This window comes from Caretta caretta, chromosome 1, assembly GCF_965140235.1.
Source record: "Caretta caretta isolate rCarCar2 chromosome 1, rCarCar1.hap1, whole genome shotgun sequence".
Lineage (NCBI taxonomy): Eukaryota > Metazoa > Chordata > Testudines > Cheloniidae > Caretta > Caretta caretta.
This window is the reverse complement of record NC_134206.1, coordinates 61,091,791-61,380,148: the sequence shown is the minus strand read 5'-3', so window position 1 is coordinate 61,380,148 and position 288,358 is coordinate 61,091,791. Positions and strand designations below refer to the sequence as shown.

Sequence of the window (288,358 nt, the reverse complement as noted above, 5' to 3'; positions counted from 1 at the left end):
GCTCCCCATCCCGCTCCCAGTGCCTCCCACCCACCGGCAGCCCTGCCAGTCAGCGCCTCTCCCTCCCTTCCCGCACCTCCCAATCATCTGTTTCATGGCATGCAGGAGGCTCTGTGAGGGAGGAGCGAGGGCATGGCAGGCTATGGGGAGGGGGCGGGAAGGGGTGGAGTGGAGTGGGGACAGGGCCTGTGGAAGAGCCAGGGGTTGAGCAGTGAGCACCCCCTGGCACATTGGAAAGTTGGTGCCTGCAGCTGCAGCCTCAGAGTCGGTGCCTGTACAAGGAGCCACATATTAACTTCTGAAGAGCCACATGTGGTTCCGGAGCCACAGGTTGGTTACCCCTGATTTGTGAGCTCCCGAATTCATTTAACTGTCTTTTGTTTTTTGACCTTACAATTCAACCATTTTATTATAATGGGCACAAAATAAAATAAAATAAAATAAAACACTAAGCATTGTTCCGTAATCTTGAAATCCACTGGATTATTTTTATTAGCTGAGTGGGTTCAATTTAGAATTGAAAAGGAGTGAAATGAATGCATTTATTTGTCTAATTTTTTGGAGAGGTTCTCTATTTTTATTTTTATTCCATTTTCAGACAGATCACTATGAAGAGGAGATTTGAAAGTGGTGCAAGCAAGATGGCGATAGCACCTGAGTGAAGCAGCAGCTAAGAGCTCAGAGCCAATAACTTCATTTCTCAAACCAATGGAAAACACATCTTACCCAACAAACAATGCTACAGATAATGAAAACTCCACAACTGCAACAGGTGATATTTCAATGCCAATACCTGAACATGATGATAGTAGTCAAGAAGGAGATGTGCCAACAGTAACAGATGCAACAGAAGATCCTGTGTACAGTCAAGAAACTCAACAGGAACACGTAGATCTTACGCAGCAAGAGCAATTCATGAGTACTACAGATTTGACTGTGACTGACACTGGAATTATTGACAAGAGCAATGCTGCCCAAATGCAATCTTTTCTTCAAATTAGTTGTTTTGAAATTCCAAGTAACATTCCATAAGATTCTGATAATCACGTTTTCCCTACTCTCCTGCTGACAAAAACTCTTGCAAATGGAGAGACCTGCACAAGAGACTGGTTCCATGCTGGAGTACAGAAAAACAATCTCTGTACTGTGCACCCTGCTTCATTTTGAACAAAAGTGCTGCAGATGCATCCGTTCTCTCTGATCAATTAGGATGGAGCATCAACAGAGGTTGGAGGAAGTTGAAAGACCTAATACCATCACATGAGAGTTCAATGTCACACAAAGAAAACTATGTTGCATGGAAATCAGCCAGTAGGGCAGCATCAGCTCAAAGTTCATTTGAGAAGTTACTCTTGACTGAACTCTCTACAGAAACTAATAACTGGAAAAAACTTCTTGAGGGCATCCTGAATGTCATCCTTTTTCTTTTTGAGTGGGGATTGGCTTTCTTTGCTTCCAGTCAACGTATTGGTGATTGTGCAAATGGAAACTTTCTAGGCATAGTTGAGCTCCTCTGGAAATATGACCCACTTTTATCAGAGCATGTTAAATATGTTTGGGAATCGCAAGAGAGTCAAAAGCGCATGCAAGTCCATTATCTCTCCACATGCATAGAACAAAATGAGTTTATTGAGCTATGTGGGTCATTCGTACAAACAACAATTCCTGACGAGATTCGAAATGCCAAGTATTTTTCAACCATTGTTGATGCCACTCCAGATTGTTCTCACAAGGAACAGAGTACTATGGTTATTCGATATGTTAAGATTGTAGACAGCTCAAAATTTTCAATCGAAGAAAAGTTTATTTTGTTTGATAATTTCACGAGAAAAACTGGAAAAGAAATAGCTGCTGAGTACTAGCAATTCTAGAAGGATTTAAATTAGATTTTTCAAGTCTGCATTGGTCAAGCCTACGACAATGGATCTAATATGGTTGGGAAGTACAAAGGTGTACAAGCATAATTCAAACTGTATTTTCTCCAGCTGTGGAAACCACACACTAAACCTTGTAGGTGTTGACTGTGCTGAATCATGCAAGGAGGCAATTACTTACTTTGGAACTGTTCAGCAAACGTACAATCTCTTCAGTAGCAGTCCACAAAGATGAGAAATTCTGAAGCAATATCTTCCTGTTTCACTGCATAAGATGCCCAAAACTTGATGGTCTGCACAGATTGATGGTGTTCAACCAATTACGCAGCATTTGAATTCAGTGAGAAAGGCTTTAAATGAGCTTGAATCTCTCAATCTCACTGCACAGGCTTGACCTGAACTTCAGTCTAGTCAGAAGCACATGTCCAAATTTGAATGCATTCTGATGTCATCTTTGTGGATGAAGCTACTTGATCCACCAAAGTAATCTTGTAATTGAAGCACACAATACTACACTTGATGTCGATAACATTAAAAGTCTTATCAATGACATTCAACACATTCGTGAACAATGAATGGGATGCAATCCTGACTGAGTCCAAATTAGTGGCACAGAATATTGGCATTTCATCTGAGTTCTCCACCAATCGCAACTTACCTACAGAATCCAATGTCGAGCAGCATTATTGGGTCAATGTCTTCCTTGTTATCATTGACTCTATTCAATCAGGTCTTACACGTCGATTTGAGTCACTGTGTCTAATTTGTACCCTTTTGGGGTTTCTTTGGCAGTTCAACAGGCTGAGTAATGAAGATCTACTTCCTGCAGCTGAACAATTTCAGCAACAGTACAACAAAGAAATCTCAAAAGATCTCAGTGACAAGGTCATCTTCCTCAAATGAATATATTCCACAAACTTTACATTGGATTGCAAGCCGAAGGAATTGCTTCAAAAAATACTTGAACTTGGACTCTCTGTGGTGTTTCCTAATATCACAATTGCATTATACATTTTTGTCAATTTGCCTGCATCAGTGGCTTCAGGTGAACACACCTTCAATGTGTTGAAGCAGGTAAAGAACTATCACCATTCATCCATGGAACAAGAGCATTTGAATGGGCTTGCCATGCTTAATATCAACTGTGACATTGCACGAAAGCTAGATTTTTCCTCAATAATTAGTGCGTTTGCACAGAAAAAGGCTAGAAAAGCATTTGTTAAACAAGAAAATATTCAAATTATGTCTCACTCTTTTTTTGGTGCCTTATTTTGTTTTCATGTGTCGTCATTTTTTATTTTTATTCTGGCTAGGGGCCTCAAAAGCTGGAAGTGGCCCGGGGCCTCTCTGGACCTCTGAGAGGGCCTGCGTACTACCCAACACGAATAAGCCTAGCAGAATCAGGTCCTCACACTTTCGATGAGAAATATCATTTGTGTATGCCAAACAACATGCCATAAAAAAATGGGGCTGGATTCTCCCCTCACTTATACTATAGTAATTCCAATGAAGTCTGTGGCGCTTCATCAATGTAAAATTAACATGAGTGAGAATCAGGCCACTAACAATCTATCAATGTACGATGTAGTCGTGGTATAGCCTTTGAACACTCATTTACTTAGTTTTACATTTTAATAGGCATCATTTTAGTGATTTGTTTATCAAACAAAAAAGAGGCAATACAAGTAAAATATAATTGCACATACCAGTGGCAGCAGTAAAAGTCAATGTGTCTTAAATGATCGAGTTACCCAAGGCTTCATGCTCTGAAGACAGGATCTGTGATGCTGACTAATGTCATATTTTTATCATGTTTAATATCACTGGTCAGGTAACTCAGGAAAACAAGAGTGTCTGAAAAGAAGAAAATATTCCTATTTGTTCCTGGAGAAGAGAGTTGTGAGAACTTGGGGAAAGAAATATTTTAATATCCCTCATGCTCTGGTCTTCATCATCCCTGGATCACTAAAGAAGCATCAAGAACTTTATGAGACGATATGGGGAGGATGCTCAGTATCCACAAGAACACACGGGGCTGACGGTGACAGGGCGGATCCCACCAGTCAGAACAGTAGCAACACAGCTTGGTAGGAGAGGCTGGTGGCAGCAGCAGTTTGTTAGTCCTTTCATCCAGAAGGAAGTTGTTTATTAACTGCTTATCGGTTGAACTCTGGCCCTATTAGAGTTGTGTCATCCTTTCCCCAACACTGCTGAGCCAAAGCGCACTGTTGTTCACCCATCCAAGTCCTGGTACCTCAAACCAAGCAGATCAGGAAGGAACCCAGAGGATGGCTCTGAGATTTTAAATTATTTTATTTCAAATTAAAGTTAATTTAGTGTTCAGGAAAGATGCTAGACTGACAGCCTGGAGCCTGAAGGCCTCTACTGAGCCATAGGACAGAGGCAGTGCAAACAGCAGTACTACATGCTTCCTCACACAGCCCTTCCCATATGCCTCAACCCCGTTAGGGAGTGACAGCCTCCAGAATGAGGGGGTAAATTAGTCTCCAAGCCCCACTAAATCCTTGGTTTATAGAACAAGACTGCCATCAACAGCCAATACTGAGGGTGGCTTTGGCAAAGTGAATGCCTGATCTCCCAAACTATCACCTCATTTCACAGATACTGAAGAGTCATCAAGTTATAGTGACTTTTAGTCATTACAAACCTGGACTGAATGAAAATCAGTAGCCAAGGCTCAATATTCCCAACCCATCTGCTCCTATCATAGTGATATTACAAGAAGACCATTTAAAAGACCCTTTAAGTAACACAGTTCCATTGGCTAGTATACATTAACCATGGAATATTAGGTTTCAGAGTAACAGCCGTGTTAGTCTGTATTCGCAAAAAGAAAAGGAGTACTTGTGGCACCTTAGAGACTAACCAATTTATTTGAGCATGAGCTTTCGTGAGCTACAGCTCACTTCATCGGATGCATACCGTGGAAACTGCAGCAGACTTTATATACACACAGAGAATATGAAACAATACCTCCTCCCACCCCACTGTCCTGCTATTACCAGCAGGATAGTGAGTTTGTGTGTGTGGTTTTTGGGAGGGGGGTGAGGGGGTGAGAGAACCTGGATTTGTGCAGGAAATGGCCCAACTTGATTATCATGCACATTGTGTAAAGAGTTGTCACTTTGGATGGGCTATCACCAGCAGGAGAGTGAATTTGTGTGGGGGGGTGGAGGGTGAGAAAACCTGGATTTGTGCTGGAAATGGCCCAACCTGATGCTCACTTTAGATAAGCTATTACCAGCAGGACAGTGGGGTGGGAGGAGGTATTGTTTCATATTCTCTGTGTGTATATAAAGTCTGCTGCAGTTTCCACGGTATGCATCTGATGAAGTGAGCTGTAGCTCACGAAAGCTCATGCTCAAATAAATTGGTTAGTCTCTAAGGTGCCACAAGTACTCCTTTTCTTTTCACGGAATATTAGTTACTGTTACCTTTCTCCTCTCTATGCCTACAGTTTGGTCATACTCACTTCTTGCATTGTCTTAAATTAGATTGTCAGCTTCTTGGGGCAGAACCAGTGTCTTTCATATATTTGCATAGTGCTTAGCGCACTTGAGCCCGCCTGCTAAATGGCCCCTTTATGCATTACCATAATATAAATACTTAATAGAACCTACCGCTGATTTGACAAAAAAAATCAACAAGGTGGAATATTTCTAATGTAATTAATAAATATAATATGTTCCCTCTTAATCCCCTTGCCACAAAAGGAACAGAAGACCAAATTGCTGAATAATTTCTATCCCTATTTTTCATGAGCGGTGGTGATTTTACATTAGCAGAAGCAATTTATCCTACTAAACTTCAGTAAAGATAGTTTCTCTCATTGGTTTTTCCAGTGGCATAATGTTTCATATCACTAAAGCCAAATGACTAGCTTTAATACTCTCTCTGTCTCTCTCCTTGTCTTATTGAGTTGACTTCTGCTGCTTGGATCTAAGGCCAGCTGCAGGTTGAATGTAGATTCTGCGCAACAAAACCCAGCAGGCATTGCGGGCCGGTGTCTGGCAGGAGTCCTGTCTTTGTACTTTGTAGCTGTAGAATGCCCAGTGGGTTTCGCATTCTTAAGGAAAACAATGAATGAAATGTCCAAGAAACAAAGATTTCTGTCTTGATGGCTCCAGTATGGGCTCAGTTAAGAAGTGAAGGATTTTATTATTCATATTCTCTTCTGATCATTATGGCCAACCATATAAACATTAGCGGCTCAAACCAATGTAGGTGCTAACACCCACTGCTGGACCTGTTGCACTTTGTTTCAATTATCGTTTGACTTCCTTGTTTGCTTGGCTTCTGTTTAAACACAATGACACTTTTTCCCCTATCTGTATTCATATGCTATAAAGTTATGCTGGTAGGAGAGGGTGAAACAGCTGCCCTTCATTTAGGTCAAAGATAAGAAGCAGTTACTCTGTAAAATATAAAGATCTTAAGATACCTGAAATAACAGGAACCATCACCTAAAACACAGGCCACATGCAAGACTAGTCAGAAACTGAGTTATGTGGGCAGAGGGGTTTCACTGGGTATTATTTTGCAGGAGGCGGATGGTGTGGAAGCTGACAGACAAGGCAGCAGAAAGCTAAGGACAACCAGAGAAACTTGTAGCATGACCTGAGAGAAAGCCCTGGAGCACTCAAGGAAAAAAATTAGCTGGTGCTTAGCACCCACCAGCAGCCTAGCTTCCCTCCTTCCCCAATGCCTCCAGTCCGCTAGCGGCCCCACTGATCAACTCCCAGAACAGGTGTTCTGTGGCATGCAGTCACAGAACAGTGGTTCCATGGCATACAGGAGGCGCTGGGAGGGAGTAGGAGGAGCGGGGATGGGGTGCGCTTGAGGGAGGGGGCAGGAAGAGATGGGGCGGGGGAAGGTCAGGGGCAGGAAGAGGCAGGGTGGAGCCCTGGGGGAAGGGGTGGAGTGGGCGTGGGGCTCGGGGCGGAGCAGGGGTGGGAAAAGGCAGGGTTGGGGTGGGGGCTTGGAGGAAGGGTCTGGGAGGGGGTGGACCTGGGGCAGGGGGGTTGAGCACACCCCACCCACTCCCCGGGCACTTAGCTTTGGTTGTTTCCCCCTGTAGGGAGGAGAGCAGCCTCCAACCCCGGAGAAGCCTATCTCCCTGATGCCATTAACCTTGCAGCAACTTGTCGCCCCCCCGCCCCACACACACACACACCAGCACCAGAGGACAGGTTTTAAAAGGTCTCAGGCAGCCCTTAATTGGACCTGAGGTATCTCCTTCTCAGCTTGTAGGAAAAAGGGCCTTTATCATTCTAGGGCTAACCTACCTGCCGTCCGCTCACACATCCAGGCAGAGTTCCTCTGGGCAGCGTCCGCTGGCTCCCTTGACACCTTCCAGGAGCAGTGGGCGCAGTCCAGGGTTCTCTGCTCAGTGTCCCCGGCAGGTTCCCTTCATTTAGCCCTGTGACCTCACTCCTGTCCCTGTTATATCTTTCGTTGTCCCCCATAATTAATTGAGATCCTGGACTGTGTGGATCCTCCCCTTAGGCTGGGGGAGGTCCTTTAGCGTGGGGGCGGGCTTCCTCACGGATCCCAGCAGGATCACCCTCTTGCAGCCATCCGGCCTGACTTTGTCACAGTACATTCTGTGTAAATAAATAGGATTTCATCAAAAGAATACCTGACTATCATGAATTTCTCCTCCTAATGAATACAACCCACAAGGCTCTAAATATTGGCCTACTGCTTGAGTCAAAGCATGCAACAATGTCTATTTATAAAGAGATTTTTTCCCCCTAGCACAGAGTTAATATAAAATATATTTCATAGTGCCTTTGTAGATTCAGAGCACTTGATGGGTCCGATTCGCCTCTTAAAATTAGCTTGAACAGGGTAACTTCAGGTCTACATCCACACACAAAATCAATATCAGGCCTCCTCCCTTTTACACAGTGTGCCCCACTCCAATGCCTGTGAAACCCATTTTGGATTTCTGAACTATTGGCGAAATTCACCACAGCATGTGGGCCCATACAAGTCCCTCCAGAACATTTAAACCCCGCACATATTGCACAGTGCAGAGGGAATCCCGGTGCCAGCTCTGAATAGCTCAGCATGGGAAACCCAGTGGCAATGAGGCTACTCTGTCGGTGCTGACATGAATCTACATCCAGTAGAGAAGGACCCCCCATTTAAAAGGTAGGAAAGTTGGAAGTTCTCCAAGAGTGGCAGTGACCGTGCTGCTCAGCTTTCTGGGGACCAGTCTTCACTAGAAAAATAAACAGCATTGACCGTCAATTGCACATGAAAGAGGCAAGCCCACGTTCTAGGGCTTCCAGATAAACAATACAGAAATAGCTATTAGCGTGTAGTTACTAATGATATGTATATATGTGTAAGCAGAGTCAGGATGAGCTCTACCCTGACATCTGGTGGTGAGTCATGGTGGGTTGTGGAAAAGAACTTCAGGGGCTGATCTCATTTGCATAGGCACACCCATCCTGCCTAGATGGTCACTTTGGCTGCTGTAGGAGCTCCAATTTCTCTGTTATTGGGGCAGGAATAAACTGTTATTATCTTGATTATGTGAATCAAGGACAGTGGAACTGTACTTGGCCTTTTGTTATGATGGAGGGACTCACTGTCAACTAAGCAGCACTCTCTAGGCAAGGGTCATGGGTTCCAAAACCCAGTGAATGAAGAGAGGCTGGGGATAGGTATTAATACTTGGTGGTATGGGCCCCCTGGGGAGGGTATTACATGCTAATTGCACTTCTTCCTCTCTCCACTGTAGAATATCAGAGCTAATTTTGATTCCATTAAGATTCTAGTTACAGGCTGCTGAGCTGAATTCACTTTGGGCTAATGGTGCACCAGTGCTGAGGCTCCCCTACTACAAGCTAAACTTACTAAAAGCTAAAATCACTGAATGTTGTGTTAAGTAGTGGGGGAGCCTGAAGATATATTGCGGAGCAGTTTGCAGGACGGCTGGCAAAGCAGAGCGGCTGGTGGAGCAGAGCAGTTTGTCAGATGCCTGGAGCAGCTCATGGGGGCGGCTGGCAGAGCGGAGCCCCATGGAGAGGTGGGGCAATCAGCTTTGGACCACGTAAGGTGCCCCTTAACCCCCCCCCCCATCTCCACCCAGGTTGGGAGGTAAAACTCTGCAGATAAACTTTCGAACTCTGGGTCTGCCCTGACCAGGCACAGAGACTTTTGGGTCGTTGGACTTCGGGTGATTTTGGGTTGCTGGACTCAAGAACCAAAGGGAAAGGACATGCCCCAATTTGCTTGGGGTGGGTTTTTTTTTGCTCATGGGTTGTGTTATGAATCCTGTTGGTGGTGTTTCCCCAACATAATGCCACATTGTTTCTCTCTGTTATTAAAAGGCTTTTTGCTACACTCCGACTCTGTGCTTGCGAGAGGGGAAGTATTGCCTCTTGGAGGCGCCCAGCGGGGGTGGTATATATTTGTCCCAGGTCACTGGGTGGGGGCTCGAGCCGGTTTTGCATTGTGTTATTGGAATGGAACCCCTAGATACTGAACCTGGCCCTTGTTGCTGCCAACTCTGGGCAGAAGGGTTACATATGAATTATTTTGTTATGATTTAACTCCTTCATGACCAATCCTAGACATCTCTTTCCCATTCCTCCAGAATTTTCTTGTACTGTGCTTTAAAATGCAAATTTCATTGAAATTTAATGGAATGAGGAGAAGATGTTCCAAGTGTGAGGCCTGGACCAACAACTTCAATGGGTCTAACTCACATGATTAGTGAATGAGTTAGGGTTTGCTGGATCAAGCCCATACCATTCAATGCAGAGGTATTTGGAATATTGGTACCATGGCTGTAGTGATGTGGTTAATATTCCTGTGGCCCCAATTGCTTATTACTTTAAATTATTTATTTTATGTTAATATAATTTTCAAGCTTCATTACAACTTGTGGGTGGAGAACTAAGGGTAGCTGCTTATCAAGAAAGGCAGGAAGAACAAATGGAAAGAAGGAACAACTTCTGTGATATGGATGTCATGTAAGCCTCTGAGCCCAATTTTCATGCCACTGAACATTTCATTGCATGCATTTGCCATTCTTGATGGGGATCAAGTCTTGCTTATATCAAAAGTGCAGATGAGTTCAGCAGTTGCCCCAAGTTGCCCCAACACTAACCCACTCTAAAAGAACAAATCTTGTTTGCTATGATCATTTATCCAATCCTGTCCTATTCTTTTTGTCTCTAATTTTAAAATCAAAATTTCTTTCAGCGCATTCATATCTAGTGGGGTCCCGCAGGGGTCAGTCCTGGGGCCAGTACTGTTCAATATTTTCATTAATGATTTGGATAATGGAGTAGAGAGTATGCTTATAAAATCTGGGAGGGGTTGCAAGCACTTTGGAGGACAGGTTTAAAATTCAAAATGACCTTGACAAATTGAAGAATTTGGTCTGAATTCAACAAGCTGAAATTCAGTAAAGACAATTGCAAAGTACTTCAGTTAGGAAGGAAAAATGAAATGCACAGTTACAAAATGGGGAATAGCTGTTTTAGGTGGTAGTACTGCTGAAAAGGATCTGGGGGTTATAGTGGATCACAAACCAAATATGAGCCATCAGTGTGATACAGCTGCAAAAAAAGGCTAATATAATTATGGTGTGTATTAACAGGACTGTTGTTTGTAAGACACAGCAGGTAAGTGCCCCGCTCTATTCAGCACTGGTGAGACCCCAGCTGGATTCCTGTGTCCAATTCTGGGCACCACAATTTAAGAAAGATGTGGACAAACAGGAAAGAGCCTAGAGGAGTGCAACAAAAATGATAAAAGGTTTAGAAAACCTAACCTATGAGGAAAGGTTAAAAAAAAGTGGGCATGCTTAGTCTTGAGAAAAGAAGACTGAAGAGGGACCTGATAACAGTCTTCTAGCCTGTTAAGGGCTGTTATGAAAAGGATCTTGATCAATTGTTCTCCATGCCCACTGAAGGGAGGACAAGAAGTAATGGGCTTAATCAGCAGCAAGGGAGATTTAGGTTAGATAGTGGGAAAAGTTTTCTAACTATAAGGGTAGTTAAGCTCTGGAATAGGCTTCCAAGGGAGATTGTGGAGTCCCCATCATTGGAAGCTTTTAAAAACAAGTTGGACAAACACCTGTCAGGGATGGTCTAGGTTTACTTGGTCCTGTCACAGTGCAGGGGGCTGGACTTGACTTCTTGAGGTCCCTTTCAGCCCTACATTTCAATTTTATTTCTTCAATCTCTTTTTTTTAAGTTCCTCTAGTGGGGACGGGGGGGGGCAGTGAGGATTTTTAAAGCTCAGGAGGAAATAATGGGTTTTCCTTTTGGTAATTTTCATCTAGGAGATGTGTCAGCAAAGGATTTCCAAGTCTGGATCTCAATAAATGCGCACTTTACAATCAACACCAGTCCTAGGAAATCTACACACGAGAGCCACCAGTTTGTTAATTAAGGCTTCTTTCACAAAAAAGGAATAATGAATTTAAGTCACTGCTTTTATTGTTGGCATTTCCAGTAGTGCACTACTAAGCATCTTTTAATAAAAAAGACACATTAGCTGCAGACTCATTAACACTCCAGAATTAATTTCATGTGAATGGGTAACATTTTTCAATGTATCGGCAGGATAGATGTTCATTGAGTCATTGGGATGTCAAACAGTTTCAATGTATTATTAAAATCCAATTTAAACTTCATCATCACTTTGAAGCCAACTGATTGATTTATATTTTACTGGCATTATGCATTAATCTGTCACAATTTAAGGATATCATTAGCGTAGGGTTGAGATTATAGCTACCCAAGTTTAAAAAGAAGTTAATACTTGCATTTTGATAGCAACTTCCATCCTAGGGTCTCAAAGTGCTTTACTGGCATTCGTTACATTTCACAACACTCCAGTGAATATGGAGTACTATTGTACTGACTGGCTAATTCTCAGAGTTTAAATGATCACCCAAGAAATCAATGGTAGAACCAGGACTAGAAGCGAGGAATCCTTGCTCCTAATCACCTACTGTATTCACTAGGCCACACAAAACCATTAGTGTCTCACAAAAGAAAATGCAAGAACAATGAAAGCGTACTTTCAAGGCCTAAACAGACCTTTGAGTTACTGGGTGCAGGTGATTTTCTCATGGCTCTTCTGGGAGCCCTCTCCAATTTTCAACAACCTTCTTGAATTGTGGGCACCAGAACTGGACACAATATTCCAGCAGCAGTCACACCCATGCCAAATACAGAGGTAAAATACTTTTCTACTTCTAAACAAGATTCCCTTGTTTATGCATCCCAGGATCGCATTAGCTCTAGATGTGAGGGTCCAGAAAAACCTGTAAGATTTCAGGAAAAAAGACAAACTTTTTTTCCCATTCCCCTCCTGCCCTCCAGGAGGTTAACCTATCCTGAAGGATGACCCATCAACCTCACAAATCTTGGGAGACAGGCCAGTCCTTGCCTACAGACATTCCCCCAACCTGAAGCAAATACTCACCAGCAACCACACAACAGAACCACTAACCCAGGAACCTATCCTTGCAACAAAGCCCGTTGCCAACTGTGTCCACATATCTATTCAGGGGACACCATCATAGGGCCTAATCACATCAGCCACGCTATCAGAGGCTCGTTCACCGGCACATCTACCAATGTGATATATACCATCATGTGCCAGCAATGCCCTTCTGCCAGGTACTTTGGTCAAACTGGACAGTCTCTACGTAAAAGAATAAATGGACACAAATCAGATGTCAAGAATAACATTCATAAACCAGGTTTCAGAGGAACAGCCGTGTTAGTCTGTATTTGCAAAAAGAAAAGGAGTACTTGTGGCACCTTAGAGACTAACCAATTTATTTGAGCATGAACTTTCGTGAGCTACAGCTCACTTCATCAGATGTCACTTCATCATAAACCAGTCGGCGAACCCTTCAATCTCTCTGGTCACTCGATTTCTGATCTGAAAGTGACTATTTTTCAACAAAAAAACTTCGAAAACAGACTCCAACGAGAGACTGCTGAATTGGAATTCATTTGCAAATTGGATACAATTAACTTAGGCTTGAATAGAGACTGGGAGTGGTTGAGTCATTATACAAAGTAAAACTAATCCCCCCATTCCCCCTTCCTCAGACGTTCTTGTTAACTGCTGGAAATGGCCCACCTTGATTATCACTTCAAAAGGTTTTCTCTCCCACCACCCTGCTCTCCTGCTGGTAATAGCTCATCTTAAGTGATCACTCTCCTTATAATGTGTATGATAAACACCCATTTTTTTCATGGTCTGTGTGTATATAAATCTCCCCACTGTATTTTCCACACAATGCATCCGATGAAGTGAGCTGTAGCTCACGAACGCTTATGCTCAAATAAATTGGTTAGTTTCTAAGGTGCCACAAGTCCTCCTTTTCTTTTAAAGTGGTATTTCTGCTGCACTCAAGTCCTTCAGAATGCTAATAACTGAGACTACGTTTTAGTCATGGGTATTTTTAGTGAAAGTTATGGACAGGTCACGGGCAGTAAACAAAAATTCATGTCCCGTGACCTGTCCATAACTTTCACTATACACCCCTAACTAAAACTTGTAGGGGAGGGTGTGGCTCGGGAGGGGGAGGCCAGGGGAGCGCGGCCTGGGGTGTGTGCACCACGGGTGCTGGGGAGGGGGTCGTGGCCTGAGGGGCGCTGCGAGTGCTCGGGGGGGGGAGTGTCGCATCCCAGGGGGAGCACAGGTGCTGTGGGGGGTTGCGACCTAGAGAGGGTGCAGGTGCTCGGGGGGGTCCGTGGCCCAGGGAGGCACCACAGATGCTCGGGGGGGGAGTCACAACCCGAGGGCCATTGTGGGTGCTCGGGGGGGGGGGAGGGGTGCCACGGGTGCTGGGGGTGGGCGTTGGTGGAGCTGGGGCCGTCACCTTATCTGGCTCCTGGGAAGTGGGGACCCCAGCGCCTAGCTCCACATGATGCCTCCGCTCCGCCCCAAGCCCCGGTTCTGCAGCTCCCATTGGCTGAGCGGAGGCAGCACGTGGAGCTCGGAGCTGAGGGAGGGGAGTTCGTGTTGGCGTTTGGGGAGCCCCAGAGCAGGTAAGCGCCGCCCTGTACCCCAACCACAGCCCTGAGCCCCCCCACACCCAAACTCCTGCTGCTGGGGGGTGAGAGGGGACCATGACTGCCCTAGCCATGGCTGATGTGCCTGGCCCAGGGGCTGCCTGAGCTGATCGTGCCACCCCAGAGCCAGGTGCACTGGCTGCTGCAGAAGTCACGGAGGTCATGCAAAGTCACAGAATCCGTGACCTCTGTGACAACCATGGAGCTTTGCTAACAACTAATAAGTATTTCAAATGAAGTCACATTATTTCAAAACTTAAAGTATTAGGCAATTACAAGTTCCTATATTCTGAAGGTCTATATACCATATATTTCTCAGTGTAAACCCCTGGGGCATATTATTACAGCCCCAACCCGCAGAGGGCACTGCCATCTCTACTAGAGAATAGGAGTGAGTACAAGGGCCCTATGTATGGATTGCTGCCTGCCTTCCTCTGGTGACTTCTGTCCTAGAAGTGGAGTTTGGTGTAGGAGAGCTGCTACCCTGAAGCTGCTGTCCTCCAGACTTGTCCCAGTGAGCAGGCCACTCATCCCAGAGACATCACCTCTCCTCCGTGGACTGGGAAGTTGACACCTTCTATCAGAATAAAATGATAAAATTAAAACTCTCTAGCAGAACAAGATGGGTAAGTGTGGTGATGTCTTTTGAAAGTTTATTTAAAAACAAAGAAGCTCTTCATGAACCAGGGATAACTGAACGGCTTAAAGTACTTAAAAATGTATGACACACTGTACTTGGTGAGGATCTTCTAGGTTCACCTGCAGAACTCTCTGAAGTTTCAACAGCCAATTAATTGCATCTGCAATCACTCCAGCTGAATCAAACCAACCACTTTTCTCAGACATTCCTCAACATATGGCCAAGACAAAGTCAATTGTTTTTGACAATCTACATGCATCTGCATTCACCAATCAGGATGTAGTAAAAGTGAAGGACTTTATTTGTAGGTGAGAAGAATTTTGCTGCAAGCCTCCTGCAAACCTTTTAGATTAATGGTAGTAATGTTAGTGATGATAGCATTGTTACAGTATCTGACTAAACTATTAAACAAGCAACACACTTACGACTAGATGTTGGCAAAGTACCTTCAAATGTTGCAGAATACAGAACCTCTTCAGGTGTTTAGTCCAACAATGCAATCTCTGAATCTGCCAAGCACATTGCTCCTACAGCATGGTGGCAAGGCCTTTGTACAACACAATCACCGACTCCTCTTGCTTCCCATTTGCTTCAGATTCCTCCATCTTCTGCAGCATGTGAAAGAAACTGGTCAATGTTTGGAAATATACACACAAAAATCAAGAAACAGACTAACATATGAAAGACTTGAGAAACTTGTTTCATTGCATGCAAATCATCAGTTTAATGAAGTACATGAAGACCATAGTGAAAGCTCAGAATCAGAAGTTGTGGATCTTTCACACGCAGATTCTGATTAGAGAAGTCACAAGTTAAAACTTAAGCTAGCATTTCCATGATTATATTAGTAACTAAACTGTTTACGTTATATTACACTTGTTTATAGGATAGCTAATTTTGCCTACAGTTGTGACATTTACAATATAGATGACGATAATGCTCTACAAAAGAGCCTGGTGTTTACTATAAAGTTTGGATGTTTACCCAGATTCATTATTGGTCCTTAATATTGTGCTGTGTTAACTACATTGCTCTTTTCAGAGTCATTGCTTCCCAGCATAGTTTTCCCCTCCTATAAGTATGGCCTGCGTTCTTTGTTCCTCGATGTTTACATTTACATTTAGTTGTATGAAAATGCCTCAGGTTTGCTTTCATCCACTTTACTAAGTGATCCAGATTGCTCTGTCCTTCATTATTTACCACTCCCCCAATTTCTGGGTCATCTGCAAACTTTGTCAGTGGTGATTTTATGGGTTAAGGTCTTTTCTGCCAGGAAACATCTCTCTCAATCTCTTTTTCTATATCTATTGCTCCATTATATTGCCTATGCTCCATTACATTTTGTATTGCATTGTAATGGAGTATAAAAAACAAGTAACCTTTCCAAGCTGGAAAGGTTGTTGGCAATGTGTTGGATGCTCCCCTCTACTTGTGCTGACTGAGGGGGAAATAAAGGGGACATAGAAGGGAAGGAATAGACTGCACACTGCATGCTCCAAACATTCCCCTATCCGGCCAAAGCCCCATGCAGACATACCATGGAGTTGAGTCTGTGCAAGCTGGTATGGGGGAACATTGGGCCTAAAAGGGAGAGAAGCCAGGAGAGTAACCACTCTCCATGGTCTGCTGTCCTAGGATCCAGTGGATTTCTGAGTGAAAATTCCTACAAGGGGCCCAGAAACATCCACATTTACAGTACTGAAGGGCTTCAGCTCCCTGAACGTTGTAAATGAGGCATGAGATGTTTCCATTTTAATTGCTTGAGAGCAACTGGGAAACTTGGCAAATGCTAAATGAAAAGAGGGGAAAAAAATTGTGTAGCAAAATTGTCAACACATTTTCCTTCTTGCTTTCCAGAGACCACGGCTCCACTCCTACGAGTCAGGTTCTGCATCACATAAATTAATCTAGCCTAAATAAGATCCTGTTAATTCCACTGCCAAGTGTTTACTTTTGAAGGCCATATTCTTTCATCATAAATGACTTTGGGTGACACTTGTCACCATGATACCTATCCTTGAAAATATGCATTGTGAAGTGCATTGGCATTCCACAGCATTTGCTGTGCTCATGTACAAAGAAAGCAGTTTAAATGTTTTGATCATGAGAATACTGATAATTCTGCCAAACCAAAACTTGGTTAAAAGCTAATTTAGGCTGTTATTGCCCAATGTCACCCAATTCAAAATCAATACTGAAATTTGCATGAATTTGTATTGTAGGGATTGCCCATTGGTCCACTTCTCCCACAAAAAAACCTCTATGCTGTACTGCCCTCTGAATGAGAACCACACTCTCCATCAAGATTTCAAAAATCACCACCTAATCCTGTATTACAGCCTTTTTTCTAATCTGCTTTTGCTGTGATGCCTGCAAATCACTTTCCTTTGGCAGCAGTTAGGCAAGCGGTGAGCTTTTCTGCTCAACTGTTTTACCTATCTTCCCAACCCCCAACTTCCGAACCCCATATTCCTGTTCATCTCTTTCCTCTACCTGCTGTATCTGCTGAGAGTGACATTTTCTAAATGGTTGTGTACGTCCAATGAGGCCAAAGTTGGAGACACATTGGTCCACTCTTCTGACCCTGTGTGGCAAAGTCAGGAGTAAAATAGGCTGATGTTGAAGCTTGAGACATGATAGCCCCAACGTGGTCTGATAGTTGCAGGTAGCTGACAGTGCATAATGCTCAGATATGATCAATGTTAGGTAGTACATCTATTCAGTGCAGCTATCCAGTGTGTCTAAAAATGGAAAGCAGACGAGGACAAAGGGGGAGACGTGGCTGCCAAGGTGGCCAAGTCATAGAATCATAGACTTGTAGGACTGGAAGGGACCTTGAGAGGTCATCTAGTCCAGTCCCCTGCACTCATGGCAGGACTAAGTATTATCTAGACCAGTGGTTCTTAACTTGGGGCCCTGGGGGTGCGAGATGCCCTTTCTGAGGGGGTGAGACATGCCTGATTTTTTTAGAAGGTAAATCATCAAAAACATAAATTAAGCACAGGCACGTAAGTACAACTATTTTGTTTCATCAAACCTATGTATTTATTAACATTATACATTTTTAACAATTACTGTAATATACAAACAAAAAAATATATCTCAGTTTAAAGAACTGACCTACTTCAACAATTTTTGATAAGGTTGCAAGAACATATTTTGATTTTTGGTAAGGGGTGCAAGAACATATTTTGAGAACCAAAGGGGTGCAGGCTGAAGTAAAGGTTAAGAACCACTGATCTAGATCATCCCTGACAGGTGTTTATCTAACCTGCTCTTAAAAATCTCCAGTGACAGAGATTCCACAACCTCCCTAGGCAATTTATTCCAGTGCTTAACCACCCTGACAGTTAGGAAGTTTTTCCTAATGTACAACCTAAACTTCCCTTGCTGCCATTTAAGCCCATTGCTTCTTGTCCTATCCTCAGAGGTAAAGAAGAACAATTTTTCTCCCTCCTCCTTGTAACAACTTTTTATGTATCTGAAAATTATTATCATGTCCCCCCTCAGTCTTCTCTTCTCCAGACTAAACAAACCCAGTTTTTTCAATCTTCCTTCATAGTTCATGTTTTCTAGAACTTTAATTATTTTTGTTGCTCTTCTCTGGATTATCTCCAATTTGTCCACATCTTTCTTGAAATGTGGTGCCCAGAAGTGGACACAATACTCCAGCTGAGGCCTAATTCGTACAGAGTAGAGCAGAAGAATTACTTCTCACATCTTGCTTAAAACACATCTGCTAATACATCCTGGAACGATGTTCGCTTTTTTTTTGCAATGGTGTTACACTGTTTATTCATATTTAGTTTGTGATCCACTATGACCCCCAGATCCCTTTCTGCAGTACTCCTTCTTAGGCAGTCATTTCCCATTTTGTATGTGTGCAGCTGATTGTTCCTTCCTAAGTGGAGTACTTTGCATTTGTCCTTATTGAATTTCATCTTATTTACATCAGACCATTTTTCCAGTTTGTTCAGATCATTTTGAATTATAATCCTATCCTCCAAAGTACTTGCAACCCCTCCCAGCTTGGTATCATGCACAAGCTTTATAAGTGTACTCTCTATACCATTATCTAAATCACTGATGAAGATATTGAACAGAACAGGACCCAGAACAGATCCCTGCTAGACCCCACTCATTATGCCCTTCCAGCAAGACTGTGAACCACTGATAACTACGCTTGGGGATGTTTTCCCAATGACTTATGCACCCTCTTATAGTGGCTCCATCTAGATTGCATTTCCCTAGTTTGTTTATGAGTAGATCATGCGAGACAGTATCAAAAGCCTTACTAAAGTCAAGATATAACACATCTGTCGTTTCCCCCCATCCACAAGCCTTGTTACATAACATGACACCCAACATTATTGTTAGAAGAAAAAACACGTGTCCCAAAGTGTTGTCAATATTGCTGCCTCCTCCCCAGAGTTTCAATCCATCTACCACGCCTATCTTCTCCAACATCAGACACCAAACTTCTGAGCACATGTGTGCTAGGGAATCAGTTACGGCTATCTTTTGCTAATTTTTATATAGCAACTGTGAAAGCTTCCCAAATAAGATGCAATGCCACAATTAAATTGAATGCATTTAATAGCCAAATGCTTTGCAAATTGCAAAGTGATACCACTTCTTATTTCCCTGGGGCTTGCTAGAAAAATAGCTACTATTAATGAGCCATATTCTGCACTCATTTACATTCAGTCAATTCTAGTGAAAGCAACAAATTGTCTGGGTGTAAATGAGAACTAAATTAGGCCTATAATTTTCCATTTAGCCCTATTTTACAGCCTGCCTTGTTTCACTGAACCAAGAAATGAATCATTATATATCATTTATATTTCACCCTGGCACTTCAAAGCACTTTGCAAGTATTGCCCAAATAACAGATGTGCAGCCACATCTGGGATAGAACAAGCTTGCAGCTTCAATGACAACAGCCAGCTGCTTTCTGACTCTACTGACTTATTTTCTTCCTCACATATTAACTGGAAAATAGACGAAGCTATGGGCCATAGAAGCATAGATCAGTACAACACATTTTACACAAGTGTTCCAGCCCAAAACCAAATCAGGGCCCCAGAGATTAAACGTAAACATGTGAATCATTCCACCCTCTTCCCCTAAACTTTAATGGGGAAGCATTACTCAAATATTCAGAAACAGTTTAAATAGGGAACAAATATAGTGATGTAGCTCCAGAGCTCTCTCACTGTTTGCCACCTTACAGCCACCAGCAACAGTTTCATCCACTCCACAAGCCAGGAACCAAAGGAATTGTAACAGGTTCTTTCTGCAGTTGTGGAACGAACTTTCACAAATGTTAGTATTTTGGAAAGATATACAAATAAAAATCATTGGCCACTGTGCAGAACGTCCTGTGAAACATGGCTGCCTGTTGCAGCACGGCCAGCACCCCCAGGTTTCACTGACCCATTTGCTACTTGAATTTAGCCATTCCAAATGACAGATCACTTGAGACAAATTCCCTCTATTTCTGTTACTTGAAAAACCAAGGAGCCTAACATTCACATTGAGTCTGGTCCAGTGCCCACAGCTGTCCATGGGAGTCCTTCCATTCATTTCAATGGGCATTTGAGGAGGCCCATGACTAGATTTAAACTTCAGTGTAGATTTCTATTGCTAAAAGCCCTGTGAGAGAAACAGCGAGGTGGCTCTTACCTACAACACAGGAGAGACACACTGAACTATGTACTCCAGATCCAGAATTTTGAGTCAGGGAAACCAGGACAAAATCCTTATCCCTCTATCCTGTTGACAGGTGGATTAAAATAAGATGAAAACAGGGAGAGTGTCTGGCATGGTGAATTGGCAGGCCACAGCGGGGAAAGGGAGTCCCTCTTGCTTAGAACTAGTAGAAAATGTTCCTTTCAAACTTTATAGGGTGGAAAAATCTTTTTTCATTGAACATTTGTTTGGATTTTCCTTTAGAGGTACCTTCCACACATTCTTTCCCTTTATTCCACGCCCCTCCCCTAAAATGATCTAAGGCTTTGGGCATGGAGCATATTAGAACAGAAGTAGGAGGAAGCAGAGCCAAGAAGTAGTCACACTCCATAGTGTGCTCCCCTCAACTGCCATGCTTTACCCATGTACAAAGAGCAAAACTCAGTGTACATGAAGGATGGGAAGGGGAAGAAGAGACAGTGTAGCTGTAGGCCTGGATTAGGACAAGTGTCACCGCCAGCTATGAGGCAGAGGTACAGATGAGGGAAATATCGGTTACTGTATAAGTAATATCAACAACTTAATGCTCAACTGTCAGGTGTCTCTCTTCCCTTCCCTGCACTTGGGAAAGTGCCTCCCAAAAGAAAGAATCAGACCCACGTTTCTCATGGACAGGGATTTCTCTGACAGAACCTAGCCCTCAGTTGCAAGCACACTAATGTACAAGATAAGAGAGCAGGTTCCACAGCAGACCTGCATATAGATGCTGTATAAAAGGGAGCCAAATATTCTGACCAATAACACATAATATAAAAGATATTCCTCCCTCTTCCCCAGAAAAATCAAAAACAAATTTGTGGTGGCAGATCTACATTTATCACACAAATTGTATTCAACCCTAGTGATTCCGAGCATTCTGGTAAGGAAATGTGGGTGGGGGGTGGAAACAGACTCAAGAATTCACCACATATCCCATTTCCTTGGGGACGAGCATTACAGTCAGACCTTGGTAAGTCCATATGTCAGAGGATGGAGCCAAGACATGAGGTCTAGCTTGAATCTGTAATCGAAAACATGAGCTAAACCATTGCAGCTGACTATACGCATCTGAGAAAGTAAAAATACCCTATCAAAGGTCCCTGTGGCCACCTTTTAGATAATGCCAGAATAGCCTTAGTGAGTTGAATCTTTGTCAGCCAGAGACATGAGCTGAATCCAAGCTTCGCTTAAGCCTCCACTGCTTTAGCCATTGTAAGTGATGCTAGTGGCAAGACAGAAGATGTACTGTACTTGCACTCAGTCTATAATATATACTATATTGATAGTCATTTTTACTTCCAGGATATTAAATCACAGACAACTAATCATTAGTGAGTTCCCATCATACCAAACAAAGAAACAAAACAAAAGTCACACAAAAAATCTATTTCTCTTTCTCTTTCCCAGCGCAATCTGAAAGCACTTTAAAGTGTGACACTGACACCCTATGGGGAAACTATTCCAGTTAGAAGCATATCTGCTGACACAAATTCCCCCTCTTTTTTTAAACTCTGCGCCTATATAGTTATCAACTGGAAACATAATCCTCTCCAGTGGTAATCAGTTCTGATGTCACAAATAATGGATTCTAACTTCAGGTGATCTCAGGAAGCGCGGATCAATAAAAATAGTGTTTTCATGCAAAAATAATAAATAAAACCCAGGAGTGAGGGGGAGATTTGTGTAGTATGAGACAGGTTTCAGAGTAACAGCCGTGTTAGTCTGTATTCGCAAAAAGAAAAGGAGGACTTGTGGCACCTTAGAGACTAACCAATTTATTTGAGCATAAGCTTTCGTGAGCTACAGCTCACTTCATCGGATGCATACTGTGGAAAGTTTAGAAGATCTTATTATATACACACAAAGCATGAAAAAATACCTCCCCACACCCCACTCTCCTGCTGGTAATAGCTTATTTAAAGTGATCACTCTCCTTACAATGTGTATGATAATCAAGGTGGGCCATTTCCAGCACAAATCCAGGTTCCCCCCACACACACAAACCCACTCTCCTGCTGGTAATAGCTTATCTAGAGTGACCACTCTCCTTACAATGTGTATGATAATCAAGGTGGGCCATTTCCAGCACAAATCCAGGGTTTAACAAGAACGTCTGGGGGGTGGGGGGGAGTGGGGTAGGAAAAAACAAGGGGAAATAGGTTACCTTGCATAATGACTTAGCCACTCCCAGTCTCTATTCAAGCCTAAGTTAATTGTATCCAATTTGCAAATGAATTCCAATTCAACAGTCTCTCGCTGGAGTCTGCATTTGAAGTTTTTTTGTTGTAATATCGCAACTTTCATGTCTGTAATCGCGTGACCAGAGAACACTTCAATCTTGAATAGAGACTGGGAGTGGCTAAGTCATTATGCAAGGTAATCTATTTCCCCTTGTTTTTTCCTAACCCCCCCCCCCCCCCCCCCAGACGTTCTTGTTAAACACTGGATTTGTGCTGGAAATGGCCCACCTTGATTATCATACACATTGTAAGGAGAGTGGTCACTTTAGATAAGCTATTACCAGCAAGGGGAGGGGGGGGTGAGAAAACCTGGATTTGTGCTGGAAATGGCCGAACTTGATTATCATACACATTGTAAGGAGAGTGATCACTTTAGATAAGCTATTACCAGCAGGAGAGTGGAGTGGGGGGAGGTATTTTTTCATGCTTTGTGTGTATAAAAAGATCTTCTACACTTTCCACAGTATGCATCTGATAAAGTGAGCTGTAGAGCTCACGAAAGCTTATGCTCAAATAAATTGGTTAGTCTCTAAGGTGCCACAAATACACAGGAAGGTTTGCAAGTAAACAGAGCCATTTACAGGTCATTGAATCTGAAGCACCCTTAATGGCTTCCACTTAATATGTTTACATCAGTAATACAAGTTTAGATCTTATTCTCCTAACTCCAGACATAGAACTAATACATGCAAACGAATAGGATGAACACACTCAGTAGACTATAAGCTTTGTAATGATACCTTACAAGATACCTTTTGCATAAAGCATATTCCAGTTACTCATATTCACATTTATAAGCATATTTTCATAAACCATATGGAATGCAACGAAAATTCCTCTTTTCTGGACAGGTCATCTGCTACCCAGTTCTCTTTGGAGAAGGCTCTCAATTCAGGTATGTGTTTGGGGTTTTGGCAAGGAAAAGGTGCACTGCAACCATGCCTGCCCTCGGCCTCTCCCGCTGGAATCTCTTTGTGTTGGACCTCACCAGCTTGTGATGCTTTCCAAATGAAAAGTTTTTCCTCCCCCTGCTTTGAAGCAATAGTGTTATCTATTCCAAGCATGGGAAGAACAACATCTTTCAGTGGAGTGCTTTGGATTGGTAATATCCCCGTGGTCTCCCCATTCTCTGTTCCCAAAAGGTCAGCTGGGTGCACTCTCCCCGCCAGGAGATCTGACCTCCAGTCTTCCCTTTAAACCTGATCCACAGGTGAGGGGTCTGGCATTTCAGATGCAGATGCTTCACCCTTTGCCTGGGGAAAAGCCTTCCTACAAAAGGTGGGCAGACTCTCCTGTCCCCCCGCACCTTCCGTCTGGACTTTCCTCTCTGGGCTCCTCTCTGAGGCAGACACTCCTTTGTCTCCCAAAAGGGAATGTGACCCTGACCTGGTTGTGGGCTCACAGCTACCAGCTATGACAGACCCTTCACTAGCCAGCCAAATCCCCCCTCCCCCGCCCCGCCACTCAGGTTGGGCTTGCTTCCAGCTACAGAGTCCTTGAGGTCTGTTCGTATCGCAGCAGTCACCAGGACCCCAACTTCCACCTCCAGGATACATGTCTCTGTGCACCTCTTCCACTCCATTACGGTCAGTTCATGCTTCTGGGTCTCAATTTGTGCTTGTCTCTGGGCCTCAATTTCTTTGTCTTTTAAGTCCAGGGTTTGCTGGTGGGCAGCCTTTTCTTTTTCCAGGGCAGCTTTTTGTGCTTCAATATGAGCCTGTTTCTGGGGCTCAAGTTCTTTGTCTTTTAAGTCAGGGCTTGCTGGCTCTCTCATTCCTTCTTAGCAATTTGCAACCTGTGCAGTTCTAGCTTCTTCTGAGCTTCACTCTCAGCTATTTTGCTTACTTTTCTGTCTCTATTCTCTTACCCGAAATAAGCAAACAGAAAATAACAAACCAGTAACCACTTTGTCTGTTCTCCGGCCACCACAATTAAAACTCACTCAAAATCACTACCAGTGTCTCAAAGAAATCAGCTGTGCACATATCCTGTTCAACTATGCCACTGTGACGGGTTTGGTTACAGAGACCCCCTTGGGACTGTCATCTGACGTGCTGAAATTACCTCTGAGCCCATTTTCCCTGCCAGCTTGGGACTCCAGAACCCTGCCTTGTTGAGCCAGACACACTAGCCTGCTGTGACACCGACCCAGGTCTGGTCCATGCCCCAAAAGTTGCAGACTTTAACCAAAAATTGCTCAGCAGGTTACCTCTCCGGCACCCAGACACCCAGCTCCCAATGGGATCCAAACCCAAATTTATGAGTTTACCCTGTATAAGCTTTATACAGAGTAAAATGGATTTATTTGGGATTAGATGAAAATTAAAAAGATCACTCACCAAGGTAAAATGCCTGCAAGCAATATGGAGGCTATTTTAAAAACACCATAAAACAGGCTTAGAGCAGTGGTTTTCAAACTTTTTGTATTGGTGTCCTTATAAATTAAAAGGGGAGTGGAATTTAATGGGGGCTCAGGGCTTTCAGCCCCACAGAGCTCAGAGCTCATGACCCCCATGTAACCATTTTGCGACCCCCTAAGGGGTCACAACCCCCAGTTTGAGAACTCTTGGCTTAGAGGAAATGTCTACCCCAAATCAAAAAAAGATGGGGCATCAAAAGCATGCCACTATGGCTAAACAGCAGAGTAATGGAGGCTGTTAGAGGCAAAAAGGCATCCTTTAACATTTGGAAGTCAAATCCTAATGAGGAACTAGAAAGGAGCACAAACTTTAGCAAGTAAAATGAAAAAGTATAATAAGGCAGTTGAAGAACGAATTTGAGAAGCAGCTTGCTAAAGATGCAAAAACTAACAGTAATTTTTTTTAAGTATATCAGAAGCAGGAAACCTGCCAAACGGGCAGTTGGGCCACTAAACAACAAAGGTGGAGTGCTAAAAGAGGACAAGGACATTGCAGAAAAGCTAAATGAATTCTTTGAATCAGAGTTCTCTGAAGAGGATGTGGAGGAGATATACACATCACCGCTATTCTTTTTGGGTGACATATCTAAAGTGTGGACCCAAATTAATGTGTTAGTAGAGAGGTTTTAGAACAAATTGATAAACTAAACAGTAATAAGTCACCAGGACCAGATGGTATTCACCCAGGAGTTCTGAAGGAACTCATACATGAAATTGCAGAACTACTAACTGTAGTATGTAACCTACCACTGCAATCAGACTCTACCAGATGACGGGAAGTAGCTAACAAAAGTCCAATTTTTAAAGAGGGCTCCAGTGGCCACGGTTCGCTATTCCCAGCCAATGGGAGCTGCGGTAAGTGGCGCGGGCTGCAGGTACGTGCTGGACGCTGCTTCCCGCCGCACCCATTGGCCAGGAACAGTGAACCGCAGGCACTGGGAGCTGCGGGCGGCCATGCCTACGGATGGTCAATGTAAACAAACTGTCTCGCAGACCACCAGCGGATTACCCTGATGGGCTGCAGGTTGCCCACCACTGCCATGGATAGTTCTCTGAAAATTTCCACACAATGTGCAGCAGTGGTCAAAAAGGCAAACAGTATGGTAGAACTAGGGCTGTCAATTAATCGCAGTTAACTCACATGATTAACTCAAAAAAATTAATCGCGATTAATCGCAGATTTAATCTCACTGTTAAACAACAGAATACCAATTGCAGATTATTAAATATTTTGGATGTTCTTCTGCATTTTCAAGTATATATTGATTTCAATTACAATCCAGAATACAAAGTGTACTGTGTTCACTTTATATTATTTTTATTACAAATACTTGCTCTGTAAAAATGATATACAAAAGAAATAGTATTTTTCAATTCACCTCATACTCAAGCACTGTAGTGCAATCTCTTTAACGTGGAAGTGCAATTTATGAGTGTAGATTCTTTTGTTACATAATTGCACTCAAAAACAAAACAATGTACAACTTTAGAGCCTACGAGTCCACTCAGTCCTACTTCTTGTTTAGCCAATCACTAAGACAAACAAGTTTGTTTACATTTATGAGAGATAATGCTGCCTGCTTATTTACAATGTGACCTGAAAGTGAGAACAGGCATTCACATGGCACTTTTGTAGCTGGCATTGCAAGGTATTTACATGCCAGAGATGCTAAACATTCATATGCCCCGTCATGCTTTGTCCACCATTTTGGAGGACATGCTTCCATGCTGATGATGCTCATTAAAAAAAATGCATTAATTAAATTTTTGACTGAACTCCTTGGGGGAGAAATGTATGTCTCCTGCTCTATGTTTTACTCACATTCTGCCATATATTTCATGTTATAGCAGTCTCGAATGATGACCCAGCATGTTGTTCATTTTATGAACACTTTCACTGCAGATTTTACAAAATGCAAAGAAGGTACTAATGTGAGATTTCTAAAGATAGCTACAGCACTCAACCCAAGGTTTAAGAATCTGAAGTGCCTTCCAAAATCTGAGAGGGACAAGGTGTGGAGCTTGCTTTCAGAGGTCTTAAAAGAACAACACTACAATGCAGAAATGACAGAACCCGAACCACCAGAAAAAAAAATCAGCCTTCTGCTGGTGGCATCTGATTCAGATGATGAAAATGAACATGCGTTGGTCTGCACTACTTTGGATTGTTATTGAGCAGAACCCATCATCAGTATGGACACATGTCTTCTGGAACGGTGGTTGAAGCATGAAGGGACATATGAATCTTTAGCGCATCTGGCACGCAAATATCTTGTGGCACCGGCTACAACAGTGCCATACAAATGCCTGTTTTCACTTTCAGGTGACATTGTAAACAAGAAGCAGGCAGTACTATCTCCTGCAAATGTAAACAAACTTGTTTGTCTGAGCGACTGGCTGAACAAGAAGTAGGACTGAGTGGATTTGTAGGCTCAAAGTTTGACATTGTTTTGTTTTTGAATGAGGTTATTTTTTTGTGCATAATTCTACATTTGTAAATTCAACTTTCATGATAAAGAGATTGCACTACAGTACTTGTATTGGGTGAATTCAAAAATACTATTACTTTTGATTTTTTACAGTGCAAATACTCATAATCAAAAATAAATATAAAGTGAACATGGTACACTTTGTATTCTGTGTTGAAATTGAAATTAATATATCTGAAAATGTGGAAAATATTCAAAACTCTTTAAATAAATTGCAATATTATTGATTAATTTTTTTAATTGCTTGACGGTCCTAGTAGGAACTATTAAGAAAGGATAGAAAATAAGACAGAAAATATCATAATGCCACTATATAAATCCATAGTATGCCCATACCTTGAATACTGTGTCCAGTTCTGGTTGCCCCATCTCAAAAAGGACACAGTGGAACTGGAAAAATGAGTCAGAGAAGGGCAAGAAAAATGACTAGGGGTGTGGAACTGCTTCCATTTGAGGAGAGATTAAATAGTTAGGGCTGTTGAGCTTAGAAAAGAGACAGCTAAGAGGAGATATATCGAGGTATATAAAACCATGATTCATGTGGAAAAAGTGTTATTTATCCTTTCACACAATACAAAACCACAGGTCACCAAAGGAAATTAATAGGCAGCAGGTTTAATACAAAGAAGAGGAAGTAGTTTTTCCGCACAACACACAACTAACCTGTGGAACTCATTGCCATGGGATGCTGTGATGGCCAAAAGTGTAACTGGGTTCAAAAAAAGATCACCACCACATGCCAGGAATGGAAGATGGGGTGAATCACTCCATAATTGCCCTGATGCCCAATACAGGCCACTGTTAGACAGAGTATACTGGGCAAGATCGACCATGGTCTGACCCAGTATGGCAGCTCTTATGTTCTTGAGGACAAAATACTATTATAACCTCCTTATGTGTGTCATTGCAGGTTCTCTCTCTTGGGCTTCAGCATTGGATGGGTCCCTCAATCCACAGTAGTGCTGATGAGTTAGCAGGACTTGCTGAAGGGTATACTGCTGCCCATCATCCTCTACTTCAAGGTCCATGATCATCTCCTCTTAGATCTTGTTTAGTTTCCATTTAATTAGTCCAGGCCAGTGGAAACTGAGGTAGGAGCTCTCCCTCACTATCAGAAATACTGAGAACAACTGAAACAGAGCTTTACGACTACTACTTGTCATACCAACAGGCCAGCAAGTCCCCTTTAATTTGAACATGAGTGGCTGCATTTACCTCCCATTGATAAGTAAGAGCAGTGTTTTATACTAGTTCTGTGAACAACTATTTGATAATTCTACATTTGTGAAGGTCTAATGATTGTTCTGCAATAATCCTGACAGGGGGTTGGGACTACAGTGTTTGCACAAGCAAGAAGCTGAAATGGATTAACCTATTGTTTAAAAAACAAAAGACAGTACCCAAAGCTAAGAGATCAATGGAGGATGATCGGTTCATATTTTGGGGTAGTTTTTTTTTAAATTTATACAGCAAAAAAAAGCTATGTAAATATAGATATTGGAACTTCTTTGGTGCCTTGTTTCAGCTATTATCCTAATTTTTGAAGTCACCAGCTTGCTGTGCAATAAGAACACATTTAGCTGAATGCCATCATGGCATATGGTGCAATGTAAGCACAAAACTTGGAATGCAATCTACTGATGTTCCAAAACCAGATCCCAAAACTGACATCCTAGGCCTGCCGCTAGTGTTGTGCTATGAGTCACGAAGGGAAATAAATAGCAGAAATGTGAAATTAAATAGGACAAAGCCCCTTTGCTGCATTTCAAAGCAGGACAATCATTGCACTGCAACATACAAATTAAAACAGATCTGGATGATTCTTCTCCAAGAGATCTTCATGTTTGTAATAAGAAATATTTCTTTAATTAGTTTCACCTAATGAAATTTGTGCACTGTAAAGTGGGAGTTTTGCTCCTGGGCAGAAACTAAAAACTTCTCTCAGCTCAATTGGGCCATTTTTTTTTTGTAGCAGTCATTAGCAAATTTTATTGAATCCTTGTGTCAAAACAGTAACAACTATTGTTTGCCTAGAACACAGGTCTATTTATAAGCTGCAATATGACACATCTTGGAAACCCCCCACTGAAAAGCACTTCTACAAAATTCATTCCTGGCAAGAAAAAGTAATTTCAGATTCTCCAAAACACACAACAGAGAAACTTTGACCTGATTTTTCGTTTGCTGTGATCAGATATTCATTTATCTGTGCCATCTTTCCAGGCATGGCTAAAAAAAAAAAAAAAAAAAAACCTTTTAAAAAATGAAATAAAAAGGAGGAGGGAACGGAGGCACCTCGTTTTTCATCTCTCCAACTGAAAGCTTGGGTTTGCTCATTTTCATTACATCAAGGCTCTGTCAAATGAGTAGAATTCCTAAGATGTACATTTGCTCTTATGGAAATATTGACCCATATGTTTCTGTTTAAATCCTCTCTGATGGTCTCCAGAGACAAAGCAATATCCATGGTAACAAACAACTTCACTGCAGAACAGAGAACACATCCAGAAAGGGTATAATAGCTCTGTGTATTGATGACTAAAAGTCTGAAAGCATTAAGTTTGAAGCATAATGGAAGCGGACTGATATTCAGCTGAATTGCAGAGCTTTTATATCAGGATGCTGTTTTACAAACATGTCAGCGAGAACCTAAAGCAAAATCAAAGTTTTGCCCAATAGTTTGATTTCACAACTATTTTAAAGAAGGAGAGATAAAAGGTGGTGCGCCACTTTGAGTTTATGGTTCTCCACTGAGCAGCTAAAGAAAAAAAAATGGACCAGAATGAACTACAATGGAGAGGAGGCACAATGCGCAGGAATAACTCACCAATAAAAACAAAGTGTTTAGATCAATAGTTCTTACTGAAATCTTGTTTTCTGCATATATTCACTCCCTTCAGGGGGTTTGTAAACTTCGGCAATAAGGCCATGGTTCAACATTTCAGACTCCGCTGTTCCACCGTAGGCACTTAAATCCACATGTAGGTACCTTAATGAAAGTAATCCAATTTTCAGAGCTACCGTACTATCATGTGTGTAGGTGCTGCTCTGAGAAGCCACAATACTGTGGGCTGGGAAATGTAAGTTGCAATGGTCAAGCATGGGTAGTTGTATTCTTAAAAGCTCTGAGCAGTGGCTCAGACCATTACTGCTGCTTGGCCCTGATAGCCTAATGAGTGAAATCCTGGCCCCACTGAAGTCAATGACAGTTTTGCAAGCGACTTCAAGAAAACCAGGTTTCAGAGTAGCAGCCGTGTTAGTCTGTATCCGCAAAAAGAAAAGGAGGACTTGTGGCACCTTAGAGACTAACACATTTATTTGAGCATAAGCGTTCGTGAGCTACAGCTCACTTCATCGGATGCATTCAGTGGAAAATACAGTGGGGAGATTTATATACACAGAGAAGATGAAACAATGGGTGTCACCATACACACTGTAACGAGAGTGATCTGGTAAGGTGAGCTATTACCAGCAAGAGAGTGGGGCGGGGGGGAACCTTTTGTAGTGATATTCAAGGTGGGCCATTTCCAGCAGTTGTCAAGAACGTCTGAGGTACAGCGGTGGGGGGGGGGGGGAAAGGGGAGGATAAACATGGGAAAATAGTTTTATTTTGTGTAATGACCCATCCACGCCCAGTCTTGGCAGCCCCTCTGCCGTGTACATTGACCAAACTGGACAGTCTCTACATCAAAGAATGAATGGGCACAAATCAGATGTCAAGAATTATAACATTCATAAACCAGTCGGAGAACACTTCAATCTCTTTGGTCACTCGATTACAGACCTAAAAGTGGCGATTATTCAACAAAAAAACTTCAAAAACAGACTCCAACGAGAGACTGCTGAATTGGAATTAATTTGCAAACTGGACACAATTAAATTAGGCTTAAATAAAGACTGGGAGTGGATGGGTCATTACACAAAGTAAAACTATTTCCCCATGTTTATCCCTCCACCCCCACTGTTCCTCAGACGTTCTTGTCAACTGCTGGAAATGGCCCACCTTGATCATCACTACAAAAGGTTTCCCCTCTCCTCCCCCGCTCTCCTGCTGGTAATAGCTCACCTTACCTGATCACTCTTGTTACAGTGTGTATGGTAACATCCATTGTTTCATGTTCTCTGTGTATATAAATCTCCCCACTGTATTTTCCACTGAATGCATCCGATGAAGTGAGCTGTAGCTCACAAAAGCTTATGCTCAAATAAATTTGTTAGTCTCTAAGGTGCCACAAGTCCTCCTTTTCTTTTTAAGAAAACCAGGGTTTCACCCAGTGAGTCTGTCTTCTCAATGGACTGATGTCTAGCAACCAACTGGGAGACACAACAGGCTTTCCTGTAGCCCAAATGGCCCACTCTGTTTCCATGAGGTTAACTGCACAGTGTAGTGTAGCTTTGTCAATAGGCCACCACCCCACTGCCTATCTCACTGAGCCATGCTTCAAACGGAATCCAGCAGCACTGACTTCTAGACCAGAAAGGATCAAAGCACTGGACCTTAAAAACAAGCCTTAATGTTAAGTCTAGGAAAAAAGTGATTTCAGATCATTTTAAAAACATTTTTGGCTTCTCGGTCTCCAAGAGCCCAGCACGGTTAGACTGCTGGTGACTAAGACAGCAGACACTGCAGGTAGAGGAGACAAAACATAGTCCCAGTCACTTCACTTCAAAACAAAAAATACCCAAGCTAACCCCTTCCAAAAAAGACCTACCTATCATCTGTGACAAACCCAAAATGCACAGTGGGATAGGGTAAAAACTATCAATGTTCCTTTGGAATGATTTGCCTAGCACGTAATTTGGCTACTTGTGGGTAATGCGACCATCCCAAACTCATGCCAATACCGCACCACACTGACCTGAACTCCCCATCTAGAGTGTTATTTCCAGGAGCGTCTCAGCTGTTATTACGGCAAATCAAATGACTCTGTCAGAATCAGAAGAGCATCACCCATATGCTAGACAGGAGGAGAGGCCTTTAGTTTCGGAAACAGTTTGAATTCCTAATGCTGATGTGCAGCAAAGGAACATTTACCACCGCCCACAAGATGTTTTAGGACTATCATACTTACCACAACAAGTAATGCCCTCTGGCATGGGCTATGTGCCGACCAGCATGGAAAGATGATGCCACATCAGACACACCCCTCCTTCTCTATACATGCCTTCTCATACTAGGGCTTCCTGTACTTCCAATAAATGTTTTTGTCACATAAATTTTCTATATCTCTTGAGGAAAGAGATGGTCTGTAAACAAGAGCTAGTTATTTGAAAATTAACACTCAACATAGTATCTCTAATGATGTCAGGACAATGGCTTTACATCTTGGCAGTAATGCAGTGTCTCCTGTCACCGTGCAGGGGCATTGGTTCATTATCCACCCAAGTATTAATCAGGTCCCCACTGGCTTAGCTTCTAAGGTCTGAAACACATGACCCTTTGTCCCCCATTACCCTACTGACTTTATGTCTTCCCAGATTCATCCCTATTTGAAGATGAAGCCAATGCCCTAATTACTGGTGTTGCAGTTCATAGTGCAAGGGAGTCCAAAATTATGTCTCACTTCACTAAAATTGACTTTGAAAGAGACACTATCCTCTAGCAACACAGTAAAGTATTAATTGATCAAAAGTGTTTTAAAAAACAGCACTTTTCATCCATATTTGCAAGAACAATAAGGAACCCAGCATACGCCCAGGACTACGCCACCACAGTTCCAAAAGGCGTGAAAGTGATTGGAGCTTAACTGCATAATATAAAACAGACTGAAAATCTCCTCCTCAATTATTCTCAGCCAAAAGACACATGTGGGAGGTAGGCACTATCTGTCCATTGTGCCATTGAAAATGTCCCACTTAAATTCCACAGAAACGGATGTTACTGAATGATTAAAGAACAAGAAACAGGATAACTTCCTCCCCCCAGTAAAACTTGACAGTGACGCGCTCTGCGAAGGGCAACAGAGATTCAGATTCTGTCACAGATTAAGACACAGGCTGGTAGTCCACACCATTTCTGAAACTTACCTCTTTAAAAACAGAACATATTGCTTTTCCAGGCTTTAAGTGGTTATCTGGAATTTATTAAGGGTGAGCCAGTGAACCAAAATTTGCTTCCCATCAGGCATACACACAAAAAAGCCACTGGATAGCTTTTGATTAATGCCCAACGAGGTTTTCATAAAGGCCAACATTTTCAAACCTGGATGACTGCAATTAGGTTCCTAAATCCATATTTAGGTACCTAACTAGAAGGGGCTTGATTTTCAGGTGTGCTCAGTAACCCTCACTCCCAGAGGAGCAAAGAAGCTAGCCGGAGAAGAGTTGTACTTCTTTTAGCTTGTCAGCGCAGCTGCTAACAAACAAGACATGGTTTGCTGGATCACAGCTCCTCCAGTTTCTTTTTTTCTCACACCGCTATGACCCTGCTGCAGAAATTCCATTCCCCAAAAACATAAATGGACAGTTCAAATGAATGGCTATTGGACCCTATACTTGAATAGGATCCATGAATAGAGAATATTGTGATTTTTCACTAAATGGTGCAGGATAAAGCAAATAAACACTGAGGGTCGGAGTGCTCAAGATTCTCTAATTTCCGTTCACTGGCAGATGTGGATCGGACTGTATTGGACACTGATGCAATACACTAGCACATTGAACTTTTCCTCATTAGCTAATTACAGAGAAACTTACATGACCTTTTTATATAAAAATAGACACAAAAATAATATGGTAATTCAGAGGACATAAGTTCAGATCTTCATCAAACAGTAGTGATTTTAATGCATGCAACATCCTTCAGACAAAACTGAAGTTCTACTGAAGTAGAAATCAAAGCTCTCTATTATACACACTTTATGCTGGAATTAAGTGTTTCCATATTCCAAGTTAGGGCATACTGTTAAAAAAAAGAAAAAAACACAAAACCAACCAAACACCTTCAGACCAAGTGCAAGCCTGGTTATTTTTCATGCACCCAGAATGCACGAGTCCACATAGAAATCCAGTTATGCTCTACTACATCTGATCTCCTTGGGCTCATCCCTAGGTTCAAGGCTTGTTCGGCAGACCTGAAAAGAAGCATATGTATTTCTTCCACCAAGACCAAGGCATGCATCAAACATAAGGCAAGGATGGTGTGGGCTGCCTACAAGCTGTGAATGTGTGTGTTCATGCATTACAATAACTCTCACATCATGACTGGGTGGAACAGACTCCTAGTGATTCAGCAGTTAAATGCACCCAGTACATGCAATCAGCAATAATTATAAATAGAAATGCTGGGTGACTGGATGGCTCAGGCAGCCTGATGAGGCAGATTATAAACAGAGATCCTGCAGTTATGCTCATGACTGGAACAGGACAACTTTGAAGAGACAATTTTAGTATCTGTCATCCCATTTATATCCTGAATTCTATCATTAACGCTTAGGCTATGTCTACACTACAGTCTATTTTGGCAGAACTTATGTCACTCAGGGGTGTGAATAAACCATCCCCTGAGCGACATAAGTTACACCAACTTACACCAAGTATATACAGTGCTATGCTGGCAGGAGAGCTTCTTCCACCAACATAGCTTCTGCCAATCACGGGCGTGGATTTTTATGCTGGTGGGAGAGCTCTCTCCCGTCGGCACATAGCATCTTCACCAGACGCGCTGCATGAGCGCCGCTACATCGGTAGAGCTGCACCACTGCAGTACATGTAGACATGCCCTTAGATTGTAATGAAGACACTGGGACAAATTTCTCATCCAGCTCCATGAAATCAATGGAGTTGCACCTGAGTTAGGCTTTTCATATAACTGAGCAGAAGTGATGGCTTAGTAACAGTGCTAATAACTAAATATCTATAAATCCGATATACAGCAGAGAGACAGACATGGAAGGGTGGTCTGAGCACAGGACTTGGGGGGTGGGACAAGAACTACTGAGTTGACATCCCAGCTCTAGACAGGGATTCTAGCTGTGAGTGGGAATCCAAGTCACTTAATGGGTGGCTATCCTCAGATTGTACCTGGCCCTTGAGGGTCAGGATTAGCAAATCATCCAGTAAGGGTATAATTTTAAAACTATGATTTTGTGGGGGTGGAATATTGAGAGTTCCTCCCAGAAGCCCTGAGGTCCTTATCCCTACACCAGGGATAAGCCCCAACTAAATTGTCCGAAAGGAACGACTCCTCTCAGACTCCCACAAGGCAGCAATGGGGACATTCAGGACTAGGCAGCGGAACAAGCAGGTCTCCAGGACATACTGCAGTTGCAAAGGATGGTGTAGGGAGCCAGGGTGGCTCCCCTCTGAACCAGAGGCTAAAGACCCACCCTCTCAGCCTGAGTGGGCAGGGCCAGACCAAGCTTACGCCAATCCCCGGAAGGGGAGGGGTGGGACAGGAAGTACAAAGGGCAGGGCCCTTTGCCCAGTGAGGAGAGCACCAGGGAGGGAGACAGAAACAGGCTGCTCCCTCGCGATCCTGCTGCTGACCCAGGGGAGGCCCTGGGCAAGGAGGAACCTGACCGGGAGGAAGGCCTGTGGCGACCAGGGCTGCCAGCCGCTGAGTACCTGGAGGGGCCCGGCTGTAGCCCGGGCCAGCGCGCGTCCAACACAGACGGGGAGCTGGAGCCGCGGAATATCCTCCAGCCGCGGAATACCCGGACGAGCTGGAGGGACTGGAGAGACCCCCTTGAGAGACCGGGTAGGAAGTAGCCCGGGTCAGAACTGCACCGTGGGGTGGGTGTGTTTCGTCAGCAGGCACGGATGGCCCTGCTGACCCAGCAGCAGGACCTTCGCCTCCCGCTGCTGACCGGGCCCTGGGCTGGAACGGTTCCCATACCCCGGCCAGCCTGCCTTGGGTAGCAGAACTGTGCGCCGCAGACTCGGGCCGGGGCTCCCCTGCCTGAGGGGCGCGCCGCAGACTCGGGCCGGCACACCTTCCCCGCTAATTCCCCAGCGCCTGAAAGGTGTGACTAAGGCCTGCCAGTGGGACCATAGCTCTCCATCGCCTCTTAGGGGCTCAGAGGACCGACTGAAACGTGTCACAAGTGGTGGAGAATGTGGGCAGGCGATCCCTATCCCTGCAGAAAGGGGTTAGTGCGAGGGCGCCTCTGAAGCTCCCCTACTGGAAAGAGGGAGATGGAAAGGCTTATCAAGTTCCTGGCTGAGAGCCAGCAACAGCAGCAGCACCAACTCGTACAGCAGCTGGGCGCCCACCAACAGCAGTTGCTTCAAACTCTGGGGGCCCAGCACCAGGAACAACAAACCCAATGCTTCCAGAAGCTTGCAACCCTGTGGCCGGGCCATGGTGGTGCTCAACCGGAGCAGGCAGCCACCCCGACCCCTCCCACCCCACCAATCCGTCTGGCCAAGATGGGGCCTGAGGATGACCTGGAGGCCTATCTAGTGACCTTCGAGCGGGTTGCCTCAGTGGCTGGTTGGGCGCCTGACCAATGGGCGACACTCCTCGCCCCATATCTGACGGGGCTGTCCCAGAAGGCTTACCGTGGGCTTCCAGATGATGAGGCCTGCATTTATGCTCGAGTGAAAACAGCTATCTTGGATGCCTTCAACATTACCCTGGAAACTTTTTGGCGACGGTTTCGGGAAAAAGTCTACCCACCGGGCGCCAGACCCCAGGCCATGGCCCAGGAACTGAAGGACGCAGGTACCCGATGGCTCCAGCCCGAGCGTCGAACCGCAGCTGAGGTGACTGAACAGGTCATCCTCGAACAGTTCGTGCACATCCTCCCACCCCAGGGGAGGGCTTGGGTGTTGCGGCACCAGCCACAAAGTCTGAGCACGGCCGTCGCGCTTATGGAGGACTTTCTTGAGGCAGAGGCCCCAATAGGACCGGCCGCCCACCCCCCAAACCCTGGACCCAATGCACAGAAACTTGAACGGAGGGGGCCCACCTCCCAAACCAATGCACCCCACCATACACGACGACAGGATGGCAGCAGGACCGAGTTTTCCCGACGCCCCGAGTCCACACCACTCTCCGGCCCTGGACGCTTAACCTGACCACCAGGACCCAGCCCACTCTGCGGTCCCACTGGTGCACCCATGCGGCCGGCGCGCCCAGAGGTAGGACCTTGTTTCTGATGTGGCGACTATGGTCATCTGCAACGGGGCTGTCCTGTAATGGACTGCAACTTTGGCCTGGTGTGCGCTGGGGAGTGACGGGCCCGTCTGCCCTCCATGGCCAAACTGACAGCTCCCATGGAAGTCGCCGGGGTCCCCGTGGTGGGTCTAGTTGATTCGGGCTGTGGGCAGACCCTTGTCCGCCAGGGGCTCTTCTCGGACACCAAGCGGACCATTGGGGAAGTATGGATTCAGTGCATCCACGGAGACGTAAAATTGTACCCCACGGTTCGGGTCCCCATCACGGTGCACGGAGCAACTCAGTTAATGAATGTGGCAGTGGCGTCATCCCTCGCCTATCCAGTGATCCTGGGCCGTGATTGGCCAGACTTCGTCCTGGTGCTCCAATCCCTACCCACCAAAGAGGGGTTCGAGGGAGCCCCGCCTGAGAAGAAGACAGGACCTGACTTGAGCTCTGACCCTGGAGCTGACCCAGGTCCCACCCCCGGGCAGGATGGCCTGGAAATGGCTGGTCCCCCTCCTGACCTGGTGGACTTTAGCCGGGATCAAAGGGAGGACCCTACGCTCCGGTTAGCCTATGAGCAGCTGGCCCGGGTGGATGGTGAGGTCGTGGAGGCACAGCGCACCATCCAATGGCCCAGGTTTGAACTCAACCACGAGCGGCTCTACCACCTTGACCAAGACCCCCAGACCCAAGAGGTCCGGACCCAACTTGTGGTCTCCCACATTCATCGTTGGGCTGTCCTGAAGCTTGCACATGACATCCCGGCTGCTGGCCATTTAGGGCAGGAAAAAACTGTGGCCAGGGTCCTGGCCAGGTTCTTCTGGCCCAGCGTCCACCATGAGGTGAAGGATTACTGTGCGTCGTGCCCGGACTGCCAACATGCAGCCCCGGCAGGGGTACGGAAGGCCCCCCTGGTCCCGTTACCAGTCGTAGGTGTATCATTTGAGCGGGTAGCAATGGACCTGGTCGGGCCTTTTCCAAAAAGTAAGGCGGGCCATCAATACATCCTCGTCCTGATGGACTATGCCACCTGCTTCCCCGAGGCCGTCCCCTTAAGAAGAATCACTCACCGCACTATCGCTGCGGAGCTCGTGAAGATCTTCGCAAGGGTGGGCCTCCCACGGGAGACACTCACTGATCAAGGGACCAACTTTACGTCTAAGCTGTTCCGTCAGGTATGTGCCCTATTGGGGATTAAGAAATTGCAGACCTCGGTCTACCACCCCCAGACTGACGGATTGGTCAAACGGTTTAACTGGACCCTGAAGGTAATGTTGCGGCGTTCCCCCACCCAGGACCTCCGCCAGTGGGACCAGCTGCTCCCTCCTTTACTACTGGCAATTCAAGAAGTCCCACAGGCATCCACGAAGTTCTCCCCATTCGAGCTCCTCTATGGGCGGCGACCCCACGGGGTGTTGGACCTCTTGAGGGAGACTTGGGAACACAACCCGTCCTCAACACAGGGTCTCTTGCAATACGTCTTACAACTGCAGGGGCGGCTGGCGCAGGTGGGTGAGCTCGCGAGGGAGAACTTAAACACAGCCCAAAGAGCCCAGGAGCAGCACTACAATCGGGGCGCCCAGGCTCGATCATTTGGGCCAGGGAACCGAGTACTCCTCCTCCTCCCCTCAGAGGAATCAAAGCTTTTTGCCCGCTGGCAGGGTCCGTATGAGGTCCTCCGCCGGGCCAGCCACCTACGAGATTTGGCAACCTGGTCGCCGTAAGGAAAAACAGATTTATCATGTAAACCTCTTAAAACCCTGGCAGGACCGGGAAGGGCTCCTAGTTGCCCCATATCCCCCCGAACCGGAACTGGGGCCCCAACCACCCGAGGAGTCGGATAATGGTGAGCCACAGCTAGCAGAGACACTCACAGTCAAGCAGCAAGAACAGGCACTCTGCTTAGTAAGGGCATTCCCCAAGACGTTCACCACGAAACCCGGGCGGACTACGCTCACCTACCACGTGATCCAGATGGAACCCGGGGTGGTGGTCCGAGAGACAACCCGGCCATTGCCTAGGCGAATGCGGGAGGCCGTAGAGGAGGAAGTCCAGGCGATGTTGGATCTGGGTTTTATTGAGTGCTCCCAGAGCGAGTGGGGGAGCCCCGTCGTCCTCGTACCAAAGCCAGATGGGAGCCGGCGGTTTTGCATTGACTTCCGGAGGGTAAACGCCATCTCAAAATTTGACGCCTATCCGATGCCCCACGTCGATGAGCTCCTCGACCGGCTCGGGGAGGCCTGTTATATCACCACTTTAGATCTCACCAAAGGGTACTGGCAGATCCCCTTGGATCCTAGGTCCAAGGAGAAGACCGCGTTTGCCACCCCTTCAGGTTATGCCATTTCACCCGGATGCCTTTCGGCCTACATGGGGCCCCAGCAACCTTCCAGCATTTGATGGACCGGGTATTGCAACCACACATGAAGTACGCTGCGGCCTACCTGTACGATGTGGTCATCTATGGCAATAACTGGGAGGAACATCTTAACCAAGTAGCGGCAGTCCTCCGGGACCTCCGCGCAGCTGGGCTTACGGCCAATCCAAAAGAATGCCGAATCGGGCGGGAGGAAACCACTTACCTGGGGTACACCTTGGGCTGGGGATAGGTCCTCCCCCTCATTGAGAAAGTCCAAGCACTCCAGGAATGTCCGGTGCCGACCACGAAGAGGCAAGTGCGTCAATTCTTGGGCTTAGCTGGTTATTACCAGCGGTTTGTACCCCACTTCGCAAGCATTACAGCCCCACTAATGGAGCTCTTGACCAAGGACAGTCCCCGCCGGGTACTTTGGTCCAATGAGTGCGAGACGGCCTTTCGAACTATCAAAGAACGGCTGTGTAGCGATCCAATACTCTTCAGCCCTGACTTTCATCGTGACTTTATTGTTCAGACTGATGCCTCAGGCGTAGGGCTTGGGGCGGTCCTCTCGCAGGAGGTGGACGGGGAGGAACACCCGATTGTTTACCTAAGTCGGAAGCTGTTCCCCAGAGAACGGAACTACTCCGTCATGGAGAAAGAGGCCCTAGCAGTTAAGTGGGCAGTCGATGCTCTCTGCTACTACATCCTCGGGACCCCCTTTATACTGGTTACGGACCATGCACCCCTGAAGTGGCTTAATAAGATGAAGGATAATAATGCCAGGCTGATGCGGTGGTATCTCGCTCTGCAGCCCTATGCCTTCACGATTCACCATCGGGCGGGACGAGACAACGCCAATGCGGATTTCCTATCCCGCCTCGGAGAGGTGAGGATACCAGCTCCGAAGATCGGGAGCTGGATTTGAGGGGTGGGATATGTAGGGAGCCAGGGTGGCTCCCCTCCGAACCAGAGGGTAAAGAGCCACCGTCTCAGCCTGAGTGGGCAGGGCCAGACCAAGCTTACGCCAATCCCCGGAAGGGGAGGGGTGGGACAGGAAGTACAAAGGGCGGGGCCCTTTGCCCAGTGAGGCGAGCACCAGGGAGGGAGACAGACACAGGCTGCTCCCTCGCGATCCTGCTGCTGACCCAGGGGAGGCCCTGGGCAAGGAGGAACCTGACGGGGAGGAAGGCCTGTGGCGACCAGGACTGCCAGCCGCTGAGTACTCGGAGGACCTGGAGGGGCCCGGCTGTAGCCCGGACCAGCATGAGTCCGACCCAGAGGGGGAGCTGGAGCTGGAACTGCCAGCAGCGGAATACCCGGACGAGCTGGAGGGACCGGAGAGACCTGCTTGAGAGACCGGGTAGGAAGTAGCCCAGGGGCCGAACTGCACCGTGGGATGGGTGTGTTTGGTCAGCGGGCGCGGATGGCCCCGCTGACCCAGTGGCAGGACCTTCGCCTCCCACCACTGACCGGACCCTGGGCTGGAACGCAGTGGAGTTGGGTGGGCCTGAGTTCCCCTACCCCGGCCAGCCTGCCTGAGGGGTGCGCCGCAGACTACGGCCGGGACACCTTCCCCGCTAATTCCCCAGCGCCTGAAAGGTGTAACTAAGGCCTGCCAGTGGGACCATAGCTCTCCATCACCCCCTAGGGGCTCGGAGGACCGACTGAAACGTGTCACAGGTGGGAAGGAGCGAAAAGCACCATCAGGAGCCTTTATTAAAGTGGGGGCATCAGCAGGGAGGGGATGAAACAGAAACTCCCACATAGGAGAGGTCCAGAGGTTAGGGATGCCTCCCCCTCCAGTGATGCCTGATATGGGGCAGGACGCAAAAGGTGCTAGCATTCTGAAAACCTGTTTGGATAAGCACTGCAACATTCCGTTTCATCATGTATCAAAGCCTTTTAGTCATGGAATTTTCCAAGAATACTCATAATATGTATTTCCACTACTTCTGCGTTTCAACTGTGCCAGAAATTTCATTCCAAAATCTTGGTAGCATCTACAGACACCAGCAGAATTCAGGACCCATTTTCCCAGGCACCGATGAAGTCACAGTGACAGTCCTTGCCCTCAGGCGTTAACAGTGTAAATAGACAATATGCAAAAAGGGTGGGAGAAAGGAAGCATTTTAGGAGGAATTTCTGTGCCTCAATTTCTTGTGTATAAAATCAGGATAACACTTCCCTACCTCACAGTAGTCTTATGAAAGGTAAATTAGTGTGAGCAAAGTGCTTTGAGCTCTGGATGCCATTTAAGGATATTGCATTATGAAATTATACATACCTTTGACTCTCACTGCATTATTCTAGTAACAAAGAGGAGAACTTGGTGATTGACTTTCGTACATCAGATTGAATGAGTGAATTCTCTTTCTTTCCTAGTTAGTGTGTTACAGTCGATTCAAAAGCATTTCCCTCTTTGTATTCTTTGCTACAAGTATGAAGCTTATTGTTCTATTTATCACCACTGAACTGCATTTGGCTGAGCTATTTACAGAGCTGAAAAAGATGAATCTAAGTGGTGAACTCAAACTGGCTCAAACAAATGTCTCTTTGGCCTCGTGGCTTAGCTTGTGTTAATGGTCTTGGCCTTTAAGTTAGTTTAACGCAGCCAGACTGAAAAACTACAGTCTCCCATAAATACTTGCAGTAAAAAGCGCTCACTGTTTGTGTTAGAGGGACATGGGTGGGTAGCAACTCTCTACATTTACACTTCCCTAGACAACCTGCTTTTGTTTTTCTCCATTTATCTTTAATGTTTCAGCTAGCCACATCAGAGCAGTGAGGAAGAGATAACAAGGAGTCCTTGTGGCACCTTAGAGACTAACAAATTTATTTGGGCATAAGCTTTCATGGGCTAAAACCCACTTCCTCAGATTCATGGAGTGAAAAATACAGTAAGCAGAATATATATTCTAGCACATGAAGAGATGTTAGTCAACTATGGAATTTCTTGGAGGGGTATATAAGGTAGGTTGTTATAACTGCAAAGAACACACAAGTGACAAGAGGTGTTAATATGGAAGTGACTTCTTTACTGCCTGCATTAAGCTTCTGAGCCTGTCCACTGCAAAACTAGAAGTTTCCAGAAGCCTGAGCAGACTCAAGTTTGATGGGAAAGAGCGAGAAACTCACAACTGTGTGGATATACCTCTTGGCCTAACTGCGGAGTCTTTGCTAAACATTTCAGGGCATATCTACATCAGTTTTAAAGCACCACTGTACATTGTAGGCCCCCTTCTACTGGATTTTGTCTGTTTTTCTTTATGGTCAAAATGACAAGGTTGCCAAAAAATTAGACCAACCAAGTACCATATACCCAGCTTGACAGCATCTCTAAGGGTATGGCTACAAAATCAGGTCTGTGGGACCTACACTTGTGGACTCTGTTTCTGAGCCCCTGCTTGAGTGTACATACTCATAGTGTACATACTTTGGATATTAGGAAAAACTTTTTCACTAAGAGGGTGGTGAAACACTGGAATGCGTTACCTAGGGAGGTGGTAGAATCTCCTTCCTTAGAGGTTTTTAAGGTCAGGCTTGACAAAGCCCTGGCTGGGATGATTTAACTGGGATTTGGTCCTGCTTCGAGCAGGGGGTTGGACTAGATGACCTTCTGGGGTCCCTTCCAACCCTTATATTCTTATATTATACCCTTATATTCTATGATTCTATGATTCTACTACATTGTAAACCTGGACCTGGGTCTCACAGCTGTGCTAATACATGCATATTGGACGATGCAGACCTTCTGACTCGGAACTGTGGCTTGAGTGCCATCCACACTGGAAAGTGATGGAGTTTGGACCAGAGTTTCAGTGGGACTCGGGCTTTGACTTGGGTTCTGAGTGCTTGCTGACCCGAGTCACAAAGGTGTATGTATATGATAGTAGGGGTTGAGCTCCAACATGACTCTCAACCCAGATTGACAATGCAGTACAGATGTACCCTAGGTCTGTACTCAGTTTGCACAAATGAAGAGACTGAAGCAACCCCGCTGTTTGTGGAGCTCTGGCCCAGAGACTACAGAACCAAGGTTGCTCATGTCAAGATGGAACATAGAATGCTAAGCCCTGTAGTATGCAGAGTTCTCTATGACTCAAAAGCTTGTCTCTCTCACCAAGAGAAGTTGGTCCAATAAAAGATATTACCTCACCCACCTTGTCTGCTACATCCTTGCAGTGAGATGTCTCTCCCCGTTAATAATTAAGGCAGCAATAGGCCACATTGCCAAAGTAGAGTCATGCAATCTCTACAAACAGTGAAGATGCACACTGAAGTAGTACAAAAGCCCACACCACTGATGGCTGACCGTTTCAAATAAAAAGTAGACCCAGCGGGTCGGGGGAGGAGTGAGTCATTTAAACAGTATGCATCCGATGAAGTGAGCTGTAGCTCACGAAAGCTTATGCTCAAATAAATTGGTTAGTCTCTAAGGTGCCACAAGTACTCCTTTTCTTTTTTCATTTAAACAGATGACACACTAGCTTAAGACTCTAGTTTTTAACACAGAAAGCAACTGCTACTTAGGCTTTCCTTTTTAAAACTAATGCTTAAGTATATTTCCTTACTGAAGTCCCAACTGAATATACTAATCCCGTGTTGGGAACAGTCTGTAGTTCATCTATATGCTAATTTTGAAAAAGACAATGATTCAAATGTTTAAAATAGAATGAGAGAGACAACTTTATATTACCAATTTTCTAATGATGTGTCACATTGCATCAGGCTTTATTAAAAGGTTTACATTTTGGGTTTCCCTGTGGGGTTTTACACATCAGAATTGCAATGATCTTTGTGTACAGCCAAATTTTAATTGCCCTTCTAAGTCACAGCCACCATCCAACTTACTGACAGAGACTGGATTTGACTTCCTTCAAAGGCTATTAGCATGGCCTTAATTCCTCAGAAAGGGGTTCCATTTATTGAAGCGCCTACATGATCTTCACTTGAAGGCCTTGCAAACAAACGCCCCCAAGAGATCAGGAAGTAGTAGTATCTGCATGGTGAACTCAGGTACAAAGATTAAATAACTTGCCCATAGTCAAATAGGAAACCTGTAGCAAAGTCAGGATTTGAACCCAGATCTTCTAAATCCCAGTCTAGTGCCTTAAGCACAAGACCATTCTTTCTCAATTGCAACAAGGGAAACCCACAATTGAAAGTGTATATTTAGCCTATCAGTCCAGAGTCAAACAATGCAACCCAAGGCTTTTACCTGGCAAGGCTGAGAATTAACACTAGGCTATGGGCTCAGCATTACTCCTAGGGGAATTCTGCACCACTGCGTGTGTGCATACTTAATGAGCCGTGCATATTTTTAATTTTTTGCACAGAAAAAAGCTTCTGCTGAAAAGTTGCTGCAGTTCTGCTTTTTGCCCACCAGAGGGCGCTGTGGTGATAGAGAAGAAAAAGAGCCTGCCTTCTTCACAGCACCTGTCAGGCCAGGTCAGGACACAGGGGATATGGGGAAACAGAAAGCGTGGGGTGTTGTCAGACAGGGGCTCATAAGGGCTAATAGGGGAGAACAGACTGGGGTGGGGGCTGAATGGGAGTGGAGGCACAGGGCTACAGGGGGAGGGAGGTGCAGGGCCACATAGTGATGGAGGAGTGGGTGCAGAGGGTGGCTGGGTGGGGGCACAGACACATGGGGACAGGGGGAGTGGTCCAGGGCCACATGTGGATGGGAGGAGTGGGTGTCTGAGTGGGGGTGGAGAGGCTAGGGGTTAGCTAGGGTCTGCCTGGGGAAAGCTCCCTAACAGTCCCTCCCCACCCCTTCCTTGCCCCCCAAAAAACATGTGCCATACTTTTCCCACCCGTACCCAACAACCCTCCAAGTTCACGCTAAGGCTCCTTCCCAGCAATTACTTCCCTCTCCCTCAGCTCCTCCATTACCCCTGACTTCCCGCAGCCTTTGCACTGCTTCTGAGGGATGCAGGAAATATGGTTTTATATTGTAGCTTAAATGAATTATTACTCAGAGTTCTCTATTAAGATGCCTAGTAAGGAATCTATTTGTCAAAAAACATTTTCTGAATCTTTTTTGTTGTTTCTATCGTTACCGACATACTTGCTGACAGGTATTTTGAAATAAATGACCAAAAATAATTGAAACTGGTGTGATTATATTGTGTGAGTCTGACAAATAAAATATGCAGCATTTTGCAGAAATTGAAAATAGTGTGCGCAGAATTTTTAATTTTTTGTTGCCGATTTTTAAATTTTTTGTGCGGAATTTCCCCAGGAGTAAGGCATGCAAGTGGCATAGTATAGCTCTTGTACATAAATGATCAGAGATTAATATTCTCTCTAACTTCAGAGAAGCAGCCCAGCGACTGCATGAGGGGAAATCACACATCCTCCCACAAAGGAAAGAAACCTTTTCAATCTGAATAGCACATTTAAGAATCTGTTAAATATGGGCCAATTAGTCACTGGTGTAACTATTAGAAGCAATGGAACTACCCCAGGGATGAATTTGGCCCACCACCTTTGCCTCAATCTCGCATTATAACTAGAAATTTAAAATAAAGCCCCTTGCCCTTAAAGCTGATAGAGGTGCTTAGCCTGCTCCCGTCTTCCATACACCAAATCACACCATAATGAAATGCCAAGTTTCTACTTTAATTGGTCCCATAAATATCAGGTACTTACACCTTTATGGCACCATTATATTTATTCAATTCTATGCAAAAAACAAAGATTTTTTTTGAAACTGGGTTTATACTTTCTTCTTCTTCAAAAAGCCTGAAATGTTGCTGCTCCATCCCCAACCCCCCTAAGTTAAGGTATTTTTTTACTTTAGAAAGAAACAGAAGTGTCAATTCTGGTCTTCCATGACTTTGCTAGCCAATGCCAAGGCTGTCTCAGGCATGGATTAGGAGATCTCACACCTTAACTAAATGGGTAAACAGTACTACAAAAATCTTACAGACATGGCGTCTCCCAGAAATGTGAATTAGCAACTGAAGTTAAATAGGTGCCAGCAAAAACAAGGGGTGAAAAAAAGGATTTTTTTTTTAAACCCTAAGATTTACTCTGCCTTCACAATATAAGGCAGGCAAATTTCAGGAGCTGTTTTGAGTAGATCTAGAGAGAAAATAACTACCTAGTGTTTAAAATAAAGAAAAGAAAAATTAAAATGTAGAATTAACTGGCCTTAACTGAAAAGCGAGGCATGCAGTTTGAGAGACCAAAAAGGCTCCTAAATGTGGTCCTAGCACATGTCATATTTGGAACTCAACATTAGGAAATAACCTTAACTACAGAATTGCTTTGGACAATGTACTGGCATCCTCCCTTTCACAACCTAAACATTCCCCATTTCATTTGGTCTTTTGACCACTCATGCTACCAGATCAGAGTTCATTCTGTAAGTCTTTTTAATGGGAGAGCTCATTATTTCCCCACATAAAGTTGGTGTAGGAAACAGAGTTAAAAATATACCTAATGCATGCATAGAGCAAAGGGTTGTCCTCCAGTCACAATAAGTAGATTAGTACAGACAAGTAAATGCTGACATTGCTAGTTAAATACATTATGATCCTGTTCAAAACCAGGATCTTAATTTTCCTAATTCAGATAGACCAGTGGGGCACGCTTGAAAGAGGTTTCAAGAGCCTGATACATGCAAAGTGCATATTCTTTTACGAGTACAGAAAGATAAGTCCCATTATCAATGTAGAGAGAGCTATTTCTGTGAGTTCTTTTTATGACACAAGTAATATTCCCACTACCTGAGAGGAAACCCTACCTCCCCCCACTCCCTCCCACACACATCCCCCTTTTAACCTAAACTTTAGTCATAAGGAGCACATGCATAACCTAAACATAAGGAGCACATGCAACTGCAAACTAGGTTTGCATGCATAGTAACAACTATGCCACAAGGGGCCCGTTAAATTCAGAACTGACAGTTTGCCTGTGTAAATACTCAACTTGCATACAGAATCACAATTGTGCACATACCAAATAACTATATATGCATTTTCAAAGAGAGTCAGACACTTAATCTTATGGAGTGGGAGCACAGTTCCAAGAGACACTATGGCTAATGGGGCTAATTGTTAGTTGCTCATTCGACTTGTTTTATTTTTTTTTCTTTCCTGTGATCTTACATTGCTTTTCTTTTGAGTCTTTGGTCTCCCTTGTCAGTGAGGAGCCCTAAGTTTAGACCCTTACAAATTAATCAGTCTCAACAGGAACAGTTTTTCCTGATGAAATCTATAGTGTAAAACTTTTTTTTAAAAAAAAAAACCCTAGTACTGTGCTTTGGAACATCTTAGATCTTTCAGCGTGTCACATTCTCCTGGATGTTAGTTTTGTTTTACTGTGCTGGTATGTGTTTTAAATGACAGGAACCTATACAGACAGACCCGGTACAAGTTTATATAGCATGTACAATAGAGAAGAGATGGAAAAATTGTATTCTGCCAAGAACCACCACATCTTATCAGTTACAGACAGGAGGCTCTGCCTGAAGAATCTATTTAGGGACAGTCACAGGAACAGCAGATGGGAAGGGACAAATCACCCAAGCAAAGAAAGCAGGGAAGTGAGGGGAATATTTACAAGTTATTAAATGTTTCTAGATTATATCAATACAGGAATATTGAAGACTGATACCACTCTGCTTCACTAGCCCCAGTGCCCTTCCAAGGAACAATGCTGAATACCTAAGTACTTTTCATCCATCTCTCTCAAAATTACAAGGGTAGTTAAGCATTCCCCTTGGTTTACACAGATAGGGAAACTGCGGCAGCAAGGTTAAATCAATAGCCCAAGGTGATACAAAGTCAAAGAGCTGGTAATGAACCCGGCTCTTTTTGACTCAGAGTTTGGATCCCACTGCCTTCTCTTTCAAACACATGTAGATATGGAATTTTAAACATTTAGCTTCTTTCTATAATCTTTTCTTTAGTGTTCTCCTCTCTTCGGCTCTCCAAGATCAGCTTCCGCACCTGGCCTCAGCTTTGCTTGGGTACTGATGAAGTCCTAGGACATTCTCCATCCTTCCCTCATGCCATTTAAAATGTTCCAAGAGGAACTGGAACTTGCAGAGAACTACAAAACATTCTTCTACCTTAACCAATAGCCATCTTTAAAAATAAATGGTAGACATACTTCAGCCGATGGTAGCCAATGTAGCCCGCTTAGATACTGGTATTAGTTTTGTGTGTGTAAAACCCAATGAAGGCTGGACTTCTACATGTGTAACAGGATGAATCACCAACATATTCTACACTAGTTCTAAAAAAATATTAGTGAGGTTACAAGACCTGCATTTTTGTCCATAAAAGACTTTATAACTGTAAGTTCAATGGACTGCTTGTGGATAATGGGGTTTAAATGATGAACAGAGGTGAGCATTGCTGTGGATAGGCAACGTGGGGGTGATGAGAAGGTCTTGATATATAGCTTTCTAGGTAGGGTCAGCGGATCCCTGTTTTTAGCTCCAATTCTCTGAATTGTGTCATAGTATTCTGGTTTGTGAGGGGGTCTCCATGGGCCACGCCAGGCCACCCTCATTGGCCAAGTGCGGGTTTAGTACACCCCGTCATTCAGTTCTCAGGATTCCTTGCTAATTCAGGGAGTTGCAGCCAGGTGGGCTCCGGTTCCCGGGAAGGGCCGCGTAAACAAACAGTCTATGGTCCTTGAGCTTCCAGGGCTGGGACCAAGAGCAAACAGCAGTCATGCCTACTGGCCTGCGGTAGGGGAATCCAGCCCCTCCAGCTCCACCAGGTTCCAACCCAGGGTCCTAGGAAACAGGGGACTTCCTCACTAAGGGTTTAGGCATCGGCTTCTACTACCTCCCCTGGTTCACTTCCTACCACAAATGGCATCCCAGGCATCTCCTCAGCTGGTGGTGGCCTGGCGTCCCCGTCAGTTTCTGCCATCGGCAAGTCATCTGCACTGTAGTCTGGGTTCACAGGCTCTGCTGCTTGGAGCATCCTCAACATCTCTGGAGGAGTCTACAGTACACATCCTTCCTCCTCCGCAGCCAGCCCTAACTGAGCTGGGCTGCCTCTTTTTATTTTGTTCTTCCACCTGGAGCATGTGCAGCAGGGGAAAGGGGGCACGGCCTCCTGGGCTAGGGTGACCAGACAGCAAGTGTGAAAAATTGGGATGGGGTGGGGGGTAATTGGAGCCTATATAAGAAAAAGACCCAAAAATCGGGACTATCCCTATAAAATCGGGACATTTAGTCACCCTATCCTGGGCCCACGATTGGTCCATCCCCGTTGGCCAAGTGCAGGGTTCTGTCCTGTTTTTTTATCCTATTTTTTAATTCTGAAGTCTGCAACTTTAGAACAGCTACAACACAAGTACAGACCAGCTGCAAGAACCTTCACGTAAACACAAAATCACAAGGAGATGCTTACAATTCAGTAATACAAGGCCACAAAGTTCATTTCTTTATTCCCTTCACAGACAGAAGCTATCCCATAAATGAGAAGCATTGTTCAAACAAAACAGAGTTGTCTGTTAAGTCACATCACCATTCACAAACTTGACTAAGGTTTAGACAGCTGTAAAAACAGACTTCAGTTTTTCTGGATTAATAAGTGAAACATGGAATTTTAAAAGGAGGGTAATGAATTTAATTCAGACATCTTCTGTAGCTAAGTTACCAAAGCTGGAAGGGGGAGGGGGCAGTAAAATGTTGAGTACTTTTATCCAGTGCAAGTCAAAGGCTGAAAGTACCATTTTTCAAACCATAATGCCATAATCCAACCAAAAATCAATAATGAAACAATTAAAGGCCATGCATAGCATAATAAAGAAATCAACCACTGCACATTCAAAATGCAACTGGTTATTTCTTACACAGCCACAGACAGGCATCTTCATGCAAGTGGGAGGAAAAAATCCATCATCATACTCGGATACAAAAAGAAAAGGCAAAGCTGCAGAAACAAAACTGCAGCTGCTTGACATAAGCAAGACAGGAAATTACAGCATTAACATTCCAATGTGAAGGCTAGATGAAAGGTATTAGGAAAGCTAATTCTGGAATGTCAGGTGAAACTCCCTATTGACCTACAAAAGGAACCAAAGTGAAAAAGTGGGGTTTTCTGTATACGGCCCACAGCTGCTATTCCTGGTTTAATGCAGCCTACCCATCTCCCCTTAGATTAAGCAGAAGCAGTTCATTCCTGGAGCACAAAGGGCAGTTTTAAATATATGCAGTACAAACACCACAAAAGCAAAATGTATTATTGATTTAAGACAGGTAGTCCTTCTATGTTAAATGTTTTTCCCAGAAAGGTACCTAACCACACAACGGGAGGGTGGGAGGAAGAGAAGGACTTCTAATGGGGCTATATCTACTTTTTGTAGAATTTTAATGATCTTCAGTCAGGGAACAGAGGTACAAGCAATTCATAGCAGAGCCTTCCTCACACAGGACCTCCCTCTGCAAAGGGAGATTTGCCACAAGCTTCAACAGGAACAAGAGCAAGCCCTTAAGGGGCGGTGGATTAGTTACCCCCCTCCTACCCCCAAAAGTGCAATTCTGTAGTAATCCTAACTTGCTCATTTTTTGTTTACTACACTGATGCTGTTGGATCATATTAAAGAAGTTCTGTATTAAAATCACAAATGAGTTTAAATTCCAGAGTATTACTAATTAAGAGGTCTCTTGGTTTTTGGTCTCTTGTTTTTACTGTTTCTCTCCCTCTCTGTGTGAAACATGCAAGCTGCTAATTGTGTTAGTACATCCTAAGACAGAGTCCAATCTCAAAGCAGTACTTTGTAACAACAACTACTCACACAGAGAGAGACTCAAAGCAATACTTTGTAACAGAAACAGCACACAGAGACTCCCTGCCCTTTCGTTGTATTTATCTCGCTTTGTTAACAACTGTGATTAAAATACAGATAGAAGATGTATGTGGATGGATGCTTGATGTGGATAATAACTGAATGATCAGGGAGGTACCAGCCTAAGAATCCAGTGTCCATCGGCTGAAGGAGGGGTCAAGTGGAAACAACCAGAGGACAGACTGAAATCCACCCAACAGCCTCAAGGATGGGAGAACCGAAGAACACAGAGCCGTCAGAAATGTGCCATCTGCTGATTGATTCAGCAACAGCATGATGAAGCAATTCCCATAGACTTGCATAGGAAGAAATTCCTATAAAAATGGACTCTAGAAAGTGAGAACTTTGGGGTCTGATTCTGCAAACCAACTTCCAGGAGCGTCAGATGTGCATCTGACAAGGCCCTGCTCCCTCCTCGTGTCCAGGCCACCTGACCAGTGGCTTGGCACGAGCAACTCTAAGGCTGGTAACTATGATGATAACCTTGCAGAACTTGTGTGTGTGAATAAATATGAGATTGAATGGAATGTTATAGCTATAACTAACTGCTTACTATGATTCTTTCTGTATTCACAATAAGATCCTGCTGGTTTTTATTTTATTGGTATAACAATGCAACTGCTGATTTGACACCCCTCCCCACACACATACCAGTCTGAATACAAGTGTATCCAGAAACCAAATTCTGTAAAGTTCCAATCTCCTTAGCTAAATTTTCGCTGTTTTTCACTGCAGTAAACTGTGTAAGAGCCACACTCAAGGTAATAAAATGAAGTGATGGTATGTGGGACCACCATGGGAAGGATGAGTCATCTGGATTGCAAGTACAAATATAACAAGTTTATGATTGCTGTATTTAATAATCTATTACATATACACATTCCTAGGACTCACCACCCTCTTACATAGGTGCCAATATTTATATAATTCCATAAATGTACACAGTATGTTACATAGTATACAGTGTAGCTATATATAGTAGAGCAGTAAAGATGGAATTTTTCAGCTATTCCCAGCCTCCTGTACTCCATGAACAAGATTTATTTCCACAAAACTGACAAGTGTTTTAAAAACTGAACAAGAGAACTTAATACATACAGCTATTGGATAATACAAAAAAAACCTACAGTCCGTAGCATTCTGCAGGTTAGATGGAGGGGTGCACTTGTACCAGAATGAGTAAAGCAAAGAAAGATCAATGCATTTCCTGAGAAGGCAATTTAATTTAGAAACTGAGCCTACAATATGTAAGAATTGTGGCTAAAATACAGAATGTGGGGAACTATTTTTAAGCAGATGAATGGACTAAGTCACTGTCATATCATATTTCCACTAGGAGCGAGACAAACTGACAGGTGAACTTCACAAGAAGGCACCTGACAAATGTACACACAATTTAACAAAAGGTGGCAAACTTATTTTTAAATCCTCAACTAATGCAACTTTAAAGCTCATAAAAGCTTGTATGAGATTTATAACTTCAGGCACCACAGAGAGGAATGAACATTTTGTATGAGTGACATTAATAGCACAATTCCAAGGAAATCCACAGGATGTGTCACTGGCATTTTAAAAATGAATCAGAAAACAACAGGTTATAGAATGCCAGATAATAGTCTTAATTTTATATTAACTAGGGGAGATAAAGAGAAACTCATCCTAGGAAGCCTCCTTTACTCCAAAATTATAATTTAAATACAGAGTAAAATATAGCCCTCATTCCTACAAGCAATAAGGATGACCAGCTACAGCAGTTAAGGCTTGAGGTGAAGCTATGTCTAAAGTTACAGGCAGATATTAAAGGATGGATAAAAGGTAGCAGTAGCTATTGGTTTGTCACTTAAAGAATGATTTCAAGCAATTTTCTACTCTCTACTTAACTTCCCATCTAAAGCTGCCACCACCTTAACTGTGCTTCCATTCTCTCTGCTCAACTGATTTATTGTACTAGTGGTAGATTTCGGTGTGAAAGTTTTAGAGCCAAACCAACTGTTTTGTAAATTTTATATTTTAAACCAACAACAGCTGAGAGATGTATTAAAAATTTATTTCAAAACATTCAGGGCCTCCGGTGACAACTGGTTGTCTGAGCATGTTCGAGAGCACCATTATCAACAGCATAATTTTGCTCGGATTATGGTTTTAAAACACTGGCATATTCTGTAATGAAGAGTCCTCAAGTCAAACCCAGGGGGCAAACAAAGATTGCTACTGAAGAAAGTTGTAACTATGCTCCACTACTGAACTTTTCAAGTAGAAGGCAAAGAGCCACCTGAAATGGATGCAGTTTCCACAAGGAAAGGGTCACTTCTGGCAGAGTGTTCAGAAAAGTGGTTTTAATGGTTCTTAAAATACAAAAGATAGGATTTTTGTTTTCTATTCTACTGTCTTTCAAAAAATATTTCAGTGAAGTACAAAAGTTGAGCCTTTGGTCCACCCTCCATGACACAGGCATACCGTAACAAACGTCAGTTTTCTTCACATCGACTTGCTGGGGTTTCCCATGTCTCCTCATCTATATAGTGAATCATCTGTGATGCCTGACTGATAGCTGCTTTTTCACTTTGAGCTATAAATAATGCATCTTGTTCTCCATCTGCTAATTGACGGTCAGAGCTATAAGAAACATTAGATCCATCAGGTCTGTCCGTCAAAAACTCCGCTGCAGCTCTAGAAGCCTGTCCACTGTCAGGTTCAGCGACTGGTTCTGTCTTTAAGTGAAGTCCAAACATGTCATTTCGGGTGATGTATCGAACACACTGCAGAATCACATTCCTTTCGTGTCTTATGTCCTGGGCTAATAACTGGAATGAAAAAGAGAAAGTGACGCAGGCTTCTGTCTCCCGAGTCAGTAACAGATGCAAACTAAACAGGTATGGTGGCATAGTTAGTTAATTTAGATGTGTTTACAAATGTATATAAAAGATTTGCAAGCAAGACCTGGAAGCAAAGAGGCAGGAGAAACTATCCTGTTAGGTTGAATTCAGGACTTGGAGCCAATCTCAGTTACCGCTGATTTACTGTGGGGCATTGGCAAAGTCAGAGAATTATCTGTAAAATGGGATTGCTTTCCAGAGATACTGCAAGGCTTGTAACAGTGATACAGTGTTTTGGAAGTTTTAATCAGTATGCAAACCTTATGACCCTGATTCAGTAAGGCACCTTTTTTCCCACTGACTTCAAACTGGATAACTCACATGCTTTAGCACTTTGCTGAATCACAGGGCTAGAGTTTTATCACTGCATTAGAGCTGGCTGAATTTGACAAAATCCTTTTGAATAAGCTGTCATTCCCAGTTTACCTACCTGGCAGAAAAATTAGTTAATACATCCAAATGCCATGTATTTTCTTTTCCCCCATGAAAAAATTAACAACATTTCTTCACTAGACTGCTGAAGGCATTATTTTCTTTGAACTCCTACTGATGCTTAGAGAAAGTTAAACGAGTATTTATACAACAGTTGGAAGACTGTAGGACATTTTTAGGGGTTGTGAACACTAGAAGTAAATGGACTGCTGAGTAAGATGTGAGTATAAAGTAGGGGGTTAAATCTGTGACTATCTGATCATTTACAAGAGAACTACTGTAAAAAGTTGCACTCAGCTGAACTTGGCATGTAAGATCTGATGGGAAGCAATTTTGTGCTATAAATTTATTTCCAACAAGGATGTCTATTTAGCCAGTTAACGGGTGTTTGCTATCCAGGATAGCTTTTTAAAAGACTTGCAGGCAGTTAGACCATAAAATGAACTAGTTACACTTTTTGATATTTACCTACACATAAAATTTTTGGTATGATTGAAGGCAGTTCAGCGAGTGGAGCTGATTGTAATCATTACACGCACACACACACAGACATACACACAGGGGGAGGACAATGTAATAACATTCTTGTTGGGGTAACTGCAGAATTCCCGAGTGGTGGCAGGAAGAAGCAGATGGGACACACAATCATCCTTTAATAAAGTTTGTTAACTCACCATCTGTCACATTATATTTAAACCATATGAGCAACTAGATGCACATCACCTTTTTATCCTGCTGTATATATTGACAGATCTTGGAAGAAATATAACGTATGGCTTTTGTTATTCTCAGTCAGTCTGTATGCTATAGATGTATCTAAACATACATTGTCATATGTGGGACTATGATAAACATCCTTGGAGTACTGAAGCCGATTTACTGAATGCCAACAGATCTGCTTTTAAAAAACCACATCATTTCACACACAGCACATTCTTTCAATAAGCAAATCCCTTGGGAGGGAGGGGGTGGACAGGTTTTCTAGAGACTTTCTGACTTGGTTTCTCAGAATTTTCACGCCACAGACCACTTCCTACAGTGGCAATCCTCTTCTGGATACCTCCCATCACAAACACCCACTCCAATCTACATTTTTCTTGCTACAGCCACAGTGATTAATGTATGAACAAGTAATGTTAGGACAATATGAAAGTGAGAAGACAAAAATAAATATGCTTTACAATTAAACGTCTGTTCCATCCAGCTAAGATCCTCAGCCCACATATTATATCTATGCAGTTTATTCCTTCTCTCTGGCTACAGAACTTGACATTAGTAGCCAGTCCTTTTTTAGGCACAGTTCTTGCTGTTCTGATCCCCAAGGCGCTTTATAGATTGGTTCCATCCTCAGCATTGCCACACCTCCAATTTCAGTATTGCTTGAAAGGAACCAGGGTTGTTTTTTTTCCCAACCTTCCTCTGCAGCATGGGGCAATGATCGCCTGTTATGTCCAGATGATCCTATCTCACCTAATCAATTCCCTGCCATTGCAGAGAGGCCTTGGGTATTAGTGGCACCTCAGTCTCTCCTATTTTTCTCTGCCTCTGGCACACAACAATTTAGTACCTGTAATACACGTGAGGACAGACTAGATGATTGAATGGTCCCTCCTGGTCTTAAACTCTATGAAATGACACAAAAAGAAAAGGAGTACTTGTGGCACCTTAGAGACTAACCAATTTATGTGAGCATAAGCTTTCGTGAGCTACAGCTCACTTCATCGGATGCATATGACTTTATGCATCCCATGAAGTGAGCTCTAGCTCACGAAAGCTCATGCTCAAGTAAATTGGTTAGTCTCTAAGGTGCCACAAGTACTCCTTTTCTTTTTGCGAATACAGACTAACACGGCTGATACTCTGAAACCTATGAAATGACAGTTTGATCACAGCTGAATCTGCCAGAGAAATGTAAAGAGCAACTGTGCTGGATGAAAGATTCATTTATTTATTTTATTGCTTAAGTTTAGCTGATCAGAATAGCCTCTGCATACCCCCGACTCATCCTCAGCTAGAAAGAAAAGTCATAACATGAAGACTGACTGCTTTGGTCAAGGAGGCTTCACCTAAATCTTCAGAACACCAGTGATATATCACTGAATCACTGTTTGTGAATCACCGAAAATTATATTTCTACATAGAAGAGGTCTGTGTGTGCAGGAGGGAACCATAGAATCATAGGACTGGAAGGGACCTTGAGAGGTCATCTAGTCCAGTTCCCTGCACTCACAGCAGGACTAGGTATTATCTAGACCATCCCTGACAGGTGTTTGTCTAACCTGCTCTTAAAAATCTCCATTGATGGAGATTCCACAACCTTCCTAGGCAATTTATTCCAGTGCTTAACCACCCTAACAGTTAGGAAGGTTTTCCTAATGTCCAAATGAGGAAGAAGGAGAGAAGAGGGTTGGATAGGATGCCTGATGTTCCCTGACAACCATTCTAGCTGATTAGAGATGTGTGTTGATGGGGCACAAGGCCACCATCCAGCCTGTCCCACCCAGAAGCCTGGTGATCACCACCTCGCTCAATGTAGGGCCTCACTTCAAGAGGGGTAGAGGGAGGGGAGAAGAATGGGATCAGAATAACGACTGGACCACATAAAAGCAAACAGGATTCATAATGTGCATCTTGTTTAGAGCAAAAAGAAAGTATCTTTTTTGCCCTCAGTGTAGCTTCCTAACTATGTGATTAAGTTTTCAATTCTGGCTCACCAAAGCAAGCTATAATCTGAACAGTACCACGCAGTAATCTGTTTACATATTTGTGCAACATTTTTGCTGAACTGCATGTTCATCCAGCCACTACCTTAAAAGAGCTGCTGCTAATATAGACAGATTTATACTGTAATATGACTCATGTGTAGTTAAAGTAAGACCCTTGTGTGGCAGGCAGCCATTATTTAAGAGACAGAGGTCCTTTACCATTTCCAGCAGTGTTGGACGACGTTTGGGCAGTACAGGGAGCGACTTCTTCCTCCGTCTGTCAGAACCTCTGCAGTGCCCTGTGTTTGTATTTGAGCTCGCCAACGTTGCACTTGTAAATTCTGCACGTTCCTTGCGGTTTATACTGTTTGGACTTTGAGGGATATTTGAAGCCTGAGGGATATTTCGGAGGATAGTCTGATTTTCCTTAAGAGCTTTTGCTACAATCTTGGCAGGAACTTCTATAAAAAGAAAGAACAAAACTGTGAGCTCTCAAAGTCCTAAAGGTCTCAATAACGATCACAGATCTCAATACCGACAGCTCACCTATTTACTACTACTGGTACTAGCATGCCCTGTTTTAATGATCATAGAGTTCTACAGAGGAGGGAATCTTATCACCATTCCCATAAGAGAAAACAAGCACACAGAAGTTAAGTGACTTGCCCAATATCAGAGAGCCAGCAGAGAGAGTCTGGATCAAAACTCGGGTCTCTGTCTTGCAATCAATCCCATGTTCTATACATTAGAGCACACGGCTTCCATTTTATAACCCAGTTTGCAGTGAAATACATGGACAATAAGGATGGCGCCATGGTTAGGTGCTAGCCTGTGACTTGCAAGATCCAAATTCAGTTCCCTGCTCTGCCACAGACTCCCTCTATGACCTTGGGCAAGTCACTCAGTCTCTGCGTCTCAGTTCCCGGTATGTAAAATGGGTGGTCATAGCACTTACTCCCTCGCCAGGGTGAGATGAGGAAAACTACGTTAAAGATTATGAAGTGCTCAGGTATTACTGTAACGGGGACCATGGAAGGAATGAGCTCTGCCTTAAATCAGAATGTGCACTCAATCTCCAAGCACTACAAGAATCTCTAGTGGTAGCACCCTTATGTGGAAAGTACTAGAAGCTTGGATATTAGCTCAGAGAGTGAGTGACAGCACCTTCCTGGCCCTCTTCACCAAACACAATTTTAGGGTAAGGATTTTAAGGCTGTTTTTTCCCCTCACATACATTTCTCCAAAAGTTCTACATCCTACCCAAAAAGAGAATTTATCTCCACCTTTATCTCAGAATAAGGTGGTAGGACAGGACACATAACATGGGGGGGAGAGGAGGGAAACAAAACAAGAAAAACAATATTGTGAACCTGCCACCCTTTGAGGAAACTCTGGAATGTAGTATAAAAAAGGAATGATCATTAATAGACAGGCTATGAACTAGATAAATCAGAGGTCTGATCTTTTAGGCAATTCTAATGTTCTCACTCGGTGAATCCTTGGTATACAAATGGTACAATGTGGCTGCTACTGCATATAAATAATGAGTGGTCTCTCCCCCAGGGAGTAACAGTTGCTCTTAGAGTAGCCTGCTGGGTTTTCCCATCCTTCCATTCATCCCATGTTACCTTTTTCATCCTCCATTTGTGTCTGTGTTTGTATGAAGTACACTGAAAGCAGACAGCGCTGCAAGCAAAACAGCAGAAAACCTTGCCCCTCAAGATACAAAACATTTGACCTTTAACACACGTATTCCCTCACTGCCTAACAAGCTACAGTGGCAGATTCAAGGCTGCTCTCAATTACTCCACCAGCAACCAAAGGTGCCAGGAACCAGGATGTTTTCCTGCTCATGAATACCCTGGAAGTAGAGCCAGTTATTGTTGTGTTTGCGTCTTTGGTTAGATCTAAGAATGTAAGTCTCTGAATATAAAAATCTGCAAATTTATATATTCATAAATGAGGACAAGACTACGGGAAGAGAGATGGCAGGAGGGGGACAGAAAGGCAGGAGAGGGCAAGGTGCCCGCACTATATGCCACCTTCCTTCTCAGATTGATCTTTATACAGAGACAAAATGTCTTTTCTGGTAAACTTTGAATGCTTTCGCTGATCACAAGAGAGAGGGCGAAAAAAGCTTGTTAGGCCCCAACTCACCCTCTGGCTCGCTCTCGGATGTGCTGCCATAGTTGGCCACCAGTGAACTCAGGGCAGAGGTTACCTGCTTCGGAATGACAGTCACTCCCAACTTTGCATCCTCTGCAGTTGCTCCATCCTTGTCTGACTCTGCAAAGAGAGTACCAAGACCTTTCAATGCTCCTAGATGTTGACAGCCAGCTTTGTCACCAGATCTTCTCCTGGAGAATATACATCTGATACTGGACAAGGTTATTCAACACCACTGCTTGATAAAATGCATGCTACTTTCTTTCCATTAACATTCAGGGGCAGGAGTTGTCTAACACTGATTTATAGCCCTGACAAAGACTGTAGCGGAAAAAACAGTTTGATTTCTCTGAACAAGGACTTGGGCTTTTGGCTCCATCTTCATATAGAGAATTTAATTACAGGCTTTGCTATTAATTGAATATAGAGAGGGAGAAACTTGTTTAGATTTCCTGGATGTAGCTGGGTGATAAATATGTGCAGAAATTAATCTTTTACAGGGGGAAGAGTTATTTACATTTAAAATTAGAATTTCCAAGGGGAAGAAATTTTGAGATTGCGAAATCACTCTAAGGGACATTCATATCAAGCTTATAAGACTATGGCAATGAAATCTCGGAGAATTTGAATACTTAAAAATATGTATTTAGCACCATCTGTATGCATGCTGCTTTAGCGAATAAAGAGTTTATAATCCAAACTGTTCACGATAACACAGAATGCCAGGGACCTAAGATACAGGATAAATGGACCAACAACTTATGAATAGCTGCTAGTGGGCAAAAGGGAAAAAATCTACTAAAAGCATCCCCAAGTAAACAATTCAAATCACAGATAAATTTAATGGGATGCAAAGGTACATGTACCATGACACACCATTTCCTTTGGAGGCATCACAGATATGTGATGTGGGCATTTAACCAGAAGGCTAATACAAGTCAGTTCTTTTGCATGAAACCTACATGGAAATTTTTGGGGAAAAAACATGCAAAACCCTATTGGTAACATTATTAGAAAGGTCTCTGTTGAAACTTTTTGTGGAAGCCTGGTTCAATTACAAGAATTAAAGAAACACTACCTGAAATCAGGATTTTGTAAAAATTGTATTGTATTGCCTATGCATTAACCCCACATTAGATTATTAAACATGAAAATTTACAAAAAAAAAGTTTGTCACTATTTTTGTTTTACTTTTTACATTTCACTCACCTTAAGACAATGAAGTCAGTTTCACTTTTAGATTCTCGGAACAGCAGAATTTGGTTTCAAACATAAAGGGACTTTCATTTTTTTCAAAAGCAATATTTTTGTGTGGAAACCTTTCTATTCCTTTGTTTTTAAATCAAAGTTTGTTTGTACAACAGTTAATTCTGGACCAAATTTAAGTTAACACTGCCCCTTGAATCTATTTATTGTAGAACATGTAATACTGTACGCAAACCTCTCCTTGCCAGGGTTTCCAAATCACTGACCAGAAGTACAAAGTTTCAGGATTCTTCTATGGACATTTTATGTTCTTAGCAGGAATTTCCATTCAAAAGGAAGTTCTAATGAAAACCTGGGTATAAGGCTCTTCAGTGAAGCTGGCAGCAACAAATCTATGACCTACTAACCTTTGAATTGCTTTGGCTGGAGTGCAAGAAAGCCCTAATAATGTTTTAAGTGGCAGATAGAAGAGTTGTCAAGTATGACAGAGCACTTATCAATGGCATCTTCCAAACCAAGAGTAAATTCTTTGAAAAGACAAGTTCTTTTCAAGTCACCAGCTCTCCTAAAAAGCTGTTACCTACGTAACATTAATTCCCCCTAAAGTAAAAGATTTCTCCAACCTCCTTCCGTCATCTTACCAGCATCACTATTTGCCAGAATGCCAAGTGGATCCACATCCTTCATACAGGTCTGTGCATCAGAAACAGATTGTTTTTCAGGTTCCTTAACAAATGTACGATTTTCTGGTCCACTAGCTGCATTTTGAGCTTTCAGCAGAGATGCATCATCTCCATCACCTTTCCTAAACTTCTTCCAGAACTGACGCTTCTGCTTCTTCTTCTGTCTTCCTTGCCACCCAGAAGTCTCTTCACCTTGTGGAGCTTTCCACATTCCCTTCATTTTGCTAGAGGAAAGAAAATGTAAAATTCTTACACAAATAACACCACACAAAGTAAATTAAACTAATCAAGGTAAGCCCCCCCCCCCCAAACAAATTTTAAAAACCCTGTGTCCTATAGCAGCCAAGAGATTAGAGGAATATTTATCCTTCAATACAATATTTTTCAGCTCTCCCATCTTACGTTGCTCTGCCCTGCTTCAATACTTTAATCCGCCAGTTTCAGCATATTAGTAGCCAAATGCAGTTTACTAGAACACCTATCTACAAGTGCTTTATTTGGCGCTAGTAAGTCTCATTTGGCTACTGGCACAATGAACTGAGACATGACAGAAGGAAGACGAAGCTATGCCGGACACAAACATGGGGGGAGGGGGGGAAAGACAACAAAGAAAGCGAGACAGAGAAATGGAGAAACACACACACACACACCATGGGGGTGGGATAAGGTATGGAGAACTCTTTCTCCCACATTTTGCTTTTATTTAGACTGTAAACTCATTGGGGCAGGAACTGTCTCTTACTGCATGTTTGTACAGTGCCTAGCAGAATAGGGCCATGAACTCAGTTGGAGTGTCTAGGCACTCCTCTAACATAAATAGCAATACTTAACCAATGTTTCACAGGTTAAGGGAGGCTGTGATGCTGGAGGTGCTGTCTTTTGACCAAGACATAAAACCAAGGTCCTGACCACTTGTGGTCACTAAAAACCCAAGGTACTTCTCAAGAACCAGAATTGGATGTCCCAGTCAAATTCCAATTTGGAAACTGCATTCTGCCCTCATCTGCTGGTTCTATTAGCAAATGCATTCTTCACTTCCTGTTCAAAACTACAGCATAACTGTGCAGTATTAACCAGCTGCTACATTCCACCCTGCAGGTAGCTACATTGAAATGACAGGTGAAGTGGTCATCTCTAATCTACTCCAGAGGGATGTTGAGAATTAACATTTGTAGAGCACTTCAGGGGGCCAGAATTCAAGGGTGGTATAAAAGTATCAAATGCTTTTGAAAAATCTTACTTAGCTATTTGCCTCAATAGGAAAGCTTCCAGAAAGCAAGCTGAATCCTCTTCTGTCTCACACATCAGTAAATTTGCAAGAATAAGCACCAGTTCCAGATTGCTATTGTTGACATTCATACCACAAATTACAGCTTTTTGGACAGCAGATTGAGTTTATAGGACTAAAAGTTAGGAAAGAGGCTTTTTAAGAAAGCCAGGGTTATAGAGATCACTTACTGAGAACAAACAGGACACAGTTTCGGTCATTTTTCTGATCACTCTTCTGACCAGGAGAAGTAGGAGATTTAAGTATAATTGCTGAGTGACACCTAAGGGCTGCTGCTGAGTCACAGCTCACTAGTGAAGCCACATGCGGTAAAACAAAAATTATTAAATACCATTGATTTTGTTACTTTGACAAGCCAGACTCACTTTTAACTTCAGTTACTAACCAAGTAGGAGAGTCGCTTAATGTCTGTTTTCATGCATTCAGTGCTTTAAATTCACAACTAATACTAGGAATCAAGCACCTGTTGAAGTGCCCCTGCAATTGCACACTCCTCCCCACACCAGCAAGGAGAATCCCATCTTATTTCTTTAAGAGCAGAGGGCTTTGCTATGGGCCAGAAGAGATGAGTAAAGGCAATCTGAGATGTATCTGAGATGCTACAAGAGATATAAGTGACAGGAGTGGCTTCTGAAGCTTCATCTACATTAAGAATATTTGCAACAGTGGACATTACCAAAATTAGGTTACATTGGTATAAGTCCACTTTGCATTTGTGCAGCCCATCTATATGAGGGATTTGCACAGGCATAACCAAATCAATGTAGTAACACTGGTGCAAGAATTTTTACTGTAGACAACTTCAAGGCCCAAGCCCACTTTCCCACAGCAGAAAGAAAGGTCCACAAAGAGGCAGGAAGGAGTCTGACATAACAAGCTGGGAACATTCTTGCTGCCCCCACTCAGATCCTCTGGTCCACTAAGCCAGACCCTGGAGGTTTGGGAGATTATAACGCCTTTAAAAAAACCCTCCCTATAGCAGTATTCAAGCAAAGCCACTGATGAAGCTCAACATGAGGCAGACAGTATTCAAAAAGGTGTGGAGGAAAAGAGCAGAGGCCACACACGTGGAGGTATGGAGAGGGGAAAAACAGATCAGAGTACATGAGGGGAGTGAACAAATAAAATCCAAGAGGAACAAAGAAGAGCCCCAGACGAGAAATCAAGATGAGGCAAGGTGGAAGAGATGAAAATAAGAGTATTGAAGGTACTTTCAGCTACCAAAGCAGTTTACAGTGATAATTAGATAGCTTAGAAACTCAGACAGATCATTCCTTCTTAAGTTTGTTATTATTACTCTGACCCCACCATTTGAAAAATGAAGGCGGGGGGGGAGGGGAGAGGAGGAGAGAGAAATACAATCTATAATCATAAACCAAGTAACTTTTTTTGTTTTTTTCCCTCTCTCTTGCAAGGGGAAGCAGGGGGAGAGTGCATTAGACCAGTCAGATTCAGGTAGGAGGCTAAGTCACACAATGTAACTTCTCTTTCAAAGACTCGGCGTCTATTACTTTAGCCTAATGGCTATTCTGCAACTTGGTTTTCTTAAACAAGCCAGAGAGTGGAAAACTCTGCAAACACATCAAAAGTTGTAAACGTATTGTTTCAACTGGATCAGACTCACTAGTCTGTGGAATACTGTGGACAATGTACTAAATTGGTAACATGTTGGTGGGTTAAATGAAGGATACAAGTGCACTCAGTTTATATACATGTACAGTGAAAGTTACAAGTATTTGCACAAAAGGTAAAAAGAATCAAAGATAGTATTTTTGGACCAACTACTAGAGTGAACAAAATTGTCAGAGAAAGCTTACCCAAACTGCGTAGTTGTCAGCACTTCTCCTCTCTCCTCTTTTTCTTTCTGTAATGCTTTCTTCTTTTCAATGTTGGCCAATGTAGGAAAGTTTCTAGAGCAAATATATATATGTTTGTTTTAAAAATGTTTTACACACCCCTGGTCTAACCCACATTTGCATTATGACCAGCACAGGAAAGATTTAGTTGCATAAACAAAAAAATGAAATATTAAAATCAAATTGTTTCCTCCTGAAGCAGGGATTGGTTAAGAAAAATACATATACCTCTACCCATATATACGTGGGTGCAGATGGACCTTGAAGTGCAGAGCTTTTTACACACATACACACTCTCTATGACAGAATAGGATTCTGCCCTACAATTTTTTATTTTAAGCGCTTCGTGCAATCTAGTTTTAACGGTCTTAAAAGGCACAATATATGTTTAGCAAGATTTTCACATGGAGGATGAGACTGAGTTTCTGCTTATCAGTCTCACTGACACTGGGTTTTGAGATTAAAAAACCCACAAAAGTGTATCACCAAAACAGTCTCTGGATGCATATTCAGCCATGACACTTTCAGTATCTAGCTGTCATTGCTCTGTAAAGCACTTTGAGACAGCAAAAGGCTATACATAATCGTCTAATTCTATTCTGTTCTTTAGGAGAGTAATTCAGGTCATTAACATTTTATAAAGTCTATTAAGATGGAAGAGTGAGAAGCCTAGAACAGCTATACATATATATATTACCAAAAACAGTCTTCAGACCTAAATATTTAGTCTTGTCACACTCAGCTTCCTTTTATTATATATCAGCAAAAGTTAAGTGCTAAAAAGTCACACTGATGCAAGACAAGGTGAAGGACAAGGATGGAAAAAGCAGAAGTGGTTTCTGAAAACCCTGCCTTGAACAGGAACTCTGGTATTAGGAGGTTTTCACCAATCATGCTTAGATTCATGTTTTCATAGAGATTCCAAAGCCAAAAGGGACCACTGTGATAATCTAGTCTAATTTCCTCTGTAACACAGGCCAGAGAACTCCCGCAAATAATCCTGCTTTGAACTAGAAAATTTCTTTATAGAAGCATCGAATCTTGATTTAAAAGTTTCCAGTGATGGAGAATCCACCAAAACCTTTGGTAGCTTGTTCCAATGTTAATTACCCTCACTTACGTACACCTTATTGTCAGTTTGAATTTGTCTAGCTTCAACTTCCAGCCATTGGACCTTGTTATACCGTTGCTAGATTGATGAGCCATTCAAAACACATTCACTGTGCCATTTATTATGAAGAGAGGATTTAAAAAAAAAAATCTTTAAATGTATTGATTGGTAATAGGATATGAAGCCTGTTACCTTCAAAACAGACTAACATGGCTTACCACTCTAAAACCTGTTACTTTCAGGTCACCAGTTCAAGTGCAGCCTAGATTGCTCGTCACCAGAAGTCACAATATGGTGGCTATTCAGTAGCCTATATGCAGAGTAGGCAACATTAATCCAGACCCCAGTGGGAAGGTGCCCACATTTCAAAATCTACAATCACAAATAGCTTCTTTGTTGGCAGAGAGATCAAGAAATGAAAAAGCATAGATAACTACACGCTTATGGAGACAGTCCTTCTAGGTCAGGGGTGGGGCACATTTCTGGGAAAGCTTAAACTTTTGCACATGCTGTACAAATTCTGAGAACTTCAGTGCCCAAGCTTGTCCACAAAGTACCCACACTACAGAGAAATGAATCTTTTTGTTTTTCTGGCAGAGATCTTAAGAACATGAGAATGGCCATACTGAGTCAAACCAATGGTCCATCTAGCCCAACATCATGTCTCCCAAAAGTGGCTGGTGCCAGATGCTTCAGAGAGAGTGAACAGAACAGGACAATTTATTGAGTAATCCATCCCCTATCATCCAGTCACAGCTTCTAGCAGAAGCATGGGGTTGTGTTCCTGACCATCTTGACTAATAGTCACTGACAGACCTAACATCTGTGAATTTACCTAATTCTTTTTTGAACCCAGTTATACTTTTGTCCTTTACAGCATCCCCAGCAACAAATTCCACAGGTTGACTGTGCATGGGGTGAAGTTCCTTTTGTTGGTTTTAAACCTGCTGCCTATTCACTTCACTGGATAATGTCTGGTTCTTGTGTTATGTGATGGGATAAATAACACTTTCCTATTCACTTTCTCCACACCACTCATGATTTTATAGACCTCTATCATATCCCCCCCGTTGTCTGTTTTAGCAGCTGAACAGTCCCACTCTTTTCAATCTCTCCTCATATGGAAGCTGTTCCATACCCCTCAATTTTTGTTGCCCTTCTTTGTATTTTTCCCAATTCTACTATATTGTTTTTTGAGATGAGTAGATCAGAACTGCATTCAGTATTCGAAGTGTGAGCATACCATGGATTTATATAGTGGCATTATGATATTTTCGGTCTTATTTTCTATCCCTTTCCTGATGGTTCCTAACATTGTTAGCTTTTTTGACTGCTACTGCACATTGAGGAGATGTTTTCAGAGAACTAACCACAATGTCTCCAAGATCTCTCTTGAGTGTTACAGCTAATTTAGACCCCATCATTTTGTATGTATAGTTGGGATTATGTTTTCCAATCAACACTGAATTTCATCTGCCATTTTGTTGCTCTGACACACAGTTTTGTGAAATCCCTCTAACTCCTTCCAATCAGCTTTGGACTTAACTATCTTGCATAATTTTGTATCGTCTCCAAACTTAGCCACCTCACTGTTTACCCCTTTTTCCAGATCATTTACGAATATGTTGAACAGAACTGGTCCAGTACAGATCCTTGGGGGACCCCGCTATTTACCCCTCTTCACTGTGAAAACTGACCATTTATTCTTACCCTTTGTTTCCTATCTTTTAACCAGTTAATGATCCACGAGAGGACCTTCCCTCTTATCCCATGACTCCTTACTTTACTTACGAGCCTTTGGTGTGAAACCTTGTCAAAAACTTTCAGAAAAAGTCCAAGTACGCTATATCCATTGGATCACCCCTTGTCCACAAGTTTATTGACACTCTCAAAAAAAATTCTAATGAACTGGTGAGCATGATTTCCCACTATAAAAGCTGTGTTGACTCTTCACCAACATATTGTGTTCATCTGTGTGTCTGATAAATGTGTTATTTCCTATAGTTTCATCCAATTTGCCTGATACTGAAGGTAGGCTTACCAGCCTGTAATTGCCAGGATTGCCTATGGAGCATTTTAAGCAAAACAAAAAAAAAAACAAAAAAACACCCAAAAACCTGGCATTACCTTAGGTATCCATCAGTCAGCTGGTACAGAGGCTAATTTAAGTGATAGGTCACATACCACACTTAGTTGTGCTGCCATTTCATATCTCAGTTCCATCAGAACTCTTGGGTAAATACACTCAGGTCCTGGTGACTTATTACTGTTTAATTTATCAATTTGTTCAAAAACCTCTTCTGACAACACCGCAATTTGGGTCAGTTCTTCAGATTTTTCATCTAAAAAGAATCTTGTAAAGAAGCTCAAGTTAAGGAAGACTGCTTCCTGTATATGCGTAAATGCCTAAAAATAAGTCCTATCAAGTCAAGAAAAAGGTGGTTGGGGGGGGGGGGGGCGGGGAGAAACGCTCCTCTAAACAGAGAGAGTATCTGCACTATGGAGGCATCTCTTCTCTTTTCCCAAGCTGAACTTGTTTTTGATTTATAGACTGCAAAAGAGAAGAATGAGGGGGGATTTGATATCGGCTTTCAACTACCTGAAAGGGGGTTCCAAAGAGGATGGATCTAGACTGTCCTCAGTGGTACCAGATGACAGAACAAGGAGTAATGGTCTCAAGTTGCAGTGGGGGAAGTTTAGATTGGATATTAGGAAAAATGTTTTCACTAGGAGGGTGGTGAAGCACTGGAATGCGTTACCTAGGGAGGTGGTGGAATCTCCTTCCTTTGAGGTTTTTAAGGTAAGGCTTGACAAAGCCCTGGCTGGGATGATTTAGTTGGGGATTGGTCCTGCTTTGAGCAGGGGGTTGGACTAGGTGACCTCCTGAGGTCCTTTCCAACCCTGATATTCTATGACTTAACATTTCTCAGGGCATATGTCCAAAAATTTAGACAAAAAACAGAACAGTTTTTGCCTCTTTTTCAAAGGGTAGCATGACAAGGACATTTTCCTCCCCAACTAATCAACCAGTCAAAGAGAGACTCATAAAACAAGGAAGGGCTTTTAAAAGGTCAGGTACAGTCTCTGCCCAACCAGTGGACAAAAAGCAAACTCCAGTATCTAAGCGCCTAAAATACTCTGTCTATCACTTGGGAAAGAATTGGTCTTGGTAGATTGATTTAAATCAAAGCAATTGAATCACTGATTTTAATCATTATATAAATCTGCAAGAAGGAAGCCTTGATTTAAATAATTGATTTTACCTATTTTCCTAAAGAAGGGCTGAATCTCATTGGTTGGTAAGCATTAAAACATACTGATTTGCAACTATATATAGCCTTTACACTAAATTTGGTGCTTTTTACTAATAAGGAGGAAACACCATACCTACATACATTTTTTAAGCAATTATGTAGCTTACAGGCATTTGTTCAGATTCTTAATTTTTACCTTTTACATTATGTAGAAAATGGCGAATGATCCATTTCTTACTTCCTAGATTAATTTTTTACTTGTAATTTGTGTCAAGCTGTATGTGAATGTAAATTTAAATCCAATTAGAAAAAACCCCCACAAAAATAGCATTTTAAAATTGTTTTTCCATTAGTTAAATAAAACTACCTTAAGTGTGCTGGATTCATAAGAAAAAAGTTAATGAAAAGATGTTTTGCATTTAGAATTAACTGATTTATTAAATAAAATAACTGTAGTTAGCTAATTGAACTATTGTTTCTGGTCACCAGGTCCTTCAAGGTTTCAGAACTAGCAGATCTCAGCCTCTCACACATCATTTTCATTCACAGACTGGAAAAAAGAAACAAGCTTCCCTACTTTTTCAACTCCCAATTACTTTCTGAACTTTGAAAGAACTAATAATTAAATTGAACTAGTTGAATAAACTAAAGAAATATTCTCTCTGCACCTGCAAAAGAGACTTCTGCTATCAAAATCTGGTTTAGCCCTTTAACGAACTCTGGGTACTGTTTAGCCAGTGATTTCCATATGTTCAGTGCTTTGGCTTTCTTTAAAACTTTAACAGCAAACACATATTGCTTAATGGTATTTTTTTAATTTATTTAAATAAAATTAATAGATTAGTTTAGGCCCTGACCATTTTAAATACTTTGATTTTTTTAAAAATAAATCTGTATTTAATTAAAATAAAATCAATGTTAAAAAAAATCTTTGTTTTTTAGCCATCTTGAGCAATGATCTCAAGTTGCAGTGGAGGTGGTCTAGGTCGGATATTAGGAAACACTATTTCATTAGGAGGGTGGTGACACACTGGAATGGGTTCCTAGGGAGGTGTTGGAATCCCCTTCCTTATAGGTTTTTAAGGCCCAGCTTGACAAAGCCCTGGCTGGGATGATTCAGTTGGTCCTGCTTTGAGCAGGGGGTTGGACTAGATGATCTCCTGAGGTCTCTTCCAACCCTAATCTTCTATGATTCTAACATCTGCTAGCAGGTTAGCAAATTGTGGCATGCCGTACACTCCCCGTAACTCAACCTGTTAGCACATTAAAAATACTAACTGCCTCGTCTTTACTAGTCATGTGTTACCAAACACGGGATAAGAAAACACTTTTTCCTGGTGTGGTTGCACCAACAGAGGAAACAAGACCACTCTAGCAGTAGAGTTTACTTCAGCTAAAAGACCACAGACAAACAAACAATCTTTTGGTCAGCATTCATACTCATTCATGGAGCACCCAAGTGTGCACCGCAAAAAAATGTAGAAGACAGTCCCTAACCTGAACAGCTAGAAACATGACAAAACTGGATTGGAGAAAAAGTGGAGCAAGTGAAAACAAACAAGATCAGAAGGAGATGGTCAGCTAATGCACATTCTACTATACCTAGGCCTGAAGACCAACTGAAAGGGAAATGTAAGAATTTCAGATTACTCCAGAGTTGCCTTGCTATAACCTTCATAATCTTTCCCCAGAAGAGATGGCTAGGGAAAGGATAGTTTGATTCCTTATGGACCAATGGAATGCACAGGTTTCATTATGAAGGAGTACTTCCCATATTACTCTTGAGGGAAAAATCAAACAAATAAAAATTCTGTGCACAGCATTCTAAAATTCTGCAAATTTTATTTGTCAATAAATAAATGTGAAGGCTCCAGCATGGCAGTGGGGAGCCCAAGCCACTAGCTACCCAGAGGTGGGAGATCATCCTGCAGCCCTCACCCCCGGGACAGGGATTCAGCAAGGAGGCTGCACCTGACCCCGCACAAAGGCCAGGCCTGACCCAGAAACACCCCGGGGGCCTGCTCCTCTGTGTCAGGCGCACAAGGTGTGGGCAGGTAGGTTCAGCCCAGCAGGATCCAAGTGTAGAGGGGCTTAGTATGGGGAGGTCCAGGTGTGGGGTGAAAGGGTTCTGTGTTGGGAAATCTGGGTGCAGGCTACTCAGTGTGGGGGGATCTGGATGCAGAGGGGCTCATTGGGGGGGTTCTTGGTGAACGGGCAATGGGACTCTGCGGGCGGGTGGCTGAAGCTCAGCGGGGGGATCTGGGTGTGGGAAGATGGGGCTCAGTGGTGTGGGGGTCCAGATGTGGTCCAGGGGCAACGGGGTGAGGCTCAAGGGGTGGGGGGGGTTGATGGGCCTGCTTAATGGGGGAGCCCCACTTGCTGCAAGGGGGCGCCGCATGCCAGGCTCCTGCTTCCTCTCCCCCTTCCTTTCCCCACTGTCCCCTGCCCCATCTCACCCCCTTTCTTCCCCCCCACGCTTCCCCCATTTCCTCTGCCCTGCCCCCCCGCTTCCTCCCCCAAACTAGATGCATTGGCCTCCTCCCCAAAAATTCCCTTTGTTTCCCCTGTATTTTCTGCAGGGAAGCGAAGAAATCTCCAGGGGGATATGAATTCTGCACATGTGCAGTGGCACAGAATTCCCCCAGGAATACCATATAAAGGAAGCAAGATGAGAACAATGCACTCTGAGATAGTAAAGAAGGCAAACATATTCATGGTAAATAATTCTTCTTACCCTGCCTCTCTCCCTGCATACAACTGCCAAAACAACAAGTCAAGAGACTTTTCCACATGCTGGAGGGAAATACACAAATGAGATTTACTAGCTTTATCAATAAAGTTGACATCAGAGCCCTCTACTGGTTGCCTGCATTGTCTGTGAGCACAGAGGCCCCAAAAAGCACCTCACCACACCTGCCTAACTTTAGGTTTCTGAGGCTGAGGAGGTGCTTACCAGACCCGGAGACTACCCAAACAGCCTCAGGACTTTCAATGGAACAGCAAGTCCATAGTCACCACCACAGTTAAAGTGACATTTCCTAGATTAAAAAAGTTCTGTTTAGGCAAGCTAAGAAGAGAGAAAAGTATCAGTTTTCCTATTACAGGTGGGTTTGCATCCTTGGTGTAGGTGCAGACTCACTAATAGGTTTTAGTAGGACACACATTCTTGGAAGATGGAGCAACGAATATAAAAAATAAATATTCTGATCCTGCAAAGTAACAATTCATAGTTGAAAAAACCAGCAACAGAAGAGGAATTAAAAAGAGCCCTTAGAGTCTTAGCATAGAAATGAACACACTATTCTCTATTTATGAGCTCACCAAATGATTACCTTAAAAAAAATCCCTCCTGAATAACCACAGGAACTTTCAGAAAGAAGAAAATTGTTTTTCTAATATCACAATCCCAAACTGCTTAACAGCTCAGATTCTCTCTGGTGCTCCCTTTTCATTACAATGCACTGTTTACTGTGACTCAACAGCACAACTTCAGTTCTAAATTGTTACTTTACTGGAGGCCCAATTACTGCTTCACAAAAGCTACAGTTTTTCAGGGTTTTATAAAAAGAGTATCAGAAGCCACACACGTAGTCATTTTGTTGCACCTATTAATTATAAATAAGATGCCCACACGGCAATGAAAGCACTGAAATAAACCACAGAACTACACCACCTAGTGGACACGTTTTAGAACAAGTTCCTAGTTACTATTCCTATTCATTATAGCTCAGCAACGAGCCCATTTCCAAGTATTTTTCTCTGGCAATTTTATACAAAGTTTCTGCAGTAACTTATTTGCAATATGACATTAAGAGTATCTGCACACACATACTGAGTAGAAAAATTTGAGTCCTTACACAATTCAGGTATAAAAGATTTCACCAGTAAAAGTTTACTTAGAATTAACTGTAGACACCTTTATAGTTGACTCAGATTCAACAAGGAAATCATACAGTTTTACTTTATAAAAAGTGAATAGTTTTTGCAGGGTACCTATAAATTTGCCAGTGCCCTTAATTCAATCCAGCTCATATTATTTCCCTCATCTGTTAGTGTCTAGTACAGAATGTTTATACGCACATAAACCTAGAACTTTTCCAGTGACTAGACAGCCAGCTAAACCATGCAAATTGAGGGCCATGCAACAGGTGTTTGGCTTTACCTGAGGGCTGTTTAGAAACACAGAAAGTGCCATACAAGATCAAACCTGAGGTCTATCTAGACCAGTATGCCATCTCCAGTGGCCAGCACCAGATGCTTCAAAGAAAAAAGTGTAAGCACTAAGCAGGAGGCAGAGGTGTGATAATCTGCCCACACCCCCCACCACCACGTTAAATCTCATCCTAATCTCTAATAGTAAGAGATTGGCTTAATCTCTAAAACATGAGCCTTAATATTCCTTTCACAGAATTTATTAATTACTACTTCATTAAAAATCTATTTTAACTTGTTTTTTGAAAGGTAAAGCACAAGAGAAAAAAGAACATTAACGCTGCAATAGCACCTATAAGGCAACCAGTAAGGGCCCCATTATGCCTAGCATTCTACAAACATAGTGACAGTCCCTGCCTCAAATGGTTTATATCCTGAAAGACTAACTGCTACACTTCCTTCTCCAACGTCAGAAGCTGGAAAGGAGAAGCCTTCATTCTGAGGGAATACAATAAAGTAATATCACTGCTATAACTTTAAAAAAAAAAAAACAAAAAAACACCACAGAAGATCTAAGGAGATCACCACCCACTGAGTACACCACTGTAGTCTTCTCCCGAAACAGGACAAACTCAGCAGTCACTACTTCAATGTACGAAGACCTTAAAGTTGGTTCTCAGGATGACCAGTTTCAAAACCAAATCTAAGGTTCAGACGAGTAAAATTCTACTGTATTATTTAGAAACATTAAATATTTACTTGGGCATTCTGTTAGTCATGCTTCGGTCATCAGCAAGATAGAACCTTGTAAGTTAACTTCCTGTTTTTACTGAAAATTAAACAGTCTTTAATTTCTGATGTAGAGGTACTTAGTCTGATGTACAAAATGCATCTCCTGTGCTACAAAGTATTTTGTAATGAAATCCAAAACAAAAAAAAACCAAACTGCATTTTTAATGTAGGCCAAACAGTAGCCATGTCTTCATGTATGAACAGCTTAAATCCCATTACATAAATGAATGTTTCAATGTACTTCTTGCCATGGGTGTTAACACCTTGTGCTTTGCTATCTGACCTTCCCAAGGACAACGTTACAGAAGATGAAGTATAACTACAAACAAAATGGGAGTCTTGCTGTACAAGCAAACAGAACTGACATCAGCACAAGTTGGAAATTTGCCCACAAATATTCCCCCAAAAGGAGACTTTTTGAATCAAAGCGATGAAAGGAGTTGCATGTGAAAAACCCACTATTAATTTTCAACTATCCTAAAATACTAGATTTTTATTTGGAGCTATCCTAGTGCCACAAAAATTAGTCAAGGGGTACAAATATCATAGGTTACATTTAAAGATATTTCTATTTAATGAACTCTGCAACACTTATTAATAATGGGGTGGGGGGGAAGGTTCTAGAAGCTTTGCTGAAAAAGAAAGCCAGTTTGCTATAACACCAAATTCCAGGTAACATGGAAGTGAGCCAAGAAATCCTTTTGAATTGCTTTAGGATAAAGAGGAAGCTTTGGTACCTACAGCAGCTAACAGTCATTAAAGTTATTAGACAAAAGTTAAGCTTGTTTTTTCCCCATTAACTGTTACTCCTGGGGGAATTCTGCACATCTGTGGATGCGCAGAATTCATCTGTCTCGCATAATATCATTTTCACTCACAAAACACATTTTGCCAAGCAGTGCTGTTCTGCCTTTTGCCCACCAGAGGCCGCTGTGGCGCCAGAACGGCCAGCTGTATTCATGCCCGCTGTTCTAGCACTACAGTGGCCTCTGGGGAGCAAAAGAACTGCAGCAATTAGGCAAAATGTTTTTTATGTGGGGAAAATACACAATTCTATGCCCAGTGCTGCAGAATTCCCCCAGGAGAAGAGTTCATCACAGCATCCTGCCTGCTGAGCCAGGTTAGGTCAGGGCAGGGCACACAGAGCTGCTGTGGGGGTCACAGACTAGGATTGAGAATGGCTAGTGGGGGGACAGACTGGAGCATAGGCTCAGGAGCTAGTGGGGTGACAGGGCTAAGCCTGGGGCTGCAGAAACCCATGGGGATGAGGGGATGGGAGGCTTCCCAACACATTAACAATCCCCCCCTGCCTCCCAACAAAAACCTCCCACCCAACACCCTCCAGGTTCACTCCTAGGCTCCTTCCCTCTCTCTCAGCTCCTCTGTTACCCCTGACTCCCCCAAGCCTTTGCACTGCTTCTGACAGGTGCAGGAAATACAGTTCTGTATTATAATTTAAATGAATTGCACAAAGTTCTGTATTAATATGCCTTGTAAGGAATCTGTCAAAAAAAAAAAAAAACGTTACCAGAATTTTTTTTTTTTTTGGTCTGTATTGCTACAGATATACTTGCTGACAGATATTTTGAAATAAAGTACCAAAATAATTGTAACTGGCATAATTATATTGTGTTATTTTGACAAATAAAATATTAAAAAAACTGAACTGGTAATAGAAAAATTGACGGTCTAGTGTTGTTGATGCAGCAGAACGTTTCCACAGTTTGTGCTAAAAATTGCTATAATCATTGTGGGAAAATTTTACTCTGGAGTGGTGATTTCCTTTTTTCCCAGAACTCTATTAGCACTTCACCACAAGAGGGCTCTTAAGACAAAAACATGTATTTCCGGGCGGGGGGGGGGGGGAAGCAACCTGAGCCTGAGAAGGAGCTTACCAGTGTACATTGCCAAAGAGCCATAGTAATATGCCAGCAGCCCTCCCATCAGCTCCCCCACCCCACTCCCACCACCTTGCACACACCCGCAGCCCGGCCAGTCAGCACCTCCCCCTCCCTCCCCGCACCTCCTGATCAGCTGTTTTGTGGTATGCAGGAGGCTCAGGGAGGGGCGGGAGCGAGGCCATGGCAAGCTCAGGGGAGGGGACAGGAAGGGGCAGAGTGGGGGCGGGGGCTGGGCCTGTGGCAGAGCCAGGGGTTGAGCAGTGAGCACCCCCCAGCACATTGGAAAGTTGGTGCCTGTAGCTCCAACCCTGGAGTCGGTGCCTCTACAAGGAGCCGCATATTAACTTCTGAAGAGCCACACACGGCTCCGAAGCCACAGGTTGGCCACCCCTGATCTATTTCCTGCTATGTACTTTGTCTGCATGTGACAAAGTGTTCTGGGTGACAGCTACAAAGCAAGACTTAACTCACACTCCCTGCAACAAATGTATATCGGGATTATAATCAAGACTACACTGAAGATAAACCACTTGTACATTTCCATACAAAAGTCATTAATGCACAAAGTCAAGCCTTATAGAGGCACCATAGTGGCTCCATAGATAAGGTTATGTTGCTTCTTCCACTTAACGTGGGGTTTAAATACGTCACATGAGCAGGAAACCTTGCATTGATTGTTCCCAAGATGAGTTCACTAAGGAGGACAAACGTCAATTTTCTAACTTTATGTAAAAAACAAAGGAAGATAACCTTATTTTGGACCTCCTCACGCTCAAAGAGGCAACAACTTGAAGGGTATGTCTACACAGCATTCTGGAGCTCATGGGAGCAAGACTCCTAGCCCTGGGCTAGTGGGGCTTGTGCTAGCACTCTACAAATAGCTGTGTAGACAGAGCTTTGAAGTTGCAACTCGGGCTGGAACTGGGTGCTGAAACCTGGGTTTGGGGGGTGGGTTGGGCTTCAGGGTCCGAGCTTTAGAGAGCTGTCTATGCAGCTATTTTTAGACAGCTAGAGCAATGCAGCTAGTCTGTCAACCCGAGATGGAAGGCTCACTCCTGCTTGCTCCAGAATGCTGTGTAGACATATCTGAATTATCACCCACCAGTGCATTAGGCTGCAGGTCCCAACATTAGGTTATTTCGGAAAGTTTAATACCAAGCTTCTTCACTGTAACTGTTTTGTTTCAAAAAGAGCGCTACATCTTTGTAAAGAACTTCTATTCTCCAGTGCTGTCTCTACTACCCATCTTAGCTCCTCTCTGCGGCCAGCCTGCTTCCCTAGCACCTAATCCCTGCTATCCTGTGTCTCTGGCAAGAGTCCCTGCCTCCTCCTTCCCCCCGCACCCCAACATCCTTACCCCTAGCTTTTCAGAAAATTCAAAGCTTGCCAGCATGACTTCACATCATCTTACCTGCCAAAGTCTGTCAGGCCATAGATTTTCCTAGAAAAATTGCTCCCTTTGTAGCACAAATACACAGTCCCCTTTGTCAGACAAACTTGTCACTGGGCCTCCCTCTCCCCCTGCCCCCTCCTTGCTACTGTTATGACTGAGACATGGTGAGAGAGGGAGGCTTGGAGGCAGTATCCTGACAAGTAGAGCTTGTAGATCTACCACAGAGAAGGGAAGATCTCCTCCATCTGGCAAACCTCCTTTGATTCACTAGGGGTGAGTCCTGAACTGATAATAAACCTGCCAAGGTCTACTAAGACAGTGTGCAGGCAATTCTTAGTATGTCTCCAGAAGGAGAAATTAGAGAGCCATGTGGGAGAACAGAAGGCACAGGGTCAGAGCAGTGGGTTTCCCTGCACCCCCTGGCCAGCCTACCCACCGGTTTCCAGGCCAGTAACTCAATCCCAGTGCCCATCTTATCTCCCCAGTTCCACGGTACCTCTTTCATCCTACACCAAATCCACTGGCACACACACACACAAATCTCCATGTGTCCCTGTAGCCCGGTGAAGGAAGTAGCAGGGTGGCTGGCTGCTGGCTGAACTCCTTCTCCCTCCCCCACTGCAGCTACTGCTTCTCCTTCCCTGTTGCCTCCACCCCCGAGTCACCTCAACAGGTGGTCTGCAAAGCAGGCAGCAATGCAGGGACTCCAGCAGCAGGGCAGAAGCAGCAGCAGCTGCACGGCTGGGGAGAGGAGGAGCTCAGCCTGCAGCCAGCCACCCCGCTGCTTCCTCCACCCCACAGCTGCAGGGACACAGAGTGCTGCTGCCAGGGGGGAGCTGCTGCCTTCTCACTGCTGGGCATCCCCACCAGAGGCGTCCTGCCAGAGGTGTCCAGAGAAATTGCCAAGGGAGGGAGAGGGTGGACAGCATACGAACGCTTCATTTGTGTGTGTTTAACGTGGCCCTCCAAAAGTGGTCAAATTTAAATGTCTGCACACACCCCTGTTTATGAATTAGCAGAGCTTGCTGTATGATAATCAAGAGATATAGGTTAGAAAGAATGTTAGGTAGAAATTTAAAGTCTACAGAAATTACTTGTCAATTTCTGGAAGTCTGCACCCAATGAAGTATACTATAACGGTGGTGAGTACACCATATTCAGATGTTCACATCTTTATTATTTCAGACCCAACTATTTCCAACTTCATCCAGCACACATTCCCCATTTCAGGAATCTGAGCTTTAAACATGACATGTAAAAACAGTATGAGTTATCTAAAGACAAAATAATGCATCTTAAAGATTGAGGCATACATTTTTCTTGCTGGCGTAACTTGAGAGTTTGAATCTTTTCCCCCCCAAAGCATTAAAGAAATAATTAAGTTAAGGGTTAGGAACCCCAAGGGAAAAGTGCACGAGAGCGATGAGGAGTTTTGGAATTGAAAGCCTCTTATAACTTACAGTCTCTGAAGCTTACTCACCTTTTTCTTTCCTCTCTCCATTTAGCAATCTCCTCTGGAGTATCTAATTGTATTCTTCTAGCACCAGGAGCATGCATCTGTGGAGGACAAGTTTTCAGAAGCATTACAAAAATGTGACTGAATATTCCCTTTATGCAATTACATGAAACTCTGCAACTTTAAAAAACACAGACATTGCTGAAGTTGGGTGTAACATATAGAGAATGAGAAGACTAAAAATGAAACCTGGTGATTGTTATTTCTATTATGTTGTCTTTTACATACTTTTCATGTTTAACATGGGACTGAGGGTCAGTTTTTAAGGCTGAGACTGGACTTTATCATTCTAAAGAAATATAAAAATGCATAAAGACAGCCAGAGGAGAAGCTAATAATCAATTCTACAATTTTCATGGACTCAATTTTTGAAGCAGCTTGGGGTACCTACATTCTTCCAGTGAATTTGAACCAACTTCTCATGTGCACTGAAACTGCAACCATCTTCTGCACACTGAAAGAGAAGAAAAATACTCTGACACTATTTGAATGAAATTACGCACAAAAAGAGTCAAGATGTAGCTCACTTATTTTTAACTACACTGCATAGTAGATCACTTTCTTGAATGGTGAAACAAAACAACAACTGCCAGCATAGTCTCGGTTACTCGCACAGAGTTTTGAAAATGTAAAAGGCTAAGTACCAGTACTACAGCATTAAGAATTACATTTTAAAAAGGAGACATTCAGTTACTAAGTGGCGTAAGAGTAATACATTATGTTCACTACGTTTTAAAATATCTATTCTCCCCAGTACTCATTTAGGATAACATCTTAGGATTCAGAATGCACTCAACAGTTTATAGCAGTGAAGATCTTCCATCATTTCATGCAGGAATTGGGGCAGCCGGCATCCGAGAATTAGTCTTAGCCCCACCATAGAGGACTTGCCTAAATTGTACACACTGTAGTCAGCCCAGTTCTAGGGCAGAAGACCTTCAGCATTTCAAATTGGATGCAAATAGCACAAGCACGCTGTCAACATTTGTTAGGTTCATGCTGTACTAGATACCTATAGTGTCCAAAACAAGGCAAATCCCTCTAGTAGCGTCATCCCCAAAGACTTCAGTAATGCACGCAAAATTGTATGACTAGTTCATATACCATGGATAATTTCAACTACTAACTACCAATTTTACATTTACCATTATGAATCAAAGACCTACATAACCAGCACCCCAACGCCTATAAGTACAGGCAGAACCTCTGTACTCAGTTAGGGCCTCCATTTTACATCTTAAATCAAAAAAGCACACCCGTAGCAACACAGCGACTCCTTGCACTATTTGGAGTCAGTGAACGAGAGGACTCCAAAGAAAGTGCCACCTACCAACACTTCCTGTAGCATGTGATTTTCTGTTGGTGATCTCCCATTCAAGCACTGCCTAGGACCAACACCTGCTTAGATTATGAAACCACAGTCCAAAATGGTATGGCTGTAAATTGTAAATATAAGCTGTTTTATAAGACAAACTTTCCCGCCTATTTAAACTAACCTGTGTGTGCTGTGCAACGTGTTCATCATACTTTTCTTGGTTTTTATAGCCACGATCACAAGTATCACAATAATGAGAGAAAACTGGTTCTTTTTTCCTTTTGTTCTGTTAAAAGAGTGACACTGTTATGTTCATTTCTTCAAAAAATAAGTTACACTTTCTTTTAAATAGAAACCAATATGCCGGAATATGCTTTCAGGAAGATATTTAAATTATTTTAGCTGGAGTTTCAATAGTCAAAACATTTGATACATAATCTAGACAGAAAAATGACTAAAAAGATCAAATTATTGTGTTCCATATCTTGCAGTTTCCAACTCAAATGTGCTCAGTTTACAAGTAACATCTTTTTACTAAGTGTCACCACTGCCAACATAACCAAAATGCCAAAGTGGCTTCAACACCAGAAATAAAGGCTGTTGCAAGGTTACTACGTCTCAACAATTGAATCATGTGCACAATGTACGATTTCAATAAGTTGATTAGAGCATCCCTCCCTTGAACGAATCCAGGACTTGCAGACTTGTCTCATCATGGAATGCTCTCATTTATAACATAATGGTTAACATATGTTATAACATAACCCTAACCGGTGCGGTGGGATTAAGAGTACTGTATCCCAGAAGTACAACTGAGTTACTAAACTCCACATAATAGCTATAATAAGTACCTTTTGCTTGAAGTTTCCACCTGGAGAATGTTTAAAAAATGCAGGTGTTTGTTCAGCTTGCCATTCTTGGGTAAAATGGCAATTTCCACCTTCAATAAAAAAAAATTACAAGAAAAGTGAAATTACACGTAGCTGTTTAATACTTTCTTCAATATTATATTTGGGGAAAAGAGTGCACTCTAAATAACTGAAATAACCTTATCAAAATCTTTTAAAGAAAAGCAGAAATATGGAAGTTTTTGATCCATCTGATATTCCTTACCTCATCTGTGTAATCACACTATTACACTACTTGTTATCTTATATCCCTTGGTGTCCTAAACGTCATTGTTGAGACTTCTCAGGATCTCCCTTATTCTATCAATCCTTTTAAAAAACTGGCTGAAAATCAGTGCTACCACTTTTAAATAATAATAAATCAGTATTTTAGATTTTTTTTAAAGTGCAGATAACACAGGAATGTTTTGGTTTGTTTTTTCAATGACATCATCAACATGGCAAACCCCAAAAGGACACAGCCTCCCTGGAGATATATTACAGCATCACCAAATCTTTGGCAAATAAAAGGCAAAAACCTGGTTTTAAGTTTCAGGATTGGGAAGCTTGGGAAAGAGCGTGGGAACTACCTCGCCCTTCTTTGAGTCATAAGCAAGAAGTAGCCAGCACTGGAGGAAAGCAACAACCACCTAAGCAGATCCGCAAGCCAAAGTGCACGCGAGAAGCAGGGCTGCAGCACCCAGGACCACTCCTCCGCACCCCCCACCCCCGAGACGCAGCTGGGGAGAAACCCCCTGCAGAAGGATGGATATGGGGGAAACGAGGCAGGAGCCCCTCGGAGGGGGGTGGTCGTTGGGAGAACAGGGAGAGGGGGAATATCCGGCCCAGGTGCAGAAGCCCCTCCCTCTTGCCCCCGCGGGGGTCTCCCCTACCTGGGTGCGGGGCTGTCGGCCGCTCGCCGTACGCCGGTGACGGCTGGTACCATGCGGCAGGCGGCGGATAATCCCCAGGCGGCGGCGCCCAGAAGCTGGGGTCCCAGGCGGGGGGCCCCGGGGGCGGGCAGAACACAGGTGGCCTGAACACGGGAGGCGGCGGGTACCAGGCGAACGGATTCATGTCAGTCCCGAACAGACGCCTCCGGCCTCCCGTGCTACCACTGCCAGCGGCGGCTGCCTCCACATGGGGGACGCAGGCGGCCACTGCATTATACGTCACTTCCGGCACTACTGTAAACACCCCGCCCCAAAGCCAGGGTGCGGAACTCCACCGGCCACGCGACCGGGAAACGTCATCGCACAGCGCCGGAAGGGCCATGGAGACCGTCAGCCGCCTGTGCGCCGGCGGGTTTGTCTGGGCCGCACGGGTCGCTACGCAATACGCATGCGCCTCCCGCGGCGGCGGTGGCGGCGGCGTTGTTGTGCCATGGCCCGGGAGCTGATGGGGCCGGCGCTGCCCCCGGGCTTTGCCCGCTGTGCCGAGGCGGACCCGGATGAGGACTTCAGCCAGGGTGAGGACGCGTTAGGGGGCCGGGCCGCCCCAGCGCCAGGGTTTAAGCCGTGGGGCGGGGGCTCCTCAGAGCGGTTCAGTCCGGTCCCAGCCGGGGGCTGTGGGTAGCCCCGGCGCCGCTCGGTGCTGGCCGAATCAGCGCGCCCTCCCGTCTCCCGCCTGCGCGGGCCGGGGCCGAGCCGCCCCGCGGGACCCGTTAGCAAACCCTCGCACGGGGCTGTTTGCCCGCTGGCCGGCCGGCCGGGTGGCGCTTCCTGCGGTGGTTTCCAGCCGGCGGGGTCCGCTCCTCCCTTCGAAACGTTCTCGGGGTCCGCAAATGGAAAAGCGGTTGAACACCGCGGCTGTGCGGCAAAGTGACCCCTCTCTCTTGGGTGCTCCTGCCCTGCCGCAGCTAAGGCCGAGGCAAGCTGCTCGTTTCACAGCCGCTGATTTTCTGTGAGCTCTAATGCAAGTGATTTCTTTTTTTCTTTTAGAGTAACAGCCGTGTTAGTCTGTATTCGCAAAAAGAAAAGGAGGACTTGTGGCACCTTAGAGACTAACCAATTTATTTGAGCATGAGCTTTCGTGAGTCACAGCTCACTTCATCAGATGTGTACCGTGGAAACTGCAGCAGACTTTATATACACACAGAGAATATGAAACAATACCTCCTCCCACCCCCACAATTGCAACTTGCCTGGTGCTGCACCCCGGTTTTCAGATGATTTCATGTAGCCTGTCAAAGATAAACACACACAACCACTCTGTTTTCTTGTAGTTGTGTTCTAGGATATTTTACATTAGGGGTTTCTCAAACTTCGTTGCACCATGACCCCCTTCTGACAACAAAAATTACTACATGACCCCAGGAGAGGAGGGACTGAGCTCGCCTGAGCCCTGGTGCCGCAGGTGGGGGGGGGGAGGACAAAGCCCGACACCTGGGCCCCAGGCGGGCATGGGTAGCGGAAACCCAAAGGCTTCAACCCCAGGCAGGTGCCTGTAACTTGAGCCCCACTGCCCAGGACTGTAGCTGTTGGGCTTCAACCCTGGGCAGTGGGGCTCGAGGTTTGGCCCCAGGCCCCAGCAAGTCTAAGCCAGCCCTGGTGACCCCATTAAAATGGGGTCGTGACCCACTTTGCGGTCCCGACCCACAGATTGAGAACCGCTGTTTTACACACACAGAGCTGCCATATAATTTACTATTTTCTCTCTTCCGGGGAGGTATTGTTAATGCTACTGACTTTTTAGACTTTTTTCTGGCCTTACACTTTGTCTATTTAAGGGTTTCATAGCATTTACTTGTCTTTTAACTGAATTTTGTCATCTGTGGTAGATCACAGATACCTTGGGTTTGGTTCACCTAGAGTAGGTTACTCTGTCATGCTTCACTATTTACTGCTGCATTTGTCTTATGAAAGGACTATATTTTAAACTCATTTATTTTGGGGAGGATGCTAAAATTATGTCTTAGCACAAAATTTAACTATGTATCTGAAAACAATTTAACTTAATTCATTCTGTCTATGAGTATTCTTACAACCATATTTGAGCACCCACATTACCCCTCTGAAAATCACATCCAATGTGTTTTGCAATGCATAAAATCACTGGACAAATATAAAATACAGCGCTTTATATATCTTATGCTGCTTATGCTGATCTACATTGTGCTAGTTCTGAAGAAGCCTCTGGGCAAACAGTCAAGATGCTGGTATTATTGTTGGAATGCCCTTGAGAAAGATCTAAAGTGGCTTTGCAACAAATTCTGTAAAACATTTGTCTGCAGCACAAATAAATGGATTTAAGCTAAACCTCATTCAGTATTATGAGATGATTCTCTAGAGGAATTTTAAAATAGTTACTTAACATGTGTAAAATGGTCTTAAAAGGTTGTTATACGGAGGCAGATTATGTTAACCATTTTTAAACAATATTACTTTATTCTTAGTTTAAAGGTCCATCTGTGGTACATGGGAGGATATTTGATGGGAGGAACTGGTGCAACTTGCTAGGGGATAAGGATGTCAGCATTCCACACCTGCCACTGCTGCCACTACTTCCCAGCTGCTCCTTCCTGGGCCTTGCTCTTGTTGGACTGATACTTGATGTTTCTTTTCTTTTGACCTGATCTGAACAACTCTTCAAATATGTATTTTTTTCACTTGTTTGGTAGTTGAATTTATGTGTGAGCTTGTCCTTCACTTTTCCTCAGGGACATTTTCATTTCTAGACCTCTTTTTTAGCATCTACCTTCTTTAGAAAGAAAAGGAGTACTTGCGGCACCTGAGAGACTAACAAATTTATTAGAGCATAAGCTTTCGTGAGCTACAGCTCACTTCATCGTATGCATCCAGTGAAGTGAGCTGTAGTTCACGAAAGCTTAGCTCTAATAAATTTGTTAGTCTCTCAGGTGCCACAAGTACTCCTTTTCTTTTCACGGATACAAACTAACACGGCTGCTACTCTGTAACCTACCTTCTTTAGAGAAAATGACATACAAAATTGTGCACTTTCAATCTTGTAATTCCATCAGAAAGGGTTAATTTGATACCTTAAATCAGAAGAGTGAAGACAACCATTTATTAATGTCAACATTCATGAAATGGAATTGCTACTTCACATGCACAGTTTGGTTATGTGTAATTTTCATAAGGCAGTATGTCAGTAAATATTTAATAATCCATTCTTTTGGCTTCATTATGCCGACTTATTGTTTTTGCATATAACATACTACATTAAACAACTACATTAAAAGGACACTATTAAGGTTTCAACATCAAGCATTCAAAAGTTAAGAGATGCTAGAAGTAAGGTTTCTTTTACTTGACACAAAGTTCATATTCACACCCAATTTTAATTCCCTGCTTCAAAGGATCTGTTAAAAGAAAAGATTGTTTTGCCCATGTTAAAAAATTCTGCCAATGTATTTTTCCATAGCCCTGTTCTTAGAAAATGCGGAACCATTTTGGCTGAAATTTTCCAAATATTTCAGCCCGAGACAGACACCAGGCATGGAAAACTTAAGCCCAAATGGTTAATATTCGGTAAAGTGTTAAGTCTCTGAAAACAGGGTCTTATAATGGGGAGTTTGGGGCAACCTTAATAATAGGTAGCATTAGCAGCCCCCTTTATAATTGTCTGTCACACCTGTAGGATACTTTACTCGTTTAGGTTCTGATTCTGCAAACATTTATACATAAATTTAACTTTATACATGTGTAATGCCACTGAATTTAAGTTGTGTAAAGTTGAGAATGTGCATAGGTGCTTTCAGGGTCTTAAATATATATATTTTTAAATAACTGATCAAAAATAGGCCATGCATTCAGTTACACTGATCAAACAAACCAAAATGGATAACATATTGACAGTAGTCGGTATAATATGTTGCTTATTAATCCTTGGCCTCTTTCCCGTGTCTTCCATAATCACGTCTTATAATTTTTTTGGAGGGTAGAGGGGATGCACAACTCTGACCAGAAATATCTGGTATTGAAGTGGACTCATGGATCTGTTGTCTTGGTTCATTTCATTTCCATGCAAACAAGAAGCTGAGATGAGAGGCAGATCAGTGGTTGCTTTGTAAATTGTATAAAGAAAAGAAGACTAACTAGTCTCTAAGGTGCCACAAGTACTCCTTTTCTTTTTGCGAATACAGACTAACACGGCTGTTACTCTGAAACCTGTAAATTGTATGTTGTTCTTGTTTTGTGTTTTAGTTATGTGAAGAAATGATGAGTTGTGTAATGTCCCTTTTAATCTTTCTCATCCTTGTCTAAGACTTACCTAATAAAAGTTGAACCTAAGAGACCAACAAATTTATTGGAGCATAAGCTTTCGTGAGCTACAGCTCACTTCATCGGATGCATGCAGTGGAAAATACAGTGGGAAGATTTTATATACACAGAGAACATGAAACAATGGGTGTTACCATACACACTGTAACCAGAGTGATTGGGTAAGGTGAGCTATTACCAGCAGGAGAGAAGAAAAAAAAACCTTTTGTAGTGACAATCAAGGTGAGCCATTTCCAGCAGTTGGCAAGAACGTGTGAGGAACAGGGGGGGGAGAGGGGGGGGATAAACATGGCATATTTTTCCCCTCTACTGTTCCTCACACATTCTTGTCAACTGCTGGAAATGGCCCACTATGATTATCACTACAAAAGGTGGTTTCTTTTTTTTCTCCTGCTGGTAATCTTTCACCTTACCTGATTACTCTCATTACAGTGTGTATGGTAGCACCCATTGTTTCATGTTCTCTGTGTATATAAAATCTCCCCACTGTATTTTCCACTGCATGCATCCAATGAAGCGAGCTGTAGCTCACGAAAGCTTATGCTCAAATAAATTTGTTAGTCTCTAAGATGCCACGAATACTCCTTTTCTTTTTGCAGATACAGACTAACACAGCTGCTACTCTGAAACCAATTAAAAGTTGAGCTTCTAGATGGATCTGGTTTATTTTGCATAATTTAAAAGATCACAGCTCTTTAACTGTAGATGTCATTTTCTCTCAGCCTTCATTTATTTGACTTCATTGTACCTGATCTTTTTTTGTTCTAATTCTTTGGCTGCAGTAAAAGTTCACTGTACCTCTTCCCAGACAAATAAGTTTCCCTTCTTGTCTGCTTTAAAATCAGTGTTTGAAATTTCAAAAGGCCCTGTGGACTTTATGCCTCAGAATGCACTGTGAAATTATAAAAAGTCCAGTAGTGTCAGAGCCATTCAGTCCTGTGATATCAATTATTCATTTAGGCCCTAATTCAACAAAGAAATCAATCTTTATTCAGCAGATTATTAAAGCTTGTTCTTACGTGCTCGGCTGTGTCAGGACCTTTGTTAAATCATTGTTAACTCTTATGTAGAGACAGGACTGTTTTGAATAAAGTTAAATCCAGCGAAGTACGCATTTTGATGATACCAAAAGTGGTAATATTCATTTAAAGTGTTTATTAAAATATCCACACTAAATCTTCATGTTTAGTTGCAGGTCCAGTATTGCCTCCTGGCTACAAAAAAAGCTCAGAAATGCATGACCGTGATGAAGGCCCCAAGTCTCCTCCTCTGCTCAGAGAAGCAAATAGAGATTCTGAAGAGGAGCAGGACACTGATCCAGTACCCAAGTCAGTCTGTGTGTCATTCATGTAATTTACACTGGTAAAATAAGCAGAAATTGGACCACTTCATACAATGAGTTGACTGAATTAGCCAGATGCAGAATCAGAAAGGGGCTATATTATGCAACTAAAAAAAGCACACATGAAAATAAAGGCTGCTAACGTTGTCCCCTCATCCTTTCCAGGGTGATAGTGGCTACCTAATCTGTGTGTCTCCTTAGACTGTGACTGGCTTGTTCAGTGCAATCTAAATTGTTCATTTCACTTTAATTTTGTATCTAGGTTGACGTGTCACTTAACCTTTAGATTGTACTTTTAATTTGTGTGTATACACAACAGATATGGATGGTGGGCACTTTATTAGAAATCTGAAAACTTAATACTGAGTGAATTCTGTTTCCAAAATACAGCAAGTTGCCCTGTAGAAAGTAATAAGCAGCTTGTTAGTATAACTAATATTAAAGTTGCTGTGATGGGCCTGTTCATGGAAGTGTATTTTGGTAAACTATATCTTTGCTAGCAATAAGCAATGGCATCTATAGTAGACTGAGTGGACTGTCAATTTTGAAATTAGTGTTTCCTAATATAAATGTATATTAAGAAGCGTATTGGAGGTAGAAATGAAATTTTGAGGTTAAAAAAAGAAAAAGGCCAAAATTTTCAAACCTTGTATACCTAAACTTAGACTCCTATATCCATATTTAGGAACTTAAATAGAAGTGGCTCAATTTTCGGAAGTTCTAAGCACCCACAAATCTCATTGAAGTTAATAGCTAGAGGTGCTTAGCATCTTTGAAAATTAAGCCTCTTCTAACTTTAGGCATAAGGTCTTGAAAAATGTGGCCTTTGACTCTACATGAATATAAACATACTAATGGGAGATACTGCACCTGTTTTAGGAACAGGTATATGGTAAGAATACTCAGATTGTCATAACATCAAAGTTATAGATCACATGGATGATCACAGGGAAAATTAGCTTACCAATGACATAGTGAACAATTTTCAACTCCCAGTAGGCCTGATCCAACTCTGATTCTCTGACAAGTTAATAGGAGTCTTTCTATTGACTTCAGTGGGAACTGGTTTGGGCTCCTAGATACAGTGTTCATGTTAACTCTGTCTGTTTATCTTACACATTTTTATCTCCTTTTTAGGCTATTACCTATTTAACTTAAATATTTGTAACATGCCTGTCATCATAATATTGTATATAGGGACCAGTCTGACTCCCATTGACATCAGCGTAAATATTCCTGTGCGTGATCAAGCTCTAAACAAGTGTGGGTATATGATTATTTTGATTTGAAGGGTGGAAATGTTGTTTTTTTTTTAATAGCAAATCTCAGCAAACTGCACATACTCAAATTTAATGGGACTAGTCAAATGTGCAAAGTTTAAGAACATGTAAGTGTTTGCAGGATTGGAGTCTTAGAGGGCATTATACGATTTCCATGTAATGATCGTTACTGTAAATACTCCCCACTTTCCCCCCAGGGTTTTATTTACTGATTGTTCGATCTAAAATTCGATTTGGAAAAGTACTAGTCAAAATGTATAGAATGATGGTAAAAATGTAGCAAGAAATATGCTGGTGTTAAAACTACTTTATGCATGCAAAACAGCATTACCGTGTTTTACTATTTGATTTTCTCTTTCTGCACACCAATAACATTTTTTTTTTAAATGTCACTGTAGTGTAAGAATGAGGTTTATGCTAACAAATATTTAATTGCTCCAAATTTTCAGAGTCTTATGCTGTGTTTCCATGGTAACAGCAAGATAGTACATAATGTAAGACTTTTGGAAATCATTTTATTTTTTTTCCTTTGAAGTATAGATAATTGCCATCTATGTCAGAGTAATTATTAAGCTCAATCACTGTATTTGTAGAAAACAGAAAAGAGCTCGGGAAGATGACGATGATGGCTTTTTTGGACCTGCTCTTCCTCCTGGGTTTAAAAAGCAGGATGATTCCCCAGAGAGGTAATTAAAGCGGAATAGTGTTCAGGCTCCTCTTGTTAAAACATAATTATTTTCAATAAAATATTTTGTGGCTCTATCAGTGAACACCTTAGTTACACTTAAGATTTATGTGATTAGAATTCCTTCTTCCACATAGCAGTGTTCCTTTGTAATTTGAGTACAAAATTCCCCATGTACCCTCTGGAAAGTCCGAGAGAAGAGGAAAATTGTATATGAACTGTCTAATCATATTTTGAATATCAAATTTCTCCCACCTTCTAAGATAAAGCTCAAAAAGAGTATGCTATGTGTGTTAGTCAGGCAAACTGTTGTATGGTGTACGCTTGTGGTTTTTTTCAATATTTTTTTTTGAAGATTTTATAGGTATTAGGCCCAAACTCTATGAACTCCTCAGGTGCAGGGGCCCACCTGCATGGAACTCATTGCAGGACTGAGGTGTTAATTTGTTCCTATGTCATATAATACGGTTATATTATTGCAATGGTTGTTTTGTTAATACATTGGGATCATTAGTTTTCTTCATGTAAACAATGCTGAATGGTGTATGTTTGTTAAAATCATATTTTACTAAATCAGCATTGTTTATAGCCTCTTTGTCAGAAACTAAGCCCATTCAACCACACACAATTATAAAATACCTATTGCAGAAAGATAGTTGTTAATTTTCCTTTCAGAATTTAACTGTATCTGACAGCCTCCTAATCTTCACATCAATCTCAGCTCTTTCCAGTGTAATCCAAAATGATATTCTGTACAGAAATCACTACTTTCAAGAGAATGTTGTTAGATAAAGTGTTCAGCAGAAACTTCCTTGCAGATTTGCTTTTGACATCCGTGCTGTTTGCTTCCTCAGTGCTATAAAGAGTTAGTAGATAAAATGATCCAATATTTACCTGTCAGAAATAATGTCATTGTTAGGAAGATGAGCCAGTCTGTTGCTGAACAGTTCTGGTTGTAGCATTACTGTCTGCAAGAAACTCCGTAGTTGAAAGTGTCTCTCAAATCTGAGAACTTTTATTGAGAGAGAATTTCTATATATTAAGAAATACGACTGTCTCTCCTCCAGGTTTAAATCTGTTGAGATGATTTGGGGAAACTCTCTGTGTACAATGTATAAATTTTGGTTAATTTTATGATATTGTATCATTGAGTGCTGCAACGTGAAGTAGGTCTACCATGGGCTGCCAGGGTCCATGACATCTCTCTCACTCTCATAAACACACCCATCTGGAAGAAATTACAGAACAGATAAAATAAATCATTAACTTTAACAACTGAACTCTGGCTGAGCAATGGGTATGTTAAGGATGGTGCTTGGCAGAGCCCAAAACCTGAGCTGTGTGACCTAGTGGTTGGAGCTAGCAGCAGAGACAGGGTTGTGATCACACCAGAGGTCAGAAGCCACGCCAAGGGTCAAAATCAGAGTCTGCAACTGGGTCAGGGCAAGGAAGCAGGCAACAGGAACAAGGCATGGTAGATAGCAGGAACCAGGTGAGGAAGCAGGGACCTGGTGTCAGTGGTCTGCGCATCAACAGGCCTAATGACTAGTTGCTCAGACAAGAAATGGGACAGGAAGTCTTGTACCCGGTGGTGTCCAATCGGCTGTTAGCCATCTGACCATGGTGAGTCAGTGGGTGTAGCTTCTGTGATGAGGTATTAGCAACAGTTCTGTTGTCTGCCCTTCTAGCTCAATGGCACAGAAGATAAGGCTGCTGCTCAACAGCCCTGCAGGCCTGGCTTTGAGACCTGTGGCACCTGACCGTGTCTGAGCTGTGAGAACTAATTCTGCCTAGGTTGTGTGAAGGGAAGAAGGTTTGAAGAGTGGAAAAATCCCTTAACAGGAAACCAAAGAAACCAGGTGGTAATACCTTTAAATACTCAGAGGGAGTCAGACACAAGGAGAAGCTTGGGCAGGAAAGGGGAACAAACAGAACTTGTTTTTGTAGCAAAGGGGACCTTTGACTGTAGAACCAGCCAAGGTCAACGGAGGCTGGCTGGAGGAAAGAGAGGGAGAAGAGATCAGAGAGATTCCATGTTCCAAAGGAGAAGCCATGTGCAGGAGAGCAGGGAGAGAGGAAGGATCCCAAACTCCAAAAACAAATACTGAGCCAAATCCCAAAGAATGCTCAAGAGAGGTGAGGAAACTGAGGCAGGGATGATGTGCAGATGTTGTGTTGTTTTGTGCTGTCTGTAGTAAAGAGTGACTAGTTTGAGAACTTTTTCAAAGCCTGTGCATTGTGTGTTTCAACTATCGTATCCCTAGAGAGGTGAATGTAAACTAGATTTCCCTCAAAGTTGGCACTCTGGGAAAGGCTATGCTTAAGATACTGGAGAACCTGGGGGAGCTAGCACAAAACATAGGGTGTAGGCAGTTGAACTTTCAGGAGGTAGTGTAAGCTGGAAGATCTGCACATCCAGAATGTGGCCAGTGATCCAAAGGCAGTGCCTGGACTCTGCTTAGACTCAGGAAGCTTAAAAGCACATGGACTCAAAACAGCAGCTTGGTGAGTGTCTGGCAGGCGAAGTTATACCAGAGCTTCCACATCTTTAATGCAATAAAACTGTCTCCAAATGTGTAGTTAAAAGTAGTATAAATAGCTGGTATAATTATTTCAGGGTAACATATGGTACCTCAGCGCTTGCTTTCATTATAAAGACCATTACCCTCTCATCCTTCAAATCCCTCCTCAAGGAACGATTTCTGCTGTCACACATAAAGGAAGTCAGCCAAATAATGGCTAGGTGGGACAGCAGCTGGGGAAAGCTGATTTTATTATTTATTTGTTTTTTTTTTATCTTTAGATTATTTGGGACCATCTAGTTGTGCACATCAATAACAACTCTATGTGACTGTTACCCTTCTTCTCCCGGTTATTATTGTATAAATGCAAGTAAATGCGAACCAGCACCCTGCACGGTGGGGTCCTGGGTACTAGCACAGCACAAATAATACTGAAAACATGTTTCATTGGACAAGAGACATTCTTTCAGCCATATAAAAATAGGATCTCTAATAAAACAGCCAAAGGGTCAGCTCCTGAAAGCTTTACACGGTTAGTCCTCTTGATGTCGACGGGACTACTCATGTGAACATGGTTAGCAGGATTGGGCCCAGAGGGGGAAAGGCAGCCATTTAAAGGTGCACTAAAGAGCAATGAACTGTGCACTTTTCACTTCTACTTTCTGACATAAAGTAGATTCCGCTTACTAGGAATCCCTTGGTTGCCAGCAAAAAGTTGGTACTGTATTACTGTCAGTTGCTAATAAGTGAAAGGCAGGTTTCTGAGGTAGCACCCAGGGAAAGAAGTGCTTGGACATGCCTTTCCTGGCCGCAGTCCTGTAAGCCTGGCTACAGGCAGGGCAGCAGCAGGGATGGAAGCTGCAGTCTGGATGCTGGGGCTTTCTCTGGGGATCAGAGATGCTGGTGACCGTTGGGGCTGCACCATACCTCTCCCTGAACTCTCCAAAGGTTGGGGCTCAGTATGTCCCAGCACTTCCTTCCTTCAACAGTGCATACCCCCAGCAGGGCACAGCCTGGAGAGTTCAGGGAGCAATACCATGCAGCTCCGACATCTGTGCTGCATTTCCCCTCTCCACTGTTCCCCTGACCACATCCCCACGTGCCAGTCCACAGCCACTTACCTCCTGTGTGGTCCATGTGAACAGGCTGATTTGCCAGGCAGCTGTCCCAGAAGGAAGTACTGGGATGGACTGAGCACCTGCCACAGACAGTTATCCAGGCTTGCAGCCAGGGAAGCACATGCAAGCCTGTGTGCAGGGTGTACACAGCACATCCCAGCGGTTCCTTCCCCGACTGCAGCCCGCAAACCTATGTGCAGTTGTTCTTTTAAAAAAAAAGAAAAAGGAAGATTCCAAATAAGTAGCATGCTGTTGCCAATCTCCAAATTCCATTTACATTGATGTTAATGGAATAGGATCGATTACCAGCAAAATCTTGCCAGTAACCAAAAGTTGCTAGTATCAGGATTGCTATTAAGCAGGATATACTGTATTAAGAGTGTCTTAAAGTCTTTTAGTCCCCTCCCCTCCCAGATTTTTTTTTTCTTTAGTGACTTGCTTCTAAATGGTCAAATTAAACAAAGCACAGTTAGGGCTAATGTGCATTAACTGAACATATGGGGCCAGATTGTGCCCCATCCTGTGTGCTGGCACAAGGGAGCAAAGGGGCATTAAAGGGATCCCCTTGCACCTTGAGAGAAACAGACTTTGCAGAGCTACCATCTCCCCTTTTTGAGCAAATGTGTGAAAAGGGCATGGACCAGGCAGAGCCTTGTCTCTCTTCTACCGCTCCCCAGTGCACTGGCAGGGTAACTATGCTGGCACATTGGGGAGCACATGATGTGACTGGTATAGATCTGATGCCATTTACTCCTTCCCCAGATCAGTGGGGAGAGTGGGAAGGAGATTGTGATGCCTAGTTGCAGTCTCCCTCCTGGGCTGTTCCAGGGGCAACAAAACAACACAGTGCCCCTTATTCTGGTCAGATTACAATCTGCTCAATCTAGTCCATAATTACTGAAACAAAATGATGCATGTTGATTTCAGTGCATGGATATCCCAATGTATGATTGGCTCATAAGTGTGTGTGGATGAACTGTTTATGCCTTGTATAATATATCCCCCACTCCTTTTGAACATCTTTATTTCTCAGACACATCTTTCAAATTTGTCAAAGCATATATTCTTAATTGAGCACTGTATATATGACAATTTTCAGCTTTTAAAACACCTTTTTTGAGTTAGTCAAGTACAAAATATAAATGAACCATTTTCTTTAGTTTTGAAAAGAATATCCCTCTCTAACGAAATTATAATATGAAAATTCAATTTGTGAATATTTTCGGAAAAAATTTAAAATCAGAGTTGAAAACAAACATAAGACGTTTTAGCCCCAAATGTACAAATTTTGAAGAAATTAAGCCTCAGAAAAATAGGATTGGAAAAGAGAGTGCATTTTCAACCATAATAATAGCTATGGCTTGAAAAATCCAGTGACTAATGGGGAAACTCTCAGGCAAGTAGGGGGTCCTCGATGCATCGATTTTTTTGCATAACTTAAAATTTCATTTTAAAAAATATTGTTTCCTGCCCTTATATTTCTAAAAATAATCTTCTGCATATGTGCAAAAAGTAAACAGCAGCCCTGTTTTCTGCCTGAGTCTGTAGAAAAGCAGCAAAGCTGTGCCAAACAGAAGAGCGTATTAACAAGATTTCACTCAGATTCGCACTTGCTGTTCGAGATGATCTGGGCAGCCAGGAAGCTGTCAAAAATCATGTCCGCTCCATGCTGCTGAGGAAAGCCCTGAGCAGCAGCAGCAGCAGAGTTCTTCATACAGAAGACACCACAGAAATGGAGGCTGTGGGACGTGTAGAATATTGAAAACCATTTTCCTACCCACTCCTTGGAACAGCCTACAAGGTGGGAGGGGGTAGAGTAGCGGAGGCCTGCCCCTCTCTCTGGCTTTGTCGACATGGGGAAGTTTTATGGGTTATACAGGTATAACCCCCAGCATAGATACCCTACTCTGGACTATGAGGGAACATCTGCACTGCAGCTGGGGTGTGATTCTCAGCACGGGTAGACAGACTCATGCTAACTCTGCCTCAGCTAGCGTGCTAAAAATTGCAGAGCAGACACTGCAGCATGGGCAGCAGCTAGGGCTAACCACCCAAGCTTGGACTAAGGGCTTCGGCAGGCTTGGACTCAGGCAGCTAGCCCAAGCCGCTGTCAGTGTGGCAACATCCCCGTGACTTAGTGTGCTAGATCTGCCTGAGCTAGCACAGGTCTGTCTACCCGCACTCACAATCACACTCCGGCTACAGTGTCGTAGCCAGAGTAGCTTTCTCTTGTTTGGCGGACACCCCTCCCCGAGCAACGTAAGCTAAACCGAGAAAGGCACTCTTCCGCCAAAATAAGGGGTACCGCCAGTATAAATGTGTTTGTTTTAAATTCACACTTCGGTTATACCAAAAAGCCTTCCTGTGTGGAGACTGCCTTAGTCGTGAGAAAGCAGAAGAGAAGCCAAAAAGCTGCTTCTCTCTTCCAGCAGCTAGATGGGGGTGGAGCTTCACATTTAGCAGACACTTGTAAGCCGGAGGCTGCAATGAAAGATGGAGCTCTCTAGCTAAGGGCAGTGCCACAGTAGAATTATCGGCACCCTTCCCCTCCTAGCACTCCTGCTACAGCAGGCTGGCTTCGCGGGGGAGGATTGCCCCTGAACCTTGCAGGTGCCCCCTGTTTACACATACGCCCCTTGTTCTATCTCCTTTTTGTTAGTAGATGTAATCCTCTGACTATAGGTCTGGTACGATTTTGTTTGTTTTGCTTGAAGTCTTGGCAATAGCATCACTGCTGCAAGGCTTGATTGATTAGATTATACCAGATTTAATAAAAGCATAATTCAATGGCACTGGGGCTCATTTCCTCTGTTCCTAAAATCTTATGTTTAGGGTTTCAGCCAGCCATCTGCAGGAGTTAGGAAGGTATTATTTTTCCCCCCAGTGTCTTCTGGGTTGTTTTTTTGTTTTGTTTTGTTTTTTTAAATCTCCTTTGAAGCATCAGGAATGGCCACAACTGGAGATGGGACATTGGGTGTGGGGGGCCAGGACTCTGAAGTGTCACTGAGCATTTTCTCTCAGGTGCTTGGCTGGCTGGCTCTTACTAACATGTTGAGGGTCTAACGCAGAGATGGTCCCATGGGCCACATCAGGCCTGTGGGACCGGCCCGCGGGAGTGGCTTGCCCGGCCCCTGAGCTCCCCTCCCCTCCCACACTGTCCCCCCTCTCCCGCAGCCACCTCCCAGGCTTTCCAATAAGCCTGTCCTGCCGCTGCGGCATGGTAAGGGGGTGGGAGGGGGGGTTGAATATGGGGCAGGAGGTCCTGCGGGGCAGTCAGGGGATGGAGGTTCGGAGGGGGGGCGGTCAGGAGACAGGGAGCAGGGGGGGTGGATAGGGGGTGGGGTCTCAGGAGGGGGCAGTCAGGGGACAAGGAGTGGGGGGGGGCTGGATGGGTTGAGAGGGCCTGTCAGGGGGTGGAGGTGTGGGTAGAGGTCGGGGCAGTCAGGGGACGGGGGGGTTGGATAGGGGGTGGGGTCCTGGAGCGGGGGGACGGTTAGGGGCGGGGGGTCCCGGGACAAGGAGCCGGGGAGTTCTGAGGGGGACAGTCAGGGGATGGGAAGTGGGGGGGTAGGGGCAGGCTGTTTCCAGAGGCACAGCCTTCCCTACCCGATCCTCCATACTGTTTCGCAACCCCGATGTGGCCCTTGGGCCGAAAAGTTTGCCCACCCCTGGTCTTATGCATAGACCCTGACTCCGTAGGTGCTCTGGGACTCAAGCACCCATGGAAAAAAAAGCTAGTGGGTGCTCAGTTCCCAGGAGTCAGAGCTTCAGTGTGGAATGTGATGAGTTCTGTGCTGCTAACAACTTCTGCTATTGGGGCAGGCAGTTTGTTTATAAACAGAGACAGGGTGATTACAATAACAAAAGGCTTGTCATTGCATTAAGGATCCTCAGATGATCCTGAAGACATTCCCAGGCACTCCAGTTAAAAGATAGGAAACAAAGGGGAGGAATAAATGGTCCATTTTCAGAATGGAGAGAAGTAAATAGTGGTGTCCCCCAAGGGGCTTGTACTGGTCTGGGATCAGTGCTGTTCAGCATATTCATAAATGCTCTGCAAAAAGGGGTAAACAGTAAGGTGACAAAGTTTGCAGATGATACAAAATTATTCAAGATAAGTCCAAAACAGTCTGCAAAGAGTTACAAGGGATCTCACAAAACTGGGTGATTTGGTAACAAAATGGCAGATGAAATTCAATGTTAAATGCAAAATAATGCACATGGCAAAATAGAAACCCAACAATACATACAAAATGATGGTGCATAAATCAAGAGACACATCTTGGAGTCATTTGCTGTACTCTGGAAGCACTATCTTTCCAGAGTACTGCCAATTCACAAGAATCCTTTTCACTGTGCCTGTATCATTCTGAACTGTGGAATGCTCATTTTCCTGCTTCAGAAGACTTAAAACTTATCTCCAGTCATCAATGGGACAGATACAACTGAATAATATAGCTGTCCTTAATGTGCAATTCAGTAATAACAGGGAACCTAGATGTAAATAAGATTGCTGACAGTTTCATCCAGAAAGCTCCAGTGAGACATAATGTCTTTAAACTGGGATGTTAGTGAAGACAGCTTGAAGGTGATTGCAATGATCTTAATATATTGTAATTCATTATAATGTAATTATGTAGTTCATAATAATTTAATCATTATTCAAATAGTAAAGATACCAATGATAGACCTATTCAATAACTAGAATAAAGAAATGTGTAAATATGCTGAAAATAGCCTTCTCCCAAAACTGGCAGAGCACCCCCACACACACTCTCTCTGTCTCTCTCTCTCTGTTTTTCTTCAAAAGCACCCACAGGCAAAAACAGTCAGCACCTATGGTCTAACGGATCATCATATGCAGGGTCAGGAAGGAATTTCCCCCCTGGTCAGACTGTCAGTGATGTTGAGGGTTTGCACCTTGTGCGAGTCATTTGACAGGATTATCTGGGTATATCTCATTTAATCATTTCCCTGCCATAAAAGGGGCCTCAAGCAGTGGTGCACCTCAGTCCCTCCTGTTCTCTGCCTGTGGCTCATAATAGTCTAATGATCCTCTAGTCTAATTTTGGTTGTTGAGTTTAGTGTGTGGGTGCTGGGTAATGTTGTTGGCCTGTGAATATACAGGAGGTCAGACTTGGTAATTTGCTGGTCCCTTCTGGCCTTAAACTTTAATGAGCTATTTTTGATTGCACAAAAACGTGGATAGTGGAGGTCATATTGATAAGCAGATGGAACGTATTTAATAAAGACAGTACCTGCTTGTGGTTTGTTTTGTTTTTTTAAGTGATAACTTTAAAAATCTGGAACATGGAGATGGAAGTGTGATTTTTCTAGTTGATATCTCCCTTGTGTATGTAATACATAGAAAGATGAAAATGTATGACTATCAATGAAAATGTGACTTTACAAGAGAATACACATTCAACTTTACCACTTTACTGAACTGTTCAAATATTGATTCTTGCTGCAAACAATAAAAAGTTGTTACTTAAATGTGCTTTTCATGCTGATTCTTTTCTTTAATTAGGGAAAGGAAATAATTCTTTTTTTTTTCTTTGAGGCCTGTTATAGGTCCTGCTTTGCCACCTGGTTTTAGGAAGCCTACACAGTATACTGAAGATAACAGCTGTTCCATAGGATCTTCTATTTCTTCAGAATTCCATACCCAGGTTTGTAAAAACTGAAATGGCACTGATCTATCTTGTATTTATAGTGCATTGGCATCTGAAGGATTCTAACTGATGACCTGATCCAAAGCCCACTCAAATAACTTTTTAATACAGTAGATCTTGCTTTCCACCTACAGAGCAAGACAAATCCCTGTCCTGTAGAGTTTATGGTCTAAAATATCTGGCTCATTTTGGGTGCCATTGCAGTATAAACAATCAATGATAATCAAGTAGCTTCTGAACTGTAACTGCAGAATCCTGTCTGAAAGGGATTGTGCAGAGGAAAAGTAAGTTTCTCTGCCCACCTTTTCATTTATCTTGTGCTTGAGCATGCTAGGCACTTCAAAGAATTTAGAAAAGAAATAATCCCTGCCCTGTAGAGTTTACAGTCTAAGTTCACTTATCTAACAAGTGAGTTGGAAGAAAACATCAAGACAGGGAGTTGGTGAGGAGCAAGAGGATAAAAGTAAGGAGCTGGCCAAAGGAGAGGAAATGTTGTGAGGTTTGGGGGAAAGGAGGGATGAGGGTGCAAACAGCAGGTGTTATAAAATGGTGTCAAACTTCTTATTCTTTACCACAAAGTCTGCTCTTTCTTGGTTTTGCTGGAGGATGGGTGTTTGTAGACAGAATTAAATAAAAAAGCCAAGCCTGTGGACTTGTAATCAAACAAACGTCACCTCACTTTCTCTTCTGGTATGATAGTCTCTCCCCTAGAGGGTATTGTGGCACAGTTCAAACAAGCTTCCCTTCCCAGGACCCAAAATGCAAGTAAATCCCAAATAGATGGTATTCACTTCCCTGGCTCTGGGAGAGAGACAGCCGGATGGTCAGCATGGCTAGCCTGGCTTGATGGGTTCTAAACTACATTCCCAGAAGTCTGGGACAGTGCCCATTGACAGTTGAGTAGTGAGGGATACAGCAAATTCCCAACCAACCCACACCTGGAAACTTCACTCTTGCACTGTGAACAGAGGCAGTAATCTGGGGCTGCTTCCCAAACTACCATCTGTCCCTGAACTCCTGCAGTGGCTGGAGAGAAATCCTGAAAGTTGATTAGTGCTGGGCTCAGATGATTCTCATACTAGATATAAAGAGCTGTTAGACTAGTTAATATGAGATCTCACACTTATTTTGAAGGAGAGGGGTGTTGAATATTTAACAATGACAGTTTCTCCAAAGTGTTCATTTTGTATTTAGCTTAAACGCCACAGTTTTAAACATGTCTAAAATCTCATCTCTGCATCTGATGAAGTGAGCTGTAGCTTATGAAAGCTTACGAAAGCTTATGCTCAAATAAATTGGTTAGTCTCTAAGGTGCCATTGGTACTCCTTTTCTTTTTGCATATCTTCTCAGTTGCTCTTGTCTTTTGTGATATGTCAGTGGTTCTATGTAGATGGGGCCTGAATTGTATGTTTTTAAAAAAGTAAAAAAAAAAATGGATATACCTTTACATGCCTCCTTTATCTATCCTAAGGAAGTAAAAATTGGGCACAAGTGCTCCCCCTCCTCCTCTGCATGTCATCTTCAATTACTGGTCAGATCATGGTGTGCTTTAGGATGGGAAATGGTCATTTTTCTTCCCATTTACTCTCCTCCCTATTTGAGATTTTTTTCAAAATTCTGCTCTCCATTACTCCCTCCCGTTGCCCTTCGTGTCTTTCCTTTCTCACTACTACCTCTGAATGCCTAACTCACACTGGTATGTGACTTAGCAGGGAGCCCTGCTCCAAGGTAATATATACTGGTAGGGAAGGTGTAAAATATGTGACAGAATTGTTGCCAAATGTTCAGTGTCATAACACACGTAATTGTTTCAGGTAAATGTTAGCATATGTTTGTACCATCTTTTCCTTATTCTGTTGTTCTGAAGTGTTTCAATTTTCAGTGCAAGACCCCAGCCTACTAGAGTGTAAGTGCTGTTCTGAAACCAAGCTTTTTTTATTAGCACTTTGTGCTGTGACCATTCTGCTACCTCCTACAGCGCGTATTGTCACAATTTATAATGAAGAATGATAGTCTGCTGTTTAAAAATATTCCTAACTGCAAATAATGATTAAGCAGTTTGTCATATTGACAAATGTCTGGTTGCAGAGATATCAAAATTTGGCTGTTTCTACATTTCAAACAAAAAAGTATAAAAATTCCTCCATTGTTAAATAGGGACCTCCAGATCATGTGTCAAGTGAAGTGTTTGTAACAAAGAAACTTAATTTATTGCAGAGATTTTTTTCTAGTTTCAACAGGTAAAAATTTTTATAATCTTTTCGTGTGTTAGCTGGGGTGATGCGATTTGTTCCTATAACACTTATTGCACAGTTGTAGAGGGTATGCATTTTCTACATTAAAGTAACTTTTTTTTACTATTCAGTTTGGCAAGAGGAGGTTTTTGTTATCTGTAGAGACAGCTTATTCTGTCGACTCTTCATTGTAATTGTGTATTGAATTATCTCACAATACCTGTGTATTTTTTAGATTTGTTTAAGTGCATGTATTTGGGGACAGGAGGTAGGAGTGTGTTAAACTTAACATTAATGAGCAAGGAAACAAGATGGACTTCGATTAAAACCTAGCAGAGTTTCTTTATCTTTCATCTTCAAAGCGCTTATGATAACTTGTGAAATCTTTTAAACTTTTGTTCCACATTTTTTTTTTCTAGCCTCTTTGGCCACATCCTGAGAAACAACAAAATACCACAGTGGTAGTTTATTCAATACTTACAGTTTAAAATCAGTGAAAAAGCTTTAGGGTAAAAAGAGAAGAGATAATACCATTACATGCACACACTATTAGGGTTATGAAAGGATAATCATCTTTGTCCTCTTCAGCCTTTCAACTCCATTGGATGCAGGTAGTCACAACATCCTTTTCAACTCTTCCCTCGTTTCATGACTCTATACCTCACACACACACACACACACACTCTCTCTCTCTCTCTCTCTCTCTCTCTCTCTCGGAGTGTTGCTTCAGTTTCTCCACCTCTTCCTGCTCCCACTAGTGGTCAGTTTCTAACAGGGTTTTATCCTTGGCCATTCTTTCTTTCTGTGTGCTATAGACCAGGGTGACCCCATCCAGGATTATGGTCTAAAATGGCCGCCTTCTTCGAGTAGTGGCCCTATGATTGCTCCACCGTAGGTGTGCTTGCATCCCTGTGCTGCTGATCGGAGAACTTCGGTAGCCATGTCCGTTAGGTCAGTACATGTGCTGTCTCTCCTTGTGCCCTGCGATGAGACTAGTCAGTGCACACAGGCTAACCCTGCTCAGTTTCTTCTCAACCACCCCTGGCTCAAGATGTAGCTATTTGCAGTCTACTACAACAATTGCTTTCGTTTTTGCATTTACATAGTTAGTACTTAGTGTAGTCATTTTCCCCCTTATTTTTCTCAAATTTTTTTAAAATTTTTTTCCCCATTCCCGCCCTCCCCCATTGTGGACCCTTCCCCCAATGGGGTATGCCCAGTTCACTGGTCTTCAAGAAGTGCCTCTCTTGCAAAGAGGTGATCCATACCTCAGACAAGTACTCCCAGTTCATTTGCTGCTTTGCGGAAGGCCACATTCAACAAAAGGATGATCTCTGCCAACAATTCAGGTCCCACTCTCATAAGGATAGAAAGCCCAGACAGAAGATTATTTTCATGGAAGCGGCTCTCTGACCCTCTCTGGCCCTCCACCACAAGTCACCTGGCAGATGTGAGTCTTCGCTACAGCCCTCAACATCTAAAGGTTGCAGGTCAAAGAAACAAGCTGCTAATCCCTCTCACGAATCGTCGAAGCAGGAAGTCCACCACAGTGAGCCCTGAGAGAGCCACAAGCGTTCTCCGGCATGCTCAGTACTATCAGCAGCAAGACTATCCCAGTCCAGTACCCATGGCTCATGGAAGTTTTCAGTGGCTGGTAGAGTTGACAAGCCTATGGACCCGATGGGCAGAGGCACTGCGTCACGAGAACAGGAATAAGCACTCTGCTACAAAGGCATTGCCAGTTCAAAAGTCTACATCGATACCAACATCAACACCTCATCCAGCACCAGAGCAGCCAGTACAGACAAGATCCCCATCTCCCCCAGTACTGCCAGTGGCAGCCAGTCAGTCGGTCCCACCAGAATTCCAACATTCTAGGGACCTCCATGTATCTGATGTACCAGAGCCTCTTCTTGGTACCAGCACCTTTGCACTGAGTCTTTGCCCAGCACAGGAGTCCTCCCCACTCCCCCGCCCTCTAGTGAGGGCTCAGATAGCAAACCCAAGGAGGTAGCATCACAGTACTCCTCCCAGGCTCCTTAGTGTTCAATATCAACAGGACCCTCGAGCATACCTTCAGATGGCCCCACCATCTTGGCATGGGCACCACCACGCTCTCTGCCACCATAGTGGCCATACTGGGACCCTTGGGCTGTCTATCGCCAGCATGCCTCTCGAGCTTCTGGCCCCACTTTAGAACCCTCAAGATGCACCCCTTTAGCTGCGGTGTCCAGAGCTGCAGAACCTCCAGAAGAAATTGTGGAAGAACAGGAGGGCAGTGCTGAGAAAGAAGTGACCCCAAGGACCAGATCCTCCTCCCCAGATGAGGCAGTCATGCCTCCCCCACTGTCTCTGACTGGGGACTTTAGTCTCTTCCAGGATCTAGCAAAGAGAGTGGCAGACATGCTCCAAATACTGCTGGAAGAAGTCACGGACACCCACCATCATCTCCTGGACATACTCCGTTCATCCTAGTTTTCAAAGATTGCCCTATTAACAAGGCCATTCTGTACCTGGCAAGAATCATTTGGCAAACCCCAGCATTGGTGGCACCTACCTGCAAGCGACCGGACAAAAAATATGTCCCAGCAAGGGAGACTGAATTCCTCTTCTCCCACCGTCCACCTAAGTCCATTGTGGAGGACGCTATTACAGAGGCTCCCCGGGTTACACAAGACCCAACTTACGCAAATTTGCACTTACGGAAAAAGTTCCATAAGCTAGAAAGAGGAGTGGGGTGGTTTGTTTGTTTTTTGCGTAACATTCGGGTATACGTTTCTGACTTACGCAAAATTCTAGTTACGCAAGGCTTTCCAGAACGGAACGATTGTGTAAATCGGGGAGCGTCTGTAGTTCCCGTGTCCATCAACACAGAAGAGGTCCACTCCCTACGATAGTGACTGGAAGCATTTGAATGTCTTTGGGAGGAAGGTGAACTCCTCCGCCATTCTTCAGTTTCAAATTGCCAATTACCAAGCCCTGACAGAAAAATACGACTACATAAATTATTCAAAACTGAACGATTTTATTGAGCAGCTGCCTGAGTCACATTTCAACCAATTTAAGGCCATTATCCAGGAGGGACAGTTAGTAGAAAGACAATGCTACAATCTGTCTTCAATGCAACCAACACAGTGGCCAAGTCCTTCTCCACCGTGGTGGTGATGCCATGGGTGTCATGGCTCCATCTGTAGGGATTCCCGAAGGAGGTACAATCAACCGTTGGAGACCTTCCCTTTGAATGCACTAAGCTCTTAGTGGAAAAGACTCATGCCTCTCTTCACACCCTGAAGATTCTTGGACCACTCTCTGTTCATGGGCATCTACATGCCAGGACAAAAGAGGAAGTGTAGTCTGCAGCCCCAGAACAAACCACGCATCTCCCAATACCTACCTCAATATTACTGCAAGCCACAGAGGAAGAAAAACGAATTTTCAAGATGTAAACCATCTGGCCCACAATCTGTCTCATCCTAGCAGTCTACATCCAAGCACCAATTTGATGTGTTGGTTGAGGTGTCAATAGACCACTTCCTCCAACTGCTACAGCCATTGGTTGACATTTGGCCACTGGTTGATAATGTTCTGCAGCACCTGGAAACACACAGTATTGGACCAATGTATCCTAGAGATCATTCGCAGTGGGTACTCTATCCATTTTACATCCCTGCCCTCTCCGACACCCTTCCGTGTCCCTTTTCAGTGAACCTTCTCATGAGAGTTTACTGTGCCAAGAGGTTAATAGTCTCCTCCAGTTAGAAGCCATAGAAGCAGTACCTCAACATCTATGAGGCAAAGGATTCTACTCTTGATATTTCCTAATTCTCAATAGGAAGAGAGGTTGGAGATCCATAATAGACTGCAGAGTTCTCAACCAGATTGTCAAAGCTCAAAAATTCAAGATCACTCTAGCAATGATCATCCCAATGTTGGAATAGGACGATTGGTTTTCAGCCCTTGACTTTCAGAATGCCTACTTCTGTATCGCAATCTTACCCTCTCACAGATGATTTCTCAGATTCACTCCTGGACAAGACACTACCAGTAAAGGCTATTCCCTTTCGGGCTATCATTGGCCCTGAGAATATTTTCCAAGGTTCTCTCAGTAGTGGCCACACGCTTATGCTCCCAGGGGATCACAATTTACTGTTATCTGGATGATTGTCTTCTCAGAGCCCTATCCCTCCAAGAGGCTCACTGAGTCACTAAAGCTGCAATGCACTTGTTCACAGAACTGGGCCTACAGATCACCAGCCAAAAGTCAACCCTTGTTCCAGTGCAAAACCTGGAATTCATAGGTGCCAACCTCGACCCATTACAGGCCAGACCTCTTCTACCTCAACACAGATTTCTCTCCCTGGCCACACTCAGAGACCATACAAAGCAGCCCACAAATATCAGCCAAACACTCCCTCCAACTCTTGGGGCAAATGGCTGCGAGCACAGCTGTAATACCACCTGGAGGCATTGCATGGGAAGTCTCGCATATGTGGTTCAGTTCAGTTTACAGACCAAACAGGGACAGACTAGACAAACCCCTGTCACTACCCACCAGGATCAAGAACTCCTTAGAGTGGTGGAAAGACGCAGGCAACGTTGGAAAAGCGACCCCCTTCTCACAACTTTCCCCCCACCCCTCCCGGACACATCGCTCAGAGAGTGGGGTTCACATTTAAATGACCTCACAACACAAAGCACGTGGTTACCCACAAAGATAGCCCTTTACATGAAGCTCCTTGAGCTAAAGGCGGTCAGGAATGCCTGTGCCCACTTCGTTCCACTGATGAAAGGATCGCACACAAGATTCTTAACAGGCAACATAGCCTGTATGTACTAAATAAATTGACCAGGGGGAGCCAGTTCACCCTCCCTCTGTGCAGAGGCAATGAGACTGTGGAACTGATGCGTCTTCCACGAAGTCACACTGTCAGCAGCTTACCTCCTAGGCACACAACTCTCGATAGCAGACAGTCTCAGTCGGGAATTCCCACAGAGCCACAAGTAGGAGCAAGACCCAGAAATACTTCACACTCTATTAGGGTGGTGGGGGACACTGACCATAGGTCTGTTTGTCACTTACCTGAACAAGAAATGCCCACGCTACTGCTCCAGAGCTGGAATAGGATAACATTTTCTGGGCGATGCTCTCCTCCTCCCTTGGGACTGGGACCTTCTCTCTGCCTTTCCTCCTTTTTCCCTACTGTCCTGCTGAAAATAAAAAAAAAAAGAGATGGAGCACATCATAGTGATCATCCTACTTGGCCAAGACAGACTTGGTATTCTTACCTGTCATAGCTTCCAGTGTGCTCATTGATCCCTCTACCAGCCACTCTACCTCCTCTGAGAGCAGAGGATATTCCCCAGGCTGAGGTGTAGGGTTTCTTCGCTTTGAGGCATGGCTCCTTCTTGGTTCCAACACCTAGAAAGCTCCTGCTCCAAGGAGGTACAAGAGGTATTATTACACAGTAAAAAGTCCTCAACATGACATACTTACCAGCAAAAATGGTCCAGGTTTCGGAGTCGGTGTACTTCCCAACAAATATCCCTGACATCTTCCACATCTCTTAGCCTAGGCACTGGCCCTAAAAAGATCAGGACTATCTCTAAGCTCTCAGATAGTTGCACCTAGCAGCTAGAACAGCCTTCCACCAACCAGTAGAGGGATACTCAGTACTATCACACCCAACCACGAAAAGGTTCCTCAACAGTATAGTAAACCTCTTCCTGCAGCCGTGACTTCCTACTCGCACACAGAACCTAAACCCTAGCCTTCTACCTGGATAGGACAAAGGTATCCCCCTCCTATGTCATCTTCAGCTCCACAATACAGTCATCTGTAACTGACCCAACTCCAAAGACCCAACCTGCTAATAAGGATAGTGCATGGGAGTTACCTGCAGTGGAGCACCCATACGAACACCACTCAAAGAAGTTACTCATCTTGTGCAGTAATGATGGTTCTTCAAGATGTGTTCCCCGTGGGTGCTCCACAAACCACCCTCCTCCCCTGTACTCCAGGGTTCTTGTCTATGACTCTGCGGTAGAGAAGGAACTGAGGGGGGTTAGCCCACATCTGCTGTCTGATCGACACTACTACTGAAGTTCTCCAATCAGCAATGCAGGGAGGCAAGCACACCTGCAGTGGAGAACCCATAGTGACACACATCTCGAAGAACCCGCCTTACTGCACAAGGTGAGTAACTTATTTTACACTGAAATGTGGTGTTTTTTTCTCTCCACTCTCTTCTGCCACTGCCTCATCCACTGTTTGGAAGCCCACCTGTCAACTTAAACTCAGCATGCCAAAACCATCTCATACCCAAATAAATCCCTCCTTTCCTTTCTCCATCATATTAGATAATTCTACAGTTGTGTCAGTTTTGTGGGCCCACAACCTCATTGTCCTCCTACTCTCTTGCCTTCTGTGACGCAGCAGGGAGAGGGGAGTGTTGACCTGGGAATGTGCCAGGGGAGTTTCACTGGGGATGGGAGACCTGAGAGCCTGTAACCTGAGCCAGGAGTGGGAGGGGTAGGTAACACCTCTGCCCAGGAAACTGGACAAAGGCTGCAGGAGAGAGTCTGCTGGGGGGGGGGGGGGGGTTGGTTTCAGTTTTGGGCTGAGTGGTGGAACACAGGGAACCCCAGGGCTGGGGTCTAAGCTCCCTGCCCCCCAGAAGGACTTGACTCAGGGGTCCTGGTTGTACCCACAAGCTCTGTTTTAGACTGTGTTCCTATTGTCCAATAAACCTTCTGTTTTACTGGCTGGCTGAGAGTCACAGTGAATCCCAGGAAGAGGGGTGCAGGGCCCGGACTCCCCCACACTCCGTGACAGCTGGTGGCAGAGGTGGGATGTACTGCACCCCGTGAATGGCGCTTCCTGCAGTAAGTGACTGGGGAACAGTAAAATTAAGGGGGATTGACGGGGACCAAGCGTGCTGAAGATTCAGAGAGAGACTGTTTCAGGGGGCGGTTAACCCCTGAGAGTGTGTGACCAGAGAGGACTTTTGCAGTAACAGGGTCCCCGGGGGGATTGCAGCGAGCGGTCCTAGGGGCAAAGCGGAGGTGACTTCAAGAAGGACTGGCACCCTAGGGGTTCTTCCTGAAAACCATGGAAAGCTGCACAGGCCTGCGAGTGGCCAGCAGGGATATGTATGCTAAATGCCTTAAGAGCGACCTGGTGGAGCTGTGCAGGCAGAGGGGGCTGCACATTGGGAGGTCCACTAAGGCACAGCTGATTGCCCAGTTGGAGGAGAAGGATCGGTTGGATGACCCGATCCCTGTCCCTGAGGGAAGCCGCCCGATGGACGCAGCGTGGGCCCTGGGGCCTGACCAGGCTGGGAGGGGTCAGACTGCTGCCAAGGACATCCCGAGACCCTTCCTACCTATGTCTAGGGGAGGGGTGGGGGAAGTCCAGCGAATACTGAGGGCACCCTGACCCTGGCAGCCAGCAGGAGATCCTCCCGGCAGAGCTCCCCATCACTGGAGTGGAGTTGGCTGGAATGGGAGAGGGAGCTGAAAATGAGGGAGCTGGAGGATCATGAAAAGCAGCGTCAGCATGAGGAGAAGCAACGTCAGCAGGAGGAGAAGGAGAAACAGAGGCAGCATGAAGAGAAGCAGAGACAGCATGAACTGGAGCTGGCCAGGCTGAGGAGCAGTGGGGACCCGGCTGCGGTGAGTTGGGGGGACCCAAGACTGTAAGGAGCTTTGATAAGTGCTTCCTGGCCCAGCGTAAGGAAGGGGAAGACATAGATAGCTTCCTGACAGCCTTTGAGAATGCCTGTGAGATGCACAGGGTTGACCCTGCAGGCAGGCTCCAGTTTCTCACCCCCTTACTGGACCCCAAAGCCGTGGAGGTGTACAGCCGAATGAAAGGGGAGGAGGCGGGGACTACGAACTGTTCGAAAAGGCCCCGCTCCGTGAGTTTGGGCTGACCCCTGAGATGTACTGGAAAAGGTTCCGGAGTCACGTAAAACGCCTGAGGTTACATACATACAACTGGTCAACTGAATGCAGGGATATGCCCGCAAGTGGACAGCTGGGGCCCAAGCTAAAGAGGACCTGCTTGACCTAATTGTACTGGAGCAACTGTATGAACAGTGCCCTTCCTGACGGGGGTGGGTGGGACCCCATTCAAGGTGCCCGTGGCCAGGGTACACCTGAAATGGGGGGCCCAGGAGGGCCCCAAGGACATGGGGGTACACCACCATTTGCCCACTGAGGTTTTGATGAGGGAGGGGGACCTAGAGGACTGGCCAAGCAACCCCCAGACCGCCCTGGTTATGACCCATAGCCAGAGCTGGCGAGGGGCACTCTGCCCCGACCTTGGGGAGGGTACTACACCAGAGGCACAGAACCCTACCCTGGTGGGGAGGGAGCACCGAGGGGCATGGCTCGGAGAGGCTGTGGCCTCAGACCCAGCCAATGAGAGGGAACCGATCCCCATCCCTTCCCTAGCCGCTGAGTTCCAGGCCGAGTTGCAGAAAGATCCCTCCTTGCAGAAGCTCAGGGACCTGACAGACCTCAGTGTGGTACAGACCATGAGGAGAGGTTGCCAGGAGAGGTTTCTGTGGGAGAAGGGGTTCCTGTACCGAGAATGGGCTCCCCCAGGGGAAGTGGAGTCCTGTGGGATCAGGAGGCAGCTGGTGGTCCCCCAGAAGTATCGCCGCAAGCTACTGTACCTGGCCCATGACATCCCCCTCTCGGGGCACCAGGGAATCTGGCACACCCGGCAGAGGTTGCTACAGAACTTTAACTGGCCTGGGGTCTTTACCACTGTCTGGCAGTATTGCCGATCCTGTGACCCCTGTCAGAGGGTGGGGAAGGCCTGGGACAAGGGGAAAGCAGCTTCTCCCCAAGACAACCCAGTCAGGGAAGAAATACATTCTGGTGGTGGTAGATTTTGCCCCCGCTACCCAGAGGCAGTGCCCTTAGCTTCCATTGAAGCAGACACTGTGGCAGATGCGCTCCTTACCATTTTCAGCCAAGTGGGGTTCCCCAAGGAAGTCTTGACAGACCAAGGATCCAATTTCATGTCAGCCCTGCTCCGGTGCTTGTGGGAGAAATGTGGGGTCCGGCACAACTGGGCCTCAGCTTATCAAACCCAGTCCAATGGGCTGGTGGAGGGGTTCAGTGGGATGCTAAAGATGATGCTGAAAACCTTTATGAACCAGCATCCGCAGTATTGGGACAAGTACTTATCTCACCTGCTGTTCGCGTACAGGGAGGTACCCCAGGAGTCTACCTTTCGAACTGTTATATGGAAGGAGGGTAAGGGGCTCCCTGGACTTGATGAGAGACTAATGGGAGGGGAAGGCCACTCCCAATGGAGAGTCAGTGGTGGAGTATGTCCCGATCTTCCGAGAGAGACTTGCTGAACTCATGGGCCTGGCCAGGGAGAATCTGGCCAGAGCCCAGAAGAAGCAGAAGGTGTGGTATGACCACACAGCGCAGGCTCGTGCCTACGCCACCGGGGATCAGGTGATGGTTCTCATCCCCATGAGAAAGAACAAACTACAGGTCGCCTGGGAGGGCCCTTTCAAGGTTGTCAAGCAGCTAAATGAGGTAAACTATGTGGTGGAGATGTCTAACGGGGTGCACCACCGCTGGGTGTACCATGTGAATATGATGTAGCCATATTATGCCAGAGGGAATGTGGTGTTGGCCATGTGTGGACATTGGGAGGAGCAGGGAGATAACCCTTTAGTAGATCTATTCCCTGGGACCAGAGCTGGTTCACCCCTGGAAACAATTCCCCTCTCAGATCAGCTAACCCCTGCCCAGCAAGCTGAGATCACGGGGGTGCTGCATCCATACCAACAGCTGTTTTCCAGCCAGCCTGGACGCACTAATCTGACTGTCCACCAGGTGCAGACAGGATCGCACCCGCCGATAAGATGCTCCCCCTTCCGAGTCACAGGGAAAACTGCTCAGGACCTGGAAAGAGCGGTCAGGGACATGCTGGCTTTGGGGGTGATCCAGCCATCTGCCAGCCCTTGGGCCTCGCTGGTGGTGCTGGTCCCCAAAAAGGACGGGTCGATCCGGTTCTGTGTGGACTATTGGAAGCTCAGTGCCATCACTGTATCTGATGCCTACCCCATGCCCAGGCCTGATGAACTCCTAGACAAATTGGGAGGAGCTCGGTGCCTTACCACCATATCCATCTTACAAAGGGCTACTGGCAAGTGCCGCTGGATGCAGATGCCTAGCTGAAATCGGCCTTTATAACCCCTCTGGGGCTCTGAGTTCCTGACCCTGCCTTTCGAAAAGCTGGACGTGCACAAGTCCATGGGGCCGGATGCGTTGCATCCGAGAGTGCTAAAGGAGTTGGCGGATGTGATGGCAGAGCCATTGGCCATTATCTTTGAAAACTCATGGCGATCGGGGGAAGTCCCGGACGACTGGAAAAAGGCTAATGTAGTGCCCATCTTTAAAAGGGAAGAAGGAGGATCCTGGGAACTACAGGCTAGTCAGCCTCACCTCAGTCCCTGGAAAAATCATGGAGCAGGTCCTCAAGGAATCAATTCTGAAGCACGTAGAGGAGAACAAAGTGATCAGGAACAGTCAGCATGGATTCACCAAGGGCAAGTCATGCTTGACTAATCTAATTGCCTTCTATGATGAGAGAACTGGCTCTGTGGATGAAGGGAAAGCAGTGGACGTGTTGTTCCTTGACTTTAGCAAAGCTTTTGACACTGTCTCCCACAGTATTCTTGCCAGCAAGTTAAAGAAGTATGGGCTGGATGAATGGACTATAAGGTGGATAGAAAGCTGGCTAGATTGTCAGGCTCAACGGGTAGTGATCAATGGCTCCATGTCTAGTTGGCAGCCGGTATCAAGTGGAGTGCCCCAAGGGTCGGTCCTGGAGCCAGTTTTGTTCAATATCCTCATAAATGATCTGGAGGATGGTGTAGATCTGCAAACTTGCTGAGGGTGCAATGACACTAAACTGGGAGGAGTGGTAGATACGCTGGAGGGGAGGGATAGGATACAGAGGGACCTAGACAAATTGGAGGATTGGGCCAAAAGAAATCTGATGAGGTTCAACAAGGATAAGTGCAGAGTCCTGCACTTAAGACGGAAGAATCCAATGCACCGCTACAGACTAGGGACCGAATGGCTCGGCAGCAGTTCTGCAGAGAAGGACCTAGGGGTTACAGTGGACGAGAAGCTGGATATGAGTCAACAGTGTGCCCTTGTTGCCAAGAAGGCCAATGGCATTTTGGGATGTATAAGTAGGGGCATTGCCAGCAGATCAAGGGACGTGATCGTCCCCCTCTATTCGACATTGGTGAGGCCTCATCTGGAGAACTGTGTCCAGTTTTGGGCCCCACACTACAAGAAGGATGTGGAAAAATTGGAAAGAGTCCAGCGGAGGGCAACAAAAATGATTAAGGGACTGGAACACATGATTTATGAGGAGAGGCTGAGGGAACTGGAGATGTTTAGTCTGCGGAAGAGAAGAATGAGGGGGGATTTGATAGCTGCTTTCAACTACCTGAAAGGGGGTTCCAAAAAGGATGGCTCTAGACTGTCCTCAGTGGTAGCAGATGACAGAACAAGGAGTAATGGTCTCAAGTTGCAGTGGGGGAGATTTAGGTTGGATATTAGGAAAATTTTCACTAGGAGGGTGGTGAAACACTGGAATGCGTTGCCTAGGGAGGTGGTAGAATCTCCTTCCTTAGAAGTTTTTAAGGTCAGGCTTGACAAAGCCCTGGCTGGGATGATTTAATTGGGGATCAGTCCTGCTTTGAGCAGGGGGTTGGACTAGATGACCTCCTGAGGTCCCTTCCAACCCTGATATTCTATGATTCGGCCTCAAGGGAGCGCCGGCCACCTTCTAGCGCCTGGTAGATCAGCTATTAAGGGGGATGGAGAGTTTTGCCGTGGCGTATATTGATGACATCTATGTCTTTAGCCAGACCTGGGAGGACCATGTGTCTTAGGTTAGATAAGTGCTGGACCGACTCCAGGAGGCTGGGCTGACCATAAAAGCTGAGAAATGCAAGGTGGGGATAGCTGGAGTATCTTACATGGGCTATCGGGTGGGGAGCAGCCACCTAAAGTCGGAACCAGCTATGGCAGAGGTGATCAGAGACTGGCCTGCTCCCCACACCAAAAAGCAGGTCCAAGCCTTTATTGGGTTGGCAGGATACTATCGAAGGTTTGTGCCCCACTTTAGTGCCATAGCTACCCCCATCACCGAGCTATGCAAGAAGGGGAAGCCAGACAAGGTGGTCTGGACCACGCAGTGCCAGGAGGCTTTCCGGGTGCTGAAGGAGGCTCTAGTCAGTGGCCCAGTTCTGGCAAACCCAGACTTTGACAAGCCCTTTATGGTGTTCACCGACGCCTCAGACACGGGACTGGGGGCGGTGTTAATGCAGGAGGATGAAAAGTGAGAGACACAACCCATCGTGTTCCTGAGCAAGAAGTTGCTACCCCGGGAGCAACACTACGTGGCCATCAAGAAGGAATGCCTGGCCATGGTGTGGGCCCTCAAGAAACTAGAGCCATATCTCTTTGGGCGACACTTCACCCTGTACACAGACCACTCTCCCCTGACCTGGCTGCACTAGATGAAAGGAGCCTACGCCAAACTCCTGAGGTGGAGCCTGCTCCTGCAGGACTATGACATGGACGTGGTCCTTGCAAAGGGAAGTGCCAACATGATAGTGGATGCGTTGTCCCGGAGAAGGGGCCCTGAACTCCCCAGGTCACTGGTCAGAGTGACCCTGCTCAGTTCAGTCTCGAAGGGGGGGGAAGAGATGTGACGCAGCATGGAGTGGGAGTGTTGACCTGGGAATGTGGCAGGGGAGTTTCACTGGGGGTGGGAGACCTGAGAGCTTGTAACCTGAGCAGGAAGGGGAGGGGTAGGTAACACCTCTGCCCAGGAAACTGGACAAAGGCTGCAGGAGAGAGCCTGCTGGGGTGGGGTTTGGTTTCAGTTTTGGGCTGAGTAGTGGAACGCAGGGAACCCCAGGGCTGGGGTCTAAGCTCCCTGCCCCCCAGAAGGACTTGACTGAGGGGTCCTGATTGTACCCACAAGCTCTGTTTTAGACTGTGTTCCTATTGTCCAATAAACCTTCTGTTTTACTGGCTGGCTGAGAGTCGCAGTGAATCCCAGGAAGAGGGGTGCAGGGCCTGGACTCCCCCACACTCCGTGACACCTTCCAACATTCACGGGGTGTCTAAAGCCTGCCACGTCTTCCTTTACAAAATATCCAGACTGGGTCCGTGGTTTTCCTTATCGACTGGAGGTGGGGACACTTTTGTCTATTGGGATGGTTCTCGGGGTACCTAGGACTGTTGGTCATGTTGTTGCCCCTGTCTCTAGTAGGAGGTAGCCTTGCCCACAGTGGTTGTGTTACTTCCCTACCAACACCAGATTGTTCTCCACTCAAGCTCGCTCCTCTGGACTATGCCAACCCTGCTGTTTCCTTGTAGGTTACCAATAGATACCATCACTCTCCTCTGCCACTTGAATGCATCTGTCCCACTTAACAGGCCCCACCTTTACATCAGCGTCAAACTCCTTATTCTCATTTTCAAGGCTTTGCACAACTCTGCCACTTCCTACAGCTCATCACTTGTCACTCGCCAGTCTCTTTCACAGAACCTGTGTCCTTCCATTTCCACCTAACTTACTGTATATATTCGTTCAGAAGCCGAATATTTTTTGGTAAAAAAGTGACGCATCAAAGAGCGGGGGTCGGCTTATAAACGGGTCTACACCATAATTTGATGATTTTAAACTCTATGAAATCATTGAATATCTAATACATTTTCATTTTGTTTACCTGGAGCGTCTGCAGGCATGGTAGTTCTTTTCTCTTAAAAGAACTTTTGCGCCATCTCCCATTCAGCACTCTACACCTAGAATGTCTCCCTTTATTCTGTACTCCATCCAGCCTTCTTCAGATCTGACTTTTTTCCCAACAATCCTTCAAATAATATAAATTCCATTTTAAACAATGCTGAAAGGGAATTTAAAAAAAACCCAAACCTTAAGTAGGAACTAGCATAGCATATGCTGTACCAGTGAAGCAATCCCATAACTGTATTCTGTGTATTCCTTCCTTCTTTCCACCCCACCTTTTCCTGTTATTCTCCTCCCAACATCCAGTCTTGCTATAATCAGCTTAAATTCTAAGCTCTTTTCTTGCTATGTAAAATGCTAGGCACACCTATGACAATACATTAAGAATGCTGATGGCGGCAATGGAGGATATATTGGTGCCCATGATATCAGAGTTGTACGTGTACATGTCACTTGTATCTGATAATCATTTATCACTAAGAGCTTCAGGAGAGTGAGCAGAGTATCAAAAGATGATATCTTGATGTTGAATATTCTACACATCTTTAAAAAAAGTGCATTATTAATGTCTCTCAGGCAAGAGTTCTACTGACCACCACTGATGACACTTTCAGAAGTGTAGAGATTAGAAATAATCTGGTTCCTATTAAAGGCAATGGGAGTAAGAGCTGGGACTGCACAGCTTTTAAATGCTTGGATGTATAAGTAATGTTTATTTATAATACACTTCTTCTTTCTGAATATTGAAAGAAATTATTGGTGACAGGCATGTTTGAGAAGAGTTGGGTTTATATGAACCATTAGGGAGACAATAGCATACAATTTATGTAGTTAAAAATATTTCTGTAGTGACCTATTATGGTTGATAGATATCTTATTTTATTTTTGGAAGGCAACAGATAGCAGTGAGGAAGATGCTGTCATAGGTCCAATGCCTGCAAAAGGACCAGTAGAATCCAATGTAACTAGAGACTTTGAACGCAGAGCTCAGCGAATGAAAGAAAAACTTACTTCTTCAGATGACGTAAGTTAATACTTTTGACTCTGCGTGTTTTCTTGTCCTAAAAAGGTTTGTGTGAATTTTAGCAAGCCCATCTATATGTATTGAAGATGCTAAATGACTGTAGCGCTTAAGAAAGTGTTATCTAGAAGAATCCATAGTGGAAAGTTAAAAATAAATAAATTGTAATTTTTTTCTTAAAGGATGGGTCCAAGCAAGTTTCAAGGGAGTCTTGGATGACTGAGCTTCCACCAGAATTGAAAGGCTTTGGATTGGGCCCAAGAACTTTCAAGAGAAGAACAGATGAGAAATCAGGAGATAAGTCAATTTGGACAGATACTCCAGCTGACAGAGAGAGGAAAGCCCAAGTGAGCATTTATTTATTCATTCATATAAACTTATCAACAGTCTATATGTTATAGGTCTTCTCAAAGTTCCCCTCTGCCATGCAGGGAAAACCTAATAAAAGTGCTCTCATTATGTTCCCAAACACAGAAATTTTAGACCTAAAGTAGTTATTTTCCTTACATTAAACAACATTCTATCTCTGTCTGCTACAGCCTGGGAAGTCTATTGTTCTGTATCAATTTAACGAACAGTGTGGCCAGGCTGTTTCTTATCAAGCAGAACAAAAATGCCTGAGGGGCAGAGGCACCAAAGCTCTATCTTGACCTGCTCCTCTAATATTTAAGCAAGAAAAATATAGATTTCTTTGTCATTTACTTCAGGTATGCTGCCTGCTCATAATTGCAGTCTGCTTTCTTTCATCAGGAAATGCAAGAGGCAAAGAAGTCAACAAGTAAAGCTGATGAAGAAATTGTATTATCAGCGAGAGACAAGAGACTGGCTGAGCAGCTATCTTCATACAATGTAAGTATAAGCACAAAATGCTTTTTCTTCTAGGTTTCCTTGACTTCTTTACTATCTTTTGGTTTTTCATTCCTAGCACTGTTGGTTTCCATGGTGATATCACTACATTCTTCTCTTCTGGGGCCCCAACCTGCAGCCATTTAAGCCATTAGAGAATTTGCCCTTGACTTCAACAAGAGCAAGATTGGGCCCTTCTGCTGCTGAAAAATAGTGTCTGTGTGTAGGTTTTTATATGCATTTTCTTAGATGAGTTTCAGTTTGTGTTTTATTTAAATGATTCCCATGGTAGAACTTCCATTGCTGGGAACAGACAGTTTCAAGTCAAACAGTAAAAGACTGCACTGAATTATAGGCATCCCTGGAAGAAAATAGCATTACAGGTTTAATTGAAAGGTTAAAATACAGAACCATCCAAAGGAGGCTCGATGTGCCTAAGAGATCAATACCATAATTGTCTGCCTTTCGGGTAATATTTTTACTTGGAAATAGTCCTTGCTTTCTGCAAAAGCAGTTGTGGTTTTCATGGACAAATATTGGTAATTAAAAATCTGCCTCATATCAGCTTCACAATCACTTCCCTCCCCCACCCACTGCTGTCTCACAGCATGGGCTATTGTCTGTCCAACAGCTGCCCCTTCCTTTTCTCCCTTGTTTACAGCCATCAGCTGGAAGACAGTCAAATCTCTTGAGAGAAAACAATTAACTGAGAGTACAGCAACCTTGGTTTATATTAGAAGAACTGAGTTTATGGGGCACTCTTAATAATTGATTTGCAGTTCATTAGGTGATGTATCTTTTCAGATTTATAGGGCTTACAGATCCAGAGCTATTAGTGTACGGTCTTGAATTTTCTCTGTATTTCCTGCTCCTGGTTCCGTTGTGAACATTACATAAATGCAGTTCTTTTAGATTGTATTCTGTCATCTCCCCTACCAACGAGAAACCCGTTACTGTGCAAGGTTAGCTGATGCCTCCGAGAATGTTTTGAAAAATGTTCTGCATAGAACTCTTAGGAAAAGGAAGAAAAGTCATTTGAAAATGACCTCTCTCCATTGATTTCCTACCAGGCCGCTTCCATGGAAAGTGCTTTATATCTTAGTTTTAGCATCTGCAGTGATAACTTGGCACTATCAGTCCTCTGGTGTAACACTATTAAAGTCAGTGGAATTACACCAGGAATGAGTCTGGCCTGTGATTTAATGATTTTCAACAGCAACAGTTTGATATCACAGAAGATGGTGACTACAGGTGGGGAATAAGCAGAAGAAAAAATAGAATTTAACAAAGAGCTTGTCTTCATGTAGATGTCATTAAAAATACAGACAAAGATACAAGCAGATTTGCTTATAGACCAGTTTGTGTCAGGCCTTTGCACAGGTTTGCAGTGGGATGGGAGTTCCAAGGAACTGGCTAGCCATAGCAGGACATACACACTTTACTCTCAGAGGATGGTGTAGCATCCCCTACTTGGGACTGATGCTGCTCCTGTTTAAAATCAATGGAAGTTTTACTATTGACTTGTATGAGAGCAGCATCAGGTTCTGAAAAACATGAGCCACTGATTCAGCAAAGCACCTAAGCCTGTGCTTAACTTCAAGCAGGAGAGTAATCTTATTGACTTCAGTGGCCTAATCAAATGCTTAAATTTAAACACATGCTTAAGTATTTTCTTGAATTAAGACCAAGCTTTAGTACTTTTTTTTCCTGTAACTGCATAGTCACTTGTCTCCAGTGACAGCTTGAGGTAAGAACCCCATTTTAAAACTGTGTTTAAAAGTGTATTTTTCTAATTTGAGTTGCTCTGCACTTGTCTATATTGAATTTCATTTACTTTCATGTTGCCCAGTAACTTAACTTGTTTTTCTGGAATTCCTCATAACCATCCTGACTCTAACACCACTTATGTCATTTTTGTTTTTGCTGTGTTTCACCATCATTCTGCAATATTCACCCTCCTTCTTCCCCTATTTCCAGGACTCAAAAAGATCAGAATCTCTCATGGATATGCATCATAAAAAATTAAAGAGCAAAGCAGCTGAAGATAAGAAGCCTCAAGAGAGAAGGCCATTTGACAGAGACCAGGACCTCCAAGTCAATCGATTTGACGAAGTTCAAAAGAAAGCCCTGATAAAGAAATCCAGAGAGTTAAACACCAGGTTTTCACATAGCAAAGGAAATATGTTTTTATAATGCAAATATAAAATTTTATTTCAGGATAAATCTATTGAACTTGAACAACTTCCAAAAAAAGTACCTTTTTCTGTAAATAATACTCATGTGCAAAATAAATTGTTATGCTTAAAAAGGAATGTTGATATGTGAATTTTTTTTTCTTACACATATATATTCTATTTAGGAAATGTACAGAACAACAAAGTTATACAATCTAGTGTATAAAAATCAGAAAAGATATTCAGTTCAAAATTGTTGCAAGATAAGTTGGTTAACCACATTTTTAAATAATTTCAAAAAGGATAAATTTAAAAGTGGTTATTGTGATCCTTTGGGATTCACCCAGGACAGTAAAGCATTCAATCACCACCTGCCCTGCAACTCTGGGTGCCTTGAATGTTATTCTGCTGTGGCTCACAGCCCAGACAGCCTACAAGCATGCAGGTCTCACCCAGGCTTCCACCACCCAGTTACTCATAGCAGAGGGATCTCCACAACCCTCCCAGCCCCAAGTTCTCCCCAGAGACATCTTTCTGCAGTGCTCAGTCCCCGCTTATTGTAGCACCCACAAAACTACCAATTTTGCTACTCTTTTAACAAGGCAGTACACAGCAGCTGGTTAACTTACCTGGGGTTCTCTCACCCTTTCCTTCAATCATAGTCCTGAGTTGGTTTATAGTAAAAACTAAAGTTCATTAACATAGACATAGGCTTAAGTGATAGAAATAGTTGCAAAAATATGCTACCAAGACTGAAATGCAATAAACTGTAGATTTTTTGTTCAAAAAAGTTCTCACCATAGTCATTCTTCCAGCATGGCTGGCTAGTCCTGGCTGAGGATCAATTACATAGCCTGAAGTGCTTGGTTTTCTTTGTCTCCTGTGGTGAAGGATAACTTAAGGGATCTCCTCTTCCCCCCCCCCCTTTTTATAGTCCAGTAAACATTTGAAATGTATAATCCTGAAGTGCGTCCCCAGATAAAGTTCCTTTCCCCTGCTGGCTCCTCCCCCACTTGTGACTTTTACAATGCACATGATCTTCTTGCAGTCTACGATACAAAAGGCCGGCCCACTTTCCCTTGCCACACTTGGCTTGAAGTGTCAGTCCCTTTCCTTTGTCTGGAAAAACCGATGTATCAATTTCTCCTGATATGCCTGGTGTAGACATTTTTAGTTACTTATTTCCAGCACATTTAGTATAATTCTTTGCAGGTTAATTGTACATACATCATAATATTAATGACCAGTGAGTTATTAGTTTTCTGAGGACTTTAAATGCCCCCACTGGATTTAGTGTGAGGTGGACTGAGCTGGCCAGGCCAGCTGAGATTCATTGCTCCATACTAGGGAGCTCCATACCATCTGGCACTGGGGTGCTCCTAGGGTCAGAGTTATATTAACTAAGTGCTGATTTAAAACTGGCCTTACAATAGCATTGAAAGTTTTGTTTTTTTTTTTTCCCTCCTGGGTTCTGAGATACTGGGTCTGATCTGAAGTCCAAGGAAAGGCTTCCATTGATGTCAGTGGGTTTGAATCAGGCTGTTATAGGGCACACTCATCCTTGGAGTGTGCCCCCTTGCCTCAATGCCTAATGTCACTCGTATCCTCAGCTCCAGCACCTCCTGCAGGCTGCCTGCTTCTTGCTGGGTCTTCCATGGTTCAGCCATCCAGCCAAGCCCACAGTTCAAACCCCCTATGAGTACTCAGAGTCCCAGTTGACAAACAAGAGTTCCTTCACCCTTCCTGGGCTCAACTCAGTTCTTTCTCACTCTTGTCGGAGTGTCAGCTCCCCTGGCTTTTCCCTTGCTGGGAGTCCAAATACAACAAACCAGTGCTCTGCCCCTGCTGGCCTTCTTTTCCTGTTCCCTGAAGGCCCTAACTCAGGGCTCCCCCGACCCCAGAAGCCTAGCCTGCTTGCATTGGCCTCTTCTGTTACCCCCTTGGAACACCACCCCACAGCTCTGCTCCTACTCTTGTAGTTCAGCTCTCCAGCCCTAAACTGCTGGGTCTCTCTAAAAGCACCCTAAAGCTGGCCTCCCAGACATGACAACAAGCATCCCCTACTGTCCCCCTGCCCTAGTGCCTTGACCATCTTCCTTTGGGGATCTTCCTCTAAGCCATAACTCAGGGCTCCTCCCTTACAGGAGCTAGCTCTGGTTCTCCCTAGCTGGTAGGCCAAGGCCCTGCATAGGAAGAGTACTTTCCTTCTTCCTCACACCTGGGATCTCCCTTCCTACCTGAGCAGCTTCCTAATTATGCTGTGCAGGCAGTCTTATAGAACTCAGCTTCTCCCTTGCTAATTGGCTAACAAGCCACCATCTGGAACAGGTACCAGCTCCTGGGTGTAGTTTAGAGGGGCATCATGGGCCAGTTAGGCCTTGATTCTCCCTGAAGATCTGCCCCACCGCCTTCCCGGCTCTGTATCACCTGACTGGAGTTGCCGCTGACAAATATAAAATCAATAGCAGCTTCCACCTGATGAAAAGATACTGTTTTTCTGAAAATTGTGTGTCTATATATAATTCTTAAAGTAGTGTATGTAATCCTCATTTTTCTTTAAGTACTCTTCAAGGTAGGAGCTGAAGAATGGTTCTGTTAGTCTTCAGTGGGCTTGCCCAGATGTAACAAGGCATAATTGGGTCTGCAAATCTTTGTATTAATCGTGATATATGAGGAAAAAAGAACTGCTTTTAACTCCAAGCCTGTTTTGAGTTTGCAGGACCAAGCCATGGGCAGGGGGTGAAGCTTCCCTTGGGGAGGCTAGCCCCCTCCCCGCCTTTTCCGCCCGAAACCTCACCCCCACTTGCTGCTTGCCTCCCGCAGTGGCCTTGACCGGGGCGGGGGTGCTGAGAGCCACAGTTGGCTGGGACCATGGCAGATCTATCTCACCTGGCTGGAGCTCTGAGCCCCTCCCCATTCCGCCCCTTCTACCTGCGGCCCCACTCATGGCCCCACTCTATTCCATCCCTTCCCCCATGATCCTGCTCCTGTTCCGCCCCCATTCCACCTCTTCCCTCCCCTGCGGCCTCACCCCCCGCTTGTTCCTTTCCCCCTGTGGCCCGAGACCAGAAAAAGCTCTGTGCCCCCGCTGCGGCTCAAAGGCCGCAGCAGGGAGTGAGAACTTCTCCAGCCCTGGGCCCATGGTTGGGGGGAGGTTTTTCAGAGGGACCCAGATCTGTGCACCCCGCACCCTCTCGCAGCATTACGTGCCACCCATGGACCAATCTAATTTCCTTGTTTGACAGGGTTAGTGGCCTAATGGATGTGGGGGAAGCTGATTATAAGAACGGCCATACTGGCTCAGACCAAAGGTCCATGTAGCCCAGTATCCTGTCTTCCGACAATGGCCAATACCAGGTGCCCCAGAGGGAACGAACAGAACAGGCCATCCTCAAGTGATCCATCCCCTGTTGTTCATTCCCAGCTTCTGGCAAACAGAGGCTAGGGACACCATCCCTGCCCATCCTGGCTAACAGCCATTGATGGACCTCTCCTCCATGAATTTCTCTAGTTCTTTTTTGAGTCCTGATATTGTCTTGGCCTTCACAACATCCTCTGGCAAAGAGTTCCACAGGTTGATTGTGCATTGTGTGAAGAAATACTTCCTTTTGCTTGTTTTGAACCTGCTGCCTATTTTGAGCGGGGAGGGCAGAAATCTGGGACTGGATTTGGGTCTCATGCTGGTAATCTTTAAGGCTGTAACAGCCAAGAGGTGGCTGGCTGGCTGGCTGAAGCACACACAGACATAGCTGGGAGTGACTTGCATGCTGGAGGCTGTTTGATTGTGAGTAGTCCAGGTTGGTTGCTACAGCAGTAAGGCATTGTAAAGGGCATCCCACGTCACACAGCAGGGGTGACGCAGCTACTCACTGGTCTGGATTGTAGTCGGGTATGTCACATCTGGGTCTGGTCCTATTTAATATTTTCATGAGTGACTTGGATAATGGAATGGAGAGTATGCTTCTACAATTTGTGCATGACACCAAGCTGGGAAGGATTGCAAACATTTTGGAAGACAGGATATAAGGATTCAAAATGACCTTGATAAATTGAAGAACTGGTTTAAAATCACTAAGATGAAATTCAGTAAAGAGAAGTGCAAAGTATTTCACTTAGGAAGGAAAGACCAAATGCACAGCTACAAATTGTGGAATAACTGGCTAGCCAGTAGTTCTGCTGAAAAAGATAAATTGCATATGAGCCAACAATAGAATCATAGGACTGGAAGAGACCTCAAGGGGTCATCTAGTTCAGTCCCCTGCACTCAAGGCAGGAGTACATAATAACTAAACTGTGCCTGACAGGCATTTGTCTAACTTATTCTTAAAAACCCCCAAGGATGGAGATTCCACAGCCTCCCTAGGTAATTTGTTCCAGCGCTTAACTACCCTGACAGTTAGGAAATTTTTCCTAATGTCCAACTTAAGCCTTCGTTGCTGCAATTTAAGGACATTGCTTCTTGTCTTGTCCTCAGAGGTTAAAGAACAATTTTTCACCCTCTTCCTTGTAACAACTTTATATGTACTTGAAAACTCTTATATCCTCCCCCTCAAACCAAATCTTTCCAATCTCTCCTCATAGGTCATGCTTTCTAGATCTTTAATCATTGTTGTTTCTCTTCTCTGGACCTTCTCCAATTTGTCCACATCCTTCCTGAAATGTGGCACCCAGAACTGGATACAGTACTCCAACTGAGGCCTTATCAGTTGGGAATAGAAATTAATAGGCAGCAGGTTTAAAACAAACAAAAGGAACTATTTCTTCACACAACACATAGTCAATTTGGGGAACTTGTTGCCAGGGAATGTTGTAAAGGCCAAAAGTATAAATGGGTTCAAGAAAGAACCGTATAAGTTCATGGAGGATAGGTCCATCAATGGCTAATAGCCAAAATGGTCAGATATACAACCCTATGCTATGAGAAAAGGAGTACTTGTGGCTATGAGTGTCCCCGAGGGACTAGACAGGTGATGGATTTCTCTCTCATTTCCCTGTTCTGTTCATTCCCTTTGAAGCATCTGGCACAGGCCACTGTCTGAAGACAGGATATTGGGCTAGATAACTATTGGTCTGACCCAGTATGGGCATTCTTATGTTCTTGTATTATCTTATGTTGCCTCTCTAAATAAAGTCATTGAACTTTTGAAGATATAAGCAAGGAGAGAGGCCATCTTTGGCATCCATTAGTGGACAGACACAAGGGGCCAGAGCTCTGCAAGCTGAAAAAGATGGGCCCTTCAATCAAGAATGGGCTGAAGCCACTGGAAACTGAATATAGGTGAGAAACCTGCTTAGGCCAAGACCTTTCACCTAAGAAGACAAAAGTAGTAATCGGCTTAACCTGCAGCACAGAAGTTATATATTAATTAGGAAATCCTTTCTAACTATAAGGATAGTTGACTACTGGAATAGGTGACCAAGGGAGGCTGTGGAATCTGCATCATAGATGTTTTTTAAAAACAGATTACACAACTGTCAGGGATTGTGTAGGTTTACTTGGTCCTGCCTCAGCATGGAGGCTGGACTAGACCTCTCAAGGTCCCTATGATTCTAGGTCTATGATTCTATGACTTCCATAAGAAAAAAAACAGTTTGTATTTGTAAATTGAGCAAATTTGATTTGGAAATCAAAACATCATAAACATGAAGCCTTACAATTTCATTCAGTAACTTTAGTACATAATCACACTTTAACCTCAGCAAAGGAAGGAAATTTGCAGTTACATCTGAAAATCCAGGCCAGCACACAGACATTCACTTATGTCCTTTTATCACTCTTACCGCTCTTTCTTGTGTAACAGCATAAGCAAAAGTCAGTGAAATAACCTGTATTATTGACATTAACTCTATTTTAAAATAGCTTATGAACTTGAAGCAGACGTTGTCTTTATTTTAATTCCCCTGATCCTTTTTAAGGAGGCATTGGGAGAACCAAAACTTGTCCATGTATATACTTTGGTAAAAAAAGACTTTAATGACTTATTTGAAGATGATGTGAACTTTTCAATTATTACATGTTAAATACAGCATGGCTCATGCCATAGTTCGGAAAAGTTACTGTGATATACTGTATCTGGGTTTTTTTTACCTCAACAGATCAACAACCCACACACTGCCATGTTTTTAGTCAGTTTATTGAGGTAATACATAGGTCCTGAGAGCACGGTGAATCTGTGTGCTGACATTTTTTGTCACTTTTAATGCAAAAAGTTAATGTGCACAATAGTTAATTTCTAAAACAATAATTGAAAAAACAATGTAGCCTTATCTGCAGAACATTGTTGTTAAAATCAATTGGTTTTGAGGTAAAGCCTCTTAGTTTTTCAGGGGAAAAGAAGGTTTGTGTTTAAGGATTAAACCACCAAAGAGATTTTTTTTTTTCAATAGGCTTAAATCAGTGGTTCTCAAATTTTTGTCACAACAAATTACACCTCAATAGGCCATTGGCTTCTGGAAAATCTCCATTCTCACTAGTGACTGCAAGAGCTACCTCCCCTCCAGTTAGAGATTGAACAACATTCCTGTGGCAACTACAACATTGCTGACATGGAAGTGTAACATTAGGAAAATATTTAATATATTTTAACTTCTTTGGGCATTATTTTTCAGCTGGAAACAAGGAGGAGGAGCTGCATTCTCTGAACAGCCAATTCTTTATGGCCCACAGAAAATGCTCTTCAAACCATAGTTTGGGAACCACTACCTTAGGCAAATCCTTTCTGTATCAAATGTCATTTTATGGCTGAGGTACTTGACTGAGGGCTCCTTAAATGAGGATTTCTCATATGAGTAAGGTTTGCAGGATCAGGTCCTTCACCATAAAAAGTCCCTTGATGTTTTAGCTTGGTTGCCATTGAAGTCAATGAATAAACTCCTAGTGAGTTCTGTGCGAGCTGCATTTAGTTTATTCCTGAAGTGGAGGGTTATAACAAAAATACTGACAGACCTATAGCTACAGCAGCACAAACAGAGCATTACAGTCATTTTGCACTGCTTCAGCCAGTGCGCCTTGAAGTGTAGGGTACACAATTCTAATTATCAAAGCCTTGATATAAATTTGGGAAGTCATTTTCACTGATCTGATTTTTTTTCCCGATGCCTCACTTATTCTGGCTCTGATGAAGCACATGTTATAAACATCAGTGGGTGAAATAGCTGAATTTTTATTGAGAGTTTAAGCTTTTCATTTCTTTCTGTAAATTGAGTGAACTTTCAAGTTGTATTAGTACACAAATTAATCTTCCCCTAGTAATGCCAAATCATCTCCAACCCACTCATTAAAATAAACAGTAACTCACTAAATTAAAAGCTCTGAAAGCTTTTATGTGAAGAGATGAGCTGTTCTCTACAATTTGGGCAAACCGAATAGCATTTGTGCTAAAACTCTCCAGGGTGATATTCCGAATCTCATTTAAAAACCAGCGTTTAGGTCATGAAAAATCCCCAGTATAATTTCTGGGTAACATTTGTGGTAACCAGCTCCTAAAACATATGTAATAGCCTCTGTTGCTATTCTATGATGCCAGGCTGTATGGTAGCATATCAATCTATGACTGGTCAGGAAATGTCAAAGGCAGGTTTAAATGGACTTATCCTGGGTTTAAAATGCTTATCTCTGTTTTGTGGTGCTGTACAGTATATTTTTAAATGCCTTCATTAAAAACAATTCACAACAGTGGTAGCCTCCTTTTGTGAACTATACTTTTCAAGACATGCTTGGAAATCCAACCATAGTGAAGCCAATAGAAAGAAGCATGCACTGTGTCAGGTAAGATGTAAATGAAGAGGGTTAAGAAGGAATATTAAGGGTGAATGGCTGGATACACAAATAAAATAAGAACATTGTTTATATCAGAAGCCTGTAAGAGCATCCATTGGTGGGTCTCCTATGTTACCAGGAAGCAATAAAGGAGAAAAAGGACATCTCAGAGACTTTAAATAATTTGTTTGCATTGTCTTCACCACAAGGCAGTGAGATACCATGAGGAACAGAATAAAGTAGACTGAGCTGTCGATCTGCATTTCCAATATAAACATGTCATCTCTTGCATGCAGTTACAATGTGTGTACTACTCAAGTCAGTTTCACTGGATTTGTGAACTTTACAAATAGTAAAGAGCTAATGAGGAAATGCAGATTTTAGGCTCTGATGGTGTAATTTTGTCTGTAAATAAAGGTTAATTTAAATTTCTCAGGTTAGCAATGTCATGGTGTTTTGTTTTTTGATTATGCATTTCTGTTTAGTAGAATTTCTTCCTCTCAGAAAAAAAGATTGTTCCAGGAATTGCTTGTTAGGGTTATTTCTACTGTGTAGAACTTCTTTCTTTAAATGTGAATTGTAATATTAACTCCATACAAAATAACTACACAACTATATCAGCTGTACACGGAGACTGAACAGGATAATTAGCACTTAAAATTCAGAATTTGCCAAAGTTAAAGTTGGGCATATGCATTATGAGGCTTCAGTTATATGATTATACATTATTCTCGCATAAAATAGAGTATACATGTTTTTTATAACTGGATGCAATGTATAGTATCTTGTAATATGTTTTTCATTCTTGTATGCTTACATTATTTTAATTTTCATGGTGGTCTGATATTTCATATTCAATTTTTAAGGCTCCGAGCTCAGCCAAAATCTAAACCATTGTTCACGGGAACAATGAAAAGCATGCCTCAATGTCATTGTTCTTTTCCCAGCTATTTGTCAAAAAATATTGCAAGAATTTTGTTGTTTGAATAATATGGAGAATGCTAGTGCTGCTGGCTAGGGCTTGGCATTGTTTCGACAAGCACTTGTAAAGCTTCCCTGTGTGATTCTGCCAGTGCAGATGGTGTCTTTGTGTCTGAGGTCATTCAGGCGTGAATGTACTACCCTAAACCTGCCCTAAAGTTACATTCCTATTAAAGGCATTAGAATCTCCTCTGATGCTCTCAGGCCCATTAACCAAATGGAATTGTAGTTTTGATGAAAGCGCAGAAATTCCAGATTCATATGGCAGATTTTGTTTCTGCCACCCACCCACCCCCCCCCGGCCCCGACATGGAGCTCCAGGCATTTACCTCCATTTACTCATAGTTGAGTTAGTTTTTCCACATTCTCTTGTGAGCTGCAACCAGCTCTCCAAATTAATTGCTAAAGCCCTTTCTCCAAAAAGAGACAATCCTGTCCTTTGTTACACATTAGAGGGCCTGATTCTCCACTCTGATCCACTGCTTTTAAACCCAGAATACATTCAATTACACTCCTTGAAAATGCAGCAGTTTAAAATCAGTGTAACAGTAGTGAAACAAGACTTTTTTTTCCCCCACCACCAGTCTTTTAGAGTTGAATCTTAAGGCTTCCCAGATACATAGCAACAGAGAATGCTGTCAGGCTACCATGAGCAGCTGCAGCTGTAATTTCTTTCAAATGACAACCAAATTTATAAATATTCCAAGTGCAACTCTCATAAGTGGACTTTGAGAAAGCAGTTATGCCCCACACTCTCAGCTGGTGTCAATCCGCATAGCTCTGGAGCTCCCAGCACTCCAGAACACATGGAATTGCATCAGCTCGGAATGTGGCCCTGGATTTCAACATACTCATTTAGGGCCTGATCCTGAGAGGTGGTGAGTCAATTTACAGCTACTTCTCAGGATCTGGCCCTCACTAGACTTTCAGAGACAGTTTTTATAATCATCTGCCTGTGGAGCCCTTTCTTTCACTTTGAAATGGCTGCTAAAGAATACTGGTCTACCCTATAAGGTGACAAGATAACCATTGTGTCCCCCTCCGGTATTCAGGCATGTACACAGAATTAGCATAAACTTGTGATGATTTGTTTAAAAGCATCTTAGCTATATAAATTAAGTGGATGTTTCATCTCACTGTTTCTCAGAGCATCAGATCAAAGTGAGATGTTTTCTGCTGTCGTAGCACAAGGGTGACCAAAGTGGAGGCTGTTGGCTACCCATTGTGTTGGTAAAGCTGTCCTGGTAGAGGATTCAGCACTGCATTTAAATGGTCACATGAGACGCATGGTGCTGAGAGCACCTGTACGGCAGAGCCCCCCTTGCTAGGGACCTGCTTTTTCTGTGGCTTTAGAGTCAAATCGCTCCTTTTAAAAATCTCTGGATCGCCGCAGAGAGCACCTCATAAGGCACTGTGCTGCAGGGAGCAATCCTGCACAAGCAGCGAGGTAAAGTGGGTGGCCGAACCATCTCTAGAGCCTATTATCCAAATCCTTCCCTCCCTATGTCAAGCCCATGTTTCGCCATGTGAAGAGCGAAACATGAACCATGTGGGTGGAGGTCCCTACATTCCACTGGACATTCCTCGCTAGCGTAACATAAATGTGGCGGGGGTAGGGCTGGCACATAAGCAGACGCCAAGAATTCACGAGCCTCTAACCCAGGTGATTTCTAGACCGAACATGTCAGCTCGCTCTGTCTCTGTATATGCCTCCCACTTCCTCCCTCAGTGCTGGAAGCACAGCTGTCACTTGTGCTCCCTTGGCCAGGTGCGCCTATAACCCTGTCAATGGGAGCATATGTGGGGTGTGAGTCCTTGCCGGCAGTACGGCTTTGTACTGCTGATTCCGACGTCCGCCACAGCAGTTTGCTCACGGAACATGGAACATCAAACAGCAGTTCCCTGTCACCTTCCCCTTCTGTCTCACTATAGCCTCCCTGTGCTGCAGAACGGATTTGCAGTGGAAGTACAGCAAAGGAATTGTTGGTGGCTCCGTATAGCCACTCCAGCCAGACAGGGTTTAGAAGGACCTGATCAGATGTGCTGGGAGTTGGATGGTGCTCAGCCCTTTGCCAGATTAGGCCCAGTATGTATTTCCCCTTTGTACTGCCCTGTAGCAGCAGGCTTAGTTGTTGGCATCATTAACATCAGAGCATAGTGCCAACTATTCTATATCTCGCTACAAAAGGAAGGGGAATGTATGGCCCTATGGTTTCTATCTAACTCTGAATTTAATTTAACTGATTTGACTACGTTAAACATAGAGGGCCTGGTTCTTGTTTAGACTAAAACAACTTTTCACTGTTCTGGTAGTTAAACGGCCTGATCCTTTCCCCCTCCGTCTGGTTGCTTTGCAATGCTCCTTCTGAGAGCCAGTGGCTTGCAGTGACAGTTTTAGTAAGGCACGCAACAACTTGCTTGCCTTAGGGGATCCAAAATGGTGTCTTCCATGCAGCGTGACTCACTCATATGGTGCATGCGAGGTCATGCTGTGTGAAGGATGCCATTTTGTTCTGGAGGCCAGATGGAATTGTCCGGTGGGCCACCAGATGGACAATGCACAGCCAGTCAGGCACGCAATGCATGCCTTGCTTCCATAGATGGCATGCCCCCTGGAAGCAGCTGAGGATTCTCTTTGTCTAGGGGAGTGCCTAGGTAGTGTCGGACTAGCATAGCCAATTCTATACTACCCACCCCTTGTCCCTCCCACCACCCTTCCCTGCACTGGGGGCATGTCTAGGGCAGGAGTGTGCCAGTCATCCTGGGTCAGCAGAATGGTCCCTAGGGGGATGGTAGAGCCATTGCAAGTTAGCACAGCCATTTTGTGTAGTATTTCAGGAAAAAAGGAGTACAGTAGGGAACAGCAGCTTCTTCTTACAACCTGTTTCCTGATTTCTACAAAACGATTTCAGCCTGGAGGAAACCGTTCTGCGACCAACAAGGATTCTTTCCAGTTTCTAAGGTAATTTGTATCTTTTGTGAGCCAGATGAGGCTCAGACTTTCAAAGCACATATGCAGGCTACAAATAATTTGACTGAAATGAAAAGCAAGAGTAAGGTTTAATATGGATGATCTGCTTTAGGGTATTGTACTGACACAAGTTAAGTATTTGAGTGCCTCTCGGGTAACTAGATTGGAATAACACAGTCTTCATGGAGTTTCTGCTCTTCTGCCTTTCCTTGCTTGCAGGAAGCTCTATTTCCTTAAAATGTTTTTCAGAGGTGAGCAAGTAACCATCGAGTATGATTCCAGATATCCAAATTCCCCTTCTCCAAAAATCCTAGTTATCTGAATCCAGAGTGTGTTCCCCCATGTTGCCCTGTTAACTAGTTAGTTCATCACTTATGTTTATCCAAATGCTTGGGTGTCCAAAAGTTTTGGATGTCTCCCAGGCCATTCAGATACATGGGAGTCTACTGTATTTCAAACACTGCATTGCCTGTTACCTTCATGTAAGCACAAATCTATTCCCCACATGTGCAAAGAGACAGACATGAAAAAACTTTCAAAGAGGTTGTAAACCTGCACACAACATTGCGCAGCTTGCTCAAAATTTTACTTAAAATGAAAAGGCCTGAACCTACAAACTGCACAGAGGACCCAATTGTGCTCTGACTGAATTCACTGGGAATTTTATAGACTACAGCTATAATTTTCCAAGAAAATTTGTGTGATCAGGTGCCATTCTGGTTAAGCCACCAAAACCCATAACTATGAAACATCATATTGCCTAGACAGTACTAAAATGTAGCTAGAATAACTTGACTCACCTGTACCTTTACTAAAATGATACTCGAATTTGGACTAGCAGAATGTGTCATTCAGATATGAAAGGAGCCAACAGAGTGCTCAGATACTGACTGCCTGAAGAATTCCACTGGGTATCTCAGGGAATGAAAAAGTCAAGACCACCAAAACTTTGTGTCAGGCAATATGATGCAGATGACAGTCTCCCTAGCAACCATCGAAAAATTCTGCTGCTATACAATGAAATCTAAATCGCTATTTATTCATAAGATCACATGGGTCAGATGTTGTTTATCTCTCTACCATCTATTACAAAAGTCACTGGGCTTTTAATTGCCTCTTCAAAATCAGCAGGAAAGAAGAAAACAAGAGAGACAAAAGTAGGCACACCTGGGCACAAAGTGAATGTAGTATTTTAGCGAATTTTTTTTGAAGTTTGTACTATTGTAAAGTGCCTCAGCACTGTGTTCCCAAGGGTAGTGAAATCAAGGCTAATGCAAAAAGCTTTGCAAGCTTCATACAATGCTTGTATTCATTATTATGCTGTGTACATGAGCAGAGCTTATTATGTGAATGTAAGCTTCTGGTAGAGCTTGTGAACGTACCTTCAGTTGTTTAGCAATTATACTGTTCCCTAGTCAAGTGTTGACATTTAATTGCTTTTGTATGGCCTGGGGACTTGGCTGTACAAGGGCAGCAGGTATACAAGCTCCAGTCTGAGTTTTTAAAACAGGAGCCAGGCAATAAGACCAAGGCAATAATACTCCATTTCGGAAATGGCATAAGTTGCAAATGATGGGCTGTGTTCTGGCATTAGTCCACGTACAGGACTCCCCAGTTAATTCAATGGAGAGTTCTGCATAAAATAGAGGGGAGGATATATTCTGATGCATGGGGCTTGTGTCTCTTCATGAATTATAAACAGAACTAGCAGTGATGCCTGTAATTAATGTTGCCTAACACTTTCCATTATCAGAGGGGTAGCCGTGTTAGTCTGGATCTGTAAAAGCGACAGAGTCCTGTGGCACCTTATAGACTAACAGACGTATTGGAGCATCAGCTTTCGTGGGTGAATACCCACTTCGCGCATGCATCTGACGAAGTGGGTACTCACCCACGAAAGCTTATGCTCCAATACATCTGTTAGTCTATAAGGTGCCACAGGACTCTTTGCCACTTCCCATTATAAGACTCTGTTTTCAGTTGCTTATAACTTTGCGAAATAACTGCTTGGCCTGAAATTTTCCATGCCTCGGCTGATTTTTTTCTCTTTTAAAGATTTTTGCAGAGAAGAAAGTTGGCATTTTTTTTGCCAATGTTAAAAAAGTTCTTATAACCCTTTCATTGAAAAGTTCTTCCTGCTCCACTGGATGGAGGTGTAACTACAGATTTGGTGAGGAAGGCGTCTTTCCCTGGAATCCAAAAAGTACCTTTTGCTGTCCGTGTGAAAATCTACCCAAATTTGGCCAGGTAAGGAGCCTCTGAAAAAATCTCAGGTTGCACATGCTCAGTAGAGACTGGTTGGAGTTTGGCAGCTAAGTTCTTTTTAGATTCCTTCTGCACTGGGATACTGCAGCCCAGGGTGACAGGCTGAACAGGACGGCTCCTCCCACCAGCCAGTGTAGTGCTCGGCAGCAGATTTGTGAATGTGGAGACTGTCTCTCCTGGACTCTCAGTGATCTTGCTGCTGGTGCCCATGAAAAAGAAGACATCCCCGCTTATGTCTGGCAACAAAATCTTGTGGTCAGCTGTATCAAAGGATATTGATACATCTAAAAGAATCAGCATGAACAGTTTGTCTTGTCCATTGCTAGGAGGATATAATCAGCAAGCACAACCAGTGCAGTTTCTATCACATACCAAGGCTTATAACCAGATTGCCCAGAGTCAAGGAACTCTGAGGAATCAAGAAACAGCCAGCATTGCCTTGTCAGAATATTCTCAGTAACCTTCCCTAAAAATGAGAGATGGGACACAAGTTGATCATCAGGCTTTTAACATCAAGAATTGATTATTATTTTTTTAAGTGTAGGCCTCATGATAGCTTCTGTCAGAGCTGCTGGAATCCTGCCACCCATTGTGATGGGGTGTCCACCCAACCGAGGATTGGAAAGGATTAAGGTGTCCAGGTTTAAGGTGTCCAAGATTAAGGTGTCCTGCACCTGGAGGAAGAGAGTGGGAGCCTGGAATTGATTGCAAGCAAGATCAGCTGGGCAGCAACAGGTAGGGCCTATAAAGCCAGGTACCTTGCAACAGATAGAGGCAACTGAAAAAGGCAGCAGTCACAACCTGGGCGGAGGGTTTGGAGCTGATACTCCCAGCGAAATGGGGGAACCAGGAGTGGCAGGAAGTAATCTAGGGAAGAAGCAGTGAGGACTAGAAGAGTAAAGCCCAGAACTACTAGGTGGAGGGTCCCTGGACTGGAACCTGGAGTAGACATTGGGCCTGGGTTTTCCTACCAGCCAGTGAAGGAGTGGTACCTGAGGTAGTGAATGGGAAGACTGCCTAGAATTGCTGAAGAAAAGATTTTGATTACCCTAGAACGGGGGGATGCTGAGTGACTGGCTGGAGGGCTGAGTCATGGAAAGGATGCTCTGGTTCATGGGATGAGAGAGGAGCTACAGACCTGAGAGAGAGATGATGTGATGGCATGTGACCATGGGAAGGGGTGTTGGCCTCGAGAGCTAATCCCCAGAGTTATCTGAAGGCGATGCCGGTGAGTGGTGCACCCAATCACGCCCATAGAGAAATGCTAACACTCATAGCAATTCCACTGTGCCACACTTTGCAGGTGCTATGTTAGGAGAAAAGAAACATAGCCCAGGCATAGAATCTTACAATCCCAGGATGCTGCAATTGATATAAAGTACTTCAGAAATTCTAAGTAGTTTGAAAAAATCAGGCCCTAAGTGTCTCATGTTGGACACTCAAAATTAGTATGTACTTTTGTCTACTGGGGCCTTAGTTTCTCCATGAGTCCATTCCCCATCTGTAAAATGGGGATAATATTACCACCTCACTGCAGTGTTGTGAAGACAAATATTTATTAAGAGTTTTTTTATTTAAGCCACAATGGCCAGTTACTCTAAACCTAAGCACTTCATTAGTCCCATCTTGGTCCTGTAGTATGTCATAATCCTCAACTGTAGGGCACAATGCAAAAAAATTATCTTTTTTTATTAATACAACTTTTTGCCATTCCTTTACATTTTTCTATACTAGGCTTTTGAATTCCTATTTATTTAAGGGTATTTCTATGTCAATCCTTCCTTTTCCCCCCCGCCACAGAATTTTTAGCTGCTTTGTCTATCGTTTCATTCCCTGCTATCCCAATATGCTCTGGGATTCAAGCTAATGCTACATGTATCCCCATCTGTACTAACTCTGTTATTACACATAACTTCATTAATTAAATCACATACAGAGACACCCATTTTTATTGCCATATGGCCTGAGATTGAATCTGAAAAAATGACAGCAGCTGCGGGGTGTACATCCCAGAGCCAATTTAATGTTAGCATTATTGCTTCTAGTTTGGCTGTCATGACCTACTAAATAGTACGTCTAAAAGAATATCTGACTGTTTTGGTATACAATGTGCTGTCCCTATTCTTCCTGGGTTTTCTTCTTCTTTTTTGGACCCATCTGTATATATTTGACAAAAACAACTCCACTTTTCATCTATACACTGATACATTTAATAAAAATACAGTATGTATTAAAAATGAAATTTATAAAATCTAAATCCACATTTGGACACGTGACTTCCCATCCATAAATAATTTTCCCATGGCTAAAAGTTTTGACTTCATTCAGCTTTTCCTTGTTTTTCAGCCCCTGCATCCACACTTTAACTCAAACAGCATGTAGCGTTCTAACATCGTGTGCTATATATAGTTCACCTATCGAATTCCCAACAATCCTCAAATGTGTTTGGTGCTTCATCATTGCAGTTCCCATTAACTTTGGCTCAGAAAGTTAGGTCCAGTAGTTTCACGCATAGCGTAACTGGCATTTCCCTAGATGCTATCTGTAGCACACATAGGTGTTGTAATAAATGCATCACATGCAATTCATGGTGCCTTGGCTTGTATTAAATCTAATTTTTTAAGTTCTGATTTTGATGCTGACCCAAAACCTTGTCAGCCATAGTTAATAATTGGTCTACTTAAGGCTCTGTATACCATCAGTAGTGTTTTCTTATCTGTCTCCCAATTAGTCCCAGCAGGACTTTTAAGCAGGTCAATCCTTCCTGTACATTTATCTTTAACATAGTTTATATGATCTTTCCAAAGTAATATCAAATATCCCCAGGGGTGAAAGTAACTTAAAGGACTTACCGGTACGCCGGAGTCCTGAGCAGGGGGCGTGGCCTCAACCAGAAGAGGCGGGGCCTTTAAATATGCAGGCCCTTTAAATCAAGATTTAAACTCCCTGAGGCTCTGGCTGCGGTAGCAGTGGCTGGAAGCCCCTGGCCCTTTAAATCACCCGCCAGAGCCCTGCCGCCGCTACCCCAGGGCTCCAGCAGCGGGGCTGGAGTGGTGATTTAAAGGACCCAGGGCTCCCCGCAGCAGCTGGAACCCCAGGCCCTTTAAATTGCTGCCTGAGCCCTGCTGCCGGAATCCCTGGGATAACGGTGGTGTCCCGGGGCTCTGGTGGTGATTTAAAGGGCCAGGGGCTCTTGCCGGTACACCGTACCAGACCATACTGGTTTACTTTCACCTCTGAGTATCCCTAAGAACTTGAACCTTTTAACCATATCTATTTGTTCTCCATACAGATAGTTTTATATTCCTTTGTAACTTTCCTTTTTGTAAAGATCAGTCCTTTGATTTTAGCAATGGAGAACTTGAAACCCCATGCATTTCCCCTGTCAGAGGTCTCTCATAACACTTCTGTTTTCTGACACCTCAGTATTCCTGCTCTTAACCCACAGAGCACAATCATCTGCAAATAGAGTAACACCTACCCTAGCATTTATTTAGTCTGGGACATCATATATCAAATATTAAATAAGGTTGGGCTGATAACACCTCCCTATGGTGTACCATTTTTAATATTATCTATATTTGACATAACTTTCCCAACTCTGATTTGCATGGCCCTTTAGTGGGGCGGTCACCCCACTCCGGCTCAGAAGGGGTTAAAAGCCAGCCCTTGGAGAGGGCCGGTGCTGAGAGAAAAGGCTAGGCTGATGGGAAGGTAGCCACAGCTGGGGCCATGCCCCAGTCAGGCCACAGCAGGCCCTATAAAAGGGCTGTGAACCGGGCACTTAAAGAGACTCTCCCTCTAGCTGTAGAGAGAGAAGGACCTGGCTGCCTGGAGCTGAGGAGGGTACTAGAGTGGAGCAGGGCTGGGGAAAGGCCAGAGGAGCTGGAGAGCTCCAGCCTGGAGAACCCCCAGGCTGAAGGCCTTGCTGAAGGCCCAAAGCAGGTACTGGGGTTGCAGAGGGGCAGCCCAGGGTTAGACAAAGGCAGCAAGTCCAAACCCTCCTTGCTGATGATGAGTGGCTTACAGACTGCAGTCTGCCTCAGTGAGTTGGGGCTAGATGGTGAATGGCAGTAGCCACTGAGGCAAGGTGGGGATAGAGGGTTGGGGGTTCCCCTGGGTGGGGAAACCCAGATTGTGGGTTACTGCTGGGGAAACCAATAGCATTACTGATAAGGTGCAGAGTGGTTTTAGGGGAGGAAGATGTTGAAAAGGCACGTGATGTGCTATGGAGGAGAGGCTTGCTATACAGAGTAGGTGTAATAGGGATAAGGAGAAGAATGTATGGGTGGATTAGAGAATTTTGGAGTAAAAGGGCCTGTAGCGAGGTGGGACTCACCAGTGCGGTGCCTCCTGCTGGTCATCTCAGGAATTAGCTCTTCCAGCCCAGAGTGCCCTCTGCAGGCCGGTGTCTCACCTGCCTCTGGCCCCCATGTCCCTCCCGGACCTTTTATAACTGCCATTTTGCACTCCTCATTCCACCACGGAAGTGAGGTTTTGGGGTACTTCAGTAACCTAGTCTGGCTACAGAAGCTGCTGCTAGTAATCCTTTTGTTACATTATCACTAAAATTTCGTCATCACTCACAATGATTATTCACAAATTCAGTACATTTACTTGTAAATAGCTCCCAGTTAGCTTTCTTAAACTTACAGGTGAGTAATTTTCCATTACCTTCCACCTTACCTTGCCCTTGAAAAGTAATGAGCATAGGGAAATGATTTCTCCCCATTCCTTCTTCCTTATATATTTTCTATTTGCATACACTTCCAATACCTTCTGTTATAATTCCCAGGTCTAAGCAGGGAAAACTACTATCTGCTGCATTTAAATCTGGTTGGGGTACAGCTGTTTAAAACCAGTGACCTCTAAGCATGCACCATTTATCTGTTGTCTTGCTTCCCCACAATTTATTATGACTGTTTAGGTCATGACATGTAGAATATGGTCTTTTAGTATTCTTCACTGTTTCTTGTTGCTCTGAACTTTCTAATTCCCACATAAATTAAGGATTTATAGTGTCTATAAAGAAATATTAGTCTTCTGCATTGTGACCTCAACAGCATCATAGTTGAGGCTTAATTCTTCATTCTCTACTGCTATGTAGTGTATTCTTTCCCTTATGAAAGTACAAACTCCTCCTCCTTGTCCTAGTTTTCAGTCTTACCTAAAGGCAATATACTGTGGAATTTGAAAAGCAAGCTTTTCAACCAACCATGTTTCCTGGACATATGCGCCGACTCCGTGGGTGCTTCTGGGCTGGAGCACCCACGGGGAAAAATTAGTGGATGCTCTGCACCCACCGGCAGCCAAGCTCTCCTCCCCGCCTCACCTTTGCTCTGCCTCAGCCCCGAATGTGCCGCGTCCCTGCTCCTCTGTCTACCTCCCAGTGCTTGCTGCTGCCAAACAGCTGTTTGGCAGCATAGCAGGATCTGGGAGGAGCAGCAGGAACGTGGCGTACTCAGGAGATGAGGCGGGGCTGAGGTGGGGATTTGGGGAAGGAGTTGGAATAGGAGCAGGGAGGAGCAGAGTTGGGGTGGGGACTTTGGGGAAGGGGTTGGAATGGGGGCAAGGGAAGGGTGGAGTCAGGGCAGGGGGCAGTGGCGGGGTCAAGCACCCACCAGCACGAGCAGAAGTTGGCGCCTATGTTCCTGGATACATAAAACATCTGGTTTAGTTTTCATTTCCAGGATATTTTCTTGACCATGTGCTATCAGACTGTGCATTCCAACAAGATTGTGATCCCCATACTAGTCATATTCATGCAATTTTGAATGAAGGTAATGGTGAAATATGGTCCATCGACAAGTTGCTAACATACAAGTATTTTTCCACTGCCCTTGCTATAGTTTTCATTTTTTTATTCCCCCTGACCCCGCTGCCTCATTTGTGATGGACACTTTATCACTTCTATCATAAATGCAATAAACCTTTCTTTTTTTCATTACTGGTAGATCATTGCCTATTCCTTCTGCACTGTTTAGCCTCATTCTACAAAGAACATGGTGTCTGCAGGTCCCCTTTTCCTGTGCTGATTGTCTCTTCCTTCTCCTCCTGATGCTTTGAGTATCCTTACAGCTTCTGCAACTTTTGACTTCATCTCTTTAGCTTCCTTTCCATGATATACCCGCTATATGTTGGATTGTAATTACCACTGCAATTACTAGATTTGACCTCTTTCCCTTCTATGTAATTTTCATAAGAGTATTCTCCCCCACACTTATTGCATCTTGTTTTCCCTTTACAGACAGCTACGACTTTCCCATACCGTTGGTACTTATAACAAGAGCCGGTTTGCTCTGAGAGTATAGTATTGTCATCAAATTTAAGTACACCATCACCACTGTGAGTCTGAATCCAACCCAGGGCAGAAATCTGAAATAAGAAAGAGGGAATCTACCTCTGTCAAAGGGTATATTTTATTTTGGAGACATGTAATCTGTGTACAGCAGATTAGTTAAGAGGCCCTGAAACTATTATTTGAAAAGGGGTGGTGGTGGGGAACAGTACAAGCAAATGCTTACTGGGAGGGGAGAGTGATTGGTTGGAAGAGTAGGTGGGAATGGGGGGGAAAGGGATTGGGTGGTCAGGTGATGGGGAGATGTGGGACAGAAGACATACGGATGAGTCTTCTCATCCATGGAGAATAGTGGCAGCCCTACATTCCCCTTCTATGTGCCACAATCTGGGGGCACCCAGCTCATCTACTGAGGTGTGACCCCCCCCTTTCCCTGCTGTAACAGGGCAGGACTCACCACCACAGCACCTCTTGCTGGCAGTACTGGGAATTAGCTCTTGGTTGCCAGTGCACCTTCCTCTAGTGGTGTCTCAGCACTGTCACCTCTGCTCCACCTCTAAGACCCATGTGACTCCCCGGACCACAGCATCCTCTTCTGGGCTCAGACCTCCAGCTGTGCCCCACTCTGCTTTCTCCCACATTCCAGGGGAACTGGCTGCCTAGTCCATCCACTTGCTGCTGTGGCCTCCTGCAGCTTTTGGTCTAGCGCCTCCTCTCCAGGGGCAAATTGCAGTCCGAATACTGGCCACACCCCTCTGTGGCAAGTGGGGAAAAGCGGGGGAGGGACCCAGACCCACCCGCTACTCCAGGCTCTGACCCAGGGATCCTATAGCCAGCGGTCACATGCTGCAGCTCCTCCAACTCCCACCACCTATTTCCCTGGGCTACTTCCCCTTAGCCCTAGCACCTTCCTGGCCCTCTGTATCAGGGGTCTCAGTCTGGCAGTCCTCAGGCTGGAGCTTCCTATTGCTCCCCTGCCCAACACTGTGCTATCTAAGGGCTCTTCTAAGGCAGCCAGTCCTTCTCCCTTACACTCTCAGGAGAGACTGCCCCTGCTCTGTTGAGCAGCCATTCTTACATGGGCTCCCCCAGCCCTGATTGGCTGTTCCAACAATCCTTCTCCTGACTCTCCACAGGCCTGACTCTCCTCCCATTGCTTGGGTTTTGCGCAGCCTCCAAAGGGCTGCTTTAACCCTCCATCTACCTGTGTGGGGCAGCTGCCCCACCACACCTGCTTATCTCAGGGGTCTGAGCCCCTCCCCTGTTTTAGCTGGCATCTGGGGGTCCTGAGCCCACTTCCTGCCCTTGTGTGTTTCCGATATGAGGGGTCCCTGCCCATCTGTGGGGGTCTGACCCTCCTTTCTTACCTCACAATGTGAGCCAGGTTCTGGGTGGGGCTTGCCTTTCTGGAGGTGTCTGAGCCCCTCTCCTTATCCCACCTCATGTAAGCTGGAATCTGTGGTGGCTAAGGGGGCTTAAGCCCATCTCTCTATCCCACTCCTGATGTGAGCCAGGATCTAGGGAAGCCCTGCTTGGGGGCGGCGGGAGAGAGATAGGAGCTTAGACTACAGATTCGTAGATTCCAAGGCCAGAAGGGATCATTTTGATCACCTAGCTTTACCTCCTGTTTAACCCAGACCTTCCCCAAAAATAATTCCTAGTGCATATCTTGTAGGAAAACAGCCAATCTTCATTTAAAAATTGACAGTGATGGAGAATCCAATACGACCCTTGGCAAATTGTTCCAATGGTTCATTATCCTCACTGTTAAAAATATGCTTTTTGAATATGCCTAGATTCAACTTCCAGCCATTGGATCATGTTATACCTTTCTCCACTAGACTGAAGAGCCCATTATTAACTATTTGGTCCCCATACAGGTACTTACAGACTGTCATGAGGTCATCCTTTAATATTCTCTTTGTTAAGCTAAATAGATTGAGCTCTTTGAGTCTATCCCTATAAGACATGTTTTCTAATCTTTTAATAATTCTCGTGACTTTTTTCTGAGCCCCTGCAATTTATCAACATCCTTCTTGAATTGCAATTATGGGGCACCTGATCCAGAGGGGCTGCAGGGACCATGACGATTTCTTGGAGGCTAGATTATTGTGGGACATAGAAGGAAACAATTCAAGGTGGTTGTTCATGGAGCAACTGCAGATGGTGGAGTACCAGTTCTGTACCTGAGAAACAAGCACTGAATGGTGGGATCACATCGTAATACAGATTTGGGATGATGAGCAATGGCTGCAGAACTCTTGGATGCATAAGGCCACATTCACGGATCTGTGTGCTGAGCTCGGCCCAGCCCTCCAGTGCAGTGACACCAAAATGAGATCTGTCTGACAGTGGAGAAGTGAGTGGCAATCGCTCTGTGGAAACTTTCAACGCCCGATTGCTACTGATCAGTTAGGAATCAATTTGGCATTAGGAAAATGCTCTGTGGGGGTGGTTGTGATGTAAGTGTGCGGGGCTATTCATCGCATCCTGCCATAGAGGACTGAGACTCTGGGCAATGTGCAGGACCTAGTGGATGGTTTTGCAGCAGTGGGGTTCCCAAACTGTGGTGGGGTGATAGATGGCATGCATATCCCTATTTTGGCCCCAGAACACCTTGCCACAACGTACATCAACAAAAAGGGCTATTTTTCTGTGGTACTGCATGTGCTGGTGGGTCACTAGGAATAGTTTACCAACATCAATGTGGGCTGATCAGGGCAGGTGCATGACAAGCACAACTTCAAGGACACAGGCCTGTCCAGAAAGCTGCAAACAGGGACTCTTTCCAGACTGATGGATTACGACTGGGGATGTTGAAAAGCCAGTAGTGATCCTGGGAGACCCAGCCTACCCCTTACTCCCATGGCTCATGAAGCCATACACTGGCCACCTTGACAGCAGCAAGGAGAGCTTCAACTCCAGGCTCAGCAGATCCAGAATGACAATTGAATGTGTCTTTGGCTGTTGGAAAGGTTGCTGGCACTCTCTAGTCATGAGATTAGACCTCAGTGGAAAAAAATATCCCAATGGTGTGTGCTTCATAATACCTGTGAAGCAAAGAGAGAAAAGTTTCCATCAGGGTGGATGGCAGAGGTGCAATGGCTGTCTGTTGATTTTGAGCAACCCGATACTCGGGCTATAAGGAGAACTCAACGCAGAGCTATTTGGCTCAGGGAGGCTTTGAAAGACTATTTCAATAGTGTGCTGTACCTGGCATTGCTGTTTTGCATCCCGGTATGAACCTTGTAATGAGTGCTGTGTGTGCAGTATTCTAACATTGCAAATGCACCTACTGCTATTATCAGTGAATGATGTCAGCTCCAACAGCATATGTTGTGAACTAATGAGGATGAATTAAGTTTCCATAAATAGACTTTTATTCCAAACCCATGCAAACAGACCCGCTCATAACTGAATCAAGCTTAATAAATAAAGGAGAAAGAACAGTCCTTTCCATTTCACAATCACATACACTGACCTGTGAGACATGGTTGGTGTATTTGCAGCTGTGATTGCCTGTACTCTCCCCCGAGATGGAGTGGAAGGGGTAGTGCAGTGGCCCTGGACACCATGAGGAGGGTGGAGGGGCATACGGGAATGCTATTCTCTGTGGGGTACAGAGGGAGGATAGCACGGGACTGTTAAACCAGAAGGTTAACAAGAGTCTGCAGCATCTCTGTTTGCTGCTTGAGAAGCATCTCCTGATGCACGTTCTTCTTTTCCTGTGCCTTTCTCCTCTCCACGCTATCCTTGGCCATGCTCTCTGTAAGGGCAATCCTCCAAGCCCTGTGCTCGGTATCCAAAGCACCAGAGGCTTGCAGGCTCTCTTGGAATATGTCATCCCACTTCTCTTCCTTCTCTTCATTATCTGACTGAGCTGCTCTACAGGCATGGATGGAGAGACCCTCAAGGCCACATTTCCAGCTACAGAAGGTACAATGCACAGAGGTACTACTGTGAATGTATTCACGAGATAAATGGAAACTTAGTACACTGAACTCGCTCCTCTTGATCCACACTAGTTACAAACATTACATTTTCACCTCTTCTTGGGATTGATAGCGCATGGGGACAGTCCCAGCCATGGTGAGTAGGGCCCAGAGGGGGTGCGGGGGCAGGGGCAAGTTGATGCAATAAGCTGGGGAATTGGTCATTGGCCTGAGTATATGTGGATAGGACAATTGAACTGAATACTAGCACCGTTTTCCACAGGCAGTGGTGATTTTAGTGGATATCTCACTCTTGAGCGTAACGAGGGCTGAAAGGGAGCAGCTCCTGCATATGTCTGGCTGCAGATCGGGTCCGCATGCTGCTAGCTTGTGTGCTGCAATGGTGTCTGAAGTAATTGCTGAGGGGCATGGGAAAGCGTCCTACCATGATGGAAGAAATAAGGCAGCCCTCCCCAGAATCCTTTGACAGAGAATTGCCGATTACCTCCAGGAAAGTTTCCTCAAGGGCTCCGTGGAGGATTCACGGGACATCCCAGTGCACATTTCTGCAAGAACCCCCTCTGCCTAACTGTACAGGGGAATGAGAAGCAGATAGCAACTCTACCTTTATTTGGTTATTTCACTACCTCTTCTACCATGATTAATAAAGAGTAAATGAACAGATGTGTCCCTGCAATATCAAAGCAAATTGCTTACTTACTAGAGGTTCCTTCTCTTACATGAGGCTCGCCCATGCTGGACTGTAGGGACTGACTCAATTGCCCTGAAGCCAAAAACAGGTCCTAGCTCACTGCGCCATGAATCCCTGGTTGCCTGTCCCCCATACTCCTCTTCCTCTTTGTCCAACACCTCTTCCTGACGGTTCACTCGGGGGACCTGTGACTCTGGCTCCTCTGAAGTAGCCACAAGGCTTTTGGGGGTGGGGTCTCTGCCCAGGATGACATGCAGCTCTTTGAAAAAGCAGCATGTCTGCAGCTCAACACCAGCATGACTGTTAGCATCCCTCTCCTTCTGGTACACCTGCCGTGGCTGCTTGGCTTTCATGCAGCACTGCTGCACATCCCTCTTGTAGCCCTTCTCCCCCATGCCCCGAGCAATCTGCTTGTAGATGTCCATGTGTCTATGGTTGGCTGGCTACCTGCACAGCATCTTCTCCCCACAGATCCAGCGGATCTACCTCCTCCTGTGTACTCCAGGCACGAGTGCATCTGCAGCATGGAACTGGCATGAGGAGCTGGGTGAGCTCTCCACGCTGGGCAAACAAGAAATGGATTTTCAAAAATTTATAGGGATTTAGAGGGAAGGGGTGTATATCTGTATAGCTGGCTGCCAGGCAGCAGAGTTCAAAATGGTGATCAGAGTGGTCACAGTGGGGCATTGTGGGACACCACCTGGAAGCCACTAAAGTCAACGTAAGTAATTCAGTGTCTACTGACACTGCATCAATCTAACTATTTTGACCTAATCACTACACCTCTCACGGAGGTGGAGTTATTAAATTGGCATAGTAGGTGAGTTACATCAGCTGGAGCAACATTGTAGTGCAGATGCTTACAGAGTTAGGTCTTCATAAGCTGCCTTATGTCGATCTAACTCTGTACTGTAAATCAGGCCTAAGCGCTCTAAAGTCTGCCTGCTTACACAGCTTGCCTTGAAATTTGTTATGCCTCATGGGAGTGCAGGGTAGGGTTAGTAAGCCAAATGGGAGATCATTTAAGAAAGAGTTTCCTAAGATTCAGCCCCCAGGGAAAAAAAAACAAGCATTTCATTAAGTTGAAGTTTGAAGACCACTCTGGGCAGAAATCTGAGAATGAACTGTAATCATTTGGGAAAAATCTACCTCTGTGAAGTCCGTTACATTTCTTAAAAAAATATCTGAGTACAGCAGAATATTTGGAAGGCAGCGAAAATATTTTTGAAAGGACAATATATTATACATGCAAACACTTGCTGGGATGGAAGGGGTGATTCAGGATGCAAGAGGAGGTGGGTTTAGGGGAGAGGAGTTTGGGTCTGCAGAAAGGACAGGAGTATTAGGGCAATGAATGGATGGTAGTTGAGGGAAGAAGGGTTAGGGGTTCAGGTAAGGGGTAGGGATTGGGGAAGTGCGAGGGAAGAGGCTGGTGAATAGGAGAAGTAGTAGAGGAAGTTGGTGGGTTAAGGGAGGGGGCTGTCCGCTTTGAATTCTCCCCTTCCATGTGTGTTCTGAGATATGAGGGATCCTGCTCCTCTTGGGGTGTCGGAGCACCTCTCCCAATCCCTCTATGTGAGCTGGGATCTGGAGTGAGGGGAATTAAGGTAACACAAATATAAACTTCATTTTCAGGATTTCAGATGTTAAGATACATATTCTTCTGGGTGGTGGTGGGGGGCAGGGGAGAACTGGCCAGTGTGTGTGCGGGAAGGGTCTGCTTTGGAGGAGGCACAGACTGGGAGGACCTGGGATATGACTGAGGAAACCTGGCTGAAGCAGGAGTCCCAGCTGGGATTGGGTAGTGGGAACGAGGGGCCCAGCTCAGTGTGTAGCTCAGGCTAAATAACCAAGGTACCATGCAGCCCTCCAGTAAGCTGCTGCCTGTGATGTTTGTATGCAGCAGCATAGGGCAGGAGACAGAAAATAGCAACTTATATGTTAATGGCTTCTATAGATGGGAAGGGGAGCAGGAGCTGGAAATGTTGGTGGGGGCGGTGCACTTCATGGTGCAGTGAATAGTGGGGTAGGGGGTGGAAAAGGAGAGAGACACACACTAGACTTCTCACATGCTTAAAGTCACTGTAACAAACATTGTTACTGTTTTGGGACCATAGACCATCGATAAGAACATAAGAATGGCCCTACTGGGTCAGACCAGAGGTCCACCTAGCCCAGTATCTTGTCTTCCAGCAGTGGCAGTGCCAAGTGCCCCAGAGGGAATGAACAGAACAGGTAATCATCAAGTGATCCATCCCCGGTTGCTCATTCCCAGCTTCTGAAAAACAGAGGCTAGGGACACCATTCCTGCCTATCCTAGCTAATAGCCATTGATGGACCTAGTTAGTTTTTTAACCCTGTTATGGTCTTGGCCTTCACAACATCCTCTAGCAAGGAGTTCCACAGATTGACTGTGCGTTGTGTGAAGAAATACTTCCTTTTATTTGTTTTAAACCTGCTGCCTATCAATTTCATTGTGTTAAGAGAAGTAGTAAACAACACTTCCTTATCTACTTTCTCTACACCAGTCATGATTTTATAGACCTCAATCATATCTCCTCTTAGCCCTCTTTTCCAACCTGAAAAGTCCCAGTCTTACTAATCTCTCCTCATACAAAGCCGTTCTATACCCCTAATAATTTTTGTTGCCATTTTCTGAACCTTTTCCAATTCATCTTTTTGGAGATGGGGTAACCATATCTGCACATAATTTTCAAGATGTGGGCATACCATGGATTTATATAGAGGCAACATGATATTTTCTGTCCTATTATCCGTCCCTTTCTTAATTATTCCCAGCATTCTGTTGGCTTTTTTGACTGCCGTTGCACATTTAGTGGATGTTTTCAGAGAACTATCCACAGTGACTCCAAGATCTCTTTTTTTGAGTGGTAACAGCTAATTTAGACCCCATCATTTTATATGTATAGGTGGGATTATGCTTTCCAATGTGCATTACTTTGCATTTATCAACATTAAATTTCATCTGCCGTTTTGTTGCCCGTTCACCTGGTTTTGAGAGATTCTTTTGTAGCTCTTCACAGTCTGCCTGGGTCTTAACTATCTTTAGTAATTTTGTGTTATCTGCAAATTTTGCCACCTCTCTGTTTACCCCTTTTTCCAGATCATTTATGACTATGGTGAATAGGACTGGTCCCAGAACAGACCCTTGGGGGACACCACTATTTACCTCTTTCCAGTCTGAAAACTGACCATTTATACCTACCCTTTGTTTCCTATCTTTTAACCGGTTACCAATCCATGAGAGCCCCTTCCCTCTTATCCCGTGGCAGCTTACTTTGCATAAGAGACTTTGGTGAGGGACCTAAGATGAGACTTTTCTCACCAACCCTGAATAATTACACATTGTAAACATTTCAATGCATGACCGTTATCCCCATTCCACTATTACAAAATGTATAGGAGGAGCACTGAGGAATCACACAGGCCTGGTTGACACTAAAAATTTTGATCAACTGTCATACCCCTGAGCACTGTAGCTACACACCGACCTAACCCTTTGTGTAGCTGCAGCTAGGCCAGTGGAAGAATGCTTCCATTGAACTAGCTACCAAGGCTCGGGGAGGAGGAATTCCTACAGAGATAGAAAAACCCCTTCCATTGGTGTAGGAAGCATCTGCACTATGTTTCTATAGCCGCATAGCCACAACGCCATAGCTGTGCCACTCTATTCCTGTTGTGTAGAGATGGCCATAGCAACCACGTGGCCTAAAGACCACTGGACTGCAACTATTACTAGCTCTGCCACTGGCCTTCTGGGTGACCTTGGGCAACTCACTTCACCCCTCTGCCTCAGTTCCTCTTTGTTAAAAGGGGATAATGATGTAAAGTTCTTTGAGATCTGCTGATGAAAAGCACTATATCAAAGCTAAGTCTTTTGATCATTACCTAGCTCTACAGTAGCATATCAACTGCAAACCCAGGTGAAACTACAACTGCCTAAATGTCCACTAACTCCTACCAACAAACATTTCCCTTTCTGTTTAAAAAACCTAGGAAATAAAATGGCAAAAAAGTTCATTAGTGCAGAGCTAAGGTTGCCCAGCGGGAGCTCATGCCCTTCCACAATGCTGAGTTCAGCAAAACTCAAACTTCTGAAAATCAGATAATACAGAATTAAGGTAAATACCCACACAACCTTAACTCTGCCCTCTTTGAGCCATACTCCAATTGCCCATAACACACACACACTCCTACTCTGCCTTTTCACTGTAATGGACAGGCACAACCTGCACTTGCCCAACTATACTCAACCATTGAACCTATCCCCCGAGATCATACCACACTTGTAAAATTTAACAACCATATCATAACCTTTTCCAATCCCTTCATATTTGCACACAAGATACCTATACTATACCTAAACCTATACCTCCCCTACCCATCATTAAATCCACACACTGTTCTCATATCTCAACTCAGTACTCAGAATAGCCATGGCAAGAAGACCCCAGTGCCTTGCTATTGACACAATCTATCCAATTCAATTCTGTATTGAAATGATGCAGACTGGAACCTCAGGATACACATGCACCTCAAAGGAAAGATCCTTTGATAACACACAGGCGGGGACTCAGACCCAGATCTTCTCATATCACACCTCTTCCTACCTGCTCCAGCTTATTCCTCCATCATTCAATACACCTATACCGAACACAGTAAATGCAGCTGCACTGAATGTAGATAACTCCCAGTGGCTCTTGCCAGCTGGGACGTGGAGGGGAGAGAGTTAAGGTTGTGTGGGCATTTACCTTATCTTCATTTCCTGACTCTTGGAAGTTTGAATTTTGTTGAACAAAATATTCTGGAAGGGCACAGGTGATTGCCAGACAACCTTAACAATGCACTAACAATATTTTGCTATTTTTTTTCTGCTCCAGCTTCCTTCTGCCCCTCTCTCCCTTTCCATCGTTCCAATGCTAGCTTCACTCTCCCTTCTCCCTGAATTACTGATCAGAAGCTTAAACCCTATTTAACATAATCTGTCAACAAAATCAAATAAGATGTTATGTGATTTTTAAGTAGTTAAGATTTTTCATTATTTCACATATATCCAATTTGATTTTGTAGGAAAATACTTTCTTTTTTAGGGTAGGGAGAGTGGAAAGTTTTACTCCTATCATTAATACCAATATTAGCATATGGAACAAGGAGACGTAGTGCTGTAATTAACAATATTTAATAGACTACGAGTACCATTTTAGAAAATTACCACCAACACACACTCAGCAACAACAGCACTAAAAGCAAAAGATCATTAGGCTCCAGAAGTAGAAATCCTAAGAAAGAAGCTGCATTTAGTTAGCAAGAATGATGAACCAGACAGGCCTGATGATTCAGATTAATCATCTCACTTAAAACAAAGAAGGGGAAAAAATCTATTGAAAATAGATTTACTTTGCAGCTAAACAGAAAATGCCTCTCATTCTATCATTACTTAGAACTAAAGATTGTTGTTTCATCTGAGACGTGACTTTACTGCTCATGGTGTATAAAAATAAATTATCACAAAACTACTGACCTATCATGTTCGCAGGCAGTATCTCTAAAGAAAAAATGAAAATCAAAGGAAATGTAAATGAATCAAGAAGCCAACAGCAGATAGAAGAGCATTAAGTTATATAGCATCCTCCATACTTACAGTACAAAAAAGCACTTTAGAAACTGATAAGCTACATAGAGCGCACATGATCAGCCAAATAATAGCACAAAGAGAACGTTGGACTTTGAAAACCTCTTAGTGAGAGAATGCTTGTTTGGCCAGTGAACTTTTCTTGAGAAGTGCTAATACTTTTAACAGCTAACTGGACATACACCAGAGAGAAGCAGAGGAGAACTTGATTAAAAGGGACACTGTCAACTTGAAATCTAGTCACTTTTAAAAAATTGGATAAAATAAAATTCAGATACGACACCCACCCTTTTAGTCCCCCTGATATTTTTTGTGATTTTTTACAGCCACATCATCCTACTTTTAAAAATATTTTATCTCTTCCATGCCGTTGTGTGAAAGATTCATTCAAACAACAAGGGAAGTTATTTATAGTAAAACTGATTGTACACAATGCCCCTGATTCAGGGAAGTATCCCTAGTCAAGAAATCACTTAAGCACATGCTTAAAGCCCCAATGAAGTAGTCCATGGCATCAGAGTTCAGGGCAACTGCAGTGTTATTCCCCTTCTTTGGTCCAGCAAGGGTACTCACTCTAGGCTTCTGGCTTCCGAGCTCTTGGCTGACTTGGGTGGAGACATGTCTCTCTCTCTTCTGTTCGCAGTATTTTCAGGCTGTACAGTCCCCTGATTGTATTGTGATATCCCCAGCAAAAGACAGGTTGCCTAAGCAGGCTTCTTTTGCCTTCTCTTCAGAAATGGTACACAGTGTACTTGTCATGGGTATACATTAAGACACATCATTTTTTTTTTTTTTTGGATATTTTCTACATTTTCAAATATATTGTTTTCAGTTACAACACAGAATACAAAGTGTACAGTGCTCACTTTATATTTAATTAATGCACTCTTTTTTAACAATTATCATCAGCATGGAAGCATATCCTCTGGAATGGTGGCCGAAACATGAAGGGGCATACGAATATTTAACATAACTGGCACGTAAATACTTTGCAACGCCGGCTACAAAAGTGCCATGCAAATGCCTGTTCTCACTTTCAGGTCACATTGTAAATAAGACGTGGACAGCATTATCTCCTGTAAATGTAAATAAATTTGTTTGTCTAAGTGATAGTTTTACATTGTTTTGTTTTTGAGTGCAGTTATGTAACAAAAAAAATCTACTTTTGTAAGTTGCACTTTCATGATAAAGAGATTGCACTACAGTACTTTTATGAGGTGAACTGAAAAATACTATTTTGTTTGCCATTTTTTAAAGTGCAATTATTTGTAATAAAAATAATATAAAGTGAGCACTGTCAACTTTGTATACTGTGTTGCAATTGAAATCAATATATTTAAAAATGTAAAACATCCAAAAATATTGAATACATTTCAATTGGTATTCTATGGTTTAACAATGCAATTAATCGTAATTAATTTTTTTGAGTTACTCACATGAGTTAACTGTGATTAATCGACAGACCTACTAATATTCTGTACTGCAGAGTCAGCTCCAGATATGAACTCAATATCATTCCCTAGACTGCTATGCAAGTGCTGTTTGGATTAAGTATTACTACTTTGTGTTTGATGGGAGCAGTATTGTTAATGTACTGGTGACAAGCAATCCTGAAAATTCATGGCTGCAAAAAATATTTCCACTACCTCTAGAGGAGCATCCTGAAAATCCTTGGTTGTAAAAGGATAAGAAACAGACCCAAGGTTAGATGGTCTATATTCTGTGCTAGGAGTTAGTTACTTTGGGACTCCTCTCATCCCAATGTACATGATCATACTCTACATGGACAGACTGTTCTCTCTTGGTAGTTTATCCCCTTCTTATTCCACATAATATAGGGTAAACACAACAGCTGAAAGAAGAAATGTCCTTATTTTGGCTTAAATACAGACTAACATGGCTGTTACTCTGACAGCTTTAAGAACACAGGACTGTTCAGGAAGCTGCAAGTGTAACCCACACACCTCCTGGGTGTGGTGTTCTGTCCCATTTGGTGGCACCAAGACCACTTAGAGCAGGGGTGGGCAAACTTTTTGGCCTGAGGGCCACATCGGGGCTCCAAAACTGTATGGAGGGCCGGGGAGGGAAGGCTGTGCCTCCTCAAACAGCCTGGTCCCCGCCCCCTATCCTCTTGGTCATTGTGGGACAGCTACTGAAGCAGTGTTAGGGTAGCGTGTAAGATAAGAATAAGGATAATGACACCTGAAGATCTGCCCCACTGTCTGCTAAACCAAGATGATGAGGCAAAACCTGGCATATTTGATTGAGGAGGACATGAAGCTCTTTAGCAGCCTAACTCCATTAGTTTTTTTTCTCTGAAACTGCTCAGCACTTTTTTCACTTTAATTTGTTCATGAGGAGTTTGCTGACAAGAATGAATGAAGTAAGAGCATCAGCTGTCCCTGGATCAGTTTTCTTTCTGATAAAATGCCTGTATCACTCCTGCTTTGAATGAAAACCTATCATCTCTCCCTTTTCTGCTTGGTTAGATATTTGCCTGAGCTGTGGAGTTCAGATCCAGACCCAAATCTGAATTTTCCCAAAGTCTGGGGTGTTCAATTTCAGTGCCCTTTTCACAGGTCCCTTACAGAGATATGCCTCAGGCATGACAGCATCCAGAACCAGAAACCATTCAGATTCCACAACAAGAGGTAATGTATAAAAGCATAGATAGATCATCAAAATTCATGAAGAGGATGGGTGCATCTAGTGTTCTTGTCCTGACTCATCCCTAGGTCTGGTGAAATTTTTTTAACAGCCCTATTAATAATAATATCTTACATTTAGATAGTATCTCTCATCCTGAAGTTGCCAAAAGCCTTTATGAACTATATACATGCACCAATCAATCAATTGATGCAACCACCTTTGAGATGAGAAGCACCAAACGGACAATTTGCACACAGGAATAAATGAGGGAGGAAATAAAATATTGCCTAATTGGTGAGCAGAGGAAAGTAAGCTGCCAGGAGATCCTGAATGTCCATGTCTATGAAAAGAATTAGAAGTAAGTGAAGAAAACATAGCTTGTTGAATGTTTGAATTTGAATTACCCCCGTACTTTCCTGAAATATATATGGCTATCTTCCAGGAACTGACAAAATACAATTCCTCTGGTCTGGTCAAGCTGTACTTGGCACAGGACCCAAAGGAGGGAATAACAAAAGTGGCTTTTTGTTGCTTCTCAATTGTGGGGCTGGCTGGGGATGCTTCGGACCTCAGCACAACTCTAAGAAGCTTCAGAGCTGCTCTAAATTGCCTGTGGTCTCCAAAGCTGTACTGGCAGCCATAATCACGGAGGTATAGCAATACATTGGCCATGGGAATAACCTTTACAGTTAGCACTGGGGGCGGGGGGGCGCGTAGTGTAGAACCGGTGTAGTGGTTCTACAGCACCCTGGAGGTTTTCTCTACATGGAAAAACTCATTTGGCCAATAAAGTTGAATTCACAGTCCCTCTGTGCCAGTAAAGCAGTACAAATGAGCCAGTGGGGCTATGAATCTGTCCTTCTGTCTCTTAGAGCAAGATTCTTCTGTTCTATTATTACACACCCACTTTATGGAAATATTTTTTCATTAATATTCACTGAGCACCGCCTGCTTTGCTTATAAATCCAAACACAAGTCAAGAGACATCTGTTTAATATAAGTCAGCACTTACAGGTTTGTGTGATTATATCTGATCTGTTTGATCTACCATGTCAGCACTGTTTGTTAACTGTAATTTTATCTGATGTGGAAAACTCTAGAATGCTTGCAAAAAGAAATCTCTCTATATATGCATTCCATTACATTGTAAAATAACAATTACTGTATGCTATGTTTTATTTCCTTTCTACACACAACAGCTCACTTTCCTGGGGAGTCCTCTAAGTAAGGGGAAATACTGGAAAGGTATGTTTGATTAAACATACCAACATTTGTAAAACAAATCCTCATTGGGTTTTTTTTTGGGGGGGGGGGGAGGGGGCGGGGCTTGACATGGGAGTACAAGAACTATATTTAATCATCCGGCAGCTAAAATTTACAGGATAAAGAAATCTTGGACACCACAAGGGTTACCTTGTGGGGTTTCCTCTGTATACTACCCCCCAGGAGCAAGGAATTTTGGAGCTCTTGAGGAGGCACCGGGCCTGGTCTCCAAACTCTGTGGATCAGTACTAGGAAAGGAAGCTGCAACCCATGGTGTGCTATACCTTCCATTGTGATAGCTGAGAACTGCTCCCTCTCTGTTGCCATTGCCTTCTCTGCCTGCATCTATGCCACCCCTTCCCCTCTCCAATGGGGCTGCTGACATAGTGCAGGTTGGACAGTGTTAACTCCTATAAGCGTATTTTCCCTGATATCCTCTTGGTTCTGAGGGAAGCATACATAAATTTGTGGTCCACAACAAAACTCCTATTCATTTTAACGGTACAGGATCAGGCCATTTATGTCTGTAGATTATTTTTATTTTATAAATCAGCACTGCCAGTCCTTAGACTTCAGGCAGCACCTGAAAGTGACAAAGGGAGGTCCTTCTCAGAGGCTTGCTACAGTGCAATCTATTGATCCCACTTGGTGGGATGAAAAAAATCAGAAGCAAATGTTCTGTAATTTAAAACCTTGTAATTTATTTCCCCAATTTGACATCTGTTGCATATAAACAGGAGCAGAAATGGAAACACAGAGCTCCAACTCTCAGCTATTGCCGACTGGTTTCTGATTCTTCATCCATGGAAAGAAACACTGGAATGGCAAACATAAGGTTAGGATTTTAAATGAGGAATTAATGAAAATGCTTCTTACTTTGTTGCCGCCCTTAATGTAGTTTCCATGGAAACAGGACTGGAAAGGCTGCCTGTAGCATATAGCTGGGAAGGAAATCTCTGCCTTGTCAGTTTCAGCTCTGAGCGGGTGATATTGCCAGATTTTTTTCCCTACTGTTTTTAGCACCTTAAATGAGAACAATGATTTCTCACAGGGCAATTTAGGTAACAATCATGATTTGGCCAGTTATGTTGGTTACTTGTGCACTTGGCCTATTTAATTCCTCTTTTTAAATTTTTACATTTGTTTGGTAGTGTCAGTAATGTATATTAGAACTATTGACTCATGACACCAGATTATTGAAAATGTCACTTGAGTTGAAGACGTTCATTCCATGTCATTTTTAAGTAGCGGCAGGTGCAGTCTGAGCATATGGCATGAGCTAGACACAACTCTGCCATTCATTCGCTTTTTGATGAATCACACTGGGCCTGGTGTTGAAAGGCACTGAGCTCTTCCTACCTTCTTGTGCTCATCACTTCACCTCAGTCCCTAAGCCTCAATTAACAATCGTCTGTAAATCCTGCCGCTTGCAGAACTTCGAGATGCTAAATATCCTCCCCACTGAGTTCAAATAAGAGTGTCCACACAAAGACTTGCACCGAAATAACTAAAAGTGGGAATTACAAATAACTTAGTTGTTAGGGTTCTAGTTTCCAGGGAGACAAGCCCTGCATTTCACTTTCAGGCTTTTAGAGTTGCAATGCTGGGGTTTCAAACACAGCAGTGGGTGATTCTTTGTTTAAATATACGTGTACCTAGTGAGGTTTTACTTTAATTTGGGGAACTGTCACCAAAGTGTTCTAGTAAAAGCTTGCTTTTAACGTGAATTTTGGGCCAAATCTGAGTTGACAGTTCGAGCCTGCTTCCACAGTCCTGCCCATGTTCTGGGGATGATGTGAAGTAGCTGACTTTTACACTATTGACGTAAGGGTGACCAGATGTCCCGATTTTATAGGGACAGTCGTGATTTTTGCGCCTTTTTCTTATATAGGCTCCTATTACCCCCTATCTCCTGTCCCCATTTTTCACATTTGCTGTCTGGTCCCCCTAACTGATGTTAACCATTATTGATTAAAACGGCATGCATCTGACTTCCTCCTGCTGGAATGGCTACCTCGGCATTTCTATAACCCTTGCTTAGTTTGTGCCCGGGCACCTCTAGGTGTGGCACTTCATATCCCACCACCGCTGGGTGGCCACATCAGTTATGAAAGTAAACCATTGCTTCAGCCCTGGCACCCCTTTCATTACAAATTAAGCACCGTCTATAACCCAACTCGTCCAGGGGCCTCTCACTCAATCCGCCAGGGGCAAGGCCAGTGCCTGCTTTTCACCTCCTCCCTCCCCGGGCAGCTCGGGTGGCGTCAAACCCGGCGCTAGGGCTTACTGCCGCTCGCCGGGCCTCCCCGCTCCAGGTGCGGCCCGCAGCGAGGGAAACACCCAGGCGGCCGCGGCCGCCGCGCGGTGTCAGTCACCACAGGGCCCCTGGCTCAGCCCCTGTTACTGCCCCACCCCTACGCCTGCCAGAGGAAGCGCGAGGGACCAGGTCCCGCAGCGCGGGAGCCCACGCGCTTCCCTCTTCGCCCTTTCCCGGGGGAGGCGAGGAACGCTCTCCTCGCTCCGCTTTACCGCGGAAGTTTGGCAGCCTGGGGCCGCCGTAGACGGGTGAGCTGCTGATTGTTGTCCGGGTGGATGCAATCGCCGTGGTGGGTGCGGGCGCCTCGAGCTCGTTCGGCGTGTCCCTGCGTCCCCGTCCGCGTCCCCCGCCCGGGCCCGGGCAGCCATGAGTGAGCGGGGGGAGCTGGACCTGACCGGGGCCAAGCAGAACACGGGCATGTGGCTGGTGAAGGTGAGAGGCCGCCCGGGCCCGGCTAGCGACTCATCCTGTCCCCCCGCGAGGGAGGCCCCGCCACGGGCTGGGGCGGCTCCTTCCCTCCCCGGGGCCAAGACCCGGGCTCGCCTCGAGACTACGCCGGGGCGGGAATCCCTGCGGCGGGGGCGGGGTTCCCCGTGGGGGCGGCGAGGGGAAGGTATGTGGGGGCGGGGATCCTCGTGGGCCGGGGCGGAGCGGGGGAGAGATTCATCTGGGGGGCCCGAGGAAGCGGGATGAAGGGCGGGGGAGGGGGGTGGCAGCAGTTCCCTGGTTCTCTGGCTTTTGGGGGGGTGGGCGGAGTGACTTTCCCACTCCCCTTGGCGGCCTCTACGGTCTCCGCAGGAAAGCAGGGGCTCGTCTGGTTTCCCTGGAGCTGCGGAGACCTCGGCGGGCAGGTCCCACGGCTGCTCTCTGCTCTGCCAGCACCGTGCCCAGAGAGCTGCGAGACTCCAGCCCCTTCAGTGGCTGTGTGTTACCATACACACTGTAACCAGAGTGATCAGCTAAGGTGAGCTATTACCAGCAGGAGAGGGGAAAAAAAACCTTTTGTAGCGATGATCAAGGCGGGCCGTTTCCAGCAGTTGACAAGAACGTGTGAGGAACGGGGGGTGGGGAAATAAATCTGGGGAAATAGTTTTACTTTGTGTAATGACACATACACTCCCAGTCTTTATTCAAGCCTAATTTAATGGTGTCCAGTTTGCAAATTAATTCCAATTCATCAGTCTCTCACTGGAGTCTGTTTTTGAAGTTGTTTGTTGTTCTATTGCGACTTTTAGGTCTGTACGATTACATTAGGCTTGAATAAAGACTGGGAGTGGATGTGTCATTACACAAAGTAAACCCCCCACCCCGTCCCCCAGTTCCTCACAAGTTCTTGTCAACTGCTGGAAATGGCCCACCTTGACTATCACTACAAAAGGTTTTTTTTCTCTCCTGCTGGTAATAGCTCACCTTACTTGATCACTCTTGTTACAGTGTGTATGGTAACACCCATTGTTTCATGCTCTCTGTGTATATAAAATCTCCCTACTGTTTTTTCCGCTGTATGCATCCGATAAAGTGAGCTGTAGCTCACGAAAGCTTATGTTCAAATAAATTGGTTAGTCTCTAAGGTGCCACAAGTACTCCTTTTCTTTTTGCGGATACAGACTAACACAGCTGCTACTCTGAAACCTACAATTAGTTGGGCATTTTTACCACTGTGTAATCACAGGCTAGATGATACAATGGTAAAAACATGTAAATTCTGCCCAAGTTAAATTTTTTACCATTAACATAAGAACATAAGAATGGCCATACTGGGTCAGATCAAAGGTCCATCCAGCCCAGCATTCTGTCCACCGACAGTGGCTAATGCCAGGTGCCCCAGAGGGAGTGGATCTAACAGGTAATGATCAAGTGATCTCACTCCTGCCATCATCTCCACCGTCTGACAAAGAGGTTAGGGACACCATTGCCGCAACACTTGTGAATTACAGCTATAAAGTTTGCTAGTGTAAAAGGGTTATGCATGGTTTTCCCCTGCTGTCCTGGTTTAAAATCCAATTCAGACCCGAAGGAGAGATAGCAGACCTGCTTCAGGTCTGAACTGGAATTTTAAACCAGGGCAAACTTTTGTAAGTAGGTTTCAGAGGAACAGCCGTGTTAGTCAGTATTCGCAAAAAGAAAAGGAGTACTTGTGGCACCTTAGAGACTAACCAATTTATTTGAGCATGAGCTTTCGTGAGCTACAGCTCAGCTCACGAAAGCTCATGCTCAGATAAATTGGTTAGTCTCTAAGGTGCCACAAGTACTCCTTTTCTTTTTGTAAGTAGGTCCCCCAACATGTTAAGAATAACAACATAGATGGGACTTAATCAGTTTTGCTACAATAATATGATCATTTGGTGGATTTAATTAAAAAAAAAAAAGACTTCTCTTTAAACAATAGAATGTTTTGTGTAGTGCTGCTTTACCACAACAGTTCACAACACGATTTCCCTGGCTAATGAAGAGCAGGCATAACAATGTTGAAATTGTTAATTAATTTCTGGGGAAAAGACTTGCTGGAAAAACAGTTCTGGCTAACCTGGTTTCCCTTTAGAATGTGTGGAGCTAATATAGAAAGTATCCCAGAGAGAGACAACTTAATAGGCAATAATAGCCCAGATATTACAGTGGTGGGTGCTTTAGGAATATATGCAATAAAAGTAAGTACAACTAAGGCTGTGAGGTTTTAGAGTGCAAAATATAGAAAAGTAGGTTGTGCTAATTAGGGAGTATTTTATTTTGAAATGGTATTGCTTTATGTCATCTCTTTTCCCACATGGTCATGTTACAAATTGTGAGGGAAAAGTATTATCCCTACCTACACAGCCAAGAATAAAGACCATGTCTCTAGAATCTTAAGTATTTTATATATGTTTTGTTCAGATGCTGTGAGTTCATTCGTGGCCTCGGGTCAGACCTTAACTGGGGAATCCCTTTTCCAAAATCCAAGTTAAAATTATTTGAATTCTGTTTTTGTTTATAGAAACAAATTGCAATGTTTCCATACACTATATTCAGGATTGTTAAAGGATTTTTGAAAACTGATCCTCCTAATTGTTCTTGCTAAAATTAAAAGAAATCTGCCATAGTGGGTGTTTTATTGTGTAAAACATTTCCTGTCTTCCTGTAGATTGCATAATCCCATCCACTATACAACTACAGATTTAGCTGGGTGAAGTGAGGCCCTACACTTAATGGCATCTTTTTTTTGTTCTGTGTGTAACGTGACAACTTTTGAACATGTTGTATCAATTCCAAAATTTCAGAGAATGTTCTGAACAGCAATAGGCAGAACCCTGTTGAGGTTGGTGAAAATGTTAATCTGGAAAAGCTTGATTTCTGCCGGTATAAGTGAGGGAAAATCAGGCTCACCAAGTGCCTGATTGGTGCTGCAGGCAGATAAATCTTACTGATGCCCCCTGATACTGCCTATACATCACAGGTTGTGGCTTAATATTATTATTTAATATTTGTATTCCATAGCACCTACGAGCCATAGTCATGGATCAGGATCCCATTGTGTTGGGTGCTTCTCTCTCTCATTGGGTGTGCAGCTCTTCCTACATAAGCAACAAAGTAGGCAGTCCTTTAGTTGTATATACTTTCAACAGTGGCTATAAATGCAAATATGGAATGACTTTACTGTACTAGTAAAACCCTAGAAAGTGATTGCTACAAAACTAAAAATAAAAGTGGATTTGCTGGAGTTTCTGATGCATTGTGAGTGTCAAAAGAAGAGCATAAAAAGAACATTGTACATCAACGCTTTTTTAGTGTATGGCTTTGGGGTTAGTAAAACGTGACTTCCTTTTTTGTTCCACAAGTCAGTCAGATGTCCTGTTAAGTGTTAAGGCTGCAATATGTAATCACCTCTTTTACTTTCATTTAAGTCATACATCTTAGGCTATGCTTGGTAGGTTTTGGAAAGTTTAAATATGATCAGTTTTTGGTGCTGACTTCTTCTGTTTGCCTTCCCTAGCAAAGAAATACACTGGAGATTAATATTTTGATTGTTGTAAAGAAAGCAATACAAAAAAGATGTTATTTTTTTAAATTAAAAAAAAAACAATAATAAAATCTTGGATATAAGTATCTGTTGCATAGTTACCTGAATTTCTTTTTCTTTCTTTCTTTCTTTCTTTCTTTCTTTCTTTCTTTCTTTCTTTCTTTCTTTCTTTCTTTCTTTCTTTCTTTTTTTTTAGGTCCCCAAGTACTTGTCACAACAATGGACTAAAGCTTCAGGAAGGGGTGAAGTAGGGAAGCTGAGGATTGCCAAGTAAGTAGTTCACCATACTTTTTTTTGGTAGGATTTCTTAGAATTATTACAGAAGTAGAAAAAGTTATGTTTAGTGTACAGTAGTGTATTGCAGTGAAGTACTACTTATATTGCATAATATTTATTGAAAGTACAAGTTGGGTTTATTTCTATGAAATTAATAAGCTTGAAATATAGCTGCCTAGTGATTATCATTGTATATTCTAAACAATATGAATACAAAATATTATACTGGTGTGTGTGGATATATTTTAGAACCCCATTTCTGATTTCATAGACATCGGCAATAGGCCCATCTAAATAAAGAATCTCCATCAATTTATTTATATGCTATTGTGTTGCTTCTATTTGCTCCTGCTGATTTTCCCATTTGTCCTTGGGTAGCTCAGGAGTGAAGACAGTAACAAAGCTAGAATTTGAGGTTGCTGCTGTTATCAGAGGAGCCAAACCTGTGAAATTAGATTATGGAAACTAAAATATTATATATTTTCTTTTACAGAAATCAAGGAAGAACAGAAGTAAGTAATTACCAAATCCAAAGGCTATCAATGTGTTATATTTTGAACTTTAGTGTTGCTTAAAGTAGTGTACATTTCTCTTATAGTACTTGTAATAGAGCACTGGACTGGGAGTTGGGAGATCTGGGGGATTGGCTCTGTCACTGGCCTACGGCGTGACCTTGGGCAAGCCACGTATCGCTTCATGCCTCAGTTTCCCCATTTGTAAAATGAGGATAATGATGCTAATATCCTTTGTAAAGCGCTTTGAGATCTACTGATGAGAAGTGCTATATAAGAGCTAGGTATTAATATTAAGCAGAAAAAGTTGGAAACAAAGGAGTAAGAGTTCAGAAATATACCATATCATATTTGGTATTAATTCATTAGTTTTGTTAAATATAAAGTATTAGGGAATTTGAGTCTTTTTGCAGTCTTTTCATCTGCAAAGGCAGTTGATTAATTTCTTTTATTAGCAATTGAATGAATAATAGCTTTACCAGGTATTTTACCTTTCATGTTAGATGGGAAGGTAGCAGCATGATTCAGTAAACCCCAGAGCCAACCAACACATTGAATTGGAAGAGACTTAACAAAAATTCAGCAGTGGGGAAAAGCTGAATATACCATCTTAAAGTCTGATTTAACTCTCATTGGAATACGTGGAGAGACTCCAGTTGTCTTTGGGATTTGTTCAGGCTCATAGCTGGCTGTAATATATGCTGCTGACACTTTCTCAAAAGTGAAGGTAGCTGTGTGAAACGTTTAAAATATCTACATTGAAAGGTATAACTATCTTAGGTTCTCAAACATTTTTAAAAATAATGAAATGCAATTAATTGTTCTCTGACATCAAGAGGAGATAATAAAAATCTGTTGAGTAAATTGTATAAATAATCCTATGTGAAAATGTTGAATAAAATATTTCAGAAGATTAGTATATTAAAAATTAGATCCCCGATGTATATTTGAACAATTCAAAATTGTATTGTACTATTTCATTTTTCTTTCGTTTCCTGTTTCCTAAGCTCTAAAATCTATGTAGTTAAAAGGTCTATGTACTAATATTATGTTCATTGTGGGTGTTAGGTATCATTTACTTTGAATGAAGATCTTGCAAGTATCAGTGATATTGGAGGAAAACCTGCTTCAGTCAGTGCACCCAGAGAACATCCATTTCTTTTGCAAAGTGTGGGAGGACAGACGTTAACAGTGTTTACAGAAAGCTCAGCAGGTAAGTTAGAATGAAAATTATTTGTTAATATAATTCCTGTCATGCATGTTTGCGTAGATTCATAATCTCAGCATGATAGTTGGTTAAAAGGACACCATCAAACTGACGGATCTAAAATAAAGACCTTTCAGCTTTGTTTTATGGTCACATGCATGCACATAACACTTCATTCTAGTTGACTATTTTTCTTCTTTTAATTGAGTAAGAGCCTGAAATGTCTCCAGAAAGGATTGTATTGTACATTCCAATACCAGCCTGCTGAACAGCTCAGAGAGGAAGAATGGAGTACAGTACAAAACCTTTGGGTTTCATCACAACTTGTGCTTCTGATAGGATGACCCAGCAGAAAACTGCTGCTTTGTTCAACACTTCTTTTGGAGGAAAGGATAGATTTGTCAGGAATCTAGCTACAGTGTGATGAAAATCAATTTTGAATTATGTTCATTTTTTTCTATCAGTCTTGATATAGTGTCTTGTTGACCAGTGAATATTAACGGTTATTCATCGAACTTTCCAGTTGTTTACTTTGTCAGAAAGTGTAATAGTAGTGTGGTATTTGGCACGCAGGAAAAATAACTGTATTTTTGTCTATTGGATTCAAATTCCTTGACCTACATTATGTGTAGGTCACTGATATTACAGTAGCAATACATGGTAAGTGTGGGACATTTTCAGGATACCACGTTCTATGAGCATGTTAGGCCTAAATTATATGATGGAAACATCAAAATTATGATATGCCCTCCCTTTCACTGCTCTCCTTCCTCTTGTGGAATAGTCAGTATATTTTCCCTTTGCTGGTTGGCTGTTCTGATACTAAATTAATGTTATGTAGTCCCCAAACTTTGTGTGCTGCAGATTTATATACTGTAAATGTATGGCAGCATCATAGAAAATAAGGCGGGGGAAAAGAGAGATTGGATGCCTTGAAAGCTTAGTATAAGATACTAAGGCATCTTGGAATGTTTGGGAGTCCCCATCAGGCAAATAAAGTTTATGATGCTTTCCCTCCCCTTTTTGGGCAGGGTCAGAGGAGTACATTTGGATACGCTGGATTTTTGGATGGTTTGAATTCTTCGTTTTCGACTCCTGCAAGGCTGGCCAGGAACCAGCTGTCCCTGTTGCATCTTGCCCAAATATCTGTCACTATATCTTAGAGTGGATAAACACATTCCCTGAATATGAATGCTCAACAATGGAATAGTTAACAGTGACATTTGAAGTTTAATAATTAGGCTTCAGATTTGACATCATAAAAATATGGGATCGTTCACAAGTCTCTGAGATACTGTTTTGTTTTTTAAAAAAGGGTAAGGGACAGACCTACTTATTGCTATGAACTGATGGTGATACAACATGTCCCTGTAAGGCACACATTTATGATTGCATTGTATCTATCATAAGGCAATGAAATGGAAAAATTTAAATTTCCGCATTAGAGTGGGTAATTATATGAGAGTGATTCCTATTACACTTTCCATCTGCTATCTGACTAGGCGTATCCTAGAGAACGTCAGATAGATTAGACAATAAGGTGGGGTAAGAAAAAAATACCTGGGGATAATACTGATTCTCATTTTTAATGGAGAAGAATGTGTAGAAAGGCTTTTTGAGCCACTTTCTCCCCTGATTTACGTCTTGTGCAATCTTGAAGTGTAAGCCAGACCAGAACTTGGCATTAATGTTTTAGCTAAATCTGAGGAGTCTTTCACGATAAAATAAATGATCATCAGCTTTACTTCTTATGAAGCACTGCTTGCCATAAATACACAATTCTGATCTCTCAGAATGGGTTATGCCCTTTTGAAAGAAGGGAAGTCCACTGAATTGCTAAATATTCTAAGTTTTACAGTCTAAGTTAGTATAAAGTGTATAGTTAGCAGCAGACTGGGTGGGTTCCTTTAATATCCATTCGGTGATTAGTATGCTAAGTCAACATAATGGAAAATGTAATTCGATAACCTCAAAATCAATTGCTAGAGGAATTGTGCTTCGGTTAGCAAAGACAGCATGGTACGCAGAAAACTGATTTACAATGTATACAGAAAGGTTGGTAGAATGGTTTAGTTTTCTGTAAATTGGAAACTAAATTCATTTATTCAGTAGGTGAAATTTTTTGTTTCATTCAGTTGTCAACACTGATATTTTTTTTCTGATGTGATCACCCCTAAGTACTTACATCATAATTGCTCTACCATGCATTGTTTCTGAGTATGAAAAAGTTATTCCATTTCATACTTGTTCTTTAAGGGAAAAAAGTTCTGCAAACAAGATAAGGAATCTATATCCCTATGCCTTTTTGTTTAGGGGCAGTGGGAAGTCCTCAACGTCAATTTTAAGAGCCAAGTTGATTAATAAACTAAGAGCAGCAGCAACCAGTATAGTTAAAGTTGTGAAATGGTTAATGTTCTGACCCCCTGTTTTTCAGTCTCTTACAACTTGCTGTAATTTTTCAAGTTTGGTCTGTACTTTAAGATGAATATTTGTTTAAACGTCCCAAAATAAGATTCAACTATTTTTGCTTATAAGTGGGGGGGAGGAAATCCTTGTTACTGGAAAAGTAAAAGAGAACCCTTGCAACCCTCTCTTGTACAATTGTAGTATCAAAATGGCGTGGGATATTAAACTGAAATTTGGCATGGAAATAGCTACCATTGACAGTGCACCTATGGGTGTTCTGCTGGAAAAGTTAGTTTTGATTTAACCAAATTACAAGCCTTTGAAAATTCTTTGTGTATGATGCAAAGAATATCTTGTGTGACTTTTCTTAAAACGCACTCTAGCAATATTCTGAGTAAGCTGGCTGCATTGTGTATTCATGTATGGCTAACTTTAAAATTACATTTTTTTTTCTACAACCCAAGCTAGCGTCTTTTGATTGTGTATTCATCTGTGTATGCTGTATGAACTGAATCCATGAAAATCATTTATGTGAAACTTAGTTACATCCTGATTCTGTAAAGTCTTAGCCTGTGTAACTCTACTCATATGAGTAGTTCACTGAAAGAAGCAGTGTGACACATCATTCCACTTCGGTCTATATATGCAACCACCAATAGGATCATCTTTGATGCTCGTCAGGTGATGTGGTCAGAATCTATATGGGAATCCCTCTGTCTTCTATACCACATCAAGCTCAAGCTTCTTGCAATAGCCTTCGAAGCCCTAAATAGCCTTGACCCATCTCTCATGACATGAACCCACCTCCCCACCCCCCTGTGATGTGTTGATACACAATTTGTCCATTTACCCAACAACAGTCTGTGCTTCTTCCATGGCACTCTCTATGCATGCAATGCAGTTTTCTGGGTTGGTTTGTAAAGTCACTAATGTCTCATTTAAATCCTTCCTGAAGACCTACTTTTCCCACAATGCCTATTTCATTATTTATCTTATGTATGAACTGCTAATTTATTTGAAGAGAGTGGCCTACAGACACTGGAGCTGAATCTAGAAATTACCATGACAAAAGATGTGGATTGAATTGTGGAGGGAGGAAAAGAGGGTAAGGGGTAAGGAGTTTATTGCCTTGTTTAATTTGAAAACAAATGTAAGTAGCAAGAGGTACCTGTCATCAGCCAGATTAGTTTGCTTGGGTATTGTTTCCCCCCTCCACACACTTCCTTTCATTGTCTTCTTAGAGTGGTGGATGCTCTTTGGAGCAGGGAACTCTATTTCCTCTGTGTTTGGAAAGTAGCTAGTGTATTTCATAGAATCATAGGAATGTAGGACTGAAAGGGACCTCAAGAAGTCATCATATCCAGTCCCTTGTGCTGAGGCAGGACCTTGTCCAACCTTTTCTTTAAAATGTCCAGTAATGGAGATTCCACTCCCTTAGCAGTCTAGTTCAGTGGTTAACTACCCTTATAGTTAGAAAGCATTTCCTAATATCTAACCTAAATCTCCCTTGCTGCAGATTAAGCCCATTAGTTGTCCAGTCTTCACTGGACATGGAGAACATTTGATCACTGTCCTCTTTATAACAACCCCGAAAGTATTTGAAGACTGTCATCAGGACCCCTCATCAAGATGTTATTCTTTTCTCAAGACTAAACATGCTCAGTTGTGTGTTTGTTTTTTTTTAAAAATCTTTCCCTATAGGTCAGATTTTCTAAACCTTTTATATTTTTGTTGTTCTCTTTTTAACTCTCCCCAGTTTGTCCACATGTTATGATTTGGCACCCAAAACTAGATACAGTACTCCAGCTGAGGCCTCACCAGTGCCAGATTGAATGGGACAGTCGCCTCCCATATCTTACATTTGACACTCCCATTAATCCAGAATCATATTAGCCTTTTTCACAACTGTGACTTTTTGGGCATTGCTGCAGTTGTGGAATATGTCTACACTGGGACCAGGGATCTGATTTGCAATTTGTATAGACTACTCACACTAGCTTTAATTTAGCTAGCTTATAAAAAATAGCAGTGAAAGCGCAGTGGCATGGGTGGCTCAAGTGAATATGTACCTACGGGGTTAGGTGGGCTTGAGCAGCCCAAGCAGAAGTCCACATTACCTCTTCCTTGCTACTATTTTTAGCAAGCTAGCTAGATTAAAGCCAGCACTGGTATGTCTACGAGAGTTGCAAATCACACCCCGATCTGCAGTGTAGATGTACCCTTCACAGTAGTCATTTTTGTCTGTTTTAAGGTTTGTCTGTGTTCAAAAGGATTTTAATGATACAAGCCCTGATCATGCTTCTATTGACTTCAGTGGGACCTAACAGCATGTCTGTCTGACTAACACTGCTTAGTGAAGAAATAACATAAAAAATATGTGATAGGCTTGTATACGGATATGCATTATGTTAGAGCCTGCAAGTGAGAACCCAGTTGTCAGAGGCACTGTGTAGATTTATAGGAAGATATCCCCTGCCCCAGTGAGCTTATACAAACTTAGTTTAAGAGGCAACAAATGGGTGAATTATGTGAGCATTCATAAACAACCCTGATTTGTGCCTCTTGCTAAGCCCAGACCATTGAATTCTCATGTGTGGATTTTTTGTTACATGCTTATAATAAGTTGTGTGATGATATACACTTAAGCCAAAAATGTGCTTATTGGAATTACTGTTACTTATGTAGGGTATTACCATTGCACCAATTTAACCATAAATTCCTTTATTAAACCCAAAGGCTGTATGGTATTTACACAGTTGCGCTAAACACGCCTAAATAATAAGCAATTTACTACCGCCAAACAGTAACAAAACACTTATAAGTATTTGATTAAGATACTTACAAATGGGGAAAATGCAGGGGTCCTTAAATCCATATTGGTCAGCTCTGACTTGGGCAGCAAGTATTAACCCTTTTATGAGTTTACTTTTTTATACCCTTTAACAAACAAGTGGTGTCGTTGCCAATTATTAGACCCTAGCTAAGGCCAGATGAAGGAGTTTCTTATACATCCAATTATTTACTGGACCTGGTACCCAGTTAACCATATTTATTTCTGTTACTTCAGCTATTTTGAAGGCTCATTACAAGTTTAACACAACAGCTCTTCTTTCTCATGACTTCTTTGGTTGCATGCCGTGAGTCTATTGCTCAATTCCCGCTATTAATCCCAACTCATTTTAAAGCCAGGGTTCATCCATATCTAATGTGGGCCTACATTCCTACCATGCTTTTTTTTGTTGTACTTTAATTTTATTTTATTAAGTTTAAAAATCAAGTACCTTTGGTAAAATACGATGCTTATGAAAACTGGGGACTGATAGCACTAGTTGGTGCCAGGTATACAAACTATGAATGAGCGTTATGTCAGCTTCCAGAAACAGTTGTGCTAGCTGACCTCAATCTAGATTTAAAACAGCCCTTCCATGGTACTCCTGTTCTGGGTCTCTCTTGACAAGAGATCGCCAGTTCTTTCACATTGAGTAATGTAGACATACGTCCTCTGGCATCTTTAGGTAATTTCCATTAATTTTGTAACTGCGCCATCTTTATATCCACTTCATCAGAAGTGTCTTGTTTTTATTTTTTAAAGGAAAAATAAGCTAGTACATCAATCCTCTGTGCCCATTTCTTCAATTGGAGAAGAAATGAGGTGCTTAAGATTTGTTCTCTTAATTTGTTTAATCTTCAGGAGTGCATGCTAGAGATTATACACAGTTATAAGGTCATCTTTTGTTCTTATACTGACAAATAATTTGGGGGATGCTAATCTGTTCATATCAAGTAATTGAGTAAAGAAATATTAAAGCTGGCTGGACAGAGTTGGAGTATTCAGACCTTATATATTGAGTGGGTTGAACTAACATTTAAGTATAACTTCGCCACTTTTGAGATCCATTGATATAAATACTTGTTTTATTCATTAATGTGAATTGTAAAATGTAGCCAGTTTGCCATACAAAGGTTTGGAAAGACTATTTCTTACAGTTAACTAGAATTCAAGCTTTCTTTGGCTTCTGCTATTCCTTTCCTTGGAAAAACTAATTAATGTGTCTCCTCTTAAAATATACTTATTTTCCCATTGTTTTTAGGCTGGCTCACCAAAAATTTGCTTCTGAACTCACTACCATTATAAAATTTTGCCCTTGGCTTTCCTACAGCCCTAAAAGTATGCAATGAGTAATCGGCAGCATTGGCTCAGACTTTGGGGAATCAAGTATATCTAGATAATTAACTGATTTGGACTTGCACTCATAAACCATTGGAGAAATCCTAAGGAAGAATATGCAGTTTGTTTCAGGGCTGGTCTATGCTACCAAGTTAGGTTGACTTAACTTCATAGCTCAGGATTATGAAAAATGTCACACCCTGTGTGATGTAATTAAGCCAACGTAAGCTCCAGTGTAGACGCTGCTGGGGTGACAGAAAAATTCTTCCGTCAACCGAATTAAGGCATCTCGGAGAGGTGGATTTTACTACAGTGATGGAAGAACGTTTTCCGTTGCTGTAGTACATGTCTACACTGTTGTGGCAGAGCTGCTGCTGTAGTGTTTCTAGTGTAGACACTAGTCCCTGGGCTTTAGGTTTTTATATGGATAGAGCTACAATATTTATAAAATTGTGTATAATGCTGGTAGCCTATGGAAATCTGTACAGAGAATATGCTGCACTCTGTACCTGTTTGGTGGATTAGATTGTGTATAGTTAAACCTCAGCAAAGCTATCTGAGGATATTAGGGATTCACTGTAGGGCTAAACCAGCATTGATAATCTGCTTCTATAATTTGTCCATCATAGAAATCTAGAGAGTGCTACTTGGAGTTCTTTTCACACTTTTACACAGTACTACTCTCTCAACTTGGTGGTTTTTTAATAACTGCATAGTGTTTGTTGAAGGCATATGGCTCCACTGAGTAGAATTTGCAGTGTTTATCAGGAACAAACAGTCTAGTGGAACAAGTGTTCAGGGTGATGAGTGAAGAGAAGAATTAAGTCATTGAATGACTCTTATTTCCAGTCTCACTGCTGGGAAGAAAAACAGGCACAAGCACATGGTTTTATCAGCCACTTGGAGACCTGGCAAACTTGTATAAACATTGGGCAGTTAGGACATTGCTTTTAATTGCAGCTTTGGTCACAGCCTTAAAGCAGTGTTGCAAAATACACAGTTTTGGCTGGGTAAGTGAGACTTTTATTAGCCAGAAGGAAAATGGAGAGGGATAGGAAAGAGAAGTAGTAAGGTGGGAAAGGAAAAGATGGGAAGGGGTAGGGGACACACTGAACTTCTCACATCCCAGGTGGTGGTTGGGATACATCTGGAGCCAGTGGAAGCAGAAACGTCATCTGAGTCCCTCTCTTGGCCTGGTTTGGTCGGGACATCTCTCAGGATTAGGATGACAAATGTCCATTGGTGTCATGATGGATCCCAATGTCCCAGGAGGTGGTGAGGGTGGCAGCCATAATGGTGAAGCTTCCCCCCCCCTTTTTTTTTTTTGGAAAATATGCATCTGATGAAGTGAGCTGTAGCTCACGAAGGCTTATGCGCAAATAAATTTGTTAGTCTCTAAGGTGCCACAAGTACTCCTGTTCGTTTTTGTTTTTAAAGTGTCTGTCACAAACTGCACTACAATTAACAAGAATGCTGGTAGAAGTGCCAATCTGAGCAGGTGACCCAAAAACAAAATTAGCATGGAGATCATTCTTCCATTTGAATGCTCCTTCTGAGTCCGGGTTGAGACATTAGTAAAACAATGTGGGTGAAATGCATTTGTTCTGTAGATAAATGGAGTACTTCATTTTCCAGTGCTTTCAAGTCAACACCTTTCCTAAACACAGTACTAGTTTTAAAACAAAATGAAACAAAAAAACTTATAAAAACCCAATTGATTAAATCTACAGTACTTCCTCTTTCTTTTAGAGTATGTTCATAGCCCAAAGATATTTCCTTATTTCTCCCTCCTCTTCCTGTGGACCTCAGGAAAGTGACCATCCTTTCTGGCTGAGAAAGGAGGGATGGAATATAGCTGCCTCTGAATTCTGCCATTGCTACTTTTAACAGTAGCCAGAGAGAGGTTGCTACACAGATTTAAGGCACTTCAGCCACTACTTCACCTTGTTCTTTCTCTGTGGACCTCTCTGAACAAGGGATCAAGGGATAAGGGATCAAGCTTGAGGAATAATAGATGATCCTCCACATAGTATCATGTTGCATAACTCCCGGACTGCTGTAAGAGATTTCCAGTTCTTGTTCTTGTCATGATAAAGATGGTTACTTAAAATCTGTTAAAATCTGGAAGGTGAAAAAAAGTGAACCCACTTTGGTTCTTGATTCAGACAATGTGTCCATATGTAAGTCTGCTTACTGATCATACGTATGTATCCATATAAGTTGTATGTAATGGAAGTTAGGTGTCTAAATCCTTGTGAAAATCCCATTAGGTGCCTATCTGCATCTTGAGGCACTGAAATACCTTTAAAAATCTAGCCCATCCTACCTGTATGCTTCCAAAAAGCATATTAGGCTTTGTGTGTTGATGCATTTCTGGGACCTTCCCTGTCCCAATCAGTTTAGTTTTGCACATATTGTCTATTGTGTTGAACAATATGAAGCATTGTACTGCATTCCAAAACACCAGGTACAAAATACCAACATAATTTGCTGTATTGTTCAACTACAGAATAACAATTTAAATATCTATTTAGTGTAGGTTGATACCTCTCAAAAATGTTATTTGGCTGGTTTGGCTTATGCAGCCTTTTTTGGTAAGGATACTAGTGTATGTATCCTACTGCTCGGTAAAACACTAATGCCTGGGTAATGTTCCTGAAGATCAGTTTACGAAACCTGTGTAACTGGAAGGTGTGGTTTCTATGATTGTTGCACAGGGAACCCAAAACACAATTGTTTCTCTTGCTGCTTGCTGTCTAGGCTGATTTTTGGTCTTATTTTTGCAATAAATATGAACTATATCCTGTTCCATAAACATCACCATATGTACATCACTAGTTGCTATGCAACAATGCTATTTGTGTTTCCAGTCATTTTGTCTTATCTTTGTCATCAGTTATCATAGTTGTAATTTTTTTTGGGGGGGTGGGGTGGGGAGGGGAAGGTGTGGGGGGATGTTTTTGGAGGTGTTTGCATTCCAATATGCTACACTGAGCAAAATTAGTGTGTTTTTGTTTTTTTTAATATATGGGTAAGTTTTCTCTCTTAGATTGGACATGTTTGATTAAAATTGTCATTTCTGAGCTTTCTACTGACAGCCACCATGGGGCTAGAAAGCAGCATTATTTGACAGTTTCAATCCTGGATCAAAAATTAAAAGGTGATTGTGTTAAATATTTAGCAGTACACTTTCTTTTCTGAATGTGAGTATAAATCAGTTCCCATCCTATTTTAGTAGCCCCTTACATCATTTTGTGACAGCAGGTAGCTCAGAAATGCTGACTCTAAATTTTAACATTACTTTCAAATATTTGATTTATGGATGATGAAAAGTGCTTTTCTTACTATGTTAGATCTTGGGTAGAACTGCTTGGAAAAATGTGCTACTTGTGTGATTCAGAACAGCGGGATCAGGCCCAACATATGGGATATGTGTAGATTTTACACTATGGACCAATTCAAACCTAGTACAAGGTGGATAATTCCAGTAAATTGCGTGGAGTTGGTCCCATTTACATGGAATTTTGAGGTTTGGCTCCATAGATCCTGGACTTTCTCTTTCTAATGACCTGTTCCTAGATGCAAGTAAAATGCTGCTTTTTTTTTACTCTAAACTTACTATATGTCTGAAATATTTGTAGATCAAGCTGCCACATTGAGTTATAAAATGTGGTGTTAATGTTTCTTTTTAAAAGTGGGTGGAAAAATCTAGGAAATAGCTTTAGTTTTAAGAATTTGGTTGTCTAGGTTCTTATATGGCTTAGTGTGGTTTCTGAACACCTAGGTAATTTCTACCTTCTAATCTTATGTAAGAAATTGTTTCTATTGAACAGTCATAGTACAGAGAATTCCAACATAAACAGCACAGAAAATAACTATATTATCTATTTATCTCCAAGAGCCATTCAGTGTTCGATGGATTGATTATGTGTATTATCATGATCTCCAGTCCTTAACAAAAATGCAGCTGCTAATATCATTCATGCCAGTTTTTTCTGACTGATACTCCTCTCTTAGAGACTTTCCAGTGCATCAAATTCAAGCTTTTTGTGATTGCATTCAAAGCTCTAGGTAATTCTGTCCCTCCCTCTTCATCTGGCCGTGTCTCTTAATATGTCGCACTCAATGTCTCTCCACCCTCACAACGACTTAATTTTCTTTTTCCACAACTGACTTTGTCTCTTTTTCCATGCTAATTCCCACGTGGAAAGCCCTTTCTGAGCTGGTATGCAGAGCTGCTACTGCAGTATTAGATTCTTCACATGCAATTTTGTACCAACCAGAATTAATATTCACAGTTTGTACTTTGGGTTTGTTGTGACCAGTTGACATCTTTGAAACCTCAGACGTACCAACCATTTTAAGAATTTTGGAGAAAAGATTTACTTATAGAAAGTGATTACAGTCCTAGAAAAAATGTTTCTCCCCTCCTTCATTAAAGTAATGCTGCTAACATGACTGTAATTACTTTTTTTTGTTTTCTATAAATTCCTCAGTTTTCAAGATTTTTAGCATCTTGTGTTATTATTTCAAACCACAGTTAAGCTAAATGATGGTCTGTGATTTTTCAGTTCAATTGTTGTTGCTAAACAAAATAACTTCTGCCGCATTATTGAAAGCTGCTGTTTTTCTTGGTACCTGTCTAACCCCCTCGGAGGGCAGGACACTCCCCACGTCTTCCACCCAGGATAAAATGAAATATGAAATTTCTGAAAAATAAAACAAAAAGTTGTAAAAAAGAGAAAGATAGAGCGCCATAAAATTATATCCTTCCTGCTCATGCCACCCTTTCCAGCTGTCTGTACTCTTGTGATTCTAGCACTTAGCCACACATTCTGTTGTCCAAGATACCTCTGAGGTCTCATTTAATACCTTTTTGTTACTTTATGTACTTGAGTTTTTTACTGACTGTCTGTGGAGCTGTAGCAGCAGGAGGAGAAAACCCATTGACAGCCAAATGATTAAAAGAAGTAGAAGCAACAGTAGCCTTTTAGATCTATCTCGTAAATGCAGATTACAAAATATTTGCAAAGATCATAAAGAAGTTGCATTCTATTATCAGAAAACCAAAAATACTACTCCAACTGACTTCTTTACAGACTGCATTTTGGATGACACCAGGCCTTCACTCACTTTGGGCAAGTCACCAAATCTCTCTGCCTCAGCTTCTCCATCTGTAAAATGGGGATGGTGTATGCTCACCCTTCCCGATGGGTGTGGTGAAGATTAACAGATGTTTATTAGCTGATCGAGTGTGGCTGACTGTCAGGGGTAAGCTATTGTTTCATTGCATTTTAGTTTTTTTAACTAGAATGTCCTGAGCCTTGGATAGGCAACCTTTTCAATTCTTGTATAAGTCCAAATAAGACATTTTGAGGATATAAAGTGCAAAATAAATGTTAGGTGGTGAAGGTTGATTCACTGAGTGGGGAATGGGGTTGGCAACTTCTTTACTGCAGTAACTTTTTAAAGATTATATAGCTACTTTGGTGTATGAGAGGTTCCCAGAACGTTGGGCAATAGGATTTGGCATTTTTTACTCCTACATCAATGAGACTGAACAAATCTGCAGTGATTAAAATATACTTAGTAACTAGGCAGAAGAGCTACTTCCTCCCAGGTCTGTCTGAAGTTAGTACTGAAAGAGGTACTTTTTCTAAGACCGGAATTCTAGTTTTATATCTGCTGTTAAGGGCATATTCTGTGGCTAAGTAAAAGCAAACTCACTCATCCCGTTTGTAGAACTTGATTGCTTAATCTAGAATCTAAAACAGGGGTGGGCAAACTTTTTGGCCTGAGGGCCACATCGGGTTTCCGAAATTGTACGGAGGGCTGGTTAAGGGAGGCTGTGCTTCCCCAAACAACCAGGCGTGGCCCGGCCCCCGCCTCCTATCTGACACCCCCTCCCCCCCCCCGCCTTTCGCCTGCTAATGGCACCCCCCAGGACTCCTGCCCCATCCGCCCCCCCCCCAGCTCCCTGTCCCCAGACCGCCCCGGGACCCCTGCCCCTGACTGCCCCCCCTGCCCCATCCAACCCCTCCTCTCATTCCTGACTCCCCTCCCCGCCCCGGGACCCCTGCCCCCATTCAGCCACCCCTTCTCCCTGTCCCCTGACCACCCCCGAAACCCCTGCCCCTGACTACCCCCAGTCGCCCCATCCAACCCCTCCTCTCCTTCCTGACTGCCCCCCCCGGACCCCTGCCCCCATTCAACCCCCCTGTTTCCTACCCTCTGACAGCCCTGCCCCCTATCCACACCGCCACCCCCAACCACTGCCCCGAACTCCCCTGCCCTCTATCCAACCCCCCCCCCCGCTCCCTGCCCCCTTACCGCACTCCCTGAAGCACCAGTGCCTGGCAGCGTTACAGCTGCGCCGCCCAGAGCACCAGGACAGGCAGCCATGCCGTCTGGCTGGAGTCAGCCACGGTGCAGCACAGAGCACCAGGACAGGCAGCCATGCCGTCTGGCTGGAGTCAGCCACGCCACGGCGCAGCCCAGAGCACCAGGACAGGCAGCCATGCCGTCTGGCTGGAGTCAGCCACGCCACGGCGCAGCGCAGAGCACCAGGACAGGCAGCCATGCCATCTGGCTGGAGTCAGCCACGCCACAGCGCAGCACAGAGCACCAGGACAGGCAGCCATGCCGTCTGGCTGGAGTCAGCCACGGCGCAGCGCAGAGCACCAGGACAGGCAGCCATGCCGTCTGGCTGGAGTCAGCCACGCCACGGCGCAGCGCAGAGCACCAGGACAGACAGCCATGCCGTCTGGCTGGAGTCAGCCACGCCACGGCACAGCGCAGAGCACCAGGACAGGAAGCCATGCCGTCTGGCTGGAGTCAGCCACAGCGAGGCACAGAGCACCAGGACAGGCAGCCATGCCGTCTGGCTGGAGTCAGCCACGCCACGGCGCAGCGCAGAGCACCAGGACAGGCAGCCATGCCGTCTGGCTGGAGTCAGCCACGCCACGGCGCAGCGCAGAGCACCAGGACAGGCAGCCATGCCGTCTGGCTGGAGTCAGCCACGCCACGGCGCAGCGCAGAGCACCAGGACAGGCAGCCATGCCGTCTGGCTGGAGTCAGCCACGCCACGGCGCAGCGCAGAGCACCAGGACAGGCAGCCATGCCGTCTGGCTGGAGTCAGCCACGCCACGGCGCAGCGCAGAGCACCAGGACAGGAAGCCATGCCGTCTGGCTGGAGTCAGCCACGCCACGGCGCAGCCCAGAGCACCAGGACAGGCAGCCATGCCGTCTGGCTGGAGTCAGCCACGCCACGGCGCAGCCCAGAGCACCAGGACAGGCAGCCATGCCGTCTGGCTGGAGTCAGCCACGCCACGGCGCAGCGCAGAGCACCAGGACAGGCAGCCATGCCGTCTGGCTGGAGTCAGCCACGCCACGGCGCAGCGCAGAGCACCGGGACAGGCAGCCATGCCGTCTGGCTGGAGTCAGCCACGCCACGGCGCAGCGCAGAGCACCGGGACAGGCAGCCATGCCTTCTGGCTGGAGTCAGCCACGCCACGGCACAGCCCAGAGCACCGGGACAGGCAGCCATGCCGTCTGGCTGGAGTCAGCCACGCCACGGCGCAGCCCAGAGCACCGGGACAGGCAGCCATGCCGTCTGGCTGGAGTCAGCCACGCCACGGCGCAGCCCAGAGCACCGGGACAGGCAGCCATGCCGTCTGGCTGGAGTCAGCCACGGCGCAGCACAGAGCACCGGGACAGGCAGCCATGCCGTCTGGCTGGAGTCAGCCGCGGCGCAGCACAGAGCACCGGGACAGGCAGCCATGCCGTCTGGCTGGAGTCAGCCACGCCACGGCGCAGCCCAGAGCACCAGGACAGGCCACGGCTCTGCAGCTGCGCTGCCGCCCGGAGCATTGCGCCAGCAGCACAGTGAGCTGAGGCTGCAGGGGAGGGGGAGCAGCAGGGGAGGGGTTGGGGGCTAGCCTCCCGGGCCAGGAACTCAGGGGCCTGGCAGGAGGGTCCCACGGGCCATAGTTTGCCCACCCCTGATCTAAAACCTCTCAGAACGATGTGAACTACCTAAGTGTATTGCCTTTTTATGCAGTAGTCTTAGCTGAATAACAAACCTTACATTGCTCAAATGCTGAGAAATGACCTGTGGTAGAGTTTACTTGAAGACTTTAGTAGTATAAAGACTCTGGAATTGTGAAATAACTTTCTCTAATGACAGGTTTCAGAGTAGCAGCCGTGTCAGTCTGTATTCGCAAAAAGAAAAGGAGTACTTGTGGCACCTTAGAGACTAACACATTTATTTGAGCATAAGCTTTCGTGAGCTACAGCTCACTTCATTGGATGCTTATGCTCAAATAAATTGGTTAGTCTCTAAGGTGCCACAAGTCCTCCTTTTCTTTCTCTAATGATCAGTGCTTTAAGAAAATTGCAGGCCATAATTTTGTTGAAGAAACTGCAACTTTTTATAGTTGCTGTAAATTTGACTGGCATTGTGGCCCAGTGCACCAGGTCACAAAGCCACTCACTCAGATTTGGCCTGTTTGCCCTCCATCATGTTTGCCTTCCAGCGCCAGGTAGGGGACACAGTGTTCTGTTCTGCTTTACTGCCGTGGAAGGGAGGCTGTATGGCTTAGTGCGCACCAGAGCTGGTGCTCCTTCTGGGGTTCCCTGGGGGAGAGGGGGCGTGTCTTCATTCCTTGTCAGGAAACAGGTAAAGAGGAAGCCTGAGACTTAACCCTCATGGGAGTGTTGTCTTGTGAGTGTCTCCATGCTGATGTTTCACTGCACTAAAACCACAACTTAAAAGTTTCTGCAACAGGTGAACCAAAAATCATGACTCTTATAACCTTAATAATGACTTTCCCCTTATTTTGTAACCTAGTTAGGGATAGATTATCTCTTAGTTTGTCCACTGAGACTTCAGTAAGGCTCATACATTGTTGTGCTTACAGAATTTTTTGGAAATAAATTACCTGTACAACCAAATTGGGATACTGTTTACTTTAATGTTTGGGTAGTACCATATGTTAGGATATAGATATTCAGGCCTGTCTGTAAAGGCCTATACTCTAAGAATTTAGGTGTATTCTTATCACTTAGCTAGTTATGGAGGTATAAAAGAGAGAATCAAAATCACTGTCTGCCAGCGTAAGGTCCTTCTCTTACTGTGACAGTCTGAGTTCCTGTTCTTAGGTTAAGGCCTTTGGCTAAGCAACAGAGGCAGCCATAAGCTGGGAAGCGAATGGTCAGATCCTCACATTCCAAACTAGTCACATTGAAATTGCTGTTGGTGCTATTGGGCTGTTAGGAATACAATCCTGTCCCGATAATGTCTATCGCCTCCAGAGAAAGGGAAGTGCCTAGAAGATGTAAAAGGAAGCTTAGTTTGATAGCATCCTGTCTGGCAAAAACTCACTTATCAATAGCTGAGATGTGAAATCCTCATTTCTGTGTTTGTTCTATCACTGGTTTCAGAGTAACAGCCGTATTAGTCTGTATTCGCAAAAAGAAAAGGAGTACTTGTGGCACCTTAGAGACTAACCAATTTATTTGAGCGTGAGCTTTCGTGAGCTACAGCTGAAGTGATGAAGTGAGCTGTAGCTCACGAAAGCTCATGTTCTATCACTGTAGTCCCCATTTCCCCATTGTTTGTATAATCTCTGTCTGGTTCTGTGATTGTTTCTGTCTGCTGTATAATTAATTTTCCTGGGTGTAAAGTAATTAAGGTGGTGGGATATAATGGGTTAAATAATCATGTTACAATATGTTCGGATTGGTTAGTTAAATTTCAGTAAAATGATTGGTTAAGGTATCGCTAAGCCCAACTCAAGTTTTACTATATAGTCTGCAAAAAGAAAAGGAGTACTAGTGGCACCTTAGCGACTAACCAATTTATTTGAGCATAAGCTTTCGTGAGCTACAGCTCACTTCATCAGATGCATTCAGTGGAAAATACAGTGAGGAGATTTAGATGCACACAGAACGTGAAAAAATGGGTGTTATCATACACACTGTAAGGAGAGTGATCACTTAAGATGACAGGTTTCAGAGTAACAGCCAGCTATTACCAGCAAGGGGGGAGGAGGGGGAGAGGAAAACGTTTTGTAATGATAATCAAGGTGGGCCATTTCCAGCTGTTAACAGGAACATCCGAGGAGCAGTGGGGGGTGGGAAATAATCATGGGGAAATAGTTTTATCCCCTCCCCCACCCCTCTCACTGCATCCGATGAAGTGAGCTGTAGCTCACGAAAGCTTATGCTCAAATAAATTGGTTAGTCTCTAAGGTGCCACAAGTACTCCTTTTCTTTTTGAGACTATAGAGACTTAACCTGGTTTAACTGTATCCAGTCATCTTCCCATTTCTACTCCTTGCAAACTGCATGAGTGCAGATCTCTCTTCAGATCAACCTGTATTTCTAAACCTACAAAATAAAATGAGTTTTGACTAGCATGGCTTAGTGAAGTAGAAGCTTTTCTATTCATTATTTAAATCCAGTCTTGTCACTGACTCCACATAGGCAGCTGCCTGGACTCAGATGGAGCCCTATTAACAGGAGCTTAGGGGTGCTCCTGCATGGAGTTTGTTGTAGGCTTGGACTCCAAATGAGACTTTTGTTGTTCTTTGTGAGGAATTGCCTCTTTCAAAGTATATTAATAAACTCTAAGGAAATGACTCCTGTGTTTGTGCTATTTCTCATCCCTTTTATCCACTTGTATATTCTTGGATTTTTGCAAGTCACTTCTTAGACATACTTTAGAATAATTTTTATCATACTCCAAGATCAAAGAAACATTATTGTTCTTTTTCTGCAGAAAGCCAGCCAGAAGAAAAATCTGAGAACAGCAATGCTGGTAAGTGTTGGACTCGACTGCCTGGTACACTTGAGAAATGCTTTGCATCTAATAAAGAAATCCTCGTTTTCAGTTTTTCTATTTTACTTTTAGTTTTAGTGTGCTAATTTCTTAAAGGTTTGTTCAGGGTGACTAGATAGAGAAACACATAAAATTGAAAAATTACTTAAATTGATTGCTATGATCAGAGACTTAAATTATTCATAGATTTTATAAGAAATGTAAAGTTACTAGGAAAGGAAGAATAGTAAATCCTTAACGTTTCTTAGAATCTTTTTTTAAATGTTTGGATTCAGTATTTCTGTTTTTGGGTTTTTATTTATTTATTTTATTTTGTGGTCTCATGTTTGATTATTTTTAGTTTATGTTCTGACTTTTTGATGGGAAAGTATTTTTATTCTGTCTGATTCCCAAAACGTGGTATTTGTGTTTAACCCCTACAGAGTAAGAAATCAAAAAAGGTCATTCGATTCTGCATACTTTCCTGTTGTGCACAGGATATAATTGTCAAGAAAGGAAAAAATAATACTTGGATCAGTAGTAAGGCGGTTGTTTCAAAAGTGGCTTATCAAATAGGGTTAAAGATGACGGTGATATTTAAATCAGTTCAAATTGATGGAGCACACATCAATGATCTTTAGTTCAGAGAGCCACTGGGATAGGAAGTTTAGCACAAGAAATATCTATCAGTTAATGTACAACATGAACACTAATAAAATAAAATCTGCACATACACATTTTGAGAAGGTGGGATCCATTGTCTCTTTCAAATTGTGTGTCAAAGCAAGCATTTTAAAGAATTATTTTGTATAATAACCATCTGTGTATATTAAGATTTCTTTTCTAATCATGGGAAAACTACATTTTCAAATGATGAGCTGTAGTTGCTACAATAAAGAATGTAATAAGTATAGAAATAGTCTTTTGTGCTCTTACTGAAAGGTAGAGTAGTATGGTATAAAGGAAGTCACACATACATTTGGACAACCTCTGATTAGTCACAGAAAATCAGATACGGCTTGCCTAGAAACAAACTGTTCTAATGATTTTACTAAGGTCAGCAACATGTTTATATATTATTACGTTGCTGGAGTTTCGAAATGAGCACACGAGAGCATGACAGGGTTAAGTGTTACTTATGAAAAGGTCCAATTCCTCTTTTTTGAAATGAAAAGCTTTTGTTTGATGAAGATCAAAAATATCATTAAAATGCAGAAGCAAATAAGGGCCAATACTAAGCAAGAACTTGGGGAATGGGGATATTAGACACAGCTAGCATAAAATTTGGAGAGAAATGTAAGTCTTCTCAGAACATGGGTTACCATTTACATGTACAAATAAAGTACAGTAAGGGCTATGATGACACTCAGTAAATGGTAACGAAAGGGATTTTAGATTTAGATGGCTTGCAAAGACTGGCTTCTTCCTTTTCTTCCCTCAAAACAATCCTTAAACACATGTCCAATATTAACTGTTTCAGAATGACTCACCAGAATATTATTTTTCATCCACCTCCATATAAATCTTTTAATGTTCCAATATTTTGACTTTTATTTGAATCACATCTTAGCTTTAAAGGTTGTTGAAAGAGCATACCATTTAGTTCTGGGTTCTGGGAATAATTATTTCTGAGAGGGGATAGATTTCCAGTACTGAGCTGATTGAGATGCTTTCTGATAAAATGGACTAACCATGTCAAAGGGATCATGATGAGTGCTTAGAAATGTTTGAGTTGGGAATGCATTTGTACAATTCCATAGTGTGTTTATAGTTGGGAATGTTGCATGATTATTTGTTAAAATCTATTCATTCCGATTACTGTTTTACTCTTTTCAGAGTAACAGCCGTGTTAGTCTGTATTCGCAAAAAGAAAAGGAGTACTTGTGGCACCTTAGAGACTAACCAATTTATTTGAGCATGAGCTTTCGTGAGCTACAGCTCACTTTATCGGTACCATTTATGTTGTATTCTTTTAACATTATTGGAGATTTTTTTTCTTTTTTTTAAAAAATTGGACTGCAGTAGAACTGTCACACTCCATTTCTCTTCCGGGGAATTATTAAATTATTACCTCTCCCACCGTAGGCACTCTACGTGGCCTACCCCTATTGACCACATGCTTACATAGATTCATAGATATTAAGGTCAGAAGGGACTATTATGATCATCTAGTCTGACCTCCTGCACAACACAGGCCACAAAATCTCACCCACCCACTCCTGCGAAAAACCTCTCACCTATGACTGAGCTATTGAAGTCCTCAAATCGTGGTTTAAAGACTTCAGGGAGCAGAGAATCCTCCAGCAAGTGACCCGTTCCCCATGCTACAGAGGAAGGCGAAAAACCTCCAGGGCCTCTTCCAATCTGTCCTTGAGGAAAATTCCTTCCCGACCCCAAATATGACTGTCAGCTAAACCCTGAGCATATGGGCAAGATTCACCAGCCAGATACCTAGGAAAGAATTCTCTATAGTAACTCAGATCCCACCCCATGTAATGAAGTAAATAAGTGCAGTAGTTTGGGATTTTGTTGTGCCACATTATCATCTGTATTGCAGTAGTGCTTACAGACTTCTATCAGGCATTGGAGCCCCATTATACAGGCACTTGTGTACACATAATGAAAAGATGATCCCTAACTGAAGAATTTAGAATCTAAAAAACTAGAGAAAGGGGATGGATACTAACAAATTGATGGATGTTTACAGAAAAAAATCTTGGCAGTCACATTTATCTTATTTGGTTAACACTTCTACATACAACATACAGTACAACTATACATACAAAACGATGGGGCCTAAATTAGCTGTTAACATTCAAGGAAGAGATCTTGGAGTTGTGGGTAGTTCTCTCAAAACCTCTGCTCAGTGTGCAGAGGCAGTCAAAAAAAAAACCCTAGGTGTTAGGAACTAATAGGAAAGGGATAGGTAATAAGACAGAAAATACCAGAATGCCACAATATAAATCCATAATGTATCCACACCTTGAATGCTGCGTGCAGTTATGATCACCCCATCTCAGAAAAAGATATGTTAAAATTGGAAAAGGTACAGAGAAGGGCAACAAAATTTATAGGGATATGGAACAGCTTCCTATGAAGAGAGATTAAAAAGATTGGAACTGTTCAGATGGGAAAAGAGATGACGAAGGTCTGTAAAATCATGAATGGTGTCAAGAAAGTGAATAGGGAAGTGTTTTACCCTTCACATAACACAAGAATCAGGGGTCAGCTGATGATATCAGTAGTCAGCAGGTTTAAAACAAACAAAAAAGTACTACTTCACACAGTGCACAGTCATCCTGTGGAACTTGTTGCCAGGAGATGTTGTGAAGGCCAAAAGTATGAATGGGTTCAGAAAAGAATTAAATAAAAATATGTCCATCAATGGTTATTAGCCAAGATGCTCTGGGTGTCCCTAAACCTCTGACTGCCAGAAGCTGGGACTGGATGACGGGGGGTGGATCACTTGATAAATTGCCCTTTTCTGTTCATTCTCTCTGAAGCATCTGGCACCAGTCGCTGTTGGAAGACAGAATATTGGCTAGGTCAGGGGTGGCCCCTCACTCTCTCCCCCTCCCCACTAGAGCCTCCTGCGCACTGTGTAACAGCTGATCGTGGCGGGCGGGAGGTGTGGGGAGGAACGGGAGGCACTGATAGGTGGGGCTGCTGGCGGGCAGGAGTCACTGCAGGTTGGAGTGGGGGGAGCTGATGCGGGGCTGCTGACATATTAGTGTGGCTCTTTGGCAATGTACGTTGGTAAATTCTGTCTCCTTCTCAGACTGAGGTTGGCCGCCCCTGGGCTAGATGGACAGTTGGTCTGACTCAGTATGGCCATTCTTATGTTCTTATATTCTTCTCTTCCAGAAAAGTCATGAATCTAACATGACATTTGCAAACTACCTTTGAATCATTCTGCTTGTGTATAGCATCTCTCTTCACCCTTCCCTTTGTCTGCCATGTCTGTCAGTTTACGCTAAGCAGTTTTGAGATAAGGATGATTTCTTATATATGCTTGTACAGTGGTTAGCGCCACCCTTCTTTTATTGATCTAGACTAGCAGTCTAGATACAGGCTTCAACAGAACATGAATAAAATAAGAAAAAGTGAAATAATAAACACATTTCTATTTATCCGTTTTACCCACTCGTAATAGAATTATTTTTCTTTTTCTTTTTTTTTTTTAAATGAGGAAATTACATGGGAAGAAGAGAAAAAAGCTCTGCAAAAATAAATGTTATTAGGTCTGCAAGGGCAATCACTCAAAAGTTAGGAAATACCAGAAATAAGGTTGCCCACTTAACCCTAATCTAGTCCCTTTTTGTGTACACCTTATGAGCCAGTCTTCAGTTAGATTGATCACATACTATTTTTTCTATAGGAATCCTGCCTCATTCGGTGTGTAGTGCGGTCAATGCTCAGGGACTGAATCAGGGTTGTGTATTGATCGAGGCTGTTGTCTGTAGGTCCCTAACTTATTCACTTGGAAGGTGTAAAGCAGATTAAGCAGATGAGTGTAGGAAAAGAGTACGTGGTGTCATGGTTAAGGCTTCTGAATGACACGCAGGAGAACTGGCTGTTTTATTGACCTCTTATGTGATGCGAGCAAGTCACTTAACCAGACATTTTCAGAGGTGGCCACTAGTTGTATGTGATTTGTTTTCTGTGTGCTCAATGTGAGACACCTTTGCCTGACGTTCAGAAGTGCTGAGCGCTTACAACTACTGAAGTCAATGGAAGCTGTGGATGCTCAGCAGTAACACACCACTGTCTCCAGGAATGAGCACTGGGTTAGGAACCGGGAGGCCCTACATTCGAATCCTGGTTCTGTCATTGGCTCTTTACGTGGGTTTGGGCATGTCACTATTTCCCTCGCTATAAAATGAGGATTATAATACCTACCCACCTTCCTCACATGGGTAATGAGAATGGTTTAGTTAATGTATATACCGTGCTTTGAACATAAAAAGTGCTATTATCAAAAATAAGCAGTTGGAAGAATCCATCCCTGACTGCCTTAAATTGGAACACCCCAAATTAGTGGAAATTCTTGTGAGATTTGGCCTTAAAATCTGTGTCCTCATTTCTCTTGTGTAAAAGCACTCCTTAACTTTCAGGGGTGCTGCAAAGACAGATTCATGAATGTGTTTGAGGCTCAGATACTATGGAGATGGGTGCCATAGAAAACCTCAGGAAGAAATCAATTCCATATGTAATGCAAGGTATGGGTGGTATACAGGAGAGAAGGTATAGGGCCACGTTGGTGAGAATAAAAAGAAATACTCAACAGTAGCCTCAGTCCCTGAGTACCATCCATCCTTTGTGAAACAGGTGCTGTGGAAGAAATGTGTGGTCATATAATTGAAAACCGTGACATAATGCACTTGTGTAGGTTAAAGTTGCATGGGCAACCTTAGTGCTGACATTTTCTAAATTTTGAATGCCTTAACTTTGCAAACTGAATATTCTTTTCACACAGCTTTTGTATGTAATGGGTATACACAGATGTTATCTATTGATGAAAATAAAATTACTCTGTTCTTTTAAATTGATATTGTTCCTTGAGAGTATGTGCATGTCTGTGACTTGCGTGTTTATTCACTAGTTGATGTGAATTATAAGTTTTGTATCTATGAGATACCTGGAGCTGTAGCAAGCCGATCATACACTTAATAAATCTAAATTCAGGTTTCAAAATCTTGACATGAATTCATAGCAAGCCCTGAACAACTGCTACTTAACGCATATATTCCTTTGGACAACTTGTCACTCGTATTCTTTTCCTGAACTTGCCAGTGGGCAATCTTGATATCTTCTGTTCTGGTGGGAAGAGATGCATCCTCTTTATAGTTTTCCTTGTGCATTCAAGCAAAGGAGTTAATTATTTGATATACCTCAGGCAGTACAGTGTGAACCTAGTGTGTAAATTTTGTCTGCCACAGATATTCATGTGCTGGCAAATTGTAGACACAAATACTTAATTCTTAAACTGTCTGTAGATGGATAAACCTAATATAGTAAAGAATGTGAAATAATGTGGAAAGAAAGGAAATGATTTAGAGTATTTTGATGACATTTGCGCTGGAAAATATGCAATACAGTGCAAACTTTTTTGTAGGGCAGGGAGAACAGTAAAATTTTTATGGAAATTTGTATAAAGTTATGTAATTTTGTGCAACAATTTAAGAAAGATTTGCTGTTAGTTAGGCTCAAATTAGATTTCCTTTCTTCCACTTAAATCTTTCAACATATATTTTACTAATAACGTTTTGAAGGAAAGCTGTAACTCTGTGAAATATGGTTATCAACAAGAGTTATGGTGCAATACTCAAATTAATTACTCTCCAAAAACACACACAACCTAATTGTTAAAAAACCCATTCAAGTGTGAAATATACCATTTTCCAGCTTGTGACGTTATATGTGACAAGGATCCCTAATTGCCTCCTATTTAGTGTCTTCAGGATTGAGCAGATACACACAACATTTATATTATGAACTTTTCACTAGTGCCTGGAAACTCTAGTCAGGATTGAGGCTTCATTTGCTATACAAACACAGAGTAGGATAACAATCCCTGTCCCAGAGTGTATACAGTCTAGATTAAAACATGGAACAACAATGGATATTACAAACATTAGGAAGAAGTAGGGAGGGAATACTAGTAATAAGGACAAGAGCATGCATTAACATGGGTCAGCAATTATAAATATCAGAAGTCCCTAATGGCCAACTATACATTTCAGTATACTATGAATATTTTATTATATTTGTTTGCTTTAACAGCACTGTCATGTTTTCAGCTTGCAGTGGTTTTCTTTCAGTAGCAATTAATGTTTACCTTAACTGTAATTTATTTCAATAATAAAAAAGAAAGTTTGTGCCTCATGCAGACAATTTGACTTCACTTCAGAGCTTTCAATCTAGATCACTACTCTTGGCATGTGCTGTCTGAACTGAAGGCCACAAGGTTCTGTTCTAAGTGCAAAGTTTGTGTTCCTTTTCAGAGTTCCCTGCCTCTCTAGACAAGTCAGACATGCCTAGGTTGTTGATGTAGTAGAGTAAACCAAAATACTCTCCTCGCTCAGAAACTGCAGGATCTTCCTCCATGTCCTTTGTGATGAATCCCCAGAGTGAGCCTCACGTTACAAAACCAGGCTCCACAGACTAAATAGAGGATTATAATGCCTGGTCAGTGACCACTGCTACTTTAGGTGGGGCTCCCGGAAGATAAGGCATCTTCAGCCTCTGTAATTTTTTCAGAACAAATGAACATCTATTTTTCTCCTGTTTTTTCAGTTCTGTGATGCAAACACATTGTCCTCTACTGACTTCAGACCTGATGGTGGAAATATTGTGAGAGCTGAAAGCCTTAGACAAAGCACTCTTAGTATTAATAAGACTAGAACCCTCAAAGGCCTTTTCTTGATTTTACTGATTTTTTTCAACCAAGCTTGCAGGATCTCTAATTTATTTCTCAGTGTCACTGGTTTCAACATTGAACAAATATACTGCTTCCTCCCCCGTACTTTCCAACAGGGTTTAATATCTCTGATGTATGTAAGCACTAGGGAGGCAACAAACTATACTAAATTTGGTGTTGCAGTTGCTTATTCTATTTGTTTCTGAATACTTATTCCCCTCATCACTCGTTTGTTTGCTTAATTCTTCTTCCTTCTTCATCAACAGTTTCTTTATGCACTCCTGATCTGTTCTCTTTCCTCAATCTATTAATCATCTCTCAAATTTAAGATCTGTTTCTAAGGTGTGGGGCTGCAGTAGCATGTCTGTATTTAGTACTTTATATTAAAAATACAGTTGTGAATTTCCCATTCCCCAAACATCCACAAAAAAGCACTTTCTTGCCTGCAATTTTGCATATGATAAGCCAAAACAGAATTTTTTAGTAGTTTTGAGATTAATCAGACTTATCCATTTGAGATACGTGACTTCAAAGAAACAACTGTTGTTTAATATTTGGAAAGGTCTTCTATTGTGTGTCTTTGTCATTGCATATCTCAAGAGTGTGGTGTCGGAATGCCAATTTCCCACATTTTCTAGGCTTCAAGTAGAACTAGCATTTAAGAGTATTTTTAATTACACTGTTTGGATAATAGAAAAGGTATTTGCTGTTGGAGAAAAACAGATTTCTGGTTGCTTCTCTAAATGTCCACAAAGATAATATATTTTGAGATGACCCATGAGCATCTAATATAGGGATCTATAGCAGGCTGTGGTCTGCTCCTGGCTTCTTGCATCACAGAAACCTGCTCAGAAACCTCCACTGGTTAGGTATCCACACTGTTGTTTATATGTGCTTCCTCCAACATCATCTTTACGGTCCTGTGCAGCAATGCTATTTACAGTGTTCCCTGTGCTTTTGGCCCTTTCTCTAAGGCCTGAGGAGCAGAGGTCTCCCTTCTCTAGGATCTTTGTGAGAGTGGGCTCAGTTAGCCTGTTCACCCAATCCCTTTCTTCCTTGTGCCCTTCTTATCAATCTTGAGCTGATGGGCTAATTGTATCTTTAGCTCACCCAGCCCCTGCCCCCCCCTTGGGATAATTGAATTTAATTATCTAATCAGCTTTCTCTGGGGAACTAATTGGTGACAGAGTGATCAGAGTGCAGACTCACCTGTTAACTCCCTGCACTCTTTCACAGGATCATACAAACAAAGACTATGCTATTGTAATTCTCATACTCACCAGAAAATGCAAACACATTTTTCAAGGACCAACTAATAGGGTTCCCGCCACCATAATGAGTGGATAAACCAAGGTAAGGGTGTGTGTGTGTGATTTTCAATACCAACATTAACTAAATATTTGCAGACTTTTTGGGTGGATTATTTTTAAACAATCACCTAATTTTTTGACTTTAAAATGTTGGTGTGTTAACTTGAGCTCAGATGTCTTCACAGTCTAGGAGTGATTTAAGTGAAAAGCTATTATGTACAATTGTAATTAACAGTTTGGGGACCTTTTTATTTCTGAAGTAACAGAGTAATACTCTATTCTAGAGGTTTTTAAATGACATATCTGTAATGGAAATGATGTTAATCTATTGCCACTACAGGTAGAAACTATTTTTTTAAAAGACTGTTTCTTTAGCTGCATGTGGTACTTATACCACACTTCAGTAAAATCATTCTCCAGAGTCTAACGCTGCTGTTAGCAGGTGACTGTACTTTCCTCTCCTGTTCAATTTACCTGATTATTAAGACTCTACAGCTCTCACACTGTCATCTACCCTCCTTAACATCGAACCCTAACTTCCTTCTGGAGTTCTCACCTCACTTCTCATCCATGCTTATTTCTGTGTAAATGATGATCTCTGGAGACAAACATTTAAGTTTACATTCCATATATTGATATGTAGTATTTTTATCTTAAAAGTGCTTTATACACGTTAATTTACTAGTTTCAAATGTCTTCTTCCTTCTCAATGACTTTAGTGAATGTCACACCCTTATCGCCTCTGTGATAGGGTTGGGCCAGATGGCTACAGGAGAGGGATAGAAGGCAGATATATTAGCCCCAGTTTAAGTAGGTCCCTTTTCCCTGGGTAAGGTAACAGGGAAGGTTCCAGAACAATCAGGAACTTTCTGGAAACAATTAAGGCATACAGGCTGATTAGAACATCTGCAGCCAATCAACAAAGCTGCTAGAATCATTTAAGGCAGGCTAATCAGGGCACCTGGGTTTAAAAAGGAGCTCATTTCAGTTTGTGGTGCGCATGTGAGGAGCTGGGAGCAAGAGGCACTAGGAGCTGAGCGTGAGAAGGCATACTGCTGGAAGACTGAGGAGTACAAGCATTATCAGACACCAGGAGGAAGGTCCTATGGTGAGGATAAAGAAGGTGTTGGGAGGAGGCCATGGGGAAGTAGCCCAGGGAGTTGTAGCTGTCGCACAGCTGTTCCAGGTGGCACTCTAGACAGCTGCTTTCCACAGGGCCCTGGGCTGGAACCTGGAGTAGAGTTTGGGCCCGGGTTCCCCCCAAACCTCCCAACTCCTGATCAGACACAGGAGGGGTTGACCTGGACTGTGGGTTCACAAAAACGGCCAAACTGAGGGCTGCCGTGAATCTCCGAGGTGAGCAAATCCGCCAATAAGCTCAAGACCCACCAAGGTAGAGGAGGAACTTTGTCACACCTCATAAACTTGTTTTTAATTGACATAGCAGAGTTCTTCTTCATTGAACTGCCCGTGGCTTCACTATTGGTGGCCATCTCCTTGTCAAGTTTAACATTTCTCCCTTAGGGTTGTCTACATTAGGAAGGATTATCTAACAAAAGGCTAGCCAGCCCCAACCTAATCAAAATCTTTTCACTAGTATAGACATAGGTTAAAACCTTATTACCCCTCAGTTTAGCTGGTCAAGGTAGAATGTTAGCTAAACCTGACCCATTTTTCTAAGCTAGACAAACTCTTAAACAAAACAACCTCTACATCTCTTTCTCCAGCTGACTACTCAAAATTTTTATTCTTCCCTAATTTAGATGGGACAAATCCCCCTGTGATGGTTGGTTATCTAAGTTCTGTTCTCTTGCTCTTATATAGCTTACTCCATTTATCATAAATCTGGACAGTTCCTCTAGTATGACAACCACCACAGGGCCTATAAAACTACTGTCTGGTACCTTGAGGACTCTGGTTTGTATGTTTGCTCTGACATTTTCAAATCTTGCTTGACTCAGTATAGCACCTTTTTCAGAACGCTTAAAATCCAATATTCTGTGTCTTAAGTGCAGAATTTGCTGGCAATCCTGAATTCCTATTGAAACGTAACCTTCCTGTTTCACCTTAAATCTTCCATCCCTTTCCACTTTGAACGAGAGTAATTTTGCTAATGTTCTATGAAAAGATAACTACCACCACCACCTGAGCTACCTTTTAATATCTCTGATTTCCCTCCCCAAACCAATAGCTTCCTCTTTCCATTCACTCAGTTTGTTTTCTATCTGCTTGCTTGTTCTAGTCCAGTCTCTTAGAGCCCTTCTGGATGTTTTCCTTTCAGTGAATAAATGTACCTCATAACATAATGCTGTTCCTTTTTGTCTTGTTCTCTCTTGCCTCTGCCTAACCTGTCACACCGATTAACTGAATCACTACTGAATTTTCATAAATTAACTTTTCAGCCATGCATGTTCACTTGTTTGGGGCACAAGTGAGATGTCATAAAAGCTTACATGGTATTCTTTAAATTCATTTTTTCCTCAGATTAGGAATTAAATAAATCATATCTACCTAAAAGGTATTTTAATCTCAGACTAGTTGACAATTATTTAGTTGTTATAGTTACAAATGCAGTGATAATTTAACTAAGACATACGGTTGTTTAATGCAGTGTTAAGGTGATGATATAAAACATGGTCATTGGGGAAGCAAGCATTAAAGTTGATCAACTCCTGCAGCGTTAATCTCTCTGGAACACTCCCACACTAACATCAACTTCCTGGACACCATAATCAGCTTCAACAATGGAACCCTATAGACAAGAAACCCACTATCACCATACCTACCTTCAAAGATCCAGTAACCACTCCAAACACACCAAGAAATCTGCTATCTGCAGCCAGGCACTGAGATACCACAGAATATGGTTTGAGGCGAAAGTCTCGGATAAACACCGTAATACACTCAAAAGCACCTTCACCAAAAAAGGACACTCCACCAGAGAAATAAATCTCATAATGGAATACCCCAAGAGAACCTGCTTGGGTACAGAAATAGAACCTCCTCTGATGGCAGACCTCTACTTGTCACTTACCCCATATGGATTCTATACAGGTGGTATAATCAAATAACTACAACCCATACTCAATGGGGACCCCATCCTGAAAGAAATCGTTCCTGAACCCCTACTTCTGGCCTTTAAACAACCCACCAACCTCTCCAAGCTCATCATCAGAAACAAGCTTCCCAGGACACACCAACTCACAGCAGCACCAGACCCTGCCAGAACAACAGATGCAAAACCTGCAGACACATTTCCACTTCTGCAATGATCAGCACCCCCCACAAACGCATCTTTCAAGAGGCATGTGTAGGATCCATGGATATCACATGTGGTATACCTCATTAAATGCCCCAATAACAATTAAGTGGGTGAAACCATTTTCTTATCACAGGAAAATAAGACAAAAATACACTGTCACCTGTGGGTGAACACTTTTCACAAAGCAATCACTCTGTATCTGACCTATCAGTCCTCATCCTCAAAGGAAACCTGCACAACACTGTAAGGCTATGTAAGGCTACACTGGCAAATGAATGACCATTCAGAGGTGTTAAAAAAAAAACAAAAAACACTCCTTCCCCCAAAAGACAAAAGTTTTGTTGATGACAGGCAATGGTGTGAACAGCGCTTTGTCGGCAGGAGCGCCCACAAACAGCGGCTACACTGCGCCTTTTAATGTCATGGCTATAGCAACACAGCCGTGTCGCTAAAAGTCGCATAGTGTAGACAGAGCCTAAGCTCGCTAGTGTAGACATGGCCTGAGTTGCAGTTCCTTTTGGTGAAAAAACAGGAGGACTTGCGGCACTTTAGAGACTAACAAATTTATTTGAGCATAAGCTTTCATGGGATACAGGGCTACTCCTGTTCTTTTTGCGGATACAGATTAACATGGCTGCTACTCTAAATTCCTCCTATGGTGAAGTTATATTCTGCCTAATATTTAGAGCTGAGCCTAACAGTTCAGTCTAATTAGTAGTATAGTCGAGGGTGAACTTGGATAAACTGAGTTTACTCCTTATTTAGGGAATATGGAGTTTAGGGTGGTTTATTTTTTTATTATTATTATTATTATTTAAACCATTACACCATTAGTCTAACCCTTAACAAGAAAAAGAGGAAAAGAAAATACTTCACCGGTACTTAGTGCCAAAGCTAGCATTGCCAGAACAATCTTAACTTCAGGTATTTTCTGACTTTTGAGCACTTGATTCTGTAACTCCAGTGTTGTATCAATATTAACACTTAGCATGCAATTTTCTACTTCTTCTTTTTTTCTTTTTTCTTTTTTTTCAGGATAAAAGGGGGAAAAATCCCTGAGGATAACTGGGTTGCATATCTTACTACCTTCTCTGGCAAAAGTCAGCTGTGTTTGAATTCAAATGTACACCTAACTAGCTGTGCACACATGCAGTGTATTGATCTATTGGTGCATCTGTAGACTAAAAAGGAAACCTTTTCTATTTGAAAATTGCATACTGTGAATATCCAACAATGTTTCAAACTGAGCAAATGTACAGGTCTGCCAAGTCTGTATCCAGTTGCAAACAAATTGTTCTTACTATAATCTTGTCTAATGCAATGTCTCCAGTTTTTAAATGTGTAGAGGGAGAAAATTCTCTTGTCCCCCTGCATAAATCCTTATTCAGACAGCTGAAGGGATTTTGCATAAACTTTTTGGAAAATACACTTTCAGAGACAGAGCTTGACAAATTTCAGACAGGAGGTAGACGTCGATATGGCAGCAGGCGCTCTCAAGTGCTTGCTATGAAACATTGATGCCAATGATATTTTAAATGAGAATTGGGAAGCTTTCTAATAAGAATTGTTTAATAGCCTGAATCCTTGAGACTTAAACCCACAAATTTTGTAATATAATGGGTAAAATTTGTTTCGTAGTCCTGGGCATAGGATTCTTTTTCTCCCCTGGGCATATCTGACCTCAAATACAACACATGTTTGTGGTGAAGCTTCTTGAATTATTTCAGATAGTAATGTAATCAGCTGCTAGAAGGCAGCGTGCACCCTGGACTTAGGTCTTGTCAAGTAAAAAGCTTTCATTTAACCTTTTTAAAAGCATTGTAGTGTGATTTACTCTTTTTTGTAAACGTATTTGTGATGGGGTTGGGTTTTATGCTATTATGGGTGGGCTGGTGTGGTAATTTAAGTATGGACTACCATTTTTTAATAGTGAAGAACAATTTCCCTTAGTAAAGACAGAATCACCAGATCTGCGCTCTCCCTTCCCCCAGTCCCTTTTTTTTGAGTGTGAAATCTTAAGGTAAAGAAAATAGTACTTCTCTGACATTAAACCACTTCAATTTCTTTAAAGGTCAAATGCCAAGAAGTCAGTTGAAAAGGTAAAAGACAGTATATCTTTTGTATTAATGACTGTTACAATCAAAATAAATATTTACTATTTTCTTTATTTAAAATTCAATAGTCACTTTAAATCCCAATCAGGCATTCAATAGAACTGAAGATTATATCCAAAAATGTTTAAGAAAATGGATGATTTGACATCTTATGAATGACAGCCTCCTCCAGACTTTGTGCTTATACAGTTTTTGTTTTGACAGTACTGGAAACAAACTTCTTTATGATTTGTAGGGCAGTTATGGTGCTTTCTTAGGTTGTCTGCCTAGTTACTATTTATTACCCATTCTAGTATGGAGATGACAAGTCCACTAAAGGTTTTCTTACCGTTCGTTCACAATTATTTTGTGCCATGGTATCTCTTTTTGATATAGTTCAGAGTCCATTAAAAATCAGAAAAATACAGGAATGGAGTTTGTTCGTAACTCTGAACAAAACGTTATAGGTCTTTCAAAAGTTTACAACTGAATGTTGACTTAATACAGCTGTGAAACTTGATTACGCAGAAGAAAAATACTGCTTTTAACCATCTTAATTTAAATGAAGCAAACATGGAAACAGTTTCCTTACCTTGTCAAATCTTTTTTTTAAACTTTCTCTTTATTTTTTAGTAATTTAACACAGTACTGTACTGTAGTTTGCTTTTAAAAAAACATTTTTTTTTTGGTCTCCACTGCTACCAGACCGTGTACTTTCAGTTCCAAATGCGGTGTATGGTTGACTGGTCAGTTTGTAACTCTGAGGTTGTACTGTATCAAACTTGGTGCATGTAAGTTTTCACAGTCACTTCAAACAGGAGTCATTGACAGCGCTATGTTTACTAATTTAATGGCTAATGAGGTTTCTTGTAAAGTATACTGATCTGAAAACGTTTTGTGAAAATGACAATGTAGTGATCTATTAGAAACTACTTCAGTTTAAAATGGTAACTTTCCCACATACCACTATGCTATAACTATTCCTGAGTGTTGTACCTATAAGCTAAATAGAAAAATGCATGGTTTGGAGTGGTGATCTTATACATTTTGGGGAGGAATTCCAGAGAGATTTCAATAAAAAAATTGTTTTTTCCCACATAGAAATACCATTTTGAGTCATTAAGTGTGTCTGTTTTCTTGTCTGGAAATTTCAGTCCTCTCTATATTGCAAATTATGTCTAGTGAGACACACAGTTATTCCCAGTTATTGCTGAAGTACAGTTCCAAGTTACAGGATAGACACACAGTGTATTCCCATTTCTTGTTAAAAATTGGTTTTGTCCTGTCTAAAATCCAAGACAGAATGGTGCTTTAAGCTTGTCTGGTGACAGTCGTGTTGTTCAACATGATTGAAATTTTAGTGTAGTGAGAATCCTATTTTGAATGAAAACTTTTTTATTTTTTCCTATGTAGAATTCACTTTTTATACTAATAAAGCGAAGAACTCCAGTCTTATTTAGTAAAAAACTACTGTTTTTAAAAATTTAATGAGCATCAGTTTCTTCACAGTTGATTTCAGTTGAACGGAGAGTCAAAGGGCCAAATTCAGACCTTGCATAAGCTGGTGCAACTCCAACTGACCCAAAGGTGAGGTGAATAGGAATTGCACCTGCTTACATGAAGGTTGTGTTTGGTCCAAGTTTTCTTATTGACAGATATTTAACTAATGTTTACTTCTGGATTCATTAATTCTAGTTGCACTGTGGATGATGTAACTTGTTCCCTTACTAAAAATTGTATATGAAAGAAAGAACTGGATAAATATTAAGGAAGTGAGAAGGGAGAGAAATGCTTTATCTGCCCCTTACATTAATGCATTTTAAATATCAGCAGGTGATCTATTCAGAATTCAAAGTTCCACTTACTGGTTAGTAATACATTATACAAAGCAATAGATCTGTTCATTTGCCACTCTTTATGAACAGCAACAACAAGTGGAAAATGTCAACTTCAAAATTTGAATGTAATATGTAATTGAAAACCTGTTACATTAAATTTTATGCAAAACCTTTGAATAAACCATTCAAAATATATACTTTTGAAATATATCTAGTGCTCTACCTACCTTTATGCATTCACATATTTCCTGTAATAAAAAGTGAAGTAAATTAAACTAGCATTATTTGGCTTTTGTTATTGGAGGCATTTTTTCAGGGATTCTCAGCAAATGAATGATGTAGTTGTAAATTTGATGATTCCAATACATGAGCTCTGAAATCTGTTTAATTTTAAAATCAAATTGTTGGCTTTTACAGCCTTTTGCAGTCTTCTGTTGTTGTAATTTCAGTATAATTCAGCTTTGAATAGATTTGCAGAAACTGTAATGAACACTCAAAATGTTTTATTCCAGTTAAAATCCAGTGTGAATTTTGTCATAAGCAAAACATGTTTCAAGCTTGCATATTATATGAAAATACTTTCACCACTGTTCAACTGAACAATAAGGTGTATGCATGTTAATCACACAAGTACACAAACCATTTCAGCTAGACTCTCTGGGTGAAAGACAACGTGAAGGAAAAATATATGCAAATAGTAGCAGCACTCAATCTGTATTTACAATGTTTAGCAGGCATTTTTATTAAATTTAAACATAAGATACTTGTTCAGCCTAAATAACCCAGAGATGAATGTCATTATGGAATTTACATACCATTAGCTCACATTAATTCATTAGCAGCAGAGCTCTGTGGTACAGGGCTAGTTAGATACATTATTTGTGATGTCTGGATGCTGCAGTTTAATGAGGTTTACTGGCTGCGTGCTTGTTGCCTTTGTCTGGTGATAGAAGTAATTACTTGATAAAATGAAGTGCATCGCTGTGAACAATTGACCCTTTGGAACAATCCAGACTGGTCAGCAGTCTAAATCCACATTTTAAAGCCATCATTATAGCCTCAAACTTAAGAGTTTCCAGGGTGCAGACAAAGGTGTTGTCTTCCTTCAGTACAAGTCGTGTACCATTTTCTGACTTTATGAAGTATTTGAATTGAATAATATTTGAAGATATTGAAAACTCCTCTGGAAATCCATCCAGCCTGCTTTTTGACACCAGAACAATGCGAGATTTGATTTTTGCTATGAAATCAGGAGCATTACAAAAGATCCTAAGACCTTGTGAACGGTCGTGGCTATCAGTTATTTCCAGGAAAGTAGTCTCTCTGGATGCTGTCTGTTCTTTCTCCCACCTTGATTTCACTGCATCAGCTAACATCTTAAGCTGAAAAAAATCTGCTTCTTGTGCCAAAAGTTGATTTTCTCGAAACCCCTCTGGTAGAAGAAGTTCTCCATTTCGTAGGAAGTTCAGAATGTGCCTGAAAAGGAGTCCATCCCTGTCTATGAAATAATGGCCATCTGCATCAAATGGACAGACGATTTTTCCATTTATCACACCTTCAAGAAAAGAGTCTGGGTACTTGGTTAGTGTTTGTTTTTGTGTAATGTACAGGTATCCACCAACATTGAGAGTAATCAGAGGCATTTTACAGTTCTTGCTTTCTTCAGTACCCTCAGAGTTGATGTGCTTTTCTTCATGTTCCTTTTCTCTTCTGTTTATTTTTCGCTCCATTCTTAAAGCCAAGTTAAAAAGACAGCTATCTTGCCTTGTTCTTGTGTGCTTGAAAAGAGATATTTTAAAAGCACCTTTATTCGGCTCCAGCACGGTGATGGAATGGAAGTGCTGCTAGCATTGCATGGATTGTCAGCTCAGTTTTGCAGTAGGTGGCGTATCAGCTATGTATGCCCTGAGATATCAGGAGTATGGCTGTAAGGAGAATTTGCATTTAACTGTGTAAGGGAAGAGGATGGATGTAAAAGCTGTTTTAATTATTTTCTTTGAAGTCTGGTAGGTTTAAATTATTTAAAAATAGCATTTTGAATTACTCTGTGCAGAATGGACAATACCTTTTTACTGACCAGTTAAATTTTAATATTTACTTTAAAAATGTGTTTATAATGTGGAATTGCTGAAGAATGGTTAGCACTGAGAATGTTGTAGTGGTAGCTTTGTTTCCTTTTTTTCGGTATTTTTGGTTTTATATGATACCTTTACAAAAAGCAAATTGTGTTACTGTTTGAAGTACTTCACCTATTTAATGGAAGATAGCTGAAAACAGAGGATTGTGTGTGTATACCTTATGTATGAAACACACAGTGGCTTAAAATTTGATCAGAAAATGTTTCAGAGTGGTATTATAAAGCATTTCTGATCTAACTGGTTTAGCATATAGTGAAACTATCATTTTTTGTTGACTCAGCTACCCTCAGCGAGGCAAAAAATATAGCCTTTATTAGATTTTGTATCCTTTTGATATTAAAAAGTCTCTCTTTACCATAGATTAAAAACTATTGTAGAGAAAAGGCACATTTATTACTGGTATTGGTAATTTTAAAATAATCAATGTTAGATTTCACAGATTATCTTACATTTAATCAAAACAATTCTGTTGCCGTGCGGAACAAAGGGCCAGTGTGCCTATAGAAATCTTTGAATATCACATAACACTATAGCTTAGCAACACTTCAGTAAGGGAGAAAACATTGACAAAGTATACTTGAATCAAATGGCTGTCTCATTTCTCTGTATGAAGCTGAGATTAAAGGTTCTTTTGAAATTACCTTTTTAAAAAAGGTTTTCCCCTTTAAACATTTGCAGCTGGGGAGAGGAAAAGGAAAGCTGAACAAACCTTTGTGTATTTCTTTAGGGAGTGTGCAGGAGATGGAGGGTAGTGTATGCAGCATGCATTCCAAAGCAAGGTAGAGATTTAACACTTATCTTAGCCTGAACATGGAAATCCGAGATTCAGATTTTTTTTTTTAATAATGTATTTTTTAGTCTACAAGCAGATGTCTATTGCTTTGGCCTGTTAACAACAAAGTCAATTGTCCTTTTGTGAAAAGGATTATCTATACCTCTGTTTATGTTAAGACTATCTTCATACTACTCCCAATAGATATATTAGCAATTACTTATAGATATTGTAGAAACGTTGCTTTAATGATGTGATTTTTTTATTGATTAATATGACTGTGTGCCTGTTGATGTAAATAACATGCTGATTCTACTTGTTGCCCCCATACTTCAATATCCCCAGTCCACAGAGCTGCTCTTCTAAATCTTTTGTCTGCTGCTATGTATAACATATTGAGCATTATTTTATTAATTAGACTTTGTGTATCAGGCATTACAAAGTCAGTGTTTAAATTTAACACTTTGATGCCCTCATTGTGTTTAGTATCACTTCAATTTGAAGAGATTTTAATAATTTAATAACTTGAATATACTAATCTTTTGAAAATCAACTCTTATGGCAGTAAGAGTTAATAGAGGTATTTGGAGAGAGAGAAAAATAGGTGATGTATTTTTGACATAAGCTTTATGGATAATATTTTGCCACTGTGGGAGACTTTTGCTCAAATCCAGTTAATAGTCAACTGTCAGACTCCATTTGATTTGTTCAAGTTTGATGTGGGTTTTAATCTTATAACCAACTGTAAGAATCGTAGTGGTAATTGATAAACCCTTTGATTGACACTGGCGTCATTCTATCTTGCATGGTGATCTTGTCATCTCTTTGAAGCTAAGCTGGATCACTGCTGGATGGGAGATTTCCAAAGAAAGCCCAGATTTGTAAAGGACTTTGAAATCCTTCGTGGCAAATCGAGCTGTATACATTTAGGACAGGGCAGCGGCAAAACAGTATCCATTCCTTAGCTTCCTATGCTCATCTTCTGAAACCTCTGTGTTTGGGGCTGAAGTTTTCCAGGTTTGGCTATAGTTAAATATTTTTGAAAGGTCAGGCTAAATCTCTTCAGCTGTTTAGAGAGTAAAAAATGCCAGCAAGCTGTTAGCTGCCATCCCCAGGAGTGGGGGCGAAGGAGTGGGAGGAGAAAGAGAATGTGAATGTGTCTAGATACAGGAATTTACAGGTTCAGCTGCTGACTCAAGGTGAATGTCCAGTGTGCCTATCCTTAAACTTATGAAAATTGCGTAAAAGAGTTAGTCTTCCACACCATACCCCCACGCAACCTTAACTCTGCCCCCTTGCAGTTGGCAATAGGCAGTTCAACAAAACCATACCTTACTTGTCCACAAAATCTGCAATTTTTTGTGGTGTTTGTTCTCAACACAGCGTTATGCCATTCTTCAGACACTCCTTACTGAATTAGATGTAGTTGTATTGATGCAGAAATTGGTTGCAGCAAGTTGCTAGATATCAAACTGCCATCTAAGCAGAGGAGCAGCTGCAGCTAGAGGAATCAGGGATCTTTTTTTTTTTTTTCCCCTGGGCTGTGATATTCAGGAGATCAAACTGGATGAGCACAATGGCCCTTCTTGGCACAAAAATCCAAGTGTTTATGAAAGAGTTTCTGATGATGTCTGTAGGGTTTTAGGACCACTAGAATGACTGTGACCTCTGGAAGTTGACATTCCACTGGGCATATCAAGAAATAGGGGAATGTAAGAGTGCTTCACCCCAGTCTAACTCTTGCATATTCTCAGTGCCCAGCACAAAACCCATATCTACACTGGCATTCATACAGTAACCTGTATACTCTGTGCTGTGCTATTTCCCTGAAGCATTCTAGCAGTGTGATGGCATGCTTCACAGTGCACCATGACCCTCAGTTGGGGCTAACCTAAGGTGAAGTCTGAGAAAGAATAACTCGGACAAGGATTGAATAGCTATTGATATTGAGCAACTCTTTGGTGCTTTGTCTGGAGTAAGTGAATTGGTTGCGTGAAGGTCATGCCTAGCTAGCTCACGTCCACTAATTCTGACCTACACGTGATCTTGATTACAGTGAACATGAGGCCTAAGTGTTTCCGCACACTACTGGTGTGTACTTTCCACACTGCCTGGGAAAGGTACAACCCTATAATCTCTCACAGGGACTTGAGACATCGCCAAAAGGAGACTGAGTTAAGATTGTGTGGTGAGAGAGACGTTACCTAAACAATGTGTTTCCTGGTTTTCAGAGATCCAGGCATAGGTTCATTTGACATTCTAAGGGTACAGATCACTGCTGGTCAGTCTGAACCATGTGTTGTTAAAGTTTTTTGGACAGTGTTTTTTTTGAGGAAGTGGTGACAGTGAGGTGGGCATGATTGAGGGCGGAATGAGTGGTTTTCCTGGGAACACCTTCCTGTCTTTCAGCTACCTGTTCGGCCTTTCATGCCCCTTGGGCTGACGGGTCATGTGGAGGAGGGAAGGTGGTAATCATTAGGTTGTTAAGGTATCATATACAAGCCGGAGGCGAGCTCCAGCCTCCTTAGCTAATTCAGGGGCTAGGGAACAGGTCTCTGCACAATCCTCGGCAGCACAGGAGCATTGCAATGAAGTGGCCCGTACATCTCAGTGGGATGCTCTCAGGTGAATGAGAACATTTCATGGAGGTGAATGCAGCCTGACATCCAGTTCTGAGAAGTGCAAACTGCACTGTTCATCTCAATTAGTGTTCTCCTTCCCCCTCTCCCAAAGTACACAAAATCCTGTTGTGGCACACCAGTGTTCCAAACAAGTTTGAAAGCTCTTTGGGGTGGGGACTGTCGTTTTGTTTTGTTCTGTTTTTACAATACCTAGCACAATGGGCCCTATTTCATACCTAAGGCTCCTCAGTACTGTGGTAATAAAAATAAATAATAATCTCACTGTGTGCCTGTATTTTAGAGCACTTAGGTTATTAAAATCAGCTTCTTGTTGGGAGAGGTGTATCTAAGGAGCTCTTTGACCAAATGTGCCCTACTAGCTAGACTTGGCCCTAATATGGAACAGAAAATTTTATGGTAGTTTGAGAATCCATGTGGATTGTAGAACACTTAGAAATATCTACTCTTAGACAAGGCAAAACTTGACAAAGGAACCCCTTCCCCAAAACAGAATGAATGGCAAAGTGTAGTAATGTCCATAGACATTTTCAGGAAACTGCTGGGGAGAGGCGTTGAGCTTGCTAGGTTCAATGACGACAGCGTGTTGCCTGAGCTGTTCTGGCAGGTGTTCCGGTATACACTCTTGCTCTTCACAAGAACGAGTCTCTCTCATGATTCATGTGCTTATCATGGTCTGTAGTACATCACCCAGATTCTAGCCACTTTGTACAGCTAACTTTAACACTTAACTATTAAATATTGCTTTTCATCATGGCAGTGTGTGCTGGACTAGTTGAGTTCAAACCCAATCAGGTGATATCAGCTTGAGGTGAATCAATGCAATAGTTTGAACCCCAGGTGTGTGCAAAAATAAAAGTTAGAAGAACCAGACAATTTTATTCAGTTCCTTTTTTTTAAGGGTGCTGTGTCCTGGGAATCACTCAACCAAATCACTCTAAGGCCATGTCTACACTAATACTTATGCTGGCAAAACTTATGTCGCTCAGAGGTGTGAAAAAAACACACACACGGGAGTCATAAGTTTCGCCGGCATAAGTGATAGTGTGCATAGAGCTATGTCTGTGGAAGAGCTTCACCCGCTGACATAGCTACTGCCGCTCATTGAGAAGGTTTTATGTCGATGGGAGAGCTCTCTTCTATCGGCATAAAATGGCTACACAACCAGCCTTACAGCGGCACAGCTGCATCGGTACAGTTGTGCCGCTGTAAGCTTGTTAGTGTAGACTGGCCTAAATTTGCATCACTAACCCACCATGAACTCTGGTGAGGTACTGCCGTTTTCAAGACAATCTGAGCATGTGTGTGTGTATTAGAGTAGTTTCAGAGTAACAGCCGTGTTAGTCTGTATTCGCAAAAAGAAAAGGAGGACTTGTGGCACCTTAGAGACTAACCAATTTATTTGAGCATGAGCTTTCGTGAGCTACAGCTCACTTCATCGGATGCATACTGTGGAAACTGCAGAAGATCTTTTATACACACAAAGCATGAAAAAATATGTCCCCCCACCCCACTCTCCTGCTGGCAATAGCCTATCCAAAGTGATCTCTCTCCTCACAATGTGCATGACAATCAAGGTGGGCCATTTGTGCTGGAAATGGCCCACCTTGACTATCATACACACTGCAAGGAGAGTGACCACCCCAGATAAGCCATTACCAGCAGGAGAGTGGGATGGGAGGAGGCATTGTTTCATGGTCTCTGTGTATATAATAAAAAGAAAAGGAGTACTTGTGGCACCTTAGAGACTAACCAATTTATTTGAGCATGAGCTTTCGTGAGCTACAGCTCACTTCATCGGATGCGTATCGTGGAAACTGCAGCAGACTTTATATATACACAGAGAATATGAAACAATACCTCCTCCCACCCCACTGTCCTGCTGGTAATAGCCCATCCACCATGTCAAGGTTCCTCCCCCACTCTGAACTCTAGGGTACAGATGTGGGGACCTGCATGAAAAACCTCCTAAGCTTATCTTTACCAGCTTAGGTCAAAACTTCCCCAAGGTACAAAATATTCCACCCGTTGTCCTTGGACTGGCCGCTACCACCACCAAACTAATACTGGTTACTGGGGAAGAGCTGTTTGGACGCGTCCTTCCCCCCAAAATACTTCCCAAAACCTTGCACCCCACTTCCTGGACAAGGTTTGGTAAAAAGCCTCACCAATTTGCCTAGGTGACTACAGACCCAGCCCCTTGGATCTTAAGAACAATGAACAATCCTCCCAACACTTGCACCCCCCCTTTCCTGGGGAATGTTGGATAAAAAGCCTCACCAATTTGCATAGGTGACCACAGACCCAAACCCTTGGATCTGAGAACAATGAAAAAGCATTCAGTTTCTTACAAGAAGACCTTTAATAAAAATAGAAGTAAATAGAAATGAAGAAATCCCCCCTGTAAAATCAGGATGGTAGATATCTTACAGGGTAATTAGATTCAAAAACATAGAGAACCCCTCTAGGCAAAACCTTAAGTTACAAAAAAGATACACAGACAGAAATAGTTATTCTATTCAGCACAGTTCTTTTCTCAGCCATTTAAAGAAATCATAATCTAACACATACCTAGCTAGATTACTTTCTAAAAGTTCTAAGATTCCATTCCTGGTCTATCCCCGGCAAAGACCCAGCATACAGACAGACCCAGACCCTTTGTTTCTCTCCCTCCTCCCAGCTTTTGAAAGTATCTTGTCTCCTCATTGGTCATTTTGGTCAGGTGCCAGCGAGGTTACCTTTAGCTTCTTAACCCTTTACAGGTGAGAGGAGCTTTCCCCTGGCCAGGAGGGATTTCAAAGGGGTTTACCCTTCCCTTTATATTTATGACACGCCCCCCAAATGTCAGCTAGGGTGAAACACTGGCTGGGATTTCTTCCTGGAGCTCTAGGAAAAACAGAGTTAATAAGACACATGCATCTCTAAATATACTACCAAGTACATAAAGACTCACAATATTTTCCACATCTCAAGGACGATTTTAACCAGTTGATTCTGGGAAACTTTCACGGGAGAGTGCATCAGCCACTTTGTTAGAAGCTCCTAAGATGTGTTGGATGTCGAAATCAAAATCTTGGAGAGCTAAACTCCACCGAAGAAGTTTTTTGTTAGTTTCCTTGACGGTGTGAAGCCACTTCAGTGCAGCATGGTCGGTTTGCAGGTGGAAACGCCGTCCCCAAACATATGGGCGTAGCTTTTCCAGAGCGTAGACAATGGCGTAACATTCTTTTTCAGTGACTGACCAGTTGCTTTCCCTCTCAGACAGTTTTTTGCTGAGAAACGCTACAGGGTGGAATTCTTGATCAGGTCCTTTCTGCATTAAAACTGCTCCCACACCACGCTCGGACGCATCTGTGGTTACTAGGAACGGTTTGTCAAAGTCTGGGGCCCTTAGTACAGGGTCAGACATGAGTGTCACTTTAAGCTTGTTAAAGGCCTTCTGACACTTTTCGGTCCACTGAAAAGCATTTGGCTGTTTCTTTTTGGTTAGGTCTGTCAGTGGGGCAGCGATTTGGCTGTAGTGCGGTACAAATCGTCTGTAATAACCGGCCAAGCCTAAGAAGGATTGAACCTGTTTCTTTGACTTTGGGACAGGCCACTTTTGGATAGCATCCACTTTGGCCTGTAGGGGGCTGATAGTTCCTTGACCCACCTGGTGTCCAAGGTAAGTCACTCTGTTTAGGCCTATTTGACACTTCTTAGCCTTAACAGTTAGTCCTGCTTCCCTTATGCGCTCAAGGACTTTTTGTAGATGTTCCAGGTAGTCTGCCCAGGAATCTGAAAATATGGCCACATCGTCAAGGTAGGCGACTGCATATTCTCCTAATCCCGCTAGGAGACCATCTACAAGTCTTTGGAAAGTGGCGGGTGCATTTCGCAGCCCGAAAGGGAGTACATTAAATTCATACAGCCCGAGATGTGTGGTGAAGGCTGACCTTTCCTTGGCAGATTCATCTAGCGGTACCTGCCAGTACCCCTTGGTTAAGTCCAAGGTAGAGATGAACTGGGCCCGTCCCAGTTTCTCTAATAGTTCATCTGTGCGTGGCATTGGATAGTTGTCTGGGCGAGTTACAGCATTTAGCTTACGGTAGTCCACACAAAAACGTATTTCCCCATCTGGTTTGGGAACTAGAACCACTGGAGATGCCCATGCACTTTCAGAGGGGCGGATTACACCCATCTGTAACATATCCTGGATCTCCCGTTCTATAGCTGTTGTACTATATAGCTATAGTACTCCTTTTCTTTTTATTATATGCACAGAGACCATGAAACAATGCCTCCTCCCATCCCACTCTCCTGCTGGTAATGGCTTATCTGGGGTGGTCACTCTCCTTGCAGTGTGTATGATAGTCAAGGTGGGCCATTTCCAGCACAAATGGCCCACCTTGATTGTCATGCACATTGTGAGGAGAGAGATCACTTTGGATAGGCTATTGCCAGCAGGAGAGTGGGGTGGGGGGACGTATTTTTTCATGCTTTGTGTGTATAAAAGATCTTCTGCAGTTTCCACAGTATGCATCCGATGAAGTGAGCTGTAGCTCACGAAAGCTTATGCTCAAATAAATTGGTTAGTCTCTAAGGTGCCACAAGTACTCCTTTTCTTTTTGTATTAGAGTACTTAGGGCTTGTCTATACATGGAGCTATTCAGGGACAGCTATTCCTGAATAACTCTGTGTAGACAAGCCCTTTGGAAGATCAGCTGTTAAACAGTAAGTTCATCTCAGTCTTAACTATAATGTGGCAACAGTCCCCCTATAATGCCTTCAGTACAACGCGAGGTGGATCTTGTAAATGTGGTATACCTGCTGCACACCAGAGTAAGGAGTTTATACCATCTAAAGCACCACGAATCCATTGCTTCCAGAACAAGCTCATTGGTAGGTATGCAGTGCTTGTAAACTAGGAAAGCCAAATAGCTCACAATTTTTCCTCCTTTTTTTTCCTTTAAAGCAAAGAAAAGGGTATAGGCAAAGAGGTATTAAACTAAAAAGACAAGCTTTAATGCATTATTAAGATTGCAATATCTAATGCTCAATATTCAGGAAATTATTAATAAAGAAAACTTAAAACCCTCCTCAATATGAGGTTATTATATATATGGTATCTTTGGTGGTTGTAGACAGCTAAAGGGTCAGAAAGGGAGCAGGAACTGTCATCACATTCTTCCATCCGAAGGAATATGGGGAGGGTGGTGCATCTTTGCTGCTGCAGGCTTTATCCAGCTCTCTAGCAGACATCTTAATTTAGGAGTGTTACAATTCCCAAGAGAGCACGAGAGAGAGAAGTTTCAGACTTTGCCCTCTGGACAGTGGCTTTGGCAGTATTATAGGTGCTATACATCTGCCCCAAGAGGATTTCCCCTTCAGGATATATGTAGTCCATTGTGGAATGCAGTTAGTGAAGATTTTGCTTTGTTAGTGAAAGAATGGGGAGTTAAAACAATATTCCTTAATATAAGTTGTGGCTGTTTGGGGAATCATACAGCTTATTTATTCCACTTTGAAATTGTGAACTCTATATATCGTTGTCAAACTACAAATTCCATTTTGAATGTGGGGCTTGTCTGCCTTCTATTTTTTTTTACCTCCATGTTGGACTGAAATTCCAAAGGATGATGACACAGGGCTAACAATGGAGGGTTGTTAAACCTTTGTAGTCCTCTATTCACATAGAAGCACTCTTGGACAGAGTTGGCTATTGCCCCAGAAGGACCAGACTGCCCAGACGGGCTTGGTAACTGAGCAGTGGGTCACTTGCTGTTGGACATAAAACACCTGATGAGGCTTGGCTTAGGGCATCACTGGACAAAGGGGACTGGAGGTTATAAAAGAAAAAGGTCTCTGACTGACATTTTAGAGGGGGAAGGAGAAGAGACCAGAGAGATTGTAAGTTCCAGATGAGAAGCCATGGGCTGGGGGAGAGGAAGGATCCTGGACTCTCTAGAAATACCAACCCAAGTCCAAAGAACTCGCCAGAGTGGTGAGGAAGCTCAGGCAGGGATGTTCTATAGACCTGGTGGTGGTCTGCCTAGATCTGTATATTTCTTGTGTTGTCTAAAGAGTGATAACTTTTGTAACCTTTTCAAAGTATCTGGGTTATGTTCTTCACCTATCATGTGATCCTAAACGGAAACTGTAAAGCAGAGTGCCCACAGTGTTGGAGTTCTGAGAATGGGTGGGCTTAAGCAACTGGGGTGTCTTGAGGGTCAGCACAGGGTTTTGGTGACCAAGAGTAGTGGTTCTCAACCTTTCCAGACTACTGTACCCCTTTCAGGAGTCTGATTTGTCTTACAGCCCCCAAGTTTCACCTCACTTAAACTACTTGCTTTCAAAATCAGATGTAAAAATACAAAAGTGTCATAGCACACTATTACTGAAATATTGCGTACTTTCTCATTTTTACCAGATAAATATAAAATAAATCAATTGGAATACAAATATTGTACTACATTTCAGTCTATAGTATATAGAGCAGTATGAACCAGTCATATGAAATTCTAGTTTTCACTGACTTTGCTAGTGCTTTTTATGCCATTTGTTCTAAAGCTAGGCAGAAACCTAGTTGAGTTGATGTACCTACTGTAAGACCTCTGTGTACACCCAGGTTGAGAACCCCTAACCTAAAGTAGCTGTCCATTTATGTTAAGGTGTAACAAACAGAGAGCCTGTGCCCAGGTATTGTGCCAGAGAGGCCAAGGAAAGAGTGCTGAAGCCTAATCCAGACCAAGGGAAGCTTAAAAGCACATAGATCCACTGTGTTGGGACTCGGACATAGCAGTCTGCTGCATGTCCAGCCTGGAAAGCTTTACCAGGGCTTTCATGTGTAGGCAGTGAGGTGGGCTCATTATGGTAGTGTGTAAGCATTTTAAAAGAGGCTTTTTCAAGGGCCTAAAATTTTCTGTTTTTAAACTGAAAGCCAAGAGCAGATCTATTAGTCTGTTCTGGATAAAGCCAGATAGAAGCTGATCTTTCTTGAGCTGTTCATAATACATGCTTGCTGAGGAGGATGTTAGACAACATCTACTAGGTATAACTCAAACAGCTTAATGGGACTAAATCGGGGGGCCCAGATAATCTTCATCCAAGAATATTAAAAGAATTGGCACAAGAAATTGCAAGCCCATTAGCAAGAATTTTTAATGAATCTGTAAACTCAGGGGTTGTACCGTATGATTGGAGAATTGCTAACATAGTTCCTATTTTTAAGAAAGGGAAAAAAAGTGATCCAAGTAATTATAGGCCTGTTAGTTTGACATCTGTAGTATGCAAGGTCTTGGAAAAAATTTTGAAGGAGAAGGTAGTTAAGGACATTGAAGTCAATGGTAAATGGGACAAAATACAACATGGTTTTACAAAAGGTAGATCGTGCCAAACCAACCTGATCTCCTTCTTTGAGAGAGTAACAGATTTTTTAGATAAAGGAAACGCAGTGGATCTAATTTACTTAGATTTTAGTAAGGCGTTTGATACTGTGCCACATGGGGAATTATTAGTTAAATTGGATAAGATGAGCATCAATAGGAAAATTGAAAGGTGGATAGGGAATTGGTTAAAGGGGAGACTACAACGGGTCCTACTGAAAGGTGAACTGTCAAGTTGGAGGGAGGTTACCAGTGGAGTTCCTCAAGGATCAGTTTTGGGACCAATCTTATTTAATCTTTTTATTACTGACCTGGGCACAAAAAGTGGGAGTGTGCTAATAAAGTTTGCAGATGATACAAAGCTGGGAGGTATTGCTAATTTAGAGAAGGACAGGGATACCCTACAGGAGGATCTGGATGACCTTGTAAACTGGAGTAATAGGAATAGGATGAAATTTAATAGTGAGAAGTGTAAGGTCATGCATTTAGGGATTAATAACAAGAAATTTAGTTATAAGCTAGGGACACATCAACTAGAAGTAACAGAGGAGGAAAAGGACCTTGGAGTATTGGTTGATCATAGGATGACTATGAGCTGCCAATGTGATATGGCTGTGAAAAAAGCTAATGTCATCTTGGGATGCATCAGGAGAGGTATTTCCAGTAGGGATAAGGAGGTTTTAGTACCGTTATATAAGGCACTGGTGAGACCTCACCTGGAATACTGTGTGCAGTTCTGGTCTCCCATGTTTAAGGATGAATTCAAACTGGAACAGGTACAGAGAAGGGCTACTGGGATGATCCGAGGAATGGAAAACTTGTCTTATGAAAGGAGACTCAGGGAGCTTGGCTTGTTTAGCCTAACTAAAAGAAGGTTGAGGGGAGATATGATTGCTCTCTATAAATATATCAGAGGGATAAATATCAGAGAGGGAGAGGAATTATTTAAACTCAGTACCAATGTGGACACAAGAACAAATGGATATAAACTGGCCACTAGGAAATTTAGATTAGAAATTAGACGAAGGTTTCTAACCATCAGAGGAGTGAAGTTTTGGAATAGCCTTCCGAGGGAAGTAGTGGGGGCAAAAGATCTATCTTGCTTTAAGATTAAACTCGATAAGTTTATGGAGGAGATGGTATGATGGGATAACATGGTTTTGGTAATTAAATGTTCATGGTAAATAGGCCCAATGGCCTGTGATGGGTTTTTAGATGGGGTAAGATCCAAGTTACCCGGGAAAGAATTTTCTGTAGTATCTGGCTGATGAATCTTGCCCATATGCTCAGGGTTTAGCTGATCGCCATATTTGGGGTCGGGAAGGAATTTTCCTCCAGGGTAGATTGGAAGGCCCTGGAGGTTTTTCGCCTTCCTCTGTAGCATGGGGCACGGGTCACTTGCTGGAGGATTCTCTGCTCCTTGAGGTCTTCAAACTACAATTTGAGGACTTCAATAGCACAGATATAGGTGTGAGGTCTTTTTTAGGAGTGGTGGGTGAAATTCTGTGGCCTGCATTGTGCAGAAGGTCAGACTAGATGATCATAATGGTCCCTTCTGGCCTAAATATCTATGAATCTATAAACATTTTAAAATCCGCAGGTCTGTATAACTTGCACGCAGGAGTTATAAAAGAGTTGGCTGAGGAGATCTTTGGCCCACTAATGTTAATTTATAATAAATCTTAGAAGACTGGGAAAAATCAGAAGACTGGAAAAATGATAATATTCAAAAAGGGCAAGCAGGATGACTTATGTAACTGTATACTGGTTAGCCTGACATCAATCCTGTGTGAAATAATGGAAAAGCAGAAATTGGATTTAATCAATGAAGAATGAAAAGATAGGAATATAATTAATACCATTCGGCGTGGTTTTATAGAAAATGGGTCCTGTCAATTCTGAATTCATTTTTTGAGATTAAAAGTGTAGTTGATAAAGGTAATTACGTTGATTTAATATGCTTTTACTTTGTAAGGCGTTTGACTTAGTACTACATGACATTTCAGATAACGAATTAACACTATGCTATATCAATAAAGTATACATTAAATGGATTAAGAACTGGTTAGCTTACAGATCCCAAAGTAGTTGTCAATGCGGAGTCATCACTGAATGGGGGTTGCAGAAGGGTCATACTAGGCCTGATGCTGTTCAATTTTTAATCAGTTATCTGGAAGTAAATATAAAATCACTGCTGATAAAACATACAGATGATATGAAGACTGATGGAGTGGTAAGTAATGGCAAGGACACCTGTCATACAGAGCAGTTTGTAATGCTTGGTAAACGGGGCCCATTCAAAGAAAATGCATTTTAATACAGCCAAATGCAAAGTGATGTATTTAGAAATAAGGAATGCAGGCCAGATATACACAGTGAGGGGACTGTGTCCTGGAAAGCAATGACTCTGAAAAGCATTTAGAGGCCAGAGTGGACAGGGAAACTCAGTATGAGCTCCCAATGCAATACTGTGGGAGAAAATAGGCTAAAGCGATCCTACGATGTATAAACGGGAGCAGTGAGTAGGAGTTGGAAGCTGATTTTACCTCTATACGTAGCAGTGACAAAACTGATACTGGAATACTACATCCCTTTCTGGTTCACACTTTAAAAAGGATGTTGAAAAATTGGAGAGGATGTAGAGAGGAGCCATGAAAATGCCTTAGGCTGAGAGCTTGCAGAGCTCAGTCCGTCTAGCTCAGTGGCTCTCAACCTTTCTAGACTACTGTACCCCTTTCAGGAGTCTGATTTGTCTTGTGTACTCCAAGTTTCACCTCACTTAAAAACTACTTGCTTACAAAATCAGACATAAAAATATAAAAGTGTCACAGCCCACTATTACTGAAAAAGTGGTTACTTTCTCATTTTTACCATATAATTATAAAATAAATGAACTGGAATATAAATATTGTACTTTTCCGTGTCTAGTATATAGAGCAGTATAAACAAGTCACTGTATGAAATTTTAGTTTGTACTGACTTTGCTAGTGCTTTTTATATAGCCTGTTGTAAAACTAGGCAAATATCTAGATGAATTGATGTACTCCCTAGAAGACCTCAGTGTACTGATTGAGAACCAGTGGTCTAGCTTATTAAAAAGATTGAGAGGTGACTTGATTACAGTGTGCAATCACCTTCAGGGGGAGAACATTCTGAGTACTGAAGGGCTTTTTAACCTAGTGGATAAGGGCATAACAACCACTAATTGCTGGAAGCTGAAGCCAGTCAAATTCAAATTAAAAATTAGGCTCAGATTTTTAACAATGAGGGTGAATAACCACTGAAACAAACTACCAAAGGAAGTAGAGGATGCTCCTTTTCTTGATGTCCTCAGATCAAGACTGGGTGCCTTTCTGTAGTTATGCTTTAGCTAAACACAAGTTACTGTGTTTGGGGGGGGGGAAGGGGGCTGGGCGGGCGATGAGCTTTGGGTGGGTGGGTGGGGGGCTTCATAAGGAAGGGGTGGGCTGGGCCGGGAACTATCCTCCCCGAGCCCGTAGTTCACTCACCCGCCATACAGCCTCAGCTCTCCATGCACAGAACTGTCAGAAAAGCCAAATTCTACTTTATTGTTCTTTTGAAGGATTTAATTCATTCCTTAAGCAAAGCAAAAAGTATAAATGCAACCATGTTAAATGCCTGGCGTCAGATGATTGTTCTCTGCAGTGTCATTAGGGAGATCAGAGTTAGATTTTTAGGTTTCAGTAAAAAATAATTCAGTCAGCAAGGCACTGAAAAAACAACAGATGTAGTATACTTAGAAAGAGAGTAGCCTGTGTTGCTTAAAATCCCTCTAAGCATTTTTTTTTATCATCAGTGCCATCTGAATGGGATGGTGGCACTGCAGTGCCCTAAAGCAAAGACAAGTTAGTGATTCTTCAGGCTATCGAGGCTGGGGGGCGGTGAGGTGACCTTACCCTTATTTTCAGATGTTCTTCCAAAGGAATGAGTTTGGCTTGATACATCAAAGTTAGGACACTCAGAGCTGAGAGTAAAATTCTGTCCTTACCATATCCTATTACATCTGGTGTTTGGATGGGCTGTCCAAACAGAGGGTGTATTTGGATGTATTGTGCTGTCTACCTGCAGTAGGGAGCATTGGAGTGAAAAGGACATAGTTAGGAGGGTGGTATTTTAAGGATATTCTAGATGTAGTCACCTATGTTTGCTTTCTGTACAGTACTACTTTGGGGATTTGAGTCATTTTTCATTTCCCACAATTGGAAAGTGCCACTGCATTGCTTTGTCAGTCATTGCTATTGCTCCGGACAATAGCTTGTTGCCACCAAAGCACCAAGTGGCTGTGTGTTGCAGACAGCTGGGTAGAGAACACAGAGTTTATTACAGTTGACAACTGAGGAAGGTAAACTTACAGTACAATCTGTTTTTTTACAGGTTTAAAATAAACAGTGTTAGTTTTAACTTTGTTCTGTTACATTTCTTTTTGGAAAGGGGATTGTTTCATTATTTTAGAAGATTAAAAATAGAGAACTATGTTCTAGAAATTTGTGAGTTAACACACAAGTATCTGAAACAACTTTGGCCCAGGATTCAAATTGGTAAGAAGACATAGTACCACTTTTCTGGTGACTGCTGCTTCAATTCTACTCCAGCACAGTTAATCCCTTTGATGCTGTACAGCTTTTCCATGCTTGTGTGGGGAAGTGGGAGGTAGTGTAAGTGTGGTGAGTTAGTAGTCTAAGCAGCACAGCTCCTGTGTTGGCAGCTCCTCTGGTTCTGTGAGGCTTGGAGGCTCTCAAACCCTTCCCATCCAAGGAATTTTTGCCCAGAAAACTCCCTGATGTTCCTATATCAGAGTTTTCTGGAACCCCTCCTGAAGAGGGGACAGTCTGGCGCCACATGGGTTGTTAAATCTATATACCTGATGTTGCTATATACTTTCTACATTATTTACTCTATCCTTGCCCGATAAAAGATATAAATGAAAACAGTCCCTACCTGAAGGAGTTCACATTCTGAAATGCAAAGGAAATGGGGGGGAGGGGGGCAGAGAAATAGTGATATAAGTAGAGGTGTGTGTGCTTTACATGTATAAAATTGAGGTTTAAAAAATAGAAATGATTGATGAGGTGAAAGCTGAGGTTTTGTTGTGTTCTGCCACCAAGGCCAGCCTGTATATCATGGTGCTTATGGAATTAGATAACTGTCCAGTATTTCTTTTTATCCTCACCATTCCATGTGCAGCTGCATGCCTTATTTACTGCATACCATTCATATGCTGCACTTAATACAGCATTTTAAAATTTGTCATAGTATCATAGTGCCGTATAAATATTTAATGAATATGCCTTCACAACACCCATGTAGGGTAGGGAAGTATTATGCCCTTTCTATAGATGAGGAAGTTAGGCAGAGTAAGGCCAAAAGTTTTGTAGAAGTGTGTCCACTGATTTTGGGTGCCTCAGTGATTGGGCGCTCATCCTAAGACACTTACAGTATTTCTACACTGCAGTTAAAAACCCATGGCTGGCCCATGCTAGCTGACTCGATCTTGCAGGGCTTGGGCTAAGGAGCTGTATAATTGTGGTACAGATATTTGGCCTTGAGCTGGAACCTGGGTGTTAGGACCCTGCGAGATGGGTCCCAGATCTCGGGCTGCAGCCCGAGCCTGAAGGTTTACACTGCAATTAAACAACCCTGTAGCCCGAGTCCCATGAATCCGAGTCAGTTGGTGTGGGCTAGCTGCAGGTTTTTATTTGCAGTGTAGATGCATCCTCTGGGTCTAATTTTTGACAGATGCTGTGGGCCTGGAGCTCCTGTTGGCCACTAGTGAAAACTTTGGTGTCAGTGACTTGCCCAATATCACATAAGAGATCTGTGGGAGAGCTAGGAATGGAACAGAAGTTCTGTTTCACACAAGGTACGGATATCAAGTGTATCATTCTTCAGCTCTCTAAATAGCTGAATAGTACCAGACAAAAGGATTTATATTATGTTTTCTAAACTCTGAGCATAAATAGTAAGACAGTAGTTGAAAAGGTGAATGATGTACAAGTCTGTGTTTTATAATAAAGTGTTTCTTTCTATTCAAGACAAACTTTCATTGGAAGGAATAGTGGTTCAACGTGCTGAATGCAGACCTGCAGCTAGTGAAAATTATATGAAACTGAAAAGGTAGGTATATCTCTTTTTATTATCAATGAGTCTGTAATGTCTTGTTTTGATATTTTATCTCCTTTCCTGGTAAGATCCAGATTATTTTCTAAAAAGTAAAACTATTTTATTTGCCTGATTTTGTTTAGGGTTTAAAATTGGATTTAGGTATAACAGAGTGTGTAGTGCAGCAGTTTTCAAACTTTTTGAGCTGAGCTTCCCCTTTACAGTTTTTGGTTGTTCCCCCCAACCCAGACAAAAAGAAATGAGTCAAAGGGTGCAGGTGGTGCTCCCTCCCTGATCCCCACCCGAACATTCCTCTGCACCCCCCTGGGGGGGGGCACGCCTCCCAATTTGAAAATCTCTGCTATAATGTATATATAGTGTATATAAATATATCTAAATTTGTGCATATACATAGATGTTAAACTGTAATATAGAAAATAAAAAGAAATACACAAAGATGTGGTTTCAAGGTTTTCGTTGGCATGGGTAGGATGATCATACTAAATGGTGGTGCAGACTGCCCAAAATGAGTGCCAATAATACCTTATGCTGTACTGTTCCATTATGTGGTGAGCACATTTAAGAACATGAGAATGGTCACAGTGGGTCAGACCAATGGTCCGACTAGCCCAGTATCCTGTCGTCCGACAGTGGCCAATGCCAGATGCTTCAGAGGGAATGAACAGAATGCAGCAGTTTATCCAGTGATCCATCCCTGGGTGTCCAGTCCAAGCTTCTAGCAATCAGAGATTTAGGGACACCCAGAGCATGGGGTTGCATCCCTGATCATCTTGTCTAATAGCCACTGATAGACTTATCCTACATGAACTTACCTAATTTGTTTTTGAACCCAGTTATACATTTGACCTTCAACATCCCCTGGCAGCAAGTTCCACAGGTTGACTGTGGGTTGTGGGATGAAATACTCTCTTATGTTTGTTTTAAACCTGCTGCCTATTAATTTCATTCGGTGACCCTGGTTCTTGTGTTATGTGAAAGAGTAAATAACACTTTCCTATTCACTTTCTCCACATCACTCATGATTTTTTAGACCTCTATCATATTGCCCCTTAGTTGTCTCTTTTCTAAGATGAACAGTCCCAGTCTTTTTCATCTTTTCTCATAGGGATATGGAATATTGTCCATAATCATTCTTGTTGTCCTTCTCTGTTCTTTTTCCAATTTTAATATACCTTTTTTGGGATGGGGCAACCATAATTGCACAAAGTATTCAAGGTGTAGGTGTACCATGGATTTACATAGTGGTATTACATGATATTTTCTGTCTCATTATCTATCCCCTTTCCTTGGTGCTTCCTAACATGATTAGTTTTTTTGTCTGCCCCTGCACACTGAGCAGATATTTTCAGAGAACTATCCATGATGACTCCAAGATCTCTTTCTTGAGTGATAACCTCTAATTTAGACCCCATCATTTTGTATGTGTAGTTGGGATTAAGTTTTCTAATGTGTATTATTTTTGTATTTATCAACATTGAATTTCATCTGTCTTTTAAGTTGCCAAGTCACCCAGTTTTGAGAGAACCCTTTGTAACTCTGTGCAATCAGCTTTGAACTTAAGTATCTTCAGCCATAGATAAAGTTCATCCTTCCAGTAAGAGTCTGAAAACTCCATAGGGCTATTTTAATTAAATGGAGTGCAACTTTCTGATCATCCTAAGTGGCTTCTGCGGGTGATCAAAGAACACAGGCAATGAAAATTGTGGATCATTTTAATGCTAGCAGGAGTTTCCTTCCAAACCAAAATTGAAAAGATTTTTCAAGTTATAGAAATAGTAAAGGCTTCACAGAGAAACCTTATACTTAAAATGGGAAATATTGCTAGGAAAAGTAATAGGTAATATTTGTGGAAGTGGTACTTACGAGCCTACCTAATTGAAAGTCATTCAGAAGGTTTTGAAAATGTTACTTCATCTGTAGAATCCATCCTGTAATTCACATTGGAGAGAGAGAGAGAGCTCTGCTGGTTAATTATGCATTTTAAAAAAAAATGATTTTTTTTATCAGTTCTAAGTTTATCCTTCAGTTAAATTAAATATCCTCTTAGTCTTGTATTATGAGGGAGGTTAAATAGGTCAGTTGGATTTACTTTCCGTATATCATTAATTAATTTTGTGTAACTCTGTTATGTCCTCTTATTTATCTTCTCTCTAAACTAAACAGTCCCAATCTTTTCATTATTATGTGTGGGTGTCCATGTATACAATTTTTATACACTGATTTACTGTAATTTCCGAAGGCTCACTATTGCAGGTACTTCATGTGCACTTCACAGTGCTGTCATGTTTTCTGCCATTGATACAGAATGGAATTTGAGCTACGCTGAATCTTCATTGAAGGGAATTCATTTTAATCTGGCAAATTTAAATATAGTCTTTCTCTGTTTCAGAATTGTTTTAATCCCATTTCCTGAGCTGAACAGTTTCTCATTTTTTGTAAACTATCACCTATTAGTTGATCATACCGGGTTCATATGGGAAGGTCGCAGAAGGAGGCCAAATGAAACTGACAGCTTTAATGAAATACTGTCCTAACTTTGAATTTGTTGGCATTTTACATTCTGATGTCTTGCCTGCAAACACCTACCTGCCCCAGACTATCATTTGTGTCTCTTGTCACAGTGAATGCCTGCAGGAGCAATAGACGCAGAAAGAATAAATAAATGAAAACAGTTTTTCTCCTGAGACATGCACTTTGGCAAGCTGAAAACTGATTGTAGCACTGGTTTTTCTTGTGGAAAGGTTGTGTCAGGCTTTCTCTGCTTAGATTTGAACTTCTCACATTATTAGAAAATTCTTATCTTTGAGCATTGAGTGGAGCCAAAAATTCTCTCCTAGTAGAACTCAGTTTGATATTTATCAGACCTGGTTATCACAACCTCAGAAGAAACTGTTCATCTTTTGTACACTTTTCCTAATGGGACCAGTAGCAACATCTAAACATTTTTCTCTAACTTCCTTTGCTCTCTCCAAGTCCCCACATGCTTCAGAACATATTTAACGCTGTTATTTGTTTTGATTTAAGTGTAAAGATTATGAGTGTACAGGTTATGAGATTAAATTTCATAAAACTTCTTTCCTTCACATTTTTTATTTACTACTTTGCTTTAGAGGAGATAAGCTTCCCAGAGGTAGAATTTAATATTGATAAAAAGACAAGAAGGGACAAACAAGTATCAGTTAAGCTTTAACTTCTGTAGTAACAAGGTCAATGCAGGAGAGAAGTACAAAACTGTAAAGTAATCAAAAACAGAACATCTTGAAGTATCACTAGTGAAAATGGTTTATTTGTGTATCTTACACAGACTATCAATATCAGAAGAGTTTATCACTGGGGAAAATGGTTGTTTTATGAAAATTCTCTAAAGAGAATGTGATTAAAATCATAAGGAAAAGCTACTGGAACAAAAAAGCAGTATAAACTAAAAGAAAAAACGGACATTAAGCCATTCCAAAATAGCTCGCCTCCTGCTATATTTAAAAAAGCTAAATTTCTACACAGATATTTTGAATGTCTGGCAGTCTGTGCCAACCAAGAGCATGCTGAGTACCAGTGAAATTTAATTACTGCTTACCTGACAAGTTGCTGACCTCTTTAAAAATTCTGAGTGCACTGAATGACTGACATTTCAATTTATAGCTGAAAATGAACACTATATTTTGATGTCAGGTTCTTTGCAAATGCCAGCACAACAGTAGAAGACATGGATAATTTGCTTGGTCTGCTACTTTGTTAAATTTTTCCTCTAGCTCTGCTCAAGCAGTTTGCTTTTCTACTTCCCTACACAATAAATGCATATGATTACCTATTCATGCACTTCCGCCTCGCCCCCCCGCACCAAAATGCAATGTGTATCACAACTGCTGATCAGTTATTTGAGGTAGGCCATTTTTGTGTTCAACCTCAGGTTTGATCTGCTTGTCATTCAGTGTACCCAGGATTTTTAAGCACATAAATGAACATCTTGTTCTTGAAGTGAAATTCATTACATGTACATATAACAATTTATTGGGTTTTGGGTTGTTTGTTTTTGTTTTTAAAATCATAACTCATTTTTATGCCAAAAATGAGGACAATATTTCCAAGTTGTGAAATAACATTTTAGCTCCTTGTTTTACTTAAGCATATTACCTTACAGGACTTGCACAAAATTGTCTGAAGTTTGGGTTTGGTAGGCAGAAAAACTATCCTTGGGAGATGTATGCGGTCTTCTACGAAGTGCCTGGGCAAACAACAACAACAAAACTACTACCTCTAGCAGTGAATACTTTAAAGATTTGCAGTGCAATTAATAAGCAGATAGTACTTATGCTTCCGGTCTCTAAGTCATGGTGATAAGAGCTTTTCCTTACTATATTACTATATTCTATATTTCTATTAAAATATAAAAAGAGAGGGACGCAAGAAATTTGGAGGAGTATTTAAAATGTTGTTAAAATAATGTGAATTTAATAATAAGGTTGTGTGGATAAGTACTGGACTTGGAGGGTCAGGATCCTGGATTCTGTGTCTGGTTTGTCGCTGACCTACTGTGTGAAATCGAATAAGCAACTTTACCTTTCTTTGCCACTTCCACCACTCACTCTGTCTTGTCTGTTTAAACTGTAAGCTCTTTGGGGCCGGGTCTGTCTCTTACTATATGCTTGTACTATAATACAAATAACAGTTATCGGTCTTTTTAAATGAAATTCAAAAAATATGAAGATGCAAAAACTGGGAAATGTTTACAGAAGAGGGACTTGGTTAGGAAGAAGTATCTTCTTGACTAGCTGATGGAGCTGTGTACATCAAGATCCAGAAAATCTGCAAGTCTGTCTTGTCTCAAGTATAATCACTCCAAAATATTCTGATCTTTCAGAATTCTCTGTTGTTCAGCACAAGACTGATGAGGCCTTATGTTCTTTGAAGGGCTCTTGTGCATCCCTAAAATGTTTGGAGTTTGTTTTCTATTTCTGTTTATTTTGCTATAAGGAGGAAACCAGCTAGTCACTAGTCATATCTAAGGCAGCCTATTATCATCAGTATAGACCTTCTGAGCCTCCCAGGAAGCATTAAAAGTACTAAAGGAGGAAATTGTCAGCATCGTCTAGGTCGTCTGTGCACCCAGCTGCATCTTCAAGGTGGAAAATTTGTCTCGTATGGAGCTCCTAACAGACGACGTCTAGTGGATTGTTTGATATCTCCCCTTCCTTTGGCAACTGCTTTTTTTTCAGTTTCATGGGAGTTGGAGTTCTATAACAGACTTGGATAATGGAAGTTCTTTGAGTGCTTCCTCATGTTGATTTCATTCTAGGTGTGCATGCCCACGTGCGCAGTCATCGGAGATTTTTGCCTTCGCGGTATCCATAGGGTCGACTGTGGTGCCCCCTTGAGTGCTGCGCTCATGTGCTGGTATATTAGGTGCCCGCCGACACTACAGTCTCTCGGTTCCTTCTTACCACCCATGATGGTTGGTCTGAGTGCCTCATCTTGCATTGTAAGAGTGGTAGACAATGGGCTGTAAAGAACCACTATCTTCTTTCTATATAGTTTGTAGGTACTTGGCCAGTAAGTGTTAGGTTAGTTTGGTAGGTCGTATGACCTCTTTAATATTATATCCTCCTCCACCCCAGCCCAGGTCGCGCTGCCCGTTCACCCGTGGGTCCTTAACATTGCCAAATCACTGTGGCAGACTCCCTCTTCCATTCTGCCTACTTCTAAGAAGGCAGAAAAGAAGTACTATGTCCCTGCAAAAGGGTTAAAATATTTGTACATGCACCCTCCAGTCACGTCACTGGTTGTGTCCGCTGTTAATGAAAGGGACAGGCAGGGCCAAGTCAGTGGCAGACTGAAAAACAAAGACACCAAGAGACTGGACTTGTTTGTCAGAAAAGGTTATTCGACAGCCAGCCTGCAATTTCAGGTGTCTAACCACCAGGCCCTGTTAGGCAGGTACAATCTTAATCTGTAAAACTCCCTTAAGCAAATTCAAGGAGGCTCTCCCGCAGGACCAAGCCCAGGAGTTTGCCACTTCAGTGGAAGAAGGCACAGCGGTAGCGAGAGGGGGGCCTTCAGCTGGCCTGGGACGCTACAGACTCAGCAGCCAGGACTCTGCGGAGGTCATGAGGCGCAGCTCCTGGCTGCAGTTCTCTGGGTTATCCTAGGAAATGCAGGCCACCAATCAGGACCTCCTGTTTGAGGGGGCAGGGCTCTTCTCCGAGCTCCTGAGCACAAGGCACCACATCCTTAAAGACTCTCATGCCACCCTCTGCTCTTTGGGCCTTCATACGCCTCAGCAGGCCAGGAAGTCATTCCGTCCTATGCCTCCCCCACTTCCCAAGTCTAGATCCTTGGGAACTCCCTGGCTGAGCACCTGCAGGAGAAAGGATAGAGACAAAAGGTCTAAGCAGTGACACCCGTTGTCTTTCCATTCGTCTGCTCAGCCTGGCCCTTCCAGGTACCAAGGAGGCCAGAAGCAGGCGTTTTGAGGGTACCCTCAAGGACGGCACCCCAATCACTTCCCAGGATCCATCCTCCCACTCTTTTCTCAACTGCCTGCACCCCTTCCGGTCGGCCTGGTCATGGCTGACCTTAGACCATTGGGTGCTCGACATAATATCTTCAGGTTACACCCTGCAGAGCAGTTTGCCTGGCCTATCAAGCCTTCCTACCTCACATAGAAAGCAGGGTGGTCCAGGTCCTGACAGACAACACAGCGGCTATGTTCTATATCAACAGGCAAGGTGGAGCCAGATCGTCTGCCCTTTGCCAAGAAGCCCTCAGGTTCTGGGACTTCTGTGTACAAGACAACATCCATCTCGTAGCCGCGCACCTCCCCAGGGCCAGGAACACTTTGGCAGAGCACCTCAGCATAACCTTCTCATCTCACCACGAATGGTCCCTCCATCCAGAAGTGGTCAGTATCATCTTCCAGAGGTAGGGAACTCCCCAGGTAAACCTGTTGGCATTTCCTGTTCTGCCTGGATGCGATGTTTTCTGCTCGATTCAGTGGATCAACAAAGGCCCTCTGTCAGACGCCTTCTGCTCCCGTGGTCGGGGTCTCCGTTCTATGCCTTACCCCTAGTGCTGTTAATTCACAGGGTCCTCATGAAGATCAAACCGGACAGGGTGAAGATGATCCTCATAGCACCAGCTTGGCCGTGCCAGCACTGGTTTGGCATGCTGCTGGACCTTTAGGTGGCTGCTCCGTTACAGCTACCATTCAGGCTGGACTTGCTGTCCCAAAACCATGGCAGTCTTCTGCATCCGAACCTGGCAGTACTGCACCTGATGGCTTGGCTGCCGCATAGTTAAATGCGGAGGAGCAGGGGGGCTCAGCCAGTGTCCAACAGGTCATTTTGGGCGCAGAAAGCCCCTCCAAAGAGCAACCTACCTGACTAAATGGAAGCGGTTCACTTGTTGGACCTTGGATGAAGGCATCTGGCCTGAGCGGGCCTCGCTGCAGTTAATCCTGGACTACCTTTTGCATCTCAAACTCCAAGGCCTGTCCCTTTCATCTATCAAGGTCCACCTGGCCACTATCTTGGCCTTCCATCTGCTGCTCCGAGGGTAGGTCGGTTTTCGCCCAGGACATGACTGCCAGGTTTCTCAAGGGCCTCGAGCCCCTCTACATGCACATCAGGGACCCCATTCCTCCATGGGACTTGAATCATGTGCTGTTGCGGCTCATGGGACCCCCCTTTGAGCCTCTGGCTTCCTGCTCTCTCCTTCTCCTTTCCTGGAAGGTCACGTTCTTGGTTGCAATAACATCTGCCCACCGGGTCTCTGAGATTAGGGCGCTTACCTTGGAACCACCCTATACAGTCTTTTACAAAGACAAGGTCCAGCTGTGGCCACACCCAGCCTTCTTGCCCAAGTGGTCTCGCAGTATCATATGGGCCAGGACATTTACTTATGCGGCTTTGGAAAAAAGACAGGTAAGTTGGAGGAGGACTGTAGGTTGCATTCTCTAGACATCAGGAGGGCGCTAGCCTTCTACATTGAAAGAACCAAGCCATTCTGCAAGTCAGTACAGTTGTTCATCATGGTGGCCAATAGGGTGAAAAGTCGTCCAGTTTCCGCTCGAAGAATTTCTTCTTGGATCACTGCCTGCATTTGCTGGTGCTATGATCAGGCAAAGGTACCCCTTCCGGCGATTGTAACCACCCACTCAACCAGAGCACAAGCCTCTTTTGACAGCTTTCCTAGCCCAAGTGTCAGTCCAGGATATCTGTAGGGAGGCCACCTGGTTGTCCATCCACATGTTCACGTCCCATTACGCACTTACCTAGCAGGCCTGAGATGATGCTGGCTTCAGTAGAGCAGTGCTGCAAGCTTCTAGACTGTGAATTCCATACCCAACTCCAAGCATACTGCTTGAGAGTCACCTAGAATGGAATCAACATGAGCAAACACTCGAAGAAGAAAAAACGGTTACCTACCTTTCCGTAACACTTGTTCTTTGAGATGTTGCTCATGTCTATTCCATTACTCGCTGTCCTACACCTCTGTCGGAGTTGCCGGCAAGAAGGAACTGAGAGGTCATAGGGTCAGTGGCACCTAATATACCAGCGCATGAGTGCAGCACTCCAGGGGGCGCCACAGCCGACCCTACAGATACCACTAAGGCAAAAATCTCGGATGACTGTGCACGTGGGCGCACATGAACCTAGAATGGAATGGACATGAGCAACACATCTCGAAGAACAACAGTTACAAAAAGGTAGGTAACAGTTTTTTATAGAACTGGGTTACTCCATTCAGTTTCATACCTTCCCTGTCCCATTTCAGGACCTCTCTTGGAGAAATATGCACATAAAAGAGAGATGAAGGGCAGCTCCGCTGAGCTCAGCACACGCCTTTTACTCTGCATTACTCCTTTGTAGGAGCATTGTGTTCTTAGGCTTCTTTTGGCATTTGTCTTAGTCATTACTTAGACTCCTAGCACCAACCTCCATTACCGCTTGTGAGTCACTATCAGCAGAATGTACATGGGCAAGCACTTGAAAAATAAACTATTATTTACCTTACAGTAACTGTGGTTCTGCACAATGTGTTATCAAGATACATTCCATACGCATCCGCCTTCCCTGCTGCTGTGCAGAGTAGGAACTGAGGGGTGGTTGTGGTTGACCCGTCTTTTATGCATTCATTCAGGAGCATGAGAACTCTCAGGGGGCAGGCACAGCCCCAGTGGACACTGCTGCCAAACGAATCTGAACTTGAGTGCGCAGGGCACAAGAGCACCATCAGTGGAATGTGCACGGACAACAAGTATCTTGAAAAATCCCAGTTACTGTAAGCCAAGTAACTATTTATTGTATTATTTAAACTTAACCTCCCTTGCCAGTTGGAATAGGTCCCACTTGATCCAGACAAAGACTAACTTTATATTATTTCCAGCAAAAGGCCACAGAACCTCCTAAGAAAAAAAAACAGAGAGGGAGAGGTTTGTCTTACTCTACTGGTATTGACTCTCAATTGACCTGAATTGATCTACAAGGGACTACATCCTTTCCTTCCACCTTTTGGCAACTGCCTCTCTTTTTGGTTGCTTAGACTTGAATACCCATGGACCGTTGGAGCCTCAAAATCACCCACAAAAGCTATGGGGTCCAGTTTCATTCATCTGTTGCTTCAGGTTCCGCACGGTCACTCTGTCTTGCATAATTTCCTCCCTAGATCAGTTTGCAACTCATGACTTCCAGAATACTTATTTTCATGTGTCCAACCATCCAGCCCACAGAAAATTCTTCTGTTACATAGTAGCAGACATGCATTACCAGTTCAGGGTACTACCATTCAATCTTTCCACAGCACCATTATCAAATGCCTGTCAACCATGGCAGCTCTTTAGTGAAGACAAGTGATTCTACATTTATACTCATCTCAATGATTGGTTGATGCAAGGCAAATCCCCACAGCGGGTCACCAATGCAAATAGTTTTCCACTGCTTCTCCTTGATAGGTCTCAGAATCAATTAGGACAACTCAAACCCTTGGGCTTCAGACACCCAGTTCTCCCTTGGGGGTGTCTGGACCCTGATTGTCCCAGGAAGTAGAAGTAGCAAAAACTTACCTGTAGCTTATCTTTTCCTTGCTGAAGTCCAGTCAACCATTGCATACGATTGGACTAAGCAGTTTTAATCTTTTCTGTGAGAGAGTGCATTTTTCCAATTGCAAAATCTAGATTTGATACAAACCATATCAGCTCCCATTGCACCAGCATTGCCAGGGTGTGCATACATCCAACAAGGAAAAGAAAAGGCCTTATCAGCTTTAACAGAGATGGTACTCACGACCCTGTTGCCTGTCAATCTAGTCATTCCTCTTGACTCAGCAGTAGCATCACAGCCCCTGAATAGTCAATCTAAGGTTTCTTTTGGACTCTAGAGTAGCATTCAAGCTCTAGTCACCCCATTCACACACACTCATATGCTCCAAAAGGAGCTTTCTCATGTTTGAAAGGAACTCTCTCCTATTCTCTCTCCTCCTGGTAGGCAGAGTCTGGTGGTGATGGTCACAGAAACTCTAGCATGGAACCCTGTGTCCCCACTTTGCTACTTTGAATACTTTGTCAGCCTCCCGGCAGAGGCCGTCTCTGCAGACACTTTCTTACCAGGGTTACACATCTTTAATTATAGCAGCAACGTAATGCAGTTGCAAAAAGAAAAGGAGTACTTGTGGCACCTTAGAGACTAACCAATTTATTTGAGCATGAGCTTTCGTGCTCACGAAAGCTCATGCTCAAATAAATTGGTTAGTCTCTAAGGTGCCACAAGTACTCCTTTTCTTTTTGCGAATACAGACTAACACAGCTGTTACTCTAAAACCTGTCGTAATGCAGTTGCTATACTTAACTTAAACATCGTCCATAACATACATCCACCCCCACCTGCCCAATAGCTACCGGAATTGAGACTTCTTTTCTGTGGCTTTAGGACTACAATCACTCATCTGAGGAAACTCAGACTAAAAAACTGGGGCTGGGGCGGAACTCAGACATTTTATTTTTATGTGGGGAGGGGGCACAATTTCTAGGGTAAGCAGTGCCTGCTTCTGCCCCCCCTTAGCTGTGGGACTGCCTAGGACTAAAGGAAACAAAACAGAGAGGGAAGCAGAGATGTTTCCTTCAGGAACATGGCTCAAGGGAACCCTGGCTTTAGCCAATCTGAACTCTCTTAACCTTTGCTTCTCTATGTTAAACTAAGGACTTTCAGATTCTGTATGCCAGGTGATTAATACATTGTTACCTTGTTTTTGAAAAAACTGCTTGGTTTCACTGCAAATGCTTACTGAGACTATTACGCCCTGAAGGGGTACAGTACAAGCCTCCTGCAGAGGAGTCTGGCTTGGCTAGATTTGCAGGAAGCCATGGAGAGAGACAAGGATCACTAGTCCCAAAGGCCCAATTTTGGAGCTGTGGAGGCAGCAGGCCTATCCTTATGGAACTGTGTGGACCCTACATTAAAGGATTATTCCCAAGGGACTGGTTACATATTAGGGCATAGATCAGACCTGTGAATCTGTGATGGGGGGCACAAGGGCTCCACGGTGCAATTGCAAGCTCAGCGGACACTGAGGCCAAAAGAATCCAAACTCTCACTCAGTGGGTACATTTGCACCTATAGTGGTATCCATGTAGGTAAAACATTTTCGAGAACTGCAGTTACTGTAAGTAACTATTTTTTCTTGTACTGATGGGTGATGTAGATTTATGTCTAGGAGAATTCTTATCACTCGTGTACTTCAGATAGCAGTATCACAGGCACATAGAGGAAGTTGAAGGACTGGAAAATATACCCTTTGTTCTCAGGCCAGGTCTATACTAAAAACTTGCTGGTATCGTCACTGGGGGTGATTTTTTGTGTGTGACATTTCTGTATTGTTGAAAGCCTAATATAGATGCTTTTACACCAGTATAAAAGTACTTTTCCTGATGTAACTTATTTTGCTCCCTGAACCTGTGTAAGTTATACTGGCAAAAGCATTCTTTCACTGGTACAAGCTGCAGCTACACTAGGAGGGTTTGCCTGCATAGCTATATCGGAAAACCTTTTCTGGAGTAGACAAGGTGTCAGTCTAGCTGTAAAAACAGCAGCCAACCACAGTGGTCAGAGGGTCCCCACCTCTGCCTCCCTCCCTGCTGCCTTGGATCTCTCTGTTACAAACATTTGGCACAGAGCAGATGCCTCTTCACTCTCAGAAGTAGAAGGAGACTGGGTTCAGAGCACCCTCGAATTGTCTGTGCCCCCCCATCTGGCTTGATCTAGTTCATGTTATCTGCCCCTCTCAGCGTAAGAACTATTGCTTCCCGCTTCTCTTTTCAACAAAGGAAATGTCATCTTGTTTCAACCTTAACTATAGCGTATGTGCAATACATGTTTCAGAGTGGTAGCCGTGTTAGTCTATCAGCAAAAACAATGAGGAGTAAATTTGTTAGTCTCTAAGGTGCCACAAGGACTCCTCATTGTTTGTGCAATACATGTTATGGAGTGGTGTAAAAGTTTGACTGGTATGAGTGTAAGATGGCCACATTACCCTGGAGAGGCAAAGTTGTGAGAGAGTTTACACAGGGTTATCCCAAATGTCTGTTTAAAAAAACAAACCAAAAAACTTCTTATCACACCTACTCATATTTATCCACAGTTTAGAGGGAAATTCATACAAATGCTTTAGAAAAGAGGTGTCAAATACCTGGCCTGCTTGATGTATTAATTCAACCCCTATGATACAGTAAGATCCCACAAAATTTATACTTTCACTTGAAAAAAAGTATCTAACCTGTATGGTTACAAATAGAACTATTCAAGCATTAACAGATGTAGTATTTTCCTGTTCCTGGAGACAGACTGGAATAGTTCTGAGAAGCATAAACTGACTCATTCATCTCAATGACATCTGAAACTTACTGCCAAATGATGTGTCCACATTGTGGCTTTTCCTTGTGGCGTGAGTTCATTTTAGCAGAAACATCCAGCTGATGTTACCAGTTTTTGATAGTAGTAGCAGATTTAGTACCTGCAGCAGACTGCACTGCTGCCCTATGTTTCACTATCATGGCCTGCCCTCTCATTGAGCGCTTGAGAGAGGAAAAGGAAAGATAACAGTGATCCAGGAAGAGAAACCATCCACCAGTGGACATTCCTGCCCTTTGCTTCTGGGCCATATTGAATTCTCATCTTTTGTACAAAACTCCCATTGATTTAAATGGGAATCCACTTGTGAATAGATGGTAGTGTATGGCCTTGATTTGGTAATCCCAGACCACAGGCTCTGTATAAAAAATGTAGTTCAGCCCTTTCTACAGAACTAAACGCAACTGTTTCAGAGTGTGTTAAACATTTGACTGAATGCAGCAAATCCAAAACTGAGGAATGGGGGGGTGGAATTTAATGTTCTGCCAGAGCTAGAAACAAGTCGGCAGATTTATTGTTGACATTGAATAAATTACTTATAAGTCCCATTTAGCCTGCAGAAGAGAAGAATGAGGGGGGATTTGATAGCTGTTTTCAACTACCTGAAAGGGGGTTCCAAAGAGGATGGCTCTAGACTGTTCTCAATGGTATCAGATGACAGAACGAGGAGTAATGGTCTCAAGCTGCAGTGGGGGAGGTTTAGATTGGATATTAGGAAAAACTTTTTCACTATGAGGGTGGTGAAACACTGGAATGCGTTACCTAGGGAGGTGGTAGAATCTCCTTCCTTAGAGGTTTTTAAGGTCAGGCTTGACAAAGCCCTGGCTGGGATGATTTAACTGGGAATTGGTCCTGCTTTGAGCAGGGGGTTGGACTAGATGACCTTCTGGGGTCCCTTCCAACCCTTATATTCTATGATTCTATGATTCTATGATTTGAAAGCAGGAAGGGAGAGATTTCTTGCTATCCAGTAGTGTAAAGCATGTTTCTGTCCCCAATCTTTGAAGTTAAACCTAATTCAAATATAGAACTCAATCTTGTCCATACCGCACCTTACATCAGTATACTGCTGTCTTGGGGAACGATGCGTGAAAGGGAAGGCAAAAATATTTGTTGTGTTGTTGTTGTGGGGTGGTTTGTTTTTTTGTGTGGTTTTTGCTTTTTAAAAAGCAACTTTTTGAAAGCTCCTGAAAGGTTTGGAATGTTAGAAGAAATCCTAGCAAGATGTTTTAGTGGATTTGAGTGCAGGTGACACGATCAAAAATTCAAGATAAATGCACGGGGATATTACCCTATGTATGTTGATGCATACATGTACATATGAATGAGATTGAGTAGTAAGAAAAAATATATAGGTTAGGCATACATTTATATAGCACCTTTCAATCAGAAAGAACCGCCTGACTTTCTAACTATACGTATGGGAATCATTTCATCCTGTGCTGTAATACCAACGCTGATACTAATTGCTGTTGTGGCTTTTAGGAAGCTTCTTAACCTCTGTTTCTCAGCTGGAAAAAGGGATTTAATTAATTTCATGCACCTTGCGGGTGGTGGTGAAAGTTGCTAAAGCACTTCTAAGATGTAAAGCAACATGCAAGTGTCAGATGTAACTGTTTTTAATTTATGCTTTTGTGTAAGTGTTTACAATACTAAAATCTGAGTCATAAAAAACTGACCTTTTCAATGACAGAGATTGATAGATTAACACAATTGTGTTCAAATCAGACTACTGTCAGCCTTTCAAAAAGAGCTACTATGGATAGAGTAAATTAGTAGTCCATACTACTTTTCAATATGCAAATTGAGAACATGAGACTTTTAGGTTGGTAAAGCGTGCAGCCTCATGATGGTGGAGAAGGTGAATCTCTTTACAATAAAATAAGACAAACTGTCCTTTAAATAGCAATGGTAAATCAGTTGGGAAAACCATCACACCTTTAATTTGGCAGCATTTAATGATCCTCCTACTTGTACCTAACATCTTCAGAAAAATACATTTCAGAAGACTTGAGTATCAATGGGTCTGTGTTTGTTATCAGCATGGTGCAGTTGCGGCATCTGTCTGTTCAAATGCAATCTTTGATAAAGTATTGCTAATTAAATCCTTGGAGGATTTATCTTCAAATCCTGTGAAACTGAATCATACAAATGTAGTCCATTAAATTGTTCCAGATTAGATATCTGCTTTTTATTTGTCTTTGCATCAGGAGTGAAATGTCGTCTTAAAATCTTTGAGTTCTTTCCATATTCTAGTAGAAATAAAAAGAAACCTAAAGCATCCTTTTCCAATGTCCTGAAAAACAATTCTCAGAGTGGTATGAGGAGAAAAAGCACAGCTCATCTATGTTGCTATGTGTTGGAGTGAGTGGCAGTTTAGTGGGGTATTTTAAATTTATGTCTAAACTGCATTCTTATTCTATGCAGTAGTTTGTTAAAACTGTGTGTTTATTACTCTTTCCTTTTTCTAGTCATTAATTTACACAAAGGTGAAATGATGAAAAGGAGGTAGGGTGCAGATCTGAAGATTTATCAGCACAAGCATTTTTTTTTTCAGTACAAGTGATATTGCTCCATGATTTAACAAGCTGCTTCCCATGGAAGGTGCTAGTTTGGAGAGCTGTATCAAGGGCAGCGCTAACAAAATGACATTCCACATTTAACCATTTACTTCATTGAGGATACCCTTTAATTACAAACGTAAAACTATATTTTATTTTCCCATTACAGTTTGCCTTTCCTTTTACTCCTGCCCATGCCATACTCGCTTTGTTACCAATAAATCTCCAAGTCTTGGGCACTTACATTATATATATATATATATATATATATATATATATATATATATATATAATGTATCTGAAATGGTACCTACCTTTTGGATGTCATATTAATGTACTGTAACTATTAGGAAGGCTTTTTAATACATATGATAGTTAAAGTAGCTTTTGCTCTCCATTTTATCGAGTTACTTTTGTAGAAGTGACTATGCAAATCAGATGGTGCAATGTTAGAATCGGAGTGAGTATACTAATCTGTGTTTCTGAGCATGCCCAGTATGAACTAGATTTTTCCAGAAGCCAGAGCATGTTGAGAGTGAAATGAGTATTTATTTGTGTATTTAGTAAAGTGATGTGTCTTCTCTCTTGATGAACCTGAGTAGTTATTAAACATGGCAGTTCTGGAATGCTTTCTCTTTTTCATTTGACTTTATGTACTGCAGCTAAACCTTCAGAGTACCCATAAAATCAGTCACTGTGTAGTCTGTGCCCACAATGAGGGTGGTGTGATTAGTGAGCAGTTACCATAATTGAAATAAGGAGTCTGTGTTTTGTCAAAATATAGACTGGAGTCTTAGCACTATTTGGCTTTATTATTTTGCTCTTATAATTTAGGAAATGCAGCCATTTTCCATTACATACAGTACTTCACGTTTATAGATGTGCACAGTGTGACTAGTGGAGAAGATTCATATGCTGCAATTATTTAAGTGTACAATTTGTTACAGTATAGAACTTGGCAAAGCCATATATAGGGTTTGATAAAGGGATTGAAAGGTAGAGGAAATTAGCTTCTTGGGTATTTTTTCCTTCTATTTATACAGTAAAACATAGGATTTATAAGTACAAGGAAATAAGATTTGTGGAGATTGCTTTAGAAGCAGGTGGTTGGTCTAAAGAAGGATGAACTCCTTGCATCTAAATTGGTAAAGCAGATTAATTGGCACTGTTTCCTTTCTAAAATATCTACATTTTCAAATGTTGGATGCAGGGTATTTGTAGCCGTGTTTGTCCCAGGATATTAAAGAGACAAGGTGGGTGAGGTGTAATATCTTTTATTGGACTTACTTCTGTTGGTGAGAGAACTTGGCAAAGCTTGTGTCTCTCACCAACAGAAGTTGATCCAATAAAAGATATTAACTCACCTACCTTGTGGCTCTACATTTTCAAATGTCTATCAGATGCTGAAAATGTGGATATGAAGTGGATATAGGGAAGTGTAACTATTCTTTTTTGTTTTGCCAAATTTAGACCTCTGCTCATAGTTATTTTACTCCTGGAGGAGTTCTGTGCCAAAAAATTAAAAATTCTGCACACAATATTTTAAAATTCTGCAAAATTCAGCATATTTTGTGTCAAAATAATGCAATATAATCACACTAGTTTCAGTTAGTTAGGTAACTTATTTAAACTACAATACAATGGATGGAGAATGGGAGTGGGGAGCTTTGGAGGAAATCCCCAAGTCCCGTTGCCGAATAGTAAGGTAGCTTGGTTTGACCCCTTATTTCTAGTTATTAGTCTACAAATACATGCATCCATATGCTCAGTGTTACATTATAGGCAACTGAAGAGCAAGTGAGGGCTGGGGAATCAAACTTACAATTTATATTAGCTACTGACCATCTCCAGAAAGGTTAGTAGCAAACAATTCATGAAGTAGATTTTGATAAGAAATATTTTCAGTCCAAAAATTTAGACCAGTTCTATTCACTAAAGCACTGTAAGCATTTATAAAGCCATACTGTCCTTTACACCACTCTGGCCATGTAAAGGAGCCATAAAACTTACATGCTTCTGGGGGAATTCACAAAGACAATGGGAACAATTCACTAAGTAGGCAGGCTGCTAGCCTGTGCCAAACCTACCTCCTCAGACACACGCTGAAGCCCTGCCCCTACATGCCGAGCAATCCACAATAGTGAGCGAGAGGGACAGAGAGTGTGTGTGTGTGTCTCTCTCTCTCTCTGTCATGCACAACTGTCCACCCCTTCACACACCCCTGGCGGTGATTCACGTCTCTATTGGCTGCTCTGGGCGCTTGAACCAACCTGCCTGTGCTGCCGGGGAGGGGCACCTGACTGTTCTTGCAGCTCCCCTGACAAGTCATTTTTCTGCAGGGAAGCAAAGAAATCTTCAGGGGACATGAATTTTGTGCACATGCAGTGACGCACAATTCCCCCAGGAGTATTATTGCGTATAAATGTTAGAAGTTAGAAAATAAAGGAAATATTATGTACAATGGATGCAATATGCAATGTGTTCTCTACTTCAGGGTTTCTCAAGCTGTGGGTGGGGACCCAAAATTGGATTGCCAAAATGCTTCAAAGGGTCACATGGCAGCGCCTGTGGCTCCTGTCCCACGGGGCTGGGTTTGCTTGCCTCCCTACTTCAGGCACTGCAACTTCTGGGGTCCCAGTGTAACCCAGGTTTGGCTCAGCCGTCATGATGATGTAGGTAGGCCAAATTTGTCTGAGTGGCACTGCAACCCTATGAGCCAGGTCACAACTCCACTCACACAAATTTGGAGGTTGCAATGCCTGCAGCAGAAAACCAACCTCATCCAGCCCCACAGCACAGGAGCTGCAGGGTGAGTGCTGGACAGGACCTGACAAAACCACCCCTTAGACTATTTACTGGGTTGCAACAGGCCATACACATTTACAAAAGGGTCCTGAGCCCAAAAAAGGTTGAGAATCCCTGCTCTACTTAGTACAAGGGCGGGCAAACTTTTTGGCTTGAGGGCCACATTGGGTTTCGGAAATTGTGTGGAGGGCCAGTTAGGGGAGGCTGTGCCCCCGCTACCTATCCACCCCCCCGCCTGCTTCTCACCCCCTGATGCCCCCCCCCGGGACTCCTGCTCCATCCAACCCCCCCCCTGTTCCCTGGACCTCTACCCCATCCACACACACCCCCCACTCCCTGTCCCCTGACGGCCCCCCACTGCCCCATCCAACCCCCCCTCCTTCCTGACTACCCCCTTGGGACCCCTGCCCCCATTCACCCCCAATCCCATCGACACCCCCACCCCCAACCACCACCTCGAACTCCCCTGCCCTCTGTCTAACCCCCCCTGCCCCCTTACCATGCAACACAGAGCACCGGTGCCTGGCGGCACTACAGCCGTACTGCCCAGAGCATTGCGCTGGTGTAGTGTAGTAAATTGCTCTCCATAACTGCTACCAGTAGCACATTCCTACGTAGAGCAGTTTAATACACTACGCCAGCAGCATGGGGTGCTGAGGCTGCAGGGGAGGGGAAACAGCGGGGGAGGGGCCAGGGGCGAGCCTCCTGGGCCAGGAACTCAGGGGCCAGGCAGGAGGGTCCCGCGGGCCAGATGTGGCCCGTGGGCCGTAGTTTGCCCACCTCTGACTTAGTATCATTATACTTGTGTTTTCAAAACAAAAAGGAGAGAGGTTATATCTCCTAAAGTCACAAATAAAACTTCCCTTTAGGCTGACAGGAATCTTGTAGTTGTGTCAATTGGACCTATGCATGTAAATCTTCTGCATGTAAATGGCAAATTTTATCCCTCAGGCTTGAGCCATAGTAAAAGGTGCCTATTTCCCTGATATTTAAGGGATGATAATACAGTGTATTTCTCCAGTGCCTTCTAGCCTAAGATCTCAAAGCAATTTACAATCTTGAATTAATTTTGCCTCACAGCACTCCTCTGAGGAAGGTAAGAGTTATTCTCATGTTACAAATGGGGAAACTGAAGTACCAGAGGAGTTAAGTGATGTTACATGACCTTGATGACCTCCCACTCATTGAACATCTGTGTGTGTGGTGAGGGGATTGAAATTAACTAGATCCCTTGTAAATGTACCCAACCTAATTAAACAAGAGTGTAGTGAGGAGTCATATATGTCCCATTCAGTGTGGCACTATATAAATATCTGACTGATAAGCCTGCTTAATGAAAATTATGACATGTCTGGCTGCCCATGAAGTAATTTAGAGTTATGTGGATTATGTGTAGATTGATTTTTGAAACTCATATTAGTAAAGTATGAAACTGTTCATGCTGAGGAGATTAAAAGGATATACAAAAGTCCATGCAATTACTGCATGCACAGTCTGTTTAAAAAAGAAAGAAAGAAAGAGTTGGCGTTTGGGACTCAGGAGTTCTGATGAAGGAAAAAATGAAAGTAGGACTTGACAGGTGTATGTGAAAGGTTGCTAGACTGTGGCACGCGAGAGAGAGTGTTCTCTTTCAGATGAAGAAAAACTCATCTATCTTTGCACGTGAGGGGAAAATATCTGGTTAGGTAATATGGCTGGTTAGGTAATATGGATGAAGATGTTGGCAGTTCTTAATGATTTTGTGTTGTTGTTAAAAAGAGAAGTGGCACCTGTCCAGGAGACTTCTGTGGTAAAAATCAAAAGGCATACTAAACTAACTGCTGAATATTCTGACATGACAAATGCCAAAAAAGTTCCCATTGAGGCCAGTTAGGACCTGATCCAAAGCCCATTGAAATAAGTGGAAAGACTCTAGTTTACTGCAGTAGGCGTCGGATCAGTCCCTTAATGTCTGTATAGATTGGCTGTCACTCAGTTGTGTTCCTTATCTTGTATGTGTGATCTCAGATTGTGATTTAAAAAAACAAAACAAAAACAAAACGTATTTTGCACCTTCTGGTGTAATGCAATACTTCCCCCTTTCTCCCTAGCCTTTTTCTGCCTTAAAGACAAGTAAGACACTCCTGCTGTTCCTCTCCTGAAACAGAAACGGAAGGGAAGAAAAACCCATTCCGGAGTGCCACATTCTATTCTATTCTATATAGGTTCTTAACCATTGAAAAAGATTATGGGTTTTGCTGTAGGGCAAAATTCTACTCAGTGAGATGGCCACTCTCACAAGCTTCACAGCTATACTTTTTTCCTTCAAAAACCACCTTGAAAAGCGACGAGTGCCGCAGTCTCCGTGGCCTCCATTTAAAAAAAATAAATGGAACCTGGCTTTGGTTTCAAATTTGAATGGGGATGAAAATGTCTCTGAAAATGAGTTCCTCTTGGTCAGAATCTCTCATCAGAACTGAGCTCTCACAAAGACCAAACAATTATCACTCTCCTTATTCCACTATGTGAAGAGAGGCCTGCACCTCTGGATGTAAGAAATCACATTCGCTGCTCAGAAAAATTGAACCTAGCTTCGGCTTCAGGTTTGTACAAAGCTTTTGCTAAGTTTAAAAAAGAAATAAAGGAAAAAAATAAAGTTGAGGGAAATAAGAGGAAATGTAAAAGTACTTCCAATGTGTGTCTATATTAAAGAGGGCGGAGTGGTGGCTTCAGTGCCCTTAGGGTTGATGGCTCTGTAAGAGTCAATTGGCAGAAAAGATGGACTTATTCAACTGTTAGTCCGGACTGCCATAGCTTGGAACCTTTTGGTTTATGACTCTTTCAAAGTAAATTAATTCAAAATAGTCTTCTCCACCTGACTCCCAAAGGCCCTCGCTCTGGCAAAATGATCAAGTGGGTGAAGTATTAACTGCTGCTCTTCATGCATCTTTTATCTCAGGGGCTCCTATAGTCTTGTCTTCAGGAGTAATAGAAGTTTTGTCTGGGGTATTTATTAAAGTATAAAAATGTCAGTTTATACGTAGTGTGTCTTGAATTGCATCATTCTTGATTACAGCCTACTGATGAGGGAAGCTATATTGTTTAAATCATGGAATAATAGTTTTGATCACAAAGTTAAGGGTTATAGTCCTTCCCTTTTAAAGGTCAAAGATTATTTGAAGGTCTAGACACTAGTGCCTAACCTAAATGACTAGAGCTTTTAATGACGTGTTTGGAAAAATCTGTCTGTCCATTTGGAAATTACTGATGCAGATTTAGATTTTATTCAGATTTCTTAAGTAACTGTAACTATTTTCTTAATAAAAAGCACATAGTATCAGTACTCTCGGGGTGGAATTCTGGAAGAACTCTGTGCCCAAGATCTAAATTGTTATGAAACCAGATTGGTTTAAGAGGGCTGCTGGTAAAGGTGCTGCTGCTCATTTAGTAGACCTTCTGTTGAGGGCCTGGCTGGGCATTATAATCTACTTCTATACAAAGATTGATAGAGTTTTAGACCAGAAAGGACAATTTGAATCATCTAGTTCAATCCCCTGAATATCATAAACCATTAATTTTAACCCAGTAACAAATATTTTACAAAAACATTTCTTCCAGAAGGGCACCCAGGCTTGATCTGAAGACCTCAAAGGATGGCGTATTCAACACTTCCCTTAGTAGTTTGTTTCAATGGTTAATTATCCTCACTGTTCAAATTAGAAATTGGGAACGGATTTTTAATTTGTCTGGTTTTAATTTACAGGCATCGGTTCTAGCTATGCCTTTCTCCACTAGATTAAAGAGCTCTTCAGTAATCAGTATTTTCTCTCTGTGAAGATACTTACACACTGTAATCAAGTCACCTCTCACTCTTCTTTTTAATAGACTGATCAGACCAAGCTCTTTATGTCTCTCTTTGTAAGCCATTTTCTCCAACCCTCAAACCATTTTTGTGACTTTTTCTTTCCCCTCTGCAGTTTCTCAACATCCTTTTAAAAATGCAGACATCAGACTTGTACATAGTAAATCATCTCACCAATGCAGTGTACAAAAGTAAAACGCCTTCCTAATCCAACCCACTACTCCCCCACTGCCTCAGAAGATCTCGTGAGCATTGGACTGGGACTTGTGGGTTCTATTGCTAGCTCTTCCACTGGCCTGCTTGGTGACCTTGGGCAAGTCACCTCCCCTCTCTGTGCCTCATGCCTCTGGGCTTGCTGACTTCAAAAATAGTTATACCTAGTAGGTGTTTAATATCCTCCTTGATTATTAATGGACTTGATTTCTGTCACAACTCAGCAACCATGAATTTTAAAAAGATGGTGCATTCAGTGTTTGCATAGATTTTTGTATATCCTTTTAATCTCCTCTGGGTGATGTATGGTGTGAGGTTCTGCAGGGATGGGATGCTTCCACGCACTACCCAGCAGCCACGGTAGGGTCACGTATTTAAACACCCCAGGAAGTGCCACCTTGAAAGGCCAGACTATTAGCTTCTCTCATAGTCCCTGATTTAAGACCAGGAAGAGTTCCAGGAAGTGTCCATGCAGCGAGGTTGACTTTCCCACTAGCCATAGCAACGAACCTGTCTCTTGGCTCACTCTTGGACTCCCAGTTTCCTCCCTTAAACTCTGACTCCAGCTTTGCCCCTTGACCTCGGTACTTGGACTCTGTCCCTGGCTTTTGGCCCCTGGCTTCAGTACTTGAACTCCGACTTTTGCTTTGACCCAGGGCTTTGGCACTTGAACTCTGACTCTGGGTGTGGACCCTGGCTTTGGTCCTTGAACTCTAGCCCTCTTCCTGCCCCATGGCATTGGTACTAAGAACATGACCGTGGTCCTAAACTCAAGCTCTCGCTCTTAGACTCTGACTCTGGTTCTGACCCCCAACCTAGGCCCCTGGACTCTGGCACTGGCCCTGACTTCCTGACTACTCAAGCCCTGGTCATGACATATGAGACAGTTTTGTACTTTACTAATTAGTTTGGGAAATGAATTTACACATAATCCGCACAATTTATATTACTTCACGAACAACCAGCCACTGTATAATCAGCCTTACTAAATCATCTCTTGTTTTTAAAAAATTAGCAGGGGAATTGCATTTTAGCCTCACTGAATTCCTAGATATTGATAAGCCAAAAGTTCTTCTGTGGTTAAATGTTCACATTTTACATTTTAAACCTCCTGTAAACAAGTAAGTAGAGCAATAAGAAGATTATACCCTTCGGCCCTGGTCCTTCAAACTTGTCATATGAGGGCTTGAAGCCTTTGACACCTAAGCAACATTGTTTAGTATTATTGTATTTGAAGAGGTTATAATAAGCATAAAAAGTGATTAGGTAAATTTTGTAAAAACTAACTATGGACACACTGATCGAAGTTCCATCATTATTCTTGAGTTTTCCACTTATAATTTCATCCACTTTTTTGTGTATGAAGAATACAGCATCCCCTCCCCAAAATTACAACATGTACTGTTAGGGCACAGAATGAATTTTCTGACCATTTACATCTACATCTATTAATTAGTTTGAGTTAAAATTAGTTTTAAAATGGATCCTTTAAGAAATTTAACACCCAATGCCAGACCACTTTTTGCCTCAAATTATCTTAATATTGGAACAATGCAGACCCTTCAAGCTTCCCACATAGTTAAAAGCCACTCATTATCATTAGCTGCATTTCAGTATTTGTTTTTAGGATTAAGGGTAACTTTTTTTTCTTCATAATTGACATTTTCTTCTTAAGCCCAGGCTGATGAATAATGTTCTTCCACAGAGAACTGCCCACTTTCCAAATGTCTGCCATCTCCCATTCTCAATAGAAGTGACACTACAGGTGACTCAAAGGAAAGATGCCCTATTTCAGAATGTCCCTGGCCTTCCCTTTCCAGTGGGAGTGAAGATAGGCTCACCTCAGAGAATGTGATGGCTCCTTAACACACAGGGGGCCACCATCTTCCCCAACAGCAGTTTGGCTTCACTCACGCTGAGAACAAGGTGAGGCAGTGATCGTTTTGGAAGAGGGCATCTTTGTTCAGAATAGCCTGAAATGTCCTCCTCAGTGAGTCCTCCTTTTGAAAGAGGATAATTATTTTTATTATTTGTATTATTGCAGTGCCTAGGAGCCTTAGTCATAGACCAGGAATCCATCATGCTAAGCACTGTACAAACGCAAAACAAAAAAGACAGCCTCTGCGCTAAAAAGCTTACAATCTAAGTATAATAAGCAGGAGACAATATGGAATCAGACAGATGGGGGAATACAAGGAAACAATGAACCAGTATTGGTCGGTGAGTAGGCAGTTGTCTCAGGGAATTCCTTGTGGCAGAATTTTATTTGTCAGCCTCTGCTGAAGAAGAAAATGTCAGTGATAAAGGACAGCAAAAATTATGATTGATTTAAAAAAAAATCTACCCATTGCAGATCTATTAAATAGGGAGAATAGGGAAACTGGAGGGTAGTGATATGCAGGGAAATGAGGAGTTAGAAGAGAGGGAACAGGAGGATGGGGACAAGAGGGTATGCGTAGAGGAATGTATGGCACAGGAGCCAGGAAAAACTAGACAGTATGCTTTAGCTGCTTTGTGCTACTCAACAGTGGACTAAAACTGCCAGAGCGTACTGGTGAATCTGGCTCTAAACGTTAAAATTATTAGAAGTTGATATTACATGTCTTCTAATTAGAAATATTACATGGTAACATTCGCACTGGATATCTTGTCTTTAAAAAAGATCCATATCTGAGAAATAAATTTTTTTATTTGGATATTTAACCTAAACTCTGAACTTCCTCGGTTTGCAATGCTTGTTTTGGGGATCATTGCAACATCCCTATAATGTTTTTCCCCTTAAATTATTGATATGTACTAAACCATAACTCAAGTTTAACCTAGTTTGTATCTGGGAATAAATTAAGAGTTGAGGAAACACAATCTGAAAAAGGAGCAGGAATAACTGATGGTGGCATGGAGGTCAATTTTAGAGGGCTAATCAATTGGGAAGCAATCCTGAAGGGGCAAGTTTGCATGCTGTATAGTCTCAGGGTATATTGTCTAGATGTACCAGAGATCATGGAATAATTATGGAGTTGCTTGTTGGGAGTAGGAGACATAGGGGCGTGACAGGGTGTGCCGGGTTAGTGAGGTGAAGGGTATGATTTGGAAGAGTTGTAGGCAAGTGTGGGACTGCCCATGTCCCTCTGCCAATACAGGATTGTTCACTATTGTGGATTCTTGAGTTCTTGATTAACTCTAATTTTAAATTACTCAGGTCATGAGGACTTAACACTTCAGTTGGGAGACTGTTTCCCCATCTACTAGATATTGCAGGCATATTATTATGTCTATTTTTATTATATTTGTACTGTTCCATCAATATAGTATCTCAATATTCAGTTTAACTTTGAATCATTACTTTTAGATATACAGCCCTGAACCATTCTAAACATTTCCTCCCTATTGCTGTTTACACCCTGAAATCCTCAACTGCTTGTTCCTCAGTCATTCTTTAGCCAACCTATACATATTTTTCTTTTAATCTCCTGATTAGAGTTACAGAAAACACACACATTCTCTAATATACATTCATAGAAGCAAACTGTGCAATCCGCTCATTGATGGAGTTCAGTTTTTAAAACTGTGATCTGGTCTTGATTGCAGCAAACATCACTCCAATGCCATCTGCCATGAAATGTGAAGCGGGAAAGAGCCCATTACAGAAAGTCTTTTATTTAAGCTACTATACTATGGAATAAATATAAATATTCCATGGCAGAATACCCTGTGTTAAAGCATGTGGCTTAAACCCACAAAAATCTGTTTTTCCTACTGGTGTTTTCTTGCATTATCATGTCCACCAGTTTTTCACTATTCCTCTTCTACTTGAGACCTGGGGATTGTCAATCAAGCTCCGAGTTGCAAGCTAGATTCTTCTGCATCCTCTAACAGAATTTATATCAGAGATGCGACTATAGCAAAATTGTTTCCAAATTTTCTTCAAAAACTTGATTTAAAACATTTATTCTGAAAGATTTTTTCTATAATTTGGCTTTTTTTTGTTCCCTCTTTTTCTGGAAAATGGTTCCTGTGATCCTGCTTGGTTACTCCTCAGGCTCCATAGTAAGAGAGCAGCTCCTTCCTTCAGAATGCAAGACTTTCTCAGAAAAGCAAGAGCCTAAGTCCACAAAAGCTTTTAATGTGCTGTCTTTCCTGAGCCAAATGTAGGAGAGGGTATTGTGTGTGAAATGTCTGTTCTCAAGTTCAATGAGATTCCCTAGTATCTGTGGCAGCTATAAGGGTGAGGTAATGAATTGTCACAAAAAGGCAGAGTTCCTGAGCATGTGAAGCAGCAAGGCCCCACCGTGATCACTACTTTCTGCAGTCAGAGATACAGACCCTGCCTGCAAGAAAGGGCTGGAGGCACAGATATTTGTGTTCCATTCCGTTCTTGACTACAGGATATGAGAATCCTCTGACAGTCTTGCAGAGATGATAAAGTGAGGAGTGGGGATTTCTCCCCCAGAAATGTAAGGCTAGCTAACAGGGTTTCTGAAAATTAATGCTACTGTAGCCCATCTTATTGTGGCAATATTTTTGGTAGTACTTGTAAATCAGTCTTCAGTTCTCTTAATTATATTCTCTTAACTATTTCCTTGTGTCTGTTCAGATGACTTTTAAGAGATTTTGCCTATCCATTCTTCACTCATAGGTGTCCTCATCTTCTCAAGACTTGGGGACAGAACTTGAAAAACATTAACCCTAATAGGATGAGCCCAGCTCAACAGTTCCAAACCAGCAGAGTTCTTCCAAAGGTGTAAATATTGTGACTGAGACAAAAGTACTATTTTTCAGTTTTTTTAGAAAAACATTACCTTTCTGTTCAAGCACAGAGTCAACAATAAATAAGAAATAAACTTATTTTGGGTTGATAGAATTGGGAAAAGGAAAGGGACCAAACAGAAGGGCATGATACTTAAGGGAAATAAAAACTTTTCCTTTTGATGTGTAGCGGCAGGTGGATATAATATAAAAAATAAATTATTTAAAGGCAGTGTTATTCACAGACTTTAAAGTAAGAAAGGGCCATTATGATGATTTAGCCCAGGGGTTCTCAAACTTTATTGCCCCATGACCCCCTTCGAACAACAAAAATTACTACATGACCCCAGGAAGGGGGACCCAAACCTGAGCCTGCCCAAGCCCCACCACTCTGGGCGGGGGAGGAGGCCACAGACAAAGTCCAAGGGCTTCAGGCCCAGGCAGGGGGCCTGTAACCTGAGCCCCACCACCCGGGGCCGAAGCCTTCTGGCTTTGTCCCTGTGCCCCAGCAAGTCTAATGCCAGCCCTGGTGACCCCATTAAAACAGGGTCGCGACCCACTTTGGGTTCCTGACCCACAGTTTGAGAACCACTGATCTAGTCTGATCTGCACAAACACAGGTCATAGAATTTCACCCAGCAGTTCCTGCATCAAGCCAACAACTTCTTGTTGAGCTAGAGTATATCTTTTAGAAAGACATTCAATCTTCATTTAAAGACTTCGAGTGACAGAGAATCTACTACATCTCTTGGTAAATTGCTCTAGTGGTTAATTACCTTCACTGTTAAAAATTTGCCTCTTATTTCTAATTTGAATTTGTCTAGTTTCAGTTTCTAGCTACTGGATCTCATTATGCCTTTGTCTTCTAGATTAAAGAGCCCTGTGCATCAGAAATCTCCTATACATGTGTAGATCTTTGCAAGATCAAGCCACCTCGTAGACATTCTTTGGATAAACTAAATAGATTAAGCTTCTTAATTCTCTCACTGTAAGACAGATATTCCATGCCGCAAATCATTATTGTAGCTTTTCTGAACCACTTTCAGTATTTCAATCTAATTAATGCTGTGCACAGAGGCACGGTAATAACCACCTCACTACTCCTGTTTAATATTCCTCTGCGTATTGACCCACAGCATTGCACTGGAATCTCAAATTCAGCTGGTTATCCAGTAATATTCCTGAGTTCCTTTCAGAGTCTGCTTTCCAGAACATAGGTTCTCTCACCCTGTAAGAGTGACCTACATTATTTTCATCTGAATGTATGGCCTTGTATTTGGCTCTGTTAAAATGCTTGTTACTCAAATGAGCCCAGCATACCAAGTGATCCAGACTGCTCTGTTGACCTGACCTGTCTGCATTATTTACCGCTCCAACAATTTTGTGTTTTCTCTCGGTTGAACTAGTATACATACTATTCAATATGAAGTATCTACTACTTACTTTAAACAAAAATAAAAAAGTATTTTTAAAAAATTTTATAGCACAAGAGCTCTCCAATCCCAGAAATTTTTATAGCACAAAAGCTCTCCGATCCTACCAAATTTTTAAAAGGCCTAAATCTTTTAGAATTTCTAAAATTTATACCATCAAATACATTTCAGTAGTGTTTTACCCTTGAGGATATGGTGATATGAGCACATGGAACTGAAAATTGTTGTGATTTTAAATATATATTTTCAGCCCAAGTAACCAGTTCCACAGTGTATTATAGTTCTTGTTTGTGGTGTTGTATGTCAGATTTGGTCAGAACATGTTTTATGGCAAACTAGTTTAACCCCTGAAAAATAACACCAACGTTTTAAAAAAATAAATAAAATACTTGTAACTGTAGCAGTGTGAATGGTGGTGCTGTAATTTGAAAAAAATTATGCATGAAAGGTTTTGAAATATAAAGGTCTTGTAGCATCTTACAAGCTTATTACTGTATAGGGGTTACTCAAGTAAATTATGTTTTCATGGAGACTGCTTTCACACAGACGTTGTGGACAAACCCAATTATACAGCTTCCTATTTGGGAAACAAGAAAATGGTTGTGCTTTAGCCATTGGTAAAGCCATTAAGTAGTTTTGGGTTTTGTCATGCCAGATGAATTCATAATCAAATCTTTTCTTTTTATTTAATAACAGGATAGATATTGTTTCACAAAGCCTGGGTAAAACATTCAGTGAGTCTCATCTTATCTACTAATGAGCCACTTTCTCTGTCTAAAATTCTCTAAGGGGGAAAACAGTAGCGTTGAAGAATTCAGATGTATATCATATTCTTTAATAAACAAACCTCACAGGGAGCATGCAAAAGTTAGCATGTTGAGCTAGAACCCTATCCTGGCAGTTTTATTACAAACAAAAAGCAGCACATTCCCTTCAGTCTTAAAAAAAGATATTTTTAAAGTCTTAACAATTAAATTTTATATAAATGTACAATTTAATTTAATTACAGATAATACTTAGTTATGGGCTAGTTTGCAGATTGTCTTTTTGACAACATCTTTTTAGGTAATCGGTGAAACTGTATATTTAACTGACAAACATATTGTAAAGAGTTTCTAATGGATGTAAGTAGAACTGGTAGTTAAAGTATGGCAGAGCCTCAAAGCTAAGTGTTGAGTCATGGCATACAGCACCTGAGGGTATTGTCAGAATGTTGTACTATAGCTCTTACCCAACATTAAAGATGTGATGCTATGGCTGTTGCCTTAAGCATTAGCAAGTGTGGCAGCCTTTATTAAGAAAATGAGAACAAAATCTCCTCTCAGTGAGATGGGATGTGATAGCGTAGAATGAAATTAAGGTGGAAACTAAACCCAGCAGCAGAATGTTATGAAAGTGGCAAAAGAATATGATAGGCTGAGATGAACAGTGGCTGAACATATAAACAAAACTAGGTATTGTCTTGGTTTGGCTTGATGTAGGAATAGTTTGCTCTGCAGAGAAGAGGTAGAAGCCCTCAAGCAGTCTACTTTTTAGCATGTTTGAGCTTCGGTGCAGACAGACTCCATAAGTAGGAGAGAGGCAAAGGAAAACCTTGAGCACTCAAGCCAATTAGATTTTCAAGGAAATGTTCCAAATGATTCACAGATTGCTACAAACTAACAAGAGAAATTGCTTGTTGTAAATTTTAGCTGCAAGAGCAACAATAATTGACCTAGACTCTAGTCTCTTGTGGAAGTATCAGGGTGGCAGATGAGGTATTTTGGAAGTGGAGTGCTAGGTATGAATGCTGTTCAGTGCCCAGAGTATGTAGTTAAATGTGGATGATGAAGTTGTTGTGTGAATATAAAGAGGAAGGAGAGTGCTAGGAGTTGCAACTCAGTGGTAATGAGGGTTAAAGAAGAGACCGAGATGGAGCAGGGAATGCCAGAGTCCCTCCCAGAGGTGCTTTGTGAGAGACTGGGAGTATTGCTTTCAGAGTCACTTGGTGAGAATGAAACAGGTTTAGGTTGAGAAGTCAAGGAGAATTAGCAGAGATGCTGTAGCTGCCCTAATTTTTATTTTGGGAATCTTTAACACCAATCTGACTCTTCCTTTCCTGCTGATCTGTAACTACTCTCTGAACAACTCCGTCACAAGATTTTGCAAAGCAAAATAATTGAGCTTGTAAATTAACCCTCCTTTACTAAAAAAGAAAAGGAGTACTTGTGGCACCTTAGAGACTAACAAATTTATTTGAGCATAAGCTTTCGTGAGCTACATCCGATGAAGTAAGCTGTAGCTCACGAAAGCTTATGCTCAAATAAATTTGTTAGTCTCTAAGGTGCCACAAGTACTCCTTTTCTTTTTGCGAATACAGACTAACACAGCTGCTACTCTGAAACCCCTCCTTTACTGTTACCTTAAACCCCAGGCTTTGCAACAGATGCAGCAAAGGGGAGTGAAAGAGCTAAGAGCTTTTCTAAACTGGATTCTTCCTCCTAAAATTTCTCACCATTGCTACCACCAGCAAAATGTTCCACCATTTCTGGTGGATCTGTACCAGGAGCAAGAAATTTTAGACTGTCTTCCCTAGATGTTTTGCCAGATCAGTCCCTGCTTTTAGTACTCTTGGTAAATAATAAAAGTGACGGAGGATTTTATTATTTGAGGACAATGGAGTTTTTTTTTTCATTTTAATGTAGAAATTATTGTTAACAGCTAAAAATTTCAAATGCCTTTTCGACAATCTGAGTTCAAATAAGATCTAACAATAAGGAGATACTTTTATTTATTGTAAAGCAGTCTTAGGACTAGTTTAAAGGTGGAGGATTTTATTTATTTATTTATTGCTTTATAATGTTATGATTTCCTGAAAAAGGCACCTTGGTATGTAGTGGATTTTCCATCACTTCCAGTCTTTAAATTAGAGCTTTATATCTTTCTATGCTATGGCTCAAACAGAAGTTATGAGCTTGATGCATGAGTTATTTAAAAGATTTATTTTGGTTTGATTTTACATTAGGAAGTCAGGTCTTGTCTACCCTGTCTTTCCTGGAAGTCTTTATGGATCATGTGAGAACTAGTAGGTTTATGACCTCAAAGCAACTATTGAAGTAAATTCCTATTGAGATAAAAGGTGATTTAAGGCTTGATCCTGCAAGTTGCTGAGCTCTAAGGGCCCCAATCCAGCAAAGCACTTATATGTGTTTAAGCACATGAATGACTAGTCCCATTGATATCAGTGGGATGTGCTTGAGTGCTTTGCTGGATCAGAGCCCACGTGCTAAGTGTAACCCACACACCTCCAGGGTGTGGTGTTCTGTCCCATCTAGTGGCACCGAGACCATGTAGAGAGAGATAAAATGAGTCTGCTCTACAGCTTTAGCTAACAGCCAATTGGCTTTTAGCTCATGCAGTAGAGGCTCATGCACTAAACTCCAGAGGTCCCTGGTTCGATCCCGCCTGCCGATTACTGGGGTCTGTCAGCGATACACTAAGCACCTTGCAGGATTGAGCCCTTACTTTCATATTGAAAATGTTTAGATTTATTTTGTTTTGATTTTTATCTACAGGTATTTCACTGAAATACTTGGGGGAAAAAAACTTTGTGTGATTGATTGATTGACTGAAAGATTCAGCATAAGCTCCCTTTCAAAAAGGAGTGAAAGAGCTCCCAGTCCATAACTGTGAGTCAACCAAGAGTGAGTAAACAGGGAAGATAAGACTTGATATTTGTGACATTTTGAGTTTAAAAATAAACAAGATAAAAACAAAACCCAAGCAGCATAGCATAGAAACATTTAATATATGTATTTGGGCTTCCTTCATATACTTTAGCAAGAAGTCACAAAAAAAAGTATTCAGTCATTCTTATTCCTTTAAATAAGATGTGCAAACGCAGATTTGCTAGTTCAGTTTTTCTATTCAGTGAAGTATTTTCCCTCACAAGAATTCTCTTACAGGTATGCTGCAATTATTATTATTAAGGAATTGAGTTAAGAAATGTTTATGATAACATACTAAGCAAAAAACCTGTTTTCTAAATAAAAGTCACTTGTTAAAATTTTGTTGTTTGATCCTTTCTGAAGAAGTTGAAAAAATAAACTTAAAAGGACGTAACTGTGGTGTTTAGATGCTGCTTGTAATTATTAGAACTGGGAGCGCTGGCTCTTGGGAGTCTGAAAGGACAGGAAACAGGAAGGGGGTGGGGAGTTGAGGAGGCAGAGTGAGAGCTACAGAGGGTGCAGCAGCAGCTTGGTAAAGAGGTTTCCACTTCAAAAATAAAGTCCTGTTGAAGTTTGTTAGTACCTTGTCTGGTTGCTACAACAGTAACCTGCATTTTAGAATAAAAAGCCTACAAAGTTGTTAGCTATCCTAATTAGGTTGCTAATGATTCATAGTTCAAAAGGCTCCAACTTTATGTAGGCTCTAACCTAGTCTCTAACTTTATATATCAGTAATTGTCCTGTGAAAATATTTGGTGCTTACACATGCACAAGGAGCACCTCATAAACTATTGCAGTGATTAACTCACTCTATGCCTCTTCTGAATAAGTGCTGTGAAAAATATCTTGCAACTTCCTCCTTTCTCGACTCCCTCTTTCTCACCTCCTCCTTCCCCAGTCTTTCAAAAATACTTCAGTCAGAATCATTTTCCTTTTTCTACCACTCTGACTCCACTACTCTGCACCTCAAATCCCTTTATTGGCTTCCTGTCTTTTTCCACATAAACTGAAGTTCCTTACCTGTAACTTGATGGCTCTTCAGAACTCTGCCCCAACATCCTCTCTGCTCTAGCTTTAGCTTCTTCCTACACGCCATCTAATCATTTCTTTTTAGTGTTGCCTTTAACTTCTCCATCTGCCAACTTCATGCCTTTCTCATGCAGCACTCTGTTTAGAACAGCCTCGCTCTTTTCATGCACAAATCCCAGCAACTGGTTTTTAGTTTGAATTTAGTTTTAAGCCTTGTCTACACTAGAATTATAGCTGCCAGTGTGACTGTCCCAGGGCAAACCCTTAGTTTAGTCATGATTTGTACCAGTGCAGCTTAACCCAGTTAGAAACCAAGGTCAGCTTCATTGGTGCAAATTGTGTATATGCTAGGGGGTTGCTCCAGTGTAGCTGCACCGGTGGATAAGGTTTTAAAAGTTTACTCATCCCTCCGGTGTTGTCTCTTCGCCCATTCTTGAACCTGATTTTTGAGTTAGATTGAAAGCTGTGGAGGGAAGATAAATTTGTATTTTCTATTAATCACAAAACATTTAATTACAGTCGCGACCAATACTCAGGGTTTTGGAGCTTGTTTGAGTGACTGAATATGGTGTTTTCAGTATGAAGAGGATTGCAAAATCCTAATCTGTTAAACAAGTACAGGAGTAATGTTGCAAACATCCCTGCTTTGCCAATATAAATAAACTATGTAATAAAATGATACTCCCTTCTTTGTTCTGGGCCAGATTGTGACTGGCCCACACACGAGTGCAGTGAGTGGGGTTTGTATAAGGAGCCTCTTACCCTGGACAAAGGCCTTACACAGTTGCGCTAGGCCATCAGTGAGGACCCTTGGGGGCAAGGAGAAAGTGGGGTTATAGCCTCGCCTCCCAACTGCACTGGTCTGCAGAGAAAGTCAAGGAGGAGCTGGCCACATTATTCATAGATTCCTAGGCCAGAAGGGACCATTGTGATAAATAGTCTGACTTCCTGTATAACACAGGCCATAGCACTTCCCCAAAATAATTTCTTTTGAACTAGAGAATCTCTTTTAGAAAAACATCAAATCTTGATTTAAAAATTGCCGGTGATGGACAGGTTTCACTGTTCCAGTGGTTAATTACCCTCATAGTTACAACTTCTGTCATCATCATGTGCAGGATGGGTTTCCTTACAGAGTCACAGTTCCTCTCCAGGCTACCCCTGCCATGTTGCAGCTCCACAGCATCACGAGCGTGGGCCAGTGGCTAAATGTCACAATATGGGCCCTGTGTGTAATACATACAAATGTTTCATAGACAGGTGTCTAATGGACACAGACAGATTTGATTAAATATGTGTGATGCCAAGGAAATCTAATAACTTTGTTCAAATTATTGATTAAAAGCACCTGCCCAGCTTTAAGCTCTTGAGCACTCTCATCAACTTTAGTAGGGCTATTTACATGTTTAAAGTTAGGCATGTGCTTAAATTCCTTGCTGAACTGGGGGCACTAATAGGTAAAGTGAATGCAGTGGATACGTTTGGGGCAAGGTAATACCATCCTGGGATTTTGTCACTTTATTCTGGGATGCTGAAAGTCATGTATTTATACTGATGGCATTCAATCTTTACCTTGAATGTAAGCATAAGTTATGGAATACTAAAAAACTCAGACATAAAACTAAGGATTTAGCAGCTCTACTGAATTACCCACATTTTATCAAACAGGGAACAAAACAAAGCATTGAAAAGAGAATGTTGTATAGTGTTCAACTGTCACTCATTTCACTTCATGGGGTATGTAAAGCAAAAATATATAGAATTGGAATAGTCAGTCATGTCAGGGGATGCTTGTTGTCTCAATAACAGACATGAAAATGCCAAAGACTCCAGTGATTCATCACTCGCTCTTTAATATACACAAGATGCCAGCCTACAGAATATACACAAGATACCACCCACATTAGTAGGTGTAATTAACATAATGTTGTCACAGTATGTTTCTTGAAATGCTGGGGTTTCAGCATTAAAAGTTAGTTTGAAATCCCACTCCCTAATCAGAGCATGAAAAATTCAGTCATCCATTTGGTGTTGGAGAGTCAAATAATAAAGCAATGGCTCTTCTTCCCCCACCTCCTCCCAGCCAGCTCCATCCAATGCCTGCTCCCACTCCTCTATTCTTGCCAATTGGGGTTTCGTTTACTCTGCCTTGTGGTAGCATGGGTATCAGGGTGACACTCCAGTATGTGAAAGAGACTAAAGAATTCACCTGTGGAATTAGACTACAATTAATGAATTTCCATTGTAGGTGAAACAATGGCACTGTTCTCCCACCACCAGGAAAGAGCAGGTTGTCGGGAAAGTTATGCACCCCTTTCATAAAGAGGGAACATATGTAAGAAACAGCAGGGCTCTTTATGTAGCTCCCAGCAACCAAGAGAGAGGTGGGTGGGACCAGAACTGGACTCAGACCAATTAATTTCACATGCAGCAGTCATTGAACAGCTATCCTGTGAAAATGACTAAGTGCATTAGAACCAGAGGCCTATGGTGAAAATGTTTGTGTACCAGTTCTCTAAACCCTCCTGATTAGAGTGACCATTTTTCTTGACTTTGACTAAGAGTATGTTATTCTACCAAGCTTATTTCATCTTTCAGGGAGCTATTGGCCTATGTTTTAGGAGCATGAGTGTTTGAGTAGTGTCTAGTTCCTTACTGAAGACAGATGAATTAAGATGTAATTTATTTCTGCGTCACCAAATCTCAATCTGCTATTGCAACAGCTTTGATTTTTGGAAAATTGTCCTGTTATATACTTTCTTCCATGATACAACTATGTTAAGGGGGGGAAGTTCTATGATACAACTATGTTAAGGGGGAAAACTTCTGCCTCCAAGTTGGGCCATGATGCCAGCCTCCATCACTTGTTAAATTTTCAAACGGGCACCTTTGTGCTTTCTCTCATGCTGCCCCTCATGTTTGGGTATAGCTCCCTGTAAACATCCACAAACTCATTATCCTTCAAATCCCTCCTTAACTCTCCTCTTCCCACGATGCCTACAAAACAACTTGACCACAGTTAGGCTGCGAGGGTGCCAAGACTATTGCCTATTGTGCTAACCAGTGTTGTCTCATTGTTTCCTTGCACTCCTGTGTTAGTCTGTCTATGTTCATCGGTTGTCTCATCTTAGATTGTAAACTCTTTTGGGGGGGGATTGTCTTTCTGTTCTCTGATTGTACAGCTGCTAGCACAGTGGGGTTTTAGTCCACGACTGAGGCTCCTAGGCACTACAATAATACTACTACTAATAATTAATGATTAACTTTTAGGATTTGATGATTTTCCATTGTGGTGACTTCTCAACTTTCACATTACATGAATGCTAGTTTATGAAGTAAAATTTAAAGTTGGAGAGTCCCAATCCTTGATTCAATCTGGTACATCACAATGCCAGTGAATATACTTGGATCTGATGGGCTCACTCTCTTGTCTATCACCTGTATGTTTCTAGCCAAGACATACAAAAAGATACAATAACAAGAAAGACTTTCTTTCTTTCTAACTGGGGAGAGAAATTAACACCAAAGAGAAAACCATGGCATGAGTATTGTGATTCTTTAAGACCACCAGTTAAAGAAAGAATAGGACCAATGAGGAGAGTAGAAGGCAGAGGAGAAAAGATGAGTGAATCACAAGGCAGAGAAACAGTTCCAGGCTAAGGCCCTGACTTCAGTAAACCTTCTTCAGGATAGCATACAACTCTGAGCACAGGTTTAAATGCTTTTCTGAAGTGGGGCCTAAACCAGCACACTTGCAATCACTTACTTCTGGGGCCTGGTAATACTTGTTAAGAAAGCCATACTAAAGCAGTAAGAGTCGTTTAAGTTTGGAAAAGACTGAGAAAATTCAAACTATTTTGGTAAAGCAATTCTGTGTCTGAGACGCAAACAGTGAGGTGGTATTAAGAAACTAAAGTAATGGTGTGCATGTGCTGGTAACAAAGGGAAAGAAACACTTCAGACAGTTCTGGTCAGTGAAAAAGCAGTTAACAGCAAAGAGGAGTCACAGCGGGAATCAGAATTGAAGGTGATTATGTGTCAGTACAAAATAAGTAAAACCTTGGTTTGATGAAGTAGTGGAGTGTATAGAAGGGGAAAAAAGAGAATTATTAACTTTATGTTATTACATGGTATATCCTAATAGTTGCAGTTGCTGTTAAATTGTGCAGAGGCGTATGTATCTTAGAGGTCATTTATTTATGAATTATTTAGTATTGGATGAGAACCATGTTGAGTTATTTTAAATTATGAAAGGCTTATATAAGAAATGTCCAAGATTTTATTCTTTGGAAGCATTTCAGCCCTTGTTCCACACCCCATTAGGCTTTCAAATGATGGGTTTCCAGGTAAACTTTGATCCTTTGTGACAGTTGGACCTTAAAGTAACTTGATTGATAAAGTGGGTATTAAACAGGTTAGGGTTCTGTATCACGTTGCCTGTAAAAAACAAACAAACTTGATTTGTATGTTTTGACTGTATATTTAAAATATATATTTAATTTTCATGTTGATAATTTTAATGTCTTTGAATTTAGAGTAATCATAGTGATAAATCCACAACAGGGACAGTCTGACAGTATTATTATTGTTACGTAATAAGCATTGCTCACATTGTGTACCCGTTATGGTAATTTATCATACAGTTTGTAATTGGAAATTTTTCTCTATTAGAGTGATTTTATTAAGGTCTGTCCTGCAAGGTGCTGAGCTCTCTCAATTCCCATTGAATTATGGGAGTTGAGTGTTCAGCATCTGTCAAGAGGTGTTCATCCCCTTGTATGATCAAACCCTTGGTGTACTGTATAATTAATAGGCTTGTTTCAAATATTAGTTAGAAAGGACTAAGTTAAAGAAAACATGGTACATGAATCTGAATAAGGTATCTGTAGTCCACTATAAACACAAAAGGAAAAGAAGGTGAAGTTATACTTTACATGTATTTAGATAATGTACTATATTGCTTCAGAAATGATTATCCAACCAGAGAACAGAATCAAAAGGAAAACCTGCCACTAGTATAATTGGAGTGCAAAGCAAAAAGGTCATTTGGTTTCTTTTGGCAGATGTCATCGAAACATTGTGTAAGAAAGCTGTGTGTGTTAGTGCCCTGCATAAGTAAAACCAAATACAAAATCAAGGGTATATTAAAGCTCTTCATTCCTATCTTTGCAATATTACTCTCAGAAATTTTATTAATTCCAAGCTGTAGCCTCAGCTATAACTCTGATTAATACCTTACTTCAGAACTTGGAAATTCTTTTGCAATCAAAAATTAATCAGGCCAAATCATCTGTCTAGAACCATAAGTTTATTTTTCCAACAGTGGAAAATACTATTAATGCATAAAGTGATGAACAGTTATTTATTTTCATGTGCATACTGCCCTCAATTATTTGCTACTTTTTTATGATATTGAGAAGTAACATACTACAATTCTAACCTTCCTGAAACTTTTTCTTCTTCAATCATAGTCGTAACAACAAATCAGTTGACATATACTGCACATTGACTTGGTAATGATGTGAACAATTTGATGCCACACTGGCATGACGCAGAGGAGATCCATTTGATCTTGGACGGTGGGGGAGAAAACCACAGTGCACACTCTGGTGGAAGCTTTACATAATTTAGTGGTGACTTTGGAAAAAGTCTGCATTCTGTTTTCTTGGCCAGACACTAAAATGTGCTATGGTGGCAGTTATTTTAACTAGAAGGAATATGGAAACGCTAAATCCAAAAAGATTGCCTTTGTGTAGCTCCTAGCACAATGGGGTGCTTGTCCATACCATAGCATCTTGGAGCCCTAGTTAGTACTTCTGCTAAAAGGAGTGTTATGGTGAAAAGTCACTGGTCCTTTACTTCATTGTCACCAGTGATTCTGACTGTTGACTTTTTATTCCTGCCATCAGTATTTCAGTTAAGTTTCAAAATAGCATCTCTGAGAAAAATGTCTATAAAACCTATACTTTTGTGTGTCGTTGTTCATAGTCTTTTTCAGGCTGGTATTAGTTTCTTAGTTTACTTTCACAAAGATGTATTTTAAAATAATTATCCCTCTAGCATGTTGAAACTTCAATCTAAAAGGCTAATATAGTTCCACATGGAAAACTTCTATTACCTCATTTAAAAGACTAATTACTTGAATGTGGAAATGTTTTTATTTTTTTTTTCAAAATGAGCAAAAATAATGAAATATAGGAATGTTAGCTTCAAGGATGGGTTATACTGTCCAACTGTATTTCATCAATATAGGAAGATTGTATTTTGCTCTGACAAAATCTGCCTTATTTTGTGGTTGAAAGCATGGTCTGCACTGTTGCTCCTGGGGGAATTCTGCGTCACTGTGTGTGCACAGAATTCATGTCCCCCACAGATTTCTTTGGTTCCCCTCAGAAAAATTACTTCTGACGGGGAAGCAAAGGGAAGCCGCAATAGCTGTCACTTGCCTCTCCCCGGCAGCGCAGGCAGGTCAGTTTAGGCACCTGAACCAGCTGGTAGAGATGTAAATCACTGCTGGGGAAGGTGGGGCTGGGCAGTCGTGCCTGTGAGAGATGGAGACACACTCTCCCTCTCGCTTGCTATTGCAGCATTCTCGGCAGGGAGGGGCAGGGCTTCGGGGTATTTCTGAGTAGGTAGGCATGGGGCAGGCTTTGTCCCCTCAGGCAGAGCAGAATGTAGCAGTCTGCCTGCTTAGTGAATTGTTCCCATTCTCTCTGTGAATTCCCCCAGGAGTATAAAACAGATGTAAAGGTTTTAAGGCTCCCTTACATGGCCAGAGTGGTATAAAAGACACTGTGGCCTTATAAATGCTTATAGTGATTAGAACTGGTCTAAATTTTTGGACTGAAAAATTTCCTATCAAACTGTGCTCCATGAATTGTTTGCTACTGACCTTTCTGGAGATAGTCAGTAGCCAATATAAATTGTGAGTTTGATTTCCCAGCCCTCACTTGCTCTTCAGTTGCCTATGATGTAACACTGAGCATATAGATGCATATATTTGGTTACTAATAACTAGAAGTAAAGGGTCAAACCTAGCTACATTAGTATTAGGAAAGGGGATTTTCTCCAATGCTCCCCACTCCCATTCTCCATTCACTGTATTATAGTTTAAATAAATTACCAAAATAGTTAAACCCAATATGATTATATTGCATTATTTAGACAAATAAAATATGCAAAATTTTAAAATATTGTGTGCAGAATTTTTTAAATTTTTTTATGCAGAATTATGTCAGAGTAATGCACTGGAGTTTATAAATATGTTGGGTAGAATTATTCCATAGAACTGCTTTTACACTGTTATGGGCCAAACATGGTTTAGTTCATCCACACTGCAAAGTTCTGTCAACTACTGGAACAATATTAGTGTGTTTGTATCTATCATGCTTCTCAGCTGTTTGTAACTGCACATTTGGGGCTTCTGAGCAAAGTGACAGAGCAGCTGGCATCAGAGTACCAGAGGAAAATATTGTGAATGTTATCCAACATGGACCCCCGATGTTTCAAAACATCTGGAGATGTGTTTGGATGCCATAATTCTACAAGACAGTGTGAAGACATAAGAAAACAAAAAATGGGAAAGATGGTCCAATGGGGCAAGAGATGGAAGGAGCAGGTTGTCCATCATTTTCATAGTGTGGACACATATTAAAAAGAATATCTCATGGCTCACCATTCCTCCCTCTTACAAATGCAGAACATCTTTGTGGCAAGTGCAATAATTGCTTATGTTAAAGAGTGATTTTAGGAAATTGATATATTTTTAGCTTTCTATACTGCAGTTCAGCAGCTGGAAACAGGAAGAAAAGTTAGCCCCTATGTTATCAGCTAGCTTTCTGTGGACCACCAGTGGTTCATGGATCACACTCAGGGAACCTTTAGTGCAGAAATCAGAAGAAACATTAAACTACCACATTGATATTTCTTAGACCTTAGTGGGTGACAGATACAGTGATTTCAACTGGAGAATTGCTGCCAGTGGAAGGTGGTACATCTTGGAAGTGAGCTTGCCAACATCTGCTCAAACAGGTTGAATTGGCTTGCAAGTTCCATTTGGTAGAATTCTCTCTCATTCTCCATAAAGGCAAGAATTTTTTCAACCTCTCCTTACAAATACTCTGTATTGGGGGCGGGGGCTTCACATTACATTTATGACTGCTTTTCTTTTGCTTAGTATTGAAATGTGGCGCTCAAAACGTAACGATTACAGACATATATTTAGTCAAAACAAAGATCCCACAAGGCCTGTCACTCTTTGAAGACGGCAGACATAGGTATTCTGGAAAATACCACTGCTCTAGTGTTAACATAAAAATACTAGACTGCATGGCAACTGTTTTTAAGAAACGTAAATGTAAGAAATTACTGTCTTGCTTGTATGCAAAGTAGGTTAATTTTTAGAAGCTTCACTGAAATGGATAGTAAGAGTTTGTGCATTTTAATATAATTTTAATTAAAATGTTGAAACATCGAAGTACTCTTCTTTGGCCTTAAATGGTCTCCAGTCCATAACAGGTACTGTGCTTGCAGATCTCTTGATTGCATTAACTATGGTCAAAATTTCTGATTAATTGAGCAGCAGCAATTTTGGCATAACAATCATAAGGCTATTCCCCGTGTATTATGAGGTGTTCAAACCCATACTTTCAGTTTTATTTTGAAAGTAGTGTTATTTTATCAAGATTATATTCATCTGTGCAGAAGATTTAATATTCCATGGCTGTTTTCCTCTCAGTGCAGCGGCTGGAGGTGTTGAAAAGCCATAGTGAGTATTTCAGTATTGAAGTCACATATCAGTATGCAGGGTTTGATCCTGCAAAATGCTAAGTGCCCTCAGTTCCCACTAACCCTAGAAGAAGATGGAGGTATTCAGATTGATTTTAATATAGCTATAGACAAATATATTTACCTGATAAATGTACTGTAATGGGGAATTGTTGGTAGGAAGGAATGTGCAGAATGGAAAGGCATTGGTTTACATTTGGCCTATTACCACAATAGCAGTGAGATCTAGTGGACTTGAACACAGGGTTAGAAGCAAGGAACCAATGAGTCCTAGTCCTGGCTTTGCCACAGACTCAGTATCCAGTTCTGGGCAAGTTATTTAACTTCTATGCCTCTGTTTCCATATCTGTAATATGGGGAAACTTCCCCGCATTGTTGTTAGGCATGCACAAGCTGGACATGCGCAAGTCCATGAGTCTGGATCTAATGCATCCGAGGGTGCTGAGGGAGTTGGCTGATGTGATTGCAGAGCCATTGGCCATTATCTCTGAAAACTCGGATGATTGGAAAAAGACAAATATAGTGCCCATATTTAAAAAAGGGAAGAAGGAGAATCCGGGGAACTATAGCCTCACCTCAATCCCTGGAAAAATCATGGAGCAGGTCCTCAAGGAATCCATTTTGAAGCATCTGGAGGAGAGGAAGGTGATCAGGAACAGTCAACATGGATTCACCAAGGGCAAGTCATGCCTGACCAACCTAATTGCCTTCTATGATGAGATAAGTGGCTCTGTGGATACAGGAAAAGCGGTGGATGTGCTATATCTTGACTTTAGCAAAGCTTTTGATATGGTCTCTCACAGTATTCTTGCTAGCAAGTTAAAAAAGTATGGATTGAATGAATGGACTGTAACGTGGATAGAAAGCTGGCTCAATGGGTAATGATCAACGGTTCCATGTCTAGTTGACAGCCGGCATCAAGCGGAGTGCCCCAGGGGTCTGTCCTGGGTCCGGTTTTGTTCAACATCTTCATTAATGATCTGGATGATGAGATGGATTACACCCTCAGCAAGTTTGCGATGACACTAAGCTGGAGGGAGAGGTAGATACGCTGGAGGGTAGGGATAGGGTCCAGAGTGACCTAGACAAATTGGAGGATTGGGCCAAAAGAAATGTGATGAGGTTCAACAAGGGCAAGTGCAGAGTCCTGTACTTAGGACAGAAGAATCCCATGCACTGCTACAGGCTGGGGTTCAACTGGCTAAGCAGCAGTTCTGCAGAAAAGGACCTGGGATTACAGTGGACGAGAAGCTGGATATGAGTCAGTAGTGTGTCCTCGTTGCCAAGAAGGCTAACGACATATTGGGCTGCATTAGTAGGAGCATTGCCAGCAGATTGAGGGAAGTGATTATTCCCCTCTATTCGGCCCTGCTGAGGCCACATCTGGAGTATTGTGTCCAGTTTTGGGCCCCCCACTACAGAAAGGATGTGGACAAATTGGAGAGAGTCTAGCGGAAGGCAAAAATGATCAGGGGGCTGGGGCACATTACTTACAAGGAGAGGCTGAAGGAACTGGACTTGTTTAGTCTGCAGAAGGGAAGAGTGAGGGGGGTTTTGATAGCAGCCTTCAACTACCTGAAGGGGGGGCTCCAAAGAGGATGGAGCTACGCAGTTCTCTGTGGTGGCAGATGACAGAACAAGGAGCCATGGTCTCAAGTTGCAGTGGGGGAGGTTTAGGTTGGATATTAGGAAACACTATTTCACTAGGAAGGTGGTGGAGGAGCACTGGAATGGGTTACCTAGGGAGGTGGTGGAATCTCCATCCTTAAAGGCTTTTAAGGCCCGGCTTGACAAAGCCTTGTCTGGGATGACTTATTTGGGGTTGGTCCTGCTTTGAGCAGGGGGTTGGACTAGATGACCTCCTGAGATCTCTTCCAACCCTAATAGTCTATGATTATTAGCTAACATCAGTACAGTGCTTTAGAAACGTAAATAATTAGATGATTATTTACTAAGTGTTATTAAATTGCTCATGTGGGGAATCCTAAAGAGGAGACCATATCTCAGCATTTGCCCGTAGAACACATTGTATCTTGGCAGTGCTACTGGGGATGTGTTATGTTCAGCAGCATAGGTACAATCCTCCACTATTGCAAGGGTGCTGTGTGGTGGTGTGAAGGGATGATGGGAACAAGAGGGAAATTTAAAATAACCAGAAAGAGAAAAGTAGAGACACTGAAATGGCCTTGAGGAGGTTGTTCTAGTGGCCTAATGGCAGAGCATCTGAATTCAAACCTAAGCTATAGTCACGTATTTCCTGAGAAATGCGAATTTAGCACACAATACCTACTTCATCTCTAGAAACCGCTTTGGCAAAGACAAGGAACAGCACTGAGCGATTTTGTCAGGAACTGTCTCTTGTCCTCCTTTTCTAGGAGGAGGATTGCCTAAAAGAGGGGCCTTGTAGTATACAAGTGAATCAGGGGAAAAAATCGGGCATGAGGAAGACTCAAAGACCCACATTGCCAAATGAGAGGAAAAGGGGAAGAGAGACTGACATATAATGTCCTGAATTTCACCGTGTTTAACCTCACTCACGTATGGGTTACATGAAACTGAGAACAGGGCAGAATTTGGGTTATGATGTCCATTGGAGCTGGGGAGAAGATATTCAAATTTACTTTCACTGTTTTGTCCTCCTCATCCCTTCTGCAAAAATCAGTCTATGTACTTGAGAGTGCTTTGGTAACCAAATCAATAACATGTAACAGTAACTGATTAGACCAGAAGACAAAAGCAACTTTTAAAATAAAAAAATGCTGCTTTCATTTGAAAGAACAGGAGCTGGGGGCAATGGGCAAGAATTAAATTAAACCCCGGGGGAAAACTACTCCCAGACAGTTAGAGGAAAAATTGGCTAATACTTATGTAGTGAAGGTGTTTTAAACTATGTTTTGTTCAGGGTTGGCTTTAATTAGGAATGTTGGCATACTTAACTCGGGTTTAGAGTACAAGGCAGATGTATTTTTAAGACACCCTGAAACTATCAAACAAATAATTTGCAAAAATCCCAAAGGAAGTGGAATATATATCTCTGTAGAAGAAAATCTGACTGCGACCCGGTGCTCAGAGATGCTAGATTTGAAGGATGATTATTGAATCTCCAGCAGCTGTATATAGTAGATCTTAACTTATTTTCCTTCTGAAATTCTCTAAAATAAACATATTGTTTCTGTCATTATAATTTATTTTTCTATTAGAGACAAAAAGAGCAGATTCTCCCATTGTCAATGTAAACTGTAAAAGTCTATGTTGGATTTAATCTTATATATCTGACACAGTGGTTTTCAAATGTATCTTTTCAAACTATATTTTACAAGTGCATGGATAGGAACAAGCAGAACTAAAGAGATCAGAGAACTTTGACATTTTTAATCTCATGATTTTTTATATTATCTGGTGGTTTTTCAGGTGTTGTATTTTGTGTTGCCTTAGTGTCAGTGTTTTTTCTTCAGTACCAGAGAGACGTCATGGTTCACTTACTATTAGGGCTGCCAATTAATAGCAGTTAACTCACGCATTAACTCAAAAAAATTAATCGTGAGTAAAAAAATTAATTGCGATGAACTGCATTTTAATTGCACTGCTAAACAATAAAATACCAATTGAAATGTATTAAATATTTTGGAAGTTTTTCTACATTTTCATACATCTTGTATTCTGTGTTGTAATTACAGGTTTCAGAGTAACAGCCGTGTTAGTCTGTATTCGCAAAAAGAAAAGGGGTACTTGTGGCACCTTAGAGACTAACCAATTTATTTGAACATAAGCTTTCGTGAGCTACAGCTCACTTCATCGGATGCATACTGTGGAAAATACAGAAGATGTTCTTATACATACAAACCATGAAAAAATGGGTGTTTACCACTACAAAAGGTTTTCTCTACCCCGGCCCCACTCTCCTGCTGGTAATTACTCTTTCTGTTTCTTTTAGGGTAACAGAACTTTTATTATGAAAGTAAATCCAGGAAAAAATGTAAAGAACTATAAAAGTTTTATGAACCACAAAAGCAGTAATTATCTGTTTAGCGACTGCTTAGAAGGCATATAACATTTTTTGGTCTTTTGCTTTCAAGCACAAAATCAAAACAAATAAATACAGTAATTACCAACAGGAGAGTGGGGTGGGGGGAGAGAAAACCTTTTGTAGTGGTAAACACCCATTTTTTCATGGTTTGTATGTATGAGAACATCTTCTGTATTTTCCACAGTATGCATCTGATGAAGTGAGCTGTAGCTCACGAAAGCTTATGCTCAGATAAATTGGTTAGTCTCTAAGGTGCCACAAGTATTCCTTTTCTTTTTGTGTTGTAATTGAAATCAAAGTGTATATTATTTTTTATTACAAATATTTGCACTGTAAAAATGATAAGAAATAGTATTTTTCAGTTCACCTCGTACAAGTACAGTAGTGCAATCTTTGTCGTGAAAGTGGAACTTACAGATGTAGATTTTTTTTTTGTTACATAACTGCACTCAAAAACAAAACAATGTAAAAAGAAAAGGAGTACTTGTGGCACCTTAGAGACTAACCAATTTATTTGAGCATGAGCTTTCGTGAGTTACAGCTCACTTCATCAGACAATGTAAAACTTCAGAGCCTACAAGTCCACTCATTCCTACTTCTTGTTCAGTCAATCGCTAAGACAAACAAGTTTGTTTACATTTACAGGAGATAATGCTGCCCTCTTCCTATTTACAGTGCCATTAGAAAGTGAGAACCGGCTTTTGCATGGCACTTTTGTAGCCAGCATTGCAAGGTATTTACATGCCAGATATCCTAAACATTCGTATGCCCCTTCATGCTTCAGCCATCATTCCAGAGGACATGCTTCCATGCTAATGACACTTGTTAAAAAAAAAATGTTAATTAAATTTGTGACTGAACTCCTTGGGAGAAAAATGTATGTCCCCTGCTGTTTTACACACAATCTGCCATATATTTCATGTTATAGCAGTCTCAGATGATGACCCAGCACATGTTCCTTTTAAGAACACATTCACCGCAGATTTCACAAAACGCAAAGAAGGTACCAATGTGAGATTTCTAATGATAGCAACTGCACTCGACCCAAGATTTAAGACTCTGAAGTGCCTTCTAAAATCTGAGAGGGATGAAGTGTGGAGCATGCTTTCAGAAGTCTTAAAAGAGCAACACTCTAATACGGAAACTACAGAACCCGAACCACCAAAAAAGAAAATCAACCTTCTGTTGGTGGCATCTGACTCAGATGATGAAAATGAACATGTGTCTGTCCGAACTGCTTTGGATTCTTATCGAGCAGAACCTGTCATCAGCATGGATGCATGTCCCCTGGAATGGGGGTTGAAGCATGAAGGGACATATGAATCTTTAGTGCATCTGGCACGTAAAACCTTGTGATTCTGGCTGCAACAGTGCCATGAGAATGCCTGTTCTCACTGTCAAGCGACATTGTAAACAAGAACCAAGGCAGTATTATCTCCTGCAAATGTAAACAAACTTGTTTGTCTGAGTGATTGGCTTAACAAAAAGTGGGACTGTGTGGACTTGCAGGCTCTAAAATTTTACATCGTTTTATTTTTGAATACAGATTTTTTGTACATAATTCTACATTTGTAAGTTCAACTTTCATGATTAAGAGATTGCACTACGGTACTTGTATTAGGTGAATTGAAAAATACTATTACTGTTGGTTTTTTTTTACAGAGCAAATACTTGTAATCAAAAATAAATATAAAGAGAGCACTGTACACTTTGTATTCTGTGTTGTAATTGAAATCAATATATTTGAAAATGTAGAAGACATCCAAAAATATTTAAATGGTATTCTATTTTTGGTTAACAGTGTGATTAACCGTGATACATTTTTTTTTATCACTTGATAGCCCTATTTACTATTATACAATACTTGGATCATGTATGATTAAAAATTGATATTTGTATCTGTAAAGTGTGCCTTTACGGAAAAACTATTTCACTGCTTGAAAGGTTTTGTTTTATTTAAGTGGTGATGTCAAGCAGAAATTAATTTAAATTTTCTCTGGGGGCAAGTTATCCTATAACTTTCTACTGCAGGGTTTCTTGCACCTTCCTTTGAAGCAGTTGTTTGTGCCAGTGATACTGAATAAGATGGAGGGCTGGGTCTGGCCCAGCACAATAATTCCTTTGTCCTTAAATTACTTTTAGTGTGATGGAATTAGCAAAAATTGTGTAAATTTGAACCTTAAACTAGGCATTCAAAAATTGATGTACAGTAACTTTGGACTAAGAGACTGCTTTATGGTCACTTTTGTTATATATCTTAGCATGCTGACTGATCATATGTTGTTCCAAACTTGGATAAATGTATCCCTGCATTCATGCCTTTTACAAGTGACTTGCAAAAAAAAAATTGTGCTCTTTATTGCTTCTTTGTCATGCAAGATGAAGGCCTGAAAAGTCTCTTCTGCATGTTTTTATATTTATCTTTAAAATACTAGGGACATTAAGACTATTCTTTCCTAGTTGTGGTGGAAGGCTCCTTGGAGGACTGCATAGCTGAAGTGAGTGTTTTCCACAGCCTTCCATTGAATGAACTAGAGGTGTGGATTTGAATCTTTAACAAAGAAAACTTTCTCTCTCAAGAGTTTGTCATGCTTTTGAGTTAAATTATGTGTTAATAAATCTGACCATCCCCACTCAATTGTTTTTAATATCTTCTGGATGGCTTAATCCCAAGATTTCCTAGCAGTCCATAGAGTTCTCGAGCAAAAATAGGATAGACCAGACCTGATTTAAAAAATAAAAAGATTTATGATTAATCTGGTGTTATGGTATATTTGATGTATTTGAAAAAAAATAACAATTATAAATATTAAAAAGGGGGCAGAGTGTACAAATACTACTTTTCTTTGCAATTCACCTTTGATTAGAGTTGGTCCATACTTGTTGATTCTTAGAATAAATTCAGTAGTGGTGTACGTATTGTGAAGTTTTTAATAATTATACTCTTTCTCTATTGAAGGCTACAGATAGAAGAATCTTCTAAACCTGTAAGACTATCACAGCAATTGGACAAAGCTGTAACAACCAATTATAAACCTGTGGCTAATCATCAGTATAACGTAAGTTACTTTTACTTTTTACTTTAATCTTTTTCCCTGCTAATCTTAATCACTACAAGTCTCTCAGGAATATAGTTGATCTGTGCAGTGACTCCTCTGTAGGTCCAGGCTTTGTGTGTCTTTTTTTCGTTTAGAAAGTCTTCGCCTTTTGAAAATCCTTTTTTCTGTGGTATAAAGATTCTGCCTATGTTTTGTTTCCTGGATAACTTCCTTCTCTCTGGAGTCCAGCGCCAATCCAGTGGCTAAAATCTGCTGATTCTAATTCCCCTTTGTTGCATGGCAGAGGCATAGCAGAACTCTCCTTCCTGTTTTTCCTTCCCCAATCTCTTTCTGCTGTTTTTATTACCTCTCATCTTTAGTCATGCCTGAAATTCAATTTTGTGGCCTTAAGGGCAGAAATACTGTACCCTGAGATTGTACATTCCACTTTTGCATCATGCATAATAACAATAATGTGAAAGATGTGAAAGGCTAAGGAAGTATCTTTAACTTCTAATCCTTTGCAGCGAGTTTCCTGAATGACAGGAAACAATTGGTAAATCTTTGCATCATTATTCCTTCATAGTACATACTCCCTTATCAATTACTCTAATAATATTACATCCACATTGCAGGTCAGTGTCATTTGATATGAATACAAGCTATAATGCCCTCCTTCTTAAAAGATCCTTTTTTGTGTAATTTGTATGTATGCATGTATAATAAGCAACTTAGACACTTGAATGGAAGGAACGTTGTTAAAATTAAGTCACACTAAGAATTAGTCACTGTATGAGTCATTTGCTCTTTTGTACTTCTGGTTAAGATTTTCTTTACATAAAACAAATGACAACATGTACGGTACACAACCATTACTGTAGAATACAATCCAATTTAAGACCTGGTCTACACTTAAAATTTAGATTGATGTAGCCACATCTCTCTGGGTAGGAAAAACTCACTCCTCTTTGTGGCATAGCTATGCCAACCTAATCCCTGGTATAGATGCAGCTAGGTCGATGGAAGAATGTTTCTGTCAACCTAGCTACTGCCACTCAGGGAGGTGAATTACCTACGGTGATGGAAAACCCTCTTCTGTCACTATAGGCTGTATCTACATTATGGGGTTAGTGCAGCGTAGCTATGCCATTGTAATCCCCATAGTGTACACAAACCCTTACTTATTCTAACAGGTCACAAAATAATCATTCCTTTCTCAGCACACACTGCTTTTATAGTAGCTATAGTCTAAGGACTGATCTACGCACAGATTTCATTTCAGTTAAGAGTGTGACTTTTTACCAAAATAGTTATACTGGTAAACTCTTTAGTGTAGATGCGGTTATACCAGCATGCATCTGCCTTATCCTGGTATAACTTATTCCTCTTCCAATACTGAAATAAGCTACAGCAGTAAACGTGGATCCATACAACTGTAACCGTTTTTTTGTGGGTCACAAGTGAGAATACCAAATTCAGGACAAACTCCTGAGAAATAGGGCAGACACACCCCAAATTGGTGGTTATTCCTCCATAAATATACTAAACCAGCAACAACAGTAAACTTCTCTCTCACCACACTGGCTAACAAGAAGTCAGGTAAGCAGTTTCCTTAGATATTCCAGTCCTTGTATCACCCCCAAAAACACTGGATTTAAAGATGAGTGGTTCTTTACAACCAGTCTCATCAAATAAAAGGTTCTTCTGATCCCAAAGGACCAGCCACATACCCAGGTCAATATACAACTCAGATCTTACCCAAAAATCACGCTGATGTCAGTCCTTAAATATCTAAAATCTAAAGGTTTATTTATAAAAAGAAAGAAAGAAAGGTGAGAGTTAAAATTGGTTAAAGGAATCAAATACATACAATAATTGCAAAGTTCTTGGTTCAGACTTGTAGCAGTGATGGAATAAACTGCTGGCTTGTTAAGTCTCTGGGTGCTTTCAAATCATTGGAAGGACCTCAGTCTCTTGGTTAGAATGCTCCCATTAGTATAAGTCCATAGTTCAGAGGTTTGAGCAGGAAAGAGGCAAAATGGAGGGATTTCCAGGGCCTTTTATAGCTTCTTCCATGTGGAAGGAAACCCATTGTTTCAAACAAAGCCCTCAGCACAGCTAATGGAATATTGCAGGTAAAAGATGGGAGTGTGGAGTCAGATGGGCAAGTCTCATGTCCATGCTTCATTTTGCTTAGTCATAGCAGGCAGCCATTACCTATACTTCAGATGGAACATCTACAGGAAAGTCCATTCAGTTTGGATGGGCTTCTCCCATGGTCCATTGTGAGTTAAGTGTCCTTCTGATGGGCCACTTAATTTGAATAGTCCCTCTGAGATGTGCTGGGTAACTACCTTGTGGGCATTACCCCAGGAGCAAACATTTGAAATATAGGTGTAGAGCCAATACTTATAACTTCAAATACAAAAATGATACATGCATACAAATAACATAATTATATTCAGCGAATCATAACCTTTCCATAGACACCTTACATGCCACATTTCGTACAAGATTTGTTGCAAATATATAACAGTGGTTGTAGCAATGGTCTGTACGGTCATATTTTAATAAGATAACATCACACCATATTAGGGGGTTATACTACTTTGACTATATCACTATAATTAAAGCGGTAACTTTTGTGTGTAGACAAGCCCTAAAGTTTTAGTCTAGTTATAGATTACAGTCATGATGCTATTGATACTACAGCTTTTAACAGTCTTGTTACACAGTTGTCCCCCCAGGCTGTTACTAGATCTCCTAGGGGATGTCTACACAGCAGAGAAAAACCCAAGTCTGGCCCATGCCAGCTGATGTGGGCTCATGGGGCTTGGACTGCGGTGCTGTTTCATTGCTATGTAGACTTCTGGGCTCAGACTGGAGCATGGGCAGCGTGTGAACCACTGGCTGGGGGAGGCTAGCCCCCAGACTCACGCCTCCTCCACCCGAGGCCCTGCCCCTTCTGTGCCCCTGGAACCCACATCCTCCCCACTGCGACCGCTGGTCCCTATCTCGGGCTGGCTAGTGCCCGCAGCCCCCTCTCCCCAGCCCCGGAGTGGCAGGAGAGAGAGCGCATAGCGGTGGTGCTGCAGCCTCCCCAGCACGGCAGGAGGGAGAGCACGTGGCACCACCGCAACCCTGGGAGGCGGGGCCCTGGGGGCGGAATGTGGGCAGAATGTGGAATGAAGCTTGAGCTCTGGGACCCTCCCAGCTCACAGGGTCCTAGAGCCCAGGCACCAGCCCAAGCCCAGACGTCTACACAGCAGTGAAACAGCACCGTAGCCCAAGCCCCGTGAGTCTGAGTTGGCTTGCCCATATCTAGTTGCTGTGTAGGCGTACCCGTAATGAGTACATGGTTGTAATATGGGAGTACCCAAATTGTAACATTGTCAGCAGTTTGCACAGCTGTTCGTGTTGATGTAAACATCCAGAAGACGTACGTATCCAGTATGGTTAGTTGTAGAACTTTTGATGGAAAAAGCCTATTAAAATAGATCATGTACATCATATCATCCCTCCTTCATTTCCCACCCCCAAATGCCAGTGCAGGATTGTTTTCTTCAGTAACTTCTCCAGTCTGCTGAATCTAGGTTTAGATGTCCCAAATGGTGAATCTTCTCCCATTTCTCTTAAAAGATCATTCCACAATCTTTTAAAATCTCACAATTAGATTTTTCCTGACCTTTTCAGGCTGAAATTATTTTCTTAAGCTCATCCCAATAGTCTCAGTTATACCACACTGCTCTAATAAGGGCAGCAGTTATCAGAGGAGAGGAAAGAAAAAGGAAAATATGAACTGATGTGGGAAGGGGGAAGAAGGACAATCATCTACCATGGAAGAGGGAGAGTCCCAAGAAGGGTAAAAATGAAAGGAACAATAATACAAATGAAAGGGGTGGAGCTACTGATGGGAAGGTGCATAATAAGTGAGACAAGAGTATAACTCCACCTCTTCGCCCTCCACTACCCCATGATGGGAGGTACAAAAGGGAAGGGTAGGAAGAAGAACTAGAAGTGGGCAGGGGAAGTGATATCTACAATCTTTTTTCTTCATTTTTTTGAATGACATCCCTCATCCATCAGTACGAGAATGGAGGGGGAGAGATTCTTTCTCTCCCAAAATGAAATTAAACCCGGCCTTCTCACTAGAATATTGTAAATTATAAAAATGTATCATGTGACTGGTAAATGTAACTTAGAGTTTTAGTTCTTTGGGGAAGGGAATTTCTCCTTATGTATTTATAAATGCCATGCTTGCCTGTAGTGTTATAACAATGTTCTCACGGCTGTGAGACTTCTGTTGCTTTACTGTCTTTTATCATATGCTAACAAAGCTCTCTAGGCTCCACTAACTGTGTCTACATCACTTTCAGTTTGTCTGTTTTAACAATGCTAATAAACAGAATAATATCTGTTAGGTGATAATACAGTCAATAAGACCACCTCTGAGTTAATTTTTTAAAAAGTTATTACTTTTACGTGCAGTGCAAAATAATTAACTTTACCTAATAATCTTCAACCATTTGTACCACAACAAGAGTGATAAACACCTAATATATGGAGGAATGTATTATCAAATCATGGTCAAATAGTATTTATTTTCATTTTCCCAAGTCTCTTGAAGTCTTAAATTGAATCCTGCAGATATTGCTCTGTATGGAGCTTACCATGGCCTCGTTAGCAACAAGACTTGTATAGTCTGTCAGATGCTTTTGCAGCAATATTGGTCAATATTTCAAGCCTGAAATCTGACTGACTTTAAGATTAATATAATTTTGCGAGGCCTGAGCCCTAAGAGTGAGATTGTAGCATGTAAGTTATTGCCTGCAGTGATGGGGTCCCGAGACATTTGTTTCCCTCATAGAAACAGAATGAAAAGCACTTGGTTTGGGGTGTCTTAATTTTGTTCAGCCCTTAGAAACTATGATGATGGGCACTAAATTAAAAACATAGGGAGGGCATTTCAGAGGCATTGTCTCTGATGTTGTAGCATGGGCTGTGGCAGTCCTAGATACATCCTTTCAAAAGGTGCTGCATCTCTTCCCACAATAAGAGCCCAATCCACTCTCATTCCCTCTCCTACTTAGAGTGTCACTGAGCAAAGTGGTGGGAAAATATCTTGTCCCTTTCCCCCTCCAAATACAGGTCTATTCACCATCTAGCTCTAAACATCTTGATGTTGGTTTAATAACTGTCCCCATTTCCTTGTTGAGAAAGTTTCTGAAGTACTCACTATTTATGTAAGCTTCAGACAATATTTTAGGGATTTGTGCTCCCTTTAGGTGTCTCTGCAGACTAACAGACCACATTAATTTCAAGCGCTTATAAACACGAGTGGGAAAATAGCACTTTACAGTACAAAATATAGTGATGGGAAATTAAATTGTTTGTAGAGAACCTTAGCAGTAAATAGTGTTCTTTCTTTAAAGGGTATTCATCCATATTATTACCAGTCCCAGACACCTGTCCCACATACATAGACATCCCCTGGCCCTCAGGTCCTGGAGAACTTCCAGTCAGGCTGAAAGAGTTGGGCCCCCAAAGCCCTTCACCATCTTTCTAAGACCATTGTTTCCCCTTGTTCTGCCGTCACTCCCCATTTCCAGCATCCATCACTGTTTACCACTCTCTTCCCTCACCTGTCAGTTCCTTTCCTTTAGTAGCTTCTCTCTCCGCTTTCAAATCAGCTGCAAGCCCTGCCTGTCACTAGCCTCTCTTCCCCTGTGACTGCTCCTATTTGCTGCTGCTGTCTCCCATGGAGACCTCTTTTCTGTCCTTTGTTGGCATGGACCTTGCTTACCCAGTCCAACCCTATAATTTTCCCAGTCTCTCTGCACAAAGCCTATCACTTCCATTTTTCTGCTTATGCATATCCACAGAACTCCTCCAGCTTGACTCAACCTGATTCATTTTGGCTGCATTTACACTGAGAATGTCTGAAACTCTCCCACCTGTGGTATAGTATTGGTACAACTCCACTGTACTAACAGTGAGAGTACTAAATATAGGCTGATCTCATAGATTTTTACCACCCTGCCATGTAACCCTGCTCACAGCCTGGCTAGACTACATGATTGAAACACCAGAAGTCGCAAGTACCATGTCTTACACTGATGCTCCTGCTGTTGCTGAAAAAGTAGAACAATTTTCAGAAAAAGTTTAGAGTGTAGACAAGACCTTACTTCAACACGCAGCGTGGAATCTCTTCAGCAAATGCACATTTTGTTGAACTTCAGAATACCAGGCAGACCAAGAAAGCCATTTTGAGTTGGACTGTGAATTTCATTGTTAAATTAATTGCGTTTATTTGTTCGCTAGAGTAGCTTCTTTGCAGGATGAAATGATAATTGTAGGGGTGTTTCACTGACTACAGAATAGTTCTTTATTTTAAAAAAAAGAGTTTTGAAAAGAATATAGAACCTTTTAAAGCTTCTTTCAAATGTTTTTTTAGAGTAAACTTTTTACTTTCACCTAACACATCTTTTTCATCATCTTTGTATTAACCATCTGCTGAAGAAATATAATACATGTCTGTATTAATGACGCCTTCAAATAGGGCATCTTGGCAACCTTCCAGTAAGTCTAGTGACACACTGTGAAGGTAAACAAAGAAAGAAAAATTGATCTTGTATAAAGGATTGCAGGGGATGAAACAGCAACTTCAATGTTTACCAGCCCATCCCAAAACTACACCCCATGGTATCCAAATATACTTGGGGCTAATTTAGCTACAACTAATCAGGAGAAAGATGTTGGAGTCTTCGTGGATAATTCTCTGAAGACATCCACGAAGTGTGCACCAGCAGTCAAAAAAGCAAATGGAATGTTAGGAATAATTAAAAAAGGGATAGAGAATAAGAGGGAGAATATCTTATTACCCTTATATAAATCCATGGTATGCCCACATTTTGAGTACTGCGTACAGATGTGGTCCCCTCATCTCGAAAACGATACACTGGCATTAGAAAAGGTTCAGAAAAGGGCAACTAAAATGATTAGGGGTTTGGAACAAGTCCCATATGAGGAGAGATTAAAGATAGATAGTGTTCTATCCCCGATAATGTCACGGCTAACCTGGTGGCTGAACTTTGTGACTTTGTCCTTACCCATAACTATTTTACATTTGGGGACAATGTATACCTTCAGATCAGCGGCACTGCTATGGGTACCTGCATGGCCCCACAGTATGCCAACATTTTTATGGCTGATTTAGAACAACGCTTCCTCAGCTCTCGTCCCCTAACGCCCCTACTCTACTTGCTTTATATTGATGACATCTTCATCATCTGGACCCATGGAAAAGAAGCCCTTGAGGAATTCCACCATGATTTCAACAATTTCCATCCCACCATCAACCTCAGCCTGGTCCAGTCCACACAAGAGATCCACTTCCTGGACACTACAGTGCTAATAAACGATGGTCACATAAACACCACCCTATACTGGAAACCTACTGACCGCTATTCCTACCTACATGCCTCCAGCTTTCACCCTGACCACACCACACGATCCATTGTCTACAGCCAAGCTCTGCAATACAACCGCATTTGCACCAACCCCTCAGACAGAGACAAACACCTACAAGATCTCTATCAAGCATGCTTACAACTACAATACCCACCCGCGGAAGTGAAGAAACAGATTGATAGAGCCAGAAGAGTTCCCAGAAGTCACCTACTACAGGACAGGCCTAACAAAGAAAATAACAGAACGCCACTAGCCGTCACCTTCAGCCCCCAACTAAAACCCCTCCAACGCATTATTAAGGATCTACAACCTATCCTGAAGGATGACCCAACACTCTCACAAATCTTGGGAGACAGGCCAGTCCTTGCCGGGAGACAGCCCCCCAACCTGAAGCAAATACTCACCAACAACCACATACCACACAACAGAACCACTAACCCAGGAACCTATCCTTGCAACAAAGCCCGTTGCCAACTGTGCCCACATATCTATTCAGGGGACACCATCACAGGGCCTAATAACATCAGCCACACTATCAGAGGCTCGTTCACCTGCACATCCACCAATGTGATATATGCCATCATGTGCCAGCAATGCCCCTCTGCCACGTACATTGGTCAAACTGGACAGTCTCTACGCAAAAGAATAAATGGACACAAATCAGATGTCAAGAATTATAACATTCATAAACCAGTCGGAGAACACTTCAATCTCTCTGGTCACGCAATTACAGACATGAAGGTCGCTATCTTACAACAAAAAAACTTCAAATCCAGACTCCAGCGAGAAACTGCTGAATTGGAATTCATTTGCAAATTGGATACTATTAATTTAGGCTTAAATAGAGATTGGGAGTGGCTAAGTCATTATGCAAGGTAGCCTATTTCCCCTTGTTTTTTCCCATCCCCGTCCCCTCAGACGTTCTGGTTAAACTTGGATTTATGCTGGAAATGGCCCACCTTGATTATCATACACATTGTAGGGAGAGTGGTCACTTTAGATAAGTTATTACCAGCAGGAGAGTGGGGTGGGAGGAGGTATTGTTTCATGGTCTCTGTGTATATAATGTCTTCTGCAGTTTCCACAGTATGCATCCGATGAAGTGAGCTGTAGCTCACGAAAGCTTATGCTCAAATAAATTGGTTAGTCTCTAAGGGGCCACAAGTACTCCTTTGCTTTTTGCGAATACAGACTAACACGGCTGTTACTCTGAAACCTGTCATAAGAATGTTGGAAAGCCATAATATCTCTTCAGTATTTGCAGGATGTCCTAGCTCATTGCCTGTTGGATTTTCAGTGGAGTGCTTTGGATACAAATGTCTGTGTACTGTTTAAAACAAAAAAGTAGACTGCCTGGATTTTTGTTCGCATTCTGTAGTTTCTGTGGAGTCCAGCTGTTATGCTGTAGGTCTTGGCAATCAAGATGGTATTTTATAACCCACTTTATTGACTGGTGCAGTTTGCAAATGTTGCTGACTTGCTGCTCTTTTGAAGATTTCTCAAATTTAAGAAACATAGACTTTCAGAATAATTATAGTGTAATAAATCACCAAAATGCACCTGAGAATGAAAATAAGTTGACTGCGTCAAGAGGTGTACACTGAGAACTTCTGAATTCATATCCCTGTTCTGACACTGGGATGTGAACTCTCTCTAGCTTTGGACAAGTCACTTAATCTCTCTGCATCTGTTCCTTTATTTGTGAAGTGGAGTTATTATTTATCTATGTGTTAGAGGTACTAAGGATTGATTGATCATTCACATGTTGATTTTTTGGAAAGGAAAAGCAGGAAGTAGCTGCAAAATGTTTTATTAAATAGATGGGTTTTTTACAAAATAGATACTGTAGTACTCTGTATAGAGAAATACCCAGAGATTGTGTTGCATGTACATCTTTTTTTAAAAAAATATTTTAATTCATAGATTGAGTATGAAAAAAAGAAAAAAGAAGATGGAAAACGAGCTCGGGCTGATAAACAGCAAGTGTTGGACATGCTTTTTTCTGCCTTTGAAAAACACCAGTATTACAACATTAAGGACTTGGTGGACATAACCAAACAGCCTGTGGTATGTATGTGTTTATAATAGCCTTCGTAACATATTTTTCAATAATGACCACCACAAAATATATTGATGATTAGGAATATGTCTTTTATACTTACAGTACATAGTCTTAAAAATATACCTTTTAAATGTATTTATTGTGTGTTTATAGTAAAGAGAGGAAAGTTGGCACACAATTTTAAGATACATTTATTCAGAACTAAATAGATATGAAATACTGTGGAGATTAATTCCTCCCTTGGCAAAGAGATGGCTAAAATAATAGATCTCTTCTATGTTTGGCTTCTGTGTTTTAATGCTAGAAATCAGACTCTTTATCTATATAAATAGGTAGAAAAAAGTCAAGTATCATAATATCAGGCCCCAAATACATTTAATATTAAATTCTCATTATTGCCTACATTCAGACTTTTAAAACTCCACTTTTGGGAGTGGGGGCAGTTCAGGCTTTTTTCTACCTCATTTGTGTGTGTGAGACTGTTTAGGATGAAAATAAAACAAGAAAAGAAACACAAAAATACATACTCAAAAATGGGCTTTGAGGGAGTAGCCCTATCCCTTCTTTCCCTTGATGAAATGACATTCTACAACCTCACTCCAGCCCTCGGATTTCTTTTCTGTTTCCCTTTCCCATCCTGGCAGATCCCAACCGCGCCTTCTGGCAAGTGCCAGCAGCCTTCTGCAGGGGAGAGACTGCCTTTTATGCCCTGCTAGTTCTGGCAGCGGAAGTGGAAAAGGAGTTTCACTTGTAGGATTTTGCCTCTTTCTCCAGTTCCCCGGGATTTCTGTCTTTATGGATACCCTCAACAAAGCATCATGAAATGCAGAGCTGCTGTTCAGCCTGTCTAACTCCCTAGTTCTCTCCCTTATGCACCCACCCCCGGAACTGTAAATAGCCTGCTGAACACAATAGCAATCCCTGAAGACCAATAGTAGGAACTGCAGCAGCTCTGGCTAATTTCCTGAGCTCCTTCCAGCACTCCATGTTATATACACAACACAAATAGTGGCCCAAATTATAACCTAAAAGTATTAGATCCCTATATTCCTTATTATAATACACTGAATACACATCAGTTTTGCTCACTTAATACATATCAAATGTGGAGATATGTAAGTAAATAGACTGTCTGTGTGATGCTTTTGCCGGAGACAGAACAGGAATGGAGTGTTAGAACTTAGTAAGTAATCTAGCTAGATATGCGTTACATTCTGTTTGTTTAAATGGCTTAGAAAATAAGCTGTGCTGAATGGAATGGATATTCCTGTTTTTGTGTCTTTTTGTAACTTGCCTAGAGGGATTCTCTGTGTTTTGAATCTAATTACCCTGTAAGGTATTTACCATCCTGATTTTACAGAGGTGATTCTTTTTTACTTTTTCTTCTATTAAAATTCTTCTTTTAAGAAACTGAATGCTTTTTTCATTGTTCTTAAGATCCAAGGGTTTGGGTCTGTGGTCACCTATGCAAATTGGTGAGGATTTTTATCAAACCTTCCCCAGAAAAAAAGGGGTAAGACTTGGGAGGATTTTGTGGGGAAAGATGTTTCCAAACGAACTCTTTCCTAAGAATAATAATAATACCGGTGTTAGACGTTTGGTGGTGGCAGCGAAAGTCCAAGGGCAAAGGGTAAAATAGTTTGTACCTTGGGGAAGTTTTAACCTAAGCTGGTAAAAGTAAGCTTAGGAGGTTTTCATGCAGGTCCCCACATCTGTACCCTAGTGTTCAGAGTGGGGAAGGAGACAGTTATTTAAAAATTTTAACCAGTTAAATGATGGAATGACCTCCTTGAGCAAGTCCACAAAGCCATGATTCTCTTATTCAGGCACCTGAAGGCTGAACACATAGAAGAAACAAGCTGATTAATTCATCCATTTCTCTGTTTCATTTATTTATTATATGAGTAAACTCTTCATCTGTTTGGAGTGGGAGGGTGTAGGGACACAAGCTGAGAGTTGGTGTGGGAGGAAGATGAGGGCTGAGTTGTGTGGAGGGAATGGGGAAGGGAATCTTGTGTTCTCAATTAAAAAAAAAAAAAAAAAAAGATAAAAATATACCAGTAATACGTGACCAATCATCATCTTGATTGCTTTGCTTATATGTTGTACCCCTTAGTCACACCTTTTTGTCCTCATCTTTTCAGGCTGTTCTTATTGGGAGCAGGGACTTTGTCATCTTCTGTATTTGAAAAGCACATAGCACAAACTGGGCTCTACACCAATTTAAATAATATCTGTCACTTTCGTTTTATTTCCATGAAAGAAATTATATTCTGCTCATAGTGTGGTGGATCTACATTAATTAATTACTCTAATCTCAGTGAGCTCTATTGCTTTTAACCGTAAAACTCTTAATAATGATACAATCTACCTAAATTTATATTTTGTTCCAACCCAGCACCACGTTTTCCTGTTTACTTGCACTGAACCTGCCCATTTCTCTGAAGACTACCAAGATTTTACAGCTGTTAAACCCTTTCCCTCTCAGTATGTTCTGCAGTGTCCGTTCAGAAGAACGTGATATATAGTTGCCTCTTCCTGTTTACTTTTTTGATGGATGTTTGCCATCTTTGTTTGCTGATTCCCCTACACCCAAATATTAGTGGGGATAGTGCAGCCTGTGCTTGGCTGCCTTCCTCTTTGTTCACATGATATCCAGTGTACTGATAACTTAAAAACATTCTTTCAATATGCCACCGACCCCACCCCCCCCAAATTAACATGCTAAGTTTCTAACTGTTTCCTTTAAGTACTTCTCTAGTAAGCATTTTCTAAATGGAAACAATTCCATTAGCAGCTATCAGCTATTTGTTTCCTGCCCTTCAGCCTATTTTCATTCCAATGTGCCAATTTTCTCGGTGCCCCGTAGACATGAATCTCTAGTGTGAAATATTTTTTCCAAAAATATAGTATCTGTTCCTATTTCCCACTGTGGCTTCATTGTTGTCATAGCAGCTTTGCTTTCCGCCCGCGCGTGCACACGTGCACGCCAACAGGTCCAATAGGTATTTTCTCTTCTTACTTATTGTAAAGAGGTTGGCTGTTAATTAAACTCTGCATAAGTGTTCACTGCTTGATTTTCTAAAATAGCTTTTAAGACTTTCTTGGTATGTAATCTTTCCTCTAGGTTTCTAAATGTTGTGGTTATTTTCAGAATTGACTAAAAGGTTTTGCCAATTCTTTTTTCAGCTGTGTTAGAATTAATCTATTGATGCTTATCTCACCGGGTGTTAGTGTTTAAACTTCACTTAGCAAAACAGTCAAAAACTTCGTTAATCAAATAGCAAATAAATGCCAGTATTTTTGGTGTGATTGTAAATAGCATCCTTCTGACACTTTTGAAGAGTACATTGGTATATGTTGGATCTGACATTATATTTATTCTGAAGTCCTGTAAACACAGAGCAGGTCTCTTGTGAATTCTAGTACATTTTCTATTTTTACTTCAAAATAATGTAAGCACATACAAATTACACTATGATAATAGTCAAATCTACTCTCCTTTACCCTGATCTAAATATAGAGTAACTCCATAGAGGTTGTTGGAATTGTTCCAGACTTAGACTGAATAAATAACAATGAACAGAATTTGTCTGGTGTGTAAACAATAAAATATTCACTAAAGAATAGGACTACTGTGTCTAATTTGAACTGTATTTTTTTATAAATGGCTAATAGTGAGGACTATTTATAACTATTTCTAACACTTAAGCTCAGTCCACTTGTTCTCGAGTATTTTTGCATTCCTCATAAGTTTTGGAAAACATTTTTCAGAGCTTAGATGTTGATGCATTTTGCAGCTTCCCAAGTATGTTCTCACTATAATGCCATGCTAACATTTCACTCTCCATTTAAAAAACTGCATTGAGACTTCTCAGACCTTAAAAAATGCAGTAGCAATAAGAGCGTCTTATGCTGTAACTCCAGTCTTTGAAATTTTGGAGACAGTTTTCCCGAACAAAAAAATTGAAAGACTTTGTGTGCGAATGGTTTACTAGGTGGGCTCCTTTTTACCTGTTTTATTGCAGAATATTTGAACAATATTGGTGCAGTAATGTCTGATCTCATAGCTCTTAGTGCATGTAATAAATGTCATGGGGTAACGTTAAAATAATGGATATTGCTGAAGAACAGAAAACAATGAGCAGGAGTTGATTTGGTTTATTTTGAGATTTTTCAGACAAACCTCTGGAAAATACTGTGCGAGGACATCAGACTTCCTTACCAATGCAGCCTGAGCAGTGGGAAGTTCAAAAGTTGCTCTGAAATCACATTCTTCTCATTACTGTTTATTTTTCTGTCATTGGGGATTGGTTTTTCAAATACTCTGTATTGCTCTAAACTAGAGGTTTCCAGTTTAACTTTTTAATAAAGTTCTTTTTTGTTTCTGTTGCCCTTTTTTAAATTTTGCTGACAGTGGTAGCATTCACTGGTAGTAGCATTCTCCCTCCCATACTTTTCAATTGCTCTTAATTTTCTCAATTTAATGTGCCACAAGTTTGAGATAATATTATATTTAGAGGCTTTAACTTGGTGAGGTTGCACAAATATGCTGTATTTCATTTTGAGAGAGTTTTCAAATGTACAGGACGTGCAATGTTGCCAAGTTAACACTATGTTTTAAAAAAAACTTAAATTTTGGCATTTCCTGACTTTTTTCTCTGCTTGTTTTCCTTCATATTGCATTAATTGACTCTTGCACATAATATTGAATATGCTTGAGTGTTTTATAATAATCTGTAAGAGATAGGCAACAAGTTTCTTGGAGAAATTGCCCTTTTAATTATGTTCTGACACTTGTATACGTGCATATAACTCCGACTAGCTTCAATGCGTTTAGAGCAGGTTTAATTTCATTATCGCGTTCTTCACTTCAAAAAAGTTGCTTTTATGTTAGGGAGCAAGATCTGAAGCAAAGGGCAAGGGTAGAGAGATAAAGAAGGATGTGAAAAGCAAAGAAGGGGGACAGAGAATGTGGGGCACTGAGGAAAAACTTACTGTGTCACAGCAAAAAATCAATGTGAAACTGATAATCAGTTGGCCTTAAGAACATTTGAGACAAGTGGCAGATGAGGCCATCCAGATATCAGGAGCATTTGCAGGTGCACTTATGCTCAAAGAGAAGTCTCTCTAAAAAATATACCACTCACTTCTGTCCCTGTGGATTTAAAAGTGGACAGAGCCATCAAGCAAAGGCTCGGGGACTAAATCTTGGGCCTGAAGTTGAAAAATGAATTGAAGATACACAATTCATGCATCTAAGAGCATCTGAACACTTTTGCCTTATCTACTTATGTACTTACATAGAAAATAATCTAGCATCCCCTTCCACAAAAGTACGTGAATCCCTAATAACAACAACAACCAGATTCAAAAAATAGTTTTAACATCAATTACGAGTGTGGAGATGAAGGTTGTCTTTGGTTGAATGATGACTACTTTTTCAGACTCAGCGGTGAGATTCAGTAATGTTATCTACTTATTGTTTGTTGCCAAGTAATTTTGTAACGAGTGCTGTGTATTCAGTGAAACGCTACTAGTTAATTTATTGACGTCCTTTTTATGGTACGGTATCTGCCCCAGAAGACTCTTGCTTTTGTTGTTAATTTCAGCTCCAGCATTTTCAAGGCATTCTCTTCACAAAAGGAGAATATTTATGGAAGTTGTCTTGAATCCCTGATCACTTACAATTTTGCTTCAGACTGCAAAAAAACCCAACATAAAACTTACTTGTGGTGATATGGGAATTCTAGATGCAGACTGGTATATTTATTATGCTCACTTGTGTGTTAATACTTAGACAGTCAGGCTAATCTAACAGTGTAATTGTTCCAGTGGAATAGAGCTGTTTTGGGAGGTACTGATCACAGAGGGAGAGGTGATCTTTTAGGATAGGCTACGCAGCCAAAAAAAAAAAAATCTCCATGGCAGCAAGTTTCTGAGCCCGGGCCAGCTGACTCAGGCCCAAGCGACAGGGCTAGAAATATCAGAGTAAAGGTTCAGGCTCAGGCTGGAGCCTGGCCTTCCAGACCCTCCCCTTTCATCAGGTTTCAGAGCCCAGGTTTCCACCCAAGCCCAAATGTCTACACTGCTATTTTACTCTGCAGCGTGAGACTCATGAGCTTGAGTCAGGTGAGCTCTGAGGCTGTGGATCTTTTTTTTTTTTTTTTTCCTGTGTAGACATACCCTGAGGCAGCCAGGGCCAAAGCCCGGGAGGGTTTTGAATATCAGAACAGAGACCTTGAATTGGACTGTATAATCAAAGGGGAGCAAGTGCAGATGGTAGAGAATGAAGTGATGGACTCATGATGAGTGTTGTTAAGGTGTTGTTAAGCAGACAGAAAACCGGAGCATTTTCTTCCAGTTGGAGCTTTTTCAGGGCACGTGGTTTCATTCCAAGCGATGAGTTTCGCTAATCAGCCTGAAGGTCACTAAAGGCTTGGGTCTCTTGGCCAGGAGCAAGTGCAATAGCAATCTTCAGGCCAGTGCAGTCTTCAGGCCACTCACAGATGAAAGTGGGTGGCTTAGTTACCATGCCTATTTGAGCATCCAATAGCACTGAAACTGTCAATAGCACTGAGTAATCCAAAGGATGCTTAGGCTATAATATGACAGGTACCTTTGATAGTGCAGGATATTAGTGAGTAGATGAATTCTCTTTAGTGACTCCATTGTGCCATCTGGATGCTAATTTCCACTAGGCATTGTGAAAGCTGGGAGATGGAGTTAGGTTAGGTGTAAAGGAGAGGAGGGGGATCAGGTTGTAATATGCGTAATCTTGACACTTCAGCCCATGTCATTTCACGCTCTCCCACCACTAATAATAATGTGGAGTCTTGAATTTTGTCTGACTCTGCAGAAGAGGCTGTTAGAGATGGGGGAATAGTTGCTTGTAATGACCTTCTGGACTCGGACTGTGAAGAAGGATCTGAGCCAAAGGGGGATGGCGTTTTATCTGTAATTTTAACTAAACTACTTCTCTGCTCAATATTTCACAGTTGGAAGAGTTGTTCCAGGAATTTAAATTTTCTAGGTAACAGCAGTAGTTTTTGTATAGTAGATCCATTATGATGGAGGGGTGACAGCACCTTAGTTAAGATTGTGTTACAGAGTTGGGTTTTAACAGAAGCTTTAAAACCTTTATTTTTGTAAAAATCTCTTTGAAATGGCAAAACCCAAAAGATAGAATATAACCTTTGAGCACTGTCTGACTTGTTCATGGTGATTTGGTGAAAAGTGAATTGATACAGTGAGAATAAGGGTTTTAAAATAGCGTCTTTTGGCAGTATTTCCCCTATGGGATTACCTTTTCTTTGTACCCCTTTTGCAATAAATCTAAAAAACTCTTGAGTCCTGTCCTCTGGCAACATTGTTGCTCCTCATATGCTGATTCCTAAAATTTCAGTTCTACATTGACAGTGTTTGTCAACAGAATATTTTATAACTTCTTAGCCGTAACATAAAATATGTGCCAAGCTGAACCCATCACATTTTAATTTGATGACAAATCTGCTGCAGTGTGAATGCCAAAAACTACTGGCTGAGGCTAAAAATAAAGAGGTTTGCACACTCTCCCCCCACTTCACCAAAGACACCCATAGCCATGGGGAAATTACTCTGAAGTGGGAAAGGACACTAGGGATTCAAATCTCATCTCTTTGGTGCTGTTTTAAATGTCCTTGCTGTTTACTACCCTTATATCATTCACTACCACAATGAATCCCAACCTAGAAGACAGTGAGGGAAGAGCTGCTGACTGTTCAGGTAGTCACTGTTAAACATGCAGGGCTGCTCTTGGTGTACTTGCTTTCAGTAATTTTAATGGGCAAATGTTATATTGACCCAAGGAATACACTGAAGCATATCAGTCTCTCTCCCTCTTCCAGGGGGTCAACATATGAACAGCCTGAACATATTTTCTCTCTGAGTCATAGAGAGTAGCACCACTGCTTATCCCTGACTTCTGGAGGGCTTTTCCACTGAGGTACACCAAAGCTGTGAGGAAAAACTAGGAATTTAGCTAACAAACACTGTTTTGTGATAGCTAAGCCTGTGGCAGGACACACCTCAGCAATGTTACAGCAAAATGACTTCCCAAAGGCATGCAATGTGTGACAGTCAGATGTGTTGATCTGATAGTATATAAATGATAGGAAAGCATTTGAGGTCTCTGTTAAGGATTTGTGCTAGAGTGCACAAATTTGATGGAGATTGAAGGAAAATTCAAATGCTTTTCTTTTAAATGTAGTGTTGATTTACATTACGGGTAGTTGAGGTCTGTGAGTTTTTGATCAAGGGAGATAATATTGCATCTATACTCCCCCTTAGTTTCTCTTGATGAGAATAAAAGGTGGTTTCTAAAATATGTTAAAAGAAAAGGAGTACTTGTGGCACCTTAGAGACTAACCAATTTATTTGAGCATGAGCTTTCGTGAGCTACAGCTCACTTCATCAGATGCATACCGTGGAAACTGTAGCTAGCACCAGCAGGAGAGTGAGAAAACCTGGATTTGTGCTGGAAATGGCCCACCTGATGATCACTTTAGATAAGCTATTACCAGCAGGACAGTGGGGTGGGAGGAGGTATTGTTTCATATTCTCTGTGTATATATAAAGTCTGCTACAGTTTCCACGGTATGCATCTGATGAAGTGAGCTGTAGCTCACGAAAGCTCATGCTCAAATAAATTGGTTAGTCTCTAAGGTGCCACAAGTACTCCTTTTCTTTTTGCGAATACAGACTAACACGGCTGTTACTCTGAAACCTAAAATATGTTAGTTAGAACATTGCTACCTAAAACATTCTTAAAATACACCTTTCTATTGTAATCAAAAGAAACCTTAGAATCAGCGCTCCTATGAAGTGTTTACCTTTTACCCTCTGTTCCCAAACTTCCTGCCCCCTCTCCGCAATTGTGGAAGAAGGGAGAGGTTCCCCTACCAGTTATTTTTTCTCTTTAGTCTAACTCAGGGCTCACTGAAAACAAAGGGAAGTTTCTCAAGCAGGGAAGTGCAACAAAAACAACCTAATGAACTCAATATCAGTCCTGTTTTGCATTGTTCTTGTGAACTTGTTTTTACTGTTCCCACAAGAGAGACTTCCTTTGTTACTTTCTGATATAATTTTGAGTTATACTAAAGAGAGAGGCAAATAATCTCATTTCTACTCATGCCCAAATCTCCCAGCCCCTGCTCTCCAGTCTTTTGGCGCTGGCAGGGAGAAGGGTATGTGTACAGATATGGAGAATGCTTAGTTGTTTTCAAAGGGTTTGGGGGTGCAGCGATTTCATCTACAACTTATTTACAAGGTAAACAAAACAAACTCACTTAAAACAATTATTGACATTTTTAAAAACACATCTTGTTTTTTAAAAATATTAAGCTCTAACAGTTTCTAAATTCTGTTTAAACTTCATTTTAATTTTAATCCTATTCACCGTGTCTTTAAACCATGTTTAAAGTGAGTTTTAAAACCATGCTTCAGATAACAGTTTAATCCCACAGTAGACAGGGTCTAAATTCCCTTAAATTTCCTCACAAAGATCAAATAAAGTTAATCAAATCTTGTTCTCGGAAAAACCTGTCTGTTCTGTTTGATCCAAAAAAATAAAGTGCCTAGTTCTTTGAATTCTGTTCAGAAATGCCCATAAGTATTGTATTCCTCACGCTATGCTTTCTGTTCCACAGAAGCATTTTGCAGTTGTGTGACCTGTCTTCTAAGCCATAAATACATCAAATCAATCCAATAACTGTCTACATATATTTGTTTAATGTGGTTATGTGGGTATATAGCTTTTGTTGTGCTTCATTCCCATGGACTTCAGTGGTAGCTGTGCAAGTCTTCAAGAGCAGAATTTGGCCTTGATTCCATAAATAGATCTTAGTCTCAAACACTCTTAAACCATGCTATGAAGTGCAAAGTTGCCTGTGCACGGGTGCACAAGAGTTGAAAATGAATGCATGCTTAATTCCATGTGTGCATGCTTCAGTGTACTTGCATGCAGTTCCTGTTAATTGTATGTATGGCATGCACGTTTTTGAAAAGATTTTGCACGCTACCAGTATCATTTTAACAAAAAAGCTCACATCATTGATCTGCACGATCTAGAATCAAATATGAATACTCACTCAGGCCGCTGAAAAGTCTGTCTAGTTTGTAATATGAAGGCAGCTGTATATTGTTTGGAAGGAAGCTCATCTGTTCTCACAGATTCAGTAATGTGCAGATTCAGATTCAGTTTCCTTTAATCTGTTGCTGCCACCTGCTGGGGTTAGTTCTCTACAGCACTTAAAACTCAGACACTGAAGAGTCATCCATGCAGTACAAAATGAACGCTGTGTTCTTTGTTTGCCATTTGTACCAATGATCGTTTTAATTGCAGACCTGGAAAAGGATAATGAAAAAGCAGCTTGTTTGTATGTGTGGTTATTAATCCAGGTTTATTTATAATCATTACATAATAATCATCAGAATGGATTTTAAGAACGATTTTCCTACATAAATCTAATTAGAATAACATTTTTTACAGAAGTGGTGGTATACTATGCTTTGCTTAGGGCTTGGCTACACTTGCGAGTTTACAGCGCAATAAAGGAGCCCCAGGTGCACTAGCTCACTATCCGTCCAAAACTGGCAAGGCACGTAGAGCGCTCTGACTCCGCGGCTACAGCACTGCTGGTACTCCACCTCGGCGAGTGGAATAACGTTTGCTGCGCCCCGCTGGAGCGCCGCGGCGTCAGTGTGAACGAGGTGTTGCATTACTGTGCTCTGATCAGCCTCCGGAAACGTCCCATAATCCCTTTAAGTCAAGTGGCCACTCTTGTCATTGTTTTGAACTCGCTGTAGGAATGTGGATATGTCCTTTCAAAGCTCCGTTTCTGACAGCTGGCTGCTTATCTGCTCTGGGACAGAGGAACCGTTACTGAGGAATGCTGCTTGCTCTGAGTGAGAGAGAGAGAGAGGCGGGGGAAGGGGAGGGAGGGAGGTCTGCTGCTGTCTGAACTTACAAGACAGCATGCTGACATGCTCTCAGCCCCCCAAAAACTCACTCTCTCTCCCCCCACATACACACAACACACTCCCTGTCATTCTCCACCCCACCCCCTGCATTTGAAAAGCATGTTGCAGCCCATTTGCATGCTGGGATAGCTATCACAATGCGCTGCTCTTTGTGGCTTTGCAAGAGCTGCTAATGTGGCCACGGCAGTGCGCTTCCAGCTGAGAGAGTAAACACTCAGCAGGGTTTTCCCTGCTGCTGTCTCCGAAGGCTGGTTTACTCCCAGTGCTCTACAACTGCAGGTGTAGCCATGCCCTTAGTAAAATGTTGATGTGGGAGAATACTAATGATCAGAATCTGTAGAAGATAGAGAGCACATCTTTTTTAAGTTTCTTAAAGCCAAAAAATAAAGTTGGCCAAATCTTTCTTGCATACGTTCACCTCAGGCTCTGCTCCAAGTAAAACTTGGGAAGGAGATAAAATTGCACAAGGATGAGAGGGTAGGCTGTTGTATCAACAAATGTCTGCTTTCCATGGGCTGAGCTGTAAGAGAAGGATCAGGCAGACGTTATCACTTAGTGTCACTAGAGATGTAAAAAGCTGTAATAATTCTAACGCACGCAGATCAATACATTTTGTAAAATGAGTTTGAAAGTGCTCACACTATACCTGTGTCAGGGTATAAATCTTATGTAGTGATTCTCAAACTATAGTTGCTATAGTATTCCAGGGTAGGCAGTACCTGAATATCTAATCCTTTTAAAAAAAAAAAAAGAAAAAAGAAAACAAGCCAACAGCAAAACTTTCCAATATACATTATGAAGAAGCAAAAGAGGCCACAACCCCAATTTTTTTCTTTGTACTTGATCTTTAGATGCAATAATTGTTAACTGTTTCACAGTCAAAAAACTGATTAGCGTTAGCCAGCTTGTAAGCTCTTTGGGGCAGGGACCAATATTTACTTCTGTTTGTACAGTGCCAGAATAATGGGGCCATGATCTTGATTGGGGACTTGGGGCACTGCCATAATATAAATGATAAATATTTTCATAAAGTCGGGGGTAAATTATTATGGACCAATAGCCACAATTTAAAAATGTATATCTGGAACAAATGAAATCCTAACAATCGTATAAGTCTGTTAGTAGGTGGGGTTGGTAAAATGTAAGTAATGATGAAGGGAAGGCATTTTTCAGTACATACTTGTTCTTTATTTGGAAGAAAACAAGATGATATACTCACGTCTTAAAGGGATGACTTTGTTTTATCACAATTATTCTGACAGTAATTAGGTAGGATGTTAAATAACTACTAAAGTTAAACATTTTAAAATCTGCCAGACCACGTAACTTTCACCCAAGAGTTTTAAAATAATTGACTAAGATGCTTTCTGAGGTATTGAATGTTGATATTTAACAAATCCTGTGGAGTACTGGTACTAAGTACAGACTTGAGGTGACAAAAGCAAGGATCACTGTAGCAATCTGAAAGAAAAGGTTGCAACCTCTGGCTAAAAGTAGTGAGGAAAAAAGCAGTTGGTCACTGGTATCATCTGCACATCCAGAAGCAGCTGAGGATCCAGTAAATGAGCAGCACTGCCAATAGGCTTGAGTCATAGTCATAGAGTTTAAGGCCAGAAAGGGACCACCAGATCTGATTGCTTGTATATCACAGGCCACCAACACTAAATCCAACAACCAAAATTAGATCAAACGATAACAGCCTACAAGAGACTAGACTATTATGCGCCACAGGCAGGGAATAGGAGAGACCAAGGTGCACCTGTGCCTGAGGCCCCGCCATGGCAGGGAAATGAGATATACCCAGATAATCCTGGCAAGTGAGCCGCACTGACACCACAAGGAAGGTGGAAAATCCCCAAGGTCACTGCCAGTCTGACCTGGGGGAGAATTCCTTCCCAATCCCACATATGGCGATCCCTTAGACCATGACCATGTGAGCAAGAACCAGCCAGCCAAGCACCTGAGAGAGGATGCTTGATGCCACCTCAAAGCCCTGGCCCTCCCCATCCAGTGGCCCATCTCCAGCTGCAGCCATCCCTGCTGCTCCAAAGGAAGGAGATTTAAAAAAAAAAAAAAAAATTCCAGAATACATGGGGGGTGGAGCGGGAAATAGTTTTTTGAACCCCACAGGTGGCTGGCTGAAACACGAGCTTTTAGGAGCATAAGATATAAACCACAAATTAGTTCCAAGGCTGCTAAGCCTGCACCTTGCCATCAGAAGCAACACAGTCATACAGTTGGACTCATAAATTTGTCCTGCTCTCTCAAAACTAATTAAGGTATTTTCCTCCACAACTTCTATTGGGAGGCTGTTCCAGAGCCTCACCCCTCCGATGCTTAGGAACCTTCTAATTTCCAGCCTGAATTTGTTCGCAGCCAGTTTTATACCCGTTTGTTCTTGTGCCAACAGTGTCCTTTAGCTGAAATATCTCTTCACCCTCTCAGGTATTTACTCCCCTAATGTATCTATTGAGGTGATTGGGACAGCTTTCAGTAACCTCCTGAAACTCCTACACTCAGAAGCTCACCATCAGCACATGTGACTTCCTGCCATATTTCCGGGCCTCTGAAGTTGAAGGCGCTTCGTCACTTGGACTCCTTTGTAGCATTGTAGTACTGTCCAGTAGAAAGATAAAATTGTCCACTCTGAATTTTGGTGTAGCTACATTTGTAAAGCATATGGTATCTTCGGCATCTTGCAGCCTTTTGATTTTTCTAATCTCCCAACAAATCAGTGTGCCGTGGGATCCTTCTTGCCTCCCGACCTCTGGGTATTAATGCTTTGCATTTACATGTGCTCTACAGATATTATATAATCCTCCTTCCTGGGATGTTAAGAATACTGCTTCTGTGACACTCCAAGCACCTGCTGACCCTTAGTTCAGCTCGCTAGAGGTGCTGCACTTCTAAACTAAACAATGAGGCCAACTGAAGAATTGTCATAGTTGGGACTCAGTTGTTCCTTCTCCAGTTCCAAGGATGCATTCTTGACTATTAAATCTACTTCTGCTTTAATATGTATTGTAGTCAAGGGATTTAAAACCTGTCAGACATTCATTCAAAATGCAATTATTGCACAACTAATCGCACAGAGTGTCAGAAGTTAGTTCCATTAAACTATTAAACCTTATAAAGAAATTGTTATTGGTAGTTGTCAGATTATTTCATTATCATTTTTATTAACAGTGTAAATGTGGGTTGGCAGATCGTGTGTTGGTTTCAATTAGAACTACAGTAATTGCGTGTCTTTCTAATTTAAATGTTTTGTTTCTTTTCAGATATACTTGAAAGAAATTTTAAGAGAAATAGGCATCTACAATGTTAAGGGGACCCACAAAAACACATGGGAGCTGAAGCCAGAATATAGACATTATCAAGGAGAAGAGAAGAGTGATTAATGCCACTGTTAATGAAGCATACACAGAGGCTATAGAATAATGGGACTGCGCTGAGGGAACGCTGCAGTTAAACAGACTGGACTGAGCACAATTCAGTACCAAGAGATCTTAAAAAGAGTAATACTTTGTAATTTGCCTGGCTTCATTTTTAAAAGCAAGTTTCTTGGATGTTTCTATACGTTTGTCTTGTTTCTGACAAAAAAAATTACAGAATAAACTTGTATTAGATTTATCTTTATTAGAAACCTTTTGAGTTTTGGCTTTGTTTTTTTAATAGTTTTGAGTTTTGTTAAATATTGATCGCTTTAAAGTAAAACGTACTTTAGAGGGACCTGTAACTTTGTGTTTTGCATCCCAGCAGTACTGCGTTTTTACTTCCTATTCTGTGTTCCTTAGTGGCCTGATCCCGTGAGGTGGTGATCATCCATAGTTAATACTGATTGGGAATTTATGGGCACTTTGTGCTTTTTAGGATCAGTCTTTAGTCATGACACTCATGGTGATTCTAAGTCTTCCTGAGAACAAATAATGCTCAGTTTAAAAAAAGCTCTTTACTAAACTGGTTAATGGGGAGAGGGGAACCACTACAGTTGATCACTGAGGAAAAATTACTACGGCCCCATAAGACCTTTAATATGTTTGTTTTTTAAAATGTGCTCATGTTTTATGTTTAAGCATATCAATAAAGAGAGCATTTAATTTGTACCAAATAAAATTATGTATATTATTGGGTGAATATTAAAGCTCTAATCAATTGAATTATATAGATATGAAAGGCTATTTTTAGACATAGTTTCTATCCCTGAGTTTGCCACTGGATCTCCCTGCAACATTGAGAAAGTCACTTAACCATTCTGTGCCTCGCTTTCCCCATTTTTAAAATGGAGCTAAATGCCCACTTTTGTAAAGCACCCA

General features: G+C 42.3%; 4 protein-coding genes and 1 long non-coding RNA gene across 9 annotated transcripts; 2 read left to right on the top strand and 3 right to left on the bottom strand.

Annotated features, from left to right (window-relative positions):
* Positions 1 to 50,320: 50,320 nt before the first annotated feature.
* On the bottom strand, positions 50,321 to 82,477 carry NUFIP1 (nuclear FMR1 interacting protein 1). The gene is made up of 10 exons (XM_048850817.2): positions 82,192 to 82,477; positions 81,263 to 81,351; positions 80,593 to 80,697; positions 79,488 to 79,550; positions 79,061 to 79,137; positions 64,939 to 65,031; positions 61,792 to 62,057; positions 59,936 to 60,064; positions 57,998 to 58,239; positions 50,321 to 54,569 (listed from the first exon to the last, which is right to left on the bottom strand). Exons 1-10 carry the CDS (start codon positions 82,373 to 82,375, stop codon positions 54,234 to 54,236), a joined length of 1,584 nt encoding a protein of 527 aa, XP_048706774.1. The 5' UTR covers positions 82,376 to 82,477; the 3' UTR covers positions 50,321 to 54,233.
* Positions 82,478 to 82,558: 81 nt separating this feature from the next.
* Positions 82,559 to 119,390, top strand: GPALPP1 (GPALPP motifs containing 1). 4 transcript variants are annotated; one of them, XM_048850755.2, is made up of 8 exons: positions 82,559 to 82,766; positions 87,731 to 87,869; positions 89,757 to 89,849; positions 99,052 to 99,160; positions 116,104 to 116,235; positions 116,415 to 116,579; positions 116,983 to 117,081; positions 119,056 to 119,390. In XM_048850755.2, exons 1-8 carry the CDS (start codon positions 82,640 to 82,642, stop codon positions 119,269 to 119,271), a joined length of 1,080 nt encoding a protein of 359 aa, XP_048706712.1. In that variant the 5' UTR covers positions 82,559 to 82,639; the 3' UTR covers positions 119,272 to 119,390. The 4 variants fall into 4 exon arrangements, with proteins under 4 accessions (XP_048706712.1, XP_048706731.1, XP_048706743.1 ...); XM_048850786.2 differs by having other exon boundaries at positions 82,617 to 82,766; positions 99,063 to 99,160; XM_048850774.2 differs by lacking the exon at positions 89,757 to 89,849.
* A 35,021-nt stretch (positions 119,391 to 154,411) lies between these two features.
* LOC142072148 (uncharacterized) lies at positions 154,412 to 156,357 on the bottom strand. Its single transcript, XR_012668483.1, has 2 exons — positions 156,265 to 156,357; positions 154,412 to 154,551 (listed from the first exon to the last, which is right to left on the bottom strand). It is a non-coding gene; the product is annotated as an uncharacterized LOC142072148 (long non-coding RNA).
* GTF2F2 (general transcription factor IIF subunit 2) lies at positions 156,354 to 288,158 on the top strand. Of its 2 annotated transcripts, XM_048850712.2 has the most exons (9): positions 156,354 to 156,484; positions 160,243 to 160,316; positions 160,816 to 160,834; positions 161,903 to 162,047; positions 179,396 to 179,434; positions 214,324 to 214,405; positions 263,416 to 263,515; positions 272,888 to 273,031; positions 287,324 to 288,158. In XM_048850712.2, the coding sequence occupies exons 1-9, from the start codon at positions 156,419 to 156,421 to the stop codon at positions 287,441 to 287,443; spliced, it is 789 nt and encodes a 262-aa protein (XP_048706669.1). In that variant the 5' UTR covers positions 156,354 to 156,418; the 3' UTR covers positions 287,444 to 288,158. The 2 variants fall into 2 exon arrangements, with proteins under 2 accessions (XP_048706669.1, XP_048706680.1); XM_048850723.2 differs by lacking the exon at positions 179,396 to 179,434.
* KCTD4 (potassium channel tetramerization domain containing 4) lies at positions 195,844 to 197,267 on the bottom strand. Its single transcript, XM_048850739.2, has one exon. It carries the CDS (start codon positions 197,085 to 197,087, stop codon positions 196,314 to 196,316), a length of 774 nt encoding a protein of 257 aa, XP_048706696.1. The 5' UTR covers positions 197,088 to 197,267; the 3' UTR covers positions 195,844 to 196,313.
* Positions 288,159 to 288,358: the final 200 nt, after the last annotated feature.

Excerpts from the sequence above, each read along its gene's own strand:
- GPALPP1 (XM_048850755.2), top strand. The coding sequence starts at position 82,640 with ATGCGCCTCCCGCGGCGGCGGTGGCGGCGGCGTTGTTGTGCCATGGCC. Across the intron at positions 116,236-116,414 it reads AACTTACTTCTTCAGATGAC|GATGGGTCCAAGCAAGTTTC; the intron begins GTAAGTTAATAC and ends TTTTTCTTAAAG. Across the intron at positions 116,580-116,982 it reads ACAGAGAGAGGAAAGCCCAA|GAAATGCAAGAGGCAAAGAA; the intron begins GTGAGCATTTAT and ends TTCTTTCATCAG.
- NUFIP1 (XM_048850817.2), bottom strand. The coding sequence starts at position 82,375 with ATGAATCCGTTCGCCTGGTACCCGCCGCCTCCCGTGTTCAGGCCACCT. Across the intron at positions 60,065-61,791 it reads TCTGGCAAATAGTGATGCTG|AGTCAGACAAGGATGGAGCA; the intron begins GTAAGATGACGG and ends CTCTCTTTGCAG. Across the intron at positions 58,240-59,935 it reads ATCCGAGAGCGAGCCAGAGG|AAGTTCCTGCCAAGATTGTA; the intron begins GTGAGTTGGGGC and ends TTCTTTTTATAG.
- KCTD4 (XM_048850739.2), bottom strand. The coding sequence starts at position 197,087 with ATGGAGCGAAAAATAAACAGAAGAGAAAAGGAACATGAAGAAAAGCAC.
- GTF2F2 (XM_048850712.2), top strand. The coding sequence starts at position 156,419 with ATGAGTGAGCGGGGGGAGCTGGACCTGACCGGGGCCAAGCAGAACACG. Across the intron at positions 162,048-179,395 it reads GTTTACAGAAAGCTCAGCAG|AAAGCCAGCCAGAAGAAAAA; the intron begins GTAAGTTAGAAT and ends CTTTTTCTGCAG. Across the intron at positions 273,032-287,323 it reads ACATAACCAAACAGCCTGTG|ATATACTTGAAAGAAATTTT; the intron begins GTATGTATGTGT and ends GTTTCTTTTCAG.